This window comes from Pelmatolapia mariae, linkage group LG8 (assembly GCF_036321145.2).
Source record: "Pelmatolapia mariae isolate MD_Pm_ZW linkage group LG8, Pm_UMD_F_2, whole genome shotgun sequence".
NCBI lineage: Eukaryota > Metazoa > Chordata > Actinopteri > Cichliformes > Cichlidae > Pelmatolapia > Pelmatolapia mariae.
In genome coordinates, this window is record NC_086234.1 from 23,838,116 (window position 1) to 24,126,473 (window position 288,358).

Genomic DNA, 288,358 nt, shown 5'->3' on the forward strand with positions numbered 1-288,358 from the left:
GGATTTATTTCCCGCAGGGTAGCAACCAGGAGATACAAGAATACCCACCCGTGCCTGCTCACCTAGGGCAACTTCAGAGTGGACCAGAGTCCAAACCTGCCCAAGATGTTGGTGAGCCCAACTATATCTACCCAAAACCTCTCAGTTTTGCACACCAGCACAAGCTCCTTCCCCACCAATGAAGTTACATATATTCACAACACTCATCCTCGAGCCTGTATCCCAGGGCTGGCTCCAGGATGCTCCAGGATGGGACCCAGTTAATTGCGTCCCAGGCAGTTTAAACTGCACCTTAGATTTTTATTATTTTTTTTAATTTTAGGAGTTTTCAGTATCACATTATTGCTTTGTGTGGAAATACATAATGCATATACAGATGTACATACTGCAGGCTGCACTGGTGCAGTAGATGGAAGGAACCCACAGGTTAGATGAGCCAGTGTCAAATATGACTTTAAAGGACTGAGGTGGAGTTCCAATTGAGATGACTCCATAGTAAGACAACTGGAGAAGAAGAACAGATACCAAGATTATTCTTGAGACATTTGTCAAAGCTCTGAGGGCAACTATATGTTCAAGCTTTAGCTGCTTTTACTCACACCAGCATCATTGGTCATGGATTCAGAGCCCACAGCAGACAACCCATTAAACTTGGCCGTGGGTTTGTATGGGTATTTTTGCCTATACGTCTCCCATGCATTCTGTTCCTCCAAGACCTCCCTGGCACTCTTACCCTTTTCCAGAGAGAACCTAAGAATCATCAACGTAAAAACATATTTTTCACATTAGGTTAAATCCTAAAACTTTTTATTGAAATATAAAGAGGTGTTTTTTCATACTAGCAGCCTCTTAAAAGTTTTATTATTTATGCATAAGTATGTACAGTAGATGCTTCTTTTATTTCAATGGACCTGTCACTGTGTCATATATGTCTATAATTGCTTTAGACAAGCATATGAACTTGGTAGGTTGCAGGAAAATAGGAGAAACAAATAAAAAATAACAAAGACAGTAAATGATGATTTATAGTCTGTTTGACTTACTGAACGAGGCACTCGGAGAGTGATACCATGGCAAACACAGCAAAAGCCCACTTCATTGTTTTGACTCTTTGCGCAACTGCAGTAGAAAACAATGCATAAAAGACCAGAAAACTTTACTTCAATAGTAAAATAGTAAGTGTAAAACTTTGTTGAAGGACCTATCTGTAGACTCTAAAGCATGAGTGGCATATATTTTTATACAGGTAGAATGATATTTTTATGTAATCCAATAAAATAAAAGCTCATTATATATAGCGCTTTTATTTACTACATTTATTCAAAAGTCAAATAAAGTCTACATATCTATGTGTGCACCAAGTCTCGCCAAGTCTCTGTGAAAGCGATAGCCTATCATTGTTATGAACTTTTAGTTCATAAGCCAAACACAAAGAACCACTTACTGCTTAAGAGACAGAGCATGAAAATGGACAGCATATCCTCGGTTGTTGCAGCAAGTGTAAAAAAGTGATCCCCTTAAACAAATTTTTAGTGTTAGTGTTGTTATTTTGCCCTGATTTATTAGTTCTGTTATTAGTTAGCTAACATAAAAAAATGCAAATCTATTAGTCGCAAACAACTTGTGATGTCATGTTGTGTACTGGCACAAGATGGCGCTAAACATTTTCTCAAAACTTTAAGCACTTGTTTCTTAAATCCAGCTTCACAGACAGTCCATCATCTATGTCAGTTTTTGAGAGCAGGGCTCCAGGATGGAAATTAGCCTTTGTACACGTACTGTTTCTTGTTTAAAGTTAGAATTTTGTTCCTCTTTTTAAAGGTATGCTGAACTATTTAACTCAAAGTGTGTGCAGAAGATAAAGCTATGAAAATATATAAACAAAATAAAAATTTGGATAACAATAATGTGAATACTTAAACAGCCGTCAGGATGTGGTGCATGCATACTGTGTGACTGGAAAGTCTCAATTTACTTGTCATCAATAGTTAATAAATAATCAAAGGGTGAAATTAACATTTTAGCATGCTAACATTAGCACTTTGCTCTTTGATATAGCTATCTTAGTCATATTTATTAAAATAATGGTTGTTTATAAATTTAGATAGTTCTCCATGTACAGTCTTTTGCTAAAATCTTGAGGAAAATTTGGAGCATTGATAATTTAAATAAAGGAATTTTTTCTACAGCCTCTTTTATAATCAGTGGCACAAGGCAGCGATGAACAGATTAAGCACAGGCATAAAGGTCAAAAGTTTTCAGGAATAGCACTTACCCTGCCTAAGTAATTTTCCAGCTGTAATTTAGTTCTTTATCACTTCAGATTTGAGAGTGTACACGAACTGACACAGTCAACTAGCTGAAGATTTGTTATTGCTCCTCAGGAGGACCTCATTTATACGCTGTAAGGGGATATCGTCAGCTGTCTTTCAGGTTCTGACATTGAGCAATCTGAATGAAGAGTCTGGTGAAACCACTCCATACAATAACTATTGTCTAGGAAACACAATGAGGCAACAAAGGCACACCTTTACCTCTCAGACCGGTGGGGATGAAAACAGAGGTTCTCATATGTTTCTGGAATTCCCCTCTTCAGAGTTTATTAACAATTAAAAACTATCCAAACTGGATTTTACTCTTAATAGATTTAACTCACCAAAGGATTAATTTACCTTAATGTCACTTAATATTTTTCACTTTATTATCAGCAGCCCACCTGGGATGACCACATTAACACATCCCAAATGAGATGCATGGAGTATGTTTGTGAGTTTGTAATGCTCAGAGGTGGTCCTGGTTTTATTTTCTTGGCCGATGTAAATACATAAATAAATAAATAAATAAAGGACATATACACAATGTTTTAACTGAATTCATCTTTCTCATCACTCTCTTTGGGTACATACAATAAGTATAAATGCAAGCAGAAGTTTGTTCAGTTTGTTTCCTGCACACGTGTAACAGCAGTTCATCCTCCAGGGCGGCTGTAGCTCAGTAGGTAGGGAGTGGGCCGTCTACCAATCAGATCAGTGATCACTAACTTCATGCTAAAGTATCCCTGGGCACGAAACTGATCCCTGAATTGTTTCACATGTTTCCCCTGGAGTCCGAGTGTGTGAGTGTTAGGTTAAACATGCTTAGGCACCTGGAAAAAAAATCACCTGTATGAATGTGTGTGAATGAGCCTTGCAGTAAAGAAAGCACTTTGAGTTCTCGAATTTAGTAGAAAAGTACTTCATAAATACCAGTAAATGTAATCCCCTTTTCACTGTAATTACAGACGCAGGGCTTGTTTTCAGTATGAATGCATCCAAGATGAACGCCTTCCTGGCTTTAGTGAAAGCCAATACTAGAGTCAATCCTAGAATACAAGAGTATAAAGTGGTACAAACCGGATTCCAAAAAAGTTGGGACACTAAACAAATTGTGAATAAAAACTGAATGCAATGATGTGGAGATGGCAAATGTCAATATTCCATTCAGAATAGAACGTAGATGACAGATCAAAAGTTTAATCTGAGAAAATGTATCATTTTAAAGGAAAAATATGTTGATTCAAAATTTCACGGTGTCAACAAATCCCATAAAAGTTGGGACAAGTAGCAATAAGAGGCTGGAAAAAGTAAATTTGAGCATAACGAAGAGCTGGAAGACCAATTAACACTAATTAGGTTAATTGGCAACATGATTGGGTATAAAAAGAGCTTCTCAGAGTGGCAGTGTCTCTCAGAAGCCAAGATGGGTAGAGGATCACCAATTCCCACAATGTTGCGCAGAAAGATAGTGGAGCAATATCAGAAAGGTGTTACCCAGCGAAAAATTGCAAAGACTTTGCAGTTATCACCATCAACTGTGCATAACATCATCCGAAGATTCAGAGAATCTGGAACAATCTCTGTGCGTAAGGGTGAAGGGCGTAAACCCATACTGGATGCCCGTGATCTCCGGGCCCTTAAACGACACTGCACCACAAACAGGAATGCTACTGTAAAGGAAATCACAGAATGGGCTCCGGAATACTTCCAGAAACCAGTGTCAGTGAACACAATCCACCGTGCCATCCGCTGTTGCCAGCTGAAACTCTACAGTGCAAAGAAGAAGCCATTTCTAAGCATATCCACTAGCTCAGGCGTTTTCACTGGGCCAGGAATCATGTAAAATGGAGTGTGGCAAAATGGAAGACTGTTCTGTGGTCAGACGAGTCACGATTCCAAGTTCTTTTTGGAAATGTGGGACGCCATGTCATCCGGACCAAAGAGGACAAGGACAACCAAAGTTGTTATCAACGCTCAGTTCAGAAGCCTGCGTCTCTGATGGTATGGGGTTGCATGAGTGCGTGTGGCATGGGCAGCTTGCATGTCTGGAACAGCACCACCAATGCAGAAAAATATATTCAGGTTCTAGAACAACATATGCTCCCATCCAGACGTCATCTCTTTCAGGGAAGACCCTGCATTTTTCAACAAGATAATGCCAGACCACATTCTGCATCAATCACAACATCATGGCTGTGTAGGAGAAGGATCCGGGTACTGAAATGGCCAGTCTGCAGTCCAGATCTTTCACCTATAGAGAACATTTGGCGCATCATAAAGAGGAAGGTGCGACAAAGAAGGCCCAAGACGATTGAACAGTTAGGGGCCTGTATTAGACACGAATGGGAGAGCATTCCTATTGCTAAACTTGAGAAACTGGTCTCCTCGGTCCCCAGACGTCTGTTGAGTGTTGTAAGAAGAAGGGGAGATGCCACACAGTGGTGAAAATGGCCTTGTCCCAACTTTTTTGGGATTTGTTGACACCATGACATTTTGAATCACCATATTTTTCCCTTAAGATGATAAATTTTCTCAGTTTCAACTTTTGTTCCGTGATTTATGTTCTATTCTGAATAAAATGTTGACATTTGCCATCTCCACATCATTGCATTCAGTTTTTATTCACAATTTGTTTAGTGTCCCAACTTTTTTGGAATCCGGTTTGTACAACTAACTGTAACTATAACCCATCTTCATTGGCTCCACGCTTCCATATCCACATCATAGGTTGAGAAACACTCCCATATATAAATACACAAGTTAGCCACTATATCTTCTCACCAACCAAACGGTGTGCTCATTTTAAACTGTCTTGTGAACGCGTATGGACTTAATTTGAGTTTCATGAGACAAACAGGAAAAGGGTTTTGAACATTAAATCCCTTTCAGGTGAGATAAAATATGTCACATAGATTAAAAAAAAACAAACAAAAAAAACAAACAAAAATCCCAACAAATGTCTTCTTCTTTCGACTGCTCCCTTTAGGGGTTACAGTCTGCCCCCATCTCATCCATATATCCACTATACCCCCTCTGAATCTCAGCTTTGCATCTTGAACATTGTCTCCAAAGGTTGAGCTGTTATATGTTATATATATTTGTATATATATATTTCTGTGTGTGTGTGTGTGTGTGTTTGTGTGTGTGTGTATAAAGTTATGTCCCCTTTAATTAATTCCTATGCTTGAAAATCTTTGATGTTGTAAAAGGGGGAATTCCCTCATTCTTGTTATTCTTGGCAAAGTGAACTGATAGATAATAAATGACATCCTTAATCCTTTCAGTACATAAGGATTGTTCTCTGTTATTCTCTTGAGCCATCAGGTTTGATGAATAGTTTAGCCTAGAGGGAACAAAGTTTGTTAACTTTATGACTCAGCTGAACTTGTACTACGTAAATGCTGTGTTTTTAGCATTGATAGTTTCCCAATTGACACATATGGCTAACGTAGTTGCTTTGTCATGATTTCAGTTGTGTTACTCAGTGTTTATCATGGTGTTGTACACAAAGCTACTGATTTATTGTACAGTACATAGGTTGGAGGAGAGATAGACTGAAGTCCTACAAGTAAAAACACTGTTTAGGATCCTTGAGTCATGGAGCCAAGTTTTTGAGTGAATACAGGTTCAGGTTCACCCCTACATGTCTGCTTTGTTCTGCTTCTCTTAAGCCATCTGGTTTCACGAGCAGTCTAGCGTACAATGAACGTTTGTTGACTGTTCAGCTACATAGTTGTCATGTTTTTAGCATTCATAGTTTTGCCATTGGCACATGTGGGAAAAGTAGTTGTTGTTTCATAGCTTCAGTTCTGCTACTCAGTGTTTATCATTGTGTTGTAGGCTACAGATTGAGTGTACAGTGTTGAAGACGAGATACACTGGAGCCCTATAAAAACTGTTTATGGGTCAATCAGGTTAAGATAACGTTTTGTATAAAGAGGTTGAGGAACTGTGTCTTTTATTTGGTTTGCAGATTAAATAAGATGTTGGCAGAATATAAACAACAGGTTTGAAATGCTTTTTATTGCATTAACAGAATTTCTGATTCAGGAAATATGTAGAAAAGTTGAAAAATACACTTTCAATTAGAAATTAGGAAAGTCTGGCTAATGTAGGCAGAGATTGGGAAAGTGAGCTGCTGTCCACTGATGTCGAAAGTCACATTAGGCATTTGGCCAGTGTTGTTGCAGCTGACAATGTACTAATGGAAATATCATTGCAAAAAGTCACATAAGAACATTTGTATTTCATGTCTACATGTAACGCTAACTGCAGCAACATGCTAACTGAGCTAAGTGTAAAAACAACAGGGAACAAAGCTAACCTTAGTAGCTTCAAAATTACTTTAAACATGTGGTAAGTATCACTTTCACCAGACCAACGGCTACTGTACACAGAAAAATTTCCCCTAAAATTACTTTTTGCCGCATCTCCATCTGCAATGACATAGCACATTTCTTTTTGATGTGACCGTTCTTCTCTCTCTGTCCCAGCTGTCTTAGGGCGAGAGGCGGGGTGCACCGTGGACAGGTCGGCAGTCTGTCGAAGGGCAGATTAATCCAAGAGGACAACTGCTGTAACAAATAAGAATGTAAGACAAAATGAAAACTAGTACAGCAGACCTGACTGTGAAAACGTCCAAAGCCACTGACTTCTTCAGTCCTCAAATTGAGTAAAAAGAGCCCCATCATCCCAGCATATAAACAACAGTGACCTGTGCGTGTCTCTCTGCTTGTGTGTAGTGTTTTTTTCAGTTAAGGAGCAACCTTTTGGACAAACACATTATTCAATTTCCCACCAGAAATCATTTTTTAAACAGTATTTTAAAATGAGACTCCTAGATGAATGAGTTTACAACATTATCTTTACTTTCACAATACTAAAAATGTAAATGGATTAGAAGTCCACATATCTGCTATGTTCTGCTAATGGCTCGAAAATAAATTCCTATTCTTATAATCTGAAAATTTTGATGAATTTTCTGGCCTACAGTGATCAAAGTTTGTTGACTTTATGACTCAGCTGAAGTTGTACTAAGCAAATGCCATGTTTCACAGTTTCCCAGTTTCCCAGTTGACATGTGGCTAAGGTAGTTGCTCTGTCATGACTTCAGTTGTGTTACTCAGTGCTGATCATGGTGTTGTACACAACACAAGACTACAGATTTATTGTACAATATATAGGTTGGAGGATATGGCGTTATTTTTGTGCCACTATTCTGAGCGCACGTAAAAAAAATTTGCAGGTGCAAGTGTTGCATTTTGAGGAGACATTTATTTTGAGCGAAGAAAAGCTAAATTTGAGTGAACAAAATTCATTGCTGCGTACAAAAAATGTATTTCAGTGTTTGCTATTATCCATACACACACACAATAGCAGCCCCTCTCGCTCAGTTTTTGCATTTGCGCTTGCTCGCAATGTGTTGCTTGCGCTCTCAACATTTCTGCCCGTGCGCGTTCAACTCTTTCTGTACACCGTTATATTTGTGCCACAAAACCAGCCAATCACAGACTTGGATGCAAAAAATTCTGATTGGCTGTTTTGGTCTCCAATCAGCTCGAAATGATGAAATGCAATATCCCAGAATGCATTTCGTCCAAAACTCAAACGAGGCAGTGGCGGAGGAACACAGAGTGGCAGAGTTTGAAATATTACTCTTTCTGGGTCACAAAATAAACTTTTAAGATATTTTCATGCTAGAATGGTGCTGTGTAAACTTCAAATATCTGCTCGATTTATCAAGACATCACATATTTGCAAAAGTGCTCTAATGTTTTCGGAGATGCCTGTTACCCACCAGCTGACCGGGTGGTCACTCGGGTTAAACATAATATATAAGGCTGAACTGACAAAAAATCAGCCACCTACACCACCAGGTATTATAGGAAAAACCATAAAGCCTTTGAACTAAAACAAACGCTGTTGTGTTTTGTTGGTATATATGTATGATTTGTATCACCTTCATGTTTCCCTCTCACCACATATCCAAACCGATATCATGACCAGCAGCTTTTACAGCTGTGGCTCCAGCAAACATCAGTTGATACTAGAAATTAATATTAAATAAATTCTAACAACAGCTTATCAAGCTTGAATGTGCTGCTGTTGTTTAGCGCAACATCCGCTGGTTTCCTCTTTCCTCTTTATGAGGCAGTCAGGTTAAAGTCATTCTGTTATATAGTATTGTAAAAACAAAAACTGTGTATTTTTGTGTGCATATCAAATGAGATTTTATCAGCCAATAAATCACAGATTTGAAATAATTGAATAACATGAACAATTACCAAAAACAGGAAAAATGAAAGGATGAAGACATTGGCAAGGATCTAGATTCTACAGGCTGCCACCTCCAGCACTGAAGCTAGTGAACCAATCATGGTATTGAGATTAGGACGGAGATGTAACAGAAGAATTTCAGATTTAAGGAACATGTAGAGAAGTTGGAAAATACACATTCAATTAGGAAAGAAACTCCCTGAGGGTGTATGCACAGCCTCTGTAGGCAGAAGCTGGGAGAGGGAACTGCTGTACATGCACACACATCAGGCATTTGCCGTGTTTTTAGAAAGCAAGAAAGCAGTGAAACACGTTCGTTTAATATTCACACTGAAGAACAGAGCCTGATGGCTTCAAGATTCCTCAGACTGCTGCTGGAGGCCAAAGGAATGTCATCCAGAGAAAATATAGTTCCCGATCAAGTGAGTGAGTGAGACAAAACACTTTTTTTTAACATGCAGTTTATTAAAAACAATACTTAAACTGAAACAGGCTGTTTTAGGTCCACACCTCTAAAAATTTTTTTAAAAAAACCCCGTAGCCCCCCACCCCCCCCCACCCCCACCCCTTTGGTGTTCACCCCAAAACAGAAATCAAAGTTCCAGACATGAACTCAGTAATGAGTAGTTCAATGTGGGAACATTTCTCCAAGTGCTGAAGACAGACCCATGAAGGGAATCTACTGTCTGGAACTGTTTTCCATTTTTGTAAATGTGCCTTTCCATCAATCTCAAAAGTTCACAATTGGATTTAGATCAGAGGAACAGGCAGGATGGTCCACAAGAGTGATGTTATTCTCCTGGAAGAAGTCCCTTGTCCTGCGGCATTGTGTACTGTAGCATTGTCCTGTTGAAAAACCCAGTAGTTACCACACAGATGAGGTTCCTCAGTCATGAGGGATGCTCTCTGCAACATCTGGAAATAGCCAGCAGCCATTTGGCACTCCTGCACCTCCTTAAGCTCCATTGGTCCACTGAAGGAAAAAGCACCCCAGACCATTATGGTGTCCACCTCCACTGTGTCGCATAGAAAACATCTCAAGTGGGATCTGCTTGTCATGGCAGTAACGTTGGAAACCATCAGGACCATCAGGGTTACATTTTTTCTTATCAGAGAAGAAAATTTTCTTCCACCTTTTAAATGTCCCATGTTTGGTGCTCTCTTGCAAAGTACAAATGGTCAGTTTGGTGGTGTTCAAGGAGACGAGGTCTTTGAAGATGTTTTGTTGTTTTTTGAAGCCCTTTAATCTCAGATGCCGTCTGATGGTTATGGGGCTGCAGTCAGCACCAGTAACGGTCTTAATTTGGGTCGACAGTCGTCCAGTGTCTTGATGGACAGCCATTTGGATCCTCTGGCTCAGTGCTGGTGAAACTTTTTTGGGTCTTACACTTGACTTTTTTGTTCCGTAAACCTCAGGATCATTTAAGAAATTCCAAATGACCGTCTTACTGCATCCCACCTCAGCAGCGATGGTGTTCTGTAAGAGACCCAGCTCGTGGAGTTTAACAACCCGACCATGTTCACAAAGGAAAAGTTTTTTTTGCCTTTGCAATCAGAACATCGTGACAGTGTGACTACCTAAATGAAAATGACAATGAATCTACATTTTTGCACATATTTGGCCTTTTAAAGGCATGTGCTCCTAAATTTTGATCAGCTATAAAACAGCCTGTTTCAATATTTTCAATTTATTGTTTTCAATAAGTTTCATGCTCAAAAAATGTTTTGTCTCAATCCTGTTTCTTCTTGTTACGTGTTGAAGCTTACTCCAACCATGAAAAATATTATTTTTTGCCATTTTTCAAGTGGTCTTAAACTTTTGATCAGAACTGTATATGGCATGATAACATGTTTCTAAGATTTGGCAACCTCAGCTTTATCAGAATTTAGAAGCAGAAAATTAGAGGTCATCCAGTGTCTTATTTCTAGGGTTTAACTAATTGTTGTATTTTACCTGGCTTCATGACTAGATAAAGAAGACAAGTGTATATTTTGTCCTGTCTTCCTTCACTAACCCTTAACCTCCTGCAGGAGGTTTCTTCCTCTTAAAAGGAATATTTTAGTTCCCACTGTTGCCAAGTGCTTGCTAATATGGGGTCATTTTGTAGTTGGGGGTTTCTCTCTATTATTGTTGGGTCTTTACCTTACAAATGAAAGTGCCATGAGGCAGCTGTTGTTATGTTTTGGTGCTATGTAAATAAAATTGAATCTAATTCAATAAAGCATATGATGTTTGCTCCCAGATCAGTGCGTGTCTCTCTGCTTGTATGTCATGTTTTTACAACTAAAGAGCAACTTTTTGTATAAACACCCCATTTAGTTTTCCCACTAGAAAAATTCCACTTTTCAAAACGGCACTTTAAAATAAGACCCCTGCATCACTGAATTTACAACATCATCATTACTTGCGGAATGCTAAAAATGTGTGGTTTGGGGTAATAGGATCCTTGTGTCGTGGATGGAAACTCATAGATAATAAATGACATCCTGAATCCTTTCAGTACATAAAGATTGTTCTCTGTTATTCCTATAAGCCATCAGGTTTGATCAATAATCTAGCCTACAGGGAACAAAGCTTGTTGACTTTATGATTCAGCTGAAGTTGTACTGCGCAAATGTCGTGCCGTGTTTTTAGCATTCATAGTTTCCCAATTGAAACATATGGCTGAAGTAGTTGTTGTGTCATAACTTTACCTGTGTTACTCAATGCTGATCATTGTGTTTTACATAAGGCTACAGATTTATTGAAGCACTTTTTATGGGTTAGTCGGGTTAAGACAAAGTTATTCTGTTATTGTTTTTTGTATACAGTGGGGCAAAAAAGTATTTAGTCAGCCACCATTGTGCAAGTGCCCCCACCTAAAATGATGACAGAGGCCAGTAATTTGCACCAGAGGTACACGTCAACTGTGAGAGACAGAATGTGAAAAAAAAAAATCCATGAATACACATGGTAGGATTTGTAAAGAATTTATTCGTAAATCAGGGTGGCAAATAAGTATTTGGTCAATAACAAAAATACAACTCAATACTTTGTAACATAACCTTTGTTGGCAATAACAGAGGTCAAACGTTTACTATAGGTCTTTACCAGGTTTGCACACACAGTAGCTGGTATTTTGGCCCATTCCTCCATGCAGATCCTCTCGAGAGCAGTGATGTTTTGGGGCTGTCGCCGAGCAACACGGACTTTCAACTCCCGCCACAGATTTTCTATGGGGTTGAGGTCTGGAGACTGGCTAGGCCACTCCAGGACTTTAAAATGCTTCTAAAAGACCATCAACGTGTCTTTTAGACCCCATTCCTACAAAACTGCTCAAAGAAGTCCTGCCATTAATTAATTCTTCAATCTTAAATATGATCAACTTATCTCTAATAATCGGCTATGTACCACAGGCCTTCAAGCTGGCTGTAGTTAAACCTTTACTTAAAAAGCCATCTCTAGACCCAGCTGTCTTAGCTAATTATAGGCCAATCTCCAACCTTCCTTTCATATCAAAAATCCTTGAAAGAGTAGTTGTCAAACAGCTAACAGATCATCTGCAGAGGAATGGCTTATTTGAAGAGTTTCAGTCAGGTTTCAGAGCTCATCACAGCACAGAAACAGCTTTAGTGAAGGTTACAAATGATCTTCTTATGGCCTCTGACAGTGGACTCATCTCTGTGCTTGTCCTGCTAGACCTTAGTGCAGCGTTTGATACTGTTGATCATAATATCCTATTAGAGCGATTAGAACATGCTGTAGGTATTACAGGTACTGTGCTGCAGTGGTTTGTATCATATCTATCTAATAGACTCCAATTTGTTCAAGTAAATGGAGAGTCCTCTTCACACACTAAGGTCAATTATGGTGTTCCACAGGGTTCAGTGCTAGGACCAATTCTATTTACATTATACATGCTTCCCCTAGGCAGCATCATTAGAAGACATAGCATAAATTTTCACTGCTATGCAGATGACACGCAGCTCTATCTATCCATGAAGCCAGGTAACACACACCAATTAGTTAAACTGCAGGAATGTCTTAAAGACATAAAGACCTGGATGGCCGCTAACTTTCTGCTTCTTAATTCAGATAAAACTGAGGTTATTGTACTCGGCCCTGAAAATCTTAGAAATATGGTATCTAACCAGATTCTTACTCTGGATGGCATTACCTTGGCCTCCAGTAACACTGTGAGGAACCTTGGAGTCATTTTTGACCAGGATATGTCCTTCAACGCACATATTAAACAAATATGTAAGACTGCTTTCTTCCATTTGCGCAACATCTCTAAAATTAGAAATATCCTGTCTCAGAGTGATGCTGAAAAACTAGTTCATGCATTTATTACTTCCAGGCTGGACTACTGTAATTCACTATTATCAGGATGTCCTAAAAACTCACTGAAAAGTCTTCAGCTAATCCAAAATGCTGCAGCAAGAGTACTGACAGGGACTAGAAAGAGAGAGCATATTTCTCCTGTATTGGCTTCCCTTCATTGGCTTCCTGTTAAATCCAGAATTGAATTCAAAATCCTGCTCCTCACATACAAGGTCTTAAATAATCAGGCCCCATCTTATCTTAATGACCTTGTAGTACCATATCACCCTATTAGAGCACTTCGCTCTCGCTCTGCAGGCCTACTTGCTGTTCCTAGAGTATTTAAAAGTAGAATGGGAGGGAGAGCCTTCAGTTTTCAGGCCCCTCTTCTGTGGAACCAGCTTCCAGTTTGGATTCGGGAGACAGACACTATCTCTACTTTCAAGATTAGGCTTAAAACTTTCCTTTTTGCTAAAGCATATAGTTAGGGCTGGACCAGGTGACCCTGAATCCTCCCTTAGTTATGCTGCAATAGACATAGGCTGCCGGGGATTCCCATGATGCATTGAGTTTTTCCTTTCCAGTCACCTTTCTCACTCACTATGTGTTAATAGACCTCTCTGCATCAAATCATATCTGTTATTAATCTCTGTCTCTCTTCCACAGCATGTCTTTATCCTGTTTTCCTTCTCTCACCCCAACCGGTCGCAGCAGATGGCCCCGCCCCTCCCTGAGCCTGGTTCTGCTGGAGGTTTCTTCCTGTTAAAAGGGAGTTTTTCCTTCCCACTGTCGCCAAAGTGCTTGCTCATAGGGGGTCGTATGATTGTTGGGTTTTTCTCTGTATTTATTATTGTGCTATCTACTGTACAATATAAAGCGCCTTGAGGCGACTTTTGTTGTGATTTGGCGCTATATAAATAAAATTGAATTGAATTGAATTGAATTCTTACGGAGCCACTCCTTTGTTGCCCGGGCGGTGTGTTTCGGATCATTGTCATGTTGGAAGACCCAGCCGCGTTTCATCTTCAAAGTTCTCACTGATGGAAGGAGGTTTTGGCTCAAAATCTCACGATACATGGCCCCATTCATTCTGTCCTTAACACGGATCAGTCGTCCTGTCCCCTTGGCAGAAAAACAGCCCCATAGCATGATGTTTCCACCCCCATGCTTCACAGTAGGTATGGTGTTCTTGGGATGCAACTCAGTATTCTTCGTCCTCCAAACACGACGAGTTGAGTTTATACCAAAAAGTTCTACTTTGGTTTCATCTGACCACATGACATTCTCCCAATCCTCTGCTGTATCATCCATGTGCTCTCTGGCAAACTTCAGACGGGCCTGGACATGCACTGGCTTCAGCAGCGGAACACGTCTGGCACTGCGGGATCTGATTCCCTGCCGTTTTAGTGTGTTACTGATGGTGACCTTTGTTACTTTGGTCCCAGCTCTCTGCAGGTCATTCACCAGGTCCCCCCGTGTGGTTCTGGGGTCTTTGCTCACCGTTCTCATGATCATTTTGACCCCACGGGATGAGATCTTGCGTGGAGCCCCAGATCGTGGGAGATTATCAGTGGTCTTGTATGTCTTCCATTTTCTGATGATTGCTCCCACAGTTGATTTTTTCACACCAAGCTGCTTGCCTATTGTAGATTCACTCTTCCCAGCCTGGTGCAGGTCTACAATACTTTTCCTGGTGTCCTTCGAGAGCTCTTTGGTCTTGGCCATGGCGGAGTTTGGAGTCTGACTGTTTGAGGCTGCGGACAGGTGTCTTTTATACAGATGATGAGTTCGAACAGGTGCCATTCATACAGGTAACGAGTGGGGGACAGAAAAGCGTCTTACAGAAGACGTTACAGGTCTGTGGGAGCCAGAGATTTTCCATGTTTGAGGTGACCAAATACTTATTTGCCACCCTGATTTATGAATAAATTCTTTACAAATCCTACCATGTGTATTCATGGATTTTTTTTTCACATTCTGTCTCTCACAGTTGACGTGTACCTCTGGTGCAAATTACTGGCCTCTGTCATCATTTTAGGTGGGGGCACTTGCACAATCGGTGGCTGACTAAATACTTTTTTGCCCCACTGTAACAGTGTTGAATTGTGTGTTTTTAGTATATTACATGGGATGTTAGTAGCCAATAATGGGCAGAGGCTTTGTTCTACATGAGCAATTATCAAAAAAGAAAAATTACAATGATAAAAACGTTAATACCAACTTGCTTAACGTGGCTGTAGCTCAGGTGGCAGAGCAGGTCAGCCACTAATCAGAAGGTTAGTGGGTCGATCCCAGGCTGCCTCCTGGCTGTATGCCAAATGTCCTTGGGCAAGATACTAACCCCATGTTTGCCTTCTGGTGGCGGTCAGAGGGCCCGGTGGCGCCAGTGTTCGGCAGCCTCGCCTCTGTCAGTACGGCAGCTGTGGCTACAATGTAGCTTGCCATCACCAATGTGTGGATGACTGAATGTAGTGTAAAGCGCTTTGAGGTCCTTAAGGACTAAGCACTATACAAATGCAGGCCATTTAATAATTCTACTTATTAGACTTTATTAGATGCTGCAAAGTCTACTATAACACAAAGACGTATAGGTTCGTGAATGACATCACTTCAGGGTGATTATCTAGCCTCAGCAAGACACACAGTCTGGGCTCTGTTGAAGATGGAATAGTACTGTGTTATGAAATCGTCACCCAAGATCCACCCAGGCTGTCACCTCCAGCACTGAAGCCAGTGCGGCAGCCATAGTGCTGAGACTAGAACAGAGATGTATCAGAAGATTTTCCAATTTAAGGAACATGTAGTGAAATTAGAAAATACACATTCAATAAGGAAAGAATCACCTAAGCTCCTTTTTCATTAGAACCTACTCGGATTGACTCACCTTGGATCGCCATGACTTGACTCAGATCGACTGGTTTTCCATTACAATCCAGTACTACCTAATGTGCATGGTGGTTTACGAGCATCCCACAACGTAATTACTATGCGACATGAACACTAAAGCAAAGGTGGACATCAAGGCAAGAATGTGCCTGCTGCCTTTTGTCAGACTCAGGAACCATTGCACTGTTTTTTGTAACCATTTTCTCCTTTGCCAGGTTTCAAAAATGGCAGTTTTGATTTTCACAAACAAGATGTTGGGGTGATTTTGTTAAATGTTGTCATTGTTGTGCTTCAGTTTGTAAACCTTTTCTTAAACAGCATGTTTAGATATTCTTTTGTTGTCCTACCCGGCCTGTTGAATGGTGGGGAGGCCGTAATGTTTAACTACAGGCACATTCCATGTGAGATCCTGGTTTCCTTATCTTGTGAAGGACGTTCACCCCCAGCCATTTAGGGGCTCCCCTATGCTTGTATATGGTGAACCATTAAAGTTAAGCCATATACGGGTGTGGGGAGATGACCTTTGGATAACCAGGAAATGTGGTTAAACAGTTGTAAGCATATATTGTGTGGCAGGAAGTCATGTATACAGAGACACACACACACACACAGACACATACACATTCATTCACATGCTCACACATGCACGCACACACACACAGTGCCTTAGTTTTAATGGCATGCCACAGGGGTTTTATGGTGGGGGGTGGTGTAACTGAGTTGAATAAAAGACTGTGAGAGGAGACTGAAGGTTGGAGTGTTGGCTACAGGGGTGCTTGTGTTAGCTCTCTGAGCGCAGTCTCCCCTTGCAAGTAAGAACGTACGAGTGGCTCTTGTGTTCTGTTTGCAGTCTCTCGTGGTCTAATTCCAGCAGGGTCGCATGTTTGGACCCAACACAAGATGCTCTCATGACTCATCATGACTGATGTTACTGACCAGGCATTTTCAACCTCTCCCTGAGCACTGCTGTCGTCCCAGTATGCCTCAAGGTCACCACCATAGTTCCCGTGCCAAAGAAGTCCCCAGTGTCCTGCCTCAATACTAGCGTCCTGTTGAACTCCCACCCATCATGATGAAGTGCTTTGAGAGGCACATTAAGACCCGGCTACCAGCCACACTGGACCCACTGCAGTTCACCTATCGCCCAAACCGGTCAACAGGTGACGCCATCGCCACCACCCTACATCTTGCCCTCACCCACCAGGACAATAAAGACACATGTGTACGAATGCTGTTCATAGACTTCAGTTCAGCATTCAGCACAATCATTCCTCAGCACCAGATTGGAAAACTGATCCTGCTAGGCCTGAACAGCTCCCTCTGCAACTGGATCCTAGACTTTCTGATGGAGAGACCTCATAAAGTCCAGACTGGTAACAGCATCTCCAACACCACCACACTGAGCACTGGAGCCCCTCAGGGCTGTGTACTCAGCCCACTGCTCTTCACTCTGCTGACTCATGACTGTGAAGCAATGCACAGTTCAAACCACATCATCAAGTTTGCCAATGACATGACTGTGGTGGGTCTCATCAGCAAGAACCATGAATCAGCACACAGAGAGAAGGTGCAACATCTAATGGACTGGTGTAGAGTCAACAACCTGTCTCTAAATGTGGACAAAACAAAGGAGATGATTGTTGACTTCAGGAGAGCACTGTCAACTTAACATGGATGGATCCTCTGTGGAGGTGATCAAGAGCACCAAATTCCTTGGTGTTCACCTAGGGGAGAACCTCTCCTGGTCTCTCAACACTAGCTCCTTAACTAAGAAGGCCCAACACCATCTCTACTTCCTGCGGACACTGAGGAAAGCCCATCTCCCACTATCCATTCTCACCACCTTCTACAGAGGGACTATCGAGAGCGTCCTGAGCAGCTGCATCGCTGTCTGGTATGGTAACTGCACCGTATCAGATCGCAAAACCCTACAACGGATAGTAAGAACAGCTGACAAGATCATTTGAGCCTCTATTCCCTCCGTCACAGACACTTATTTCACCCTCTGCATATGCAAAGCCAAGAGCAATGTGGAGGACCCCACACACCCCTCAAACACACTATTCACCCTGCTGACTTCTGGCAAGCAGTACCAGAAACGTCACTTACAAAACCAAGTGACGTTTTGCACAATACTCAGCCTTTTGCACATGTCTATTGCACTTTTTTGTCAGTATCGTTCCGTTCTGTCTGGTGTTGAACTGTCTTTGTCTTGTTGGCAATTATTGCATTCTTTGCACACTGCACTTTATGTAGTCCTGTGTTGATTGTCTGTTATATGTCATATGTAGCACCATCATCTTGGAGGAACGTTGTCTTGTTTCACTGTGTACTGTACCACTACAATGACAATAAAGTCCCTTGACCTTGACCTTGAATCAATGGCATGCAGTCTGACGACATCAGTTTAGTATCTGATTGGATGGCTTGGAACCCTGGCCAAGCAGGTACTAAAAAAATACCTGCTACCAGGTATTATGACCTAATGGAAAACCTTGAAAACTGTGCTGTTGAACCTTGAAAACTGAGTTGATCTGAAAAGGCACTAATGGAACAGGGGCTTACCTTGGGAAGTGATCTTTGCCACATTGACTCTGCCCTTGTAGGCAGAAGCAGAGTGAGTGAACTGCTATCCATGCATTTGGGAGGTCACATCAGGCATTTGGACTGTCACGGTCCTGGGTTGGGACATTTTGACTGATTTCATCATGGTTTAAGACAGCTAGTGTTTTGGTTTCCGTTTTGTATTTCCATCTCTCTAGTTCTTCTTGGTTTGTGATTTCTAGTTCTTGGGTTTTGGTTCCTTTGCCCCTCATGTTTAGTTTAGGTTTAGTTCTGTCTTCGTGGGGGGTTTTTTCTGGTTCCCCAGTCAGTTGTGTCTCATGTCACTCCTGTCCCTATACTCTGTGTTCCCTCTGTTCAGTATCAAGTCTGTGCCAAGTCTGTGCCTGTCCTGTGTTACCTGTTTTATTTTGTTAGTCTTTGTACTACATCAGTATATCTAGTTTTGCTTTCCCTCGTCTGATTAGTCCCAGCTATGTTTCCACCTGTTCCATGCTCTTGTGCACCTGCCTGTGTGTTTTAGTCCTCAGTCTTCCCCTGCTGGTTATCAAGTCGTACCCTCTCCATGTTGTGTATTGTCTCCGTGCTTAGTGTTTCCTAGTAGTTTCGGTCCCTAGTTTCATAGCATTCATTCTTAGTTTCTATGTTCAGGGTTTTTGTTTTTTGTTGGGCAAGTTATTTTTTGGATTGTTTTTCCAGCAATAAAGCTGCCATTTTAAGTTACACTTCCGTCTTCGAGTCCTGCATTTGGGTCCTTCCTCCTGCCAGCCACACAGCAAAACATGACATGGACAATGTTTTTTAGAACATCCTGATAAATGTGAATTACAAAGTCCAGCCCAGAAGCTTTAGGGAACGTGTAGAGAAGTTAGAAATACGCATTCAGTTAGAAAAGAAACACCTGGCTGATGTAGGCAGAGATTAGAAGAGTGCACTTCTGTTCATGCATGTTGAAGGTCACATCAGACATTTGGACAATGTTGTTGCAGTTGACAATGTACTGATGGAAAAGGGAGTGGTGAAAAAAGTAAAGTAAAATAACTTTGCTTTAAATGATGTAATATGACATTCATTGACATTTCGCTGAATGTCTATTTATTAAATTGCTACTTCAAGCTTATTTAGATTTTACAAACAATATTCCAAAACTAGAGATACTTGGGTTTGATGTACCACCTCCACTCATAAGAGTCACATAACAAGTTTCATATATTTCATGTCTACAATCTTAAGCTAACTGCAGCAACCTGCTAACTTAGCTAATTATGAAAACAACACACGGATAGCCTGAAATAGCTTCAAAATTAGCTTAAACATGTGATAAGTATTTTTTTCACCAGACCAAGGTGAAATATATAGAAAAATGTCCAAAAGTTTTGGCACATCTGCAGTGAGATTTTTAGATCCTCGCTGTTCTTCTGTCAACTCTCTCAAAACAAACATCAGTCAAATATGTAGTGCTGTTTCTCTGTTTGAACCATACTGAGGCTCACTGATTGTCATCTCTCTTCTTAACCAAGCATAAATAAGTCTTTCCCATAGCTTCATAGCATGGTTTGGCAACACTGGGTTCACCAGTAGGATAGATTCATCCAGCAGACAACTGCTGTAACAAATAAGAACGTGGGACAAAATGAAAACTCGTACAGCAGACCTGACTGTGAACAGGGACAAAGACACTGACTTCTTCAGTCCTCAAACTGAGTAAAAAAGAAAAAAAAAACCTTTGTTCCAGCATATAAACAACCGTGACCTGTGTGTGTATGTGTGTGTGTGTGTGTGTGTGTGTGTGTGTGTGTGTGTGTGTCTGCTTGTGTGTAGTGTTTTTACAGCTAAGGAGCAACCTTTTGCTGAAACATAGTATTCAATTTTCCCACCAGAAATCAGTTTTTTAAACAGTATCTTAAAATAAGACTCACACATGAATGAGTTTACAACATCATCTTTACTTGGAGAATGCTAAAAATGTGTGGATTAGAGGTCCTTTTGAAAAAGGTTACAGTCTCATCCCCACATATCAGCTATGTCTACCAATGATGGATATCTGGCTCAAAAATAAAGTCCTACTCATGCAATCTGTACATGTTTTAAGACGCAGTTAATTTTACTCTTTGCAAATGATTAAGTGGAATCACATCCTTAATCCGGTCAGTACACAAATATTGTTCTCTGTTTTACTTTAAGCCATCTGGTTTGACGAGTCTAGCATATACGTTGAACAAAGTTTGTTGACTTTATGACTCAGCTCAACTTATGTCTTCTATTTAGCATTCATAGTTTCCGCATTGACACATGTGACTAAAGTATTTGTTGCATCATAGCTTCACGCTGTGTTATTCTGTGTTGTTCATTGTATTGTAGGCTACAGATTTATGGTAACACAAACATGTACAGGTTCTTGAAGGACAGGGTGATTTCAGAGTGATTATATAGCTTTGGCCAGATGCACCACAGTCTGGTCTCTGTTAAAGATGGAATAATACTGTCTGATGACATCACCACCCAGGACCTACAGGCTGTCACCTCCAACACTGAAGCCAGTGAGGCAGTCATGAGATGTAGCAGAAGAACTCCAGAGTTAAGGAACATGAGGAGAAGTTAAAAAAACACACACACATTTAATTAGGAAAGAAACATTTACCTTGTGGATGTTTCTAACCTTAGCAACACTACAAATGCAAGAAAGCATTTAAACATGTTTGTTTAATATTCACACTGAGGAAATGAGCCTGATCAAAAAGGCTCTAAGATTCCTCAGAGTGTGACTGGACACCAAGGTATTGGCATCCAGAGTAACTATCTGGTTTGATAACATGTTTCTAAAAATATTTATGTTGAATTACAATAGGTTTAATCTCAGTTTTATCTGAAGTTAAAGGCATAAAACTCGAGGTAATCCAATGTTTTATTTTTGCAGTTTAACAAATTGGTGTGTGCCATCTTTTTTCATGGGTAGATAAAGCTGATAAAACACATGATGTTTGCTCTCATAGAAAACATCATACTTGCACTGTAGTACTCTTTCTTGGCATGAAGCCATACTGCGTCTCACTGATTTTTATCTAACTTCTTAACCAAGCATAAACAAGTCTTTCAAAAAACCTCACAGTATGGTGTGCAACACTGGGTTCACCAAAAGAACAGTTTAATCAAAAGATGAAGACTACTGTAGCAAATGAATGTGGGACCAAATTAAAACTAGAACAGCAGACCTGACTGTGAACAGGGACCAAGCCACTGGTGAGGGGCCCATTCTTGAATCTTCAAATTGAGTAAAAAACCTTTGTCCCTCACACACACAGGTCCACTTTGTGTGTGAGGAATAAAAGAGGAACTATGTCATTCTTTCACAAATGAAGCCATTAGTAATAAATCACATCCTTACTTGTGTACAGGATGTTCTCTCAAGCCATCTGGTTTGACGAGTTTTCTAGCCTATGGTGAACAATGTTTTTTGACTTATGACTCAGCTGAATTTGTGCTGATTATATATCTTGTGTTTTTAGCAGTCATAGTTTCCCTAATGATAAAGTAGTAGCTGTTTCGTAACTTAAGTTGTGTTACTCGGTGTTGTTCATGTGTGTTTAAGGCTTCAGGTTTATTGTACGGTATGCAGTTTGGAGCACTGACACAATGGAGCTCTATGAAAACTGTGTAATAGGTCAGTGAGGTTAACAATAAGTTATTCTGTTCTGTTATATCAGCGTCAGAGACACTTTATTTAAGACTTATTTAAGAAGCAATTAAGACAATCATTGTACATATGTAAGTTTTTTATACAGGGGTTATTGGACTGTAGGTTTATTTGTATTATATTTGCATTTATATTAAAACTGAAGCTTTAGCAGAATATAAATGATGTTAAATGCCTAATACTCACTATTCACATACTCTTCCTTCAAGATCATCCATCCTCCATTTCTGTTCATATCTACACCATGGTAGAAGCCAGCTCTTCATCTCTTTAACAATCATACTCTCTAGACTTAAAGTCCCTACACTCACATCAAAACTCCTGCCTTTCATTCTCTCTCGCTGCATCCCAACAGTGCCAGTGCTGGAAGTACACTGACTTGTTGCCCCCTCTGACTGGGTTCGTCACTCCAGTATTTAATTGTCAGAATGTGTTGTAATGTGTTGTTCCTTAAATTAATCTCTATTCCTTCAGTTAGGTAACAATATAACATATGTCTGATAAAATAGTCATAGGCTATGTTAACACTTAAACACACAATAAGGTTAGGAGGGAACACTTTTTCTGTTCAAAGGATGTGGAGAAAGCAGAATTAAATAATAAAATTCTGTTAATTAGGCATGTTTTCTAGTTCCCTGTTCCTTGCTATTTGAAATTTTTTATGAATAAGCTCTGCTGCTCCTGCTTCTAGCCAACCAAATTTCACCTTTTCTTAGTTCAACTTTTGTGCTTATAGTTTAATATTGTTATCTCCTGGTGTTAATCTGAGGGACTTTTGCTTTCTCCTGGTGTGGATTTCAAACATATTGCGAAGTCTGAATCAAATGGTCATGCCTTTATTCATCTGCAGAGCAAAATATCTACAGCACAGTGTCTTTTTTTTTTTTTTACCACTTAGAGTTATGGAATGTTGTAAAGTATAGTAAAATGATCAAAAAAGGGACAACAGTGAAAACTTGTGTCCTCATTTTGGTCATTTTTTCAAGTGTTTTCCAGCACAGACATTTTTCTTCCATTGTGATGTTTCTCATTCAGTCTCTGGTCCTTCAGAGATCCAAGCTTTCCTCTTTACTGGAATCCCATCCCCGATAGATCTTCTTAAGCCTTCTTCACTTTTGGGTCTGGGATTAAAAGCTGAATTTTCTTCTCCGTTTCTACATGGAGAAACTTCCAAGAGCTGGAATGTCCTCTGAGCAGCATCAGCTGAATGAGAGCTCCCAGAATGCCACGCTCTTCTTCTGGGGAAATTTTCAAACTGAAGAGCTTTTGAATACAATGCACTGATTTCGGGTGTAGGATCTGCAACTTCGGAAGAGTGCTCATCACTAGCTGGCTGAGGTTGAACTGCTACTGACTCAAACTCGGAATAGGAGGTATATGTACTGGGAAAGATGTACATTGAAGGAACAGAGGATTCAAGTGTGGATGGAAGGGAGACTGGTAGCTTGGGCTGATGGAGACTGGTCTTCCTGTGTCTAACTTCTCCTGTTACCCTTCCTTCATCTGCACCTGCTGGTATTCCTAACTCTCCAAAGATTCTTTCACTTTTCTTCTCATAATTTATCCATGTCTTCCTTCTCCTGGTCTGAACCTCGTCCAGTTTAATTTCTAGGTTGTAAATGTCCTCACTTATCTGGTTGACCCGATCAAAACGAGATAACATAGCAGTAACACGGGGCAGCAGACTGTCTAGGTACTGCTGGACTTCAAAACCAAGCTCAGACACTGACGAGTCCTTAGACCTATTGGAGAGAGCCGAGGATAGAGGACACGGGGACGAGAATGTGGAGGACAAAGAAGGGGAGCGGGAATAAGAAACGGTAGAAGACAGGGTGGAGAGACAAGATTCCTGTGAAAACCTGGAAGGAGGGATGTCCATGCCTTTGAACTTCACCCTGTGTCTGAACTAGAAAGGGGAACAAATGTGCAGAATCAGCAACAACAGCTACAATTTGTAGTTACTCAGCCTTCCTGATGGAATGCTTCACATTTAACAGTCTATTCACCTGTTTAGCCTTAGTGAGTCCCATCCATAGCTTGAGCCTTTTGATGAAGAACTCCACCATTTGATAGTCCTGAGGTTTAATGGTTGGATGAAACAACTCAGCCTGCTCTGCTCTTTAGAAGACAAAAGAAGATGGTTTATTAAACCTTAAGATCCCTCTGCGGCTCCATCTACAGTAAATTTCAGCAAAACATTCAAAACAACATGCCATTTAACAAAACTTCCTATGATACAATGTGGCACTCAAAATTTTGTGAGCCACTTAGAATTTCTGTATTTCCACAAAAATATTACTGAAAACATTACTATATTATCACAAAAGTAATAAAAATTCAAAGATCACTTCAACAGTAAGGTGTGTAATACTGTGCAGGGTTACAAAGTGCAACTTCTTTGCAATGAAAGAGGTTTTATTTTTGCCATCGCCAAAGAACTTGCCAAGAACTTTATCCATTTGTGAAACACGGGGTTGGTACCATCATAGTTTGGTAGCGCTTTTGCTGAGTTTAGGCCAAGATAACATAACATCATATAAAAAGCCATGAATTATGAGGTCTGCCAAGAATTTTCAAACAAAGATATCAGGACATCTATAACGTAATCGAAAAAGAAAGTGGGTCAGTGGACTATTTGGCTTGCTATCAGCGCTCAAAAGCCTGCATCTCTGATGTCATGGGTATTGGTGACTTTGGGATGTTTAAAAGATTTACAGATCATTTTCCTTTTTTTTCCCCCCCATTTACATTTTTACATTACATTCAAATGAGCTGAACATAACCGTAATACAAAATATTACTAGAACACGAAACTCAAAATGCTGGGTCAAAAGGACCCAGAACCATGACATTATCTTTCTATCTTAAGATGGAATTTCTAGGTAACCAGACACCTAGAAGACTTTCACAGCTACAAATTGCCAAACATCAAATGTCAGTATGGCAAGATTATAAACTTGTTTAAGGCCTATGCAGGGCTTGAAGGGCTATTTCTGTCTTTAAAACACAGTTTCTCAAGGGGCTAACAACTTCGACAGTCTCCAAAACTCTGTTGTCTTTGAAAAAAAAGAACAAAACCTAACTTTGGTTAAAGCAAACATAGCTATAGCATCAAAAGAAAGGTAATGTTGTGTACCTGTAAGTATGGATAAGAACAGCTCCACAGAGTCTAGCCAAAACCCAAACACCTCCTCCCATGAGAAGCAGCCCATAGAGAGGGCCCAGGATGGGGTGGGCCTGGCAGATTTTTTGCAGGACGATCCGACCATGAAGAAAGGACAAGACTGAGACACTGGTCTCTTGTACTGACAGGAAACCTTCTACCGATTGTGAAAAAAGCTGAAACAAACCATATCAAATATCTTTCATCACGCCTTTTTAAATATCTTTGCTTAAGCTGATGTTTTTCTGCTCATACCACATTCCCAAGGTGAGTGCAGAGCAGCATCAGCAGCAGTAGTAGGACAGCCAGAGCCAGCAGCTCCCTCCAGGCTCTGTGCAACACTCTGCCTATCACAGCCCACCTCTGCACAAACCGTAAGGTTCCCAGCAACTGGAAATGGGAATGAGTTGGGGTTTTTTTGTTGTTTTTTTTAAATCAAAGTGAAATATCTGTGGACATGTGTTAGACAATACTTCACCTTTAGAACAAGCAGAGTGAGCAGGATGGCTGCACACTGAGAGGACCTTTGTGACAGAAGGGCAGCACCGTGGAAGTTGATGAAGTTGTCTGGTTGGGACCGCAGCTAAATAGCAAATAAAGGTTATTGAATACTAATTTTGTTTTGCTTGGTGTAGCAGTAGTGAATACTGAGGATTTTTAAAATGTTATTCTTTACCTGGGAAACACATGACGACGCACAAGACAGGAAGCGGAGCTGCAGGATAGCTGTTGTGAGCAACAAGAAGGCAAGGAGCAGCTGGAACCAGTGATGGCATTGATGCAGATACTGGGCGCGCTCAGTAGCCACAGACCACAGCTCCCCAAGCACAGTCAGGAGAGCAGAGATGAGCAGAAGAATCTGTGGTATAAAGTCACTGGATTGGGTGAATAAGTACTTTCTATTAACTATTAAGCTCTAAACACCAGATTATGGTGAAAGAATTTCATTTGAAAGACTGCAGGATTTGTTACCGGAAGTGCCGTCTGCAGGTCCAGTCCTGACACGGATAAAGGGATGAGGAGTGGATGGATAGAGAGACAGGATGTGATGGCTTGTGTCCGAGTCTGCTCGAGTTTTATGCACACGCACAGAAATAAAGCAGACTCTCTGTGATACTGAGTGAACTCTATAGAAAGAGCTTCAAACCTGGAGTGAAAGAAAAGAAATCATCAAATAAAAACTCACCTTTTTATTTTTGTCCTTTTTTGACGACTGAATATGTAAATGAATGCAATTCGATAAGCGTGAGCCATGTGTAAATAAAAGCTTTGAGTTTATCATTACGATGGAGGGTAAATGTTATGCAAGAATCTGTGGGCCATAAACAAACAGATAAATAATGACATTAGAAGATGATTGGACACCACAGACAAAACGTGCAACACAGTTTTTGGTCGTTTGCGTGTTAATGCTCCATTTGATTTCAGAAGAAAAACAACGTTCCATTGTTTTGCTTTTTGGCAAGTTCTAATGGGCTCACACGCCTCATTATTTGCAAAAGAGTCAATTCAACAGTATTAATGAACACACTCAGCATGTCTGAGAGAGGCGCTCATGTTGCTCTAACACTTACTGTTTCCTGCTTCTTCCTGCCATGTGAAGGGCAGTGAGGAGCTCGGGTATCGTTCCACTGTTGTTTGACTGAAGGTGAACCGTCTGGCTACCGAGCGCATGTCTGTACTGCAGCTGCGGTAAGCCCACGAGTCGCAGTGAGGGGTTTTGGTGGAGATGTGGCACCAAGGTGTGATTGATCCACAGCTCTGTGTCAAACCAGCTGCAAGAAGAAAGAGTAGAATAAGCTGAACAGTTGCACTCCGGAGGCAACACAAACACTGTTTCATGCAGTCCACCAAACGTGTATTGACACATAACTGAAAGTAGTCCCCAGCAAAATTACCAGGCAGTAAATTTAAAGTGAGCAGTTATGGACTTACATAATATATTGGGTACTATGTCCTTGTATTGTGCTGCTGTCCTTTGTTTCTATATATAGGCGTATGTAGGTGTGCATGTGTAGGGGTGCGGCTGTGTCAGGCACCTTCAGGCCTGGTGGGTGTGGCCCTGCCAACTGGATCATCACAGACACCTGGAGCTGACCTAACGTCGTCGGGGAGCTACATAGCAGTGTGGCTGAGAGCTCCACAACGCAGGATTGTTATGCGTGGCTAGCTGCTAGTTTCCCAGCAAGCCAGTAAGTGCTAGTCTGCCGCGATTCTAGAGTTTTCTGAAGGCTGCCTTTGTGTGTGTTTACCAGGAGGATTTGCGGGAATGAGAAAGCAGCCAGTGGATGGTACACAGGGAGCAGAGACATGGAGCACAGGCACGAAAGGGAGACACGGAACGGGAGTTGGGAACACACAGGGATTTATTGGTTGTCTTTATTTTCTGCACTGTAAATAAAACGCACTGTCATCATCACCAGAGTCCTGCATTTGGGTCCTCCTTTCCCTCATCCCCACGGGCTGCCAGTGCAGCCGTGACACTAATAGAATAGAATAGAAAAGGTCTTTATTGTCATTGTACACGTACATCAAAATTGTGACTAAAACTAAAGCAAGACTTGAAAAATCATTTTAGATAACTGGAAAAAAACTGGAATTTAAAAAAAATTAAATGAACTGAAACAATAGTAATGGAAATGTTATTTTGTATATAATCCTTTTTTTTTCTTTGTTCTTTTTAAATGTACTTAAAATAAGTAAAAACAGCTGCGCAATGCAGACTTTTATGATTGGCCTTTTTAAAACCATTTTAATACCTATTACTTTTAATTTGTGTATTGTTTATTTAAAACAATAAACAAACAATTAAAACTATTTTTTTTTTCTTTTTTTTTAAACCTGTCCCGTTTGGTTCTTTTGCCATCAGAATTATTGTCTAAAGGCGAAGAAAGATGCCCAACGGATTTACTTTACCAAATGGACCATCCCAGCCTTGCCGTAATGGTCCATTTGATTTACCTTTTATTGTTTATTTTATTTTATTATTATTTTTTTTTACTTGCTAGATACGGGACAGGGGAAAAGAAAAGGGAGAAAGAAAGAGGGGGAAAAAAAAAAAAAACAGCGAAGAAGAGGGACGGGGATAAAGGGCAAAAAACAAAAAACCAACAAAATAAGCAGACAAAAAATACATATATCGATCACCTGGATCACCTGTTGAGAAAGAAAAAAGAAAACAAGCAGAAGAAAACGAGAGTAATAGAATAAACAACATCACAATGATATATGGGAATATAACACTAAATACTTAATATTAAACATTATTGTGCAGCACGTAAGATCGACAGCGCACAGTGTGCTTTGAGGTAGGAGCCAAAAAGGGTGTAGTTTGTGTGTGTGATCACCTGTGTGTACACCTGTGAGCATGAGCGCGCTTGTATTTAAAAGGTTCCTTAATGTAATGATCTGCTAGAGGGTGTGGGGGGCCACAGTCCCATCCTCCAGGGCATGAAGCAGGTATGGAGGAGATCAAAACTCCAGACATCCAGAGGCCCCCAGAACACAAGAGACCAAGGAAGACCAACAGAGGGGCAGCCGCGCCACTGTCCCAGAAAGAGCTGAGGAGAGTCCCAGATGAGGGATCACTCAGCAGCCGCGGAGCAGAAGCCAGGGGGGGTTGCAGTGACGTGCCCGTGAGCTCCGCCGGCAGCCAGCTGTGCCTGAGTGACCGAGCCCCAGGCCGAGAGGCCGAGGGCACCCCACCCCCGAAGTGGCCCGAGCGAGCCCCAGGTTCCAGGCCCCGATAAGCAGCCACCAAGGAGTGAGCCGGTGTGTATCCGGACGCCCACCCCCGGACACAAAGAACCACCAACGCACCGATGTCTGAGGGCGTCTGCCACCGGCAGGGGAAGTGGTGGGGGGAGATAGGCCTCCAAACCTTGGAGGGCCTGAGATGTCCCCAGAGAGGTGGCGTCTGATACCCAACCTGACATATAGACACAGACATACAGGCACACTCAAATACAAACATCCATTCCCACCCTCATGCTCTCATAGGCAATTACTCCACACTCAACCAACGTGGAGACAGACATAAAGAGACACTGTACACACAAATCACACTCCCCAAGCGTACTCTAAGAACCGGGTCTAGGTACCCTTGCCCCTGGAGGGGGAAACTGCACCCAGACCCAGGTGGTGTTACCCTTTTCCCTGCAGTGGGGAGAAGCAGACTGCCCCGACTCCGCAGCAGCAGGGAGGCCCCACACACCAGACCCCAGTCGGACGGCCAACTCCTCCTCCTAGCCCCCCCGCTCCAGCAGGCCGCAGAGACCGGGGGTGTAAAACTATTTTAAAAAAAGTTTTTGATCATAAATTTATTTTGTTTTACAAAAAAATATATATTCAGGAAAATCGTTCATTGTATTCCAATTGTTATTTTTTTAAATGGTTGTAACAAGGACTTGGAGTTAAGTGCTTACTTTTGGTTGTTTTATACGACAGTAATCCTATGCCATTTTAAATCTTGTCTTTTTCTTTTTTAAAATATGTCACTATGTCACTATTTAAAAAACTAATTGCATAAAAACATTTTCAGATTTGGCGGCAATTTATGCACATAAAAAAACCAAAATCATTTAATTTCATTATGAGTGATTTCCCCAGCAATCACGGTTGAAACGACTTTGTTCTGTTTCCACTGAAAAATGAAAAAGCTGCTCCACGGTTAGGCTAGCTAAAGAAAACACAAATGCACACACTTGTTGTTTGCTATGTCATGTATAGATACCAAGAAAAAATGTAATTACTTATTTGGGGGGACCCAAAAGGTCAAAGTTCACAACAATCAGCTCTTATCATGTCTGATATAAACAGCATAAATCTGACACAGTTCTTTCAGCGAGTTGGGACCAGAATTGCAAACATGTTACTCTAGTGCAAACTTGCATAAAAAAGCACAGTTACAAAAGTGCATATAAATGGTGGAAACACAGAGATTTCTCTTCTTAAGGCACAAATAACAGGGAATTTAAATCAAGCGTGCAAACAGATTTTCTAATGTGTGAAATGCACAATTATCTGCTGATTGTGGTAATAATTGACACTGAAAAAGAAACGTCTTCTTTTGTTTTGCTTGTTATTCAAATGAACTGTTTAGAAAAACAGCACCAATTTTGTATTTCATCTGTAAAACTGACCACATTTATTAGCGCTATTTGGGGATTGCCCTCACATGCTATTTTGCCCTCTTAAGTAAATCTGCCCCTCTGTCGTAATTGACAGAGGGGCAGCAATCAGCAGTCATTAAACATCTAAATGTTTTCTGACCTTTTGAATTTAAAGAACTCAAGATTTGTCCCCACATTTTACACTGTGTGGCTACAGTGTGCTGTGTGTGTGTGGCATTTGGTGTCACCCTTACTCTTTGAGTGAGGTGAGGTTGGGAAACCCCAAGGGTGACGTGTGAAGACGTCGTTTGATGGTGGAGTGCAGAAGCCTGGCCTGTCTCTGCTCCGTTGCATCCTGGTAGTTCACCATCAGCACCAGCAACAGAAATAACAGCTGCCACACACACTGCTGCAAAAAAAAAAAAGAAAAAAGAAAAAAAGTGTGACGTCTAGGAAGAAAAATTGCTGATAAATCTTAAATATTTTCTCCTCACCCTCATAATTGACTGCAGTGCTTGGACTCTGCGAGCCTCCTCTTTTGCCTGCAGCAGGCCGTAGCCGCATGGCGGTCGGACCTTCCCGCTCTGCTCTCTAAACGGGCTCACCACATTGGCCTCCTGAGCCAGCTGCTCCTCCACCTCTGGATCCACAGGTCTCCACAGGACTGTGTAGCTCAAGGCCAGCACGCACACCTGAAAAACAGGTGTCAAGAGAGGTTGGATGGAGAGAGATTGAAGTCCCTGCCCAAACTTCCTGTCAGTACATCTGGGAGAGGGTAGAAAGTCTGAACATCCACCCTTATGTGTTAACAATGAGTGCTAAAACAGAGCTTTTTCCTGTTTGCTAACAGTACATCACCTTTATTCGTAATCAAAGAGATAACCAAAGGATAAGTCTGATTAGACTGAAATGACTGTTGGAACGTCTGAACTTTGTGTGAGTGCACATGATCCAGCTTCAGCATTGGTAGATTAGTGTGTGACTGCAGGAGTGCGTGAAAGATAAAAACTGTCTCGTCAACCCAACATTATACAAATGCAAGTCATGCAAGTCAAAGGAGTTATAATCTGCCAAAACCCTGAGAGGTGAACAAACTGGACCACATGCTTGGACTCACCTTGAGAGGTTCCAGCAGCAGAGCAGAGGTGAGAAAGGCAGAAAGAGCTGATACCAGCCACATGAGTACTACTGTCCTGGAGAAGCAGCTTCCATAGAGTCCCATCACAGCCAGACACGCTCCAAGCAGCAAAGCGAGCAGAGGATAAATGACACGGAGCGCCCAGCGAGGAAGTAGCCTGCCTGGCTGACTCCGAGCAACACCTGTTCAAATAAAATCTCCAAATGTGAATAAAAAATTCTAGATAGGATGTTTTTTGTCTCATAGTCTAACAAAAAGATTCCAAACCAGGGTTAACTGTAAAGAGACTCATGGAAATAGTGCTGACTACCTCAGTTTCTTATATTCAGCTTCTCCCCAGTACAGTGCTTTGTGATAGAGAAGGCCTTAAACTTATATATAGTTAGCTAAAATGATAATTGTGAATTGTATTTGTATATGTAGTATGGGTGACTGATTGCAAATATGGATCTGCCCTATGGACCTGCTCCATTACTGGGCTGTTGCATTAGGAACTAGATGCCCACACAGATCTGTTTCCCATTCTTAAACCATCCCAAAACACTTTATTGAAACAGTATCCACTCATTGAAGGAGTACTGGAGTACATCGGACAATACCTTTGTGGGTACAATTAACAAGAAAAACCTTTTATGGTACCTATGCGTGTCGTGTAGAAGGAACATGTGGAGTCAGGAGAAGTGCTTGGCAGGAAGGTGCTTGCCATTGAGTCTACAGATGGACACTCATAGAGTCCAGTGCCATACTGGGAGTTATCCTCACTGTGCTCTGACCAGCTGCTGCAGGAGGTGCTCCACCTAAAAAAAAAATTAAAAAAAAGTTGAAGTAATACAGAATGTTACCTGTCAATAAAGAACATCATAAAAAGAAATCTTTATTTTCCTTACATGGTTGAGACTGAGGATGTTGTTCTTGGAGAATCCCGCCCACTGTCTGAGTTGCTGTTTTTAGCATCTGCTGTGTCATCTGCTGCTTCAATAGACATGAGTAAATCCTCCTCTGGTACCAAACACAAGAATACAGAATCAGACGTTATTCAGAAAACTTGGTGTTCCCAGAACAGATCTGGAATCATTTTACTTTAAAGAAAATCGGCAAGAAACCGCAAGAAGCAAAGTGCTGGAGACCATTCACGTCAATAGCAGAAATTAATTACGCTTTAACAGTTTCTTACCGGAAAGAGTAAGAAGTGTTGTCAGATTGTGGCTGTGAACTTGGACTCGATTGGAGTTCATATCTGGGGATTTGTGCGGCGTCAAGTGAAGCTGCATCAAGGCCTTTTTCCGCTTTAGCTGACGAGCAGATGAAGCCTTGCAGGGGTCAGGGACTAAGGTGGGCTTGGAGGGGCTTGAACCTGCTGGTAGACTGAGTAGGCTGTCACATGATGGCCATGCTACGATGCCATCTTCTTGATGTGCTTCGTCCTTCTTGGGCGCCAAACCAGAGGCAGCCCAGAAGTCCAGGATGCTGGAGTCTAAGGCCTTACTTTCCGTCAACTGGAGAAAGATAGAATAACTCCAGTTGTTATTCTAAGAAAGAGACAGGAGTAGAATAACAAGTATACTGTGTATGTGCATATCCTTACAGATGAAGGACTGTCAGTGACTCGGCCAGAGGAATCTGGCAGAGACAGAAAAGTAGGGAAGGAGAACTCCGATTGGCCAAGGAATACGTCCATCTCCACAGAGTGACAAACAGGAGAGGGAGGGACTGACATGTCCACGGTTACCTGAGTCACATGTAAACATACACCTGCAGCGTTAACATTTCTGAGTGTACTCTCACACAAGTGAGAGTGTTTAACAAACAAAGCATGGACGCACAGCTGACACGCCTCTAATCAGCAACTCTCTGATGGCACGAGTATTCTGCCTAATGTTTTGAAATTAACACATTGATCTTCAAGTTACTTTAAATGTGCTAGTTAAAAAAAAGTAAATAAATAAAAAGTTGATACTGTTTTTAATTACCCGACTGTGAGCTTTTCTAAACAGGAAGCAGAGGAAACACTGGAGAGGAAACACCAGCACAGCAACAGTCATCCCCACAGCAACCGTCTCCACGTTGGCCAGCAGATGGGCTGAAATGGGTCCACTTGAGTATAAGGAACACACATCGGTTTGATCAATAACCTACTTGCTTATATCTGGAATTATTAGATCTGCGAGTATTGACCTAGAAGAGTACTGTCAGTGACATCACCTGTCCCCCACAGTGCCAACAGCTCCATACCACAGAGCCCCCAGTGCCAGGTAGAGATGCAGCATAAGGGCACCGCAGGTAACTCTCTGTCCCCTCGTGAAACAGCTGTGAGGGGGGCGCTCCAACAGGGATAGCCACAGGTGGCGGTCGACCATGCCAAATATCAGCTGGGAGGTGAACACCCTTTTAAATAGAGTGAGCTCCTCTGGACCTTTGGGGACAAATGGAACGGTTCAAAGACAATGAAAGAAAAATATTTCAGTTTACAGGAAGAGAAAGCACACAAAGTGGAACTTTGATAGGTCTGCTTAAGAAATGGCCTTAGTGCTTTTCTATTTAAACAGTTGAGTTCAGAGTAACATCTGTAACCTTACAACAGGCAAGTACTTCCTTCTCCACTGTGCTGTTCGTCTCATTGTCAACAGAGAGCCAATCGTCTAGCAGGAAGAAGAACATGTGGTCTGTCTGAGGGTCCCACACCACCACATGTTGCACATACCATGATGGGTCCAAACCTGTATTTACATGCATGTGAACACACACACACACACACACACACACACACACACACCCCGCACGCGGACATGTCTTAAAAACTTACTGTTACTAATTAATCACACATTTCATTCACGAGAAAAACTGTTTTCTGTGTAAAACATAAATGCAGAAAGCAAACTTGTTAATCATTTAATAAGTTAAACCCTATACTTACACTTTAAATACAGGAACATTTTACTGAACATGGTGTTTTGTGGCTGACCACAGAGGCAAATATGGACTCTACCATGTAAAGAAAAGGTAGCACTTAATAAAACAGCCCATGACATAGGGTGTCATTTCCCCAAAGTTTCTGATACAATTTATCCAAAATTAAGGTGTCATTTTAATTAGCTTAAAATATTTACCAGGAAGTATAAAAGAATGACAGAGTAACAATTTGAGGTCTTACTGGTAAGAAGAAATAAAGTACTGTAAGTATTATGAAAGAAACCTTTGAATATTTTACAATAAAGGAGACACAAATCATATAGTAAATAATACTGTAAATAAAATGTAAGTAGTATATAGTTTCTCTTGCATTACATTTTAACTGCACAATAATTTTAAGGACACTGGCTGTAATGCTGAGTGGACTATAATCATAATTACACAATAGTTTAAGCTGTGTGAATAATATTATAAAGTGAGCTAACAGGCCAACGAATGCTCAGTTTTAGCTCAAATTTAAGGCTCAACTTGATGAAAATTACAATAGAATTTAAATTTATAGGCTGTATTATAAAGTTCTTCCAATTAAAAAGGGAAATTTTTTTTGCTCCCGAGTCCCCGGGGCCCAAGCTCAGATGGAAAACTGTCCAATAAAATATTTATTTTCCTTTTGCTAATCGTGTACACTGACTATTAAAGAAGGGGCCAATTTATTATTTATTTCTTTATGAGTGCGCAATTAAAAACTCAGCATCTGTGGTGGCATGAGGGTGCATTGGTGTACATGGCATTAATGAGTAACTCTAACATCTTTGAAGGCACCATTATTCATGAATAATATATATACCGTTTTGGGGCACCATATGTTGTCATCCGGAAATTAAAGGCAACGCCAAACCATGCTGAATGTATAGTTCTGGAGCAAGAGTTGGGTGCTCAGCTTTCACACCTGTAACTCACACCTGTCACCCAGTAAAAAATTTGGACATTATGACTAAAAACAGGAGAAAAGAGGCTTTAAACTGTTAAGCAACTTCTCTCCTGAGTTCCCAATGCTAACAGAGGGGTGTTAAAGGAAAATGTGGTCACATGTTCAAAGTGACCGTGTGTAAAACACAACAAAATAAAACACAAAACAAAAGAAATATCATTCTTACATTTGATTTGTTTGCTATTTTGCAAATCATTAAAGGTAGACTAGACGGCCTGGTGCTTGATTTTGTACACCCGAGGGAACAGAACTGGAAATAACTGAAGAGGTCTGGTCCAATAATTGTGACCACATAATGTACCTGTGTTATCATGCCAGATGCGAATTTTCCAGACTTCTCCCAGGTTGTCATCTGTCTCCACATGAAACTGGTCCAGGCTGCCACGCTGGAAAGCTCCATCCATCTGCAGATGGTGAGAGCCGCTCTTTTTCAGACCATACAAACTAATGCCAACGTGTGCCGTGGTTCCTGAAGGGTAGCACCACAGAAATGATCACTTTCCATTTAATTTTAAAGCATTCAAACAGGATAATTCAGCCATTACATGTAATGTTTGACTTTTCATTTTCTGTCTCTTTAATGTCTTGTCTTTGGCTGACCTGCCCCGGGCCTCCAGCCAGTCTTTACCAGCACTCTGTAGTGGTACAGCCCGGGTCGCCCACACAGAGGAACCTGACTCAGTCTCAGGCTGTCTAAGTGGTCCAGTTTGTGGGCAATGAGCCCCACCAGCAGGTGAATCAAAACCAGGGCAGCACAGATAATCCCTACCACCATGTTCCTCACAGGTTCTCCTGACTGCAGATTTGAATAGGGGGAGAAGGAAAAGAGCACAAATCATGCATTTATTTTATTTTAAAATATCTACAGCTGCTGTAATCCTCTGTGTTCTCACGTACAGGTGGTAGCAAAACAACAGCCCCTGGATGAACAAACAAACTGGCCCCAAACATGGTGAGGTGCTGGGTGAGACACAGCGCTGTGTGGAGTGTGCTGCCCTCCAGTGGTCGAAGACCTTCCCGGCTCCAACGCCTCTCCTTCACATTGTAGTACTGGCACAGAGAGCTGAACACGCACACCGACACATTGACTGGACCGCCGTCGACCAGAGATGAACTCAGGTTGACAGAAAGAGGCGTATCTGTCCCATTCAGACTGTTGTAGAGGAAAATTAATTCATGTGAAGGTCATCTTTATTCATCAAAATGAGCAATTAGAGCAGTGAGTTGCAGAAGAGAGCCGTGACTCACAGGGGAGACAGGAAAATGGTTTCTTCCGAGGAGCTGGCCAGATGAGAGAGTGTCAGAGCCCACTCTCTCACCAGGGAATCCTGGGATGCATTAGTCCTTGGCACTGCAGAGCTCGCTTCAATCTTGACATGTCCTACAGGCAGTGGAGTTGCTCCTAGTGATGTATAATGTAGTTTAAAAGCAGTTATTTTATAAATAATAACACAAACATATATTGCAGGTTTAATAAATAATTATGTACAAGAGGCACTACATGGTTGGTCCTGAAAGATACCTCCTATCCTGAAATGTGTACACTCATGTTATTAGTACATTTATTAATGAAAATGCATTCATACTTTGTAAGTATGGTAGTCATTGCATTGTTCGGGACTGACATAAGTCACAGCAACACACTGAGTATTTTTAAACAGTATTATTTTATTTATCTAAAAAGATAAAAAGCTATTCCCTGACTGTGATGTTTGCCCCCTGAGGTAGTCACTATGGACTGCAATAAACTAACTAAAAACTAGAATCATGCACAACAGATGTACAGTGCTATTCTTTCTTTTTTTGTTTTGCATATTTGTCACACTTCAATGTTTCTAACAAATTTTAGCATTAGACAAAGATAACCTGTAAAAATACAAAATAGCTGTTTTTTTAAAGCTTTGTAAATCTACCTTGCCCTATTTGAAAAAGTGGTATGATGTGAGCCATTATTCACAAATGAAAAAAATTTGGAATAGTGGTGAATGTTCTCAGGAGTGGCCGATCTACTAAAATTAGTTCTAGAGCAGATCACTGACTCATCCAGGAGTCACAAAAGAACCCAGACCAACATCTAACAGCTGCAGGCCCAACTTGTCTTAGTTAAAGTCAAAGTTCAAGATTTCATAATAAGAAAGAGACTGGGCAAAAATGGCACCCATGGGAGAGCTCCATGGCAAAAACCATGGAAAGCACCCTGATGATCCCCAAGACTTTTAGGGAAAATACTTTTTCCCCCAAAAAAAGATTGATAAGACAAAAGTTGAACTTTTTCGAAGGTTTGATCCCTGTTGCATCTGTTGTCAAATGAACACAACATTTCATAAAAGAAGACCATGCCAACAGTCAAACATGGTGGTGGTAGTGATGGATTCTCCTCTCTTCCAGAAAATCCTGAAGGAGAATGTCCAGCCACCAGTTCATATCCTAAATTTTAAATTTACTTGTGTATGCAGTAGGACGATAAAAAACACACCAGCAAGTCGACTTCTGAATGTCTAAAAAAACCCAAGCAAAAAGTCACAAATCTTGCTCCACATCGATGTAAAAGACTCACTGCCAGTTATTTCAAATACTTGATTGCACTTGCTGCCAAGTATAATTCGTTTTAGAGTGCAATTATAACCAGAACCAGATAGGTTTGGATAACTTCTTTCCCTTAATAAATGATATCGTCATTTACTAAAGTAAAGACATAATGTAAATCTTTGTCTAATATTATAATTTGGTTTCTTATATGAAATGTACAGGTTTAATAAAATGTGTAATGTGTAAAAAATATTACGTAAGAAAGGGGGCAAATATATATTTTTATAGCACAGTAGCTTTGGGTCTCAAAAGCTCTAAACCTGTATATTATTTAGCAGCCACCAGGAGGCTGCAAAAAATGTTTCGTCCTTTTTGAAGTATATAAGAAAATTCCCTTGGGCGTTGCATTCATTTTGGGTTATATGAATAAAATATTTAATCCATTTTATAAATTTAGGTCATAGTGCCAGAAAGAATGACTATCCTGGCTAGGCTAATTCCCACATAGCAAAATTGGTATGGCCCCGATCTGGCCCACACAATGTGCTTACACATGGCCCACATACCGCAAAGAATGACGGCCCTTTGGTGGCCCAGATCTGGTTTGCCAGAGGTGGCCCACACATGGGCCAGCACAAGGCCAGTTGCAGACACACTGGTGGTCCTGTGCTGGCCCACCCTAACCCTAACCCTAAGGATCTAGTTCTTAAATAGATCCTGCGCTGGATCTATTTAAGATCTATTTTAGATCTTAACCAGCAGTGCCAGCTTGATACCAGATCCGGGCCAGACCTGCTTGCTATGTGGGTTGGCTAAGGTTTGTGATAGTTAGCTAAAAAGTGTATGATTTTTGCACTGAGTTCCTCTACTATCTCGGCACATTGGTTTCAAAACAGAAGAATAGTGATGATGGCAGTGCTCATCTCAAGGCTTCAGACTAGAGCATTTATTTACACCTATTTTTCCTGGTGTAAAAACATCACAAAAAACATAAATGCATCCTGGTAATCAAGATAGCTAGTTAGCACAAGCATTAGCTGATAGCTCCCCAGCTCACTCTTCTTTACCTAGTTTATTTATAAACAACAGTCCAGGATGTTGAACAGTTATACCAGCCTTGCGAATATTTTATGAAGAGAAGAGGTTAATGTCTTTAAAATCTATGTCAGACCTAGAAAACACAAACACTGTTCTAAACTCAATATGAACTTTTGTAACTGTGTTTGCAAGAAAACCCCACAGAGCTCCATTAAGTATCAGGCTATAAAAGCAATGAGCTATGATATGCTAAAGGACCCCATAGAGTTTAGGAACTGTGTATTGACTTAATAAGAGGCTTTAAACTAAGAAATAGTAGCTTTTGTGTTCATATTTGTAATGGGTATTTAACTAAAAATAAGAGGCAAATTCTACACTAATGAAAACAGAAACAGGAAACAAATCTGGAGCAGGACAGACCCAGAGTAAGAAAAAATAAAGCAACTGTACCTGGAGCCAAGGTGAACTTGAAGGCGATATATAAACCTGCATTTTCATCCAGGCTATCTGGAACTTTTACTGTGAAGTTCAGCTGTCCTTTAGTCGGTAGTGTTACAGTAAGACATGTCCCATTCCCATCTTCACGTACTCTCTCATTTCCATGATCCAAGGAGTTCTTATTTGGCAGGGAGACCTGAATGGCTTGTTCAGGGTCCAAACCCACAATGGGTATGGGCTGACCCTGAGGAGTGCTGAGCTCCATGGCCACAAGAGTGGTGGAAATTGGAGGATTGGCTCCTTCCAGTAAAGCGTTGGCATCCAGTAGTTTATCCAAACTGAACAACACCTGCACCACCTCAGACTCTGTATTTTCCAGACGAGCTATCAGGGATGAGGGCATAGTAAACTGACAATGGTGAGAAGCCTTAGATTTGTCAGGAAATGATGACTGTCTCGTTATGTGGTTTGACTGGCAGAGGAGACCAGAAGGGTCTCCTTGGAAACCCACTGAGGTGATATAGTTGGTGGAGAGCAAAAAAGGCACCTCACCAGAAACATATGAACGCATCAGTGTGCGCATCAGAGCTCCAGCATGACTCAGTGCTGACAGGGAGATTACTGATGCTCCCTGCAGAGGTCCCGTGTAGACTGGGTAAAAACCACTTACTGATTCAGACGCGGCTGCCAGAGTACTACCTGGAAACACATAAAAATATGGTAAATTTCATGTCAGTACATGACATGCAGGAGATGGTGGTTGGCCAGCACCTATAACATTAAGGATGTTTCTTCCTGTATCTGCAGCTGACAAAACAGCAGGATTTGTCTCTTTCTCTATTACATGGATCATCTTCCCCACAGTTTCCAAAACTTTCTTCTGAGAGGTTTCACGTGCCAACTCACTGGGAACAGCCTGGAATAAAGAAAACATGCAATGTTGATGCAAGCAAAAAGAAAAAAGAAGAAGACTATGCTTCACATAGTACATAATGTAATTACAATTAACTTGAGCCGCAACATAAAAGTCATGTCTTGTTACTAAATCAATAATTATGAATCAGTAATATAATGTAAAAGGCTAAATTTCTGCACAATAAGTAAGTAGATGCGTAAGTTTTTTACATTGTAGTATTGCTACTTTCCTCATGAACCCCCCACAGCAAGATACCGAAGCCCAAAGTTGTTCCATTTGACGTCTGTGAGCTAAATTAAGCTCGCAGTGGGGGAGTGGTACTGACCTTTTCCTTCAATTCTCTATCAGAAAGCCAAGTATATTTTTCCTAAATGTCAAACTGTTGCTTCTTCCCCTCAAGCTCATGATTTTATTGTCTGGGCATTGTCTGTGGGTTCCTTACCACAGACTGTGACAGTGTCGCACTGATCTGATCAACATCTAGTAAGGTGGACACAGGGAGAGAGGCAAGAGCTTCTGTTACATTTTCGCGGATCTCCCTCCTATCCATGAGTTCCTCGGCAGTGCACTCAAAGTCCATCTGGTGAAAGGAATGATACCAGTAATGTAATATCTTTAACAAGTGCTAAAGTCAAACCCATGATGCTTGTAGTCTTCAGTCAACTTGTGCCCGAGATCATGGAGATAATAATCTTAAGTTTAACCTCTTTCACCAGGTCACCTGCCACACTTTTAGGACAGGGTTAGGTTGTGTTTTAGCCATATGCTAAGCTTTCAGAAATTAAATAAACTAGTGAAGTGTCCAGATGAAGTGTCATAAATGCATTTTGGTTTTGTAGTACATTTTTATCTGCTAAATATTCAAAATAGCCATTAAAAGTGGTGCATATCAACCCAACCATACCTTTACAACTGAAGTGCTACATTTTAACAGATTGAACGTTCTTTTTGTGCTCTCATGCATTAGTTAAAGGAGCCAAGTGCAGACTCAGGATTCAAAGTAACAAATAATAGTCAAGCTTTATCACAAAACTAGTAGCTACAGGCCAGAAAAGGAAATCAATAAGAGGTAATCCAAGTAAAATCGTTTTCCAAAAGGGAACCAATATGACACCGGGATAAAGAGACTTAATTTTCAAGAACATCGAAATACATAATGAGTGGCAGGGCAATCAGGATGTTGGGTACAAGAAGGCATCAAGACACGGTGTAAAGACCATTCATCCAGGAGAGCTCAAAGCACCAGAGTCACATGATTGCCAAAGAAAAAAAGGAAATCAATGATCACTGAAACATGAATTAACTTGACAGAGGGAAAACACAGAGGGAAACACTGAGGGGCCTAATAGAATTTTAATCTTATAATCTAAACTAAAACTAAAAAAAAAAAAGCTCAAGAAAAAAAAAATCTCTAATACCAAAATTCACAGAACTAAATAGATTTAAATATAGCATCATTCATAAGAAATGAAAAAACAGACTGTGAATAATAATAGAAACAGAGAAAACCAATAGAAATGGCAAAAAATAAAAAATCCACAGACCATGACACATGCACTGGAATATGAAAATATTACATTAACACACTACCTGATTGAGCTTGCTGGTGAGGGCAATGGAATACGGGATGATTTCTTGAGGGTTACCATGTTGGACCAAAGCCCACAGTTCAGTCTGGCTCTTGTTTCTGAGCCACTGACTGGCAGCTTCATTGACTGCAGGATTTTCCACTGTCAGTGTTCTTGGGAATGCAGAAATGCAGGGCCACATCAGTCCAGTGCATTAAACTTTACAGATACTGGGCCTGAGGTGTATTATTCATAAAGAATTCTCTTAAATTTTAACTAACACGACTTCTCACCTGTTCAAAGCCACAGCCTTTGCCCCAGAATGGTTCTCTACAAGCAGAATGACTCTGATAACTGACACGGTTTCCCTTTGTCCAGGACTTCCCACTGGGACCAGTGTGCTGAACGTTGACTGTGTGCCCCTTGGGAGAAAAATTCAGACAATTCAAACTATAACTTTGTGTTATGAAAGGCTTAATTTTAAAGGAATAACTAAGCCTGCATGTACTTGGATGTACCTTGTCTATTAATAACTGCAAGCTGAGGCCATTTACCTATAGAGTGTGAGCACAGGGCACACAGTGCTAATGAGCTGACATAATGCCACCTGGAAGGTATAGATCAACTGAGAGACTCTGCTTTCATCATCTTGCCATCCTATCCCAGAGAGAGCAGATGTTAGACACAGCCATAAACAACAACGTACATTAAAGTCCAGCTGTGTGATTTTAACTTGTTTCATTAAATTTGTCAGTTGGGTTAAAAAGTAGGAAAAAAAAACAAACATTTACACTTTTGACCTGTCAGATGAAAACATCAATGCAAATTAGATTGTGTCGTTTTATAACTTAGTGATACCTGAACAGTTGTAGGTGACCTTTGTCTCCAGTAGTTGTATGTCTGACTCTGGACTCAGATCACACAGGCCGCCATGTGGTGGATTGTTTGTTTGTATCATCAAGATGGCACTGCCCCGTTCCCCACTGTGAGGCTGGGCTACATCTAGCTCAAAGTAATAACTCTGTCCTGGCTGAAGGATACCTGATCGCACCACCAAGCTGCGAGAATATTTCCCTTTAGTGGTGACCTCATCAAGGACAAGGGACAGACCACTTTGGTCGTGAGCTCTCCATTTGTACTGTAGAAGACATGTTCATGAATCACAGTAAAAACAAAAATCTCACTATATGTGGATATTTATATATCTCCCAATGTAACAATAATCAGCCTGTCATTACCTTAATTTATCTACTAAATACAACCTCATGCAATATTTTTTTTGCATTTAATTTGACAATAGTTACCTGTGCCTGGTCATCACATTGTCCACAATGTCCAGAAAGGACAACAGGGGCATTGTAACTGATGTGGTTAGCAGATGAGCGAACAGAACAGGATACACATTCTATAGTCACAGGAAGCAAGTGAGCTTCACTGACAGTTACCTGAAAGAAATAAGACATCTGTAGGTGCTGCTGGTGGAAGACTACTGTAATGCAAGCAAATATAAGGTTTGATGGTTTCAGCCCAGTAGCTTCTTCCCTCAGTGACAAGTTCATCCATTCCTGCTTAAATCTCCAAAATCATCTGATTGCAAGCAATATTCAACATAATTCCATACCGTTTGGTTGACAGAGGAAGGTCTCCTCCCTTCCTTGTGCACCGTAAGGGTGAAAATGTAGATTGTGCCAGGGTGTAGATGATTGCTTGGTATAGTCATCCTACTGCTAGTCCCCCCGATGGGCTGCTTTACAAATGAGGACTCTTTGGAGTTCTGTAAATTGTTATTTTAGTTAGACACAGAATGAATGCAACACAATAGAAATCTTAAACATTCAAAGCTGCCTACCATTGTCATGCAGGTCCAGTGATACTGAAGGGCATCTTCTACTCCTGGCTCAATATCAGGGTCATAAGAGTCAGACCCATCAAGGACAAGGTTGTTTAGGCTGGACCACAATCTGTGGGAGCCTCCCTTGATGAGAGCTACTAATGGTGAGTGGACCACTGTGATGTTAGTCTTTAGTTTGAGGAGGATGGGAGTTTCCTGGAATGAAAGTGTGAATACCAGGCAGTAGCTCCCTACATTAAGCGCATGCTTTGGGATTGAGAGAAAAGGTGTTGCATCCTCCAGATTTTGGAGAATGACTTTGTTTCCGGAAATATCAGTGTTGCCATAGGTACAGTCTGACTCGGTGAATACCTCCCACAGATAGAGAGTCTTGTAAGAAGAGCAATTAATATTCACACTTGCTTCAAAGAAACTTGTTCTAGACCTTAATATAGTAGACTGGCTTTGGACCAGGGAGGCCTGTGGGCTGGAACATTGAAGATCCTCCACCTCTGTGTGTAGCTGTGAGGATGCATTGATGACACTGTTGAAAACTGTGACCATAACTTTGTAATTGCCGGTGTTATAATAAGTGTGGTTAACAGCACTTGACTCTGTCACTAATAATTCCTTGGACTCTCCAAAGTCCCACACATATTTAATATTGCTTCCTTTGCCCACCGTTGCAGAAAATCGGACAGCATGTTCAACAAATATTTTCTTTGAATGACAGACAAGCTTTACTTTCCTAACAGGCCACTCAACTGTAGCAGTCAGGTTTATTGTCTGAGAACATACGCCATTGCTGGCTGACACACTAACAAATAATGAACCATTATCCAAGGGAGTAAAGATGACTTCTTTTCCCATGAGCCAAGTGGGCCTTGACCTTTCCAAGTGAAACATCCAGGTGTAGTTGACTGGAAATCCACTTTGAACCTCTGCTTTGAATTGGGTTCCTTTCTGAGCTTCTAGAGTAGTAGAACAACAGTTTACAAGTTGCAAACCTTGAACTTGCTCAGTGATTAGAATGCTAGAGCACGCCTCTGCACTACTGACCTGGTTGAAAGCTTGAACTGTAACTATGTGTCTCCCGACTGGAAGACTTGATGTGGTGTATTGGCCCTCAAAAATATCATGACTTAGAGTCCAGTGTTTGTTTTGGAAAGTTATAAGAAAGCTTACATTGCTTCCTTTGGAGATTGTTGGAATAAATGTTACTTGTTCGTTACTACAGAGGGAGGACTTGCTATTGCCCAGCACAAGACCTTTGACTGCATCCTGGACTGTGACATCGTGTGAAACCATCTGCCAACTTATGCCATTGGAAACATTCAGATACACCTGGTAGGTGCCTGCATGCGGAAATCTGTAGATAAATGTTTGACTGGTTGAGGTAAAAATGTTCTGTTTGGCAGTTTTAGCTTTCCAGTCCCAATGCAGATAATTACCCTTGTGAATAAACCCATAAAAGGAAAGAGTAGCACTTGCATTGACATAAAATGGATGTGTCTTGTTGTCAATTTGAAAGCCTACGTCTTGGACTTCTTCCTGAACCAAAAACTGTTTGGTGTTGTTACTCTGGCTAACAGCGTTCCAAACTACAACTTTGACAAGAAAAGAACCCAGACTTGGAAAAGTGTAAAGCAGAAAAGGTTCTTGTGTCTGAAGGGGTAAAAGGTTAGCATTCATATGCCAAAGGTATTGTAAGTGTGATCCGGTATCCACAAAAATAGAGATATTCACTACTTTTTTCCATGCCACAAAGTTTGACTGTACTGTTATGACTGCATTTTTCACACGTTCAACTACTACTAAAGAAACACTCTTGGTAACCTCACCCAACACATTGGAGGCTCTAAGCTGAACTGAAAGATTGCCAGGTGTTCCAGGTAACAAATGAAAAAGTTCTCCTTCACCTGCAATTTGTTGGGTTGTTTCACTCTGTCTGGCAAGCCAATGGAAAGTAATGTTGGAGCCTTTGGTGACTGAAGTAGTAAACAACACTTCCTCATGAGTTGGTATATATTTCTCATTTATCAGGCTTTGACATTCAATCTGAAGTCCCTCTATTCTTTCAAATGCCTCAATTAAAATATCTGCCTCTCTTTTACTCAATAGATTCTGTGTTATAGCGCTTACTCGATACTCTCCTGGTCTCGGGAAAGCAAATCTAAACTCATGAGTTCCCTGACTGGTTAAAGATATGCCTTCTACTGTCCAAAAGTAGCTGGCACTGCTAATTCCAGCACTGCTAACTGCTGTGATGACCGTTTCCTCTCCTACCACAGAATAAGGCTGGCTGGTGTGAAGTGAAAGGTCTGAAACAGGGAGTAATACATTCACTGTGAGGGTTGTAGAGTCTCGGCTAACAGAGTTAAATGCTATTGCAGTGACTGTGAACTGACCCAACAAGGTAAAGACATGTGAGACATTATGTTTCTGCTCCGCTGGCGACCCATCTCCAAAGTTCCACAGCACTGACACATTGGTGCCAGCACAACTGGCAATCCAAAATGATGCTACTGTATTGACAATCAGTGCATCACTTTGGCTATTATGCCTAATAGAAAGTCCGCTCACTGGTTTTTGAATAGTAATGTTAACTTTGGCTGTTTTGTTGCTGACTTTGTTACTTGCTGTTACTGACACCTCTTCAACACATTCATCTCCAAAGACAAAACACCTCTCAGAGTTTTCTGATACAGCAGCAAAATCATAGGAGTTACTAAACCATTTGAACTGGTAACCCATCATCTGTTCAGGGGACACGAACACACTAATGCATATTTGTTCGCCAACTGCCACCACATTCTTTGAGGATTGCATCACAACATTCGTTATTGGACTTTGAACACAGACACTCGTATTAAATGAGGTACGTGTGAAAGAACTAAACACAGTCAGGTTAACATGAAAAATACCATGGCTTGGAAATATATGCATGGCTGTGGACTGTCCTATCACTACAGTTACATTTGAGTCTTTAAACAGCCAATGGAAAGTCAGACTGGATATGTTTCCATTCACCAGAGCTGTAAACTGCGTGTCTTTTCCACTCATGATGCATTCTGTCGGGAGAACACCTCTAATCGTCAAAGCATAGACCTCAACAATGATAGACTGAAAAGCTTTGCTGACAGAATTATAGACAGTCACTTCTACTGTATAGTTCCCTGGAAACTTATAGATGTGTGAGATGGAACCATCTGTAAGATTCTCCTGCCGGGACCCATCACCAAAGTCAAAATCCCAGAGGAGGTCAGTACCAGTAGAAACCTCAGCTTTGAAATCTGTAGCAGAGCCAACTTCACTTGATCTGCTGCTGGAGACAGTTAATCCAGAGATTTTCTCCATAATTACCACCAAATGCCAGCCACTAATGGATGAAACTGTGTTATTAGCCAGTACTGTGATGTTGTATACTCCTGCAGATCCAAACCTATGGCCAGTTCTAGCGTGGATGCTTTGGACAGCTTTAGAACCATCTCCAAAGTCCCATGTGTAGAAGACAACAAAAGCGGAGGGTTCGGTGGAAGCTTCCAGATCGAAAGTCTGGTTGACAACAGGCACCAAAGTGGAAGGGGAAATGAGGAGGCTGATTAACTGAGGGCGGACATTTATCTTCATGGATGTTTCAGTGTTGTCATATTGATTGGAGACTTGAACATGAAGTGTGTAGTCCTCTGGATTAAACACAGAAAATGAATTTTGCTTCAATGTACTGAATACTATAAGTGCATAGCAGTCAATCACAGTGTCATTTGTGGTACTTCCACCAGATGTTACCAAAGATTTAAGAAAATTTCAAAAATATTATCCTTTCTAAAGTGGTTAAAACAAAAAAAAAAAAATGAATCTCCATTAAAAGAGAAACAAATGGTTTAAAATATCTACATATGATTCTGGGGTCCCTGCCAAAAAGGCAACAAAGAGAAAATTTAAAAGTTAATTTAAATTAACTAAAAGTTAATTTAATGTTTGCTTAACTGGCTGTTTAAAGCACCATTAAACTCATATTAATTACCTTTTTGGCCAGTGTGTGTTGGAGAAACTAATTGTAAACACAACACTGCTCTACTGCAAACACATAAAGTTGATATGCTGAAGGAGTTTGCAATCATTTGCCTCATTACACATCAAGCAGACATATAGGAACATTAGTATTTAGCATCTGGTTTGGTCTTAACCAATATGTCCACCAGACTTTCTAACAGTGTTGATGCTTGGTAGGTAGAATACAGTGGGTTCAGTGGAGTTAGCTGCTAAAATCAGCTGTTTTGTAAAGAAATAGGAAGGTCTGATTAAAAGTGGCAGTGAACCAAAACATTAAAGACATAGGATGTAAAGTTAAAATAGTGAAAAATATTACAATAATCAGCAGTGTCAATAATTTAAGTCTTCTCTGTGTGTTTACCTGGGATCCGATAGCTGTAGTTTACCGAGTCCTGGATATACATTTGCTTCTCTCTTCTTGCCACATGTGCTTTCATGGACTGACATGGAGCAGGCTGCGCATGGATGACACTGCTACTGCCATCCCCAAAATCCCATCTAAGTGACAAGTTGCATGAAAAGCATACAAAAAGAGCTTTATGAGTGCATTTTCAGTGTAAGACTTTCTTATCAATGAAAAATTCAATAAAAGTCTTAGGAGAGATGGCTACAGAAGTCCTTACCTAAAGGTAACTGGAAGGGAGATATCAACTCTGACCCTCACAGTGTAGAGGTGAGTAACATCCATAGCCACAACCTCACTGACTGACAGGAACTCTGGGTCAGCTAGCAGTGTGATTTTATCTGCAGTCAGGAGGATTTGCTGGCTCTGCGAGCTCACTGGGTTGGATGCTGTCACCTACAGATAGTTCACTGATTACTAAAACTGTTTTTTCAATCCTTTTTTCTATTAACTGTAATCATGAAATTTCTATTTGTTATATTTGCCAAATAATATAAAACAACTAATATCTGAGCATAGTGCACATCACAAAGAGGAACAAAGCTTCTTCTTTTTTTACCAGCAGCTTATACTCAGCAGGTTTCTTGAACATTACGCTGTAAGATCCCCCTTCATAGGTAAACTCTTTCAGGTCGTCAATCACCCATGAGAATTTTACTGAAGAGCCGCTCTCCACTGTGGCTGTAAATGACTACAAAATAAAACATAAAAAAAAATGTCATTACATTAAACTAAGGAAACTAACATTACCATGTTTAACTGTGATAGCAACTCTTACTGAAACACTAACTAAATCTAATACAAAATAGTCAATGGCCTCCAATTTAAGCACTTAAGACGGCTCAACCACAAGTGGTCCAGTCAACCACAAATATTTGATGGAGCTTTCCATACAGCTTCTGCAGTACAACTGATATGCAAGGTATAAAGAAGATGCACTGACACACTGTACTCCAGGTACAGAAGCACACTCACAGACACACCAAGAAACCCCATTAACTAGGTTAAGATTAAGCAAGGGAATCAAGTCAGTCAGTGATGTGTCAGCCTGAAACACTGTGGTGATGAACAAAGCAATGTGACCAGTGCAAAACCAGTTTTTCATTTATTGCAGAGAGTTTTCAGCGGCTGATGAAGTATGGATTCAAATGTGAATCTTTGGTCCTATGCATTGTGAGCTGAAATATCTTGGACTTGATGAAATATTACACCAGTGATCCACTGGAATTGTAAATTAATGTAGATAAGAAACGTACTATACTTATCAACTTTATGTTACGTGTAAAGGTTCTTTAGGTATTCCTGCAATGTATTCTTGAAGTTATACTTGCAAATTTAACATTTTTTGCTAAAAACAAACAAAACCAAAAAACTCTGACAAAAAAACAAACCTCTGGAAAAGTTTTTAAGTTGCCAATTTGATTTCTCTGTAGTAAGAAAAAAAATAAATCTAAAATTGCCAGTGGCTGGAGTTATGTAGTATATTAGCTTTTTCCTGTGTTGGCCATCACACACACATGCAACCCTTATTTGGATAGACGGTTAAAATGATGGATGGATGGATGGATGGATGGATGGATGGATGGATGGATGGATCATTATGAACTATCGTCTGGGGACCATGTGTGTCCTCCAGAACTTGGACAACAATTCATCTAGTTGTTATTAATTTCTTTTGGTTGCATTCAAACTGGCATAACAATTAACATAAACTGCTATTTTGAGACTCACACAAGCTATTTCGTTAAAATATATTGTTAAAAAAAACTTAGCATCTTTGTCGCAGTTTCCTTTTTGGTGGTCTCACCTGCGATGTATCTACAAGCATCCTCAGGCATCCATGTGGCTCAACACTAAGCCCCATCACAGGCTCGTAGCCACAAACTTTCACACTCAAACTCTGAAAGCTTTGTACGTCCATCACACTGATGTTCAGGATCTGAATTCCAGGTGATGATAAGACCAGAGTCGCAGATGAAAACCAGGAATCCTGGGATTGCTTCCTACAGCCAAGTGAAGACTGAAACATATTTTCAGGACAGGATGGAAGAAACGGAACTCCAGTCTGGAGCACCGGGGCTGACCATGAGCTGCTGGCTTTTTCTCCAAACAGGGCCTTGAGAATAATGACAGTTGGGATATTGATTTGGACATGAATCTGGTTCTTATCATCTGGGAGTGGGTGAATGACCTCAAGTTGGAATTTAGACTTAAGACTGGGATTAGGACCTGTAGTAAGGGGACTAATACCACTGACAGTGGCTGTCTCTGTCTGAGTATAGTCAAAGATGTCTTCATGCTCCGTAGCTCTGTGAAGGGTGTCCACATAAAGCATCTTTAGATTACACACAACTCCATCCACCCACTTGCTTCCTTGGGGCAGCAAAGTAACTCCTCCTTCCAACCAGCCTCCCCACTCCATCCCCCTAAAGGACAGGTAACTTTGGCTCCAGGGAGAGTTTCGAGAGGCTTCACTGTTTAGGCAATGTAGAAATGTTCCAGAGTCAAGAGTGTGCTGTATAGCCACAATATCATCAGGGTAAACCATGATGGCTCGCTCTAAGAGTGGCAGCTATTGAAAAAACAAACATGATAATGTGTAAAGAATTATTGTGGCATAAGTTTTAAAAGGTGCATTTTCCAAAAAGGTTGTAAGATGATCAACAAACCCTTATGGTGTTTAGCTCGAAGGTAGGGTTTATTTTCAGAGGCAGGTCTGCCACCACATGGTAGAACGGTGGTAAGTCGGAGTATCTTGGAGGTAAAGCAAAGCCCCGATTTCTGATGGCAGAGTCGTAGGTGCTGCATGGACTGGTGGTGAGCACACAGGCCTCCAGTAGATGGCACCAATACTGCCCTGTGCTGCAGCCCCCTGTAGTGTTACACAGCGGTACTGCTGAGCAGCAGCTGAATGGATTAAGGAGAGAGCTGCAGCCTGACAAATAAAAAAGCAGATTATCACCTACAGTATCAGACAAATACATCCTACACCTCTTTCCCATTAGCACCTACTCAGCTCGACTCAACTTGACTCAGTTTTTAGCGTTTTCTATTAGGTGGTAACTTGGTTAGTAGTTGTACCTAGTCAGCCTGGGTTCCCAGCAAGCTGAGTCAAGCAGAAAATGTGATGTCGATAGACTGCGTGCCATTGACAGGCCTGAGAGTGATGTCACTGAATAACCCAAGAGCCTGCATCCTTTTCTGGCGCTCTTCTTTTATACTAAGTCTTACGAAAGGCCATAGAGTGACCAGCAGGTATACATCACCTCAGTGTCCTCCAGTTTGTGTTGTGTTTGTGTTGCATACAAATGACACACACTGCACACTGGGCCTTCCTATAACTATCCCACCCACATTGAGGTGGTACTAAATTGTATTGAAAAATATTTCAAACTGAGTTGAGTGGATCTGAGCCAAGTAGGTGCTATGAAAAATTAGGCTTTAGTCACTGCTGTTTCAGTACCTGGAGGTACCAAGTGGTAGTTAGGGTTGCAGTAGGGCCGAAGTATCTGGACACGAGCCAGAGAGGACACAGGACTGGGCTGGACCACCAGTTCCACTGATAGCAGCTGACCTGCATGACTGAACCACAAGCCTGGGAAAAGCTGCATCTGTGGGAGACATGGGAGCATACTTATATACAAAAGTTGTGAGTGTTTCATCCTCTCCTTTCCCTAGTTTGGAATCACATAGCAGCCGCCTTATAATGTCCTATAATTCCTTGAGTCAGGAGTCAGTGATTAAGCACAATACTTTACCTCTACTGTGTGCCGTCCGATGTCTGGAACACTGGGAAGAAGCTGTATCTGGGTTTCTGCATGTATGCTGGTCATGAGAGCCAATCCAATGAGGTAACTGTCTATCAATGGTAAAGGCGCTACAGAAAGATGAATAAAACAAAATCACCTCAGTCTATTTCAAATGACATTTTTTTATATATTTGACCTGACCCATTGAGGCATGGACTGCACTAACAACAGATCCTTCAAGTCCTGTAAGTTGAGAGCTGGGGGCCTCCATGGTATGGACTTGTACATCATATCCCACAGATGCACAATTGCACTGAGATTTGGAGAACTTGGAGGCCGAGTCAACATCTCAATCTTGCTGTCGTACTCAAACCATTCCTGAACCATTTTTGCTTTGTGGCGGGATGTATTATCGTGCAAGAGGCCAAAGCTGTCAAGAAATACTTTTTCCATGAAATGGTGTACATGGCTGGCAATAATGCTTAGGTAGGTGGTACTTGTCAAAATAACATCCACATGGATCCACAAGGATTTCCAACAGAACGTTACCCAAAGCTTCACACTGCCTTTGTCAGCTTGCCTTCAACCCATATTGCATCCTGGTGCCAGGAGTTCCCCAGGTAAGTGATGAACACATTAGCCCCTAATATATCCCACCCACTAACAATGTTATGATGAAGAGAATAATCAGTGTTATTCACTTTAGCTGTCAGTGGTCATAATGGCATGCTTGGTCAGTGTATATATTTGGCTTTGCCAAATTATCAGCATGTTCAGTCGAGCTGTCTTATTTTGTTTCCAGAGCTTGAGCTTTGCTTGCACTCTGCTTTTGTTTGTTTGCCAGCTTGCCTGCCACCTGAAAACCTACCATACTGCCTGCATTCAGTTCTCCTTCCTGCTTTCACATTCATACGAGTTTCTGGTGTCCTTTAGTGAAACAAAAATCTCACCATTTACTTCCATTTCACAGATGAAATGGTATTGTCCTGCACACTGGGCCTTCCTCCACCTTCCCAGGGTTCCCAGTGCCATCTGAGTGCACTCCCCTGGACTATCATCATCTTTGTCCCACCATATTGGACTTTGTGGCTGAACAACTCCTTCCTGGTCAGAGTCCTGCAGCCATACCCACACAGTGGTTTTCCTAAAATACAAAATATTACACGTTCTGTGTTAAAGATTAAAAACAGGCTGAAGAAGCATATCCTCCTGAGAACCAGGGTAATATGATATGAATGATTGTGTATATTGTTCATCAGACTCACACTGGAAAGGCATGGAGAAAGAAACTTTGAAGTTCTAGGCTTTCAGCAGCTGCTAAGTCCCCTCCCAGGGCTGTTCTGCATGAAGCCCGTGCTTCAAACCATGACACTGCCATCTCTGAGAGCCAATAGCATCGTAGGCTGGTCAGGTGAACCTGACTGCCTAGCGGGCAGGGAATGTTCTCTGAAAAGCAACAGCAAAACTTAACGAACCACATGCAAGGAGTACTTTCTTAAATAACTCATGTGAATCATATCAGTGATTAGCTTTAAGTCCAGGTGAACAAAGGCACATTTGACAGAATCACATTTCAGCTTTTAGGTTTAACCTTGACATTGTGTTTGTGAGACTTCAAAGCACCTGCTGCTTTTATCAGGAAATTTGAGCTACAGCACTGGTTTTAGGAGAGAAGCACTACATGCTCCATGTGTAATGTTCTGTATGAAATACAGTCAATTTAGTGGGACAAACATTCCTCTTTAAACGTTCTCTTTTACAAGTAAAATGCACACATTCAAACTGTGACAAGATCATCAGAAAAACTTTAGAAAAACTTTAAACTATGACAAATTTAAGTATCCGTTAGTCTCTTTTTACTCCTTTACTCTTTTTAGTCTCTTCTATCCTTTTTACTGGGCTGACGCGCATCATAATTCTTAATCTGAAAGGTAAGTACAAATGTCAAATTAGCATGCAAACCATAAAGATTTAAGATTTCCCTCTGAACTGTTGGAATTAACTTACAAAATCAAATAAAAAATAATTTTTACCTCATAATTGCACTCAGGTACAGGATCTTCTTTGCACTCAAAAATTATTATTTTATAGGCTTAATTACCATTAAGCATTAATTTTAAATAAAATGCAGCTGAAATATATAAAATCAACAGTTTATTTATTGATAAAATTACCAAATATATGGTTGGTATAAATTCAATGGATAGGTTTCAAACAAATTTCATTTGATCAGCTTCCATTAAATTTAATATTTGAAATACTTGCATTTCTTATGTAACAAATTATATGGGGGAAAAAATGCATGTAATTTCATATTTAAAGTGAACATTACATTTTTGGCATTTTTTTCTTTTTTGAGTGCAGTCACACAGAAGGAAGCTTCACATATTAAGTAGATCCTCTTGGGATTAAACCAGGAATCAAATATTCAAACCGCTACAATGTCAAGATTTTGTGAAAAAAGTTAAATAGTTGGTAAACACTGGTAAATATAATATAATATTGTTCAACCCTTCAGTGATTAAAAAATGTATCATTATCAACAAGAATTTCTTGAAATACATCAGTGAAACTGTTGTTATTACCAGACTTTAGCCGCTAAGTTGGTGTTTAATAATAATGATTTTTTTTTTAGACTGACAGGAGATAGCAGTTAATAGTTACATGGTAATAGCAGGATTTAATTTTGAAAGTCTGGCATTTTAACACATGCTCATAAACTCCTAAATAATAGAGAACTATCATTTGATGAAGGAGGAAGTTTTATTTTGAAAAAAAACAAACAAACCCCATAGCTTTAAAGCATCTACGAAAATATTTCATATTTTTAAAAAAAGGTTAGTTTAAAGAACACTTTTTGATTGGCTGGTATAAAACTAAACACAATGTCATCTGTCTTCTTCAAAAATATATGTTTATGTTATTTTCTATTACATTTAAGTATATTGCACTTCATCTTTAACTCGGTTTAACTCACTTTAATAAACACCAACGTTATTAAGCTTTATTAACGTTATAAAGCTTTCTGCACTTTCTTGCAGTTTGTTAATGTGCTGACAAAATTTGTCCACAAACAGCCACCAAGCTGGCAAAGTCCTCGCTAAGTAAGTACACATTTCCACGACTACGTTTCTGCCGCACACACAAGGTGAAAATAGTAGTCACATTCTCTTTAACATTAAACAAACAGCAACATATACAATAAAAGCCATAATGCACAATTCTTGCTGTATACTGACAACACATGTAAAGTGGATGAAGAGTGCTACAACAATACTGTCGTATTCTATGATCTCGTCTTCAAATGTAACCATACGTTTTCTGAATTTTGAAATTATTTTGAAATGTTGAAGCTGATACTGCAGTTTTTTCCAGAACCTGGTACAAACTTAAGATTCTCACCTCCAGCAGTTGTGATCAAAACCATACAAATAATCCAGGGTAGAGAGTGTTTCTGCAGCACAAGCGTGGCTCTCATCTTGCCAAGCAAATCATGCATGGAAACAGAGCACTGTAGAAATTAATTCTCTCCTTGTATTACACTAGATTTGAAGATTCTCCTCATCTTAAATTTAGTGTCTTATCTTCCTTTCCATCCACTTCTGTGCCTTCTGCACACTCACACACACCTCCACTGAGCCCTCCTTTCCTCCTCCTGCAGAGACACTATGAGTTATGGTGGTACTGTTGTTTTAAAGGCCTCTTCTCTGTTCTCTGTGAGCGCCTGGGTGACTTTTACTTTGTCTCTCAGCAACAGCCATAGAAGCAGAGTGGACAGAGGAGGCCTGAGCTGCTCATTACCATGTTGTAAAACCTCCTGGCACTCAAAGGAAAGAAGCAGACTCCCTCAGGCTGGATGCAACTAAGGGTCCTGACAGAAACGAGCCTCACAGTCCAAAGAGTCACTGCAGTAGTTGTTTTAGCTTCACAGCACAGTGTGGCCAAAAGATTTTTTTTTCTGTTAGAGCTAGAAAGGTCACTCTCCTGCAGTGTGTCCACACACTGTTGTCTCAGCAAGACCTCACCACCTACCCAACAATGGCTCTGTGACGCACACGCAAAGACTAGATTTGAAAGAGAGGATGCCATCCGGGTTGCCTGGAGAGTGAACAAATAATGTAGAGCAGGGGTGGGGAACTCCAGGCCTCGAGGGCCAGTGTCCTGCAGGTTTTAGATGTGTCCTTGATTAAACACAGCTTATTTAAATGGTTAAATGACCTCCTCAACATATCTTGAAGTTCTCCAGAGGCCTGGTAATGAACTAATTATTTGATTCAGGTGTGTTTACCCAGGAGATCTAAAACCTGCAGGACACCGGCCCTTCATGCCTGGAGTTCTCCCAACCCTGATGTAGAGGGTGGCGATAACGTCGCATTAACTTAGAATTTTCTGTACTTTTCTTTTTCTTTCTTTCTTTTTTCTTTCTTTCCCAAGAACTTAAAATTCTGTAAGGGGACCAAAGTCACTGGTTTCTGTGAAGTATATAATAGTTCAGTATTTATGGATTCAAATGGTCTTCTACCACAAAGCAGAAAAAAAATTAACTCTTAAGTCAATTTAAAATAAACTTTACCCATACAAAACCTTAAGATTAAAATTTTGCTAATGTTCTACAGCCTGACATGTTTGTGTAATGTTTGTGTTCTTTTTGGTTCAGGCACATTGCCTTCTACATATGTTCAATGTTTTTAGTCTTATTTTATTGTGGTAAATGTACGAGTGTTTCCCACTTCTATTTGTATTAACTTCCAATGGGCCCTCCTTTTTTGGTTGTTATATTTTGTTTTATTGTGTTATGTTTAGTTATGTTAAGAATATGTGATGTGAATTCATTAGCGCTAGATATTAATAATGTTGCATCCAAGCAAGACTGGGGCTGTGCGGTGTCATCTTATATGGAAAATACTCCTGGTTCAAGACCAGTAGGATGCATGCCCAGCCTAAATAAAAGGGAAAGGAATGTTGTGCCAAATCAAATATGGATCCATCTGCTGTGGTGACCCCTGGGTGATGTAACCTTTCATGAAGAGTGAAACTAGCAGGGAAAGAGAAAAATAAAAAGACTGACACAAAGACGAGAGTGAAGGAACAGAAAGGGAAGCGTTAAGGGAACTAACAAATCTAAAGTCATTTATAACTAACCGAAAAACTACAGGCACAAATAACAATACCAGGAATCAGATACTCATAACTGTAAGGCCTTACAAAACAACATTACTGACATGTACATTAGTCACTTATCAAAACCCAAAAGGAATAATGAACTAACAGCACACTGAAAACCATGGGTCCAAGAGCCAGGAAGCATGGCAAATATCGGATTTTATTCCATTTCATTTCACAATGTCAGTTTTCACCATGACTTTATGTATTTTTAACAAATTTTCCTTTTATTAACTCAGCAATGAAGTGAATAAAATTTAATCTTATGATTGAAAATGGTCCATTAAAAAAAGTGCCTATGCTTTACCAGTTACATCAGACTGACCTATAGGTAACTGTGAACTAAAACAGTTACAGCACTAATAAAACTATAACTCAAAATCAAATTAAAGTTCTTCAAACTGTGGACTGCAGCTCATAAGGGTTCCCCAAAATAATTATCTGCATTAAAAATCAGATTTGCAAAAAATCAGATTTGATTTGCAAAAAGTCAGTTAATAATACTGTTGTTGTTGTTTTTTACAATTTAATAGACTATTTATATATTTTGCTATTGCATCTGTTAAATATCTATTATGCTATCTATATTTATTTTAAGCTTCAGTTTGCCATTGCAAATAAAAGTCACTAGGGGGCAGCAGCGGTACGTCACACAAACACACCACCGAAGAAGAGTAGAAAACAGGAAGCAAAGAAGGAGGCTGTTGATGGTGACATATCTTAGGTAATGTTAAACGAAGAAAACATAAGGGTTTAGTTTCGTTTCTTGAAAATAAGCACTGTTAAAGGATGGAGACGTTTGCGTACTAACGGGATATTTGGAATTTAATATCTAGTTGGGTTTTTTCAAGGGGGTTTTAGGGTGAATATTAGCGAAGCTATTTATCGTCCGCGAATTAGTCCTGATAAGAAACGTTATACGTGTGTGTATGTTGTATGTCGTGTAGAGATGCGATCGGTACCTTCCTTAATATAAGCGGCATGAGTCGGCATGTACACAGTGTAAGAAAGTTAAACTAAATATGTCCTATTTCTTCCTACATTACAGCCTCACGGGGGAAAATTGCAGTACTTCTAATAAACGGTTGGTTTAATTATAAGAGCCTTTATGCTTTTTTATGCCGAAGGTTTCCAGAAGGTTTTATTTATTCATAAGCAAGCATAGATTGATTAATTGGATGCATAGTTCGGACGATTAGTTTTGCGACATAAAATTGTAAAGATTTTGAATGAAGTTTGGTGGAAAAAGTCTTAATGACCAGCTTAAACTTTAACGCCTATATATACTATTTTTTTCGGGAATGGAATAATAACTTGCCACTTTTATCCGAGTCAGAAATCTGAAGCCTTATTTATATGTCACATGAACTTTGGATTCTATGTTTGTTGTTGTTGTTGTTGTTGTTGTTTTCTTTAATACAAAACACTGGTTGCTGTTTTGAGAACATATGACGTTGACAAACAGAAATGCACTGCGGTGTTTGTATGAGGACCTTACGTTTGTATATTTGGTGTGTTATTTATTCTCTGTCTTTGCATTTGCAGCAGGTTCTATGCTCAAGCTAAGGACCGCTGAAGAAGAGAAAAGGAGTTGTGAAATTTCCCAGCTGAGGCAGGCTGTGTTACAAAACAATGACAGACTCCTTGATGAGATGCTCTGCCAAGAAATCTACAAGAAAGTCATCAACTGCAGAGGTGGCTGGGGCATTGCAGGCACACCCCTGCATGCTGCAGTGTCTAAAGGCCACCTCAGCTGTCTGCAGGTCCTTCTAGCTCACGGTGCCATCATAGACTGCGTGGACGTCAAGGCCCAGACGCCTCTGTTCGCAGCCGTTCGAGGGAAATACCTGGACTGTGTCTTAACTCTCCTCAAAGCTGGCGCCAACCCCAACGGAAGCTCGTCCAACAACTGCTCGCCGGTCCTCACTGCTGCAAGGGAAGGCGACGCAGAGATTCTAAAGCAGCTACTAAAACACGGCGCTGAGGTGAACTCCCGCGCCAAAGTCTTACTGTGGACCTCGAGTGCCAGAGTCTCCAGTGGGCCGCTTTATTTGGCTGCTGTTTATGGACACATGGAGTGCTTCAAACTGCTGCTCCTCTACGGGGCAGACCCAGACTACAACTGCACTGATGCCAAGCTGCTGAGCTCTGACAAGCAGCCCAAAACTGTGCTGGAGATGTGCCTCAGGCACGGCTGTGGCGTGGAGTACATCCAGCTTCTGATCGACTTCGGTGCAAACGTCTACCTCCCCACGCTGATCATTGAGAAGTCGACGAAGCAGAACGAGGCTGTGGAGCTGCTGCTGCGAGAAAGAGGTGTTGGACAGATTCTTCAGCGCTTTTTCACTTCGGATCTATATGCTTCACTCAGTTTTATTTATATGGTGCCAAATCACAACAACAGTCACCTCAATGTGTTTTACATTGTAAATTAGAGACCCTACAATCAAACAACCACCTTTGAGTGAGCACTTCACAGTGGGAAGGAAAATCTCCCATTTAACAAGAGTCCTCTGCCAGACCCAGGCTCAGGGAATGGCAGCCATCTGCCACGACCAGTTGGGGGAAATATATGTTGGATGTCTTGTTTAGTAATAATAGTTGCTATAAACTTCATTAAATATAAATAATATTATTATCATACATGATATATTGTGGGTATAACTTTGTTCTTTTTTGTCTACAGGAAATCCAAAAGCCTTGACCTCACAGTGCCGACTTGCTGTGCGGAGACACCTCAGAAAGATCAACAAGATCAACTGCATCGACCAGCTGGAAATGCCCACAAGTCTCATCAACTTCTTGCAACACAAAGCAGCACCAGTCACTGTTCTGTAGATAGTGAAGGTTAAATTATTTTATGACCTGTGTTTTGTTTTGTTTGTTATTTTAGCTTAAGCGTTTATTTGCAGGATCTTGAGCCCCTTTGTCCTCTTTTTAAAATGGCTTCTGTGTGAGTATGCATTGTTCTTGCTCTTAAGACTGATTCTTCAGCTAAAAGAATAAAGGTGGATTATTGTTGTGGAATTGTAGTTCTTACACTTTACCGGTCCAAGGTGTGCCCAATACTCTAATGAACTGTTACAAAGGCTGTTTGCATTGGAGTTCCCAGTGCAGTCGTGTTCTTCTCCTTAATGATTATAGTCAGAACAATATTTTCTAATTCACATGCAAATTTAACTTTACGCTCGATTCGTGAGTTATGGAGCGTCAAGACCTGATGGAGGATCTGGTATATACCTCAGGATTGGGCAGTCTCACCTCTCAGAGATCCATCACACAGAGACTGATGTTGGTAAATGTGTACAAGCCCAATTCCAAAGAAAAAGTTGTTATGCTTCATGACACTCAAAAAAGTTGGGATTAGGCTGTAAAAGTAAGTGGTACTAAATAGAAACGGCTCGTTTGTGCCTCTGTCCCACTGAGATGTCAACAAAGACTTTGATCCTCAAATATTTCCAAAAGAACAGTGACTTTAGACAGGCAAAGTCCTGTTGCTTTGCACATTATCACAATTCTTTGTGATGATATTATATAAATGAAATAACTGCCAAAAACCAGGACAAAAAAAATTTAAGGGAGTCCGACTACTCCATTCATCTGGTCTGAAAACATACTAAATGAGAGGGGAGGAACTGACATATAAATAAAAATGGACACAAGAAGAAAAATTATATGAAGTTTGCTAAAATCAGAGACATTAATCTCCAAAATTAAACTAATTATTATCTTAAAAATATATATCAAAAGAAAGGCAAGAAAGTTAGATTTCTAACATTTTCTTGTGACAACACCATGCAAGAATATTATTTTGTCAGTGGTTATTTTGTCCGTTTAACGTCCTGTCTCTTATCTATTCAGTATTCAGTTGACATAGGTCTTCATTGGTGCTTTGTGACCTTTTACCTTTTCCGTTCAACCATTTAAACCTGAACCTCAAAAATTGAAGGAAATAACCACCGACACTGCTGCTGCTGCTAACTTCTAATCTTTAGGTGAGTTGATACCTAACAGCTTCAGTTTGTAATCCTGTTGCTTCTTAGCCTGGCACATTCTACAAAAATATCTTTTAAGAGCACCACCCATCCAAAAAAAACAAAAACAAGAATATTTATGTCTGATATATTTTTTAGGAAGGGTGCAAAAAGGATGTGATTTGTACTTACTGTGTCCCAAGGGCAGATCACTACCAAAAAATCTTTAAGCACTTTTATTTAGGCTTTTGCATGGGCTCTGTTTCTCAAAATGAGAAAGGGTCAAAGAGACAGTCAAAGAATTCCCCAAAATGTTCAGATGATGACATTTTTTGTAGAATATATTAAAAGATTTTATACTTGGGGAAATTGCTTCTCAAATCCTACAAAATCATAATCAGCACAAGGAAATTCAGATTAGGTGACATTCAGTGGAGCCTGACTAAAGTCAGATGAGCACTAAAGTTAGGATTTATCTTCTGTGTAAATCAATATGTGAAAAAGATGTGGCCACAACCTTCTAGAGATATAGATATGTAGATGTGGGAAAAGTGAAAGGATTCGTGTTCAGTCTCTGGGTATGATGAAAGTCAGTGCTAAACCTGGCAATCCATTTGCAGGTTGCTGTGCCAAAAGAAAGAAAAACAGAAATCTTCTTGTTAAACCATTGAAAAAACAAGGCCGAAAGACCATTTAAATAAGTTTTAAAAAACATGTTTATAATTTCAAAAATTGTTAAAGATTCTGTCTTAGATAATGTAAAAAAAAATTAAAGCTTTTTTTCTTTGTTACTCTCATGACAGCAACTAAACAGGAAATGGGTCAAACACTATCTCCAGAGCAGGAGGAGAAGCTCTTTGAAGGCTGGGCTGAGGTGTTTATCAAAATGTTACAGCTGGATGAATTTAAAATTGACAGGTAAGCAATTCCACAACCAAAAGACAACAAGTGTCCTTTAGCGTTCCATTCTACATGATTACGTTCCATTTTTAATGATGACATTCTGCTCAGCAAGATGAAGTTCCATCAACAGGATAACACTCCATTCAAGACGGTATTCCATTCTTAAATAGGACATTCCGTTCTACATGATGACATCCCATTCTTCATTCAGTTTTAAATAATGACATGATGATGTTCCATTCTAAACTGACATTTCATACTAACGATGACATTCCCATCTGCATTATTATTATCCTATTAGACACAATGACATTCCATCCTACCTGACATGCTACGTTGTGCCATTCCATACTAGTTTATGAGGTTACATTCTAGTCGATAAAGTTCCATTATATATGATGACGTTCCATGCTACATGATGATATATCTATAAGATCTCTACATTAAACAAAAAACAAAGCAGAGAAATACATGATTTCAATGTAAATTCATTCATTTTGTTAATCAGTTGAGTTTTCATTTAGAGCATTCTTTTAACACTCTTTTGGTGTTAGTACCAAGCACTTTGTGTGTAACATTAAACATTTGCAAAGTTAGTGATCATAGGAGCAAACTGAACCTTTCAAAAACTGAAATAAAATGGGCAGTAAAAGTTAATCAATAGTTAATTAAAATATAATAAAAGCACGAGCTAATTTTTTTCCCCACTCAGTAAGAGTTTCTTGTAGAGTGCTAAACTAATGGGAAACAAATGTCCTCTCAGTTCCCTACAGAGATTCTCTGGGCTCAACTCAGCTGAAGAGCTGAACAATTACAGAGACCAGGTCTTGTACAGCAGAGAGGTTGCATCTGTTGTAAGCGAGGTGGGGAATGTTCTAGGTGGGCTCAGCTCCGTGCCTCATGCTGTCGGACTGGGAGCTCTCATCATTTCCTTGGCCTTAGACGTGGTCGCCAAAAGCCTAAACAAAGAAACCATGGGCACAGCTGAAATGTTAGAGAGGGTGTTTGCACAGGAGAAGGCCAAGGAGGTAAGACCTTAAGAACTTAGCACTTAAAAGTGGTGTTCATTGGGATACGTAATGTAGCTAAATAAACTAATTCACTTTTTTCCTGTAAAAATATCCCTCTGATCAACACACAAAATTTGCCTTAATGAACGTTAACATTCCTCTCCTCAACTGTGGAGGTGCGAGATCTGATGCACGAGTATTTGAAGCGTATGCAGATCAACCTGAGAAACTCACCGCTTCAACTCTCTGACACCCGTCAAAGTGAGATTGCTCTTAGTGCCCAGCTCACACGGCTAAAGGTACAAAGCTGCCAGCTTTCATTTGTAACAAATCATCCCTGAATAGGGGATTTTACCAAAGTGTTAATGTATATAAATGTTCATAATTAATCCTATGATGCTGTATAATCCAACTTCCTCTCTAAGAACTCCATGCTGATAGATGAACATATGGACACTCAGTTTCTGAAGCAGTGGGTGAATGGAGCTGCCTTCCACACACAGATGCTGATCCATCAGGCTCGTCTAGAAAGTGCAGGAGAACCTGATGGATCCAGAGCCGTGCGTGCGGCAGGGATTTATCAGCAGGACATGAACCTTCTGATGGAGAAATTCAAGACCTTGATTAGAAATCGTGATGATTCAAATATTGCCAATAAGGTAATAGAGGTTCTGTTTTCTAAACCTCAGATTACCTGGACGAGGGATTATTTTTCAAAACTGCAAAGAAATATTCCAGCTCTTGTGAGGCAAAATTCTGTCTTTGATATCCAAACCTGATACTGAGCCACAAATAAGAAAAGTAAAAAGTACATTTTAAACAACTGAAACAAGTGATTTTTTTTGTGGCTAGTACAGTTATGTAAGGGTCCAGTCTGATCTACGGGCCTGGGAATCCAGTCAAGGAAAATAAATTTTTTATCTTGGCCAGTGCTCTGACCAAGAAAATCAGTCATCAGTCAGTTGGTCTTCCCAATTCTTCATAGTCACTGCAATTTACTGTGCTTGTGTGTTTGGTTTAGTTTGTTTTTAGTTGCTCATGTGAAGCACTTTGGGTAAAGTTTGGTTTTAAACCTTTGTGCCATCGCACCTTTATCTGTTACTTTCTCTGGACTTGAATAACATGTTTAATATCTTGTAAACTGGTTTTATTCAAAAGCCCATATATATTTGTAAAAATCATGATTTAAGCTCTGCATGAAAGGGAATGGGAAACGTGTCTAGCATTATATTCCTTAGCTTTCCTTAGATGAATTCCTTAAATGAAAAAGTGACCCACAGACCTATTCCAGAAAGTATAACAACCCCGTTTATATCTGCTTTTATTATCGTGTGAATGACTCTGCAACAACAAAGTCATACATGTTTCTCTTCATCATTGTGTTACTTCCTTAAATTGGTCCAAACGTGCCACTGTCTAAATAAGTTAGACTGGGTTACAGCACAATGGTGGTTCCTCATCAGTGTTAATATCATTGACTAATAAATCTCTTCATGTTATTCCTGATGGAAACAAAACAATAAATAAATAAAAACGAATGTAAAAAAAACTATAATGAAATGTCTCGGCACTTTCTTTGACAAATAAAAATGAATGAATGAAAAAGGAGAGACAAGCTTCAACCAGAATGAATTAATTTTCCTAGAGAGGCGAGACGAGTTTGGACAATTTGATCTGCCCATGACAAACACGTTGGAAGGAAGAGATGCTCCCACACTTCCTGTTGCAAAATTTCAACACTTGGGAGGAAGACAAGAGCAAACAGATGGACACATTTAATATTTTATTTCAAGGAAAATAAGACACTTTGTAAACCATGTGGACCAACTTTCACCGTAAAAACATGACAGACTTTTACACTTTATATTTTACTCAAATCAAATTCAGATTTAGTCTTCAATAATCTTAGTAGCATTTAGTCAAGTAAAACTAAAAGAATTTTTCCTAAATCGTGCCTAAAACTGAATGAAGTTTTAGTCAAAAGACAATGATCAAAACTAAATCCAAATTTGCTCTCATAATTAACAGATCCTGAACTATTTGAACTATTTCACATAAAGACGTTAGCTCAGCTTCATAAGTGTCTTTTTTCTCTTGACCTGGTCGTCTCAGACACACAGCACATTGTGTGCGCAGGAGCAAAACCCATCTGCTGTTCGAGCTTTCTGTTTGTAAGAGCCAGCCAATATTTTCACATTAAATTACAACAAAATTCTTTAATTAAAAAAATATTAATGTTAATAAAAGTCTTTTAGTTTCTAACCATCTACCCTGCTTCTACCCATCACCGCAGCAACAGAGCAACTGAACAAAAAACTCCCAGTAAGAGCAGTCTGTATGCAGAAGAACTGCTTGTTTAGTCCAATCTTTAAATTTGAAAGACTGCTCAAGTTTGCTGCAGGCTGACAGCACCTGTTCTGTCTCTCGGTAGCATGAAGGGACACTATAAAGTAGAGCACAGCACCACATTTATCTTGAAGATTATTTCATTGTTCTTTTCTTGAAATAGATTTACAGAGACAAATTTTAATACATATATATCAGGTTAAAAAATAATCTGAAAAACTAACTTAATTTTAAACCTAAGGACCATCTTTAACAGATGAATGAAAATCTTTTGTAGTCAATGACTGCCACTCTATGTTCCTTCTGATGCTACTTGTTTATGGGTCTCTCTGACCAACCCTGGTTTGAAATCCTGTTTCTAAAGAGAGAAAAATGTCCAGAAATGTGTTCATACTCTGTTAGTTTTTTGTCAGATTATGTGCTCGCATTATTAGGCTACGTTCAAACTGCAGGTCTTAATGCTCAATTCCGATTTTTTTTTTGTCTGCTTGTTCACACTACAAATAAAATGTGACAGCAAACACGCTCTAGTGTGAACCCGGCCCGCATGCGCAAAAGAAGACGTCACACACAACGCGCTTTGACTGATGGACCTTAATATAAAGACTTGTTTCGGACTTTACGTTTCCCAATTTTGCTTTAAGTTATAAAGTTATTTACATATGGCCTAATAATTATCCTTATTGCTGTTTTAGAGAGGAGCGGTGCTTCAAAGGATAGTTGCAGATTTCTGTCAGAATCTGCAGATTATACAGGACAAATAAAATGTTCACGTCTCTCCAACGTTGTCTTCCCAACAGTTTCACTAACATCCACACTGGATGGCCAGGAAGCGTTCACGTTGTCTTCTCCGGCGCTGATAATTGACGTCTGTCTTGTGTCAGTGACGTAAAAGACGGACTTAATGCGACATGACCATTCAAACAGCAGTCGCTTTCTAAAACATCAGATATGTATCAGATTCAGTACCACGACATACGAAAGTGACCCAGGTCGGATTTGAAAATATTGGATTTGTGCCGTTCACACTGTCATACCATGATCGATATGGGTCGCATAGGGTCAAAAAAGTCGGATTTGATGCACTTTCGCCTGCAGTGTGAACGTAGCCTTAGATTAGGGCAGTGGTTCCCAAACCTTTTTTGCTGGGCCCCCCTTTGTTTTACATGAAAAATGTTCTCCCCCCCCCCCCCCCTCCCCCCTCCCCCTCCCCGTGCACGCACACGCACTAACACATCCTCCAACCACACACACCCATACTTTGCTCCATTGCGGTTTATTTCACACCTCAAACATTTAGTAAACAATTAAGCAAATACAAGTAATCTGCAATAAATGACAGGTAGTAAGAAAATAAACTACTAACTCTTTTACGCTGCGTCCACACCTACACGGGTATTTTTGAAAACGCAGCTGTTTCGTCCACACGTAAACGGCGTTTTGAATCACCGAAAACTGAGATTTTTTTGCTTTTACGTGTGGACGAGGAATACAGAGTTCGTCACGCAACGTCAAAGGTATGTGCCTTTTTTCACGTCACGTGTGCGCACGTATTGTTTACATGAGATGAATTGCAGAATGGCAGATAGAGACAAAATACTGTTACTGTTAATCTGACTATCTTCAGGTTTTACACGCAGTTACTGTCCCTCCATTTACAAAGGCAGAGGCGTCACGGTGTGATTATTTTACGTGTAGTTGGGGTTTTTTTCCTGTGTAATAATATTCAACATTGCTATCAATACATTTTTCAAAAATGCCTCTCTGTGCAAAATGGGTTTAAAAACATAAACAGCTGTAGGATACTGTTTGTCCGTGATTTGAACCGGAGGACAAATCGTGGCAGGAGATTTGTCCCCCGGGATTTATCCCCCGGGATAAAAATAATATCAGGCTGATATCAGCCTGATATTATTTTTATCCCGCTGTAACTTTACTGTATAAAGAGCTAACATCTCCAAAATGTCAGGAGTAGTTAGTCATTACAACAAGTGTTTGTGAACTAAAAATCAAGAATGTGGGATCCTGTTTGTCCGTGATTTGAAGAGCCCAAACCAATTCTGCAGGGGAGACTTACCTTGGCACTTGTGCAGGTGAAGCCAAAGGGCAGATATGCTTCACCATATTTTCTAGTCTTTGGCTTAGAATGAAGTTGGTTTGGAAACATATTCAGCTATGCTTCATCTCCTGCTTTGTGTTTCTGTGGGCGCCCCGTGCTAGCAGTGTCCAAGCGTCTTGTTTTTTTCCTTTTCATACCGCGCCCCCCCTGCCATGGCTCTGCGCCCCCCCTAGGGGGCGGGCCCCACACTTTGGGAAGGTCTGGATTAGGGGAAGGAATTTATCACGTTTGATTCGTGGGTTTTTGTAACCTCTACATCACCAAAAAACAAACAAACAAACAAACAAAAAATACACGAAATAAACAACACAATACATTTGTAAGCAATAAATTGCACCAAATACTGGATGGAAGAAAAATCATTTATGATGAAACATACTGAAATTTTTATAATAATGACATTTATATTTATTTATTTATTTATTTATTTATTTATTGTCTGAAGGTTCAATTAACACTCCAGTTTCACAGGAAAAAAATTCTGACAATTAATTAACTTAAATGAGCAGCTATAAAGTGACAATATAAGAATAAGATTTGAACAACCGAGCATGTGCGTGTTGAGCAGCAGTGAGTTGAGTATGTGAGCTGTGCCCATTAAAAACTTAACAAACTTCTTATTCTGCTGCTGACTCTTGTTTGGAGCTTCTGGTATCACAGCTACTGATAATCAGGTGCCTGATTGTCAGCAGCTGTGACCATGTACAGCGTTCCTTGGTGTCTGCGCCAAGCACGCCATGTTTGACTGATCTGACATGGCGCAACTTCAAGCTAGTAGGTAGGCAAGAGAGTTGCAGGAAGACCGTTTCCGCACCCTGTTGCTGCGCAATGTTTTACAGATTTGCAGTGAAGGACTGCAGGAAGATATGGCCGACGGCCCTTGGGCCAAACAGTCTGGAACAAACTGTAGTCTCTGGTCTCACAGGGCTGCCAGGAGATGTACCATGACCACAGGTGGGAAGTAATCAAGTACAAATTTGTTACTGCACTTAAGTAGAATTTTGAGGTATCTGTGCTTTACGTGAGTATTTATTTTTCTGACAGCTTTTTACTTTTAGTCTCTACGTTTGAAAATATCTGTATAACAATTTGCATATTATTGATCCTGAAACTGTCCTCACGGCCCATTGTTAGTCAGTGGTGCTGGTTTCAGTCACTATGCAAATGTACTGCAGGATAAACAGGCTGTCTTGTACTGTGGTGAATTTACAGGGTTTCCCCCCTTCCTTCCTATTATTTTGGTATTTTTGTCATACTTAAATGTTTCAGATCATCAAACAGATTTAAATAGTAGACTAAGAAAACACACGTAAACACAACATGCAGTTTCTAAATGAAGGTGTTTATTATTAAAGGGAAAAAATATTTGAGAAAACACTCTGTGGACTGACAACAGCTGAAGTTTCTGGAAGGTGTGTGTCCCATTATACATCATACCAGCAGTAAAATATGGTGGTGGTAGTGTGATAGACTTTGTGGTAAATGGAATCCTGTCGTCTACCAAAACATCCTGAAGGAGAATGTTCGACCTTCTGTTTGTGACCTCAAACTGAAGCACACTTGGGTTCTGGAGCAGGACAATGATCCAAAACACACCAGCAAGTCCATCTCTGAATGGCCTAAGAAAAACAAAATAAAGACTTTGGATTGGCTTAGTCCTGACCTGACTCTGATTGAGATGCTGTGGCATGACCTTAAAAAGCTGGTTTATGCTTGAAACCCATCCAATGAGGCTGAAATAAAACGATTCTGCAAAGATGAGTGGGCCAAAATTATTCCAAAGTGCTGTAAAAGCCTCATTGCCAGTTATCACAAATGCTTGATTGCAGTTGTTGCTGCTAAGGGTGGGCCAACCAGTTATTAGGCTAAGGGGGTAATCACTTTTTCACACAGGGCCGAGCAGATTTGGATTTTTACCCCTTCCCTAATAATAAACACTATAATTTAGAAACTGCATTATTTGTTTATCTTTCTCTAATATGGTTCAGATGAAACAAACATACAAAAACCAGGAAGAGCGTAAACACTTTTTCACACCACTGTATAAAGGTTACATTTTTTATGGCTATTGTGCTTTTTACTGTTGTGAGAGGTACTTTCATAGATTACAAAAGATTAGTCGATGAACAAATACCAGATCCTATAACACGGTAAAAAACAAAAGGTCTGAAAATAGACTACTGTTCAAATCAAATCAATACCGACAACACCACATCTCAAAATAAAAGCATCATAATCCCGGGACATTAGATTGCATGTTTGAAATATTTAGGTTGAACATGTTCCATTAAAGAGCATGTAGCTGCAAAGTGTCATATTTGAAATGCCATAATTCAACACACCATAATCATACTGTCTGGTTTCTTAATGATGACAAGACGACTGATGTAGAAATGTTGTAATTATTTATTTTCACTCCCATACAACAGCAAGCCAAACACCAGAGTTCAAGTATCGTGATCATTAGGGAAATGGACGAAACAAAACCCAACACATTCATTTTAACTTAACAGAACAGAAATTATCTGTACTTATAATATTGTTTCTAAACTTAAAAGCTATATAGTCCCAACAAAACATTCTCCAGCCCTGGAATATGAATATTCATTTAAATATTCAGAAATTAATTCCTTAATGAAATATCTGACATGAAAAACATGTCAGCTGCTCTCAGGAAATCACTGTTAAAATGTGAATGACAAAAGTTAAAAGTTCAAGTATGATCATCCTTCCAAACCTGATCAATTTTATGATCAACAATTAAAACTAAATGCATAAACAGTGTTTGAGAATCAAACACTAATTTTGGTCCCCCTTTTACTTAAAATACAAGTTGCATCATGATGTCCAGTGAGGGATCGCCGGTCCTCATGGTGATCTCAGCCTAGACCCACATCTAGTGACATCATCACTACAAAGCCTAGGATGGAGGTCCAGGATGCCAGCTTTCCGTTTCCACTGGTGATGCCAAGTTGAAGCAAAGGATAATAGATTAGACCTCTTGCACAAGTAATCTAGCTTTGACCCCCCCCCCCACCCCAAAAATAACTCCTCTTTTTCACTCTTACCTGACTTGCGCCTCAGGTATGATGTCATCCACCACCACATAGACCATCGCTCCGGCAGCAAATGCCAACGCGTACGGCAATAGAGGTTCTGCCAGAACAACAGCTACGGCGCCGAGCAGCCCGGCAATAGGCTCCACCATACCGCTAAGCTGACCATACCTGAAGGAAGAACACCAACAATGAAGGCAGCTGCATATTGTTCAAAGATTGATGAGTGAGTAGAAACCTGTGTTTTCCCCTACCAGAAGGCTCTCCATGTTGAGACCCCTGACCCACGGAGGGGCAGGCTCACTGCCAGCCCTTCAGGGAAATTCTGGATTCCGATACCAATGGCCAAATTTCTGATGGAACACAAACAATCAGTCACCCAACTTTTCTTTACAAGAAATATTATGAAATATTAAGCTGGCCACCAAATGTGCCATGATGAAGTGGGAAGACAAGAGTGAAAGTCTTCAGGCTGAAAGGACAACATTAGTATTTACTTTGCTGCTTTGAGTATAAACTCATTGTTATTGCATGAAACCTTTTTTATATTTGTAAATCTTAGGAATTTTGTGGATAATTTGTGTGCAACCTTTATGCTTACATCTGCATCAGATCTACGTTGTAACTTGCACCATAACTGGAACCCCATTTTAACCCTACACCGAAACCTTCAACGTAATTTGACATACACCTCCCAAGAAATGTAACTACATGTAGGGTGGATGCATACAATAACAACTTGAATGGTGAGGAAGGTTTCGGTGTAGGGATAAAAGGAGTTTCCAGTTACTGTGTAATTTATCACACAGATTTCCCAAATTTGAAACTTTTGTAATAATCAGTCATCAGACATTGAAGCCAAACCAGAGTAAACTGTTCATTTGGCTAGCTTTGATGTGTCTCCCAGCACAGTGTCAAGGAGGAGATGGGCTGTTACTCCAGGAGAGCTGGATAGGGCCCCAGGTCCTCAACTCAATAAACAGGACTGGTATCTCCTCCTTTGGCAAGGAGGAAAATGATGAGCTCTGCCAGAGCCCCAACAGAACACTGGTGTCAATGTCTCTGACCAAAAAAAAAAAATCAGAAAAAGACTTCATGAAGGTGGGCTGAGGGCCCAGCATCCTCTACTGGGCCCTGTGCTTAATGCCCAGTGCCACGTAGCCCGATTGGCATTTGCCATTGAATACCAGAATTGGAAGGTCAACCGCACAGATCAGAGGAGTTCACCCTGAGCTTGCTCCCAAGCTTCAGAAAGGGTCTGGATAAGCTGCGGGGACCAGTTTGGTTTGTTTGCCATGGGTCAGTGATGATGTGGGGAGGCAGGTCCATGGAGCGGGACCCAGAAGTCCACAGATTAGGCAAAGCCACCCTGACTGCTATTACATATTGGGATGAAATCCTTAAACTCATTGTCAGACCCCACACTGGTGCAGTGGGTCCTGGGTTTAACAATATTTTTTAATAAGTGCTGCAGCCTGTGTTTAATCACTATCTACAAGTGTAGTTTAACTCCACTGCTTTTGGTAGTGAGTGTAACTGAAACTGCAATCACACTGTTAGCAGATCAAAGTGTTACCTCGTTTCTATTTGAAAACAATCAGGTCTTTAACAATCTTAATGCTTTTTCAGATCCACAGATAAACATGCAGCTGCTTCAAAAGACTAGGCTGCTGGCTTAGAAAAGGTTTGCTGGGCTCTCCAACTGTATCGCCAGTACCAGAATATAACCACTAGGTGTCAGCAGCACACAACAGAGAACAGTTATGGGATCATTTATATACTATTACATTGTTGGATACTCACATTAGCCATAGCCAACATTTCAAATACTAAGGTTAGTTCTTTAAACGCTCATGTCAGCTTTGTGTGATATCAAGATGAGGGGATATCCTGATTGTGATTATTTCAGACACACAGCACTGAAGTCCCCTCGCTTGCTGTTAAAATCTTGAGTTTACGAGGAGCGGCCAATCAAAAGACAGCTCATTGTAAAGGGAAATGACCTAAAACTGAGAACAAATTATAGACTATGGGTTTCTCCCTCCCTTCTTTTGAACTGTGAATTGTCCAAAGCTCATAAAAACAATATGGAGCTAAAAATGAGCATAAGAAAAGCCAACCATTTCAGCTTCAGTATTAAACTCAACTATCTGAAGTTTTTAATGTAGTAATAATCAGTCAGAGAGCTTGTGAACAGATAACCTGAACCATAACTGTCTCCAGCTGCAATGACGGATAAAATGCTCAACAGCCAAATTAATAGACCAGTCAATAAACCAAGAATCCATTTTTCACAACTTCAGAAAGGCCGTGTGTTGTATTTGTTTCTCAGGTTTTACATCAGTCTTACCTGGCACTCTCAAAGGTAGCAGATGTTGTCTTTCCTACAGCTCCAAAACCAACACCTACTGCCAAGCCCTCTGCAGAGACACAAACAGTTGATCTTTGTTAGCGTATGTCCTTGGGCTTCTCTGTTACACAGGAATAAGAGCAGTTTAAGAGGATGGATGAAAGAAGAACATGTTGGCAAACTGTAGATGATAACAAAATACGTGAAGAAAATCAGCATGGACAGAAAGTCTGTGTACTGTGAAAGAAAAATACTAGGTGCTGTCTTTTCAAACAGGAAACCGATCTATTAACAGCAAAACGCCTGTGGAGGTTTCCAGTCTGAAGGATGGCCTTGCTGTTAACAAACAGATTTCTATTATGAAACCTGCTATACGTGGATATGCAGCCCTTGTGGGATGGAGACTGTAGATTGAAATATGATTGCTGAACTGCTGATCTGTGACTGAGTGTAAATATAAGAAATTAGGTCTTGTGTTTTTTTTGTTTTTGTTTTTCCCTATAAGGTGCTGGGAATTGTCTGCTTTAGGTTCTACAGATAGTGAGGCTGTAGAATGGGAAAGCCTCTTTATCTGTGCTGTGAGGGCTTCTTTAAAGTTGGGACCAGTGTGTAGAAGCCAGTCTGTCTGCCTCTCTGTACACTCTGAGCAGCAGCCCTCTCCTCTGATGTCCCATTTGTCTCATTTGTCATGCCTGCCACATATATTTAAAGTACACACTATTCAAACTGAAAGTGAAAAGGTCACAGGGTATCTATAATGAGTGTTTGTGTGTGTGTGGCCTGCTTCAAACACTGACAAGCAAACACATCCTGTCATGCCATTAACAGCTATGTTGTTACAAGCTACAACCTGCTGATTCATAGTCTCTTTATTTATTTATTTTCTTTATGCACAGCTAGGATTAAAAAAAAACAAGGCAGGAACAAGAATCAAGGGTAAAACTGTGCCTGGAGGAGGTTTGCACAGCATTTAGAATCACGTGTGACACACTGATTAAATTACAGAAACATTTAAAGCACCATTAACAAACGTTTTTCTTTACTAATTTTTGCTGTGTTTGTTAATCCAACCTTTTATCTACAGACACAGCATGTTACCTTCTTAGTACTAGCTTGTTAGTAACCAAATTAATGCTTTTAAACAGAGTTCAGCCTAAATTGTACTTGGAGAGGGTCACAGAGGGTGTGATTAAAATAAAAGATAACATCATGGTTTCTGCTCTTTTGCTAACTTCTATTCATTTCTTTACATTTTATATATTAATTTAGAGCCCCTCCCTGAGCCTGGTTCTGCTGGAGGTTTCTTCCTGTTAAAAGGGAGTTTTTCCTTCTCACTGTCGCCAAAGTGCTTGCTCATAGGAGGTCATATGATTGTTGGGGTTTTCTCTGTATGTGTTAATGAAGGGTCTACTTTACAATATAAAGCGCCTTGAGGCGACTGTTGTTGTGATTTGGTGCTGTATAAATAAAACTGAATTGAATTGAAGTATGACTGAGCTCCAGCAGGCCTAAATTACCTCATGTTCTAATAAATAAGCTGCAGACAGGAAGTGTTTTTCTTTTACAGTCCACGGTAACATTTATATTTAATTTTTTTTTTTTTGTGCAAAACTCTTGAGCCACTTCTCATTTCTGTATATTTTGTTAGGAAAATGGGAAGCGCGTGCAGCCATGTACTGAAACAAACACATGGAAATACAGAATATAAGCCAGAATTTGTACAATATTTAGGAGGTGAAAGTCAATATTTGGTATGCTCAGCTTTTTAGGGACATTAAAACTCTTCTTTGGATGTTGGCTGCCTTTTGTTCTGTTCCACCCTGCTTAAAAAAGTTGAGGGCAGGCCAATTCAGACTGATCGTGTTCCATTATGTTATTTCTTGTATGCTTTTACAGCACTGGCAGTGTTTTTGACATCATCATCATGCTGAAAAATGAAGCCGTCAGATGCTTTCCAGCTAGTATTGCATGGTTGAAAAAAATATTTCCTTCAATTTTAACCTAATCCCCACCCCTCCTGGCTAAAAGCCCGAAATCCTGACCGAGCCTCCACTCCGTTTTACAGACAACTGTAGGCACTCACTGCATGTCTCTCTCGACGTCCTCCTTAAATATTGACCACCATTTAAACCAAGAATTGACATTTGACTCCATAAGACCTGCTGCCACTGATTTTCACTCCAGTTCTCGTGTCATCCGTCATACCCCAGATTCAACCCGATTTCCATTCTTTAAGTACGTCTTAAAGACGACAGATGCTCAGTCATTGAGACCATTTCTGATGGTGATAATGAGTGATGGTGATCAACTGAAGAGCCAGGTGTATCACTCAGGCCCTGTCAGCTGAATTGATTTCCTCTGACGTCAGATACTGTTCTACCGATAATCATCAACTCAGCCACATTTTATTATGCTCTCTATTTGTCAAGTTGTTAAAGGTTTTTTAAGGACACACTGCATACCATGAAACATGACACATTTTCAGCTCTTTGGGGATCACCTCTTTCCTGCCAAAATACTGTTTGATGTTTGTCAGACTGTGTTTGCGAGTTGTCTGTCATTCGAGTTAGGTAACTTTTTTTTTATGTTCAGCTGATTCATAGGTCAGTGTTAAGAGGCTTAAAAACCAAGACTGAAAATGAGTGAGAAAAAACTCTCAAAAGCCTGGAGAACTGGTGCTCAAGACCAAGAGGGGTGACACAACACAAGGTACTTCTAGTAATTTGTCCTGTTGTAGAAACAATCTTGAAAGAACAAAGTTTTCTGATCTTCTCTTGGTAATTTCAAAGGGTTTAAAACACTTTTTCCTTCTAAAAGTATTTCACCTCTTGTATACAAAAACAAGTAGAATGTGAATAAGAGAGATAAATGAAGCAACAAGAAGATAAAATAAAGAGTGGAACGCTAACACAGAGGCCAAAAAAAGTAACAGGATGTTTATCTAGGAACCAGATGTCCCTGCAAAACAGACTTCTCCAGCTGAGGTACCACTTCATCACAATCTAACACCTGTTATTACCTCCCATAACGACACATACTAGTTCTTATCAACCTCCCGCTGGCTCATTACAGGCAGACACAGTGTAGTGGCATTATGGGGAAAAAACCCACCCTTTGGGTACGCTGTGGGTCTGCTTTACTATCCATCTTAATCCTCTGAAACAGTCTGAAATGCCGAAGGGCCAGTAAAAAAATCTGGCACTGAAAAACCTTCAACTGTGTTTGAATAAAACATAAGCTGTGAGAGTTTCACTGTTTGGAGCTGCTTGCGCAAGGCTAGAGGCACACTAGAAGTTTTCAAAATCAGCTGCTTTAAATGCTAAGGAAATTACATCAGCTACTTGGATAACACCTAAATAATTAGGATGAGTTTCAGCATTAACACTTGTGTGCTCTTTTGAATGAAGAATTAGAGTTTTCTGACAACAGCTGCTGACCTCTAGTCCTGCTTCACAGCTGAGGAATCCACTGGGCTGGAAGCTTTTCTTCCAAAGCACAGTCCAGAGCTAGCAGGGGAGTGGTAAACACACACACACCTGTCAGGTTTTATCCCTGAGCCCTATGTTTTACTGTCTTTGCTTGCATCTCGTGGCATTTAAATGCATACCTTGTGGATTGTTAAAATACTGTGGAGGAAAAAAAAATTCTTGTACCTTCCTGACGTCCTCCACAAATCAAGTCTTAGAAGAAAGGCTGAGTAGGAATAAACTGCACTGTTTTATTTTATTGAGTTTTTTTATTTATTCTTCGTTGAAATCTTTTGCCGTGCACAGAAAACAATAGGTCACCAAGCGCCTCAATCACCATGGAAATTGTGAATCATATGCTATGGCCTTTACAGTCACCATTCTGTGTCAGCTCACACTCTCCACCACTGCCATCGAACACTAAATGAGGGAATATTTTCTGGAAACACGGAGTTCCTGCCCTCAGTTTAAATTCAGAGAACAGAGTTTTAAATAGAGAAACTATGAGAACGAGCAGTCAAACTGTTCATACAGACAATTTCTCACTCTATGGTATTACAATCATACTGCCTAAAAAACACAGTTAAATAAGGAACCTGGACAAAGGCCATGGTATAAAGTCACAATATGTTTTTACTGTGCCACAGAGCTTTTGTTAAAAACCAAACCATTACTATGCTCCCTGTGTTGTAGCGTCATCAGGATGCTACAACACAGAGCAAACACCATCCCCACTGACACAGCGGCCAGGGAGGCAGAAGAACATCACATCAAGAAGGCCCTGAGTAAATGTGGTTATCCCAGTTGGATTTTTGTCAAAGCTGGAAAGACACCTAAAGAAAGCTCCAGCCGATCCAGGAGAGAAGGACAACCGCTGCCCAAGCGAAAACCTGTAGTGATCCCATATGTGTCAGGAGTATCAGAACAGTTGAGACGCATTTTTTCTAAACACCGGGTCTCTGTGGCTTTTAAACCCCAAAACACGCTGAGCCAAAAATTGGTCCACCCCAAGGATCGGGTCCCCCGACACAAACAGAGTAACATAGTGAACTCTGTTAAGTGCCAGGAGGATTGCCAGGATTTATACATCAGGGAAACCAAACAACCTCTGGTGAAGCGGATGGCACAACACAGAAGAGCTACCTCGTCAGGCCAGGACTCTGCAGTCTATTTACACCTACAGGCCAGTGGACACTCTTTCAATGATGAGGATGTACACATCCTGGACAGGGAGGAACGCTGGTTTGAGCGCGGAGTCAAGGAGGCAATTTACGTGAAAAGGGAAAGACCATCTCTGAATCGAGGAGGGGGCCTAAGGGTACATCTTTCACCATCTTACAATGCTGTGATTGCAGCCATTCCCCAACTCTCTGTGAATGGTACTCATGGCCATTGATCAGTGTTCTTTGATCAGTGGGTTTTGGTCAGTGGTTGTTGATCAATGGTCATGAGAATTTGCATAATTATGATTAAGGAACTGACCTCCCAGCCCATTGTTCCTTCAGTGGGCTGGTTTCAGTCATTATGCAAATGTACTGTTTATAAGATTGGAAACCTGCAGTCAGCTGAGACTGAAGAAGTCACTTGGATGAGTGACGATACGTTTCTCCCACAGAACGCTACGTCCAGATGAACAGAATCAACTTTTGGAGACATTGCTATGCTCATTTCCACCTCCATAATTTTAATCACTGGACTCTGTTAGAGTGGCTTTGAGTGATCCACAGTTTAATATGATTCCTATTTATCTCTTAGTGGCCCTTGGTTCAGCCTTTCAGTTTCCTGCCTCCTTCCTTTAAAGATGCCAACTCTCATTTTAAAAAACCCAATGTGTCTGCTTTACTTCAATCATTTTTTTTGAAGTTAATTGGTGATTCTAACTTGACAGATAAGTAAGAATTGTTTGTATTTTTATGCATGCGTAGCTTTTGTTAAGCCTAACCATACATTAATTTTTTCAATATGGAAAAACTTCTGTTCAACTAACATAAAACTAGTATCTTATAGGGGTGGGGGAAAAAATCGATACTGTGTAGTATCGTGATATTTTGTTTGCTAATAATGTATCGATACAGGGACAGCAGAAATCAATATTTTGTTACAAAAGAAGTTTTTGTGGACTGGAACATGCTCTGACTTCAGAGCATGTTGATCAGCTCCTTTTTCTGAGCAAGAATCCTGACATTCCTTCACTGTCCAAATGTGTTTAACTTTTTTATGGCAGCAATAAACATGACAGTTTACTTATTTTAATTTAAGACATGTTTTATTTTAATTAAGTTTAAAACTTTTTTATTTAATGTAAAATTATATTTTGTTTTAATTTACTTTCAAATTCTTCAGTTGCTGAAGGGGCTGCATAGTTTTCACAAATTGCATAGTTCAGAATAGCTATAATTGTACCAGATGGTTGCATTCAGTTAAGTTGGACTAGACTGAAATACAAACCGTTCAGTTTGTCAACAATAAAACTGACTGAAATGAGAGAAAGACTGAGTGTGAGACTTTGTTATTAGATAAAATGAATATTGATAAAGTTTACCTTTATGTACAGAATCTGAATATCGCAAAATATTTTAAAAAATTGCAATAATATCGTATCGTGGGATGTATGGTGATTCCCACCTCTAGTATCTTATAAATATACTGTTACTGTTGATTACAGAAAAAACTAATTACATTTAAAAAAGGAATAGAAAAAAATTAAAATGTATTTACATTTTCAAGAAATAATATTTTATTTCGAATATATTATTTTTGTTTTTTGCTTTGTTCTTTTAGAATATCATTTAAGAGGTTTTCTAGTGCAGTGAAATTTAGATAAGGGTATGCTTACATATGTTTACTATGATTACACAAACACTATGTAGGAGTAGGTAATGAATAATGGGGGTATCAAATAGTAAATAACCGGACATGAATAACTTGAGCTTATTACATAACATTATACTACAGTATATTTCTCACTATGTAGACAGCTCATTCTCTTTCTCATGACAGCTCTTCTTTTAGAGACACATTCTGGGTTTAACTTTAAAGAAAGGTGGACGTGAAATGTAAAGACTGGGTCAAATGTAAAATGCTATTTATTGCCAATACAAAGGCAGAAGAGTTTTAAACATGCCTTTAAAAATAAGACTTTTTTTTAATGAAAGTTTGACCTTATTTGACTTTGAAGAAGAGGTCAGAGGTCAAAAGTAATGTGATGTTTAGAATCCTCATATATCATTTCCTAAATGCCTCAATGTTGTCAATACAAACCATGGCAGTAAGAAACATAGCGTTAAATAGCTTTGTGTAGCATTATCAGGTTGACCTTCAGATCAATCTATGGACCTCTAAGGAGAGGTCAGAGGTCAAACGTAACATGATATTTTACATTTTTATGTGTTTGTTTTCTATATGTCGAAAGTACTCACCACATTCAAGCATGATCATTTCTAAGGCTTTTTGTTAAATACTGACCAATCAATCATTACGCTGACCTTAAATATCTTGGTTTCTTGGCTCTCTGTTGATATATCCTTTCTCTTCATGCTGGAAGTTGGAAATAAACACCCCAGAGTCTCATTCCCTCACACCCACTGCATTTACACAGATGTGTGTGGAAAGCCATTATGTGCAGCTATGCAACATTTGTGCCACACAGTTAGCTTCTTTGTGAATGGACAGATAGGTGCGAGTCCAATGTTGACTTATTTTGTTCCTTTCTTTAAAAATGTCAAATGTGGCTTCTATATTTGGTTCTAATGGCTCTAAAGATCATTTTCTAGGTGATTTAGTCATTGTGTGCGGTCTGGTTCACTGGAACAGTCTTACCCACATCTGTTTCTCTACTGCTTATTCTTTTCCCTTTCCTGTTGATCTCATGGTAGACCTGACTACAGTGACTTGCTACCCATTTTGTAATACAAAGTGCAGTTTAATTATTCACTTTTAATTCAAGAAATTGATTAAATAGATGTTTTGGACATGGGGTTATACTTTAGGATCACTTATTTGTGTCATCTGATAGCTAAAATTAGTGACTTTAACCTCCTAGGACCCGGTGTCCACATATGTGGACATCACATTTTGGGTTGCCTGGACCACAATGCTAAATTTTGCTCTACAAGGACCTGATATCCCACTTACGAGGACATCATACTGCCACTGTTTTATCGAAATTTAAAACAAATGTCTTCATATGTGGATATCAGGCTCTTGTAGAGCAAAATCAGATAAAAAGATAATTCTTTGTTTTTACATTCATCAGGTCCCAGTCAGCACAAATTGCAAAGAGAAATTTAAAATGCATGCCATGAAAGAGTTCGGGTCTTAGGAGGTTAAACCTGATTGGCTGTGCTTTCTAAACAGAAGGTTTTGAGACCAAGCTGGTTGGACACCTCATGTTTACTGTGAGAAAGTGATCTGAAGCCTTAGATTTTAGCTTATGGGGGCTAATCGTTCATATGCTAAACTATTTAAAACATTGTAGTATTGTATACATGCGGCCCGGTACCAAACGACTCACGGGCCGGTACCGGTCTGTGGCCCAGGGGTTGGGGACCGCTGAGCTATACTGTTTTATTTTGTGTCTTTTCTCTTCTAAGAGTCAGCTAGATCTAGGTGAATTGTCTGCAACTTCTTGTGAATCTGTTTCTGCATGCAGTTGTGTATGTTTGTGTGTGTCTGCATTGGCTCAGCAACCAGCTCTATCAAATTCCTGCCTAATGTTTTATGCTCTTTTAAGCGACTGTGACAATACTGCTGCTGACAGGCCATTGTCACAGCAGCCGCTCCCTTTCATTTCACCTTCATTTAATCTCCACTCCTCACCCACGGACACACTACTTTTCCCACTGAGTCTGCCATTACTGCAGAACCGATGGGGTTTTACAATAATTGTGCTATTTCTTTTTTACATTATTTCCCAGAGAGAAGTTTATTCCAATCACATCAAAGTCAAGCTGCGTCTTTTTTTTTCTTTTAATCCTCGCCTTTACACGAACAACAAAGCGACATTTCAAATTTGCTATATCCTGCTGCATCACAAAATGCAAACTGCTTGATCAAAACCATGATTTAATACCATGTAATACTTAGCATCAAAAGACACACAAACTTTTGTATTTAAAGTGACTCCAAAGGCCTGGAAGAAACTAGACAAACAGCAGCCTTGATGAAAGTTCTGTTGTAAAATGCACTGAACTCTAAACGATTGTGCATAACAAATTCTCACATAGTGCCTGAGGGTCTTTATTTACCTCAAACAGGTTTAGAAAGACTATGTTTGAACAAACATTAGTCATCAGCTACTCTCTTCTGATTAGCTTCTTTTTGTTTTTCGCTGAATCAGCATATAAACTCAAAACTGCCTCAACTGATGCTTTGCTAATTTAGGGACCATGCACATTAACATAGCACTCATTGAATCAGTCTAACATGAGAGCTCTGAATAACCTTTCTTTAACCTTTCTTTAATTTCCTTTTGCTTGGCTGTTCTTTTAATATTAAGTGTCACTCAAACTTAATTGAACATTTTAAAATATAAAAACCTTAAACCAGCACAAACGGTGCAGTCTTTCCCTTTTCTTTTGGGGAGTTACTAAAGTTAACAAAATGTGGAAGTGACTGGAAAAACAGTTACTCATAGCAGCCCATTAATGTGTGAAATGACTGCTGTGCTGATGGAAATACTGAATCTATCATGTGAGAAATTACAGTACAGGCCAACAAAGCATCTTATCTGACCAGCATCCATAATCAACAACTAATCTGTTTACAATTACACATGATGCACACAAGCAGCAAATCCTTATGCCACAGAAGCTTACTATACCAAGAGATGCTTAAAATTGGCTTGTTTTATTCTTTATTTCTTTTTTAAATGATAAATGAATCATTCAAAAAATTTTGAACCGATTTTATGTTAGCCAATCAGTTAGTCTGGATCTAGATTATAGAGTAAAAAGTAATACAATGTACATACATACATAATTTATGTCTTTAGAAGAATGCCAACAAATCCTGGATAAATACTGGATATTTACTGTAATTATGGATAATTAATGGATAATTACTGGGCAGACAGAGAAAATCCCAGACCTATGTTTTGATATATATTTTTTTTAATTTTGGAAATTTGCATGCTGTGATTATTACTGATTACAGGGACAGCTTATGGCTGTTGAGGCTCTTTATCTCCATTAGTAAAAATGTACTAAAAGCAACATAAGAGTTAACCTTATAGGGAATGTAATCATCCATCCATTCTCTTCCACTTCTCCTGCTGTCTTAGGGTGAGAGGCAGGGTACACCCTGGACAGGTTGCCAGTCTGTCACAGGGCAAAGACATAGACAACCACTCACACTCATATTCACACCTATGGGCAATTTAGAGTTTCCATTTAACGTATCCCCACTAACTGCATGTCATTGGACTGTGGGAGGAAGCTGGAGTACCTGGAGAGAACCCACACAAACACAGTGAGAACATGCAAACTCCATACAGAAAGACCCCGGCAAGGTGGTGGAATTGAACTCAGGACCTTCTTCCTGTGATGCAACAGTGCTAACCACCGTTAGCACTTAATCCAATTTTTTTTTTCCTGGTTGACTTTTTTCCTAACCCAGCTGCTAGTACTAGCGATCAGTGAGCTCCATCCATCACACTAACAGTGAGGAACGCTAATGATGGCAAGAAAAGGTAGCCATAAGTCTCCTACTCAGCCTCTGCTGTGTCTTCAGAGCCTCTTTGAAGATCAGTACACTCTATTTTGCAGCTGCTGTTTGTGTTGTTCAAGGAAAAGTTCACGCCGCATACTGATAGCCTCCCTTCCTACAGGTAAAGACGGGCATCAACATGAAAAATAAGTACACTTTTTGCACCCTTGATAAAGGCACTCAGTGAAAAGCAGATTTTTTTTCCACATAAAATGTGACAAATTACTGCTCAGTATTAGAGTTTTATGTAAAATAGTTTTCTTTCATCAGTCTGAATCAAATGATGAGGTTATTATAGCGCAAAGCCTTCAGTGTTTGTAGTCGATGTTAAATTACATGATTAGTTGGTGAAGAAGCACTTCAAAGAAGCAAACAGGTCCCTCTTATTGCAATTTAGGACTGCAAAATTACCCATAACACCAGTGGGCCTTTTAAACAGGATAAACACTGCTAGTTTATTAAAAAAAATTATAATAATAAAAAAATCTTAAAAGGAGCAAAGTACATATTGCTAGTTTTATGTGCTTTTTCTTTGATGTTATTAATAAAAAAGATACTTTTGGCTTCTTTGTTGTAACAAAGTGTTTGTATCTATGGCTGGACTCAAACCAGCAACCTTCTTGTGGACCGTCACATAATTTTTCCAATGCAGTAAATACTCCACAGCACACTGGTTCCTAATTTTGTGTCTTATGAACCATTTAAGAAACAATCATTTCACACAGAGTTCAATTGGTGACATTATTGTTACAAATAGATGAATAGAAATCAATCAAGCCTGAAGCAGAAAATCATTCAAGCAAGTGAGCTCATTCTTATTAACTACACACTTTATTTTGAGCAAATCGTTACTTGCCCACATCTCAATGTTCAGCTCACAATTCCATTCTATGTTTCCACATTTTCATATTTAAGAACTCTCAAACACAGAACAAGCACAAGGAGGAAGTCACCTGAGACCTTTGGTAACAGGCTGTTATAACCACAGTAAAGAGGTGAAGTAACATTATTAGAGAGTTTCTGCTGTGTTTTTATATAAAACTCTCATTTTCAAATCCTTTCAAATCCAAGGTAAGCAATTTTAACATTTAATAGTTAGAATGGATATCTCATCAAAGGGCAAATATGCATGGACTTTTGAATTATAGTTTATTTATAATTCTGTTGAGGACTTCCAAGACATTAATGTTTTAACTGTGATGATTCATGCTTGAAAGAAATGTATTTTTAATAAACCTGTCAGCTCTGCTGTATAATTCTCCAAATGATACAAATCTAGAAGTTCATTTTAAAAAAGCATGTAGCACTGATTGACACTCAGTGCATTTTTACTTTCACTTTAAATATAGATAATAGAGAGAATATACATTATTTGATTTACTAATGCTGCCCTACATTTAACAGAAATAAGCGTTCATTCAAGACACCAAACCACTGACAAATATCTAAACCGATCTGAGTTTTTCTCAAATACACTTTCAGACTGCAAATGTTCTAATGTTCAAATTCATGTGTGTTTGCTAAACATTTAATATTGTATCACTTTAAAAATGAAGCAGCGATCTGACGGCAGTTTAATACATAATAGTAAAACCACTAAAGTAAATTTTTCATGTGTCTGCATTACTTATAGATAACATGGAGATACTCACTCAACAAGTTAGAAAGTAAAATCAACTTGCATATTCCTCACATGCTCTTTTTTGTGTCTCATCCATCCAAAAAGTTGCAATTATGGTAGCCTACTTAGTGAGTTTATTTGCTATGATGTCTCAACCAATAACAGCAAACATGGAAACTGTTTTTGTACTTTGTACTGCCGTTATAATTATAATTTTAAATGTTATAATTGGAAAGTAGTTTGAAAGAAGAAATACCTAATCTAACATTTGCCTCTATATTGTCAACTCCTGAAAAAGCAGTAAACCTGAAATCAGTGGCACATGTCACATGACCATCTATCTATACGTATATTGAGAGAGAGAAACATTATTTAAAAATGAAAAAAATATAAAGGGCAGGGATAGCTCAGTAGGTAGAGTAGTGGCCCCATGATCGGAAGGTCAGGGGTTTGAATCCACTGAACGGCTGAGGTAGCCCTGAGCAAGGTACCGTCCCTACACACTGCCCACGGGGACTAACACATACACATTACTATTTCAATCTATGTGGATAAAGGTCTTTCTGAAATTTAATATTAGTAGTAGTGTAGTGTTAGCATTACTAACCAGCAACTGGATCTCTCAAGCTATGACAATCACAAAATAAGAAAAAATGTTTTCTCTAATGATTTTTTCCTTTTGTTTTGCTTTAAAACAGTCAAGCTTATACTGAAATATAAACATGTGAAATACAATTGGAGATTTACACTACCGGTCAAAATGTTAGAATGCCCCAATTTTTCCAGTTATTTATTGCAATTCAAGTTGTTCCCCCAAACTGCTCCCCCTCAAAAAAAAAAAATCAGAATTATACAAAAAGGCTTTTTTCAGGGACCGGTAGTGTAAATAACAATCACTGTTGCGTAAGCTAATTTGAAATGATGAGTCTAAACACGAGCATGAGCTTTTTTGTTTTACAAGCTGTATTCTTTTTGTATTTAGTTTTTGAGTTTTGAGTTCAGTGTGTGGCAAAATAGTTCAGCTCTGGAAGCTTAAAAAGTGCTATGATTACTGGCATTTTATTGTACCCCGCAAGCACCTCACATTCCTCTTCAGCAATGTTACAAGTCAATTAAAATAATAAAGTAAATATGGCCTCTGCTTTTATGGAAAAAACAAAAGGGAATGAGTGTTGGGAGTTAAGATTATTTATGCTGCCAATTTAAAATTAACTGGAGACTTTAAAGGTCCACACCGGTCACAGTTTTCCCTCTAACGAGAGGAAAGAATAAGTCCCTGTGAGCATGTAACGACACAAAATTCATAAGCAGATTATAAACAAACAGCAGTTAATTCAGTTACCGACCCTGCTGTTAATTACTTTACCATTCTTTTCTTTTTAAGTATGAACTGTATCTTGACTTAAGTTTTTACATAGTGGCAGATGGGTGGGGGGGGGACAAAAGCCAGACATTTACCGCCGTTTCTCTCTGATGTATGACTGACAGGTTATTAACCTAATTAGCTTATTGGACTTGACAAAACTGTGACTTGTTGACCTCTGAGTAGTGTTTAATAATGCAAGGTCTCTTCCAGAGCAAACCTGTCTATTCGACTGATTTATTTTTTTCATCATTAATATGCCAACAACTTATTTGAAGCGAGAAAGAAAATCAATATGTACATTCAGTGAGCATTCCAGCTGACGCACTACAAAACAGCCTGAGCTGGGAAACAGGCTTTTGTGTATAATGAGCTTTAAAAGAAAAAAGCTGCATTGTTGGTATTCTGTGGAGCTCAGCAGCAGGTGGGTGAATTGTAAATTCAGAGCGACTATACTTGCAACATACATGGTTTACTGCTACACCTCGTGTAACATTTACAGCTTGCTGGCATCCCTAAATGACTCTCCTGCTCACTGACACAGACATGCACACTTTATATTGATCATCATATGGTTGTTGTTTAAATGAGTGTATGATGCATGAACTATTCTCATTTTTCATTTGTATTGATGCACAGTTCACACCACAAACAGACAACCCTGAGTTTGGTCTGACAAGGCTGCTGAGTAGTGCATTCACTTCATCTTCTTATGTCTGTGGGGTTTCTTCTGCTACCTCGCAAACAATGGTCTCTACTTCAATACAAAGAGCTGGAAGGGGGGGAACAGTGATTTAGGACAAACACAATTAAGTTTTTTGCCAGTGAACGCATTAATCAATTCTTAGACAGTGACAGTAATGTATCAATACGAGCAAAAGTAGCAACACAAGTGTATTGAAGTGATATTCTCAATCACAAGAGCCATGATTTTCTTTCCTTTTCATTCATTGACATTATAGTTTTTTGGGTAAGTTAATATAACAACAAAGGGGCCATTAAATTGTACAGCAGTACATCCTACACAAACTGTTTATTATTCAGTCTAGATGCCGATAGATAAATGAATAAGTGTTATATTGACACAAATGGACCGGGTGCCTCTTCCAAAGTTTACTTACACATGTTCAGAGTGCAGCACGTGAGTGGACTGTTAAATCATGTCTGTAAATAGGAATTGTTGGCTCAGTGGACGTGGACTAGCGATTTTTTTTCTTCTTGATCTAATGTAAAGTGTAAACTTTAAATATTTAGCACAGTTCCTAACAATCGATGCTGAGGTCGTTACAAAAAAGAAAAAACAATACAAAAATGAATACATCAGTTATTCTAGCTTTTGTAAAAAGTAATGTAGTTTGTTACTTAATTACCCACTGGTGAAAATATTTCATTACACTACTCCCTATACTACTGTTACTCCGTTACGTGAACTGAAATGCACTGTCACAATGCTACCACTTACGAGGTTACAGTCACACACACACCAACACAAATCCCTATACTAAAGAGGGAACACAACATCTTTCTGTTATGCATGAACACAAAACAATAAAGCAAATTTGAGAACAAGACACTTCAAAGTAATTACCAGAGACATTCTAGAAACATTTACAAGTAGAAATGGAGGCTGCAGTGTTACAGGCCTGACTGCTGGTCATTGTACGTTACTCAATACAGTAACATAAAGTACTAACGAGTTATTCGATGATCTTCAGCATTGCCTGTTGAAGATCAGGCTCTGGTTGCTGGGTAGGGGTTAGCATACACTCAGCTTTAACATCACCCTGGATTCTTTGCTAGCTTTGTATTTAACACGGAGCTGCTTGTAAAGAAACGATGTTAGCAGCACAGTACAATTACTTTTCAAAGTTTACACTTTCTAGTGTCAGAAGAAAAAGGCACATTTGATGTTTGCTTTTTGTTTTTTTTTTCTTTCTGTCCAATCATCGGACAGATAAATAAAAAACTTTATAGTGCAGGTAACAACATGATTGTATATGATGACTGCATTTATTCCAGTAATTCATTATATTACTGCATTAGTTAAAAATGTAATGTGATTACATTAATTCACTTTGGAAAGATGATCACAGTATTGGACAATTATTAATTGTGCTGATAAAGTTTAAAGTTTATAGTAATTATTTAGTCATGACCCAAACAATTGAAGAACTTTTCAGTCACTGGCTATTTTAAAAAAAAGGCTCAATGGTGCCACTAATACAAGAACCAGTGAAGCTGGACTATATGCTGCCATATGCTACTACTAGCAGGCTAATACCATGATACATTAGTATCTTTGTATCATGTCGCCTAACGACGATCAAGATGTTTCAAATTAAACAGCATTGTTTTTAAACCATCCCGGTGGCATTACAAGTGAAGTCTTCTGAAAAGCATGCCAAAATATCCATATCCAATAACTATTTATTTATTTCAGTCTGTACTAAACTGGTGGACTGTTCAAACAACCAAATAATATCATTGCCATACGGAAAAGTCCAAGTTAAATCAAACTGCCAAATGAATTTTGACAAAGTTGTCAAGCTGTGTTGACAGCAAAGTCAAGAGCAACATGAACCCAAATTTATTACTGACCTTAACTGTCGTTTATCATTAGCATCATTAGTGTGTGCTTAGTCAGCCCTGTAAAAGTTCTGTGGTGCAACTATTGCTCATGATTTGGGAAAACATTTCATCATCATAATAAAATATTTTTTCATCACTTAGAGTCAATAAGAAAACCTGAGCAGAAGCTTCTAGGTGCTGTGTTGCCTGTTACAGAAAGCTTTTCTTCCAGGTCACAGCTGATGTTGTTCACATACATATTCCTGCAGGCATATATTTATTCAGGAACTCAAACCAGAGCCACAAAAATGACTAACAGTCACTCAATGAACAGCAAAGATTGTATTCTGGGTATTCAATTAAGTTCCAGATCTTAAACAATGTATCGGATGCACAGTTGTAGCAAAAAGAGAAAAACAGACATAGTGCTGGCACTAACTGATAAAGAAGAAGACTGTTTATTTGAATTCAATTTAACACCCCTAGAAAAGAAATTACCGATACATAGTCGTCGTCTTTGTTGTGGAGGAAAAAACAACAACAACCATTTTGCAGATATAAACCACAATAAAAGCGAAGAGTATTTATCAATGAGTGCAGGCATTCAGTCTGTTTACACTGATGGAAGGTTATAGCTAAAATGCGTTTTTGCCCCACAACAAAGAAAAACACTCTTGATCATTAAAAAAGAAGCCGTATTGTTTGAATTCAATTTACGTTCCCAAGCAAAACTTCATGTCCTATGGTTACTACTCACCCGGGATGTTGTGGATAGTGATGGCTAGGATGAGAAGAAGAATTCGCCGCCAGCTGCTGCCTCTCTGTTCAGCCACTTCCTGTTGTTTACTTCCTGTTTCATGTCCACCTGAGCTGCTCGAAGGAAGTCCTTTCCTTCTCTGGTAGACATCTCCATTCTCAATTTTATCTGTTTAACAGAGGATAACAAACATTAGACAGCACTTCTTTTTCACCACTCAAAGTACTTTCACACTGCAGGCCACATTCACCTATTAACACAGGATTCATTTTAATTCTATGTGTTTACTGTAAAGCCCTTTAATTACCAGAAACAGATGGCTTGATTGGTTATCAGCCGAGGGTCTAACTATCAACCTCCAGATTGGTGTACCTCCCAAGCCAGAGCTGAATCCAATAGAATTTGCTTGTAATTGCAATTATTAAAAGTTTAGCACATAAATAAATAAAAAACTCAGAAGAACTCCAAGAATGCCTTTTTTAAGAAACACCGACATGCACACTGGGATTACAACCTTTCAACCTGCCTACAAGTGTTGCTTCCAAACATGGCTGGGAGACTTGTTTAAGTACTTTTTGACCACAGGCTGGCTTTAATTGCTTGGTGGATTGCCCCACAGCGCCAGACACCCTTCTCTTCGATTTTGGCAAATTCTTGTGACTTTTCCTGAAACAAAACACTCTGAGGAAACCTTGTCCAGCAATCAGCGAGGCGTGAGGACGTGTAAAAGTAGGAAGGGAGGGTTTCCTCATTAACATTCGGCTTCTTCATTGTTCCCTCTTATTTTTCATTATTCATCCATTTCCAGTGGCAGGGTCGACCGCAGCCCTCATCCTTCCTGATATGGCTTAAATGATACTCCTAATTATGGCATATGGCAGCAGATTTTAACCCTACCTTTGACTACGATCATAAAGAAAAGGTAGGGTTGGTAGAGGAGGATTGGGAGTCAGCATTCACAGCTTTTTCTTGATTTCAGTCACACGTTGAAGCCTTGTTTATATAACACTCAGATGGTTGCGTGGATTTACAACAAATCTGCTGTAGAGTTGATCCTTGATTGCAATAGAACAAAGGTGTCAAGAGGTGCATCCTATAAAGACACTCAGAACTACATTAATCAGGCTAATTAAGGTCTTTGAAATGCCAATCAGCGCTTATCTAAGTCTGAATGTCGACGTTTCAAACACAGAATCCTTATAATTGTGACTCACGTGAACATGCACTTAGTTTTCTGTTATTCAACGAAAACTTGCGGTGATGCACGACACATAGGAAGCAATTACCCGCAAGATCAAAGGACAACTTAAATGACAAATGGGTTTATTACAGAGAAGATCATCTGCCTCGGCTGGCTGCTTCAAGCCTGATTAGCATGTCAGTCACCAAATTTGTATTTACAGGCTGACAGATGAAAAGTAAAACTTTCATTAAAAGAAAAATGCTCAGGATTTGTCGCATATCAGTCCAATTACCAGCAATACAACATCTGTCAGTGTCATAAACCAAAGTTAATGGCCCAAGACAATTTAATTTGCACAAAACTCCTGATGGAGGTTACGCAGATGGAGCAAATGACATCTTGTTGTTATAAAAAAAACCAAAATAAGCCCAAAATGGACAGACACCATCAAACAACTGAAAAATGTTGGGTACAGCATGAACATAATGATGATTAGCTGACTAAATGGTGCAATGCTTTTAATATTTTATAGGTTTCCAATCAAAGGAGACTGTCTAGAAGCAGAGACGCTGTAGACGCACTAGGAATGGTTTAAATTACCAAAACCTCTCCCTGCTCTTCTCGTGAAATGCCATGAGAGATGCCCTCGAGTGGATAATTCAGTTTGCAGCGTTTAGTCGAAGACTCGTCCGCCCTTCCCATCCCTGCATTGGTCTCTTTTTTTTTACATACATTGCTGAACACAAGCAATTGACCTCTATTAATGTGTTCCAAGTGTCTTGTTCTTACTATGTAGGGGGCTGTAAATTGCAATTATTGGTGAGTAAAGGTCAAACAATCTGGACTTTAGCTTGCAGTGCACTCTCTGTAACAACCTCAGCCAAGTAGAAAGAAAATTTGCTGTGTATTTCTCACCAATTTAACTTCCCAAACTATTTGACTACTGGAAATTTTCATGATTAAAAAAAACATTTTTTAGCTGAACACAAATACCCAAATATGCACAAGTACCACAAGATAATTGTCTTAATAAAGATAATCTTCTCTTCTACTCTAAATGTTATGATTCAATACATATATGTATATATATGTATATTGAGACAGGGTGTACACTCTGAAAGTTTCTACTCAAGTCTTTTTTCTTTTTCTGCTCCTTGTTAACCACAACTATGTCTGGTTTGTTGGCCAGCAGCTGCTTCTCTCAATCGCATCTATAAAAAAATAACTCAAATAACAAAAATCCACTTTGGACATTAAAAATAAGCGATTTCTAGTTTTGTCCTTAGTTGAGATACTTCCTTGAGAAGGTGTGGCCAAACTTTTGACTGTGTGTGTATTTAATGAATTAAACTTCACACAGAAAGAAAAATATGAGTAAACCTATTAGAGTTGGTAGTGGCGAGTATGGATGAATACATGGCTAACGGACGTGACTGGCATGCCAACCCCTAAATTTGCTAGTAGCTGCTTTCATCAGCCCTCTGTTATTGCCATTTATGGCCTTGATACTGACAGGGCTCACTGTCTTTAATAAAATATTTAACCAGAACCTATTCTGACCAATATAGTCACTCTTTGTATCAGTCTTTTAGCTCATTTGGTCTACCAAAGAAGAAACCATGAAATGACCCTTTGTACATTCAACAGGGATCCTGTCAGATTGTACCCTTTTAAAATTTAGCTATTTACAGTTTGAGACAGAGTTAAAAAACAGAAAGAAAAAAGAATGAGCCAGGTGGAAGAATACAGTGTGGATAAATATCTCTCAAGGTTACTTGCTAACTAAGGGCATAAAGGTGCCTGGTGGCTGAGAGTATGCAGATGTAAACCTGCAAGTGGTTTTCATCAGTATTCCCTCAGAAAGGACTGTTCTCCACAAGGACACATACGTTGACCTGCCATTGTTGGACTTGAATAAAGTGAAAATAAAAAGACTCGCTGCTCCACAGAAATGCCTGCCGTCCTAGTAAAAAAAGAAAAAAAAAACCACCAACCAACCACGAAATGCAGTTTATTTTGTGAACATTTCACTTTTTCAAGATTGTACACAAAAAGCCTGTAGCAGCAGAGGCAATTGTTTCCTGAAGGCCAAAACACTGAATACTATTGCAGCCTCAAAAGGATTCATTCATAAAGAAAGCAAATACAGCACTGTAAATCTGACCTGATTATAGCCATAGTTAAGAAGTTATTGGGTCACGGCAAACGACTTTTCAGTCATCATTACAGATGTTGTAAAAGTCTATAAATCATCACAGTTTTTAGACTTAAAGTTGCTTACACAGCTAACAATAGACAGAGGGCGCCATTTTTGCATAATGATGCTAAAGAAACTTTCACGCCTGATTGAACTGTGAAGCAAATTCGTCATTCTGCCTTAAATCCATCAAGCCTTCTTCATGAACATCTCCGATTTACAAAAAAATTTATGGTAGGAAATTTTGAACATAATAATGGCTGCTTTAAAATCTCCATATACCATACTGATATCCATCCATCCTCTTCCACTAATCCTGATAAGGATAAGTGGAAGGGCTGGAGCGTATCCTAGCTACCACGGATAAATTGCCAATCTGTTGCAGGGCTAACGCAGAGAGAGAGGCAACTAGGTGCACTCACATCCACACCTATGGGCAATTTAGAATCACCAATTCACCTAACCCTAACAACCCTAACCTATCTCTGAATGCAGAAAGCCGGAGTACTTAGAGAGAACCCATGCAAGCTTTTGCTCCAGCCAGATGGTGAAGATAAACCCACCCTTCTTGCCGTATGGCAATAGTGGTAAGCGCTGTGCCACCATGATGCCCCGACCATTAAATACACAGCTAAAATTTCACAGCACCAAACGCCTTCGACCCTTATTCCCTTCCGATGCTGACGGTGGATCAAGGAGACCAGCGCATAGGCTGCAGGCCCGGATGTACTGTCTACATCGGCTGTCTCTCACCCTTTACCCACCCCTGTTGCTTGTCATGTGTTTCTTTGGTGTATTAAGAGTTTTTTCATGTGCTATGTGCAGAGGTGTTTTTTTCTGTTCTCAAACTGATCTCCCTATTGGAGCTCAGTCTGGGGGGAGTTATTTTTTTCTCCTTATCTTTCCTCATGTGGTGCTTTTTCCATTGTTATACCCCTCTGACCTGCCTTCCCCATGTGATGTTTTTGTGTAATGTATGTATGGTCGGAGGGAAAGATGGCGCCGCCATTGCGTGCAATAGGTCGGCAGCCTTAACATGAAATTTCCCCTTGTGGGACTAATAAAGGTATCTTATCTTATCTATATGTTCAAACTGTGTACCATAAAGGTTTTTGCCAAGTTGGAGATAGTGAAGCAGGAAATGTTCTAAAAATTGGTTGATTAGCCACCAGTGCTGTCCATCAGCCTCCTAGTGCTGCAAATGTATGTACTCCATCGTATATGTGAAAATCCTCGGTGACTTACTTCTCGAGTTACCACATTCACAAGATTTTCAGAAAACTTGACCAAGATTTGAACTCATCCAAGATTTTTGGTAGACGCACACCTATGATACCACAGATGCTACGGTATCAGTTTGAAAATTCCACGTCACCTTGTTCTCGTGTTCACAAAAGCTGTGTGTCCAAACTATCTGCCCACATGCCTGCTACTGGGTGGGGTGACAACAACAGTATCATAAAACAATACAATAATAAAAATATATAGTGCTTATCAATGCTATACATCTGCAAAAACTGACATTTATATAAACAGCTATGGCTAGAAAGGAAAAATCTCCTGCTCTCCCGTGGAGTCCCAGAAAGTAATACAATATTCCAGGAATGTTAAGTTTTGGGTCTCCTGTTTGTCATTCAGGCAGCAGATCTGAGACTACTTGGATTGGGCACATGTTGTGTGACAGAATCATGAGACTGAGAAAAAAAGAGAGACTACACGGTTTGTCACAGTTTTCATCTGGAGGTAGGAAGAGTTGCCTCCTGTTGCTGTAGCAGCAGATGAGTCAGGACGTGACGGTGCCACTGCCTCATCTGCTGCTCCATGTCAAGTTAATGACGAGTGTGGGTCTTCGAGCAGCAAGCTAGGTTAGCTAAGTGGCTTTCAAAGATTTTGGTCACACCCGTTATGGAAACAAGTATTTCTGAGGCGCAACTTAGCACAGCATAACATGTCACTGTAGTCAAGTCATTCCAAAACATATCTGCTGTTCTCATCAATCGAGAACAGGAGGGGAGACGGGACAGAAGATGACTGTGATGAGAAAACAAAAACAGCTGTTTGGAGAGGTGAGGGAGAGGAGCGTATCAGATAGATAAGATACACAATTTGACAGCAACTGTTTGTCAAATTTGTGGCATTTCAAAAGAAGCCTTAGCATCAATTTTCTGAAGTGAACAAAGCACCGGCACCTCACATTGAAGTCGGAGGTCTCAGTTTTTCCTCGGGGGTTTTGATCTTGCTGCCGGAAATAAAAAGCTGAATGAAAGCTCACTTTCTTTTTCTCTCTCTCTCTTTTTATGATTCATTTTTGTGAAAAGAAGCTGACACACCTGATTGGAACCTTTTTTGTATAGTGCAGCGTCTCACATCTTATAATCATTTTACTCTGAAATAACCTGAAAATGGTGCAGTGATCAGTGGAAATAATGTTCGAGCGCGACACAGAGAATCAAATTAAAAGAAACGCAATGACAGCCAATCATAATAATGAGACATTGTAAGAGGCACAAAAGAAAGCTGACAACACAACTGGGCAGGTTAACACAGTTCATTTACTTGCTTGCTTGATAAACTGTCATAAGAGAAGCAATGATGTGCATTGCAACTATCTAGAGGAAACCCTCCATACTAATTTAAATATTGCTCAATGTTTTTTGAAGTCACTGGCCTGTAACACCTTTTACCATATATCTGGGATATCGTATTATTTATGTTCACATGAAATCAACCGTCATGAAAGGTGGTCACATAAACATGACTACAGTACAACCACTGTGATAATGCCTTGCTGCTGCGTGTCACTGTGTGTAACAGGAAAGATGCTGAATAGCATTACTGTGCTTTTAATTATACAAATGATGCCCAAAGATGCATCAGCACTGCTGCCCCTTCATTAAGATACAAGAAGATCTAACTTTAATTAGAAGTACATGTTGTGTTGATGAAATTACATTTGCCTTGTTCATTAAGAAGCAACACCATCAAGGTTTTGTGGTATAAGAGCAAGTAACAAATATAAAAGTATATGCTAATTCAAATCTGTTAGTAATCTTGTAAATCTTATGTATGGTCAGCGAGTTCAAGGCCCTGTTTTAGGATTATATTATATTATAGTCATGCTTCCAGAACAATGAAAGGGATTAAAAATTGCTTGCAAAACAGGAATATGTAAACAAAAAAGTTCTTCTTTAGGATCTATACTTGTTATTGATGCTCATTATGTGACAGATTTCCTTAGACCATGGGTGTCAAAGATATGTCAGAACCGGCCCGGAACACACTCCAATCTGACACATTGGGTAGTTTGGAAAAATGTAAATCAGCACATAGATTTTGAACTCTATTTTCAGTGGTTTTATAGCTGTTGGCTACTGTTAAAGACATTACTGACATTATAAAGAAGTAGAGATATAGACAGAAAAGATAAACAATGAAATGAGAGTTCCTAATTTTCAACTATCAACTACAGAAATGCTTTTTTTTAGTTTTTTACACTGGGTTTACATTTTTATTTTTTAAATGTAATTATCTGTAAATTAACAAAATGTTTCTGTTTTATAATTACAAGACTTTCTGGACCATGCAATACCTTTTTACATTTGTAGCACATTGTAGCAAACACATTTATTTCATATGATTTAAGCTCAGATTGTTACAATTACTACAGCAGCATTTCTTTATCATGTAGAAAAAGAAATGTGCCATTGACATTGCATGTTTTCTTGCATTTCTTAATTGTGTAGTTAAACTTCTTTACACTGATGGAACTGGGCGTTTCCCTGGTCTGGCCCACTTAAGATCAAAGTGCGATATAAAATGAGTTTGACATCCCTGATATAGACCCTCTTTTAGGGTCTTCCAAGAACGATGACTCTATTTTCCACAACACTTATTGGACAGTATGGGGTGATTTCAAATGTGTTCATCTACAATCTTGAAGATAACCTACTCTGGCGTAGCATAAGTTCCCAAGAGAATCAGCTTTGTGGTTTAAACTTGACCTCACAGTTTTCTCACAAAGACAGTAAATCCTGCTTCATAGTGTATTTTATAGAGTGCTTCCACAATGAAGCTCTCCCTCCAGGGAACAAACTGTAAACCCTTTGAGAAACATCCTGAATTAAGCAATGTTTCAACCACAGGAGAAAGAGTCTGATTTTCATTTCAGGTCAACGGTAACACATGACATACAAATTCAGGCGAACACTTTGCAGTGGTTCAAGTAATGTGGTGTTTGTGTCTAAGTACAAACATAGGTAGACATGTGTATTATTTTAGTCCACTGGTGCTTAAGCTCTTATGGAGAAGGTCACTTGAGGAGGTTAATAAATGCACTGCACACATTTTATACATCTGACGTTGTGCTGATGATTGAAGTGCTTTTTATTTGGATTTCTTGTTTATAAAGTTCGTCCTTGGCTCCATCTGAAGGCCTTTTAATGACCAGTCTCTTGACACTTTCTTCACTATTTGGTTACACTTGCTGGTTTGGTATTTTGATGATAATGCTGCTTTGAAATGTGTTTTCCACTCCACTTTTTATGGAGTTTAAGTCCACAGAAGGCACACAGGCCTCTTTGAGATTAATTAACTTTTCTACTTTTCCTTTGGTCTGCATCTGTGGATTTCTTTTGCAGTTAAAGTTTAACTTGTAAAAATGTATCAAAAGCAACAAACAATAATGTTTAAAGGGCTGTAAGAGATTTAGCTGTTTCTATAATGTTCTGTGTAAGTTGCATATGACAATGAAATCCATTTACTTCCCCAGCTAAAGCTTGTAGAAACAACTGGTGATTCATGGACGAGAAGTTAACAGGTACCACTCTTTATTTTCCCTGTAACACAATGAGTAAAGTGTGTGTGTGTGTGTGTGTGTTACATATACAGTGCTGTGCAAAGGTTTTAGGCAGGTGTGAAAAAAATGCTGTATCACTGAGTAAAAGAAAGAAAAAGAAACAGCAGGAGGACAAACTGGCCAGAAACATAGAGGTCAGGTTAGTTGTGTGGAAAGCACACTTCATTTCTCTTAGTGAAATGTTAGAGATGAGTTGTTTTGTGTTAAGAATTTTCTGAGATGTGGATCTTCTTTCTGTGGCATGTATTTTTTTTAAAGTTGGTTTTAATTTTGTTATTATTCACATTTTTTTCTCAGTCTTTGTCAGATAGTCTACGTTCCTTGAGTCATTTCCCAGCCCCCTGTGCCACTCTCACTGCTTTATAGTACCCTGTCTATTTATGCTTTCTGTTGTTAGCTTTTCATGCATTTTTCATATATAGACTGTTTAGCTTCTTGGCCTTTTGCTTTTGTAAAATCAGCATCTTCACTAAAATATGTGTTGAGTTTTGCACCAAGTCAGTGTCTGTGTTTGGGTTTCTCTTTTGAATACATATAACACAAGCTAACAGGTCTCACACAGGTCTCACCGGTAAAGCAAACTCTGACAACCTTCCATTAGTGAGACAGCAGACTAAATTATTGGCATTACTAACTCCAATGTAAATACCGATATTAACACACAAAGACATACAGTATACACATATGACATACACTAGAAAACAGAATATTCTACAAATTGTGATTATTATTATTTAGATGTAGTAATGCATTATTAGCACATATTCATCTTTCCTCTCTCTCTCTCACACACACACACACACACACACACACACACACACACACACACACACACACACACACACACACACACACACACACACACACACACACACACACACACAAGCTGTGACTCGGTCTCTTCACCCTGCAACGTGGCAATCAGATTCTGATTCAGATTCAGATTTGCGTCGTCCTCTATGCAGTATCTACAAATAGCTATGCTGTCCTTGTGGTTCTTAGGTTGGGCAAAACACACAGAACCAAATAGTAAGACTCCTCCAAACAAAGGGCTTAAGCTGAATAGTGTGAAGCCAGACTCTGTCCATGGGCATACATGAAAAGCCAGAAACTGGAAGAGCAGCAGCTGCGCATCACACTACAGAGCCAGTTACAACACAGAGAAGATTAAATCAGGAGCAGCATGACAGGTGGAGTTGGGGTGCAGGAGGGCGACAAAGTAGCTTGCAGAATTGCAGCAACTTGGGGCAAATTAAAGCAAATAAAGACTCCAATCTGGCGCAGGGGATAGATTTGGTAAATATGAAGGAGGGCATACGTTTTAGACTTTAACCTGTCCTTTACAGTGTTACGTTTCCCTATTGCTAAAAAATGCCGCCATGGCAATTCATATTACACGACAGTAAACAACTAATAGGTAAGAAACTAAATGAAATTTATGATTTTTTATAGTGGGCTCACCGTGAAAAAACAAACAAACAAAAAATAAAACACACTGTCAAGGATTCGTTTGTGACTAAACTTATGCTATGCTCCATTTATAGGTGTTAGAAACAGAGAGATTAAATTTTAAGAGTAATGTTCCTTTTGCATTGTTCTGTACATCCATATGTGCGTTTTTTCCTAGTTTGGCTTCAGGGAAGCATAAAATGTTACCACGGACTGCAATATGAGAACCCCTGCTTTAAAACTTGCAAACATCTTCATCCCTCTCTTTGGGACTGGCTTGCTGACCCTAAATCATTCTTTCTTCACTTCAGTGCTCATCAGTAATCACCATGCTTCTCCTCTATCCAGTCCTCATCTTCGTCTGTGTCACGGTTCACCTACACAGCTCTGCCCTTGCTCTGGGTGGCTCTGATTTTCTTAACAACAGGTGAATGTGAATAAAAGCAAGACAAAGTAATATCGTACATGCATCATTTACCGTGCACCACATAATATTAGGTATAACAATTTCAATGCCAGATTCAGTAACTACAAAAAACTAAATTAGTATCTGTGAGCTAAACACGTGGGTTTCATTGCCTCTGCCTTGCTTATCGTTAATAATGTATGCAGAACAAAGACCTGACAAGACAGGATGAAAAATGAACGCTGTTGTCAAGGACTCATTACACATGTTTAGGCCATTAGTTCTTAATCTTGTAGGAATTTTGTCTTTTAATGAGTGCATAAAATAGTATCAGCTGCAGACAACTTGGTAAAAGGACATTAACTTGCACATCATATTTCCATGGTCTAATTAGTACAGTAACTGCTTTCCTTCTCTTGTTCCCAAGAGAGGGAAAGGCTCCTTTTTTGTGAAAACAAAGAAAAATAAAAGAAAGTCTTCACAAACTGTAAACTATTTTTGAATTGAAACACAGTAGCCTGCCCTCCTGGCTGATTCATGATCTGAACACAGGACTTTAGAATTCAAATGCGTGGTTCTTCTCTCTTTCTTTGGCTCAGCTCAGTTGCGGTTCATTCATCTGAACAATAATAAATGACAATGACGGCTTTGACAGTTTCCTGTTGTTGGATAAACTTTCAGAGCGAGAGCAATGTGATTATCAGAGCTCATCTAAATGGAACTGGTAAAAAGAAGTTTTGAGTATTGATCTGAAAAGTTGGCAAAGTCTCGTTCAGAAGATTAGAAACTCTTTTAAAATGACAACACTGACAGGGATGATTGACTGACATGGATATGGCTCAGAAACACATCCACAGAGTAATTACTGGCTGAACTTTGGATATCAGTGCAGGATAATGCGGATTCAGCAGAGTTGAGAGTTATTTGTAAACTGGGCTATTTCCTTATTCATAGTGTTATATTTGAGTTGTAGTTTGTCATATGGACTTTACTAATTGAGTTAAATTCTTGAGTCGTCATGGTGTTTTGGTTTATTATTCTAGCCTCATGCTTCATGTTCAGTACATGTTTTTGGTTCTGTGTTTAGCTACTACTTTATTTTGTTAATCAGCTTCTCCTTTGTCATGTTTCCAGTTTCACTTCATGTATCTCGTTTCCTTGTTTCCTATGTTCAGCTGTGTGTCATCACCCTACTTTTATCCATTATCCTGATTACCCTCTCTGTGTATAAATAGTCCCATCTCACTTTAGTGACTTTTTTAGCTTTTATGTTCTCCCATGTTGTGGATTTCTGTTGGCTACAGTTTTAGACTGTAAACCTGCATGTCCAGTCCAGTATGTGGGTCCTAACTCAACTCCATTATGAAAGCTTGTGACTGACAAGTCGCTACCATATGACTGTGCAGTGTGCTTTGGTTTTTAGTTAGTCTTTCCTTGTGATGCTTTGTGATTTAACCTAGTAGTATTTTATAACATTTTACAAGCTACACATACAAAATACACATCATCAAGTATGTATCTAGAATTGATGTTATAAAGCCAGACTGTAAATAATAGCTCAATTTAGTCAAGATTAATCGCAATTCACATATTATTGTAATGTTTATATTTCTATATGTATCTTTGATAAAATAAATAAAATCAAAAATATATATTTACACGATACAGTATATGCTATCATGCACCATGTACGTGCTCTCTTACACATGCCTAGTTAACACACCAGACCTTACACACATCTATCATGCAGCCTCGATTCCCACCTGTCATCTTTCATCACATTGAGTAGTCATTAGCAACAGTTGCCTCAGCAGCCGTTGCAACGTCATGCTGCTAAGACACAATGAGCAGTGTAATAGTGAGTGATTTATTACATTTCATCCACTACTGAAACACAATAAAACCAAATCAGAAAAAAAATAACAGTGTAACACATGTGGTCTGTTTAGTTGGTCTCTTGTGAATGTTTCTGGAAAATTGTATCTTTTTATCATTTTATTCCACTGTTCACTAAAACATTAAATGTTAATGAAAAACACCCAGTTTAAAAAAACAAACAAAACTGTTTTAGAAATAATGATGTATACTTTATGCTCTTTTTCTTGGGATGTCAAAAGACAATTTCAAATTTTAAAGGTGTTAATTGTAGTGGGAAATGAACAGTGATCACCCACTTTGCAGTTCCACTCAGCAATAAATAAGTTGGATAGTGTCAAAAATCTTGTGATAATCACATTTCAAAGTATATTAACAGGCCTGTGCACAGATTTGACTGAACACAGCAGCCTTTTCCCAGATGAGATAAGACGGTGACCATAAAGTCACAGGTCAGGCCAGTTTTAACACAGAACCTTAATCAGACATTGAAATTCACGGAACATTGGAACATTAGCTCTAAAATGCTAAAGGGGGCAAGAATGCATTTTGAGTGGAAGTTTTTGTCTGTAAGAAAACGAATATGTTAGTTTAGCTTTCATTTTGAAAAGGTTCTTTGGCCACAAGCAGTCCTTAAACAAGACCAGTTTTTAAAAGTATTTTTAACTTTGGGATAATTGGCTTTTTTCCCAAAGAACATTCAACAAAAGATCAGCATGGGTCCACCTAAATTGAAAGACCTAATATATCTGTGCACAGATATATTTTATACACTCAGTGGAGCACACATGGTGCCCTTAGTCATGTTACCAAAATGTGTAATAAATGGATTTTTAAGCTGAAATGGAATAGAGGGAAATAGTCATGCCCTGTTAGATCAAGAGAAGAATAACAAAAAAAAGTAATGCCAAGCTAATTTAGAATTCTTTAACAAGCTGAATGGAGATAATGAAAAAACTTGTAATGTAACATTACTTTTTAACATGAAGACTATGCCAATCTGTGACTGTGTCTCCCGGCCAGGTTTGTGTAAAGCGTCTCTAAGTTCTGCAGAGGTCTGGGTCCCCGTGTTAGAATAGCAGAGGAAGTGTTTGCAGTTTACCAAGTGCATTTGCTCATTCTACCATCTTCTCACTCTTATTGTCGAAAGTCAGTCACAGCTGATCAGCTTCTTCTGCTTGACCAGTTGCTGTTGTGATTCTCCAGAAAGTTTTTCATTCCGGGTTCAGATAGACTCTAGCTACACAATCTTGCTGTTGGTGATAAAAGGTCTTGTCTTTTCTGCATTGGAGTGTAGCAGGAAAAGAACAAGCTGGTGTGCTGCTCTGTCAAGCAAAGGTCATTGCTAACTACTTAACAATATAATATGTGAAATGGAAACTCTCTGAAGAGGCAGCTAATTCCTGTATTTCTATTTATTTGTTATCAAGTAGGCCTCGATTTTATTTGCAAATGAGGACATGTTATATGGTATTATTTAATAATTCTCTGGTCAGGTGAAACAAATATTGAACTCTTTGGTCTGCAATGTGTCATGTCTGGAGGAAACCAGAAACCACACAACACCTGGCCAGTACGGTCCCTACCATGGAGCATGGTGGCAGTAGCATTATGCTCTGGGGATGTTTTTTTGGTTCAGGAACTGGGAGACTAGTCAGGGTTGAGTGAAAGATGAATGCAGCAATGTACAGAGACATGCTCGTGAATGTCCTTAAGTGGCCCAGCCAGAGCCCAGACTAGAACTCAACTGAACAGGTCTGAAAATGGCTGTGCACCACCCCATCCAATGTGATGGAGCTTAAAGGGAGTGGGAGGAACTACTCAAACATACGTGTGCCAAGTTTGTAGCATCATATTCCAAAAGATTTTTGTTGCCAAAGGTGCTTCAACAAGTATTTTGCTGTGAATACTTATGTACATGTTATATATTTGTTATTGTTATATTTTTTGATAAATTTGCAAGAATTTCAGGCAACACATTTTAGAATAAAGCTGTATCATGACAAAATGTGGAACAAGTGAAGCAATGTGAATACTTTCCAGCACCAACTATACTTAATCCTCTTAGTAGGAGATCTAGCATCTGGATGTTGATTTATATGTGATGAATGGCATTTGAGTTAATTTTCAGCCAAACTGACAAAGCACACTTGCTCTTTTTCACCTGCTGTCCTGAGCATTTACCTGCCAGCAACTACCAGCTTCATGGGAGCTGCCCAGTATAATCAGAGTGCTCCACTGCTGGCTACTGAGCAGCTCTGTGGCAAAGAAGTCATGTTTAAAGGTTATTTCACATCAGGTCTTCTCATCTCTCTGTTTGAAAAAAAAATGGTGCTCTAAATAGTTTTACTACAAGAAAATTGTACCAGTATCTAGACACGAGACTAACCTAAAAAAATATGACATGTCAAAGGAGGAGAAATCTGTTATGGTTAGACTGGCAGTGGATGACACTGATTGCAGATATTGTCAGCCAGAGAGAAGCTAATGTTCCTTTGCCTAACCTGAGTGATGCATTGTCAGATTTTGTCAGTCAAGAATGACCAGAAAGGGACAGGTCAAATCGATTTTAAAACAGGCATTGAAGAAATTCAGAGAATATGTATACCGCATTGGTGGAGTGAAGACAGGTGAAATAGAAAGGTGGGTTTACTTGACGGTGAATCCAAAACTGAAGCAAAGAAAGAGACAGAACTGGGAAGAAGTATGAATGAGAGGGATAAGGATGTATAGAGTGGAGAAATAATAATGGAAATAAGAGAAGGTGCATCAGAGGTGTTGATGCTGCTATGAAGACTGCAAATGTAGGATTTGATTTAAAGATCAGAAACACAAGCAACTAATAATAGAATCCAGTAAAGGTCACAGTGTAACAATGTAAAAATATCGTATGTGCAACAAACTACTCGAGACATCTCAGAATGGTCTTATGGGGCTCTGTAGACAGAAAATGTCTTTTCACTGAAGTAATTAAATTACAATAAACCAGTGGACTCATTATTTAAGCATGGAGAAGAAAGAATGTTTTGCAGGGTGGAGTTGAGACAGGCTCTTGGTGGCAGGAAAGAGTTACCAGAGGACTAGGTACAGCTGGGGAGGAGAGGGAACCTGTGAAGAAGATATCTGGTGAACCCTCTGGACAGAGGAGACCTAGTGGTGGAATGAGGAAGTACTGAGAATTGGAGGTAGTATAGGACAGTGATTCTTAACCATGGGGCCACAATAAACTTTTAGTTCTACACCTGTGGGCTGTGAGCGGGGCATTATTAATTGAAGACACCAGGGACTACTGTTATCCATGAAAATCTCAGTTACAATACAGCTTCCCACCACTTGGTGGGAGTTGTGTAATCAGCCTCAATAAGCAAGCAGAAGAAGACACGCTGCCTGCCGTTTGCAGTTAGCAAAAGATATGGAGAAGTTCTTAAAACACAAAAATGAAGATGGAAGTAATAACCCCTCCTCCCTCCTCCCAAAAGGCAAAATTGTTGCGGAAGTACAACCCTGACTTCCTGAAGTATGGGTTTGTGAACGGAGGAAACGAGGCGGACCTGAGAGCCCAATGTGTGGAGTGTGGACTAATGCTACCCAACGAAGCACTGAAGCCTTTGAAATTAAAACGGAATCTCAAAACCAAACATCCCACGCTTGCAAGAAAGCCGGTGGAATATTTCAAGAGAAAACAAAACACACTGCTGATGCAGAAACGGTCTCCTGTGCCACTGACTGGTAACTCAAAACGTGCTTTAAAAGCTAGCTACGTCATACCAAGACTTGTGGCACATAGTAAGTCAGGAGTTGATTTTGCCTGCCGCTGTAGATATGTGCCGTGAGATGATCGAAGAGGCTGCTGCAAAGCTACTGACCATCCCACTCTCAAATGACACTGTGAGACACCGTATCACGGACATGGCCTTAGACAGACAGCATCAGCTTCTGGAAAGAATAAAAAGTAGTCAATTTTTCTCTTTTGCAACTAGACAAGTCTACTGGTGTCGCGAATGGTGCATTGCTGTTGGTTTTTGTTCATTATCGCTGGGACAGCAGTTTGCATGTAGACATGCTGTTTTGTGGAGAGCTGCCAACACAAGCCACGGCCTTCTCCCATTCACAACTACATATCTGTGTGAATCAGGATTTTCCATTGTGGCCACATCCAAGACCAAAGCCCGAAACAGACTCAGAGCAGCACTGGAAGCTACTCTGAGAGTAAGCCTTTCCCCAATTCCACCCAGAGTGGATCTGATCGTGTCTCAGAGGCAGACTCAAGTGTCTCATTAAGAGGTGAACATACAAGGGGAGTTGCAGCTTGCCAAAAAAATGGACTGTTGTGACTGTTTGTTGTTGTTAATTTGTCTCAAATATAAAGAGTAACTTCTGGTTCTGCCAGTGAAAAAAGGTTTACTGCTGAAGCAAATCAAATTCACTCACAGATTATAAGGCTATATTTTCATTTGCACTTTCAATTTTTATAACAGTTTATTTATTTATTCATTCATTTAAATAGAAAATTATTTTGATAGTATTTATTTTATCCCCACATTACTTATCCAATTTCTATTTTTCCCTTTTTTTTCTTGTTTCTTTTGCCGTAGTAAAATTGAATTATTAATTCTTTTTGTGTTACTAAGCCTGACTTGAGCCTTTCAATTTATTTCAATTTTTTTGCTGTGGCAACCCCTACAGGAGGCAGTGGAAAGAAGAAGATGAACACATGCACACATACTATGAACAAAAAACACTCCGATATGCATTCACTAAAGGGAATGTCTGCTGCACAAAGCAGGCCTATTCCTTCACTTTGTGTACATTTATTGTTCCTTAAACCTTTCTTGTTCTTTTCATTTTCTCCATCTTGGTATCCAGAGTAAATATGCTGGTACTTCAGGAACTTATAAATTGCTGCTCTTTGTAATTCCTGTCTTAAACTTGTAATCAGCCATTCGTATATAGCTGTGGCCCAGCTGTTACTTCTCAATTTGTTTAAATCAGTTATATTCCCATTATATTTTAGATCTAAATATTCAATTTTGAAAGGCTTCAGGCTTCTAAATTTTAAATTAATTCAGTGAACTCCTTTCCTAATGTCACAGCTCCATATGGGAATGACTAAATCAGAATTAATCAATTAAGCCTAATAGCTGTCAGCAGTCATCTGATTCAACACCCCATGACGGAAAAGCACACCATGAGCAAAACAATAATAATAATAATAACAAAAAACAAAACACACAAAAAATGGGGAACTCCTCCACAGGGAGGACATTATTGCTTGTATGCTTCTCCACAGAGGGCCAATTAGATGATGTACACACTCACTTGGCAAACACAGTTGTAGCTAATAGCAGCTGCAGGTGTTCCAGCTCCAGTGGTTGGCATTGTGTGTGCTGGCTCATGCACTTGGCTTGCTATTCGTTAAGGCCAACATTATTTGTTTAATTGTTGTTAGCTGCACAAGCATACATATGCTTTTTTTCTTTTTTCTTTTTAAACAAGTATCTCAAGCTTTTGTATTTTGTTATTAGTATATATGTTATACTATTAGTTAGTTTCCAGAGTGGACTTTTATTATTTGTGTTTAGTTTCTATAGATGGGAGTGAGATGAGCAGAAGCTGGCCAACAAGCCAGGCATAGTTGTGGTTAACAAGGAACAGAAAAAGGATAGAATACAAACAACACTTTCAGAAGGCAAGTATGCACCCATTCTCAATATACAAGTGCACCAATATACACCAATGCCACTTGATGTCCGTAAAGAGTCTACAAAATGGGCAAAACATGACCTATCCTAGTCTTAGCCATTAAAGGTTATTTGGCCATAATGCCACACTTAGCAAAAACACAGCATATCAGCACCAACAGCTCGTAGCAGCTGTTAAGTATGGTGGCAGAAGGGTGAGGACCTGACCACTTAGTAGTAGTCAGTGAGTTGCAAACGAGGTTCTACAAGCTCATGGGGTGTACTTAGTTTTTGACACATGTAAAAAAAAGTTAAACATCTGTCCAGTAAATATCTAATATATTTAATGAACTTGTTAGCTAATTTAAACATGGTAAGAACTAGATCATTTTTCTTATTTCATAAGTGTAAAACCTCAGATTTGAAGTAAAGTGTGCGCTCTTTTTCCCATGACAGTATATATTTTGTTTATTTTGTTTTTATCAGTAGGAGGGATTTTGTATTTGTGTAGATAGATGAAGACCTAAATAAATAATAAAGGGCACAATACAACATGGATAGTATGAAATATCCTAAAACTCATGACAGCAACTGGAGAAAATAAGAGCAAAAAGGTAAATAAACTGACGTTGACACCAACAGACATGTGTGAAGATCACTCTGTAACCAGCTGGCAGGACACTGTGTTCTCACTTGAGAGAATAATGAGCACAAATATACATATGCTATCCAAAAATGTCCAAAAAATAGAAGCACAGGAGCATACACATAACACTTTACGTGCAAAAAGCGTATTTAATTGGGATATTAAAGGATTACCAAACTTTGAAACTATTTTGCTCTGTGAGCAGTCAATCTTGACAGTGTTTCTATGGCTTCACAGGTGCCATTAGTCGTCAGTGGAGCTCAACAGGTAATGTCTTTGTGATTGACTAAATTCAACGTGCATTTCAAAGTATGCATCAGTGCCTTTTAACCCTTGACACTGGTTATGTTGTGTAATTAGCAATGTCAACTCACAAAGTTGGTTAAGAGCTATAAAGCCAGTAGTTCGAATGTGATTAAAAGCATCCTTCATGCTCCATATCATTTTGGATTAATTATGCGGTGGCCTCTTTCAGTGGCATTTACAGAGTGTCACTGTCAAAGTCACACAAGAGGCTTCAAGAAAGTAAAGGCGCAGGCTTGTAACAAACCATCTCTAAAATAACAACACTGCATCACACTGACAAGCATGTAGCAAGTGTTCCAAATAATTGTCTTTTTGACCAGAGTGTCCAACAGATAAATGATCTTTGATCTGGTTTTTCAGTTTTCCTTCTGGCTCTACTGTCTTTAAAGAAAAGTACATAAGATGGGATAAAAAGGCATGTGTCATAAAGATAAAACTTTACTGTAACTTTACAGATTACTCTTATTTAAAACACCCAATTCCAAAAACGTTAGGAAGCTGTGCAAATCTCAAAATCCCAAATTTTATCAGCAATAGAAAATAGAGATCATATCAACTGTTTCGATATTTTGTTATTTCATGATAGATTTGATGGCAGTAATGCAACTCCAAAAAGTAAGGACAAGGCAACAAAAGCATGAAAAAGTAATTGGTACTACAAAGACACAGCTGGAAGAACACTTTGGACCCAATTAGGTTACTAGCAACAGGTCAGTAACATTGCTAAGTATAAAAATAAAAAGTCTCTCAGACATGGGCAGAGGTTCAGCAATCTGCAAAAAACTGTAGCTACAAATTGTGGAATAACTTCAGAATAATATTCATCAACATGAAACTGGAAGAACTTTGAAAATATCATCATCTACAGTATATGGCATCATTAGATTCAAAGAATAACAGCTCACAAGGGACAAAGCTGAAAATCAATATAAGATGCCCATGATCTCTAGGCCCTCAGGTGGCACTGAATCAAAAACAGGCAGGATTCTGTCATGGAAATCACTGCACCGGCTCAGGAACACTTCCAGAAATCACCATCACACACAGACTACTGTGCCACCCACAAATCCAGGTTAAAGTTCTAGCATGGATTTGTGAACACAATCCAAAATCTCTGCCATGTTTTCTGTGCCACACATTCAAAAAGGTCTGAGCCAAAGTGGAAAACTGTTCTGTGGTCAGACAAATTGAAATCTGAAAGATATGGATGGTCGGGCTGAAGTATAGTACTTGATGTACTGTAATGCTAAGGTGCATATCACTGATAACAAACTGTTGGCAATCATGCAATATACTACTAATGACTAGTCAAAACAGTGCAACATTTTTCAAAACCCATTCACCCTTCCACTTATATGCCACTGCATAAGAAAAAGCTGCTCCTGACATAAAATGCACAATATTTTAGCTGCTTCGTTTTATGAACGCTGTGCTTTATGTAAGTGTTGTCACATCCACTGATTTCAAAAAGAAGTGGAGCAGAGAGGATTGGGATGACAGACAGCAGTATGTGAGAGACAGGCACAGTAAGAGAACGCAAGGGAACGATAACAGGACAGAAATGGAGTGACAGCATGTGAGAGCAAGAAAGAATAATGGTGAATGACGGAGAGCGAGAGAAACTGTGAGAACGCAGGAACTAAAGAGCCAGACTTTCATGTGTTCACTGCCCATTGTTGCCAGGCAACTGTTTGACCCTGATGTGGCTATCATGTGAGTGTGTGCGCACACAACCAGCACACGCAGGAACATAAAATTAACTATATCACGAAAAAGCCATCAACACCTCCACTGAGAAAAACTGTCTTCTCTCATTACAACTAATTACGTAAGCAGTGAGAGGAAGAAATACGGAGACAGTGTGTGACACTGCATCAGCTTACAGCGGAGGCTATTGATCCAATTAGGCTTGACATCTTCTCCTTGGAGATACTTCAGCAATCCATCTAACATATACCCATTTTTTAGCTCTTTAACAGCCTAATTGTTTTTGTTAAACTGTAAGTACAAAGCACATTTTTCAGTAGAGCAATATAAACAATAAAGAGACAAATGAGCAGAAAACAAAGCTGTTCTGATGCACGAACCTTATACAACTACAGTGCTCAGCAAATTTATTAGACCAAAATCCAACGTCAGGTTTATGCCAGGGCTACCCTAACTAACAGTATTGGTAATACCAAAATTATGTTTTATGTTTCTGTAAACCACCAGCATGCACACGCTGTTTAATCAAAATTATTTCAGCACAGAACTATAATTTGAAAAATTACAGTTATTTACTTCCTGAACAGAAAAAACAGCTTTAGTGGTTTAATATTATTTCTGACTTCTCAGAGAAGTCCAGTGTGCCGGCTCAAATTTGCATATATAAATTTGTCATTTGCTCAATAAATAGCAATGTCAGTTTTAGGTTTTTAGGTTAACAGATCGGTAAAATATATATGTCGTCTTGTTCTTCTGAGAGGTGCTCTCATAAACTTGTTAGGCACTGTATTTCAGCAGGGACAGACGAAGCCAAGTCTGAATTTTTCCTTTTCATAAGGTGGAAAGCCTGTTAGGTTGAGACTATTACATTCATTTGATGGGTTGCCATGGAATTTTGTAAATGGTCTCCCGAGGATGACATTTACATGTTCACCGTGTTGAAGTGGGGAGGTTATGTCTGAGATTAATGAGATTTCCAAATAATTGCCACTTTGAATAGAGAACTCTATCCTTTCTAATCTACCATCACTTCAAAGTCCTTTAGCACAATTACACATAATTCAGAATTTTCACCTGACTGCCAAATCACACTACCTTTAAATGCTGAACTAGTCATTTTTTAAGCATTTCTTTCATTACTTATGGAGTTTAGAACCTAAACAGGTGGTATAACGTCAGGACAAACAGATGCCAATTTCTCCAATTTAGTATGACAAGACTAATGGTTGAGTTTCAGCTTTACAGAAGAGCAAGTGCTTTGTGTTGTGTTTCAGCTGCGGTCAAGTTAAATGCATTTTGAATTACGTCTCATTATCCCATTCGGGATTCAGTTATGGTCTGACTATGCTTAGGATTACTATGTAAGTGTACTTGCTTGGGTTGATATCAGGATCAAGCAGCAAACTCAGGAGCTAAAAAAGCTGAAACCAAGGCCAAAAACTGACAAAATAAAAACAGTGGCCTCTTGATGGTAGATCCAAAAGGGAAACAACCCATGTAGACAACTATGTTAAAAATGTCAATTTTAACAGCATGTTTACAGCCAGATACAAAAAAGTGATACGATTGTGCATTGGTAGTACCCTCGTTCATTATCCAGTAGGTACATTTGGGATAGTGACAAGGCTTAAAGTTAGGTGTGCCAGTGGAACTGAATCTCTTGGTTACATTTATAGTGTTTTAATTACTTGAGTTAAAATAAATTTAGCCTTGCGTGACAAACGGACTGTAACAGTTTGTGCTTCACTTTGGTGAGTGAACTTATTTTATTACACTTTTACTTGCACCAAGTGGCTTTTATTTATATCAGTCTACTATCAGTCCTACCTAAAATCAGTATTTATTCCTTGAATTTTAAATCATCAATAACCACAACAGCGTAAGGGAGAAACTGTGGCTCCTGGCACAAGGAGCCCACCATATAAACATAATTAGGACAGGGGCTTTAAATGAGGCAGATTGTTATAAAAATACTAAGAACTGAAGAAAAAAATCAAGCACAACAGTACACAACACATTGTCTGTATTTGTTGCTTGTGGTTCCCAGAGACTATAGTAAACAGCAAACCAGATTTAATCTAGAGTTATTTTCCAACAGCGCCTCAGAAGATTTCATCTATAGTATATTCCTGCTAGACTGATTGTCCATCTGCCTCTGTTTCTGTTTCCAGCACTAATCCTATATTGTAGCTGTGTTTTCAAACAGTTTCAGAAGGCACAGAGCAGACAAGGCCAACAAGTAAGCAGAGAAATAGATAGTAACAGAAAACCATGACATGATCAGCATACTATTGGCTACCTATTAAGCACACAGTTTCCAGTCATTGCTATAACATATGCAGATGCAGAACCCATACATGGAGGGGGCCACAAGCTAATGTACTAATAATGCATGGTTTGGAGATGGTAGTACTGAAAAAAGACAGAAGGTAGTTAAGATTTTAAATTGCAGGGACCAGGATGGACACAGAGAGACAATGCTGAGATGGTTTGGACATTTGCACAGGAGGGATAGTGGATATATTAGACAAAAAATGTTAATTAATGGAAGTGCCAGGGAGAAAGAGAAGAGTTCACAGAGAAGGTTTACTGGATGATTTACATTAGTGAATGAAGACATGCAGAGGATGGATGTCAAAATAAGAGGACAGGGTGTGATGAGGTAGATGATCCACTGTGGTGACTCTTACAGGCATCAGCCCAAGAAGAAAAGGGAAGATGTCAGCTTTAAATAACCAAATAGTCACCAAAAGTCACTTCCTCCTTACCTTTCCTGCCCTCCTTTTCTCACATCTTTCTCCATCTCTGACTGAAGTTATCACACATTATTGTTTTTCTCACAGTGAAATACACCGACATTTGTTTTAGCTAGCCTTTAGACAGCCTCTGAACCAGTTTGTGTGTTTGTTGAGCCATTTGAAACATTGCATTTGAAATTACCCCAGGCTGCAGCACTTGAAAAATGTGCTTGTTTGACAGTATTTTTCACAAACCTGCCATCTGATTCATTAACTAATAAACTAAGGTGTTAGAATAATGTTCCAGATCACTTCAGTCTGCTTCAACCTGTGCCTAGGCACTTAGTCAAAGAAGGTTAAAAAAAGGCTCAATGATAGCTGATATGATGTATTATCAGTTCCACAAAAGGATCTGATGTTCAGTACACTTCCATGTAGCATCTAGTTGTTTGTGGCAACTATTTTGTGTACCTGGAGTTCATATTTTAGGTTCTACCCAAAATTCCTGCAAAAAATACAAGTTTATTTGCACACGATTATTTCACTGCCTCTATGGAAAATTACTATGCAAGTTTAAAGTCATGATAGCAGCTCTGTGAGGCTGTACTGAGTGTTGCATAACAGGTGTTTTAGTAGAGGGTAATTTAAAATTTAATATTCAAGCACTAATATTATTAGGGTGATTTTCATAGACTTGACAGAGCTTCTCCTGGTGCGGCACAGTTATTTAAACAGGCTTTGTACTAACGTTGATTAAAACTACTCTTCCATCCCAGACACCACAGATCCGCTCCAGTTCACCTACCGACCCAACAGATCCACGGAGGACGCCATCGCCCACGTCCTGCACACCACCCTCAGCCATGTGGACAAGAAACAGGGTAACTATGTGAGAATGCTGTTTGTTGATTACAGCTCTGCATTCAACACAATAGTGCCCGGTAGACTGTTCACAAAGCTGAGGGATCTAGGACTTAACAGCCGTCTGTGTGCATGGGTGTTGGACTTCCTCACTGGCAGAACTCAGGTGGTGAGGGTGGGTAGGTGCATCTCCAGCAGCATCACCATCAGCACGGGAGCGCCACAGGGATGTGTCCTCTCGCCACTGCTCTACTCCCTCTACACTTCAGACTGTGTGGCCACCCACGGCTCCAACACCATTGTGAAGTTTGCTGACGACACAGTGGTGTTGGGTGCCATCTCCAACAACGATGAGGCGGCCTACATGGACGAAGTGAAGAATCTGGCATCGTGGTGCCGGGACAACCACCTCCAGCTGAACGTTGGCAAGACCAAGGAGCTGGTGGTGTACTTCAGAAGGAGTCAGCACAGAGACTACAAGCCCATTATCATCAATGGAGCTCCAGTGGAGAGGGTGCAGTCCTTCAAGTATCTCGGTGTCCACATCTCCTCAGACCTGACATGGTCTGCCCACATTCAGGTCCAGACCAAAAAGGTTAGGCAGCGCCTGTATTACCTCCGACAACTGAGGAAGTTCAGGGTCTCTCCAGAGATCCTCAGGACTTTCTATACAGGCGCTGTGGAGAGCATCCTCACACAGAACATCACATCCTGGTATGGAAACAGCTGTGTCAAGGATATAAAAGCTATTCAGAGAGTGATCCGTATGGCAGAACGCTGCTGCAGGACTGCTCTCCCTTCCCTACAGGACATTTACGTCAGGAGATGCTAGACTAGAGCAACTCAGATTTTGAAGGACCCGTCCCATCCCAGCAACGAACTGTTCCAGCTTCTGAAATCAGGCAGAAGGTTCCGCACCAGCCGAACAAGAACAGAGAGGCTCAAGAGGAGTTCCTTAAGTGACTGAGACAGGACTCATTACCACATTCTCATATCATCCTGAATCCTTCTGGCCTCGCTATAGCACAAGACACTTTAACACCCTCCTCACGCAATGTACACAAGCTGTAAATTTCCAGATTGTTTTATTTTATTTTATTTCTATTTATATAATGTACATAACTCACCCACTTCCTGCACATAATGTCCTCCTTGTATATATACTCATTCACTATATATAAAGTTCTGTCTGTCTCTCTCTTTTTTTTCTTGGCACAGTCGAGGAGCGTATCAGGTCAGGTCTGCGTGTTATACCTGTATAACCATGCACGTGACAAATAAATAATCTTGAATCTTCATGTGCAGGTCCATGGAGTGCCCTTGCAATTAATTCACCTTCACCTTTCTATATTCTTTTTACCCATCCTTACTGCCTGCAACTTATTATTTTAATGGTACTAATTGGCAATATGCTGCAGATCAAATACACTGCGTGTTTCCTAAAATGTCAACAACATGTCCGCTATTTATTTGCTTTCCTGTTCCGGTAATTGCCAATCAAAACAAGTGAGGAAGGTGTCATAATGTACCAGTAAGCTGTACAAAAATGATATTTATGAGGTTTTTAGGTAATAAAAGTGGAGAAATATTTAAAAGCATACAGATTGCTGTAGACAGAAAAGCTGTGTACAGGAGATGAATGCAGGTAAATGTGCTGGAAAGATTTTTGTTATTTTTATGAAGGCACCTGTGTGAATGTGTTGCTTATCTTACCTCAAGGGTTATTACCAACAATGCTTCTTTTGTCAAAAAGACTAATTACAAGTTGAAACCGAAGGAAGATTTGTCTTTATTTGTGCTGCTTCAGAGAGAAACAACAGAGAAAAGTTTGAAAAAGGGGAAAGATTAGCTCAATCAGCCAGTTGGTGAGAGAAAAAACCCCGTTGTGGATGCACATGTTTTTTCATGTTGGACAGCATGCTGATTCAGTGGTTGCTAAGAACCCTGCTGAGATGGAGGAACTATAAAGACATAACAGAGATGTCTTCAACTAATTAACTGCTGCAGTTTGCGTTCCCTCCAAACTTCTCAGGATTGACGCAGTATGGCAGTACAGGAGTACGAGGAGGAAAACAAGTTCAGGGCAAGTGCTTGGTTTTTAACTCTCTGTGTGAAACATTGAGCAGGGAAGAAAAACCGAGGTAGATGAGAGTAAATAATACAGGAAGAGAGGTGCACATGTGGTGAAACACTACATTAAGTTCAGTGTCTGAGATTTGTCTGTTTACCCCTTTGGTCTTCCTCTACAGGGAACATCCATTTCTCTATCACCTTCCCAAAACCAGCCTGATTCCTTCCTCTGAGGCTTAATAGAAGACGGAGAAGCATTAGTGTCCTCATCAAAAGAAATGAACTGGGCCAAAATACAGCAGCAGGAAATTCAGCGGCAGCAATGAGATTAGAGGAGCAGCTTTTGCCCACAAGGTTGTTTGTTTGAATTTAGAGCACCTGAAATTTTTAGAGTACTTCCATAACAGCTCTCAGGAAAAGAAATGTACCCTTCTGGGGGGGCACGCACACTTATCTTTGCCAGTTCTTATGTTTTATGATGACATGTAAGTTTTAGTTATTATTGTGGAGTTCTATGTGAGTGGGCTCTAAAAGTAATTTGTGCCATTGTTCGAGTGGACTTACAGAGACATAACCAGCTGGTGGGTGGATGTTGTCCATATTTATCAGCCAGTAAATTGAATGTACATTGCTCTGAGCAACCTCAGTCTGCTATGGTATCAACCAACTCACCATAACAAGCATTTTACTGAGTTTCATACATTTAGATACATTATAACAGAAAATTTAATTTCAGAAACTGTTGACTGTCTAGGATGAGATGGAGCACCACCATCTCTAGGGTTTAAAGGGAAAGATCCAAAAAGGAAAAACTATCCATTAAGCAACAGTTCTCTAGGTGAAAATGCCTCAGCGATGCTAGAGGTGAGAGAACAGGATGTCCAGACTGTTTTGAGCTGAAGGCAACAGTATGCAGAAAATCATCCAATGAATGCACAGATCATCCAATCCTGATAGGTTCCAACAGCAGACGACCACACCAGGTATCACCTATGTCAGCTAAGAATAGGAAACTAAGGCTGCAATTCCAAAATTGGACAATATCTCAATTCTTCTGCAACATTCAGGAGGTAGAGTAAACAACTTGAAAGTATGTATGCATCTCACCTCATATCAGTGATTCAGGCAGTGGTGTAATCGTTTGGGGATATTTTCTTGGCACACTTTGGGCCTTTCAAACACAGATCTAGCACAGTTAGTTTAGTCTTTAACATCTGTACTGAATGAAAAAAATGGTCCAGGGCTGCTCAACAATGCTTGGGCCATATTTGCTAAGTCATTTGTATGCCACTTAAGGTTCAAACTAGAGATGGCACGATACCACTTTTTTATGTCCGATACCGATATTATAAATTTGGATATCTGCCGATACCGATATGAATCCGATATAGCGTAATTTTTAATTAATAAAACTGTTTTTTAATATCTTGCTGCATTGTGTATAAGTTCATAGTCAAGTTTTAAAAAAACATAACACTAAAGCTATTCTGCTATACCTGTATTCAAAAAATATACTGCACCCAAAATATTTCATAGTTCAGCAACACTCATCAAGGTAATAAACTTAAACCTGCACCATCCTTCCTATTCTGGTGTTTTAAAGAGTACTTAGCAGAAATATTAAACTAATAGGGTTGCCAACTCCCAGCAAAAAAAAAAAGGGAACCACCCCCCACCCTCCGCCTCGTGATGCTTAATCGACGTAATCAACTTTAATTTAATGCACGTGTAAAAAAAAAAAAAAAAAAAATGCACAGAAATAAATTATTTTTCTACAATAATTAAATAGATTCAACATTTTTCTTCAACAGAATTGCAGACTGCACTGATTGTATCTTCCCAAAAGTACTATAGCTTACTAGGGTATATTAGACTTAATAGTTACTATATACAGTAATGGACTTCTATACATTTTACATCAGATTAAAACTTTGGTAGTAAGATTCAGATTCAATTATTTATTAAAAGCTAGACGTTTTAAATGAGAATAAGAAAGAAAAGTATGTCTTTGTGCCCCCCTTTCATGTGTTAATGCCCTTCCTGCCCCCCTGGCTAAACTTTGCTAGACCCGCCCCTGCACAGTTACCAGCCGTCAGCTACGTAGAAAAGGATCCTGGTGTAGAAAGTGATATTAAATAAATTCTAATAACAGCTTGTCAAGCTTAAGCGTGCTGCTGTTGTTTAGCCGCTGCTTTCCTCTTTCTGGTGCAAAGTATGCGATAAATAAACAAGAGAGACGGACTCGCGACAGAAAAGCCGATCAGCTGATCATTGATCAGTTTCATGATTGAAGTAGCCACAGGAGAGGGAGGGGAGAGAGAGGCAGTCGCTCCATGTATCGGTTGTTAAGCTTAACGCGGGAATGCTTTACAAACATTCAGAGATGAACTTACACACTTGCTTTACTTCTCTCTGGGATCACTTTCTCGGAGATGAAATGCCGGGTTGGCAGCGAGGCTCCAAATGCTCAACCAGACCGACAGGTCTCACACGCCACAGCCGCTCTATCACGTGACGCAAACTGCTCCGACGTGCTAAGGTTGTGAGCTGAGTTACGCCATGTCGCAAGTTTTCTGAGGTGCTTTTGTGATATTTAATGGATCGGATTACATTTTTTTATTTCTCTCTGATATCCGATCCAGTAATTTAGGCCAGTATCGGACCGATACCGATACGTAATATCGGATCGGTCCATCTCTAGTTCAAACCCAGAATAACTAGCAGTCGGTTTACCTAATCTTTGTTAAAAGTTGCTTGGATAAAGTTTAAGAAGACTGGGTGGGCTACATATGTTGGATGTAAATCCAAACCTTTTTAGTTTATTCTCAACTTAACTGTTATTGACTTTGCCCAAGCTTTGCTAAAAATGCCATTCATGCTTTTTGTCATATTTGGTCCATATGCACCATTTACCGCATGGACCATTTTAGAGTCATAACAGTACTGCATTTTGCCAAAGTGCCACATAATGGTTATATCCTTGAGCCATCAGAACAAGAAATGGCCCATATCTACATACTGTCTGAGAGACTCCAATTGTCATGCAATTATATTCAACTGCATCTTAAGTACTTTGTACTTCTTTAGTACTAGTTAGGTACCAATACAATCAGTATGATGTCAACTCTGATATTAGTGTCCAACACTAAAAACAAATAACAGATTATTGATCTTTTTCTGTCAGAGACACTTATAATGCAATGAATTAAAGTCAAACATTGAAACTTCTCTGAAGTTTCTTCTGATGAAAGATAAATCACTTTTGTCATAAGGTTTTCTTAAAACTCTTATTTATAGATTTATTTTGGTCTGTTTTCAATTATAAATGTTTAGAAATGTATTTTTAACTCTGTCTCTTATCTTAAAATCTGCTTTGTAGAGCATTTCATTATAGTTGACTGATAAGTTCTTTAAATAAACCTTATTATAACGATTAGAGACACAAGGTCAGACAGGATTTTCTTTTTTTATTCATGAGAATTCAGTAAAGGGTACTGCATCTTAAGCAGTGACTTAATGTAATGTACAGGTGTATGATGTGGCTGCAGTATGCATTAAGATTTCCCTTTGATCACAACTATGGCATCACTGCCCCCTCATTATAAGAGATTGGGCAAAAGTTACAAATAACATAACCTAAGGTCTGTATTTAATTAAACTGGGGTTTTTTCTAAACGAAAGACAACAATTCCTGACAACTACAACCATACCATTCTGGAACCTGCAGCATACTGTGTTCTGAAGAATTCACACGTAATCCCATTTGTCATTTCAAAGTAAATCTACAAATTAAAACTGAAGTACTAAAAAAATAGAGGCACACTTTGATTCCTCCCAATCTCAACTGAATTATTTAGGATGCTATGCATTAAGCATGAGAAAGAACTGGAATAGTTTTGTGTACGCATGTGTATGTGTGAATACATGCATTTTTGAATCGAAACATGCTTACCAAGGGCTTTTTGCCACTTCAAATGCCTGGAGAGGAGCAGGAGGCAGAGAACTGATCTATTAAACATGTTTCAGCACTTGTGCAGTTGGAGAAATGCATCTACTAAAGAAGTGATTCCCAACCACTGTGCCGCGGCACATAGGTGTGCCGTGAGAGATCATCAGGTTTGCTGTGGTAAATTATTTAATTTTAATTAATTAGTCCAAAAATACAATTTAATAATTACTGCAAGTAATAAAATCATTGTTGAGCATCTGTGCTTTCAATGCAGTGACTGGTAGAGTAATTACTCTTTTATGTCAGTGGGTGGCAGTGGGTAGCGCAATATCACCTTGTTAAGTTAAGACACAGTTAGTGATGCGCGCGGTACATGGCAGCTGCAAGACGTACAACAAAGATGGATAAATATTTGAAAAGAAAAACTGCGGACTACGAACTGTGCCCTGGACAAAATTCTAATCCAGAAGAGCCTAGTACGAGCGGTAGTCAAAAGAAAGCAAAAACTGTGAGCTCGAGGCAATACAGTGAAAGTTATCTTTCGTTCGGATTTACTTTCACTGGAGATCGGACTGCACCGACTCCGTTGTGTTTGGTGTGTGGAGAAAAGCTCTCAAACAGTGCCATGGTCCCAAGCAAGCTTAAACGCCTGTATGCCTTTCTTCAATTCCTGCCAGAATATCATCTTTGTGTTCATCTAGACAGGCCCAGGTTTCATACTGAGTGAGTATAAACAAACTGAGAGACTAACTTGCCATTATATGTACTGTATTAGGCTACAATGTGTCATTTTGGAGCAAGTTTGGTTGGTGGTGTGCCACAGGATATTTTTAATCTATAAAATGTGCTGCGACTCAAAAAAGGTTGAAAAACACTGTACTAAAGCTAGTAGAGTGAAGGATTGGCTCATTCTGTTGTAACCAAGAAACAAAACATGATCAATCCAAATTGTACCAACAATGAGGTATTCATGGCCACAGGTGTGGCATTGGTATGAATATTTCAAATAGCTCAATGAATCCAGCTGCCATCAGTTTCTTTCCTGTGCTATTGTCACAGATTTTTGTGTGATGTGTCAAATGTATCAACTGTGTCAACTACATTTTAGACAACACTGTTCTACCTGAAGTATACTAAAGTAAGGACACCCTCATTCACTACTGTTTATCAAAAGAATTAGTAAGCAAGCCAATGTCTTGCTTCTGCACTGCACTTTTATTGAACACTAATTACACAATAAATGTCATCAATCTCTTCATATTTTTCAAGATGATAAATGTTGTATCCAGCATGGATGGAGGTTTTACTCCTTGGGGAAAAAAGTTAAAGCTCTCTATTATGTAAGTAAAAGTGGAAATTTTTAATATTAATTATTTAATACACCTTGCAATTGGGCAGCCTATAAGAACAAAGCTGGAATAAAGGGAGGGTAGCCTCAAATTAAGAGAAGCCAGAAAGTCTTGTTTCAGACACAAGATGAACTGAGAGGCTGTACCAAGGCCCAGTATAAAAGCATTAAACTTTATTTTATGGCATTTTAACATCTATAGTTCATTTAGTTCAGAGGTTCCCAAAGTGTGGGGCCCACCCCCTAGGGGGGGTGCAGAGCCATTGCAGGGGGGGCGCGGTATTAAAAGGAAAAAAAAAGAAAGAATGCTTGGATACTGCTAGCATAATGGACAGGTTTTTGACGGGGCTCCCACAGAAACGCAAAGCAGGAGATGAAGCATCGCCAAATATGTTTCCAAACCAACTTCCTTCCAAGCCAAAGACTAGAAAATATGTTGAAGCATATCTTCCCTTTGGCTTCACCTGCACAAGTGCCAAGGTAGGTCTCCCCTGCAGAATTGGTTTTCCCTGTGTCGGGAGCACGCGCTGGGCTCTCCAAATCAAGAACAAACAGTATCCCACATTCTTTATTTTTAGTTCACGAACACTTGTTGTAATAACTAACTACTCCTGACATTTTGGAGACATTAGCTCTTTATATAATAAAGTTACACTGGGATACAAATAATATCAGGCTGATCCTGCCACAATTTGTTCCCCTGGTTCAAATTACGGACAAACAGTATCCCACAGTTGTTTATGTTTTTGAATCCATTTTGCAGAGGAATTGAAAAATGTATTGATAGCAATGTTGAATATTATTACACAGGAAAAAAACAACTACACGTAAAATAATTACACGGTGACACCTCTGCCTTTCTAAATGGAGAGACTTTTCTTGTAAAACAAAGGGGGCCCTAGCAAAAAACATCTGGGAACCACTGATTTAGTTGATGATTAGTTGATGTGAACACTGTGTTGGTCTATCGCTGTGAAGAAAAAGCTGAGCATAAAAGCAGAGCTGTCAATTTATCAGCTGATCTACATCCCTACCCTCACCTTTGAGCTTGGAATAGTGTCCCAAAGAACAAGATCTTAGATACAAGGCAGAAATTAGCTTTCTCTGAAGTGTGGCTGGTCTCTCTCTAAGAGATGCAATGAAGACTTCATCCATTCAAGAGCCGCTCGTCCTCCACATCAAAAGGAGGCCATTGAGGTGGTTTCGGCATCTGAATTGGAATGTCTACTGGGTGAGCTGATAGCACGTCCTACAGAAAGGAAGCCCTGAGGTAGATCAAGGGTAGACTGGACAGATTATGTTTCTAGGCTGGCCTGGGAATGCCTCTGCATTCCCTGGGATTAGCTGGAGGAAGTAGCTAGAGATAGATACCTAACTTCTACTAGTAGTTTGTGTACTCTGCACACCTATGGTACCCTGCCGCATCCCAGAACGCAAAGCCTGCATATCGAAAGGCATTTACCTCAAACAAGCTGCATACACCTGGTAGCTGGGTCGGATCATGTTTAGACCATAAACAAATTGCTCTGAAGTATGCAGAACCAGACTGAGACTATGTCTTCCAAAGGGTCTTGGTGTGGTTGTTTTGGTCCACACCTCAGTGCGAACTGCAGTTTAAACAGAATAGACTAAACACTGCAGGTGTAAACACCCTAAAATATTGAATAATGCAAAGCTGCTATTACTCCAAATGGCCAAACTTTCTCTCTTTAAGTTGTCTTGGCTCAAGAACTAAATATTTAGACAAACTCAACATCAACTCATAAGTGGAACTATTAAAAGGTTGACTGACTCAGCATCTCCAGCACCACTAGCTCTTTTGCACTCACATTACACTACTATTCATAGCACACATTCCCTTTCTTTATTATACACACTTGTAAACCACTGCACACATTAAACAATGATATCTCAAACATAATTTAAAAACCTTAGAGAGATGGTCAATGATTCAGTTTCTAATCCAAGTGATTTACAATACTGGATCAAATTACACCAACAAAATGTGCCACATTCTGCTATGCTTTACAAGTTCATTCATTCTTCTTTGCCTTGTTTTATTCCATTCACTAAATCTTCTGTCACGTCAGCCACTCCCAACCATTAATCAGTTGATCTTCTCCGTGTCTCTGCACATTTGCATCTACTTCCTTAATTAATCCAGTCATTATTTATACCGCAGGTTTACTGTTTACCCTTTATCTCATCTCTGGGATTTCTGCAGCAGTGCCCTGTAGCCTGTTTGCATACTGATATTGTGGAATGATAGCAATGCCTAAAATAATTTTACGCATTCTATATTTTTTGGTTTTGTGCATGTGTTTGAATGTTCACAATGTTCAGTGTCTGGCAAAATAGTTGGTGGTGAGCAACAATGTTGTTTTTGTTTTTGTGACCATAAATTTGACAGCAAAACCAGGCTGTTTTGATTGAACGTTCTCCTTCATATGCCTGATATTGTTACAGTGTAACTGTACTGTACTGTAATGGGCAATGAAATTATGTTGCACAAACCTGTGATTCTGGAGAAAATGGTGAGCATGCTCCTGGCTGCACTTCTCTGGGGTTAAAAATTGTGGAATAACTGACTGAACTCCTGTTTACCCACTATGTTGTAGCTAGAGACCCAGCTCTCATCCCCAGTGATGTTCTCTGACATGAAGGCTGGCTCAGTTTGAAACAGAAATTGATCTTTGCTCTCCTTGGCAGAACAGGATTCCTAAGAAAGTTGCATGAGAAGATAATCTCCAAGGGGAGACTGCAAACATCAGGTATGGTCTTTGAATTTTGACAAGGTTGACTTCACGGAAGGTCTTGATTCATTGAGCCCTTTGTCACACGATGAACCAATGCAAAATTAATGTGCCACAACAGAGTTTTAAAAAATGAGCTATTATCAGCTATAAATATGATCTTTGTTGACAAGACTACCAATAGACTGATATTGGCAGATGCCCACAGTTTGTGAAAAAGAAAGTTTTCATCTTGCAGACTATTTGCAGTACATCCTTGCTGCGTCCATGGAAATTAAGAAGTTTGCAGACAGATGCTGCTATTTGATTAACTCATCAGCAAGTATTACTACAGGACTACCTCTGGTCTGGAGTATTCAGATGTGTGGTAATACAATGCCACAATCTTCTCAGAAGTGGATGTCCCAGCAAATTCACTCCGAGGTCAACAGGCCTCCATTCAGGAGGATGTTAAATGTTAAAGTTTGTAACAGCACCATTAGAACAAGACTGACAAGTGTGGCTTGTATGGAAGGGTTTCCAGAAGATAGCCTCTCTAAAAAGATTATTGCAGCATGGCTAAAATTTAAAAGTTACATTTGAGCAAACCACACGACTTCTGGAACAATGTCCTGTGGACATATGAGAAATGATTGACCATAATGCACAGAACCATATTAGCAAAAACCAAGCACAATAAAGGTGGTGGGGTGGATTTGGGCTCGATTTGCAGACACCGGTCCAGAGCACCTCACAGTCATTGAGTTGATGATGAACTCCTCTGTTGACAAAAATATTGTGGACTCAAGTGTGAGGACATCTGTCCAGCAGCTAAAGCCTGCTGAAACTGGGTCATGCAAGAAGACAGTGATCCCAAGAACAGCAGCAAATCTATAAAAAATGGCTGAAAAAAAATAAAAGAATCAAAGTTTTGGACTAAATCCAGACCTCAGCCTCACTGAAATAATGTGGTGGTATTTTAGAGAGCTGTGTATGAATGAAAACATAACTCAATCAACTCAACCAATCCTGTAAAGAACAATGTAAGAAACTTATGAAGTCATACAGAAAATAAATACCAGAAGTCACTACTGGCAAAGACACTTCAAATTCATGAATCATGTGGCTATGCAACGCTTTAGGAATAATTAGCATGTTTTTGAAATGCAAATTTAAATGTCTGGTGTTGTGCTGTGTTGTGCTTAATTGTTCTGTGGAGGAGTTTTTTTTAAAGTTCTTCTCTAAAAATAGAAGATTAATTCCCACCTCTGAACAGATGCCCATCTCAGCAATGGAAATGAAGCATAATTATACTTCCAAGCAGCTATCAACCTGCTTGGGAGATTAGAATAAAGAAAAAAATGTAATGCATACCTTCCACATTCATATACACACATCTAAAGGACTCGAATGAGCTTTTGGTTTGTTCATCTTCTGTGATGACTAAGAGGACAACAACAACTGCTTCCAAGAAAGAAATTTGAGTCAAAAGGTAAGATTTCAAATAAAGATAAAGCCCAAACCAAGAGGAAATATCCATAAATTAGTCAAGAAATTAAAAAAACAAGTCCCCAAAAAAGAGAGCCCAAACACCAATCATCAGATCACCAAAGGACACTGAAAGATAAAGGAAGCATTGAGTGAGAGCATGCATGTAATGCTAAAATAAAATATTGACTACAGCTTAAACATGAGTTTCTACACATGAACCTAAAGAAACATTTTTCAATAGCTTTTGTCTGTAAAAGAATCATAAATAAAAGCAAAGCCTGACAAGGTCAATCTTTCAATAGACATGAACTGGAACCTTTCTAAAATCTTTAAAACCGGGCACCCTAAATGTCTTTGAAAGTTTTTTGGAGATGAACGCACTATTACTCTAGACATCTAACCTTGAGCGGTGTCTAACGTATAAAAGAAAAAAGCTGTCAATCATCTTTAGTACAGCTTGCTTGCAGAAGCATTTGCTGATATCTATCAATCCATGACTGCCAGTGTCCAATTGTGTGTTTTTCCAGGAATTCTTTTTTGGCAATGTGTTTGGGATCAATATCAGTATGACAGATGCTTTCTAGGTGGTATTGTACGGTGGATAAAAATGTAATGGTACTTTTCTGTCTTCTGTATCATCTGCTGAGACTGCACTCAATACTAACGAAGAAGAACGTAGCATGAACAGCAAAACAGGAGGACGGGAGAAAATGGAAACGGAAATTTTAAAAAATGTGAAAGTATTTCACAGAAAACAAACAAAGTTAAATGCAGGCTGTGCAAGAGCGGAGATCTCCTTCCATGATAAAAATGTAAAACGCCGGCACCTTAATGTTAATGGTAAAGTTTGTACAGCAATGTCTATGTTGGCTTACCTGTCGGAAACTTCTCAGGATGATGCTTACTAAGCGAGCACCATTTGTGAAATGTGATAGTTAACCATTAAACAGGAATAGCTACACTGTCTCCTAGTTTTTCTTAATGAATTTAATTTGTTGTGGGGTGAGACAACAGGATGATATTCACAGGTGGGCAGACTTGAGCAAATGAGCTACTGGAGCCTATAACAGGAGGTTTGCCCATAGGAAGCAACCATAAGAGTTATTGAAATAATCGTAGACTAATCGACTACTTGAAGAAAAATTGGCAGTTTAGTCGACAACCAAAATCTTTAGCTGCAGCCCTGATCCCTCCATCAAACCTGTTGACACTGATTCTCAGTCTAGTTCTTGTGTAATGTAACATACTTCTACCTTTCCTCCCCATCATTCTTCCTTAAAAATAGCTTCTTGACAGCCATCCTTCCACTGAATAAGACCATTTCTGATGATGTTTCAGTAGACAGCAGATGGATCAACAGAAGGGCTTTGCTGGATTTTCTCTGCTTTTCATATACAGTTCACCCTCTGTAGTTTTTTTAGGCATGACATTTTTTATTTTGTCCTACACCACTTCTTCAATATTTTAAGTACACAGTGGACGCCATGCTGAGATATGCCAAGTTTTAGCTAATAGCTCTTCAAGAATACCTTGTTGGTGTAAAAGAACTATTTTATGCCTGACAAACTGTGTTATAATAGCTATTTTTGTAGATTCAATTAAAGAATATATTTATTTATTTGCAAGTAGAATGGCAGTAACAAACTCCGAAAGATATCATTTAAACCTGATTGAGTTAGATGCCTGTTTTCAATGCTTGAATAATTCATAGGTCAGTGTTTAAAAAATCCTTTGGAAATGTTCAACAATTCATGGAAAATATTTGGGAAAAAAGGCAGTCACTGTCAAAAGAAAACTTTGCAAGACATTCAGAAAGCCTGCTGCTCACTAACACAAGTCTGTGTCCTTGGAAGCAAAATACGAAGAAATTGTAATTCTCTACTGCAGACTAGCTATGTTGCATTCTGAATAGCACGTCAAGCCTGCAGTGACTTACAGCACTTTTGATCCCTAAGGGGGCTGGTCTTATGCTCCTTTCTGTTACTACTACTACTGTATTGGCTGACTGACTTCAGTGCCCTCAGGCAAGCCATGAGGGAAACTAACTGATCCATAAGCCATACAGAAGGTAGCTTGAAATATATATTTACTCATTTGGTGGACTTGGCGACTAAAGCAGGGATTCACTGTCAGTTTTGAGTGTTTTATCACTTTTGTCACTTTTTGTCTCTTAATACGTTTAGCACCCATTTAGGTGCTGTCCTTACAACAGTGAAAATTAAACATGTTTTACACTGTATAGAAATGCCTTTAGCATTTTTATCTTAAAAAAAAAAAAACATCAGCTGAATAACACGGAGGTCACTGTGACAATAACGGAAATAAAGAGGAGTGAGTGAGTCAGAAAGTGACTCACAGGAGCATACGCAAACACGAATGAATTCAAAAAATAACTCAGTCTTCCAAGCACTTTGCAATCAATCAGCAACATTCAGGTTGCAGTCAAAGTGTTCCTGGTAGCATGAGCAAAGTTCCCAAAGCTTTCGTTTTTTTTCCCAGTTGTGCATGTCAGCAGGGAAGACAATGTGGTAATTAATAAGAATACAGGCTGCATTGTTCAATTTTCAAAGACCAGCCAATGCTAATGATGACCCACTGAGGTGGCACTTGTTTTTTTTTAGTACCTATAGTTCTGGTGCAGTCACAGGTCAAAATATGTGCTCTAAAAAGCGTATTTTACAAAACTATAGCACTAAAGCAAGCACATGCAGGTTACTGCCACAACTTAATATTCCATAAAAACTGTCTCAGAGTTTGAAATAATGTTTTGTGTTTAATCAATGCCTTTTGGCACTGCCATTTTTGTTGTCTTGTTAATTAGTCCGCTAGATTTGCTGGCATGCAATTAAAATGAGGTGCTAAGTTTGTGCTACCCTAAGAAAATCCCAGATTTGTTTTCTTTTTCAGATTCAACCCTTATTAGATGAGTGTCAGAGAGGAGCTGAAAAAAGAAGAACCCAGCTTTAAATAATCATCATATCCTGGGTAATTTAAAATTGGCAATATCTGCCAGACCTCCCTCATTAGATACATATTTTTATCTTTATCTGACAAGTTGTTGAATTCTTATGTTAATGTGACTTTGCCTATTTTAGATTTTCTTTTTCAATCTTACAAATAAATAAAAACTTTACATTTTAATGAGTCAGGCCCTTTTGGGTTACATTATATTGCATGGAAGGAAGGTATTTTTCTGTTTCCTATACTCATACTCAGGATACCTAGACGTTTTGGTCCAGTTCAATCAAACTCTGCTGTGTTTTCCCATTTGATTTGGGTTGTGTGAGCTGGCAAAAAAGCTGTCAATCAAAATCTGACTAAATAACTCAAGCAGAGAGACCCTGCCTTTCAGGCTGTCTCTATGCTGGTTTGACTGTATGCTGAAAACAAACAATATTTTTTTAAGGGTACAAGTAATTCATGATTTAAAAAACAAACAAAAACAAAACCTTTGTAGAAGAAGTGATCTATGATAAATGACAGGAGGTTGTGCACTCAATACCTCTTAAAAAGTCAATGAAATGCAGCATCAACATTTTGGGTATAATTAAGATTTTTAAAAAGTCCTTGTTTTCTTCCTTCCTGTACCTGACCATTACTTTTCATGAGTTACGGTCTTGACAAATAGTGCTGATGAAGATTTATTTCTTAATTGGGTTTGTTGTGACACCAAAGAAAACTAACTACATAAGGTTTATAATTAGCAGCATGACTCTCTATTTCATTTTCACCATTTGCTCTGGTAGTCTGGTTCAAAATCAACAATGTGTATGATTCAGCAGAGCCCCTGCTGTGCGCAGAATTTATAAGAACGCAGAGCGACAGTTATAAGCTTTTCAGTGCAGGAATAAACAGAACATAACACATGAATGAAAAGCGAATTTATCTAAACTATTACCATTACCAAAAACAGTACCAATGCAGTTTCCCTGAAGGCAAGACGCATGTTTAGCGTGCCACAAACACAACAAACCAGCTGGTCTGAGCACAATCGGCACGGCATAAACAAGCAATGTGAGTATTGTTGTATTATCCTAGTAAGAACTTATAGGTAAGTACATGTAACAAATGTTATACAAAGCCAGTATATCTAAATATATTGTGTATTTAGCTAAATACCTAAATACACAGACTAATATCTACATACACAGACATTCACATTAACCACCTACATTGAGAATCCAGCCAGAACCAGGGTGCCTCCACCAGACAACCTGTGCAATCATCTTTAAATTGAAAGCGATTCACCAGAGGTTGAGGCTGTTGAACGTTCACCTCTGGATGACCAGGTGTTTGCTGTAACCTAACAGCAAAAAAGTGTGACTAAACCATATCAGACAGTCTATTTTCCTTCCAAGCGAGGCCAGCATTTATGTTTGGTATTTTATGTTATGTTTTTGCTGCATCTATTTGCTCATTAATTTTCTGCCTTTGTTAGGCAGTTGTATGTGTGGGATGTCACTGCTTAGTTGCTATAATATTACTTTGATATGTTGCGAAATGTTTCTTACTCATGTTTTCTGCGAAACAGTACAAAATTAGACTTGTTTCTGTCTTGCACGTTGGAAATTATAATTTATGTTAATTACAGAACAACCTACCCATTATAAACCGATTCAGACAAGTGTGACAATTTACAATTAGTATGTAGGACAGTACGTTATATGGGAATAGCATTCGGAAAGATGATTGCTTAAAGGAAGGTTTAGTGTTGCAGCCAAGGATAATTTCCCAAGAGCTGTCAAGATGAAAACACCATTCAGTCACAAGAGCACCAAGTGAGGATTACAGGTGGTGAGATAAGGCAGGTAGAAAAAGAGAAACAGAAAAAACAGGACAGAAAAAGATAGCCATCATAGAAGCGCCAGGTGAGGTTTCAGACAGCCAACCAAATGCAGTCGTTTTTCCTCTCTCTCAATTTTGCTTTCTAATGCCTGAACCTCTTTTGCAACTGCAACAAAATCATGCATTTAAAAAAGGACACTAAAAAGGTTGCAGCTACAAAGAACTGCAGCCCAAAAAACAGCTGATGTGGGTATATGAAGGGAGGCTTGCCTGAGAGAGGTCCAGCTCTACCTATGCGGATGGTCATATCATCAGAGTCCAGGAACTGGAACGGGGGATCCTCTGCTTTTTCTTTGTGCCACTTGGAGTCAGAGGGCAGAGCCAAGGCACTGTGGGGGTCCGTACCAACACCCTGAAGATGACAGAAAAAGACACAGTTTTAGCTTTGGTTACTGATTAGCCTAGAGCTGTGAATGTCTGTATATATTTGAGTTTAGAATGTTTTGCAAAGTTGACAAATCAACAGAATGAATTATGCAGAAATGCAGTGCATATTAAGTGACTCAGTGTTCAGTGAGCTGTAGATGAACTTTCTTAGCATCACCATAACATTTTCATTAGTATTTCTGATTTCAGTGAAGTATTAGAGACGCATGTTTTCTAAATATATTTGCCATACCTGATTAAAACTGAATTGTATATAAAATTGCAGGACCATCTTTTAGGGCGTTGTCACTTAAAATGCTTGTTAGCACTCTGTCTAGTGCATCGCTTCACATTGTTGACAAAGAGCTGACATGTTTTTCTACTCTGATTAAAGTCCAGTGAATGCTGTGTCTGAAAATGATATAGGAAACGTCACACTGTTATTGTAAAGGGAAGCAATTCCAATGAAAGCACTGTTCAAGCTCAAAATTAGCATACATCTCAGCTTTGGTTGGAGACAAGTGAATAAATGGGTAGTTCAACTTTAGATTACGTAGACCCTGAAGGGAATACGGATAGAAATAGAAATGCTTCAAGTGCAAAGTGAAGGGCTTAGCATGAAATAACTTATTCAACAAAATAACAGCAGTGATGAACTTTGTAGCCTGCATGTTTTTAAAACAAATCCGGCTTGCGTCAGAATTTGTTGAATAGAGAAGTTAAGACCCAAGTGCAGGACGGAGGAGGCAGACCAAATTAACAAAAGATGAGCTGTTTATTTAGGCTAATCCATAAAAGCTCAAAACAGAATCCATGCCATGAAGCACAATATCTAACAGACCTCAGGAGAACGTGGAGGAAAATCACAGTGGGCAGGATAACAGACACTGCAACAACAACTGAGGAAAAGACAGGACTATTTATACACGCAAGGTGATTAGGGAAATGGAGACAGCTAAGGCAAACTACACACAGGTTTAGACAAGACAATCAGCCGCAGGAGGAACTAAAACAGCACAAAACACAGGAGACAACGAACAGAGTAAAACAAGAACTGAATTTAACAGAGAGAAACACTAAAGGGGCTGATAAACTCCATAAATACTAAGTTATGTCCGAAATGTGGGAACACAGCTTATTAAAAATAATATTTTTAGAAAACTATCGTTCTGGGGTAACAGTAAAAGTAGCGGCACTTAAAAATAACAAAACCCCACAACAAAACTCACACAAAGCAGGCAGAGACACTTCATGAATATCTTCATGTACATAAGGATTTGGTGTTTGTGTTTTATTCCTGCTTTCTTTCCTTTCCTTGTTTCTTTCTGTTTTTATCTCAGAAAACTGTGAAGTAATTGTGTAAAAGTAGCTGCATGTTGAAAATCTTCCATTAACAACAAGCAATCTCCTGCACCCGCTCACTAACTGGTCAGGGAACACACATTTTTCCTTAGCGGCCGGTGGTTCCCAGGCAGTCACCGACTGGTCTCTAGACCAATGTGACTGAGTCCAGCCCTTATGCATCTGTGAGTGATGAATAGTCCAACCCATGTCATTATCTATCCAATTAACTTATTTTAGACATTTCCAGTCTTCAGTGCTGCAGTGTCAGTGAAAGCAGTAGGGGAGGGTTAGGAGAAGACAGGTGTCATTGACAAGTAACTGGATTTTATTTCAGTGCTAAAATTTGTACACTAAGGAGATCAGAAGTTCTATATCCATATTATGCTTTCCACAACGCACAAGTTAAAATTAATAACAGATGAGCGCTTTACAGCTGAATACATTTCACGTTCAGACAGACTCATCTGTCAGAGGGGAGACAGCTGACTGCAATTAACCCAAACACCTCTGCTTTCACTGTCAGAGTAAATGTGTTCAGCTCCATTGTGCTACCAAAGAAATGGCACCAGCGCTGAGAGCATAGCACATGAAACCAGTAGTCTTGTTTGTCTACATGCAGTACAGAACGTTAGATTTTTACTCGCTTTCTTGCTCTTTATTGCTAACTACTTACTAGAACTCCAAATACTCTTTTGTGACAAAGTAACAAAACAAGGATGGGAATGAACGTGTTCTTAACAACTATTCAACCCGTCACCCAGTCCTACATGCATCATGCCGTCTTCTGTGGAATAATGGCTTGATGCTTGCTCAGTAACCTGGGTAAGTAACACCCCAGAAAGGTAATTCAGCTCATTTAGATGCAAAGTTTTCGGTGGGAGAAATGTTTCATCGCTCATCCAAATGTTCTTGAGTTCTTCAGTCTCAGCTGACTGCAGGTTTCCCCGCTTTAAAAACTCTACAGGTGCATAACGATCAAAACCAGCATCATTGTACAATAATGAGACACAAGATCATTGATGACTGTTGATATGCAAATTGTCTCAACCATTAAGCAATGGCCATGAGTACTATTCATGTACTATTCATAGAGTCTGGGGAATGGCTGCAATCACGTACTGTAAAGATGGTGAAAGATGTACCCTTAGGGTCCCTGTTCAGTTCAGAGATGGCCGTTTCCATTTTACCCAAATGGCTTCCCTTCACTCTCTGCTCAAATCATCCTTCCTGCTATGTGCATATACTCATTGCTGAAGAGTGGCCACTGGACTGCAGCTGTAAATAGAGAACAGTGTCCTGGCGTGATGAGGCAGCTCTTTTGTGCTGTGCCATTTAGCCAGAGGGAGAAGCAGTTACTTCCATCTATTCCTTTGTCACAAGGGGTCAGTAGCTCAGAGCTTTACTGCAGATGCCTTTCAAAATTTGCATCTCCAACTAGAATTGAACCAGCAACATTTAGCTTGCCAAGTGAGTGTGTTAACTAATGCATAGGAAACACACAGGTAAAATAATACACTATATACATGACTCTGGCCGGGGGCCCTGATCCTTGGGGAATACCAGCTTTAACACTTGTTTTCACTTGAGCTCTTTGTGTGTTATATCTTTGCTCTTCTTCACAACTGATTCAAGGACCAAAGCAGCACATGCAAGAGTGGCCCACACACTGGGTGTACCACGTAAACTGCCTCCATCTGACAACAGAGCTCACTGCAGGCAGACGAGCCATCAGACTACCAATGCCATGAACCATAGATTCCACTTTAGACACTGTCTGTGCTTCTCTCCTGGATCGCCTGGAGCATTCTTTAAGCATCTTCCTTGTTTTGACAAATTTCCAGTTGTAAAAAACACATTTCATCTGGGCCTCTTTGATTCAGTGTTCTGCTTCCCTGGACACTGTGTCCGTGGGGGTGGTGTTTGCTCGGAGTTGCAGCATCCTGATGACATCTAAATTTATGCTCCAGTGGAGGATGTGAATCACACCCTAAATACTGATCCCTGTGTGTTAGTTTATGGTATACATCAACTTTCAAGTGTCCCCATTACTGCTGATAACTTCACAGTTTAATAGCGCTAGCCTTTTGGGAAAACCTTCAGTTAGACTGAAGAAAAAACTTGGATGAGTTATGAAATGTTTTTCCAACTGAAAACGCTCGTGTCTACATGAACCGACACAACTTTATGGGAAAGCGGAATAATGATGTGCAGAGATGTTTTACACAGCCAGAGTAGCATAACGGCAAAATGACAGTCATCTTAATCAGTTTCATTACCTTCGCAGTTAGTCTGTTGCCATACTTAGGAATAAGACAGGCATAAGAAACTTAATTAATAATCATTTAGGACGACATTCTTCCGAAGGATAAATAATCATAAATTAGCTTTTTGTGATCTTTGCTGGCTTTTTTGAAGAAAAAATGCTTCAAAAGTGTGTCTGAGTCTCTTTCAGAAGAAAAGCAACATAATGCTGTTAAAAGAAACTTAACTCAACATAAAAGGATGAAACTTTAACAGCCAACTTAGTAAAAGTACAAAATAAATAAACCGGGTTCCATGTCAGGCACTATCCAAAGCCAAAAATAACATTATGAAAACCGAACACTGAATCAGCACCAGAGACAGATGGAGGCTTAATTAAGTAGTTTTAAAAAATGGCCACTTTGCTGAAAACAGAGTCCATATATTCATTAGCCAACCATTAGATGAGTAATGTCCAAAAGAGACAGCTACTCCTTCCCTGTTTTCAAGCAAAAGTGAACAGAAAAATTACCCGTGCTGACTACCACAGATAACTTATATAGACACCATGAAGTACATCGCTTATGTTATCTACATGTTAGTACTTGAACAACCAGTAAAATGTCATACAAATATTTTTAAGATAAATTTGAAACTTTAATGTGGGAATTTTCAATCAGTCTTAATAATATTTTCAAATTCGGAACATTCCAGTATGTGTGTGTCTATCGTTCCCTATAAAGCTACAGAGAGTCTGACTACAAAGCTCCTGTCACTGGTGAGTGTTAAAGTAAGCTCCACTGGTAGAATAAATCCATATATGAATCCTCTTCAATCCCAGAAGAAAGCACATCAAAACTAGCATGCACTGCTTACAAAAAGTATTCACTTCCTGTTGAAGGCTTCATGTTATATTCATACAACCAGAACCCGGTTTGCATCCAAAAACTGCTCCAGCACTGCTGATTCTCCAGATGGGTGGCACAAAAATATAAGTAGAAGATAAGCAAGAACTAGATGAGAATGAAATTATGGAGTTAAAGCAAAGTGGATCACATGATGTAATCCACGGCATCAATTTTGCATTGATTGAGCCCCTTTTTCTAGGAAAAAATGTTGTTTTTATCACTGTAAATTATAAAAATTATGTAACGTCGCAAGTACAATGTAAAATAAAATAATAACATGCACTAATGCCTTTTCTGCTAATTGTAGATGGAAAACAAAAATGGACTCCCCGTCATGCCCCTTAAGGTTTAGACACTGAGTTCCCACAGTTTTGAGCATGCAACACCTTCATGTCACCCAGTGGGAGACAACCTGTCTCCAAGCAGTTGTCTCCTGGATCAGACTGACTGCAGTCAGACAGATTAGCAAAGAGTTGCTGATGATTGCTGTCTAATTTTAAAATAAAGACAAAATGACAAAATATTAAGCCAGTCTGTGTCTCTTTGCCAAAGGGCACTCAACTTAGCTGGTTGCCAGTTGGTTATATTCTGGTTACATTCTTACATAAACGCAAGATTGCCATGCACCCATTTCCCAGTTAAATTGCCTCATGCAGCAATGACATTATTTGTGGAGCAATTTTTGAACTTCTTTTTCAAATGTCTGATGTTCTTGCTGAAATCTTAATGTAAGAGTGAATTTCTGTTTAATGTAGAAAGCAAAAGATTCGCAATAGATGGCAATAGATAGTAGCCTGACTCCATCTTATTGCCATTTACATCACTGTCTTGACGCACCAAAGTCACTTTGAAGACAGCAGCTGATTGCGAGCGTGCACAGACCTGGTCCTCGCCTTCAAAGCAACCATCTCAAAGGCAACAAGACTGCAAGTTCACTGCACATTTTCAAAGCGGTTTTGATTGTCTGTGGTCTCCAACCACTGCTTTCCTAGTGTGACTGTAGTACTAGATGGTTTATTTCAAATCCAATTCCTTTAAAACACAGGATGTGTGATACAACTGGCCTCACTCGCTAATATGCGCATCACAAAGTTCTTACCCACCACAAAAAAATAACCAGGCAAGCTAAATTACAGTAATTTACCACCATTTTTTGTGTTAAAGCAATTTGTCACACACTCTTTTTAGATTTGCCTTGAGGTTGCATGGAAAATGCAGCCATGGTGGAGGAGAGTTGCCTGCACGGATACAGGAAAAAAAAGAAAGAGAAAGTCTGATTACAAAAATGAAACCCACTGTGTCTGAATTTCCTAAATGTTTCTTCAAGATTGATGATGTTTTTTAGGAAGAAAAAAAAAAGAAAAACTAAAGCATGGCTGAAATAATGGAGTTGCTGAATGTAGTTTCCACTGAGACACTCACTGTGCCACAGGTACAAAGAGAAAAGGTTTGACACTGAAGGTGATGTGAAAATAAACACTAACAGGCCACAAGAAAAAGCTGAGAACAGGTGGAGGACAAGGAGCAGCCGATCTGTCAGCCTGAGATGAGAATCTCAGTGTCAAGAAATTAGACTAGAAGTGCAGCAATGGAAACCATTTTTAGTGAATAATACAAAAGAATAATGCCAATAACCAATGTTTCTAAAAGAATTAAAGTGTGCTCCTTTTCAGTTAATAGTGTGGTTCTTTACATGTATTTATTGTTCCACTGATGTTCATTTCATTTTGATTCTGAGCAATTTTAGCTTGCTATTAGTTCCTAAGACAGCCAGGCCTTCATCACTTGTTTGTGAAGCTGTGTTGAAGTCACTTCTCAAATGTGTTTAAAATGCAGGGTTGTCAAAATAAATAAATATACAGGGTGGGCCATTTATATGGATTCACCGTAATAAAATGGGAATGGTTGGTGATATTAAAGTCCTGTTTGTGGCACATTAGTATATGTGAGGGGGCAAACTCCTCAAGATGGGTGGTGACCATGGTGGCCATTTAGAAGTCGGCCATCTTGGATACAACTTTTGTTTTTTCAATAGGAAGAGGGCCATGTGACACATCAAACTTATCGGTAATGTCACATGAAAAACAATGGTGTGCTTGGTTTCAACGTAACTTTATTCTTTCATGAGTTATTTACAAGTTTCTGACCACTTGTAAAATGTGTTCAATGTGCTGCCCATTGTGTTGGATTGTCAATGCAACCCTCTTCTCCCACTCTTCACACACTGATAGCAACACCGCAGGAGAAATGCCAGCACAGGCATCCAGTATCCGTAGTTTCAGGTGCTGCACATCTCGTATCTTCACACCATAGACAATTGCCTTCAGATGACCCCAAAGATAAAAGTCTAAGGGGGTTAGATCAGGAGACCTTGGGGGCCATTCAGCTGGCCCACGACAACCAATCCACTTTCCAGGAAACTGTTCATCTAGGAATGCTCGGACCTGGCACTCATAATGTGGTGGTGCACCATCTTGCTGGGAACGTTCCAGCTTCAGTGCATAAAGAGGGAAACACATCATCATGTAGCAATTTCAAATATCCAGTGGCCTTGAGGTTTCCATTGATGAAGAATGGACCCACTATCGTTGTACTCCATATACCACATCAAACCATCACTTTTGTTGTTCCAACAGTCTTGGAGGGATCCATCCAATGTGGGTTAGTGTCAGACCAATAGCGGTGGTTTTGTTTGTTAACTTCACCATTCACATAAAAGTTTGCCTCATCACTGAACAAAATCTTCTGCGTGAACTGAGGGTCCTGTTCCAATTTTTGTTTTGCCCATTCTGCAAATTCTGTGCGCTGATCTGGGTCATCCTCGTTGAGATGCTGCAGTAGCTGGAGTTTGTAAGGGTGCCATTTGTGAGTAGCTAATATCCGCCGAAGGGATGTTCGACTAATGCCACTCTCCAGTGACATGCGGCGAGTGCTACGCTGTGGGCTCTTGCTGAATGAAACTAGGACAGCCACTGATGTTTCTTCATTAGTGACAGTTTTCTTGCGTCCACATTTTGGCAAATCCAACACTGAACCAGTTTCACGAAACTTAGCAAGCAGTTTGCTAACTGTAGCATGGGAGATGGGTGGTCTCGTAGGGTGTCTTGCATTGAAATCTGCTGCAATGACCCGGTTACTGCGTTCACCAGATATCAACACAATTTCGATCCGCTCCTCACGTGTTAACCTCTTCGACATGTCAATGGCTGTGAACAAAGAGAAACTTGTAAATAACTCATGAAAGAATAAAGTTACGTTGAAACCAAGCACACCATTGTTTTTCATGTGACATTACCAATAACTTTGATGTGTCACATGGCCCTCTTCCTATTGAAAAAACAAAAGTTGTATCCAAGATGGCCGACTTCTAAATGGCCACCATGGTCACCACCCATCTTGAGGAGTTTGCCCCCTCACATATACTAATGTGCCACAAACAGGACTTTAATATCACCAGCCATTCCAGTTTTATTACGGTGTATCCATATAAATGGCCCACCCTGTATGTATAGCCAGTACCTACATTAGTAGCTGAAGTAGTACTTTGGATTGAATTTTGTAAAGCGGCTGCTTCAACAACACTGAAGTATTTAAACACTTACCATAAATATTAAGCCCACACATTAATGCTAGCTCTTTACTGGCAGTTATTTGAGAGCCACATTAGCCATCCGCTAAGTTATCATTAAGTTAGCATCTAGTAACTATGGCTAATAATAAAACCATAATGTTCATTCCTGCTTGTCTGTAACAATAATAGTGTTAATAAGTTATTTTTGTCTAAAGAGTGTCACGTTTCTCTTAAAGTCCTAGTTTTAAAATAGAAGCACCAGAAGCACAGCACTAACTCATGCAACTCATGTAAGTTATATTTAAATATCTGTCACATATATACCTTATTTACAGTTATGCTACTATGTTTATTGCATTACTTCAGACAACTTAAAACAGTGCTGTGATCGATGTTACTGTTTATATTTTTCTGATCTTTGTTTACAAAAAGGCACCTCTTACTGTTTTTTATTTTAAATCACATTAGTATTGAGTATGATTAGTATTATTGGTATTACATATAAGTGTTTTCCTGGGTTTGAAACTGCAGTATTGTGACAAATCAGGTAAGAAAATACTGATGAATCACAGTTTTGTGCGTGACATGTTTTTACACATGGTTTATGCAAATATTTGTCCATGTCCTCACCTACACCACTCAACAGAATAAAAGATGTTTTACCATTATCATAAAGCATAAAGCAAAATAAACTTTAAATTTACAGAATTTGAAGTCAAAAATTTTTATGCACCAATTATTTTCTTTTATTATTTTGTTTGTTTTCTTGTTCATTATTCAACATCTGCAAGAACTGGAAAATTTAATCACAGGTACTGTGCAAATAACAACTTTGTGCTTGCTAATTAATTAATTATTTTATTTTCTTAAACAGGTGTGAGAAATCAATGTAGAAACCAAACACTGTGTTATGGAAACTTATCTCTGAGCTGCAAATTAAATTCAATCTGTCTTTTTCATTCTTGCTCTCTGGTTATTATGTATCCCAGCAGCAATAAAATAAGGATACAGCCTACGGTGGGGAAGGCAGGAAGTTTGGTCAGGAAAAAAAAAATAAAAAAATAAACTAATGAGTGAGTTGGGGCATGACATTCGGGGATGTAGTGTCACTGTTTGGCTGAAAACACTGACTGCAGCCTAACAGCTGGGCACAAACAGCTGCTGTTAGTGTGTACCCATCCGTCCATCCATAGATTTTTGTGAAATAACAAGCAATCAATATGAATCCTACAATATGCTTGGAAAATAATTGGTAATATGCATTAGGGACATTAGTACATATTGTATAACCTAAAACAGGCAATTAAATATTTTCAGAATAAAATATAACATTAAAAATTATAGTCCAATAATAACATAATAATTTAAGCTTTATTCCAATTAAGTGATTGTTCTTTCTGTGTTTTTTCACATTTACGGCGCGTCTTTATAAGGTAACTGTCACCTCGGACTTTGTGCTGGAATGAGTGCGAATGTGTAAAATCGGTTCAAAGTGTGTGTGTCACACCACAGAGGAACTCACTCACCATCTCTGAGGACGTTATTAACCCACAGTGGCCTTTGGTGACAACCCATGATACAATCTCATCAGCAGGTGTGGGCTCACTATTAAAACACTTCCAGTAGCGGCAGCGGTGGCAGCGGTCTGGCTCCGCTGATCGCTGAAAGTCACCCTCCCTCTATCTCTTCTTTTTCCTCTGTCTCTCTCTTTCTCTACTGTGTGAGCATGTTTGATGACACCACAGGCACGACACAGAGCTGCATTACTATTTGTGGTTATTACTGTAACCACAATTTGTAGAAAAACCCCAAATATAATACATGCAAGGAATGGAGGAGGGACTATGAAGCAGTACAAGAATAGAGCAAAAAGGGAAATTTATCTTTGGTTTAGCATCTTCAAAGAATAAATGGCTTATTACACTGCTGCTTGTGTTTACATTTTTAGATTATTTTCAATTTCCGGGATGTAATTGCTTTCCACATATTTCAGTTTCCAATTAAAACAAACCTGCAGAGACTTAAATCAAGCTCCAGATTCTCCAGCCTTATATGAGGTTACCTTCTGACCAATCGCTTCCACAGACAATTGAACTTAGCTAAACTACAGAAAAACAGAAAGAAAGAAAGAAATCCATTTTCTTGCTTTTCTCTTAGATCTTTCATCAAGCGTAAAAAACAAATTTAGGCAACTTGAGCCAACGACTGATTAAATGAGTGTCCGTTAGCAAGATTAGGTAAAAACTACAGGAGTGAATTTCCTTGAGATGTGGAGCGTGGGGAAAGAAAGAAACCATTAAAATCTCAGTTCTGGGCAACTTTCAATACAGGACATTTTGGCAGAGGAAGCACTTTGTGAGTGACCTTCTGGCTTGTGTTTTCTGTGGTGTGACTGATGTTTAAGTGGATTCAAGGACAAGCAGCAAATGCAGACGGGGGAGAGTAAACTGTGCTTTCAAAGCTGAACTTTTGCCAAGTGTTTTGATTCTTATTCTGGTGCAGTATACAGTTAGGTCCATAAATATTTGGACAGAGACAACTTTTTTTCCCAATTTTGGGGCTGTGCATTACCACAATGAATTGTAAATGAAGTGCAGACTTTCAGCTTCAATTCAGTGATCAAAAAGATTGCATACAAATGTAAGGAAAGCATTTTTAACACAATCGCTTCATTTCAGGGGCTCAAAAGTTACTGGACAAATGAAATGACTGAAAATAAAATGTTCATTTCTAATACTTGTTTGAAAACCCTTTGCTGGCAGTAACAGCCTGGAGTCTCTTGAAGGCTGAAACTCATGGACATCAGCAGATTGTCAGTTTCCTCCTTTTCAATGCTCTGCCAGGCCTTTACTGCAGCAGCTTTCAGTTGCTGTTTGTTTGTGGGCCTTGTGAAAAATGAAATGCATGCTCAGCTGGGATAAGAAGAAGAATTGTCTACACCTGCCCACGAAATAGCCTTTGAGTCAACTGTCCAATTAGTTTGGGTCCCTTTGAGGGTAGCAGAGCTGAAACTCCTTCAATTTGAATGTTGCTACCCTCAAATGAAAGCTGAGAGTCTGTCCATTATATAACTATAATTGGAATATGTTTCAGTAAACAGTTAACTGTTTTTTTTATCTTCTTCTCTTACTATTTTCACTCTCTCTTTATTTACTAGTTGTAAAAGAATAAAATAACAACTAACCTAAAATGTTCATGTATTTTTTAAGCATTGACAAAGACATCACCGTGATATTTAAACGTTTTTATCGATATTCAAATCATTTCATTTCACTGATCTTGCTTCGTTTACCTCCCCAATGCCAATGGAAATAGCTAAAAGTTGACTATCGTTCTTTTGCTCCCATAACTTGCTTAGTTTACTTTCACACCACACTGTACTTTTACAGTGTTTACTCTAAAATTTTAAAATGAGCTTTCTCTTTAATTATGAATGTTTAGTTAACATGAATTTTATAAAAAATAATGAAATGGTGCCATTATTGATGGCTGGATCCAAGCAGTCAATTATTTTATTAATGGTGTTTGCTGTTAGCAATAACTCTCAGCTCACTGCAAACAACCAGAGACCTTTTCTGTTACCACATCCCAATTTCGGACACGCTTCCACTGGTAGATGTGGAGGTTCGTGGGCTGAAAATGAATGTAGAAAAATCCAGACATTCCTCAACAGCTGTCTCAGAAGGATTCTCCACATTTGCTGGCCAGACACCATCAGTAACATCGAACTATGAGAAAGAACCTGTCAACTCTTAGTAGAGGAAGAAATCAGGAAGAGAGGATGGTGCTGGGTAGGTCACGCTCTACGCAAACTGCCAACCAACATCACCAGGCAGGCTCTCAGGTGGAACCCCCAAGGCAAAAAAGCAAAAGAGAGGCCGCCCAAGAAACACCTGGCGATGAGACCTCGAGGCAGAAGCAAAAAAGTTGGGCTAGACCTGAACCCAACTCTAAAGAATGGCCCAGGACAGACCTTTGGGGGCCCATATCCTGGGAGGAGTGACGAGCAGCAGTAGTAGTAGTTGTTTTTTGTTTTTTTTTATCTCACTTAAGATTAGATTCAAGCCAAAGCTATAGGTGCAGACTTTGGGCTGTCTGACACAAATATCCAGGTTTTCAAAGGTAAAACATTATGAAATGAAAAGACAGGGGACTGATTAAAATGTATGGCTATAACTGGACATTTAACATAATTTACTGTATCACTTGCCAGCTTGCCTAAGTCAATCTACCCACTCCTCACTGAGCTGAGAAGAGCCTGCTGATGCTCATGTACTGTAAAACTCTATATGGCTATATGAAAGTCCCCCAGCTATCTGATGTTTATATAATTCATTCTGTGTGAAAGCTGAAGCAAGAGAGTTGTCTCAGAGGACTTGTCACACAGTTTGATGAGGGAGGCAGTCAAAGCAGCAACTGCCCTGTTTCCATCAAAAACACACCAGCAACCTGTCACATATTTACACACAGGAGCCCACTCACACCACAACCCGCTTGATGAATGTGGCCTAAAATACAGTATACACTCATGCTATCTCCACTTCACACTGCGCTCGGTCTGTTTGATCATGGAGACCCAGTTTTTTCAAGCAGAACTAAACCTAGCTGGTGCTCACTCAAGGAGTCGTCAAAGAAAACTATTTTCTGCCATGGAAATTTCAATCATAGCAGTAGAAGAAGTCTCCTGAGCCTCATTCCACGCACAAGGATAACTGGGCAGAGGTTTGGGTTACTTTAGAGGGATTAAGATTTGTTGGCTGCTTACAGTAACAGAACAGAATATCTTTAACTCGAGTTGTGCTATCTTCTGACAATCACTGAACTGAGGAGGTGGGTTTTAAATTATATTTGTCGCCATTTTACAAGGCTGTAATTGTACCCATTCCCCAACTCTCTGTGAATAATACTCAGTGCCATCAATCAATTCAACTCAATTCAATCTATAAAGCGCCAAATCGCAACAGCAGCTGCCTCAAGGCACGTAATATAGTAAGGTAAAGTCCGTCAAATAATACAGAGAACACCCCAACAATGAAAGAACCCCCTATGAGCAACCCCCTTGGCCACAGTGGGACGGAAAAACTCCCTTTTAACAGGAAGAGCCTCACTTTGTTTATCCTATCACTTTGGATAGTAGCAGCTCCCGTTTCTTGAGAAACTAGAGGGAGAAATTCCTATAATATAATTCCTTAGTGAATATTAATACACCCAGTGTGACAAAAGGGCTTCCACACGTGTGGTAAATGGTAAATAGCCTGTATTTGTATAGCGCTTTACTTCATCCCTAAGGACCCCAAAGCGCTTTACACTACATTCAGTCATCCACCCCTTCACACACACATTCACACACTGGTGATGGTAAGCTACATTGTAGCCACGGCTGCCCTGGGGCGCACTGACAGAGGCGAGGCTGCCGGACACCTGCGCCACCGGGCCCTCTGACCACCACCAGTAGGCAACGGGTGAAGTGTCTTGCCCAAGGACACAACGACCGAGACTGTCGGAGCCGGGGCTCGAACCGGCAACCTTCCGATTACAAGACGAACTGCCAACTCTTGAGCCACGATTGCCCCATTGTTCCATTTTTAAATTTTAAGAGTTTAATTATTTGGTTCATATGCAAATATTGTCTATATTCCTCCTTCTATTCCTTTCTATATTTTCTAAAATCCTGGAAAATCTATACTTGTTTTTTACTTGCAATAAACAAAGATAGATGAAGTAACGTGCATTAGTCTTGAGCCACTTCTTATTTTTGTATATTTAGATTATTTTTGAAGTGGTCTTGAGGAATAGTTCTCCAGTCTTCTGAAGGTCTTCCAAGATTTTCTTTTGAAATTGGCTCTTTTTTTTTTTTTTACACATTTTCAGTCCAGTACTTGTACCTGACCATTTTCAAAAGATTGTTTTGTTTTTGTTTGTTAATTTGTTAAACCACTTAACACTGACCTTCAATCATTAAGGCACACAAAAGGCACCTCAAGGTATGAAACAGTGTTGTGTCTACACATAAAAGGCAACTTTGCAAAGAACAAAGTTTAAGTCGCGTCTTTTGGCACTTTGTTACTAGCAGCCTATCATAAAAACATTCTGTTTTTTTTGTTGATTTTTTTAGATAAATCTACAAAAATGCCAAAGATAACACAGTTTGACAGGCATAAAATAGTTTTGCACCAACAAGATGATTCTCAAAGTGCTATTAGCTGAAAACTTCTTGGCATGCTGTGTGTCCTTAAAAAAAAAAGAAAGGACAAGTGGAGGGCGAAAGAAAAAGTAGAGGGCCTAAAAAACTATTTCCAGCAGATGAACAACTGAAAGTGATGTCTTTAAGAAACAGGAAAAAAGCAAAAGCCTGACAGGACCTGAGAGATACATCTGACCCTTCTGTTCATCCAGTGGATCTCAGTGGCCGTCAAGAAGCCTTTCTTAAGGAACGGAAGCAGGAAAAAAAGGCTGAGGTACGCCAGATTACACAAGAAATAGACTGAAAATCAGTAGCAGCAGGTATTAATTAACCCAAATTTAAGGTTTTTGGTTAAAATCATCACCAGTGAAGACAGATGGTTTGAAAGAGGAGTGAAAGAAACCATCTATGTCCACTGTGAACGACCATCTTTGAACAGAGGGCGGGGGTTATGACACCAACTGCCTGCCATCTATAATCCACTTTTGAGATCCCTTCCCAAACGCCTTAACGTCCACTCACATCCTGGGCCATCTGACCTCAGGAAATCACATGATAGGGTGGGGTTAGGTTTCACAATGGGTTCACCTGAAACCTTGGCTGATTGTGACCCACACCCGTTTTCACACCTTGGCTTGGTGGACACTCCCATAGGGTTTAAATCTGGGACTGCACCAATTTCTCTTAGAACTGAAGAAGCTTCTCGGATGAGCGGTGAAACGTCTTCAAGGAAACTTAAAGTCCAGATACTTTTCTTTCCAAGTTCCTTAGACTACGATGACCTGGATGCCTGAGAACCTTCATACGTCGACTAATAATGGTGGCCATAGCAATTATTATCTTTCAAGCTCATTACAATTTTACAAAAAAAATGTTATTTATTGTATGTCAATGTTTAGTCCATTTTTCAATACACTGCTTTTTTGTTTAAAGAAAATTACAGGTGGCTCAAGACTTTCGCACAGAACTGTGTGTACATAAGCGTCACGGTTTTGGGATCTTGTCAAAATTGAATAATGAAACTGAATTATGGATTTATACACACAGAAAATTTGATTTTGTTCTCAGTGAAATATCCTCGGTAAAGCATCAGTATTTTACAATCCACTGTAATCTAAATGAAACCTAGCACACTACAAACAAATGTTTAATGATCTGCTTTAGATCCAGATCATAAGAGGTCAGGTTTCACTTCTGCTCAAAGTCCAGATCATAAAAGACTCCTTCAAGCGAAGCCTTAAGGAATCTAAGTTTTATTGAATTAGTCATATAATGTATGAGTGCTTTCATAACAGCTGAATTATTCCTTAAACAGGCACTATGATTTTCAAATTAGACAAGCTTGAGAGGAGAACATACATTAACAGACTGCTATGAGACTTAAAAGACAAAGGTTAAGCTAAGGTTGTTTTTAAACAGTTTCACATTTTCACTGAAGTAAAAGAGGTCAAATATTATGAAGCTCAAACAGCAGGTAACAAATGTTGCAATAAGTTTAAACAGTGAAATCGTACGTGTATCTATATATTTCCCCTAAAGTATAAAAGCATAAGCCTGGCCAAATTTAATATTTTTCCCATAGTATCATGAAATGTACAAGCCCAAGCTATAAATGCACCTTTGTTTTGTCAGATTAACTACACACACAGACACACAAATAAGCAGAAGTAGTTATTTCAGTGCAGCTCTGCTACATTACACCTATATTTCAGTACATACTGATATAGCCAAGTGGTCCTTGACAGATTAGAGGTAATGCAAAGGTTTTTTGTAAGATAACTAAAGAAAGCAAAATGATAGCAAAAGTAGTTTCAAAATAATAAAGATCTAACTAACCCCACCTAACAACAGGTACTCCATGCAGATACACATTAAGAGGATATTTTGGTGAGACTTCCATCATTCAGGACAGGTTTAATTGAGCAGCACTGATTAAGCTTGGACTCATTTAGTTATGACCTGTAAACACAATCAATATGTAATCTGGCAACTACAAATACTTTCACTGGCTTCTGTGTAATGATGCTTAGTTTCAATCCAATGCTTTACAGGTGCAGAGCAACAAACAGGAGCAGCCCTGAAACCAGCTGCAACTAGGTATATACTGAGACACATAATGCTCGGTATTCAGTGATAAACCTCCCACATACAAACACACAGGGTACAAAGTTACACATAAAATTTCCCCCAAAGTATAGCAAGATACTTAAAAACTGGATCATTCCTCCTTTTGAAAAAAGCACCTGTTTAGTTTCCTATTCAAAACATGTGATTTTATTTGCTGTGACAGAGAAACAGCCCACAAAATGTTTGATAGTGTCCAAAGAAAGTCTCACAAATCCAAATTTTTACCTTTCATCTGACAGTGAGGTCACCAGAACTGTGATTAGTGGAGCTCCAACACAGTAATCACCACAAAAAAGCCTCTTCATTCACAAAGCTATTAAATTAAATACAGCCCATATCACACATGAATTGATACTGGGGAGCTGTAATGCATTCTCCTCTTTCATTTGCCTTTTTAATAAATTTGCATCTAAATAAATGCTTTGTTTTCCCAAATTACCAGTCACTCTGTCACCCTCTCTGATAGACATTTCAGCCAATGACGCTGGCCTCAGAGATGCGGCCATTCAATGGCTGTTTCTAGGCCGGCTGAACGAGTGGCATTTAGAAATAATCAAGGGAAGGATACAATGAGACAGTAAGCCGTTTTCCAGACCATCCCATAATACCTTAGGCAGCACTTAGCGCATTAATATGTAAATGCATCAAACTAGCAGGAGTATACAAAACACGCATTTTTGTTTCAACAAACTGCAACAAATTTAACTCTAAAAGATATCCGTAGCCTATAATACATCGGTCCATTTAGTGTTACCAGAGAGAGGAAAAATTATTCACTAAAGCTCAAAACTGATAAGTGAGCCCACTCAGTGAGGCTTACAATATCATTAACACAAAGACAGAGTCAGTTAGTGCCTGGACAAGGAGGATAAATGACCTTCTCCGGCAGCTCGGTGCTTGAATAGCTCAGTGTGTCTCCCTTGATAGAGCGGTGGAATGCTGAGAAAGTAGACAGAGCCACAGAGCAGAAAGCCAAATCTACTGTTGATCATAATCCATTTCACTTGTACTATACATCAGTGTTCACACCCACATGCACACGCAGTTTTCTCACCTTGGGAAATCTGACGGCGTACAGGCGCTTGTCGTCATTCTTTCTTTCTTTTCTTTTCAGAGTACTGAAAATGTCTTAGTCACTCAGTGTTGAAAGTGTCACAGTGTGTTTTGTCAGGTTCAGGTGAGGTAAGACTTATTATTTCTTTACATTAGAAATGCCAGATAAATTATACAATGTGGTTTTGTAACCTCATGTTAAATAAAGACAAATATTTTCTTTCTTCGTTTTTCTTTTGCTAAAACAGAAATAGTCAGAGATGAAGTTTTGTAATGTTAACAAGTTAAACACAGACCCAGAGGCCAGTTGGTAACCTCCACTTTAGCAGATTGACATTGTTTGCACAAAGTCTGCATGGAAGTGCAATTCAAACTGGCAACAAAGAATCCTTACATTCAAAGTAAACGCTGAAGGCAAATCGTCTTTTTGTTGTTTGCATCACACTCTTCAGAGATTCACAACTACTTGTAGTTGGCGAGTGTTTGCAGAATAGCTGACATCCAAGCCTCGGGCGACTGTGTTAATCTGTTAATGGCCAAGCAACTAAAAGGACGGTTTTAGTGAAGCATCACATCTTTGTAACCAATTTCACTTACTACAGCAAGCAACCTCCTGCAACCATTTTTCCGTAGCGATCCAGGAGTCACTGACCAGTCCTGGCCTGCATGACTGGAGCTTAATGATTGATTTCAGCAACCTCCAGCATTCACTTACAACCGGCCGTGGAAAGCAAATTTTCCCTAGCTACTGGTGGTTGCCTACTGGTCTCTTGGCCTGTGTGACTGGGGCCTTGGACTAGAAAAGCTTTGGATGATTTAGGGTTTTGGTAATACAGCTCATGTCTGTCTGAAACAAACAATAATAAAGACATCCTCTCTCATAAATATTTAGATCAGTCTACGATGTGCGCTTGTGTAAGCATACAACACCGTAAGCATATAAACTTAGCAAAAAAAAAAAAGTGTGTTTGGTCAATTTTTGCTTTGTTGTAACAATGCTTCTTGGCAATATATTTTATACTCAGCTCTGCTGCTCAACCCACAAATGCATTTTCCTTACACACCTGGCACCATTTAATGGGAAATAAACAGGCTTTGTAACAATATTGAATTTACTGCCAAGGGCCAAGAAGCATTGTTGGCTCTTTGCTCTTTCTTACTTTTAGCTCTGAGTTCATATACACATGTACACCATGGACCTGTCCAGGGTGTATCCTGAAGACAACTACTTCAGTGAATAGTCACCTAATACTGAAGCTTATTTTAGAAAGAGCTTTATTACTGCACACACTGAGCAAATCACACTAACTGTGTTATGAAGGAGCGAAATGAAAATGGCAAACTACACAATGGGCTTAAAATTAAGTTTTGAACTCATTGTCAAGTCCACAAAGGAAGATTTCATGATCAGACTTTGGTTAAATTTATTCTCAGGGTATTACATTTACTCACATCAAATTTGAGATGCAATTTATGGTCAGTACTTTTATGCAATAGTGATTCAACGTACTGTCATTCAATAACTGCATGGTGTTATTTGTAGGGGAAGAGTGCCATTCCAGTGCTGAAAAAAGTCATTGTATATTCCGTTTTATTACTGTGATTAACAACTGTATTAAGTTAACAGCTGCCCTTCTGACGCATTTCTGGGAAAGTAGCTGCTTGACGAGTGTCTAATGTAGCATTAAACCATTCTCACTGTGCTGCCCACTCCACACGCAAAATCATTAAAAACTTTTGTTTTATAACTAAAACTTTTGTGTGAAATGCAATGTGTCATATTACAATTAAAAACACTGGAATAAGATTAAATGCAATTGTGAAATTGATCAGGATAAGCCAAGTTTAGTTGAGCTAACATATGATGAGATGTGATAAAACAAAATAAGGTTGGTTAATTTACGATACAGTTTGTGGATCCCAAAAACTGGAAAATGTCACGGCAGCAACATCAATAACAAACTCTTACTTAAAGAAAATACAGCTAAATAAAATAAGCTCAAAAAGGTAAAACAAACTACACAAAACAATAAACAGAGTTCAATAGAAAACAAAAAAAAGTGTTAAATAAAATAAAGGAGATCAAACAAGTCTATATATTTCACGCAAACTACAGGAGACAAAGAGGTTTTCTGGAGAGCTCGAACAGAAGGCAACTGGACTTAGGGCAACTAGTGGTTGCCAGATGGTTTTCAGCTGGTTGCCAACTGGTCTCTAGGCCTTTCATGAGTTCTAAAGCTATGAATACAGCCACCAGAGACCACTGTACTTTAAAGCGCAAATAAACTTTGGGACTGCAGCTCAGATGAACAGTTTTCTGGGGGATGGCAGAAAGTGTTGGACACTTCATATAAGCTTATTGTACCTTCAAAAGCCGCTCATGCATGCACACACAAACACACTATAGCAACACCTTTTAAAAATGTACCATAGTCATAAAGCAACACACAAACCCTACAACCACTGATGACAAGACACTGTGTGCGTGTAAAACTGTGTGAATATGTGTAAGTGGGCCAACATCCTGTCAGATAAAATGAAGTCTCCGGGTCTGGCACCTAGCTCTTAATTAACGGGCTATTAGAGTGGTGGAAACTAAAGTATTGACATCATCACCACCACACCACATAAACCACCACACACATGCAGGTACATATTTGTGTGTAATTAGGTGTGGATCCTGTTGACATCTGAGTGGGGATGGTGATAACGATGATTATGAAGTCAAACTGACATCCTGTAAAGAGGCCTGGAGACATGATTATAAAAAAAGAAAGAAAATACTTTTAAACCTTCATGCTACGTCTATGATTTCAGTGAACTATTCTTCTAAACCTTTAAGTAACAGTTGTTAGATATATCAAAGGAAATGCCTGGAACTTCAGAAAAAAATGTCTTCTATTGGCGAAATCTTGATGAGAAGATTATAAATCAGCATTTTCATTTTGGTTGTTCTCTACAACGCTATTAAAAAATTACATTATCAGTAGGAAATATCTTACAATAAAGTATATTCTGCATACCTCTACTTATTCCATGAACTTTTTTGATTCAAGAGTATTGTGAATCAATGTCATTATTTGACAGGTGTGGGAGAAAAAGGTGCAGCCGTCATACTTTGTGCACAGCTCAGAAAAAAGCTCCTTCTGTTTACATGATTGACATCCTAATGCGTGGAATATGGTGGCAGCAATCTGCAGAGGCAGTCATGTCTGGGCTTCAGATCATTCAGTCCTCAAATCAGGCCATGCACCAAAGTAAACTCACTTATGTTCAAGTGACATTTCAATCCATCACTTTCATTAAAAGGGCCGTTTGATGGCGACTTTGATGGCTGTAAGGACCTGCAGCAATTATAAAGTTTACTTTTCTCATTGAAAACCACTTCGTCTGCAGGTCCTTTGGATAGGAAGAAGAAAAAAAGAGAAGAAGAAGATGAAATCCAACATATTTCTTCCAGGAAAACATCCGCCTATTACTGGTTATGGTATTTTGATCCTGAAGGCTGAAAATCATCTGTCTTTGTAATAAAGTTTCAGTAATGTTTTATTGATTTTTTTCACCCCTGCTGAGTTTACAGAATGCCAGTTTTATGTTTCTGAAAGATTTATCAACAGAGGTTCATATTAGTGTTCTTAAGCCTGTGTCACTTTGGTTACAATGACAGCCAAGAAATCTATAATATATAGATTTTACTAAATAAGCAATCTCTCAATGTTAAATTTTAATATCCTTCTCCATACATTTTGATGGGTACACATGTGGTCTTGAGAGAGTTTAAGTCATATTTAGTTGGTAATAAGTGTGACAAGAAAATATAACCCACACCATAAAACCACCTCTAGCAGACTTAACCATTGATACAAGGTATTATGGATCCGTGCTTTCATGTTTAATGGAAATTTTGACTTTACTTTCTGAATGTCACAGCAACAATCGAGACTCAGGAGACCAAACAACATTTTTTTAATCTTCTATTGACCAATTTTGATGAGCCCGGGCAAGTTGTAGCCTCTTTTTCAGGATTGGGACCCATGTTGATGTGTGTGTTCAGAGACTCACTTGTATCAGTTTTATTTGAGTTAATGTTGTGTTTCTACCAGATTGAAAGAGTTTGACCAGTCATCAGCAAAACATCTTTCTTCAGAAAACTGCTGCTAACTGGATATTTTCTCTATTTTGGATCATTCTCTATAAACCCTAGTGTTGGCAGTAAATCACCAGTGCCACATTCAAAGTCACTTAAACGCCTTTCTTCAAAATTTCAATGCTAGGATTGAACTTCAGCAGGTTGTAAAGCCCATGTCTACATGCCTAAATGCATTGAGTTGATGTCATCTAACCAGCTGATTAGATATTTGAGATAAATGGCAGTTGAGCAGGTGTACGTAATAAGGTGTCTGGTAGTGTCTATGTATAACAGCCACAAGTACACTCAGAGCCAGATTTCACTGCAGCCAAGTATGCTGTGCATGTTTAATTGGTTGAATATTTCATGTCAGACATATCACACAGAAAAATTATAAGTCTAAAACAAGAAAAAATGGATTTGTGAAAAATTCAAGGAAATACGTGTCAGGAAAAATAATGCTAGTAGTCGTGCTCAGAAAAGCGATGAAAAGGAAAAACAAAGATAGAAGGCGGAGACGTTATGTTTAAACTGCTCTTCTGTCAAGCACTTCATCTCTTTGATCTGACACTTAAAACCTTTCTTCTTACTGAAATACTAACGCTGCCGACTGGTTTGAAGATAAAGCGCGAGAAAACATAAAGCGCTGAACTCAAAGGGAGGAAATTCTTTTAACAAACACACACAAATTAAATGAGGCAAACACACACCAGGAACAGGGCTCGCAGGGGTAATTAGTGGAATGCTGGCTGAAATAATTAATGAGTTTAATGAAAGTCTGTTTGTACAGTATATGGCAACAAATCCCGAGGGTCCAATATCCAAGCCCACTCAGTGTTCAACATCTTGTGTATATGTGCATATGTTTTCCAGACAGACACAAACAAGAAAATGTGTGTCCAGGGAATCCTACGCATTTTTCCATTTAGTGGATGAAGTTTACTACTATATTTACTGCTACTGCTGGTTATGTTCTCAAATGTGATGGAGGCATTTGGCTCAGGATCATGTGCCTCACCTTTTACACGTACACCGACTGCTTAGTTGATTAAACTATACCTGTTTTTACCATTTAAATTTAAGTTTTCAAAATGCAAGTTAACATCTGTTCGTAGCATTTTCATATATTAAATACTGTTTTATTCAATTCAATTTATACAGCACCAAATCACAACAACAATCATCTCAAGGTGCTTTGTATTGTAAGGTAGACCCTACAATAATTCATACAGAGAAAAACCCAACAATCATATGACCCCCTATGAGCAAGCACTTTGGCGACAGTGGGAAGGAAAAACTCCCTTTTAACAGGGAGAAACCTCCTGCAGAACCAGGCTCAGGGAGGGGCGGCCATCTGCTGCGACCGGTTGGGGTGAGAGAAGGAAGACAGGATAACAGACATGCTGTGGATGTGACTTATATGTATGTTTCCCTTTCACATTACCTAAGAAGAGTGTCTCTCACAGTAAAGGTCATTATGCACCTAGCGCATTGCCACAACAGGTAAGCTAACAGTGGCAAAAATTAGCTGGACGTTAAACAGAGAACATATTAGATTTGTTCTTTGGTTTCCTTCGACAGATTAAAGACATGCGTGCTAGAGCAACTGGTGATTTTAAATTGGCATAGGTGTGAATGTGACCCCTGCAACTGGTTGGAAAATTGATGGATGGATAGCTATTGCTAAATAAAATAAATAAGTAAATGAATGTTAAACTATTGTCTTTTCCGTTAGATTCTGTTCCATTTAAAATCTTCTAAATATCTAATATGCTGGGTCACTCTTATATGCAGTCCAAATAAAAGTGCAGTTAAAGTCAGTGGCAAGAAAGTAAAGTAACGCAATACAAAAGCAAAACTTCTGAAATACCCAGTTGAAAAGTCCAAAAAAATTGACCACATATCTAGTAGAGGTCAAGTCTGAGAATTTCACACAAATACAGAAGCTACTCAACATCTGGGGATTCTCCTGCACCCCACTTGACAAGCATGGTGAAAATTTACAGTTCTTATAGATTTTTTTGTTCCTTCTGCAACTTCAGGTTTTCATTGTATCCATTTTTTTTTCTTGGCGCTTATGTGTGAAGATGAAAACATATTGAGAAACCAATTCCCAAAACATTGCAAGTCTGGCTCTTTATGTTGAAATTTCTACATTTTGTTGCCACTTAGACTAAAAGAAAGATTACAGAAGATTCAAATGCAGTCAGTCGATAGAAAGTCAACTTGTCTTGGGAGACATTGAGTTCTATTACAGAAATACACAATCGTGAATGAAACACTCACCTTAAGAACTATCTCCAAGCTCAAATCTAAACTTACACATATATATATATATATATATATATATATATATATATATATATATATATATATAAAAACAGGGAAAAGGAAAAACAAAGGATACGCAGAGGAGTACAACTTGGGGTTTGTACTTTGAGAAAACACCAATCACTGTCAGTGCAGTCAATAAAATTCACAGTCTATTCTACAATCTGTTTACTATATGTCAGATTGTTCACCTTTACCTCCCTGGAAACAATCAAGCAGGCACTGAGCTTAATAGTGTGGAGCAGAGAGAGATGGAAACCAGCAGTCCTCAGGTACACAGCCAACACTGGAGAGCTGGTCAGGGTGGACGTTGGTCTGGTGCTGACCTCATTTAACCTCTGATCCAGCCTGTGGCCAACCTTCTTTTAGGCAGGACTCTTTTGTTTCTGTTTTCTATGTCAAGCTGGGAACTTGTGAAAGATTATCAACTGCAGAAATTTTACCCGAGGCTCTTCCTTAGCCATCATTATATGTCAGTTTTTAAATATGAACAAAAAGTGAACAACACACTTTGTAAAACACATGCAAAACCCAAGCACAAAGAAATAGAGAAAACCCTTTTAGGGCCTTTATAATTGGTATAGAAGTCAATAAATCATAGGCAGCCGTGCTTTAGGCAACTTGCAAGGGTTGAACCAACATAAGCCAATAACTGATTTGCTCTTCTGATGGAAAACACTCAGGGCAGGAATTCTGTCACTTACATTCAAGTGAACAGGAATGCATAGTGGGCACGGAGAAAACAAATTTAAGAAGAAAACAGCAAGACTGAATGATAATGAAACACAGCAATTCAACATGTTTATGCATGACTCCAATATGCTGGCTGTGTCTCACCGAGAGCAAAGCCACAGCACGTAAAGAGAAGACCAGAATCAACTCGCTCAAGTGACAAAATGATCAGACATTAAGAAACGCACACATAGCTTTTCTGGGTGGCTTTAAAACACTTGCATCTCAAGGTCTGCTGCGTTTTATGTAATCCCTGAACTTTTTCCGTGTCTGTTTTTTCAGGATGTTTCTGTCATAATTTTTGATATGTGCTCTGTAATAATGAGAAAGATATTTTAGTGACTGTAATAACCAACCACACTATATTTTATGCAGGGATACTTTTTAACAGATCGAATGGCTCTATTTGTTTTCACACATCGTACCTACACCATTTCCTTTATCCATGACAGATATACAGTCATTTTTATATAAAACAGAGTTATCTCAACTCATCTCCATCAGCTGAGCTGCTTTTATTGTCACTTTGAGTATTAAATATCTGCCTCAAGGCAGCTGCAGTAATAAATCTCGTTACTCAGGGCAGCTTTGGGTCAGAAAGAAGAGCGGATCGTCCACTAATTGGAAGGTCAGTGGTTTGGTCCCTGGCTATCTCAGTCTGCAGGTCAATGTATCTTTGGGCAAGATATGGGGCAAGATATATCGGGTGTGTGACTGTGACTGTGATAGGTTAAAAAGTGCTCAAAGGTATGGAATAAATGTGCCACATGAATCTGTGTGTGAACATAGCTTGCCACATAAAAAGTACTCTGAGAGCAGAGGAAGACCAGAAAAGCGCAAAATTAATACCAGCCCATCTGTGGATAAGCATGCTGAATTTAGATGAAATAAAATTTGCTATATAAATAAAATAGACATTGAAATTAGAGTGGAAAACCCCAATGAAAATACACATACAGTATTTTCTTGGTCAAAAATGACCCCACATAAAGTACTGAGCAAAATCACTGAGTCACCCCTTGTTTCATTGTAATTTGCTTCCAAGGAGTCAGGCTTTCATGCAATTTTAAAGTGATCTTAATCAATAGTTCTCCAAACTTTCTGAAGGTGAAGGTGAAGTTTTTCCTTTGTACAATTTGGCTACTTTTCCATTCAAGCATGAAACTCAAAGAAGGAACCAATGTTGTGTCTACACATAAAAAACTACTTAGTGAGGAACAACTTTTAAATTGTACCTTTAGACACAAAAAACACATAATTTCTTATGAAAAATGCCAACGATAACAAAGTTTGACAGGCATAAAATAGTATATTTTCACTGGCAACATGATATAAGTACTCATCCAAAAAATTTCTGCATTGTGTGAAATGTATGTTTAAGTCAGGGGTGGGGAACTCCAGGCCTCAAGGGCCAGTGTCCTGCAGGTTTTAGATATCACCCTGGGTCAACACACCTGAATCAAATGATTAGTTCATTACCAGGCCTCTGGAGAACTTGAAGCCATTTAAATCAGCTGTGTTGGATCAAGGACACATCTAAAACCTGTAGGACACCGGCCCTTGAGGCCTGGAGTTCCCCCAACCCTGCTTTAAGTGTTCCCTCTGATGAAACTGGATAAGCGGAGGACAAAAAAAGAAATAGCAGGCCCAACAAAGACTTGAGAGATCTGGCCCTTCATCTGATCAATCTACTGTTTGCAAAAGACTGATCAGAAATGGTCTAAGTGGAAGGATGGCTGTCAAGAATTGATTCTTATGGAAGGGAAACCAAAAGAAAAGGTTGACATCAACAAATGGATACAGGTTTGATTGAGTGAACACTATAAACACACTGCCAACACAGTAAAGCATACTTAGACAGAAAAACACAAGGTGGAACACCGTCATAGCAAATATTAACTTGTAAGTTTTTGCCTTATTTTCTGTATTTCCATTTATGTTTACACGTTAGAAGAATTAGTTGCACATATGTCTCATTTTTCTGGCAAAATATAAAGAGCTGACGGGTGGATTGAGACTGAGCACAGTACTGTAACTTTATAATATACAGCTGGGGTCAAAACTGAGTCAAAGTAAAAACTTTGAAGGCGCTAACTGCCACAGCAACTGCACAGCAGTAATCTGTGACGAAATTAGTTTCAAGCCTGCTACTAAAAATATATAAGTGCCACATCATATTATGTGGGCAGAAACATATTTAATTATAATAGGAAACTCCAATGTGACATTTCCTGTGAGTGACAAAGATGTTTTTGAGAAACATTTTCTTAAATATGAGAAAAAGCTTTTTCAGATGATTTATATGTGGCAGCCGTCTCATGTATTTTAGTCTAACACCTTACCAACGGCAGTAAAAACCTTTTACTGGTTTCTATTTTCGCTCCAGCCTATTATCCTGATGCATGTCTGCTGCTTTTAGGTCCTTTGATTTGAAGGCGCAGATGAAGAAAAACATCCTTGAGCGCTCTCCAAATACTCTTCAGGAAAGAGACTTCTCGCATCACTGAGGAGGCTGAAGAAACACAAAGTTGCTTCATCTATCTGCAACAATGCTCCTCTAATGTGCACATAACCCACCTTATTCTTCTAGAATCCCATTAGCTTTCTCCTTTGTTGACATTTCTTCCATCCTCTTATTCATACTAAACCATCACACCTAGTACATTAGATGTAATTTATTTCCTATCCACACGAATCCCGCCGACAGTTGAAGTCCATGGCTCTCAAAATGAAGCATCCAGTTCAATGATAATAGAAGGAACTAATTGCATACAAAGAAAACACCCGAAAAGAGCGGCAAGTAATCTCCATTAAGAATCAACACACATCGTTTTAGTTTTGCTGCATTAAAAGGTGCAAATTCTGCAAAATAAACAAACACAAACCAAATGTAATAATGCATTTGGGGTCGTGATGGTTCATTGTGAAAGAAAAGCTTGCGGTTTTCTGTTTTAATCTTTCTAATTAATGCCTGGAAAACACAGTAGAGAAGCAGCTGTTTGTTCCTCTGTGGTAATACGCTTGGTATAATGGATGTTTATTTAGCCAGGGGAGGAGACAAAACCACGAGAGATCTTGACTCTGCCAGATAAATCTTTTCTAAGTTGATCCCATTCTGTCAAAGCCCTGTCCTCATTTCCTATCCTGTCATCATCAATATCACGTTTTTTTTTCTGTCAATTAGAAGGAATGTTTTAACAAAAGAACATGACTTCAAAAATATGACAGCTAACCAAAGTCATCTGAGTAGGCTAAAAATGCTCAGAGGTGAAATTTACTGTCTTAGTGCAACCATGGATTTACACATTGACAACTGAATAAGATTTGTTAACGTGCTCATTTTTAAACAAAAACACACAAAAAACATTTTTTTTCACTAAAAACAATCACAATCTGCCAAGAACAGGCAAATTGGTGGGTCAAAAACAAGCAGAATCGATAGGGTAGTGATTAATATGTTAACAAAAATAGTACAGTGTAAGCGTAGGTTTTACACATATGTGCCTGAACAGAACCAGCGTGGCAATTCAAATCGATGAGAAGGAGCTGAAGGGGAATCAATATGTTTTTCAAATAGCGGGGAAGCTTTTCTGTTAGGAATTGATGAGGACTGTGTGGGGTCTTTAAGGTAGCTGTTATATCACAACTGAGGTGGAGCACAGAAATTAACCAGAGGCAGTTTATTACAAACTATTTTGTCAAGATTTAGCTTAAAGGTGGACACCGATGCCAACCAGTACTTGCAGTAAAAGAAAAACTGAGCCTTATTGTAAACCTGACAATAAAGTTCAGAAGTCTCAACAAAAAAGTATTTAATAAAAAAGTACAGAAACGTAAAAAACAAAACAACACCAACAGGGGGATTACGAGTACTGACAACTTGCAAAAGGAAAACGGTGGGTGAATAGATGATTGGACAAACACAAAAAATAAGACAAGACTATTTAAACACAGAGGGCTGGTTAGGGAGGTAGAGATTGAGGCAGCTTAATTAGGTCTATGAAGAAATAGGAACTAGAACCCCAAACAAGACACCACCAGTTAACAATTAAATCGGAAATGAGATAGAGGGGGGAACACAGGGATGAAATGAATTAACAAAAAGTAAGTAGAAAATCAGGGATCTAAAACTACTAACTAATATCCCCAAGAAAATATTCAGTGGACTGAGACAAAAGCTGAACTTTCTGGAAGGTTTCCGTCCTGTTACACCTGGCGTGAAATTAACAGCGCCGTATTGATGGAATCATGAATTCTGCCGTCTATCAGAAAATTTTGGAAGGAGAATATCGAACCATCAGTTCATGCCCTGATGCTCAAGCAGACTTGGGTTATGCAGCAGGTCAATGATCTAAAACACGTCAGCAAGTCCATCCCTGAGTTTTAGTAGTTTGGACTTTTATTAGTTTGGACCTGAAAGGAATTGTGGAGTGGTCTAGACAAAGTCTAGACCAGGGGTGCCCAATCCCAGTCCTCGAGAGCTACTGTCCTGCAGCTTTTAGATGCATCCCTACTCCAACACAGCTGAATCAAATGGTTTGATTGCCTCTTCAGCATGCCATCAAGTTTGGCAAATGCCTGATAACAAGCCATTCATTTGATTCAGGTGTGTCGGAAAAAGGATCCATCTAAAAGCTGCAGGACGGTAGCTCTCGAGGACTGGGATTGGGCACCCCTGGTCTAGACTATAATCTGATTGAGATGCTTTGGAAAGACCGTAAACGGTTAATCGTAACCAATTAACCAACTAGACAATACCACCTCGTTAAATGTCAATTGGTCAGCTGGTTTATTTGTGAAGGTGTGATTGGTCCACTTGGATTTCTTTTTCTGTTTGCTGTTTTTTTATTTAAAAACAAACTGTTTGACATTTGGCAATGATCCTGACGAAGGCCACAAGACGAAACGTGTTGGTCACTTAATAAAGTTGTTCCCTATTACTTTAAGTGTCGCTGGAGTCTTCCCGTCATCAGATCCTTGTCTTCTCCATGCACCTTGGAAGTAGATGAAGTTCTTCCACAAATATTTGTTGCTATCAAAGACCATAAACAGGCCATTCTTGCTCTAAAAAGGCTGAAAATTCTAAAAAGAAGAGTGGGCTACGACATGTAAAAGACTGAATGCTAGTTTTTGACTGCAGGTCTTGGTTCCAAAAGTGGTGCAACGAATTTGCAGAGCGCCAGGTAGGTTTGGCTTCTTCTAGTGCCCTCTAAGTCGGTTAGAGAGACAGACATTTTGATTCCATTAGTTTCTTTCACACTGCTTTTAATAAATCATTTTGGTAACACTATATAAAAAACCACGATTATTAAATAGTAAATCCATAAACATTATCTGTAACACCTTCATTTACCCTTTGTTTACCAAAGGGTGTGAATGACAGAGGTCCAAGTGTAACAATGACGATGCAAGCAGTAGTGTTAGTGAAGGTGAATGTGTTTAAATACCAAAGCAATGGACAGTGCACAGGCGAGGTGGCAGGCAGGGTGGAGTGGGTGGAGATGAGTGTCAGGGGTGATTTGTGACTGAAGGAAAACAGCAAGAGTGAAAGGCAAGGTTTACAAGATGGCAGCGAAACTACTGTTGTATGATTTGAAGACGTGGTGCTGACAAGAAGACAGGCAGAGCTGGCAGAGGTGAAGTTGCTAAGATTTTCATTGGAAGTGACCAATATGGACAGGATTAGAAATTATTATATTAGAAGGAAAGCTCAGGCTGAGCAGTTTGGAGACAAAGTTACAAATGCAAGGTTGAGATGCTTTGATGCAGATGTGGGATTGTCGATATACTGGACAAAGATGTTAAATATAAAGCTGCCAGGCTGGAACAAAAGAGGAAAATCACCGAGAGGGTTCATGGATTTAGTACATTTAGGACATGCAGAGCATTGGTAGAAAACAGGGTGAGCAGATGATGTACTGAAGGGAGATGCTGAAAGTATGAGATGATCTTTATTTAGCAGTATGGTTTAGGACCAGAACCTTTTAAGACTCTGGGCAATGAGAAACAACATGTAAATGTGTAAAACAATGTGTTAAAACAGGATTTTTTTGTGCATATGTAAACTGCAGCATTTTTTTTAATACGTGAAAAGTATTCATCCTTAGTATCATTTACAATTTATATAAATCCTCATTTTTAAAGGATGGCACTAATAAAACATTCTTTTAGTAGTTGCATAGGTTGTTTCCTTATTGCATCATTTGGGTGCTTATTTGTTTAGTTGTTGTCTTAAAACCTTATTTTGTGTTAAGACCAGAATAGAACAAGAGGATTATGATTGAAAATGTAAACTAGATTATAAAAGGCAGCAAGAACAAAATAAAGTGTACTGCAAAAAAAATTAAATGGAAGATGAAACCTCTGTTGCACTAGCGCATTAGAGGAAGCGCAGGTGGACCAATAACATCTGTAGTCCCAGCTGGCCTTTTCACCAGCATCAGTATCTCAGAAGTAATAGAAACAATACAGTAATAAACATCATGCTCAGCCATGCCCACACTCATTTTGTAACTTGGAAGAGAGCTGTAGGATGGACGTTGTGATCAAAGATTTGGCTTTTTGTTGTGTTTTTTACTTGTCCCTGAAACTTGTTCATTATCATATCATATTCTTAGATTATAATCAACATCAACAAATAGAAATTAATTTCCTGTCATGAATAACTGCCATCAATGAAAAGAATTATGATTTAAGATGAAAGACCAAAAAATTAGGAGGTTTGCTCACAAACTGAAAACCACTGACAGCTAGAGACTCAAAAGACCATTTTATAAAAGGCCAATGGGAAATGCTGGAACCTGGTACTTCAATAGGAGTTACTTGTAGCAACCACTTTACATCAGAAGCGTTCACCTAAGGCCTTAGTAACACAGACCTAGAGACTGTTAAGCAATCCCCTAGCAACCACAATTCACAGGGGAAAAATGTTGCTAGAGGTTTCTGGCTGTCGCTGCGTGAAATCTGTGTGCTGCCCCAAAAATTGGTCACTAGTCATGCCTTTCCACCAGAACACATTTCAAAAGGCACAGCTTTTAATTTGACAGTACATCAACTAACTTTCTGAATTGTGCATTTTCTTCAGAAACCGCTGGTTACCTGGGGGTTGCCAGGCAGTTGCAGACCAGTCTCTAGACCTGTGTGAGACTGGCGCCTAAAACAACAACAATAATAGGATACTAATGTAGCTGCCGTGCTGCTAAACTTAAACAGAGACAGATCAAAGGACAAAAAAAGAGCCTAAGGCGTTGATCCAGCTTCCAAACTTTGCTTCCTAGATGACCAATGCAACCACATGATCGACCAGAGCCGGTCCAGGAAGGACCGCACCACAGTATCTGGAATCCCTACTATGACAGGGTCTCCTATCCCTCTGTCCTTCTTTAGTTGCTAAAAATGTGATGAATGTGTTTTACTTTATCTACTGACAGAATATTTACTCACTGCCAGCAGCAGAAGAAATTTTATCTGAAACATGGAATCTCTCAGACAAGCGGTTATATTAGTTGGAAAAAAACAGGTAAAACAGTGTGGTGTTAGATGTATTTAGTGTTTGTTTAGATTATCAAGTGCAATATTGAATATCGCAGCAATTATAGAAGATGCATGCTACATAACATCAGCTTTTTGTCTCAGCTGGCTGTAGTTTACATGACTATGGACAAAATATCAGCTCACTGTTGCAGGAGTTAAAAACATAAAGAATGAGAAATGTTCCTATTTTAAGGGTTGTTTTCAGAAAATACAAGGTAACAGTGCTCTCATAGATTTTAGGAGTTAACTTTTGTATTTGGTGAGGTTATGCTGTTTTTGTCAGGCCTGAAAAGGTCAAGACTGATGTAGCCTTTTGGAGCACAATGACCTGTCTTCTACGTATTTTAGCTCTGGAATGAGGCTCGAGGTCAGTAGCTGCTTGTACCAGCACAGAGACTCTACTTCCGTATCAGAAGAGCAGGCATAGGATGGGGGTTTTCAGAACTGGATGACCATGCTTGCTGTAATATGTGTGTTCGTCTATTTGCCTTTCCATAATAAATGTATTATACTACCCATCTGTGTCTCCTGAACAATTATTTCTACATCACAGCAAATTTGATCTCATCAAAATTTCTAATCCAAAAGAAACATGATTTTTAATGTAATTTTCCCACAGTGGTCAGATTTATTTTCAGTAATGTCTCAAGTTCAAAAGCAGGGGACAGTTTTCCTGCGCTCCTCTTGCTGCCACAAAGTCTCAAACAGCTTGGCGCCAAGCTTTGTTTAGCGGCAATCAAATTAGGGCCTTTGTAACCTGACTCTGGACGGTTAGCAAATGCTAAATTGAAAATTTGTGGTACGGAATTATGCACCCTTGTTGGTTATGCATAAGCTCTGTTTTAAAAAAAAACTGGTAGCAGAGGAATGGAAGAAAACAATTGGAGAGAAGTGTAAAACACTTAGAAAGCTCCTGTGTTTGTGGATGTGTCCGTGTCTGAATTCATACCTTCACAGTACACCGTGAGCTTATCAGGATTAGCAGCCGTCTCGTAAAATGTAGCGTCCCTACACTGAGTCTCAATGGTGACTCGACAAATCCCCTCAAGCAACCTGCCGGCCATTTCATCTGATCAAAGATAACAAGTTCCGCAGAAGGGCACTGGGCAAGTATTCCCTGAGCCAGGAAGCCTGGAGGACAGCTTTGATCTAACAATTGCCTTACCATCAAAGTGCTGCTGAGAGCATCCTCTGCGAGCATCTGTGTGGGTGTGTGTGAGTATGTGATTGTGTAGCTTAAAAGGCACACTCCTTGGCCCAAAAGGAAGGCTATCTCCCACAGGGATCCCCTGTCCTGCTGTGAAGTAGTCTCAAAAGCGTACAAACTGGCTTACAGGACTGTTGAGTCACGCTACCTGCCAACTACTTACATGTAAAAACATGCACTGGCTGCTTAATTTTGATATTTGTGGCACATCTTAAGCTAAGAAGCTACACCCAACCGTGGGGGAAAAACAATCCTGTCCAGACGTCACTGTACCCTAATCTCCTGACGATGCGGAAGGAAACATTTTTGCATAAGCAGCGTACTGAACTGCCAGCAGCGATAAATAACCGGAAAATAACTGTCACATCCATACACACCTTCAAACTGCTGAAGAGCTCAAATGCTCTCAACTGGAAGCAAGAGAGCTGATAAAACTAGTAAAACCGCACTTTACATAAATACCGTACAAAAGAGAATGACAGAAATAAATCTGTAAATTGTTCATTTTGCACAGTATTCATAGAAATATTCATTTTACACCTTAACTGTTAAATGAAATTCTATTCACAGGTGCTCCTGCTGAACACTGAAGTTACACTAACTAACTCACTCCCACACACTTACGTTTTAATCTAAAAATGTAATCGCTCTTCCATAGTTCTAACACTTTTTATTGCTGCATTTAGCTCCTTAATATACATAAAGGGACATAAGATTAATTCCATACTCATGGAAGAAAAAAACACACTTGCATAAAAATGTATATTACTGAAAGGGGTCAGTGCTCCCTACAATTGCAGTAAAAGGTTGCATAATGGCATATCCTGACTTTAAGGGAGGTGTTTGCATTGACGATGGGAGTGAAAAAGAAGTGGAGGAGAGTGGAGAGTCCTTTCTGCACCGAAAAGAGCCTACTTGTGTAAATGGCTAACTGTGTGCAAAGTAATATGTGTCAAATTGTCATTTATGTGGGGCCTGGAAGGTGAAAGGGGGTAATAGCACTGGAAATAACTGGGGATAATTATTGGTTTATTTCTTTTTAATTAATCAACTTACAGTCGTTATTCTTTTTACTACTGAACCAACATTCCTCATCTTACAATATAACAAGGAGCTATGACTGGTTTTATTGGGGTGCAGTAAAGTTGAAGGTGATGATAGGGTGGATAAATGGTGATGAGGTGCAAGCCTTACATTTAGTAAAGATCCAATTTTAAGACACAAGAAATAGCGATACTGTTACTGTTATAGAGAACTGCTTTAAGACATATGAAAGGAGCCTTAAAGGTTTAGTGTAAGTTTTTTTTTAAGTCGAAATGGTAAAGATAAGGTATCCATTCATAAATGTTTGCCAATTACATGAAATCATTCATCCTTGTATGTAATCAGGGTTAACCGTGAGTCAGAGCTGTCCTGCTGGCGCCCAGCTTTTCCAAAATTGAATGGATGTAACTATGCAGTGAGACTTTGTGATGTGGAACTTAGAGAGGCAATGTGTGAAAAGAAGGGGACCTATCCAAAATGAATCCAGTGCAAGTTAATAGTGTTTTTTGTTCTTTTTCTTTTTTACAGTTACCCTGAGAAATACACCAAATCATTTACAACATTTAGATTTTACAATATTTCAAAAGTCTGCTCTCTCTGAATATGGACTAAGGCTTTAAAGAACAACATGACTAAGAATGTAGGGCTAAGGATTCACACAATGTATTTTTTGACTTCTCATTAACGGAAATTTAAATTAAATATTCTTAATAAAACATTAGCAATTTTGCATTTCACGTCAGGCCCCAAACACATGGGCCCAGAGCCCTTGCAGGTCATGTAGCCTTACAATAGCTTCCATAAGGGATTAGAGGACAGTTGAAATGGGTGCAGATGTTTTGTAACTTCTTACTTTTAAAAAATACACCTCAAGAATGTCTCCCAAGAAAATCTTTAAAGGTGAAGTGTCTCTTTTTCTGGGTGGCATTGTACTTTTCAAAGTTTCATTATGGCTCACTGGTTAGTTTGCCAGTGTTTGCAGGAAAGTTGGCATCCCCCATGTAAACTACTGTAGACCATGACAATCTGCTACCAGAATGATTGGAAGGTTGCTGGTGTAGCACCCTCTTTGCAACCAATTTCACTTTCAATAAAATTACTGCAATGGAAAAAAGAACAGGCCGAGCTTAGAAATGGATTCGCAAAGCTGTGTAAGACTATTAGCATCAGACGGTCACAGCAGCAGAGCAATACAACTGAAGCATCACAAATAAAATAGTTTTTGTTCAGCTCAGTATGCTCTGTTCATATTGTTTACACAAGCAACAAACACAGCTATTGTGATCGCTGCTCACGGCTGACCAATTGAAAACTGTCTGAAAATAATATTGCATCAGCAGTCTGACTTAATGGGACAGTACAATGTATTGTTTGCATTGTTTTGGGGGGTTATTTGGTTTATTATTCTCATTATTACTTGGATGAATTCTGCACCAACAGTCCAACACCAGAGAAAGACTATGGATTTTAAATGAGGTTTCCATGGTGACAGGATTCCCTCAGCGACGTGACTGAGAATACTGAGATTTTGACAAGGACTATAGAGATGCTATCACCTTGTTATCACACACACACACACACACGCACACACACACTTAAGAGTCTGTCTCATTTGTATATCTCAAGTGTTTTCTGCTTAGAGCCCAGGTTTTTCGCTCCTTATTACAGTTTCTACTGGTACAGATCTTGTTCTCCTGCTTCCTCGCTCTCTAACACACACACCGTCACCACAGTGTGATCCACTTGGGGCCAGTGGGTTTGGAAGGTGACATTTCAAAGGGGAATGATTATTCATAGGTAAGCTGGACAGCACTGTAGGAAAAACACACCCACACCTGCACACAGACCCACAGACGGGCACACAGGCTGGCTTGCGTGCCTTTTGCCATGTGATATTCAGCACGGAGCATGAGTTCTGTGTCCATTTGGTGAATAAATGAGGTGGAGAACTGCTGTTAGCTGCATGAATCATGGGACTCCGCTAGGCCTTTGCAACCTGCAAAGCCTGTCAGGATCTAGCCTTGGGAAAACACTACTGCATCAGTACGCACGCAAACGCGCACAAACGGCAGCACAGATGCATCCACTGAAGCCATCACCACCGTCACCTACTGAGTGCAAATCATCCACATCCTGTATAATCGATGAAGGTTGCTTATGTTGCAAGGTTGAGGAAGGCTCTTGATAGTTAGCATCTGCTCATTTAAATGTAGTACACCAAAGTAATCAGAAGTTTATCTGAGGGTATTAAAAGTTTTAACTGATGCTAAAGTGTTCCCTGCTTTTTATCTGAGTTCTAAACAAGCAGCAACCTAATAAGCTAAAAAATACAACAAAAATGAAAAATGCTTCAGTCTAAATTTGATCTCTACACTCCTACATTAAAATATTTAACCATAAAGCACAAAAAAATCCTATTTAAAGCATTCTATAGAAATGATAGCAATAGTCTTTCTGCCCCTTGTATATAAAACTCACCTGTTTAAACTCTGAATGTTAACGGTATGACTGTTAAGAGTAACTGGTTGATGCTAAGCTTAGCTAATCCAGCTAATTCAAGCCACAGAACTGGACCTTTCATCATATTTTATATGTATTTCTTGGCCTACTGTGTGGTTAAATGTACCAAGAGACTATCTAAGACGTCTGTGTACAGATGCTTCTTGCTAACCAAACTTGCTAGCGTAAGCTGATAACTTGACAATAATTAAGCACTCCTTGCTTTCTTCCAAATATGGTTATTTTTGGCTTCTTCATGGCAAACTTAAAGTCAAAGTCAAGGCTTTAAAATGGTAGATCACAAACCAATAAGAAACATCATGGGCAGCTCAGGTACTGAAAAGGCATATCATCTAAAAACAGTAAGTTATCTTATCTGTGTTAGCATGATCTGACAGCCTTTGTGTTTAACCTTTTAGCTTTTAAAAGTGAGCATATGGCATTAGGATAATGAAATATGTTAGGTCTAATAAATGTAACATTAATCAGCTGCTATCAGCAGCAGCTACACTTAGCCACAACTGGATGTGAGACCATCTTATCACAATGGAAAATGGCTAACAGGCATCGAGCTTTGTGTCTTTAGCAATTATTTCAGGCTAAAACGGCTAAAATGTCACATCAACTCCACATACAGTGGCAGATTTACACAGAGCTTACAGAAATCATGCAGACGTGGGCAAAGTCCAAACTACAAGTGCCAGCCTATTGTAGTCTTTAAACAGGACATCTTTACACAACACATCTTAAACTTTCTATTTTATTCTGACCCCACACAGTATTATCACATTAACAAGCAGAGGCAGTGATTAAAGGGAATGTGGTAATTTCCAGGGTACAGTTTTATGATGTAAGTAAGGGGTGTGGATATATATATATATATATTTTTACAGAATTTTGTGTGATAACTTACTTTTTCGTAAATCGACTGCATACAGATAACTACCTTGTACCAGTCACCCTTTTCCCCCTCTCCAGAGATCCTCTCTCTCGCTCTCGTTCACAGCAGGAGTAACGAGAAGCTGTCCAATGACGTGGGAACACTCAGAGGTGGTCTTGATGTGAGGCAAAGGACCATTATTAATGCATCACCTGACGCACCCCCTCACCCGGACAGCGATAGGACAAATATCACTAGTCATAGTGCTCTACTTTTTAATTATTTTCTTCTACTTTTGAGAGTTAACAAGGCCCACATACAGCAATTTACCTAGCTCCTGTCAATATGTTCTTACGCGTTCCCTGAAGGACCTAGCAAATAACTATAGTTAAAAACCACACCATAAAGCAGGGTAGAATTTTCATGACATTTTTCTCTTTGGAAAAAAAGGATGTGCACTTTAGTGGAAAAGAAAGAGAAAGTCTTTTTTTCAGCAAAGCTAGCAGACAAAGGGTGAGCCCGGAAGTGCACTGAAGCAGCAGAAAAGAGAAAAACCTCACACCTTTAGTTACATCTAAAGTGTCAAACACGACATGGACTTGAGTCACACTCCGTTCCTGAATTTGACAATTACAGGTTGCAGTTAATGATTATTTCATCTATGAAAAATAACCTTAAGTCAAAGCTTAAAATCAGCCAACATATTAAATTAATCATATGGACAAAGAACATTATAATCCTATTTATGCCATTCATGGTGAAAATGAACTGAACAATAATAATAATAATAACTGATTACATGATTACATGACTAAAGTCAGCCTCATAAAATAAATCACTTTGAAGCAAATTTTTAGTAATAAAGCTAAGAGGAAGCTTGAAAGCTAATTCAAGGGGGGGTGTCACACTAATCATGTGGAAGTCTTAAAAACTCTAAGCTAATTCTCTTACCTGATTAAAAAAAAGGTTTGAACAATGTAGACAGTTGAAAAAAACTAAAACCAAGTGTTTAGAGCAGTCTGCCTGAACTTTGGGATCCATTTAATGTTAAAGTTTTTTTTAACACTATTAAGATTTATTACAGAAGGCGTTTTCTTGAGGATTAAAATACCACATTTTAGACAAAAGGCATCTTTAAAACAGTATTTCATCAAAAGAAAAAAAACACAACCCAAACTTTTAGCCTAAAATGAAATGAGAATCAATACTGTAATTAAATAAAGTTGTCTTTGCATCCAAGATGTGACTAAATGGTCTACTGAGCCAACACAGTTTTACACTAGCACAAAATAGTCACATAATTTAGCTTTAATGAGTCATATTCATGGACATATGTTTTATTCATTATTCTTGGGCACATTTAAATTTTTGAAAAAGTGAAAGTTTTTAACCACAGGAGGTTGTGATAGAGCAACAGGTCACAATGGTTCAATGGTTTTGTTTGAATTGTTTGAAACAGCACCAGTGTTTTTATGTTTCATTTCTTTTCATACTGTCATTTCACTTTTAGACTTACATTTCGTTTCACTTGGTGAATACTTTACTTTTTTCCCCAACACTTAGCTCGGTGGCCCTGAGAGGTCAAACGGACTGTAACTTAAGAAAACACCAACATATGTGAAAGAAAAAGTGAAAGATGATGAAAAGATGCACATGATTTAATCACATGATTCATATAATACCGTACATACATGTTTGCTAGTAGCTGTTACCTATTAGCTTCTCACTTCCACGGCTGTTCCGTCACGTTTTTGTTTCCACAGAAACACTTCTGTTTTCTTTCATGTTTTTTTTCATGATTTTTTTCTGCAGCTTTTTTTTTCCTGTTTCCGTTGTTTTATTCAACTTTTGTTGTGTTGTTTTTTCTTTTTCCATTGTTTTCTTTTTCTATTACCGTTGTGTTTTGTGTGGTCTTGCAGTGTTTTTCTATTTGCTGGTGTTTTCATAAGTAGCAGTCCATTTGACCTCTCAGGGCCACCGTAAGGTTGAGCAATCAAGACTCACTGGTTTGGTTTCAGAAAATATGCTTTGGGTTATGACACTGTTCTTACCACAGCTTTGAAATTGATGTTTTTGTGGGTGATGAGTCCCAAGACTGTGGTGTTGACATTTAAGATATTTCAATTAGAAAAACATCATTTTTCCAATTATTCTTGGTGTCATGAACAGGGAAACTTCTGTTCTGCAGAACAGGCTGGCAACTCTAATTTTCGCAAATCACAAATTTGCAATTTTAAGACTTAGTATTGAGCCTCTAGCACAGGCAGTTCCTGCTGGCAATTGCATAATAAGAAAATCAGATGTTAATTACATGCAGAAGGAGTGCAAACTGAATAAAAGGCAGTGTGCATTCTTGTTCCTAACACTAGACCACCAACAGATGGTTGTATCCTCAAATACACACCTGCTCACACAAATAGGGAGGCGGACACACAAATAAAAGATCCCTCTGGAAATCAACTTCCTTAAAAGTTTCAACATGTAACAATTGGTATCAAAAACATAAGCATCATTGGTTCTTATTGCCATTGATTTAGAAAAACTAATATTCCTCTCAAGTCAGGTATAGTACTCATATACTTTTTACTAGATGTCCCCAACTGTGGAACAGCTTACTTCAAAATAGTAGGGAATCAAATTATTTGAATACTTTCATGAAACACTTCATCACACTTCTAATAACTGCTACTTGAATCTAAAGTCCTCTGCTACATTAGCTACAGGCAGATATGAAAACAGTTGTAAATGACTTTAATTAGTATCAAATCAAGCTTGTTTGTTTGTTTTCTTCTGTGCTTGTGAAGTCATTTAAGCCTTTAGGCTGCAGATTCAAAAAAGATTTAAAGCTTCAGGTTTCAGCAGGATTTGAATGATTTTTCATCTGAACACATTAGGGGAAACTGTAAGTCTATAGTAAGTGAGAGTAAGCGATGCGATGTCACTCGTGTCAGTGTCAGCTGGGTCTGAAGACTAAACATTTGGAAATGAAATGGAAACAATCTGGAGCTATAGAGTTTCAAGGAAGAGTGCGTACAAGACTCCTGCCCGCTTATCATCTCAGCATGAAGCCATCAACTTAAATCTTCCAGTGTAACACACAGCGTGAGTCACAGTGCAATGCATGTAATGTAATCACTAGGTTTTGACAAGTTAGAGGAATGCATGGAATTTACTTCTTGTTCTTCTGGCTGATAACACAATAGGAGTGCAGTGCTAAAACTCTGAAGTATTGTTTCTACAATAATTACTTACATCTTTCAAAATTTCACCATGTTTGAATGGAGATGATCCCATTTTTACCACGCTAACACAATTTTACTGCTCCATAAACTGGAAGCTAGTCTTTGTTTATGCATATGACAACTGTTATGCAGTTCTACCTGTATAGTTGTTGTATGAATTTTTTCTATGTCAAAAAATTGCAACTAAAGTCACATTTTTGTTTGATCTATTTTAGCAGTTCAAAGTGTTTTCTTATATTACTTTAAGTGAGATCCAGCAGTGATATTTACGTGTAGCATTAATTACCTTACATTACATTGTATTGCATATACATTATATGTAAAGTAAGGCATGTACAAGTGACATAAGCAACACGGTTCACTTATGGCATTACAGTGTCGCTTATCGAACATTACAATAATAAAACATGACCCCGGCATCTTAACTATAATTAAAATGGAACCAACACAGATCATCTCATTATAACAAAACTATTAAGCTAATATCCATAAACACTGCCCCTCAAAATATCTTATATTTTTCAACACATGCCCTCAGGATGGTGCAAAAGTGATAACTGACAGTTCAAGACTATAGAAGACAAACTGGTTTTTGTATATTGTATTAATTCAGAAAACTAAAATGATTGTGTGTTCAACTCCAAGCGACGATAATATTTCTGAATGTGCAGGTTCTTCCACTTAGTGTGGTGATCAGAAATGGGCAGTAACGTGTAATCAGATTACTTTTTTCAGGTAGCGAGTAAAGTAAGGGAATACTATTGTAAAAAAGTAATTAGTTTACTGTTACTTTCCCATAAGCATGCTGCGTTACTGCTTTACTAAACCGTCATGATTTATTTTGTGAGAGTGTCTCATGACAATGACGTAGGCAGCAACACACGTCTGTTGCCGCCCGTGGCAGCAACAGACGTGTGTAGATCAACATATGGAGTGCGGGAGTACGACCATGCAGCGTACATTACATTACATTACTTTAAGTTTGATTCCATAAAAAGTGACAAAAACATTAGCGCCCGCTGTACACTCTGTGTGGGAAGAAAACTTCTTTCTACAGCAAAAAATTAAATTTCAAAATCTGAGCAAGCACCTAGCACGCTGCCACGGGAATGTGAAACTCACAGAGAAACCCCCGGATCCCGCCACTGACATGACCGCTGTAGCACCTGGCAAACCTCCACTGGCCCCACTCCTGCTAAACAGGTGAAAACAGATTTAAGAGCGACAGGACTTAGTGCTGCTGAATCTGTGATTTTATTTATTTTTTGCTGTGTTTTACTTGTATCTATTTGAAAGAGTGTAAACACAAAAATTATTTTATTTTATATGCTGGAATATTAAGAAAATAGGTTTAAATGTTAATCAAAATTCTTCAAGTCAAAGACTGTTGCATATAATTTAATTTTTGCTTGATGCAGTGTCCATAAAGTTAAAAGATTAAAACTAATAAAACAAGTTTTAAAAAGAGGCTTTTTCATTTGATTGGGCTGAAAGGTCTTTATTAAGTATTCAGGTTGTATATCATGTTTTTAAAAAGTAACTAAGTATTAAAGTAACTAATTACTTTTGAAAATAAGTCAGAAGTAGTAAGAGAAGTAATCAGTAATTAGTAACTAATTACTATTTTCAAGTAATTTGATCAACACTGGTGGTGATACAGAATAAATTAGACTAAACTAAGTAAATCATTAACATTAGCTGGGATTACATGAACACATATTGTTTAAAAATGCATAATAATTTAAACAACCTGGACAGTAGGTTCATACTATTATCATGCCGCACATGTAGTTAGTGAATTTTACATACTGGCGTGCTGTAAACCTCTGCCACATCTTTCATCACTTCAATCACTGCTTACAACTTAGGTGAAAAATAAAGTCGTTAATCTAGATTGAGTTATGGCTTAAATCAAAATTAATAAATAAAATATGCTGTAGATTATGGTGAAATCTTGTAATATTTTCAAAACAAGAGAAAAAGGTCAAGAAAAAGAGAAGGTGAGAGAATGTGGGAAAAGAAAAGGCCCAGAATAGAAACATTATAGAGGAAGCGCAAGACGTGCACTGGGCCATCCTGATCAATAACACAGCAAAAGGGACTAACAGCAGGACACACACACACACACACACACACACATATATAATGGATGGATTAGCTCACCACAACTAGGCAGGTAGTCGATGCGTGACTGTACAATACCCCGTGGGTTCTATTTTAATCTTATCTGTGCCTAGCTTTGCAAAACTTTTGGCAAATCCAAATACCCAAGACATTTACAGCAGAGCATTAAAACTAAAAAGCCAATTACCTCTTTTCAAACACAGACTCTGAGTCGTTCAATCGAACTGAATGGCTTCAGAATATTCTGCAGAGTAATTTACTTGCTACAAAAATGACTGAGAATTTTTCATACTGTCAAAGAGCTACAGGTTCTGGACAGAAATTTGGTTAAAATGAACCTATTTGGACCGTTTCCAGCTCTGTGGATGGACAGCCTGGAAATGGAAATAAAACTGCATCTATTCTAGTGACGTGTCGGTCGCGAACGAAACGGCTCTTATTTGAATTCACAAATTTGGGTGTCAATGACACCCACCCATCCCCGCCCACCTTGTTGGGGTGGCAATACACCATCAGCTGAGGTGCAAAAATGATGTGGTCATTGTCACTTCAACTGTAGTAATAAGCCAAGCAATTCTGATGATCAATACAAGAACAACATTTCAAACGAGCTGAAAATCAAGGCGTTATATAGCTTGTTACTCTGTCTCTTCCACATTTCCTTTTAAACATGGAACAGCCTTTTAGCTTTAGCCAAAAAATTACCACTGAATTATGAAATATAAATATAAATATAAAATAAAAATTTGATACAAGGCAGTTTCTTTGCCTCTCTCTTAGTCATCTTTTGAAGCCATTGACTACACAGCATATCAGAGGAGTCATGCTGAGTCATTGATCCTTGGGGGCTCTTTGGGTCGCTTTTAAATGACTGAAAATCTGATTGATTTCTACATTTTGAACTCAGGAGCAAAACACACTGTCCTTGGAGAACGCGGAGGCACAAAACAACACATTCTTTCTACTTGCAAATGAAAACTACAGTCAGCGGAAATCAGTGTCCACAGAGCCACACATGTAGCTGTTTTAATATTTGCTCAAACTTCCTGTGATTTCTGGGCTAATAAAACGCCTCTGAGGACCATTTAGCATCTCTGTGTCTCCCTTTTATTCTAAACAGTCACAAGATAGCATATCAGTGTTTTACCAGAATCCATTAAACAAAAGGCACACACAGAGGGGCACCACAGCCCAGCCATACGCCTCAGATAAGGGAGACATCACTTATTCACGTGCAACCATAAATCTCGAAAACACAGAGGAGATAACAAACAAACGAGACGGAGCAGAGTGAGACATTGCAAACTCATTAAAATGACCGCTGTGACCCCACTATGCAAAGAGCTGGAAGCCGGGACATCGATGATGTATTACGAGGAAGAAGGGAGCAACGGTGTTCATACGATGTGCAATTATGCTGGCTTTACTTCAAAAAGGCAGGTGGAAGAGTGAGTCAAAGAGCAAGAGCCAGAGAGAACCGTGCTTAATAAAAACCGTGTGCACAGAGAAAAAGATGAAAGCATCTATGGTCAACTAAAAAAGCTCAACAAATCCATGGCAGACAAAAGAATGAAAAGAAATAAATAAAACGGTAATAAATGAACACTGATAGAATTTTCCGTGTGTTGTGTGTTGCTGTGCATGCGTGTGTGTACATCTGCTGCGTGTTTAAAAGCTTTGAACACACTGTGATTAATTTGAATACTGGGGGGGTAACAGGTTTGTGACAGGTGCACTCAGGGTTTGAAACTGGTGCCATTCTTCTTAGTTATAAGGTGTCCAAATGAATTAATGTGCTTAATAGAATTACACAAATGTGTACGTGTGTGAGCCCTTTGCATTAGCGCGCACTGGTAAAAAAAAAAAAAAAAAACAGAAATTTCCTTTAAATACTGAAAAAGTCATTTTAATTTTCAGGAGACAGAAACGTTAATAAAAAGAAGAAGTTTGTTGTTGTTGAAAAATGTCCTAATGTAAAAGTTTTCTGATTATAAATTGAAGATGTTCAGGGTGATTTATGATGCTATTCTCTGTCAGATCTATACTGTAACACTGGTGGATGCTCATATTAAAGATTGTACACTACACGCTACATCCACTCATTAAAGCACACACTTACAGGCTGCTTTTATTCTTTGCAATTTAAACAACCACGTGCAACGAACTTGTCCTCTCAATGCCAATGAAATGGCAGATCCAGCTTTGGACCAAGTCTCTGACCACTTTCAGTCAAGTTCTTGCCTTAAAAGTGCCTTCGGTGTGTAAAAACAGCCTGACACACTCAGTCTGCTATCAGTTTGCAGTTCAGTGGGGTTCAAGCTAGCAATTTCATACATTCTGTTTGTGATAATATAGTCGTTAACTATGATAAATAATCAAAAAGTGTCTGTTGCCATCCATTTTTATTTACAAATACCGAATTTCCCATTCATCAGAAATTATTATCATCTACTTACATTCAGAGTTCAGCCAGAACTTCTTAGATTTCAAACAGAGATTTAAAGAGATTTCAAATATCTCCACAAACACTGACATAGTTGCTCCAGGACAGCAACTGCAAAATGACCCCAACAAACATTTGGGAATCAGTCTGAGAGTGACTTGCATGCTCTAATTTATGGTCCAAGTGAGACCGTGATTGTTTGGGACAGGTTGCCTCCCATCAGGCGAGCTGCGCAATCAACTTTCAATGTGTGATCATTTTCAATCAGACTGAAAGCAGAGGTTGGAGGGTGCTGCAACCTCTGGGCAACCAGATGTTTGCCACAACAATTTGTAATGTAATCACCCAGCAATCAACAATTTTTCCTAGTTTCAAGGATGTTGCAGTCTTATTTTTACTCTGATGAAACCAAGACATAAAATAAGGTACAAAAACACCTTTGTTACAAATAGAGAATCCATCCATCCATCCATTCATGTCTCCCTCATTCAGGGTTGCAGCTGGGTTGGAATCTATCCCAGCTGTCATAGATAGATAGGAGATACATAAAGAGGAGGGGTACACAATCTATCGCAGGGTTAACTGGGAAAAAAAAGCAATAAAAAAAACATAAAATCACCCTCAGTCTTTGTAAACCTTCCAGATCGACAGTGGGTTGCAGCTGTTTGCAAGTGAGTCAATTCTAACAATGGATCATCAACAAGGCAACAGCAATGTAGATGTAAAACCCTAATTAATGTTCATTCATGTTTTCCTACATGTAGCCTTGAGGCACATAATTCCATCTTCATGCTTCTTGGGCAGATCTGATGATCTTATCTAAAACTAAATTAATTAATTAAATACGCTAAATATAAAAGTATCTAAGCATGCAAGACACAATAAGATTAGCTCATTATGTTGGCAGAAACCAAAGTAACAGATGCAATAGTCCACAAAAGCATAAAATACATCAAATTAAAAGGGCAACGTATTTATAAATAATGTTTCCAGCCTGGGATTCAGAGTAGAGTACTTACTAAGCAGCAGTCTCTATTCGATATAATCATCACGAACTAAATGAGATGAAAATACATTTTTCTTTAGAATAGAATAGAATAGAATAAAATAGAACAGACTATCTTTTTACTGTGCATGTACTTTGATCATACCACTCTAGCAACATATATCTTATAATTAATTAATAAGTGAAAGATCACAACATACAATTGTGAGTGAGCATGACGACACAGGAGACATCAAACTCCTTGTATTACTTAAAGTCCACTAGATTTAGAGATGGTCACCTTTTTCGATATTCAGATTCTGATATTTTCGATTGGTATGCCAGCAGGCGGTAAAATGTAATCCACCTCTAATTTGAGGTTTGGGCAGTAAAAATCAAGTAGAAGCTATATGCTAACCACCATTAAGATGAACATGTTAATTACAACCAGTGGCCAGATCATTTGTGATAGCGACATTAGATACTATTGCACAAACAGGAGAAGCATGCAAAGCCAAAGAGAAGTAGAGCAGTCAAAAAGGTCCAGTGCAAACTTCACCAGGTAAAGCTAACATGTCACAGGTCTATTGTAATGATGCACTGTATCGTATATCATATCTGAGAGTGCAATGTGGACAGAATACTTGGAGTTTTTAGTGAACATTGAAATAATAATGATAATTTTGCTTAAAATGTCCATCCCTAGTTGTTTGCTAGTTAGCTACATTTACCAAACATGTTTAAAATGTCCTAATTATGCTAGCTTCTAGTTGCACGGTTTTATTCTTGACCTCTTAATGTATAATGTCTGGTATTAATAATAGCTATCATAACAGCTACTATCATATAGTGTGCCTTGGTGCAGCCCAGGAGTCGTTCCACTATCTTTTAGCTCCTCTACATTTATTTGAAACTTTCCCTGCCAGTGGACGACATGAAATAAGTACTGAGGACGACCATAAAAGGTGATTTGGAAGCTCAACTTGGAGTTGGGAAAGAGTCAACTCAGAACCCATATACTTTGCATCGCTAGCAGCTATTTTGCCCATCATCACTTGAAGTTAATGAATGTCACTGATATTCTATGGTGGTCACATTGCTGCTTGTCACTTTCTGGGTGGACGCCACAATTGGCTCACATCTTATATCTGGGACGATCTGTTGAGGTCCTCAGTCTGGGGAAAAAAAGTTAAGCTCATTTAAATCTGTACTAACCTGAACCCACTTTATTTCCTATTAGAACAACATCAGCCAAAACCAGGAACAAGCCAAGAAAATGTGCATCGATTTTTTTTATCTTGTGCTGGTTTGCACCCTTACTCGCATTACATTTTCTGGTTTCCAGAAGCACTAACTGTTTAAATTATCCAATCCCCAGACATACATATAAACACACACAAGGACACAGGTACTGGAAATTGTTCAGTGCTGTGTAGACGACGGCACTAATGCGGCACAGATTCTGAATTTATTCCCACCAGGGTCAACCTAGTAAAATATGCAAGCGCTCATAATGCTACAAGGCCGTGTGAAGAACAGAGCTCATCAAACGGCATGTGCCACATTATCAAAGCTCAGTTTGGTTTAATGGTAACCCAGGCACAGCCATTCAGTTAGATGCAGTGTCTCTTAGCATCCCTATCTAACACAGTGGATGACTCCCAGTGTCAGCCATTTGACAGTCTAATGGGAGACAGGAGGAGGTTATTGCAGTCTGGATGAAAGAGAACAGATATGTTAAAAATCCAGGCAGTGAAATCTGGTCACAGGGTTGTCAGACTTGCTTTGAATATCCTCAGTTAAGATATTGCCTCTACAGCATATGGTGACAGGAGCTTTTATTACAGAAAGCAATATACCTTTATTTTTAGCAATTTTGTATAAAAGGGACTCCTTTCATTCTAACAGGTCATTTTCAAGATTTATACAAACCAACACTGTCTGCAGCCATTTCAAATTAAATCTTCTCCAGTGTTTTGTTGGATGAAAGAATAATAATAGCAGCAACTGGCTAACAGGTCTTTTATTGCAAAGAATTGGAAGGTACACCCCTATGCAACACCAGCTGCATGAATGGTTTGTATGTTGTGCTTAGGATCTCTGCTAAAAGGTAGCTTCCCAAAAAATCAGAAAATCAGTTCAAAAAAGACCTAACAATCACAAGGATCAACAACTTTGATTCTTAGTTTAATACTACTTCAATTGCTGTTAGATTAAGATGAGGCAGCAAAGCTACTTGGGCAGGAACCGAAAATTTCACACCATGTTAGGCCTCAGTCACATGGAGGTTAGAGATTGGGTAGTTACCTTCTGGCAACCACTGCTCGCACGGAAAAAGTGGTAACATTATTTTTCAGTTTGTACTGCACTTGTCAAAGTTTCTCCACCTCTTGGAGAGCAACTGTAGCAATCTGCTTGCAATCAAAGCAATTGAAAGGAGGCTCATTAGGCTTTACATAGCATCATCCTCATGATTTCTTTTGCCCAGTATGAGCCAGTAAGTTGGGAAATATGCATTTTTCTATTGTAACCAGTGGCTGCCAGATGGTCGCTAACTGGTTCCAGGCGTGCGTGAATGAGGCCTCGAAAGTTTGGCCAACTTTTCTAATGATGTGACACCCTGCTCAATTTTTTTTTTAATAATGGGTTATCTGAAAAGACCTGAATCTAAATTGGAAAATGGTGGCCAGTGAGACAATGCTTGAGTTTCCGTTGGTTTTTTTAGCTATTGAGATGGTCATTTATCTACTTTACCACCAGAAAATATCTCTCAAACCGCCTCTTCAGCAGAGGAAAGAGAAAGATAGAGCAATTCAAATCATCAGTTAAGAGAACTTATTAGATGAAAGTCGTGTTACAAGTGTAGGCTGTTAGGGGAGTTCAGCTGCTCTGTAGGTGTACTGAACTGAAAACCACAAATAACATATCTGTCACAGTTGTAGGTGAGGGGCAATTAAGAACAAACACAGCAAAAGCAAATCCAGCAAAATCATCATCCTCGTGATATTCTGACAATTGGAAATCCAATCGTGAGACTAAAAGTCAGAGTATTTTGCTGATCTGTACCTTTAAAGTGGACCTGTAATGCTCATTTCTAACTCTGCTTATTGTTGGACTTTTACTCCTGCCCATTGCGTTGGCTGCTGGGGGCGAATATTCACGGATTTCCAACGACACCGTTTTTACACGAGTAACGGGCCCCTCACATACAAAATAACAACAGTTGTTTATTTAGTTGACGAAAAGAATGACGAAAAATTACTCAGCAACAAAATTAATACCGGTACAATCCGAGGTGAAACCTAACTTTGGGTTTGGTGAGACTGCATCATGGCAGCATATTATTCTAATGTAACATGCTGAACACATTATTGGAAAGTTTTAATGATAAATGACAGAAAATAAGGGAAAACATTCAAGAGAAGTCAAAAGTTTAATAGAGCTTAAAATGACATTCTAATTGCTTGTTTTTGAAAAATTATAAGTGCAGTTTATCTCGTCATGCATCATCTTTGCTTCTCTCCATTTTTCAAAATTGCATAAAAGATATCTCCTTTGCTTTTTTCTGTTAGAATTTTCCTTTTTAAATTTTTTCTAGAACACGAAAAATTATTATCTGTAAATACATTCTTGTATATTCAATCTAAGCAGCCGGCTGTTTGACAAATTATTCCCTCCAGTATTTAATTATGTTAGAATCCTAATACCCAGCTCAAATGAGATTTGAGCTCAAAGACCGATGACAAACTGGTCAATAACCGCAGCTGAGAAGAAGAAGAAGAAGAAAATCACAAGTCAGCTTAACCACATTATTCCCTGTGGTATGTTAAGACGGTCCCTGCTAATCAAAGCTCAACAAATCAGCTAAAGAGGATTTAAAGAAAAAAAAAAAAGCAGGGAGAGAATTTCTCCAAACAACCATGTTTACTTCATTATGCAGTACAGTGTGAACAAGCAGAAAGCAGATTTCAGCTACATTTCATTACGCATGCAAAACAATGTACTACAGCCAGCTAAGCTCTTCTGTGCAGATGGTTAATAAAGATGCAAGACGTCTGAACGAGAACAGGATGGGGACCTTCTACGACAGAGGGGAGTGTTTGACAGCAAACGTGGGTGGTATAAAAAACAAGGAAAAGTTAAAGGAGCTAAGAGTCACTGGCCCCGTTCGAACTTCTCCAGATGGCCGTATTATTATAGACGTCTTCTTTTGCAGGGATAGTGTTTGTGAGGTCATACGTGTAAACAGAATCAGAGCAAGCCCGTAATGGGCCAGGTCAGTGATGGCCCATCCAGAGAGTATACAAACACAGAATAAATATATATACGAGGAAAGGAATAAACATGAACTTGATTTATTGTTGTTTGTATGAGCTGAATTTGTCTTGTCAGTAGAAACAGCTGTGTGAAGCCTCCGGGATGCAAATGTTTTGATGTTTTGGGTCATTCAGAGCTTCTTTCAGCTAGAAAGCCTCAGTTAGTGTCACAGCAACAGCCGGGGAGTCCTTAAACCCGTTTCTGACTTGTTAATCACACGCTATCTGACAAAATCACCACACATTAGTTAAAAAGAATTACTGTGCTGTGATTTGGGCTGTATTTGACCAATTAAAGACACACTCAGAGGGCACAGAATGTCTTTCTTTTTTACCCTACACGGTAAGCTGACCGTGACTAGGTGCTACTGCTTTCTATCGATTCACAGAGAGGAATACTCCACACTGACACGTTTTTATTTTTTCTGCTCTATCTTCTTGAAAAAAAAAGACCCTGCTAAATCTAAATCGGTAACAATTAGGTGAACTGAAGCGTGACGATCTCTGCTCTGTGTGATTCTGACCCTGTTATTAGGGCCAAGCCCCACCACTGTCGCAGTCATATCTGAAGGCGTTTGAAGGTATTTTCCTGGCATGTGCACCGATGGAATATCAAAGCTCTTGTTATTCCCATTTTCAGAGACAATTCTGATGATTAGTTTTTTCACAGGAACTAAATGTGTGAGAGGGTCGGTGTAATAGATAATGGAGGAGTGGCAGTTCTTTCCTTAATCAATCTGTGCTCAGCTGGGTGTTTTATTCATTGATTTCCTCTTACTGTTCGTTTTTACTGACATTTCTGCTGTTAGACAGTGTGGTACTGTGGCAGCAGTTTATTTTTACTGTGTTTGTGACCTACCAAAAACATGTAGTAACCTGGCATTATCACTCTTAACTCCACCATGACCAACAGCACAGAATACCCTGTAAAACTTCAGGCCTGTTAACAGCAATAAATGGTTGTATTACTAACCCACTCTACTTAGTAAGGCCCTTGGTCACGAGTCATCAGTTCTGCTGACAGCTCCATCTGAGTGGGAGGAAGAAAAGCAAGTAGGTGATAATAGAGAGGCCAAAAGAAGATAATGCTTCTTAAATGAACTGTCCTAATTTGAATAGGGAATGGCTCATATTTGCAAATTTCAAGCTTTTATTTAATGGCTCCTTAATGGAAATGTGCAGATTCAGTCCATCTTAATGGACTGAATCCTATAATAAAGTCAGCAGATTGACGGCCACAATAAAGTTCGTTTCATGGGTTCAGTTTTCTACAAACAACTCTTGAGACCGACTGAAGAAATTTGCTTAAATCGGTTGGTATTTCGTGTGCATCCATGTCACTCTCTCACCCAGTCACTCAAGGTGAAGGCTAGAGTTTTAAAACTATTGTGCAAAGTGTGGTGTTATTTTACTGTTAAAGAGATTTATTGTTTGGGACTTTCACTTTGAGTTACCATGACTAAAAATCCCAGTCCAGTAAATGTGTTTGCTGTGCTTTGGTCATTGTTAATCCTCCCCTCTTGGCTAAGTGCCCCCTGCACGCTGTGGACACAAACCGAGTTCTGGTGATATACTGTACAGTATGGTGTAATGTTCCCACCTCTGGCCAACACTTCCTTTATTCCTGAGGGCTATATGTTGTTATGGTGATGGCTAGCTCAGGTTAGAACAAGGAGGTAAGAAAGTAGCGCTGTGCTACTTCAAGTGTGGAGTCACATCAGAGTCTCTTCACGTGTATTGTTAGAGAAGCACATGTGAGAGTTTGAAAACCAATGATTAAAAATGGAACATGGACACTCTGCTCCTTTTTTTATTACTCTTGCTCTCTTTATCCTGCCTTAAACTCCATCAATTCTTTCAAGGTCAAGTGCCACTGCTTTCTAAAACCGTGTAATCCTGCAATGGCTTGCTCCCATAACATTTCTTCTCTCTTAGTCTTCAACCAAAGGACAAAAGATGGACAAAAACTGACAAGAGCTTTAGTAGAACTGAATTCAAGACTTCCATTTCTGTGTTTATCCAACTACTAATAAAACTCAGAAGAAAGCAAAAACAGGTGACTTGTAATCATAGGTTCTTACTGACATAAGGTCAGGTCAGTTTCTATACACTGGTTTCAGACTGAGGGCAGAAGAGCAAGGCTCATACACAGAGTCAATTTTAGACACGACACAGCAAAGTAAGACTTCCATGAAAAATAGTGCAAGGTAAGGTGCTGTTACTGAGATGAACCCTTTGGATCAAAATAATGTGGTCCATGAACCCACAGAGTAAAACTGTTATATTATCACTATGATTACCATGATAGTGATACTCAGTCCACCACAAGACAATCATAAACACGTCATTGGAGTAACTCAAATAGAGGACATAACCCCCCAAAAAACAGAGGCAATAAAGTGAAAGAGTCTTGAACCACACCTCATTTCTTTATATGTTTCCTTCAAGGAGCTAGGCTTTCTTGTAATTGTTATTGGACCTGATCATTTACAGAGGAATGGCTTTTGATTGTTTGTTTCTTACGTCCCTTAACACTGACTCACTATGAATGATTAAAGCATAAAAAGGCACCTAACTCAAGGGATGAACCAGTGTTGTGTCTACACAGACAATTTAGCAAAGAACCAATTTTAAATTGTATCATTAGACAGTTTTGTGTTACTAGCAGCCTGTCACAACAACATATCATTGTTCCCATTTCTTCAGATGAATTTGTGAAAAATACAAAAGACAACACAGTTTTCCTGGCATAAAATCATATTTTTGCAACAAGAATGTGATTCACAAACAGTTATTACAAACTCAAAAAACCTGGCCTATCTCTGCATGGTGTGCAGTGTGTCAGCCAGAGCTGCTGGGGATCTCAGGGATCTGATCCACCATGCAATACCATCTGGAAAGTGTGTGATTGGCATCAACATGACAATGATCCTAAACACACAGACAATGCAGTAAAACCATATCTGGATAGAAAAACACACAGGAGAACACTATTGGTCAAGGACTGGCCTCCCCAGAGCCCGGACCTCAACATTACTGAAGCATTGTGGGATCATAGTGACCAAATACTGACTTTCAAGCTCGACAGAACTGTTTGTGCCTTAGATATTGCATTCCCATGTACGTTTGCACATGTTTCAATAAATTGATGCACACATTTCCCAGCTTCCTAGAAAAATATATAAATATTTGCACAGTAATGTAGTGCTTTATCACTGTGGTTACATAATATCATTGTTTTTCAAATTTAATAATGTGCCAGTTCACCTAATTAGCCCTGTGATTAGCTTTCTGTCATTTTCCCTTTGTGAGTTTGTTCTTCACAACAAATTAATAAACTTCCAGTTGTCTTCATGTATTTCATAATTGGCACCACAATCAAGAACAGTACCACCAGAGTATTGATAAGGTATCTAAAGGGATAAGGGGATGATATATTGCCGTATTCATTATTTTGTGTCATTGCTGCTACAAAGAATAGAAAACAATTCCGCATTCTTATTTCACAAGGGATGGTTGGAAGGATGGAATAATGAAAGCTGTATATAATCCCTAATCAAAACATGGAATAGGATAGACTTATTCCTAGACTACAAGTCACCTTCACCATTTCACACACATTTATTTCATCCTCCCTGCATTCACATTCAAGTAAATCCAGTTTAGAAACACCAGTTAACTGAAAACTGATTTTTTTTCTACTGTGGGAGGAAGCTGGCGGACCCGGTTGCTCTTTGGTTTGCACTCATTGTTCAGACACACTTAACCTGGTGCATTGTGCTTGTAGCAGTGATTGTCCGGGCTGAGAAAGAGCACCGCGGAAATTTAATGTCAAATAAATAAATAAATAATGAAAGCAGATGTGTTGTCTTCAGGACATCTGCAATAATAACACCATCTCTTTTAATCTAATACTAATTACTCAGCAATTACTTGGCAGGTGTGGAGGTTTATGGCTTTCATTATTCCTGCTCATGCTTTTTTGATGGAACAAAAACAATCCACCCACAGAGGGTTTATGAATAAACACTGAACCTGCATTACATGCTTCTGAAAACAATTTCTTCTAAGAAACTCAGTTATTATTCATGCCCTTCATATTCCTTTAGTTGAAGAGGTGTAAAGCGAAGATGCATGCGAAGAAAAATGTCTTACTGGAACAGATTCACACTGTCTTGGTTACTTGGTTTTATCACCAAGCTGAAAGGCTCTGTCAGGTCCTTCCTGCTGTCTGCCAACGTCACTCCTTTTCTGTTTCATCGTCACCCTGTTCCCATCTCGTACCTTATCACCGTCATCGTTCTCTCCCTGTCAGCCCAAACCCCCCCTCTGTGTCCATCTTACCCTTTCCCAGTTGTTCTTCTTATTCAGCTTCCGTGTTTGTTGAAGAGCCAGTAAAAGTCAGGCCAGCAGCAGCTGTCCAAACACGGATGGCCCCCCACAGGTTCCTAGTTGATTTCCTGCAAGCTATTACTATTGCCCAACATTTCCACTACTGTCACCATGGTGCCAGTCGTTGGAGGGGGACTGAACTAGCAGTGCGAATATGTGATAAAATGAAAATGAAGGAGAGCTTCAGGGAGCTGAGGAGAAACTACGAGACTGGAGAATAAGAAATAAAAACGCCCATGAAGAATAAAATGACAAATGTAACATGTTAAGAAAACAAAAGTCAAAAAGGATATGTAATAAAAGTCCACTTGTGGTTCTATGTATGCTGAGATCAACAGAAGACAAATGACTGCCAAGACATTCAAAGATCCTGCAGTTTGTCCATTTTACAGTAAGATTGAACAACAGGAACAGCAAGACAGACGGTCGAGCTAACTACTAGAAACTGCTAAAAACATTGCTTTAAACACTTGCAGACTGAAACTCCAAACCTTTACTTGCTAAAGACACAACAGACCAGGCATGCGGGGCAGTTTACACCAATACTGTTCACAATATTCAGTTTGACAGACTCAAAAACATGTTTTAGGGTACTGGACCACCACATGCTGCCAACTCAACGCCTCATCACTTAAGACTATCAAACACAATTAGCAAGGCAAAGAAGCAGCATGAACGCTCACTCGCACTATTCTAGGTTTGAACCTGCATGCTCTTTTCTCTGGCAGCTACAGTTTCTTCCCCATCCGTCCATCCTCTTTCACTTATTCTTATCAGGGTTACGTAGGGTTGGAGCCTATCTCAGCTACAATAGGGTACAAGCCAGGGTACATCCTGGGCAGGTTGCCAGTCTTATGAGGGTTAATGACATCTAATATGACACTACATACTGCTTCCCATCTGGGTGAAGGACACTCACAAAAGAGACTGTTAATCTCAATAGTTTCAAATTCTAGTTTTAAAAAAGGATTCAATGAAAACATTCTTCCAAAAAATATTCCCTCATTTATTGAAAGTGAAAGTTGCTGTCAACTGTCCACTATCTAATCTAATGACTGTAAAGGCCAGGGCATATGGGTTACATCATTTTCATACTCATCAAACCACTCGTTGACCCTTCATGCCCTGTGAATGGGATTCTGGAAAACACAAGTCCCATCAGCATCAAGATGTTTCATCAAACAGTGATCACGGGTGATCACTCTGAAGAACTTTCCATTTATTTTCAGTGCCCTACCATCTAAGAGGACAAGTTAATCCAAAACAACCACTCAACCACTGCATTCATGATCCCCCAGATCTTACTGAAGGGTTCAACACTCAGGTTTTTTATTTAATCTGTTTTCCGATAGACCAGATTTGACAAAAAAACTGAAGTTAAAAAAGAACAGGCAGCGTCACAGCTGCTGTTCAACACCGTCTTCCATTACACTCAAATGTGAAATAACACTCACCGTGTCTGATTTTTGAATGCCCACCACCTAATTATCTAGCACTTTGCTTTAGCAAAAGGGTTTTTTTAGTATTTATAGTTCTATGACTAACCATTTTCTATCTATTTTGGGTCCCTTGACGCTCATACTAACACTGGTAGGGACGCTGTGTATCCACCTGCTAATTTCCTGGATTTAATGATGTGAAATTAGGGACCACGTTTGTAGAGAAAACTCGCCCACAAATCGAGCACAGCAGGTCGTCTTACATGGTAATTAGGAAGTGTTAAATTAAGCTTAAGCTTTAACAAATCTCTCGAATTTGCAATTCCACAAGCAAGTTTGTAAAGTTGTCAAGAGTTTGATGAGCCCACCTCAGAACACATATATGCATCATAAGTCAAGCAGGAAATAGGACCAGATTATGAAAGTGTTCTTGGGAGAACACCAGGATGTATTTCATGTTGTTTCCAAGTGCATAAAAGAGTTATCTAGTTGATAGCTATCTACAGTTTACAATGTACCCTGTGTGCTATGGTGTGTCGAGAATACAATAGATTAAAAAAATCTTTACAGCTCTGAACTCTTTTCACCAACACGTCCCTGCTGAAGCTCTGAGAAATGTTTTTGTTTGCCCATTGTTGTACTTGCTATCTCCTGCCCTATTACTAAGACTACCAGTGGAGTACAGGTATTAAACTGCTGCATGGGTGGCTTACGGAAAGGAAGGTCAGCAGCCCAATTAGCCCCTGCTGAAATGCGAAGAGGTGAAGTGATGGAGTGAAAGATAGGCAGTAAATTATAACATTAGGTGTTTCTTTTTTTTCTCTTCTCCCAAGCATTAGATTGCTTTTTGTCCTGGTCTTATAGAAATGATTTTTTTCCTTCCAGGAGGAGAAACATTTATCTCATTTGATTTAGGATGGGAGCATTCACCACCATTAAGTGATCCTAAAATAAAAGGAGTTGCTTAAGAAAGAAACAAGACTGTGACAAGCAGTAATGTGACAATGTGTCAGTCTGCACACAGCAGGTGAGGAGAACAGGAAGTCCAGTCATATCTGCCATTTAACTGCTCAATTTTCAAAGTAAAAACCCTGACCTCATTAGTGTTATACTACTGTCCTGTCGTGACCATTTGCATTTTTTCTTTTTTTGCACAAACAAGAAAATTAGAAAAACTGTTCTCTAATGTCCCTCATTTATTCTGCAGGCTGTATCTGAAAGATGGCTGACATCATCAATTGGCCACAATCCTCTCGTGAAGCCTGCATGGTTTTGCATAAACTGGAGGGTGGATCTCCCTTAGAAACCGAAGAACGGTATTTGCCTTTCATTCAGAAAGTATGTTATCACTTAAGAACATAACCCCATCAGGAAAACTTACTGATGCCATAGATCAAGAGAGCTTTGGGTTGTTTTGCAGTAGTTGACAGAATGAAGGTTTGAAGCCCTTTAAGGTGCTTCCACAGTGACTTCAATTTTCCTACCCAGAGGCTATGTCTATCATTTATATACAGTCTATTAATCTTCCCTGATTTCTTAGTATTGAGACGGCCCCTAACTTCATTAGCTTTCCCTCACATCAAGTTGCCAGGTTTTAATATCGGATTATGAGGTTCAAATACGCCACGCAACAACAGTCAAGCTTTATCCTGCACAATGACACAACTCTGCTGATAACTGAATGAAGGTTATGAAATCTGAACTTAACTGATGGTCTTAATATCAAACCCTAAAATTACAACCCTTGTGTTTTTTCTACATTTTCAAATGTGCATCGTAGATTTGATCAAAGACGCACAACCAAATCTTTGAACGCATGCTTTTCATCACCCTCGCTTTCACTGTTCGTCATCCTCACCGGGATATGCGTGTACGCTGTGTTTATGCGAGTGCGTGTCATCTTATATGAGTGTGCATGACAGCGACATTATGCACTCCTTCATATGTAATTCAAGTGATTGCTTCTGTCCTGGTGTGACTGCAGGAGCTTAAGGCAACAGCTGTTCTCTGCTGCTCTGACTGTTGTGGCTGCATCCCACATCCACTACTGTCACTCCACATTCCTGTGCTGGCGCATGTCTGAAGGCTCAGACCTGTTTTTTGTATCATTAGAGATTGCAAAAATCTGCATTAATAAGACATGGGCGATTTTGGAAAGGGTTAAAGGATCGTTAATAAAAGTTAAGCTGTACAGATCAGCTTTGTTGTAATTTGTAGAGGTTTGCAGATCTCTGTCAGTGTTTTACACATATTCATATTCTCTCTGTTTCTTTTGAAGAAAGATGAGAAACAGGCTGAGTTGACAAACTAATAAATGACAAACCAGCTACAGAATTAACCTTTCCATCATTATAAATCTGTTGGACTGAAGTTATTTGAACACCTTTTCCTGTCCTAAACATCACACTCGTGTGAATCTAACTTATTCTGTGAATCTATTCTTCTTGGGACGAAGACTAAATGAAGACTAAAGCATAAAGACAATAGCCAAGTGGATCAAGTCTGTTTCCAAATGTCTTGCTGACACTCATTCAAGCTGCAATCTGGGCAGTTATTAGGCTGGCTCAACACCTTTGCCATGTTTCTCGAGTTGTTCTCCAGCAGTTTTAAGCATGATGGGCTCTGCTGCGGGTGGGGCCACTGCCATCAGGGAGAGTCGATCCAACGCGGGATAGTGCTTGCTCTGCCAATGTTTAGGTGGGCTGTACATGTCAAAGCGATAATCACTTGAATGCCAGAACCCGAAGCTGTCAAGCAGAACACTGGCTTTTAACGAGATGATCAATATTATTCACTTCACAGGTCAGTGGTTTAATGTTGTGGCTGATTGGTGTGCATCTCTTCTTTATCTACCTCCTCTATCTATGCTCAGTGCACTCCCAGTATTGAAAGCTCCAAAAAAATCCAATTCCTTTAATGGCAACTTGACAGTAGCTCCAAAAATGATTTAAGCTCCCATTTTAAAATCACCCATTTCTATATTTACCCATTTAGAGTTTTATTAAGCCTAAAAGTTAGCTAAAAAGTTCGCTTAAAGTTTGTTTTGACTGAGGTGTCAGTCATTTATATACCATTCAAAGAAGTAGAAAAAAATGAGAAAAAATAAGCTTATAATTTGATTGTCTATGGAAAAAAGCATGCAAATAACATAGTCTGAAAGAAACTGTAATAAATGTCAGGGTAATGTCTCCATTTATGGAACCACAGTTCCATGGTTACGTTACACAAGCTCTTTTCTTGGGTCTATCAGGCTTACAGGTGTGCTGGCCTTTGGCAAAAAAGTGTATCAATATGCAAACACTGGAGTATTTCAAAAGCTATCATCTACAAAAGTTCCCAAGCAGGCAACAAAGAACTTTATATTGACTAATCCTCCGAGATGCATTCTACTAGCTTTGGCCCAAACTCATTTTCTCTGTCATGTTTTCTATTCTTCAACCAGCAGTTGCACTCAGCAGCAATTATGCTATTATCTAAACCACACAAAAGACCAGTGCAGGCAAAGTGGAACAAAACACAATCTTGGTCCTTTTAACAACTATGTGTTGCCTCAGGTAACATTAGGCATTTCTGCAGACCTCTCAAAGGAAGATGGGTGGCAAATCTGTGCCAAGATTCAACTCTTTTGTGAGTAGAAAGCTCTGTTCTCTGCTATTGTATCACAGAATATCTGTATGCATGTACTAAATTTCAATACTTTAATTATAAGAAAACTGCAATGCTACTCTATGCCCTTTATAGAAATTTCATCTGTATTAACCTCACCGACCTAGTCCTCAAGGTTTCAAATTCAGATATGCCCTATGTAGGTTAAGTGGGTATTTCTGTTTATTTCTGCATGGAACTCAATTCTTCACATTCACACCACAGTATGTGCTCCATTTCTTCTTCTTTACCTCATGAATTATCAATAGCTTGCTCCCGTGCGTGGTGATAAGTCTTTGAAAAGTGACCGTGAATACATATAAGCAGTCATTAAGAATTGATCACCTGCTACATTCACATCACCACAAGAGCATTGTTTGTGCTCTCCAGGAAACATAGAAAACTGTATGTGTCAGAGTTCCTACCAGGAAGGGCATGGCAAGGTCAGCGAAGTAAACAAACGCGGCCCCCAGTGTGAATCCTACAGCCACAGGCACGAAAGCAAATGAGCCGTACTTCCCAGAATCCTCCGCCATGTCGATGGCTGGTGCCAGCAGTGACCAATAGGAAGCAGCCAGCATTACCTGAAATACAAAGGAAAAGAGGGCAAAGGGGAAATAAAAAAAAAAAGAAGAAGAATATGAAGCTTGGATTTTTGTGCACTTTTGCTTTCAGTCCAAAAATGCTGTCAGGTTAGAGGAAAAAGGAAATGGATGGAGGATGCCCTATAGTGCTGTAAAGTCTTGAGTCACCCCTCAATTCTTTATATTTTGCTAGGAAAATGGAAATGATGAAGTGATTTACTGAAACATATAGTACATGGAAATCCATGGAAGTAAATTATATAGGGCAATTCAATCCTTCAACACAGCCTGAACACTCCGAGGCAAGTTTTCTTGTCATTTCCTGAAGTAGTCTTCAGGAATAGTTCTCCAGGCTTCTTGAAGGACTTTCAAAGCTCTGCTGGATGCTGACTGTCTTTGGTCCCATTCTCTGTCAAGATGATCCTACACTGCTTCAATAATGTTGAGGTCTGGACTTTTTTCTTAAGGTTTTTCACAGGAGCCAAACGTTATTGTAAGCTTTTTTTTTAGTGGTCTTAAGCGATAGTTCTTCAGGTGATCAGAAGCGCTTTCAAAGTTCTTTGGATTTTGGCTGCTTTTTCACTTATTTTCAGTCCAGTCCTTGCAACAGTAAATCCTTGCACTCAACTCAAGGGATGAACTAGTGTTGTGTATATTTGTAACTGATGATTTAGCAAATAACCAACTGTTAAATTGTTACAATATGTTAAACAACAGGCAAAAATAACTACTATTTATCAAGAAGCCTGGAGAGCTATTCCTGAATACTGCATAAAGAAATTAAAAGAAAGCTTGCCCAAGACAGTTCAGGCTATGCTAAATAAAGATGATGATGCCAAATATTGACTTGCAACTCACCAGAATTGTACAAATGCTCGTCTCCCACAACCTGTATTATGTTTGTATGTTTTTAATAAATCACTGCACCAATTTTCCATTTTAAAGAAATAATGGATGACAAGAGTTTTGCACAGTACTGTAAAGCTGTCCGTGTAAGCCAATCAAGACAAACTTAAACTTGGCAGAAAGAAAGTTATAAAATAAAACTATCAATCAAAATCTTTCCATCAAAAATCTTCAATCCGAAGAGCTGTTTTATTATAAAATCCAAAACAGTGTGACCTATAGAGGCTATCATTTATTAATATCAGCTTTATCTTATGGAGATTTTTTAGTTGGTTTCATTTTATTGCTTCCTTTCTGTCACAGTATGGCAGATGAAACTTTGTTGGCAGTGACACTGATCTTTTCAAATTTTTCAGGTCACCTGAATTGCCTATTTGAAGCATTTCTCTGATAATTCATAACATCAAGACACAACACTCCAGTCTGAAGATCTTCAGTAACAAATGGTGCATAATAATTAACCAGTGAACATCAATGTTAACAGCACTCAAAACTGCAATTGAATTCTTTTGAAGTTCCCCAAGTTTTATTGGTGCATGTGTGGATATGTGTGCTGCCATTGTCACCGTGTGCAATTGTCCAGTATTCAGTACCTTATTAGGTAATTCACCCTGAACGTATTGTTCGCTCCAGATCACAGTCTGTTTGTATAAGCTGTCAAAGTCCAGACAGAGAGAGCAGCACACAGCGGTGCATCTTTTCAAGCTTAATGCGTGTGTACACAACGCATTTTCAGCTTCTATTGTGCATCACTGAAAAGTTGCCGAAGCACCTTTTTTTTTATCTTGGAGACTCCTGTTACAGTTATGTAGAGGTGCTTATCATTGTCAGGTTTGTATAACAATGTCAAAGTTGACTAGAATCCTGGGAGATAAAAGGTTTTGTCTTATTTGTGTTGAACTGTCAGAGCTTTGCAGCAATCAAATGACTGCAAGAGACAAATGATCATTTCTTACTAATCAAAAAGATCCCATTCTATTTTCCATCTACACTATAACCTGTCTGACACACTCAAACACATTATTTTACCCATTTGCCTAAATGTGATTTCTTGCCACTTTCAGATTGGCAGTCAAAAACTATCTGCACTTACTTTTAAAGCTTTCATGACAGAAATGCCATTTATTCTGAGTGCACCGGCTTTCAAACCGAATCCCCAGTCAGCGGCACAATGGAATAACCATGGAGAGGGAACAAAGTTATGAGGATATAAAGAAAGAAAGCTCAATTTAAAAGAATATAAATTGCATTTCTTTGTGCCCATGACAGAAAAAAATTATGTCTACGGTTTAAAGAGAAGCCAGAAAGAAACCTAGTGAGAAATTGAACCAAACTAAAAATCCAGTTGAACAATATGGCATTTAATGAAATTAAAGTTATTTCAGGGGTAATACAGTACAATACACTCATTACAAAAACAGTCAAAGAAACCCTTAAAAAAGAAGAAGAGCAGATCTACAGCATTCATTAATGCAATCAGACCTTCTTTACATGATCTACTGATCATTTCCAAACTCACACCATGTTTTTAGCTATGTTGGATACCGATGATGTTTATCAAAGACCTCCATACTAATCCCAGCCCTAAGGGAAGGGTTAGAGTCAAGATTTAACACCAGTGATGACTTAGACCTCAAAACGTTAAAAGGCTGCAACATTTCAGCAACTTTTTAATGTAATGTTAGAATTTTCTTTTAATTACCCTATAAAATGCAAATGATTGGCTGACTGCTTGGTTGAAGAAGAATGACCAATTTGATACACTCAGATGTATGACTGAAGTTTTTTCCTCTTCTTCTAACTGGAAAAACTTAATGAGAAGAAGGGTTTTGCCAGTGAAACTGACTACAGGGGCCACAGCACTGAACTTAATGGGGGCACTGGTTTTAAATGTGTATAATTATACCAGGAGCAGCCTGATTGCTAATTACAAAAGAAGCTCCCATTCTCTGCTGTTCCACTTCAGTTGCTTTCCAATTATAACTGGTAGTTTTAAGCAATCTGGTTGCTAAGCACAAGCAACTGGTTCTAGTGATAACTTTCAAAAAGTAGGACCTTTTTGTTTGCTCCTCTGTTAACTTGGAAACTTCTTAGAGGCTTGGCTCATTTTGACAACTTGACCTCACGCCGAGTTGCACCAGCAGCATAAGCCATAATCACACCAGACATTTTTCTTTTTTCATCTTCCACACCAGGTCTCATCACATTCAATTTCCATTCCCCAAGTAAAAAGAATGCAATTTTGCAATCTGGAGAACATTATATGGTTTTGTGCCAATTAAATTAAGCCCAGTGAGCTATCTAAATGTTACAGCAGCAATCCAAAGTCAAAGTGCAGTGAGTAGAAACGCTTTTGTTGCACACAGATATCAAGCCTCAGGTGCAAGCCTCTTTGCATTTGTTATGTGAATGGGAATTCAAGCACGGTCAACTAATTACATTTCAAACTCTGTTCACCACTATTTATCTTACATCAACTGAAGCCTAACCAATAGTCCAATATTAGCTGTTTTGAAATGTATTATCTGCATTTACGATGGGCAAAAAATGAAAATGTAAAAAGTAAAGAAAACATGGAAGGACTCTTCAACTATGTTGATGTTGCATGGCCCGTCCACCAGAAGGCCCTCTACAAATTTCCAAAACGTGTTTGGAACACCAAAAACACAACTAGCTGATCTGAGTTAGACAGCGTAAGTAAAAACACCTTTAAATAAGTACTCATAACAAACATTGGGGGACTATCTTTATATTTCATGTAAAGTTCTGAAAGAAAGAACTCTCGGCTGGTATCAGTATCAGTCTTAAAAATCCTATTGTGATTGGGCTCTAACAACCATTATATAATATATTAAATAGGTGGAAGTGACTTGAGAATAGTTTTGACACAAATGAAGAAAAAGGCAAGAAATCAAACTACTGACATGTGCAATCAACCTATTTACGAAATTGTGCATAAGATAACTGGTGTTATAAAGAGAACTACTAACTATTATAAATTATTTCCACACTTAAAGTACAAACTACAGTCAGCTACACCTTAGTGGCACATAACTTGAATTAAAAACACACACATGCATTTATACACATACATACATACACATTTATCCATTTAACTTACATTCATTTATTTGTTCAAATTTAGACTATTTGTCATATCCTTAGATTCTTTTGTGTGATGAGCTAAGTGGATAATGGTTATAGCTTCATTTTTAGCACAGAGACATGAAAGTTTTTACTCTGTTGAGGATACCGGGTTTTATTTCAAGCTACATTTATAAATTCTACTTCTCAAACAAATAGTACTGATTAATGGAAGGAGGGAAATAATTAACAAAGAATATAATCAATGTAATCATTAACTGAGTTTGCTGTAATGTATCTAACTGATGCTCTAAAAACATGAATTTTCTTTGATTGTCATACTAAAAATCACTTCAAAAGCTTCTCAACATAGCCACTTAAAAAGAACACACTGATTGTGAAATTGTGCATAATGGTGTTCATACAACTTTCATATTCAGTTGCTAAAAAAATTATTCAATACTGCTTTTAGTTTACAAAGTTTAGTTACAAAGACCATTGTTCCTTCTTTTGTTTACAGCAGAAGGTTACGGGATCCGTTGTTATTATGCTATTTATGTGTAGAGTGCACTACAGCAAACTGTAAAAACTCATGGTCTGAACTCTAGCCTAAAGGCCAATGGTATCACAGATACAAGTACTTCATTCAGTACACACTAAGACAGGGGTGGGCAACTCCAGGCCTCGAGGGCCGGTGTCCCTGCAGGTTTTAGATGTGTCCTTGAACCAAAACAGCTGATTTAAATGACTAAATTAGCTCCTCAACATGTCCTGAAGTTCTCCAGAGGCCTGGTAACGAACTAATCACGTGAGTCAGGTGTGTTGACCCAAGGTGAGATCTAAAACCTGCAGGACACCAGCCCTTCATGCCTGGAATTGCCCACCCCTGCACTAAGATCTCAGTGGTTTGGGGTTTAATGTCAGGATCATTACTTTTCAGAATCAAATAGTCCAAATCATGCAGGAGCTTATCGATTACTAACTACTTTTAGATGGGGTGAAATTTTTTTATCTACCACCATCCTGCTGTATGATGTCATTAACTGTTTAGGTGATTTCTTAAATCAATAGGTCTGACAGCAATCAGGCCTGGCTGTCAGTAGTGAAACTGATTTTTTTAAACTGTACTTAGTTAATTCATGAGCTAACAAAGAGAGACAATAATCTTTCACAAGTTCAGATAGCATTTTAAATCATCATTTAAAAATGGCTTTTTGTATTTACTCAGGTTATCTTTCTCTAATATTAAAATTTATTTGATGATCTGAAAGTGTGACAAATATGCCAGGTTTGTACAATTCTAACACACTGGAAAAATATTTTTCAACATTTCTTTAAATAGCTCTCCAGGCTTACTGAAGGTCATTTCAAACCTCTTCTTGGGGTGTTAGCAGCCTTTGAATGTCTTCTCAGTCAAGATGATCCCACACTGCTTAAATAATCTTGAGGTTCATGCTCTGGGGTGGCCAATCAATGACTGATAATGTTCTATTGTACCTGTTTCTATCCAGGTACACTGTTTCTTTTTATGCCAAAAATGCTCTTGTGCATTTTCGCATACCTCAGCCTTCTTTCCTGGTTTCAGTCCCTTCTTAACAGCTACTCTTCCATTGATGCTACTTTCATATATATATATATATATATATACACACTAGTTTTTAGGCCTGGCACTTCTTCTTTGGACCTCCACTTATCCAGGTTCCTCAACTCTTTTATCTTTGGCATTTTTTGTAGATTCTGCTAAATAAATGGAAACAAACTCTGTGTTTTTTCTTTGCTAAGTTTCCAGTTCTGTGTAACACTGGTTCATCCTTGAGTTTGGTGCCTTTTTCATGACTCCTGATTCATAGGTCAGAGTTAAGTGGCTTAACAAACAAAAAGAAACAATCCTCTGAAAATGGCAGCCAATGTACAAAGAAAAAGGACCTTAAGAAAGCCTGGAGAACTACTGCTCAAGACCACTTTGTTCAAGGGAGAATTGTGAAAAGACCACAGTGGTCTGGCTGTAGCTCAGGAGGTAGAGCAAGTTATAAGTTATCTACTAATCGGAAGGTTGGTTGAAAAAAGTGCATGTATGAATGAGTCTGAATGGGTAAGTTGTATACAGAGCTTCAAATCCTCAGATAGCGTGGAAAAGTGCTATGTAAGAACCAGTCCATTTACCATTACTTAAAAATCAAGATGATGTTATTTTTACTTTCTCTTGGTTTCTCTTCTTACCTTGTTTTAAAGAAACTGAGTGAACTGTATGTTAAGCCAACTTTCACCTTCACTCCCTCAGGCCTTAATAAAGTTACACAACACATCTATGTAACACACAGCAATCACTTTCCAGAACTGGACTGGACTGACATTCATGGTCTCCAGAGAATGTGTCATAATGGTTTTGGTGACTCCTAGTCTGCTTGTTCTGGACCCTAATGTCTTTATCTCCAGGTGCAATTTTGAAAAGGCTGGGACAATATGTCAAAAAAGCATATCAAATGTTTAAACTGATAAAATGTACCATTTAAAGAAAAAGATAATTTTGAATTTGATGGCAGCAAAACATCTCAAAAAAGTGTAGCATCCGCCCTTCTTTTAACAACAGTCTAGAAATCTCTGGGAACTGTGGAGACCAGTTGCTGGACTTTCAGGAGAACAATGTTTCCTACTCTTGTCTGATAGGATTCAGCTACTCAACAGGCCTGGGTTTTCCTTGTTATGTTTTTCATTTTTTGATGTTTATTTGGTAAATGGACTGATTCTTTTATAGTTCTTTTAGATTCTGCTTAACCACTCAAATTTCTTTATACAACATGCCTCATTCCCCAGTCACACAAATTCATGCAAACACTGTTTTTCTACGCATAAGTACTTTCTATCAAATATTCACAGACATTCACACTGCGAGGGGGTCAGAATCTTGCCCAAGGATACGTTGACACACAGACCGGAGCCTTCTGATTAATGAATGACCTGCTCTACCTCCTGTTACAGCTACCCCAATTGGTGAAAGTTCTGGACTACACCCAAACTCTTTTACTCTTTTAATTAGCAGTGGTATGGTGTTTGACCCTGTCTTGTTGAAATATGCAAGGCCTTCCCTGAAAAGGATGTCTGGATGGCAGCTTATTTTGCTATAAAACTTATACATACCTTTCATTATTGTTGGTGACTTTCCAGATGTGTAAGCTGCCAAATCTATAAGCAGTAATGACCTCCGATACCATAACAGATGCAGACTTTTGAACTGAGCATGAAACCATTAAGAAATAACAGCAGTGCAAATGATTTTAAATCCAGTAAAATGGTCAATGTAGCCATTCTTCCATGCAGAGAAGCAACGAAGCACAATGTCCAGGCATCCATGAAAAAGAGAATTTAAAAAGCTTTGATCTTAGGTTAATGTTTATCCTGAAGTCTTAGTTGTCACAAGAGTGAATCTTTCGTAAAGTGTTAAAATATTTACTGTCTGTCCCCGCAGCCTCTAGTATACAGGCTGTAGTGTAAGATATATCCTACTAATTTCTGTCTATATTTATATTGCAGGTTGAACTTTAATATACACCGAATGGAAGAAAAAATAGGTGGAAAGAATAAATGCTTTACACAGCACCAGAATCAATGTTGATTTGCCCGAATCTTGAAGGGCTATGATACCTTGCAAAGGAGAGCATTAATAACTCTTTCTTCCATTTAACCAATGACAAACACAAAAGCAGACAACACAAAGTAGCTTAATCTGTGCTCTCATCATTAAGGTCTATTCTATAGACACAATAGGGGCTTCGCTTTTATAATATGAAAGCAATTATCTGGATGCACCATAATCAATTCTGCAATCAGTGATTACAGTTTACCCTGCTGAGATGGGCTGAGTCATGTTCGCAGTGAACATAAATTTTAGAAAATAACAATGAATAACAGAATGATTCGGCATACAATGTCCTGACAAGTATTGTGAGAGTCGCTCTGTAGCATGGACTGAAAAAATTTAACGTTATTGGTAAGTCTATCTAAGCCTCTAGTCACACATACCTAGAGACCACTTGGCTAATATGACAACCACCTGCCACTTCGAAAAAAAAAGGTGTATTCCCCTACACATTTTTGGTGACTGGTTACTGGAGGTTGATGCTGATGGCTCAGTTTGCTTGGGAAAAATGTGTATTCCTTAACTGGTTGGCCAGTGGTTTCTCAAGGTTGCTAGCAGTCGCACTGTATACACTGTATAACTCTGGAAAGAGCTATATCCTGCTCAGAAAACTTCCATGCAGTTCCTTTGGTTACTAGCAGATTTCAAAAGTTGACCATAGTCTGCATGGAAAATTTATGGAATAATCTCCAAGCAGTAGTGAAACTGAAAAGTGCAATGGAAACTGGAAATGGAGCTCATTCATATCATCAAAGTAAGTACTTTTCACTTGTCATCCTACAATCTGGCAAAACATAAATCCAGTGACGTATTCTTCAGAATTCTTCCAGTTTCTAAAATAAAAAATAGTTTTGGCCAGTAAGGTTTAGAGGCTCATTTAACCAAAACCAGTGGCAAACAGATCTGATTATTATCACTGTTAAGTACTTGGCATGTGAGACCCTCCATTAAGATTAAATTGTGCATGTTTTCATCTTACTGTCTATACCCCTTTACCATCTACAGCCCTGTAGCTTTACAGATAAGGATTATAGTAAATTGAGCCTCAAGGGTGTTCTCCTTAGATTTTCCTCTCATTATGTGTATGTTCCCAATTTCATCATTCCATTCTAATAGCCTGTAGTCCCTTTCAAGGCAAAATCCACCCATCCCACATCCACCCTGCTTTCATCTATCCAACAGCTATTAATGTTCAAAGCCATCCACTTTGTCCCACTTCATTTTCTCTCTTCAAACCATAATAGACCTTGTTCCTTGGTACCCACGCCTAACTGTTGATTTGCCATCATCTCTCACCTTATCTTCCTCATACTGCACTTCAACCATCATTAAATGCACTGTCCTCAAGAGTCCTCAGCTTCCTATTTTTAGGTCTCCCTCAGTCGTCATGGGAACATTCAACCGTACTGGTTTAGCCAAAGGAATGTGCTTTTCTAAAATGCTTCTGACACAAATTAAGCTAGATTTGGTTAATTTTGGGTCACTGAAACTGGAAATGATATTTAAAAAATTGTTGGCTGCCTCTAGTTTTCCTAATTTGTTACTAGGTCACAGACCAAATGAGTTAAAATCAACTTCAACACCTTAATACTGGCAAAAATCCCAGAAAAAAAGAGGTAGATGCTCATTTTACCAATCTCCCCAAACTATTCATCCAATTTTTATGAAATCGTGCGTGTTTGAACTGGAATTTTATAAAGCATAAAATGTCAAACTCATGCCTGATCATCCACATCAGAATGTTCTGCAGCTTCCTATTTCCTCTTGTTGAACTGCAATTAGGCACTGTGGCTGCTGGCCATGAGATCCTGCTGGAAACTCATTGCTATGAAACAAATCTCTGACAAAAAATCAGCCCTAGGCTGACCATCAGTCATTGCATCACTCACAAATCTGAACCATTACAGCAGCGAGTCAGTTTCACAAACTTCTTGACTCACAACCTTTCAAAGTCTTTTGTTCATCTTAGTAAGTGGGGCAGGGGGAACCACCGATGTGTCAAGAGATTTTCAGAGATGTGGGTAAAAGACAGAAAATGTTAAATGCCAGACCTGGCTGAATGATACTCAAGTGAAAGGGGTTTTAGTTCTGGCACGTTAGAACAGCATTCAACCATTTGCATCGTTATATTAGATTGCATCTTTGTCTTAAAGTGAGAGACAAATAATATTGCATTTTTAATTAGATATTAACAAATACAATCTTGTAAACACAAGTTCTGATCTCGTTAGCATTATCCTATAAACCGTACACTTTTAGGGGCAGCACGGTGGTGTCACCTCACAATAACAAGGCCCTGGGTTTGAATCCAGCCTGAGGCCTTTCTGGGTAAAGTCTGCATGTTTCCCACATCTGAGGCTACGTCTACACTAATCCAGATAAATTTGAAAACGGTGTTTTCGTCTAAAAATGCCCTGCATCCACACTATCATTTTCAATCATTTCTGAAGAGTTGTTCATCCACACTGAAACGACGGAAAACGTATTGCACATGCGTGAAACGTAAGACAATTCGACCTGCATGATTTCTGTCTGCTGTTTATTTACTTTCCGGCTCTTAGAAACGTTGCGGCAAAATGTCGAAGAAAAGGACCGAGTTTTTTGAATGGACTGACAATGAGGTGGAGTTCTTGCTGCGAGCAACACAAAAGTACAAAGTTGCAAAAGCGAGTGAGAATTAAAGAATGTGAAGAAAAGCTATCTGGAGCATGTACAAACTGATATTAATTGTTAATAGGGCTGTCAAAATAGAGAGCAAACAAAACAACTACTGTATAAAGCCCTCCGTAATCTTAGTTTAATTGGTCACATGACTGCATAATATGACTAATATGCATCATCGTTTTCGAAAAGCTCCGGGTTCACAGTCCACACTGTGACGCGAAAACGGCGTTTTCAAATGTATCCGCTTTGGAGAGCATTTTTAAAAAGCTCAGTTTTCCTTGACCAAAAACACCATCTCAGTGTGGGTGGAAGGCCAAAAAGGAGAGAAAAAGATGCGTTTTCAAACGAAAAGATATTAGTGTGGACATGGCCTGATAATTGGTGATCCTAAATCCCGAAGGTGTGAATGTGAGCATAAGTCGTCTGTCTCTGTGTTAGCCCTGTAACAGACTGACGACCTGTCCAGGGTATATATCCTAGCCTCATCCTATGACAGTACCCCCATGACCCTGAATTGGATAGGTGATAAGTGAAAGAAAATAAATGGCTGGATGAATGCATGTTACACTGTCAGCAGTAATAAATAATCATTACCCTAACAGGCTTCAGAGTATATAGCACCACTGTGGTTTGTGAATTATTTTTTCCCCTCGCTCTGTTTGTTTGGTATGTTTTGAAAAAAAGAATCTGGGCAGATGCAATAACCACTGCAGTGTAATCTAGGCTTAATCATATGAAACTACCACAAACAAATGAGAAGATATTAATGGGGCAATTTCGCTTTACTATATCATAGTATAGTTTGAGAGGCATTCAATGCGTCCCCTTTTTCCTGTTTTCATGGAGTAGCAGGAAAGCTGTTATAAAACGTTCTAAACATGAAACATTTAAATGTTGCATTGAAATCCAGGTCAGTGAGGAATAAAATAAGAAGATGAAAGAGAGGATAACAGCACTGACGGGCACTGAGCCACGCTTGCTGTTTTTTGAGGCTATACTTTGACGCAGCCTAGTTTTCACAGCAGTCCATCTGATATTTTAAAGGATATGTAAATGTTTGGCATGTTTGTAGGGCTAGATGAAAAAGTCAAGGGATCACCAAAGTCAAAAGGATTTTTCCTCTAGGAACTCCTGTGCCAAATTCATCAGAAACTGTCAAACCCTTTTGGAGACATTAAAAGTAAAACGAAAACGTAAGGGAAGTCAGTAGAAATTATCAGAGACATTTCACTCCGCTCTCTGGAACAAACTGATTGACCAACTGATTGGCCAGCATTAGCCTTCCTTTTAAGCCTCACCATGAGCATGGCTAAAAAACACTTCCACGCATATTCTGCAGAAGTCAATCCCAATGTCACCATATAATCAATTCACTCTGAGTGCTTTCGACAGACAATCAGTGCTGTATTGATTAGTTCAAAAGGTTCGTCTGCAATCAAATGAGTTGCACTATGGAGAAATGGTGATTCCATTTTTGAAAAAATAAGCTGTATCAATTTGACAGATGAAAGAGAATTCAAAGTCTTACTTGATTTAGTGTAATGCCTTTAACAGGTCTGCATTTATAGAAATTAATGTGTGTGCATGTGCGTCCCTTGAGATCAGCATCCAGTTGCTCCACTGATCAAATGAGCATTTAACCTTGCTCCCCTTCCTACTGTGGTGCTTTGTTTTATGAACGCAGTAGAGGCCATGCGCAGGGCTACATGGAGAGATTAGAGGATGGATTTTAGGGTGTTCCTTCTCAGAAGTGCAAAATATGTGAGGAGAGAAGGGAAATAGATATCACTAGGATGTAAAATGTGCTGCATTTTGTAATGAGATGCACAAAGAGAGAAGCGCTAAAGGCAGAGAAAGTCATCAGTTTCAGGCTATTATTCCAAGGAAATCAAAACATGGAAATTACAAAAACTCTAATGTGTGGTGTTACCTTTCTGTTTCACCCCAAGGACTTCTATGATTTGTATATTCGTAGTTTAATGGTTTTGATTCAGGCCATGTGCAAATAATTGGATGAACCAAATAAGCCTGTTACACAATTTTATAACAATGTTTTTAACATTCTGTCATAAGAAGCAAGTTTCACCTGTAAATTTCCATTATTTTCACAAATCATCCAATCACTATTTATTTCTGTGAAAGTCTGAAATGACAGACTTTTAAACTGTTCAAGAGTCCAGGCTTTTGTGGATTAGTACAGTATATTTTCAGTGCACTGATTAAAATAGAGAAAAAACTGAAGCAACAAAAAAAATAAATAAACAAAAATGAAAAATAATTGCAGTGTTAACTCAACATCCCCACTTGGCCCCCAGCAGTCCAGCTTTGTCGCCTTTTCAACAAAACTGCCTCACTCAATGAGAGGAGCTGAACCCCATATAAACAGTAACTCATCCAACTGCAGGAACTTGCATACAAACAATTGCATACAAAATGAACATATCGCAGTGCTTTATCTCTTATCCAAAAGACAACTGTAGTGATTCTTAAAATGATCCTTAAAATAAACACATCTCCCAAATCTGCCCTTCTCTCATCACACTTGGTGCATTCCCCCAGCAACGTGACCATGAAAGGAGTCTGCTTTGCCAGTTTGGCTCCAAACTATTGGAAATGCCAAGTGCAGTCTGGGGGAGAGGTGATAAACACAAACAAATCACACATATACAGCTTTAAACTTTAATGTGGCTGTCGTTAGAATTTCGTGTGACAGACAACACCATCGTTACACAGCTTTATATGCAATGTGCTGGATATTCAGACATTACAGGGCCATCTACTGTATAATATTCCATAACATATGGCCTTGATCTTGGGAACTGATTACACCAGTCCAAATAAAGTGTTCCTTTCAATGTAAATTTCTTGTTAAAAAAAAAACAACTTTCCAGACATGCAAAGTCTAAAAAGCAACAAAATTGTACTTTATCCTACTTGTTTATTGTACACGGTTAATAACAGAAGATCACACACTGAGTGTCACTCATGTCAGCAAAGAATGGGAAACTGAGGCTACAGTTCATGTGGGCTCACCAAGTTGGAAAAATGTTGCCTGATCTGTTGAGTCTTAATTCCTGCTCCAACATTTGGATAGGACAGTCAGAACAACATGAAAGTATGGGTCCACTGTGCCATGTATCAATAGTTTAGGCTGGTGGTTGTAGTGTAATGGTGTGGGGGATATTTTCTTGGCCCCTTAGAACCAACTGAGCCACATTTAAATACCTGAGTACTGTTACTGGCCATGTTCATCCCTTAATGACCACAGCGTACCCATCTTTTGATGGTTGCTTCCAGCAGGATGATGCAGCATGCCACAAAGTTCAAATTATCTCATGCTGGTGAATGACTTCACTTAAATGGTTTCCACAGTGACCAGATCAACCCAAAAGAGCACCACTGAGAGTCACATAACAGCTGTGCAGCCAACAAATCTTCTTCAATTGCATGATGCTCTCATGTCAGTATAGTGGGGGGTATAATTATTTGATTTTCAGCTGAACTTATAAGTTTGCTCACTTACAAAGACAGTAAAAATTTAAATTAGGCTGTCATAATATTAGAGACATTTCTTTGTAAGTGAGCAAACCTACATTATACAGACCAATCAGGAATGTTTTTAGAATTTTGTTGTATTGTGTCACAAAGAATTGAGGAAATTTTGAGGCAATGTGGTCTGACCAAGTGATAGCAGCATGTATCTAACAAAACTCCTCTTACGTGTATGCAACAACAATCAGTATTCACTACATTTAAAACATTTCCATAAAGAAATTTGTCTTTCAATCACATGCAGACAGATAGATAATATAAGTGAATATAAGAAATATAAGAAAGTAAAAGGTTCCATGCATTCAGCTTTGACCAAGTACATCATAACTATAGCGGCTAATGTCAGCTGATTCTTGGAAGAGAATATGAAAGCAAAGTTTCTCAACAAAAGAGCAAAAGGTACAGAAACTGAAGAAACAACACATTAAACAATCTGAGAAACATACCAAGGTTTCCCACTGTTCAACAAAACCTGGCAGCAATCTGGCTTTTGAGGTAAGATCAAATAGTACAAGTTCCTATTGAGAGTCGGGGGAGAAATCAGAAAGTGCCATTCACGCTGCATTTGAAAAGCCTGCCACTTATCCCCATCCGTGAGAACGCTTGAAGAAACCATTTCAGAACGTATCAGTAAATGCAGAATGTACAAAGTGTGTTTGGGAAGTTTGCCGACCCTTTTAGAGTTTTGATAGATTTTATAGAAAATCATTTTACAATGGATTCAAGTCATTTACTCCCCATCAGCCTACAGACACTACTGCACAGTGGCAAAGCAAGGTGCAAATATCTTGTTTAGTAAATATCCTCAAATATATCTACAGTAGCATAAATAAAGAATAAATATGAAACTCTAAAAATATAACAGAGTTAAAAAGGTTGAGGAAAGCACTATATTGCTTTGACTACATTATTTTAGCAAAATGGAAAGTGGGAGTAAAATGCAGTATTTTCATCTCAAAAAATGAAAAAATATGTTTCTGTGTGGACTGTATCTATACAAACTGGATTATAGCCACTGAACCGGAGCATTGATGTCCACTGTAGACATTAACCTTCACAAGTAGGAGATAGTCTGTGTGCCACGTTATGATATCAGATACCAGATGCCACACATTTAAAGGGCAGTCTAACACAGAATTCATCTTTTTTTTCCTTTTTTTTTTAAAATATCTCTTTATTTGGATTTTTTGATTCACAAAAAAACAACAACAAAAACAAACAAACAAACAAACAAAAAACCCAAAACAAAAAAACAACACAAAAAGCAGTCTGAGACATATAAAACTAATACAGTATGGTAGATAGTAAATAATTGAGTCTACCACGCATTTACACATTTGCCATCGGAGTGGGGCTGCCCCTCTCAGTATATTTTCCCTCAGATCATCAGGTAAGTAATCCATTAAAGGGCGCCATATATCCAAAAAGATATCGTCATGAATTCATCTTTTTTTTTAAATAACTCATAAATGTACAGAAATCTTTGTCCAAAAACATGAGCTGAATTTCTCCTGATCTGGAAAATGAATCTAACATTTTATTCCCGTTTAAATGACTTGGAAATAAGCTGCAAAACAATATGTCTAAAAATAATGTTTTACTTCATTTCTCCTCCTGGCCAACTGTGCTGCACTGTTTGTCTGTAACTAAAACACTTTGGAAAGCTGTAACTTTGCCATTTTTTTTCCGCCAAGAAAATAATTTTGTAAATTTTGAGCTGGAAGCAGCAGGTTTGCATTTTACCCTGAACAATATTGTTTTGACATCTTTTTCACTTTCTTGTACTGAATAGCTCACACGTTTTGTTCACTTTGGTAAATTCATCTGTGTCATAATTTCTGAACCTGTTGGCATACTAGATGACATGTTCTGCCACTGGGAGCTCAACAGCAGTAAAAACACAATTCATATTCTCCATAGAAATTCTGAACATGATCCATAATGCTAATATACCCATCCAAAGTATCGCAACATAACACAACTTTCTGAAATGATAGAATGTGCTCTTGCAGAAACCTCAAATATGTATGGAAGTTGTTCACTGTTGCATGTGCACAGAGTTAGGGCATTATATACTGAAAAAATGTTAATGTGATTTTTTTCATCAGTAAATATCAACATAAATATAAAGATATATATCAAATCACTATGTCTGTCAAGCTTAAAGGTCATTTTTTTACTCTTAAGTGAAGATAAAAGGTGAATTTTGGTTCAAATACAATTATTTTTCTGTGAGACGTTCATATTACTTTATTATTATAGCATAATACAACTGTATTTTAAATAAATAACAAAGGTATTTAGAATAAACCACTAAATTTGTCAGTAAGCTCCAATAAATAAATTAGATATGAAACATCTCTGGACGGTATTTGATTTTAAGGGAATAGTTCTGTATTTTCTATATATTCATTATGTTTTCTTTGGGGGTTTTTTTCAAATGTGCTTTTGTAGTTTGCAGTGCAGTAAAAACTAGTGTAAAGTGCAGGATTTTGTTACTTTTTATTGTTATTCATGCAGATATTGTACATGTGTAACAGTAATTTCGACATTTAGTAAATTCATTTAAATGGTTAGTAAATATCAAGTGAAAAAAAGTTTTGATCACAAACTTATTTTGTTTTCCAAAACAATTTATACTTACTCATGAGCATTTTACATATTTTCAAATTGTTATGCTTTTAAATGATTCTAATCTGTTACTGTAATGTCCGTTATTAGCATAGCATTATTAGCACTTTGGCCTTCAGATCAATCTATTGAATTTGAAGGACAGGTCAAAGGTCATTGTGACATATTTTACATTTTTATACAGTACTTTCAATATTTTGAGAATATGAAAGCAAAGTTTCTCAAAAACTTTGCTTTCTTTTCAAAACAGCCCTGGCCTGTGTCTGCTGACATTATCACGCGTGCTGCTACTGCCTGTTCATCCTACACAACAATTATCTTTATTGCTTTTATCAGCCAGGCCCAAGTAGTTCCTTTACTATTAAAAGTAAGTACAAAGTCTTGTACATTTGTCTTTTTTTCACTTTATTTATTTTTTAATTCCAAATCAAATCTGTTTATAGTCATGACTCACCTCACAGCTAGTGGGCTTGGTTCAAGTCTTCAAACTGTTTATATAAAGATTTTCTGAAATGTCAGTGGAAATAAATAGGAAATTCACTTCCAGAATCGGAGCCATTAAAAAAGTGGGCGGTCACTGTCAAGATCCATAAGTAAAGCTTTTCTCTGTCAGGTTAACAGCACCACATGTTTTTGACATTACTGAAAATCAACCCGTTGGGATTTATAAATATCATGATGCAACTCTAGACCAGTCTCTAGCCACATAACTAATCCTACTGACCCCATGACCACACTGCCCTGGAGGATGTTAAAACAGCAGATTTGCACTCAGTAACCTTGTAAGCCTGATCTGACATCGGTCTTTAAATCCTCTTCAACAACCCCCTTTTCGCCTTCTCACATTTCTTCTTTTTCATTACTTTAACACCTCATTTAAATAACAGCCTTATAGTCACTCCATGTGGGGACTGGCATAATTTAATTATTTTGATGCAGTGACACAGAGAGAGAGTCTCTTGCAGTAAAAAGCTGGAAGGACATCCTGAAAAAGTATCATCTTTTTAGTTTCTATACGTGCACCCAGAGGAAATACTAGAACCTTCATAGTTAGGTAAGAACTTTTAAGGTACTTCAGTCCTTCACTAAATTTAGAAATCAGTTATCGGTTATCAGATCTATTCTCTATCTATATATCATGCATCAGCAACACATTCAAACATTCAGAAATGTACTTCCTAAATCTGTCACCCATGTGTGTCCATGTCTACGTAACAGACAACACAAAAACCACATGCCACGCTTGTTGAGCATTCCTGGGAGGTGCCGTCTACCTCTCAGCATGTCAGTGCTAATTCACATCACACACAACATAAATCTGGCGGCGGCATGGCAACACAACTAATCCTCATATGGACAAATGCCTAAACCTCTCCTAAAGTGACTTCAAGCTCATTTTCAACCTCCACGCAGCAAACACACAATTTCACTCCAGGACTTTTCAGAAGCACTGTTGGGTTTCTGGGTATCATAACACGCAAAGAAACCCCACTTGGTGTAATTACATAAAATGTTGTTTAGCAACAAATCCCTCTCCATCAGGAGGCTTTGTAGATAACAAAAAAAAACTGTGTTTCACACATGAATTACATCAATAAATATCTCAGCGTCATCCGAATGTGTGGGCAGTCAGGTGGAGTCTGACTGTGACTGCTGACAGTAGGAAGAGGGAGAAAGTTTCTTTGGATGAGGTACCACATTCAAATTACTCAGACTAAAGTTACCAGTGTTTTAATAGGAAGTCACAAGTAACTGTGCACAACTGTCAAAGTAATCAACAAAGATCTTTCTCAACTGATATACAGTATAGTTACACTGATATGACAATGTATGACAAAAATGAATGCAAAGTATTATAATGCATTGTCTATTAAATGAGTTATATTCAAAACTTTTTACAAACTCTCTCAAAAAAGACTGGATGTCCTCAGTCGGGTTTTCATATAAAATGAATTTTATTAACTAAGTGGATCCAACACATTATCAGCAAATCAAATGGTCATAAACAAAGGACAAAGCTACATCAGTGCGTCTTAGGAATTCTGAGCTACATCTCCTGGTGTTCCTGGTTTCGCAGTTGACTTACTCTGACTGTTATATTCTCATTTATGTAGCAGATGAATGTTATATGATAAGAAATTCCACACTTAAGTTGCCAGCTAAACAATCTACATGACAACTGAGTAGCTCCATTCACCAATTCAGCCATACAATTACACAAATGTCATGAAAACATTCTTTTCTTTTCATTTTTTTGGGCAAAATTATTGTGTATTCAATCTCAAAGGATTAGAATGATCTGCACACCTTTGTTCCTTGTTGGATATGGTGCAACATCTTTGATGCTTCAATAAAACTGAACGGGGGGCTTGAAACTAGAGCCTGCAACCTGTCTCCAAAGCATCTTGGCCTGATGTGCACTGACTGCATTTAGAGACTAGCAAAGATTTGCAAATAACCGTTAATTTACAAGCACAGAGAGCACAAAGAGATGGCATATAATTGCCAGTTTTGATATTTGATATTTAGTTGATAGACTGCTTCCATCATACTGTCATTTTATTGCCATTTTCATGAACCAAACACAATAACTCACTGCAAGTGGTCAGAGACTGGTCTCCATCTTTGAAGCAACCACATCAACGGTAACAAGGTCACAGCTTCTTTGCATATTGTCATAATCTTTTTTTCCCCAGTGTGATCATGTACATATCCCATGGACCTCACCTAATATAATATATCAATTAAGTGCCAGTCCCACTGGTGCACCCCACTTTCCACATAGAGAAAGTACTGACATATCTGTCTGTTTTACACTGGACACATGCTTTTTATGCTGATGTACATTTGTATCACATACAACTCTTTGAAACTGCTGTTGATATGTTCTAATAATCTGGGAAAATCTGTGCCTCATGTGCAAACAGGCCTTACAGCTACAACATGAAAAATAATGCTTACACCACTGTTTGGTTTTGGCGAATATCAAATACCATACTCAACTGACAAGCTATATAACACTCTGCTGTTTTGGCTGTTTTAATTGCTGTATACTTGGCGTCAATTACAAATTCTCACTTTCAGGGCTTTTGTGAAGAAGAGTAATGCTGGGCTAAATTCAAGGGGAAACAGCTTGACAATCTTCAAAGGCATTTGGGACCTGTTTAAGCCCATTTTACTCTCTGAAACACTTAATAAATAGGAACCACGAGTAATGGAACTCATTTCTCTTGTTTTTCCTAAAAATGGAGATTACTTTTCCAGGCGTATGTTTCTGGGCTGTTTCATTCTGTAGCTCTATAAAAGCCAGTGCACTGCTTTTATCTTCCAATCACTGAGACATTAAACACCTAAAGAATCCTGTCTTATACAATTGTTGTTTATCCAGTTTACGATAAGTTGGCACTAGCTTTTACTTTTTGAGGGAAATGTAATACTACTCAGATTTTGTTCACTGGCAGCAATTTGTTCCACTGGAATAGTTGCTGTGACCTTTTTACATAGCAGTGAAAATGTACCATCCAATGAATATTAATAATATATGAACAAACTCTATGAAAGCTGGCCACAGGACCATGATGAACTAATTAGACTGGCCTACTGTTCTGTTATATCAGCGAGGCATTGAATAGGAAAATGATTATTTAAATTGTTCTGGTTATTAACTTAGAGAAACTGATGACTCAGTGTAAATGCAGGCCATTAATGTAATATATCTGCATTTTCTAACATTTTGAATATGTCATAACCAAAAAGTAAGTTTGTACCACCCAGTCTCCCAAAAAGTCAGAAAGTTATATTAAACACTCATAAAATGTGATGCAATGATTTGCAACAATAACTAATGATTAAAGGTACAATCAGGTGCAATCAAGATGTTCCATAGCTTGGCTCCTAAACATCTTGCCTTTTCAATACACTGTAGTCACAAAGACAAAGTTCAGGTCTTTTCCCTGGTCCCAGTTTTTAAAAACAGGATACTGGGAATATCCCATCCCAATCCAGGAGATTGCAGGAATCCAAAGGTGAGAGGCAGATGCCTAAACAAACTGGTGCTGTGTCAGTAGTGATCTAGATCCTGTACCAGTCTGTCGCAGTAAAGAGAGTGCTGAGCCTTAAAGTGAAGCTGTCGATTTACAGATCAATCTATGCTCCCAGCCAGAAGCTCGGTGTAGTGACCAAAAGAATGACTGTGGATACAAGCAACAGAAATAACATTCCTCCAAGGTGTCTGGCCTACAACTTACAGCAAGGGTGACATATTCAGTTCAGCAGGGGCTCAGAACAGACACTACTGCCCCACATTGAAAAGCCGGTTCAAATGGTTTGGGCATCTGATTGGGATGCCTCCAGGGCACCCGCTCAGTAAGTTGGTTCAGACATGTCCTACAAGCAGGAGGGCCCAGGACAGACTCATGACACGCTGGAGAGATTATGCCTCTCAGCTGGCTTGGGAATGCCTCAGTGCCGCCCTGGAAGAGCTTGAGGAAGTGGCTCGGGAAAGGGAGGCCTGGGAGTATCTGCATAAGACTGCTCTCCCCATGACCCAGACCTTGATAAGTGGCAGAAAATGGAGAGATAGATGGGTTGCTGGCTTTAACATCAAAACAAGATTCCCCCCCCCCCCCCCCCCCTCCCCCATACATTATAGTTTATATGTTTCAAACAAATATAGGGTTTTAGCATAAAAGCAAAAGCATAATGCTTTTAGTTGCATTTTGCACAGTACTCGATTTGGGTTTGTGCACGTATATTTGTATGTGTTTGTATGTGCTGGTGGGGTGGACGTTGGGTGGAAAGGGTTGCATGATTTTACACCAACAATGAGAGCTGAAAGATGCTGTTTTGAGACAGCATGACGTGATAGTCTGCTGTCACAAAGTGTGTGTGCGTGCATGTTAGGACAGCAGATGTTAGGCATGGAAACAGGGTGGCATCTGAATCATGAGACACAAAAAGCATGACACATGCTCTTCAAACACCCACTGAGCCTCACACACAGACAGACGCACACAACTGAACATGGCTTTTCTGCAGGGTAACGTATTTTCTATTTAAAAATGAGTACACAATGTGTTTTTGTGTTGTGATATTGGAAGAAAAAATATCACAGAGATTATGTGTTATTAGAGAGTGTAGTAACTGCTGTGGTGATGACTAGCTGTTTTCATCTCATCAATTCTTAACCATGTCTTTCAGCATCAGTATTAGCAATTTACAATCAATTATATACATTCCACTCTCTGAGCTTATAGAGGGTTCATGAGTCACCTCAAGATGTGTAACTGCCATAGCATTTGTTTTATTAGGGCCTCTTTCTCAAAGGACAGAAAGAACTGAGTTTTTTGGGCATAAAACTTTCACTGCAAATTAAAATGTTATGAGCTTAACGTCAGCACATTCATCTGGATGTCAAACTGTTTTAGTAATTTATTACAAAAGAGGGATTTTAACATCTGACAGCAGTAACAAAATTATATTTTTCCTGCGTGCTTTTTGAAAGATGACAAGAAAAATGTGCTTAGCTTTTAAATAGATTTATTTTTTGTAAAGACATGCAAAGCTTTTTGAATCACGAGGCTCAAATCAGAATCAATTTTCAGTTCCAGGCCAATATTCATTTCAGTTAATAGAAAACGGGGTTACATTTTACAAAAACGTGAAGTGCTACACTGCAGTTAATAATGTTTGTGGCTCTGCAAAAACACTTCTTCTAGTTAGATCCATTGTTTTTCCAGAACCCAGTACAACAGCAGCTAATGTGAAATGAAAGGATGAGTTTAGTTTTTCCCACATGGGTTTAAATGCATTTTCTGGAAATTCCAGCATCAGTATATTGGGCAGTATTTTCAATATAGTCACACTGCAGTATAGAGATAATCCAACTGCAGGTCGGAATAAAAAACAAATACTAAATCTAAAGGGGCACAAGCGCATCCCAGCAAATATGGCTGAAACTCCAGCATCATCTCCCCAACAGATGTCAAGAAAAGACAACAGTGTTCAGCATCGAAATGTTTGCTGGGATAAACACTGGATCATTGGAGCACAAAATGGAAGCGTAACAACGAATGTCTTGAGGTTTGATGGATGAACATAATCAAGGAAAGTAAAACTAACACAAGAGAGAAATGTGTATTTCAAAGTAAAACAGGAAGTAACCAAAAGACAAATGCTAAACACCCAGACAAGAAAAGAAAATACTACAGAGTAAAGAAAACACAGGAGGGCAAAGGAACTGACATTGAAACAAGACAGAGAGGGAAACCGTCAGGGTGCTAAAGACACAACATGAACTCAAGAAGACTCTAGCATCTAGCAAGAGTCACCCTTACTAGCATCCGTGGTAGCATGTTTAATACCAAAGTAGAAGCTTGCACAAGCCATTTAAGTTGATAAAAGGTCAGTGAAAACTTTTAAAGATACATAACAATTCATTTCCACTGAACTGCCATCACCTAATGCTGTGTAACATTCCCTCCCACTGTATCTGTTTCACTACTTTAAAATGGATTGACCTTACTTCACTCTCTGCACAGCCAAAAAGCAATCCAAGCCTTGTCTTCTTTGAAAATAACATAAGAGAAGTGTCCCATCCTGCCTTCCATCTCCACTCAATTTGCTTTTCTAAATGGCTGAAGAGTTAAATTTCTTCTGATAAAAGCCAAATGCAGCTCTAAACCTCACGCTTGGCAAAATCCAAACATTTGAAAAAAATACTTTCTTGCTCCATCTGTTCATCTTATAATACAAACAGGTATAAAAACTTTTATATTTCTTGTCTAAGTTGTTGAGTGCAAAGTCTAATGTATTCATTTGATCCAAACAGATAGCTGCAGTGCCTCAAATCTAAGCTAAGTGTGGCAAATTCTGTATAAAATTGCGTTTCTTATCAAAACTATATTATTAAAAAATGCAAATCATGCAAAGAAAAATAAGAGGACTGGATAGATTGTAACACTATCTCACCAATAAGCCAAAAGTTACACGGTGAAAAACATATTTTAAAAAGATTTCAGCTCCCATAATTGCAAAGAAGTTCAGCAAATGTTTGAAGCAGCCCTCGGCTCTTCTCTCCTTATGAGCCACTACATTAGAATGTATAAGAGCAACAGCTGAGCCCGCGAAGTAATTGAAAAGCTGTTAAGACCAAAATGAAGATAAGGGAGGTGCGGGCCGAGATTGGATCTATCTTTCTCAAAGAAGCGTGGACAATCTCTCATCATTTGGCATTCATCTTATCAGCTCACTCATCTGAGCTCGTAATTAACAACAAGCTCTGAACCAGTTGGAGGGATTGCAATTAAGGTCCCAGTCTTATTCAAAAAAAGAAAGAAACAGATTCCACAAGTATGGGTCGGCTATTTGCAATGCTTGACTCAGATTTATCATTTCACCTTGTTTGGGGTGAAATAGTATCAGACCACACTGATGACAGATGAGTTGTTGTTTGTTACGTAACCGCAGTGGCTAGTTTGCATGCATTAGTCAACTATTACTGTGCACAAGATCAAATGTTAGAATGACTTTATGAATAGATCATAAAGTCATCTGTCTCCCAGCCTCACATCCATCTGTCTCATGCCTGTTTGTCCACTACATATTCCTCACATCTCACTGCTCTCCCTGAAAATTAACGCTTCCCTTTTTTCCACTCTTTACATGTAGGATGGCTGCTCTCTCTCTCTATGGTGGGAAAATAAAGGACATCAAATAGTAACCAGTTGTCATGGCAGATGTCCAGCTATGAATCTGAATTCAAATATGAATCTTATATACAGTTTTTTTTTTTCTTCAAAGTCAAAGTTTGTGTTTTCCATGACATCTTCCTGTGTGTTTCACAATAAAAGCATTGGTAAAAAAAAAAAAAAAGAAGGGTTCCTGTCTACTGAAATGGTATATGGGCTTTTAATTTTTAATGTGGAGTAATGATGTAACTTTTGCAGAGGAGGAGCAGACAGATTACAATTCAAACAAAGATATTTAAAAGAAAAGAAGAGCCCAAACACTATGAGATGAAACGCAGCATTCATGTAAATCAAAGAAAAATAGAAACATTGTTACTAGTTTTGGTTAAGATCTTTTGCTGCCAGTACTACAGCTCTTTAGGCTTACATCCATTTTATCCTGCACTTTACCTCACACTTTCAAGCTGGAGCACTTAATTAAAAAGTTCATTGGTGCATAGCGTTAAAAAGAACAAGCCAGAGCTGCAGTGATTTTCAAAGCATCGGTGGTGTGTCTACACAGATACCATTAGTAACAGCGTCTAATCATTACTTTTTGTGCAAGAAGGAATTTGTGGAAACAAACAGTGAGGTTCTAATTTATTTAAAGTTCCACTCATCAATATATAACAACTGTGTAATATGAATAGGTGCGTGTAATAGAGCCATTTAATTAAATTGCAAAATAAATGTATAAAATTATTCACTGTAGTCAGTTACTAATCAAAACGTAAGTGATTAGACAGAAGTTACAGCTGAACAATACTGTTACTAAATAAAGCATACTAATATGAAATTACATGACTGACTGAAAATCTCTGGTCTAAAAATAACAGTTTATGGCATAAACAATACCATAAATACCATAAACTAGTCTCCACAGTGCCCAGACATTTAGGGAGTGTAGTTAAAAGAAGTGGGGAAGCTACACATTAGCAAAAATGGGACTATCCAATTTTTTTGTGATGTGGTGATGGCATCAAATTCAAAAGGAGCTAATATTTTTATTTAAAAAGTACATTGTGGCGGTGCAGAGGGGAGTAGGTTCAGCCGGATGGCTCCCCGGCCTCAGTCGGGCGATGGGGGTATGTGGTAGGGCGTGGTCTGTGGTGTGGCTGCCAGGGAGGTGGATGCATCTGGTTGACATGAGCTATCACGCCTCACCCGCTTAAGTAGACTGACCTATGTCCTGATGTTGTTGTTAGTGTGTGTTACTGCGAGCTGAAAAGCTGCAGCCGATTATAAAACGGCAACCGTGATTATAAAGATGCTGAAAAGCATGAAACCGGGTCTGCAATGGAGTTATTACACATGTCTTTAGATTAAATATTTTATGTGTTTTTATGATCTATTGTGAATAAAATATGTCTTTATAAGATGTTTAAACCATTGCATTCTGTTTTTATATATATTTCACACAGCATCCCAGCTTTTTGGAATTGGGGTTGTTTGGATATAGGTTGTCTGTAGGTTATGGTTCTCAATAATAATATGAAAATGAACATTAACTAATGGTGAAAAGTTACTGAAACATTACTTTATCACTATATGAGGACATTCTTTGCCTCTCTGAAAGGACTGTACCTGTCCCCTCTGTCTCTGTGCCGGGGTCTGGATGTGTCTGAGGGATTTTCCTTTTACTTTGTTTGTCATTTGCTGATTGGAGTAGTTTTTTTTTCCACAGTTTTTCATGTGTTTGTGTAAACTGGTGTGCAGCCACAGTAGCAAATAGCCTTTCTCAACACATCTCAGTTTGCAGTGTTTTCATTTAGAGCTGTAAAATATCTCCACATGACGTTCCTCTTTCTCTCTGCCATCGCTCTCCCTCACTGCAGCCTACATGAGTCTGCTCAGTGCGGCTGCTTCACGTGAAGCACGGGAGGAGGAGGAGCAAAGTATGCCAACATGTGACCACCAGCCATGTGACATCAACTTCTCAACCATTTTCAGATGTATAACAATCATGGTGACAATATAAGACCAAGTGAATAAGGGCCAAGCCACACAGGCCTAGAAGCCAATCTATGACCACCTGCCAACCAGCAGTCGTCAGGGAAAAATGTGTTTTCCCCAACAGGTTGAGAGTGGTTGGTGGAGGTTGATGGCAGGCACTGAGAAAATGATTTCTAAGGCTCCAGTAACACAGGCCTACAGACTGGTCAGTGACACCCCCCGCCCACCCCCAGCAACCATCTGTCGCTAGGGAAAATGCGTATTTCCAAACGAGTTGGCAAAAATTGTCTTGTGATTGCTTTATGTGGAGGAATTTAGCTGTAGCTTGAATAGAAGTAACAAATGCGTCTACAAACGGTGGCCAGCTGCTCTCTGAGCCATAATGAAACTGTCAGGCCCCAAGTAGACACACCTCTGGTATCAAAATCCTACATCACCTTGTTCTAAAGTTATCGCATTCACAAGTTTTTCAGAAAACTTGACTTTTGACCTTGAGGTTGAGGTCACCGGGATTCGAATTTGATGTGATGAGTGAGAGCTGAGTGCAGCCTCCAGGAACCACTGCTAACCAGTCATTAACCTAGCAACCACTGGTTAGATGACATCCAATATGGCAGACAGCTTTTGGACAAAGTGTGCATGACATAATAATAATAATGGATTGCATTTATATAGCGCTTTTCTAGGCACCCAAAGCGCTTTACAATTCCACTATTCATTCACTCTCACATTCACACACTGGTGGAGGCAAGCTACAGTTGTAGCCACAGCTGCCCTGGGGCAGACTGACAAAAGTGAGGCTGCCATATCACGCCATTGGCCCCTCTGGCAAGCACCAGTAGGCGGCAGGGTAAAGTGTCTTGCCCAAGGACACAACGACCAGGACAGAGAGAGCAGGGGGATCGAACCGGCAACCTTCTGGTTACAGATGAGCTTCCCATTCCCCCGAGCCACGGTCGCCATCACGTGAGAAACCTCAATAAAAGGAGTGACGTCTATTTTCTCAGTACTAAACGTAGAGAGAAGAAACTGAAACCAAAGTATCAATCCCATCATGCTATTATAAATCTGATACCAACACCAACGCTGCTAATGATAGTATTGATCTGCTCATCCGAACAAGGCCGGCTGATATATGTGATCTATATCTATAAACTGCTCATACTGCAGGGATTTAAACGTCGTAATTGCATGAGTGACACAGTTGTGTTAAGGGGATGTATTTTCAGTTGTAGGGTGATACCTGCAGGGGAACACTTCTCTCAGATTTTTAATGAAACAACATGGCAGCTGGATGTGTCAGAGTTTCTCTCTATGAGGAGGAAACTTGCCTTGCTGCAGTGGAACGTTTAAAAGCCAATCACCTCATAGCAATGTATGTGTGAGTATGTGTTTCAGCTCAAATGAAACCTTACTCACCCCAGCTGCAAAGCCTAAACTTCCATCCAAGATGCGCTTCTGAAAAGGGCAGACAAGAAGAGAGATTGTGAGTGAGGCAGGGAAATCGATATCGTAGTAACCCTGACAGTGGAAGAGCCAGCAGTTCAGTGCATTCCTCACCATCGACTTAACTCGGCAAAATGGGCATGTGTTACAGGAGTCAGAAATGGTAAAAGTACATCAAACAGTGTGCACGTTTTGCACAGTGTTTTCATGCTTTCTGATTCATTTCTCTGTGATTTAGCTGAATAAATTTACGAGTTATCATATCACTTAAAGGTTGCAGAAGCAAATATTGACATCACTAGCTGCTAAAGTGTTCTGGATTTTCTCACTGTGTGTCCACATAGACTTAAATTCTATATGTGGTGAGCTGTCGGGTGATGGTGAACACACCAACACATAAATAAATTATTCAACTGTGTGTATCCATTCCACACATACAAATAATTGTGAGTTCAGCTGTGCTGTAATTGAATGCAGCTGATATCCAAGCAGAACACACATGGCTGAAGCGGCCATGTATGAGACTGTGTGTTAGAAAAGACTGTAGCAGTGGCACCATCCATTGTAACGTCTCACTGATATCAGGTTTTTAAGACCGATACACATGCAGACATTTGGTGATTTAAAAATGTGATCTTGGAATATATCCACCAACATTTTTTTTTCTTTTTAGACATACAAAACATAAACAGATTCTCATAAAATTTGTTACCTGTGGTTATTTATTTACTCACTTGTGCTCTGCCTGACTTTACTTAGATCAGCTGGTTTTTGTAATTGTGTGATTCCAAATATGTGTGCTGTCAACAGGGAAGTAGCAGAGTGGCTTTTCCTCTCTCATTTAATAGGTTAAGGCTGCTTCCTCCATCTAGTCTTCATTTTTTTAAATTTCATTTGACGACCACTATAAATGCTGACACCGATAGCTCGGCAAACAGCGAATATCTGCCGCTAATAAATTGAAAATTGACATAGCTGTAATGCATTAGTTTTAAAGTCTTAACATTATTGAATTTTGCACCATAAGTTACTACACTTGGATGGGAGAGTGGCGTGCTGAGTTAACATCTAGCATTGACGCCAACCACAGACACACATATCTGCTGATTAGCGCTAATCAACACTGAATATGATAATTTAGTGAAAATGTTATAAAAGACACCAACAGCACAAGCATACATGAGACAGCAGTGACTCATATTTAGCTGAGGTGATTGCTGCCTATCAGAAACACTGCAAACTTTAAGCCTGACTAGTAGCAAAACTACACACATCCATAACTTAAGAACTACAGAAGTATAGAAACTTTTGTTAAAGTAAAATTTGAAGTGCAGGCTTTGAAAGTATATAAATAAAAAGTCGCTTTTAAGGTTATTTCTACGAGCCAGTTTTTGCCAGCTAACTAAACCTCACGTCATATTAATATTGTAATAAAACAATAATAATACAAAAGAATACAAAGTTTATTTCATGTTAAATTTGAATTCTAATGAATACACTTGACCTGATCTGTTATGTAGAAAAGAAGCAAGAATTAAAACCAAAAGGAACCTAGAAACTAGCTGTTTTCAAAAACATAGAATGTTACGGTGGCCCTGAGAGATCAAACAGACTGAAAATATCCGCAAATAGAAAAATGCTGCAGAGTCACATAAAACACAAGGACATTAAATGAAATACAACAAAAATAGGAACAAAAATATCTGTTCCGTCACATTATTGTATCCCCAGAAACACTTCCGCTTTTTTTTAGCTTTTGTAGTGTTTGGGTTTTTTTGTATTTCTATTGTGTTTTATTCAACTTTCGTGCTGTGCAGTATAGATACAGAAAACTCTATCGTCAGCTCATGAAATATACGTATTTGGTTACTTCCCACCTGTACTCATTATCCATTTTTTTTTTTAATAAAAGACAAAGAAATAAAATCACATACTGTCCAGGTGAGACCATGAAAGGATGCTATCCGTGGAAACAAACCAGGCTTTTCTTTTCCTTCCTTTTTTTTTATGTTGCTTTTTAGTTGTGTTGCTTTTGAATGTTGTTTAGTTGGACATTTCAACATGGGAGCCTATGGCCACTTGTAGAGCCAGTCTCAAGTGGCCCTGGTAGGAACTCTTTGTTTTTGTAGGAGCTGCCAGCACACAGAGAAAACATGACACATGGAAGGGCCCTGTCTAGCTGGCTTGCAGCAACCAAACTTTCAAAATACGAGAAAAGTAGTAGGTTCATTTGAGATAGCATTGTTCTTTCAAATCAAAAAATATATATATAAATTATAAATTATAAAATTTGTCACCAAATGTAGGCAGCTGTCCATGGGTGAAAAACTCCAGCTCACCAAATAATTTGCTAGTATTTCTTTAGAAGAGTGATTCCTGGAGCTCAGAGTAACGCTCATTACCTGTCGGCTGGAGAAGATGAACACCAGAGCAGCTCCGGCAGCAGTCAGACCCCACGTGAACAGAGTCCCCAGCAGGGCCTGGGTCACAGGGCTGTAGCCTTCTAGCATAGTGACAGACCTAAACAAACAACACGCCCACACTAAAAGTTAGCCCATGGCACATCGGTATTATATTCAAAAAGATAGGCAACAGAAAGACTGCAAAGAGACTTTGAAAACTAGAGTAAAACAAAAAAAGGCTGCTTTCAGGTAATCCTACAAGGCTACAAGACTCCTCTTAAATCAACACACATGCTAATGCACAGCCCTCGTGTGACTGACTCACACCTCACACCTTGTTTTTTCAGCACACAGTGGAACAAAAAGATTGTTTCAAATCCTGTTTGCTTTACATTTTAACATCCTGGATTTTTTTTCTATTGCTGCACTACGATTATTATCACTGCCATCCTAGGTTTTTAATCATCAACACACCAAATGATTTTCATGTTAATATACAATATTCACTTTTTAAATTCCAGTGAAATCAGTTAGTAGTAGTAGTTGTTAGTAAAACTTTTATTTAAATATGAGTGCCTTTAAGCTCTGTCTGATAATAAGCCTGATAACTTTTGGTAAGCCCAGTATCTGCCTGAAAAGTTCAGCCCCTTGTGGTCAATTCAACTTATTCAATTCAATTTAGTTTTATCATCTCAAGGCACTTTGCTCTGTCTCTACCTTCCAATACAATTTAAACCACATTATCCAATGGGCACTCAGGGCCCACCACATTTGGGGACCCATCCAAGACACAGATGAAAAAAAGATCTCTTAAACTTTCAGATAATCAAGACATGTATAGATATATATATATATATATATTTATCATAACAAAATAATATAATTTGTAGAATGCAGTCCTCCTTTTTTTTACCTGCTCCTTTCTCGCCTCCACTGCTAAAAAAATTAGTCTACAGCTAACTGCTGTATTTGCACTACTTCCAAAATGAATGAAACAGGTAGAAGGGGAAATATCAAACAACAGAGGGTAAAAAAAAGAAGGAAAAAAAACAGGCATATGCAACCTTTATGGAAACTGCCTTTTTTGTTCTTTTTTCTTCTTCTTTTTTTGTTCAACCAATTCAAGATGAAGACATTGCAGTTAACTTTAAAGTTGTTAAGACAACATTCAGCAAAATGACAAGCAAGATAATTCAGGTGTACAGGTGTATTTTTCAAAATTGTTCTTCATTTTCCACTTTATATAAGACACGTTTAGCCCACTTTAGATGGAAGTGGACCACACAATTTAAACTAGTGCAAAGAAGTTTAAGCACATATTTAATCAAACGTTTAATACCTGAGATATTTTAATATTATATGTCATTTCAACAATAAAAAAAATGTTGCTTTGAGCTTAAATTGAGGTCACTTTAAGGTCTTCAAGGTCACTTTAAATCTCAATTTTAAATTGTAAAGTTAGACTGTTATTGATCCTTTTTAGCTTAAAGTGTATATTTATTTCTTACTCTTCCTATATTTATTGTTGTTTTTTTTTTTGCACTGAATGGACCTGGAGCCTCGTCGTCTCGTCTCTCTATATACTGTACTGTATATAGCAGAGATGACAATAAAGTTTACCTTGACTTTGAAATTGTAATGAATAAATATTTAAATTAGATAAAAAGTTCTTACTTCACTGCACAGACTGTCCTGTGATTATAAAACTTTACTTTTTTGTAATTGAATGTCTTTTTGTGTTTTGTTTTATTTTGCTTTGCTCCTTTTTAAGGTGAACCCACTACAGAAATCGTAAATTCCTATAGTAGATCGTGAAAAAACAGGAACTTTCTGTTATTCAATTGTTTACCTATTAGTTGTTTACGTTGGTGTGGTGTGAATGGTCATGGAGGAGATCTTTATCATTAGAAAAAGCTGTACAGCTAAAAGTCAAACACATATGCCGTCCATTATATTTTCCAAACCCATCCAGTGGGCAGATTGGAGTCTTTCGTAGGCTGATTCTGGCCCCTGGACCTTATTTTTGACACCCATGATTTAGTGAAAAGGATGATTGGGATGGCTACTTTAAAAACCCCAGAAAGGCATGATGCTGTCTATAAAAACTATTCTGTGTGTTATACACGTTGCTTTTTGTCATGTCTAACTATTGAAGAAAGAATGAAAGAAAAAAAAAAGCCTGATCATGAAAACATGTTGGCTAGAGCTCCTAAACATTTGTGCCCAGGTCTCTGTAACTGGCAGGTGTGCCAACAACACTGTCAGACTATGTGAGACTGCAGCAGTAAAACCCTGGTAGTGTTACAATGAACAAGAGAGGAGCACATAGGAAAAATATTCGCCTCGTACGCGTGGATTCATTTTGGAGCGTGAAGTTGAATGTATTTCTTTCGTGTGCTTATACAATCAGCTTTAAATGACAGCTGACTCTTGCAAACAGCTGTTAAATATTTTTTTCATTTTCTCGTGTTTTCCTTTGCCTTTGCTCTGTTCTGCGATATAACTGGTCTTCGTGGAGACCTTCTGACAAATCGAGTTTTAAATACCAATACACGTGAGGAGCACAAAGTGCAGATTACAGAAAACACAGGTAAATGAAAGCAAGCCGGCTCTCCTAAAATATTCGCTTTGTTATTAAAAATATCAGTGTCATATTTCCAAAACACGCTGTTTCTGGTATTGTGAAGCGAAAGTAATGAATTCGGCACAGTTCAATTTTATCCTAAATCTATGGTATCGCTAATTTCTTTATAAGTCTTTCAGGTTTACTCACTTCTTTCCAGCAGCACTCCGAGTGCTCTGTATTTACTTCCTACTTCCTAGTACACGTGTCTATGACTCTATTAGCCCCGCCTCTGCTCGCAGCCTATTGGCCACCAACTTTAACAGTAGGAACCGAAGACAGCGTTCATTATCATCAATATTATTATTATTTTTTTATTATGACCTTTTTTTTTTAGTTATTAGTAGTAGTATTACGTATTTATTTATTTAAAATTTAAGCCAACTTTATTTATAAAGCATTTAAAAAAAAGCAACCACTGACTTAAGTGCTGAAAATAAGAATAAAAATGTTTCAGGAGAATATTTTAAATTTAACCTTCCAAATGTAATCTGTGCATTGTTTTTTGTTTTGTAATTAACTGATTCAAACTATCTGCTTTTTTGTAGGTCATATAGGCAAGGAGTTTTCTCACACTGGTGGGATAGACACTCGCTCTTTTGGCCTCCTTTTGTTTTCAGAACTGCCTTGTGTGTGCCTGTCATGTGGCATACACTGAAGTTGGATTTCTCTGAGATTTTGGTGATGAGTAGAACTCTTTCATTCCACCACATCATGAAGACGCTCTCTATTGGAGGGTTTTTTTAGTGCAATGAACTCACTTTCGTATGTGTTCAAAAAAACCCACACTGAGATGATTTGAGCTTTGCGACATAGCACATTATCCAGCTGGAAGCAACCATTCAAAGATGGCAATAATAGGTAGGCTGTGGCATTTAGGTTTGTGCTAAAAAGCCCAGAATGTGCCATAAAAGACCTCGATAGTACAACACCAGCAGCAGCCTGAACAAGGCAGGATGGATCCACACCTTCTTGTTTGCACCAAATTCTTAAGCTACCATCTGAGCGTCACAGCTGAATATGAGACTTGTCAAACCAGACAATGTTTATCCAAACTTCTATTGTCCAATTTGATGAGTCACTGTGAATTATAGCCTCAAATACCTATTCTTAGGACCAGGTGTGGTCTTCTGCTGATGTAGCCTAAGTTTAATGTGTTGTGTGAGTGCTGTTCTGTATACTTGCGTTCCTAATAGCTCAATACTTATTGGAAGGGGATACCAAAGACCATTGTCCGCTGACCTATGACATCAACAAGACATTTTCCTTCAGAGAATTCCCACTCACTGGATAATTTCTCTTTTTCAGATGATTCCATGTAAACTCTATAGATTGCTGTGTGGACACTGTCATTTTCTCAAATACTCAGACTAGCCTGTCTGGCACCAACAACCATGTCACATTCAAAGTCACTTCAATCATCTTGATCCATGACTACATGCTTAAACAAGCCAAATTTCTGCCTTGTGATTGGCCAATTTAATAATTTAGCAAAAAGTGTCATTTGTAAAGTCAAAGAGGTGCAATGTATTTAGTTTCTGGGGATTCAGAACACAGGCAGTAGTTAGACAGCAGCATGCTAACTTCTATTAAAGTGTTGGAGCCTTCTTCAGTTCTTTGATCATTTCTTTCTTTCTTAAAGCCTTTTCACAAATGAGGTTTCAGTTAATTAAATTGATTTTCATTCCATGCACCTTTTTATCTGGCAGAACACTGACATTTTGGCTTGGATGGCTGCAAAAAGACCTAAGATTATAGGATTACAAAAGTCTTTGGGGAAATGAATCAACTTCTTACTTGATTTGTTTCCCAGTGCATTTGTGGTCTCAGTCTCTAGTTTCAAGCCTTATTGAACAAAGAATTATGCCCATTTATTAAACCATGGCCTTACTTAAAGCAAAATGAATAATAAAGCAGGGTATACTTTAGGGCATGGCTGTCTTCTGACTGAAAAATTGCTACTAGGTCCATGTGCATTTGTCCAATTTAAGAATGAAGAGAAAGCTGCAGCAAAAGTGCTAAAGTGGGGATTCAGAACCATCATCAGAACCCAGGAATTAGCCAGCGATTGAGTGCTTTCAAAACATCAGCAATTTCTGATATTCAAAACACTTATTTAGTTGGTCTCTGATGCTCTACTGAATAGGATTTGGTGCTCTCATCGCTGCCGCCCAGGCTCAATTCCCAGTCAGAGAGTGATGCTTGGCACTATACTGATACCCACTCATGAGTGGGCAGAAATTAATACTGAGACTAATATTCCTCAGTCGTCATATCTTGAGTATGTGTAAGACAGTGGATTCATGTGTTTCTGTGAGTTGGACAGCTCCACAGCATTAAATGTTTTCTTCAAAAGGTTAACAACTATAAGTTAAAGACATATCAAGGATAAAACTATCTGTTAAAACTGTTCTTGTTGTTAACCCTGAAAACCAGTTATTTGATGGTCACAAATTTTATTTAACACTTCCTCAAGTGATTCAGTGCTTTTGAAAAGTCAGTAATTTAGGGTACTCAAAGCACTGATGTGGGTCCCTGATGGGCTAATGGCTATAATGCAGCTCACTCAGTGCATCAGCTTGGGTTTGATTACTGGTCAGGGAATCAAAGTTGGCATTCTAATATACTGCTGCCCACTGAAGACTTTTTGTGTGTCTTAGTCCAATGGTGCAATTCAAAACTGAGTCTAATCTTCCTCAGACATCCTCTAAAATTAGATTAATGCTTCCTTGAAAAGTGGAACTTGCATAACAAGTTGCTACACAAATGCAAGTTGGACAGTTTGAAAACAACTTGTGTGATTTCTAACCCCAGGAACCATTTTCAAAGTGAGTTTGATGTCTCCATGACAAGTTTCAGTCAAGCATTATGTTCATCTCATAACTCACGGTCCTATTTAGAGGAAGGCATTACAATCATATGATTGAGAAAATGCATGTTGTTGTCAGCTTCTTAGTCAAATCCACTGCGTGTCTTGTCATGTCAGGCTTCAGAAAAATAGATGGCTTCATCCAAAATGCCAAAGTCAAAGCAAACCTGCTGGTGAGGTCATGGTATTTATGTCAAACTGATATGCAGTCTGTCGCATTCACTCAAATATAAAGTGGAAGAATCAAGTAGTTATGTCTAGTTGGTTTTCTTGTTGACGTGCCGTCAATTTAGTCGTTTTAGAATAAATAAAGATAAAGATGTTCAGGAAGTGAATTAAGCAGGCTTGTGTGTATAAATACACGTATATAGCTAAGTTAAAGAGATGACAATATCAGTAACAAAACTTTATCTATGACCTTGGATGTAAGTCTTGAGGAACATCTATTTTTTGGTCCAAGGTTTTATTTAACATTTCCAGGATAGAGTTCAAATGTCAACCCTGTAGCCTTGGTTTGAATAGGACTCAGGAATTGAGGTTTGGCACCCAAATGCACTGGTGCACACTAAGGTCTTTTTGTCCATCTTAATGGCACAATTCTAATCTTCATCAGTCATGGCTTGACAACAAGCTAGCTGCAAGAGGCTCAAGTGAAAGTCCATGAGACAACAAATCAACTTCTCACTTAAGTTCTCGCCTCGGTAAACATTTTCCCGGTGAGTTTGTGGTCTAATTTAAAGGCTTCCTGTATTCTGTATTTAGCAATATTTTGTAAAAAGGGTCAAAAATGAACTTTCTACCTACAAAAAATGAGTAAACGGAACAAAAAGTGGATACAATTTTTAATGAATCAACTTAAAAACAACCCAACCAAATGGAATGTTAAAATCTATCATATGCAAAATAATGTTTGCAGATGCAGGATGTTTACTGGTAATAAACACTTTCTTTAACTGTGTACTGTGCTGTCACTTCTGAAGGATCCAAATGTCTTAATTCATGAATTTCAAACTAATTTCACATCATAGGCCACATAGAGCTCACTTTGATTTTAAATGGGACAGACCAAACTCCCATTTCTGTCATAGTAGAGTAGTTAAACGGCACATTTAATCCCAGAGATATCTAAATGTAAGAAAAAGAAGTGCAATTTCAACAGTATGCCTCCGTTTTTCTGCATGATAAAGGAATGGTGTTGTAGTTAATGAAAGAAACCTGTCAGCATGACTCTTGGGGCTTAAATTGTAAGAAATAGATGTGGAAAATTACAAAAAAAAAAAAAGTCGCACAAATTGTCCTGTAAGTATTCAGCGGAAAGTTGTTTTTTATATCATACAAAATCACTTATTTTATTTTTAAATATTTTTTATTTATTCATTTGTTTTATTTATTATTATGATTAATGTGAAAAAACAGACATTTCTAAGCAGATAGTGAAAAAACAGGAGCTTTTCTGTCATTTAATTGTTTCTCTATTACTTTATTATTGTACTTTAAATGTCTTTGGGGAGATCTTAATCAGTAGGACAAAGGTGTAAGATTTATGAAAAAACATTTAAAAGTCGTATATTTTTTGCCATCCCTCACATCTTTCAATGCTGTTCATTGTGATGTGATTGCAGTCTATGTTGAGCCAACGCTGGTCACCTGAAAAGAAACAGATTATGTTGATGTTGCTTTTCCTGTAAGTTGCCACTCTCATCTCTGGGAATTCCCAGGTAAGCTGACCTTTGATTGGGGTTTTTGTGCTTTCTAGTACTGTTACGTCCCTCTGCAGCCTCTAATCTGCTCAGTGTGTTCAGCTGGTGCTAATTGGCCACACCTAGTCAGGTGTGGATAAAGGCATACCTGAGGCAAGCTTCCCAGAGAGCTCACTTGTCTTTGCCTTGGTGGTACCAGCCATTTTAACCAACCTGGTATTCAATTTTAAGTTAAAACCTCTTCTCACCTACACTCTGCTATTCGTCTCCTTTTTTATGTTGCGCCTTTTGAGCCTTTTAAAATCTTCCGTGAGCTCCAAATCCCTGACCATATAACGCTTCTCACAGTGATGTGAATTATTAACGGATCAGTCACCAGTCTTGCTGTTTTATGTTTCATACCCACCATACAACATAAGTTGACAATTAAGAGGACCCTATGTGTGTTTTTTTCCACTATTTAACAACCCCAGTGGGGGGTTTCAGGCATTTAAAGCTTTAAGCATCTTGTTTTCATGGAATGTTGGCTAAGCCTGTTATTTGAGGGTTGCATTTTTTTCTTTCAGTGCTGGCAGTTGATAAAACTCAGCAACTTTGCAATGTTGGAAATCATCAGCTGGTAAAGTTCACTTCAGTACATTACATTACATTTAGTACTGTGTGTGCATGTCTAGGGTTCTGCTGTTACTTATTAACTGTCATGTGGTTGCATTGTGGAATGACTTAGTTAATGCAAAAATAATCCATTACTATTAGAAACAAAATAAAGACCCAGTTACAAAAACTATATATGTGGGAAAACATCATAATTTAATTTGCAAACAGGTTTGTAGTGGAAAGTCAAGGCCATGAGCTCTTCATCAACCAAATACATGATGTCCTGTGTCTCAGGTGGGTTGTTATCTTTTTAAAGGCCTTGTTACTCCTTGTCCACTGATTTTGGTTCTTGCAGGATTATCAAACATCTGTTGTGCAAGATGGCTGTCAAAGAAAGCAGCCCTCGTTCTTCGATTCTCAAGAACTGACATCAAATACTCAGTTTTCCTTCTGAGGTGTTTGATCTCTTCAGTTTTTATGCTAAAATGACTTCAAAACACTCCATATTGGTAACATGCCAAAGAGACAGCATGCCAGGTATTTCTAGGGTAGTTTTGCATGTGGAAACAGGAATGGGAATAGTTAAAATCACCACGTTTTAGGAAAGAACTCTCAAAATGCTGCCCTAGACAAGATAAAGCCCCTGACTAATATTCCCTCAAATATTTTAAATTTCTATGTTGCAATTACAAAAGCTACAGATTTACATAACTCGTCAGTGACGCTAGATGTTTAGTCATTGTTTCCTGAAACAAAAGCAGGATGAACATAGCCTGGTACTCACAAACAATAAACAAGACAATAAATCATGTGGAGTTTCCAGATTTTTCTATTGGCTTCCTCTCTTTTCCAAGCATGCTGAAAGTATTTGGTGCAGCATGCTATTCCATCTGTAAGAGTTTTTACTTATTGTCTTATGAAATAACAATGTAAAAAAAATGCAGTAACACTGTCTGACTCATAGTTTAATGGAATAATTAGATCTTGCATGCACGCTGCAGATGGTCTCTGTGCTTTATTCGAGTCTTTTTTAGTAACACTAGCAGCACGGCTCCGTGGAACATTTGTCCGCCTGTTGCTTGCGCACAGAAAATGAACCCACATGGAATTTTGAGCAAAGAGCCACGATACTCAGAGTATGAATGCCACCAATTTGACTGAGAGCTACCATCAGATTTGCTGAAGATATACAAAGCCCACAGAGGATGTATTTTTGTGCTAACAGCAGGTCAGGCTGTTCATAGATTGCATAAAATATTTTGATGTCTGCCAGATTAGTGCGACATTTAGATTTGTGTAACAGTGTCCTTCATTATTAAATTTCTGAAAATCTAAAGTTATCTTCTCATTATATCCTGATAATATGTGCTAATCATCAGTATATCACTGTCAAAATATTTGCGTTAGAATTCTGACTTTAATCTCAGAATTCTGATGTTTTTCTTGGAATTCTTTTTTCTCAGAATTCTGACTTTAGTTTCACATCAGCAACGTCAGAAAAATGTCTCAAAAATGTGAATGTGCATTTCAGGATAACAACGTAAAGTACTTATTCAACACTTTCTGCCATTCTAATCAATGAGTGACTGAACTAGCTGCTATCTTCCACATGTAGTTTTGTGTGCCATTTGTAGTTTTTCCTGTTCTTGTAGAAATGCTTCTTCTTCAGCATGTAAGGAGATATGCTGTTGTCATCAAGTTCAGAACTGCAACCTCTGCACATACACTGCTTATGATACCTATTGTACTAAAAAAAATCTTAAGTTTAGTATTGAAAGGCATTAGAAGTATTGTTTAAGGTGACGTCCCTCAATGGGAGTAAATTTGGGGTGAGTATCATAACTATTCAATTACTAAATAAGACACTTGCTGAATCACTTGTGGCCTATTATGATTATGTGAACACTTTTTTTTGCTATTACTCACCTATATTAAAAGGTAAAAATTAGAATCTACAAACTGCTTAATAAATAATTATAATTCTCCACTTCATTTTGTAAATCTGTCTGATTAGTCACGCATATGGATGGTGCTTTGTCTTTGCTTCTCATTAGTAATCCTACGATGATTTTCTGTCTCCATTCAGCAGTTTTTCTTCTGCTCTCATCCTAAACTGAGATGACTAAATTGAACATTTTTTTCTTTTCCTCACTTTCATTTAAAAAAAAAATAAATTGTGCTTCAGTAGTTTTTTACTGCTCTGAGATCCAGACTAATTTGCTGCTAAAGATGGATGTAAAAATCACGTCTTTGCCAGTGCGTGCCATTCTACAACGGCTGAGATTTTTAAATGAAGAGCATGAGTATGCAAGGCTTTTATCAATTTGATGAAAAGAATGTGTGTGTGTCTGTGTGCGTTTGTGCTTACACACAGTTTTAGCTGTGACTCTTCACAGAGTTTATGCATCAGGCATCTGGAGTGATAAGTACTATGAAGAAAGTCCAGAAGACAGAGCATTATCATTCCCAACGCGTAACGTACCGATGATTTGTCACGCCCCTAGGTGCAATAATAACGCAAAGGGTATTCTTCCATGTCCTTATAAAATCCTCTGGCTTCTCAATTGAATCCAATAGAAAGGCGTTTGCGGTGGTAACACACTCCTAGAGCAGAGGCTCCAGCCGTCCATTCCAACCTTAACCCTATCACATAGTGTTTTCCAAAGCAATTCAGGATCCGAACGTGAGACACATTTAGAGATTCATTCCAACCGGCTCTCATGCCGCCGAACGCGTAACACACCGACAATTTTGTGACATTGGTCAATGTTTTACGCCTTGGGATGAGAACGTGTTGCAGAACAGGGTGCTTTGTTCAACCTGGTTGGAGAGCAAAAGTGTTTACAGGTCCACGCTGCACTCAAAGACACAGTGAGAAGCCACTGTCATAGTGGGGGGTGAGTAATAGTTTCACTATGGGGCTAATGACACACATTTTCAGACAAGACTGGGAAAAGGGTTCCTTCTATGAAATAGCAATGTAAAAGGTAAGTCCTAGAAGGAAGACTGCAGAATTCAGATCCATGTGAGACATGAGAGTGGAAGTAACATGTGTTACAGTAAGTGCATGACAGTTGTGTAAGATGGGAAAAAGAAAGATTTAGGAGGAAAATAAAACAAAACAGAGGATACTTTTCAAAGCTTCTCTGATAAATGGTGAAGTGGCCTTTAACCTCAAGTTTACCCGTGCGAGGGCTGACATTCATCTATTTCCTCATGACTTATCCTTTTGCTGTAGACAGCGCTGTCGCACGTGGACACGGATGTCAACATGTCCGCTTAAACATGTCAGTGAAACGCACCCTGTGAAATACGACCCTGTCAAACGTCTCCAAATTTAGCACCGTTGAAACAAGGGATGTTTTTTTAAGAAGGCAGAAGGCTTTGGTCGGGGCGTAGAGGGAGGCTTTGTTCTGTGAAGTGCCAGTCTCTGGGGAGACATTAAGCCAGAACCTAATCATGAGTTCAAACAACAAAAGCATTTTTTCTGCAGTTAATTGGAACCAGTTTAAACGACAGACAGGCGGTACGTCTCGGAGAAATCTCAGGGGAAATCTGACGAATGAGCTGTTAGATGAGCTGATAAGTGTCCTTGTCTAGTTTTGATTGAAATCCGGTTCTGGTGTTGATGGTAGGTGGCGGAACGTGCTGGAGGAATTTCAAAGGGTTATTTCAGCTATGCGTGGCTGAACCGCAACAGAACGAAGGTCAGCACTCATCTGCCGACCTCTGCCTTGTCCTCCTACCTCTTTCTCTTCACCACCTTTTCTTACTTTTTTTTCATTGTCACCTTTTTCCCACTTCTATGTAGTTTGAAAAAGGGTTGGAGGAGCATAGAAATAGGATAAAGAAAGGGAAAAAAGAAGTTGCAGCATCCCGTGTCAAATGTCAAAAAACAAAAGCCCTGATTTCTGTTTCCTGTTGGCAGATTTACTCGGTCTGGGTTGCAGAGGTGGGTGGCCCCAGGCAACGAGCTGGTTGTTATTATCTTTGCGTGTTTAGGTTTTACTCGTGTGACCCCCCCGCTGAACTGTGCAGGCAGAAAAGAGAGGTGAATAAAATAGATGGTGGGAGGGGGAAGGGGTTGGTGAGGTAAATAGAAATGAAGAGGGAGTGAAGACAGAAAAAAAAAGTTATTAAAACAAAAGTATTGTAGCAGATGGGAGCATGGGTTTACCTTGGAAACAGCATTGCAGCAGAGGAACCGGGGGAGGCAGAGCCAAGCTGGAGTTTATCACAATCTTTGGAGAGTGATGAACCAGGGGAGGAAGGGGGGGAGGTGGCACACTCCCAGCACACTGAGGGGTGGAAGAGATATAAAAGGGCTCCCAGGGAGAAAGAGTGGTCAGGCAAGTGTGTGAGCTGCTGTCCTGCTTGTTTCCACACTGCTGCACACCACTGTTTCATGCTAGTGTGTGATGTGAGGGAGCCGCGTGCCGTCTCCACCACAAAGGAATAAACTTTTATAGTTATTTGTGCCAGAGGATAAAAGGAAGTAACGACTAACTGGAAGAGGGGAGTTGATGAGTTTCTGAAGCCTGGCACTTCTCAAGTCTGGAAGTTTGATTTTTTTTTTCTTTTTTGGTTGAGTTGTTTACTCATCGCCCTCTGAGAACCTCCACAGCAGAGAGTCAAGAGGTGACTCTTGAACTGCGTGCAGAGGAATTTAAACAGAAGCCGAGATTTTCATCCACCCTGTGCAGTGACTGTTCGAAGTGTCACTTTTGTGCCCTTGTGTTCCTTTTTTGATCAGCCTTTGGAGTCACAATGAATGCCTCATTTTTATATGACTACAATCAGTCCTTAGTGGATGGGGATTTTTACTGGGAGGAAAATCTAGATGGTTTCGGCATCACGATGGCCTTTCTCTACCTGGTGGTTTGCGTCATGGGGCTAGCTGGAAACGCGCTCGTTATCGTCGCCATTTTAAAGTTCGACAAGCTGTCCTCTTCAACCACAGTGTACATTTTCAACCTTGCGCTGGCTGATGGACTATTCATGGTTGGTCTTCCCTTTATAGCGAGTCAGAACTTCATGAGCCGCTGGATGTTTGGAGATGTGGCGTGCAAAGCGGTCATGGTGCTGGACGGCATCAATCAGTTCACCAGCGTCTTCTGCCTGACGGTGATGAGCATCGACCGCTACATGGCTCTGGTGGAGCCGCTTCGCTTTGCCCGTTGGAGGACCCCACGCTGTGCCAAGATTGTTTCATCCCTCCTCTGGCTGTTCTCCCTCCTCACCATCCTCCCGATGGCGCTTCACTTCTCGACCGATCACGGCTTTTGTACGCCGGATCTAGGCTCCGACGCCCGGTGGCTTGGCGTCCTCTCTTACACCTTTATTTTGGGTTTCGCTTTACCGTTTACAGTTATGACAGGTTTCTACGTGGCACTGCTGCTCGCCTTGTGGGGTCAGAAACTCCGAACCTCAGCGGTGAACCTGGAGAGCCAGCAGCTGGAGCAACAGGTCACCAAAATGGTGGTCGCGGTGGTGGTTGTGTTTGGTTTGTGCTGGCTGCCGTTTTACACCTTCAACTTCTGTTCTCCATACCAAAACAGCTACGCCGTGAGCTTCTACAGGGCTTTTGAGTTTGTGGTCCTGCTTTCCTACTCATGGAGCTGCGCGAACCCTATCTTCTACGCCTGCCTCTCTGACACCTTCAGGAGGCACTTCCGCACCCTACTCTGCCCCATCACCAAGTCTTCTTCCAGCATGCAGTGCATCACTGACCAGCAGAACCTAAATGACACAGTTGTGTGTGATGGCACCATTACCCCATAAAGCCAAACGAATTCTGGCTGCATTTTAATTCACTTCCTATTATGATGCACTGCACGGTACTTTTGGACTTCTTTCTTTTTAGTTACTCGAATAATGCATTGCAGGTACCTACAATGACTTAGGAAATCACTGTATGTGCAGCCACTATATTCTTTGTTTATTTCCACAATTGTTTGCCTAATCCAAGTTAAACTTGGCTGGCTTTCTGCTGACAACCCGAGTAAGTGAAGTACTGACTTTAAGATCATTTGGATGAGCAATTCTCATATTTTGACTAAAAGTTGTTCTCTGCTACCAGTGTTTGCACTAGACGGACTGCTGACTGCTCCACTCTGTGTGTAGGGGGGATAGGCATACATACACACACAGATATGCTAATCGTTTGTCTTTGTGTGGGCATTCATTGACATTAATGCATTAATGCAGCTACCCTGGGTTGAACTAATCTCTAACTGTAACAACTGTAACCCTGAAACAGCGTTAAAGTCATCCAAACTGTTAAAATTCTTCCAACATTCCATTAAGCTGATGGCCCAAAACTCAAAAGTTAGTTGTCACAAGGACAACTGGACAAGTTTCACTGTAGTTTTCTCGTGTTTGGTTTTCTGTGACAAATTTTTTCAGGCAGTCTTATGTTTTTGGATGTGCTGTAGCAACCCATTTTGCCCATTCTGGACAGCCAAGTTTGAACTGGAGCAATCACAGACACATGCAGAGAGTGTATCTTTATAATGGCATCACTTTGTTGAAAAACAAGAGCTTTATGATTGCCTCCATCTGATGCATTTGTGTAAATTGTAGCTACAAAAAATACCCCGGGTTACACATTTCACAAACATGCCCTAGCTTGGCAAATTTCCCTTTTTTATTTTTTTGTTCAATCTTCTCCACTTGAAATGTACATTTTATCCTCAAGCTTGTAGCCTTGGGTGTGTGGATTTGATGCCTTTCTGACTGTGCATTGAGCTGCGACTTTAAAGGGTTAATTCTATTCATCATTATATCAAATGCAGGCTTAAACACTTCTTAAAAAGCATAAAGATAAAACAGAAAACACCAGACACTGTCACTAAATTTGAGTAGATGATTTCCATACCACTCTCTTGGTTTAAATATCACGTGTCTGTCTGACTCAGACCTGTTGTATAATTTGTCAGCCGAGAGCTCAGAAAATTCAGACGAAATGCTCTAATGCATATCCTGCTATAGTGCTTTTCAGCAGAGCTAATAAAATGTAGCACAACAGGGATGAAGTGTGGACAGGTGGAGTGTAAACAGAATAACACGGGTCACATGCTTTTGACAGCACCAACTCATACACGCACGTACACACTCAGCAAATAGCATCTCCACATCTCCCACAGCTGGATTATGTCCCAGTGGCTGTGCATGCAGGAAGGCATCGGATGAGTGTATTTCTACTCCGCTGGCCACGAGCATGCAATTGCATTTTTGTGTGCAAGCACCTATGTTCTTCTGTTTGATGGTGACATACAAAAAGACACCCTTAACTGGGTGAAAGATGCATAAATCACTACATAAAGTCAACATTATGCCTGTGTGGTATATGAAAACTTCCAATGTTTGTTCTGTTTTGTCATTCTGGAAATGTATGCTTTACCCCGCTCCTGGGTGGAAACGTGGAACCTCCAGAGTTTCTTCATCTCAGTCTGAATTATGATGTAATCCAAGGACAGGATTTTTTAAACCAGCATAATCTGTCAATCCCAATCAATCCTGCAAATACATACACATGAAAACAGGAGATTTTCTTTGAACACCAGTGATATTTCGTGATTGCTTCTTTCACTCAGTAATTCTTTGATTAACCACCCACCCCCTCCCTTTACCTCTCTGCCACTTTGACCGCTTTTAAACGTCATACGTCTTTAAACTTTCATTTTTTTGACAGCTATTCTTAACATTAACCTCCACCAGCTGTGACACACTGAGACATTGCTTACACGTGTTACCCCGGCACTCGAGTGCAGGAATCCAGCTCGGCCGTGTCATCAGAGCGGTTAGATTAGAGTGGCCACCAACGCACCGCAGAAAGATTCAAATCAGCTCACGAAAGGCTGAGGAGATTTCAAGCCGTCCAGCTGCTAACTGTCTCCCTACATCTTTCCATAAGCACTCCCGCTGGGCAATCCCAAGAATACTTAGTGAAATGCGGTTTGTTTTTTTGGCTCTCTTTCATCATTTTATGAGTTAACAAAAATACGTGTTAACAACAATAACGCTTCTTGCTCACAGTGCTTTTTTTTTTCTCTTTTACTTCAACTTTAACCAGAAAACATGAAAACACAAATTGTGGAAGATACACAGAAGGAGCCAACCACTTCATTCATAGAAGCAGCATTTTTGCACATATAAAGAAAGAGACATTTTAAAATGATCAATGATACAGTATGTATGAATGAGATTAATATGTCAGTTACACCACACGAAAATCACACATTCTGTTTCTGATGTTATATAAATGAATAAATTATATGAATAAAAAAAAATTAGCCTGAAACTTTCTTAAGCTTATTTCAGTCTCTGTATCTTAACTTTATTTATGTGGCAAGAAAATAATCACCACCAAGTTTTGTTACATTTTTCTGTAACGATCATCTTACCAGTTAATGTAACCATTTTTCAAACCCCACCGAGGTTTGATTTTAAAAGCAGCATTAATCTTTTTCCAAACACTTCCGAAACACCATCTCTGCCTCATCCATCTCCTCTAAGGTGAAGCAAACTGAGTGTCTTGACTTGACCGTCTGCTCCGAAACCGTCCCTCGAAGGGCATCCTGTAAATGTCAGGCCTGCTTGTTGAAACCCACTTGTATCTGCCGGCTTCGTTTTAAGAACTAATGAACCTCTGCCAAAATGTTTAAAATGCTGAAGGCAAAGAAAGACTTGACCAGCAGTGGTGTGTCAGAGTTGGCCTAAAGGCATAAAACAGTCCTTAATTAGTTTGGTGGCATGGCTACCGTAAATGTATATATATATATATATATAGAGAGAGAGAGAGAGAGAGAGAATGTTTTAATGCAATATTATAAACAGCTGATGGCTTTTTTTTTTGTTCTGAAATGGATGTTTTATTGTTTAAATAAAATATTTAAATGTGCTAACATGATTTCTAGCATAGTCAATAAATAAGTCAATAAATAAAGAATATTTTTCTCCTGTCAATTTTGTCTGTCAACATTGTTAAATATAAATAAAGTTCTGAATAAATGAGACGTCTGTTTCTTGTGGATTGTATCCTTTAGGGTTGCTGGAGGGGGCAGTAACTGCAGGTTGGCCCTGAGGAGGTCACTGAGGGATCGGTTATATCAGTCACTGAACACTGAGGCAGGAGTGGGTTGGGGTGGTGGGGTTCATGAAGGGGAAAAGTTTGCACTACACATTTCTGTAACACAAACGGTCACACAGCTGACCATGTAGACTGAGTTACAGTTCTTTCGAGTAACCACTAGATGCTGGCACTTCATCTAATGTAAGATGAACTTTTTTGATAGGAAATCAATCCTGTCTCTTAATAAATCAAAATATAAACTTTTATACATAAGATGACAATAAGGCAGTTAAAAAAACACTACTTATGAAATAATAATAATTGAAATAATGTCATATAAAAGAGCATTATGGCTTTTCTGCATTACTCTAGAAGGTGGAATGCAAAGTCATCAACTGAAGCTGGCAAGTTTGGTTAACAAGCTGCTTCCATAAACTGTATGAACACTCAGGCTAATTTAGCGCTAAGAAACTAATAATATATTTTAACTCGCCAAAACTAAAGTAAAAACACAGCAAGCTTTGATTTTACTCAAATAATTTCACAAAAGCGTCTAATCACACAAACATTGTTTCTTTTCCTTTGTGTCTCTGAATGAATTTCCTGTTTCTGCGCCGCCTATGTCACCATCTTTGTTCCACTCTTCTCCATGTGGCTTTTGGGTTTTTATTTCCCTCGTTCTTTTTCCTGATCTTCTTAATGTCTGCTTCCTTTTCCACTGGGTCATTTTGTGATTGTTTCCTAAAAATGTTACAAAAACCTCCTTATGCCAGCATTAAATTTTCTACGTCAGTGAGTACATTTCATCATCCTGCAGTATAGGCAAGGCTCCACGTGGGTATCTGTGTATCCTCCAGTTTGTGCTGACCAGGAAGACTTTTAAGCTCAGCCACAATTTTCCAGAGGTTTCCATTTAACCTGCTTCCTACGAGCAGATAACAAAGTACTATGATGTGAATAACTGTGCCCACGGTCTCTGCAGCTATCTCTTTGCACCTGTAATGGGAATATAATCCCAGCCTTATACAATATACAGTATGTTTTGCTGCAGTAGCAAAGCAACTTTTAGGCAAAGCTTCATCTTTTTGTGACTTTGCCAGCTGTTGGTTAAGAAAGACAAAAAAAGCAACCTGAAAATGGTTTCCTCTCTAACAACACAGCACGACATGCTATCATTTTATTTTATTCTAGTTTTTTAGATTCTTATAGTACACAGTTCAGCTGCGCCAGAAGTATCTCCCTCTGGTCGACCTGTTATTGTGAGAGCTGTCATGGCTCCAAATTGCAGAGAAAATCACTAAATTGCTGCAGATGGTGAAAAAAAGGAAGCACTTTGTGACATGGATTTTGAAAATTATTATTAACATTATTATTGTTGTTAATAATAATTTATTTATTTGTTTATTAAGATTATGTTAAATTTGAAAATCACTGCCTTTGCTTGGAACACACAATAATAACCAGTACTCACTGGTGTTCACTGTAAAAAGACTCAAAATGTGAAAGACTGGGTCCTAGACCCAGAACCATGACACCATCTAAAAACACTTTTTTTTTTTTTTTTTATCAATTATCAATATTTTATATGGGAACAGCTTCATAAAAAGCAGATTTTTTATCACAGTGTATTTTTCCATTGCTGCTAACATACCTTTTTGCTTAACGTTCAAAACATATCAGCAGGTTACAGCATCAAATACCGTAAAATGTACACTTGAAATTAATATTTGCACTATCTGTCGCTTCTGTTATATTAATTGTTTAAAATGATAGTCGGATAGTGTGTTGCTATGAATTACTGGACCGCATTGTTTGTCTGTATCCAATCATAAAGGTAAAGATGATAAAGGAAGCACTTGATGCACCTTTCCTTTGTATTTACAGAATTCAAACAGCTCTTATACTGGTTGCCATAGAGATCCTTCTGGGTCAGTTCACTTACTTAGGAGCATCCCTGACCAAACGTGACTATTTGACTGCACTCATGACCCTCCGGTTCTCAAACATCCTGCTTCAGTCTCAGGAGTGCAACAGAAGGTAGCCTTCCCAGTCAAATCAGAGTCTGGTTCATATATACAAGCTGACATCTCCAGGTGCTGCCCTTACTTGAAGTAAAGATACGACATAAGGAAATTTACCAGGTAGTAGTCTGATTGGATGGCAGTGAACCCGGAGGCATTCTTCCAGCCAGTTGGAGCAGTTGGCCATGAATAATGCAGACTCAGTGTAAACAGCCTGCTAAAGAACAGAGGGGAATCTGGACTATAACAGAAGATGTATATGGGGAAACCAACACATTTTGTATAAGATCCATCCGTTATGTTGGAACTCTAAAATATGACTAATTAACATGCTAAATCTTGAATATGAAACCAAGCAATTGCTCACAGCCAGTAACAGCCTGGCCCACAGCAGCCTATACAATGGCAGCTGACACAGAAAACAAGCCAGAATTAAAGTGTTAATCAGGGAGCTTCAAATTATGGACAAAGACAGACTCCTGTTTTTCTGCAAGACTAAACCTGAAACTTTCATATTTACCATTTGTGGTTAAAAGCAGGAAGAAGAACAAAAACAATGGACCCAAACCAAAGGACCGGACGCTTTTATTGGTCAGACAAAATGTAATGAAATATTCAATCGGCCTATCATTCAAACTGAATGTGCTGAAGGAAACAAGATTTACAATGCAGCGTTTCACCACAACCAAAGGTCACGCTAATTAATAGGTCTGCGGTGTTTGGTGTGTGTTTGTGCATGTTCGGCATGTGCGTGTTGGTCCTAATTAAGACAGTGGCAGACCGCAGTTATTTTCACTGGCTCTCTTCACTCTGCCTGATCCAGCCATCACCCTGTAAGTGTAATTAAGACCAGATGCAAACTGCCAGAGAGGTTTCTCAATAAAGAATATTGATGGGACCCCTGAGAGATACTAAATATATATATATATATGTGTGTGTGTGTGTGTGTGTGTGTGTGTGTGTGTGTGTGTGCATTTTTCCATGACACAATGAGAGGAATGGATCAATAAAGTTCCAGCAGGCAATTTACATTTCTGTCAGGCATTTATTCATCACTTTCCTATGTCTTTGTCTTGATTGCAGCCTCCTTGTTATTCTTTATCCTCTACCACCTCCCCCGTTTCCTGTTGATCCCTCATCTCATTTCTCGACAATGGATTTATCTCTTTAAATCTCCTCTTGCTTTTTTTTATTCCATTCAGATTGTGCAACAGGACTGACAATTGTCCAGAATTTGCATGTTAACAAGACACTGCTGATCCAGGGTTTGAGTATTTCGTGGAACAAACAGCGAACAGATATTGCCAAGAATTATGATGACATTCCCATGTTCTTGGAAAGCACAAAAATGTGATTTACGTATAAAGTGCTTTAACAATTTCCTGCTACAAAAACACTTTTTACAAATGCTTAAATTATCCTGACATCTGTAGTATCTCAGTTAACATTTTTAATGCATTTGAACCAGATTGGGAAGATTGCACGGTCTTGGATGAATGTTAAGTTATGAGTGTTAAAGGTGAAGACCTACATGAGAAAATATGTGCGACTGTGATAAAAAAACAACAACAAGAAAAAAGGATAAGATAAGATCCTCACATAATGAGGATAGAATTTAAAGTTTAAATAATATTGCACAGGCGCCTCCTTTAATTCTGAAAAAAAGAAAAGTGTTATTTTTTCACGTATGTAAGGTCATGGCAGAATGAGCGTAGGTCATATAAAGGATCCAAGATGATTTTTTTTATACATAAAAAATGTTGTTGAATATACCTTGATGAAGTGCGTCTCTAAAGAGACCCATAAGCAGGACTCTCCACTACACATATCTCCTTTCTAGGCCAGTTTTGTCCCTCAACTTGAGTTGTATATGAATAATAATTCAAATGAATGGATTTCAATGAATGAGGCTTGTCTCAAGAAATGCATTCAAGCTTGCAGCAGTCCAAGGTCACAGAGATTCAGTGCTGTGTGTACACCTAAAAGAATACACGTATATTAGTGCCCTGTCATGTATAGGCAAGGCTACAAACAATACAGACATTTTGCTTGAGTGTACGGGTTGTAGTAACTGAAAGAAAAAGGCTCGCTGCAATTTACTCCTGACTTTTGTTTTTCATCTCTTAAAGCAAAAACAAGTCCACTGTAGACTTTTCCATAGTGAATTTTACCCTTGACCAAGCAAATGATTTAACACATTTTTGCGAAACTGTATAAAGTAGGTAAAAGTCTGGGCTTAAAATTATTTTTCTGGGGTAAAATGCTCGCAAAATAACTGCTCTGCTTTTCTTTCTTTTTTTTAAAGCAGCACAAAGACTCAAAGAATAATGAGGCTCTGTTTTTTATTTTACAATGTGTTTGGCATCTACGTGAAAGCACGTACTCCGCTCTCCATCCCCTCCATGAATGTTTTTGTTTTCTATTTCAATAATCTAAAAAACATGTTTTCCACGCTGTTCTGTATCTTAAACCATCCATCTCAATTAGGCTCCTGTGCTTGTCAGGAGGGAAACAACATAATCTGCATTCCCACTGGAAGGACTCCCAGGCTCATGCAAAGGGCAGTGCATAGGAAGAAATGAGCCTTATCAATGAGCTGTTTTTAGGTGCTGGGGATCCCATGATGGGCTGACTCCCACAGTGATAAGGTATAAGGATGTCCAGATATGATAAATATAGTAACTATCTCTTCCCAGTAAGCTAAGGCACCACAATGATGTTCTAGGCTGTTGATGCAACACAACTAATAAGATATTTTTTTCTTAAATCAAGTGAAAGATTAATAAAGGTAAAATAAAAGGCAGCTGTGGTTAGCCTCATTTACTCTACCTTCTGTAATCATTATTAGAAATAATGTATCCAGCTGAAATTTTTTATCTATCTGGGCATAATATAAAGAATATCGTTCACTCTTCTTTACAACATTGCAACATTGAAGTTTGTGTGCATTAACTCTTTAGCTGACGTGGGATGGCTGTGGCTGTGGAGGTAGACTAGGGCATGTTTTTATCAGAAAGTTGATGGTTTGATCCCTAGGTCGTCCAGTTTACCTCAAGTTGATCGTGATGTGTTGATCAAAGTGCAAAATTGTGTGTGAATGTTAGATAGAAAGCACTCAGTAGTAAAAAAAAAAAAAAAAAAAAAGTGATTCGGTGAATGATACATTCTGTGTAAAGTGCTTTGAGTGCTCAAGTTGACTAGAAAATGGTATGTAAGAACCAGTCCATTTACCACTTGAGGTCCCGCCATAGCATTTCAATCCGGTTAAGGTCTGGACTTTGACTGGGCCATTGCAACACCATGATTCTTTTCAAGGTGATTGGTTTGCTGGTGTGCTTCGAATCATTCTCCTATTGCATGACCCAATTTCGGCGTGTCGGATAGATGAACTTACATTTGATTCTAGAGTATTTCGGAATACAGATCAGTTCGTGGTCAACTCAATGACTACAATGTGCCCACTTCTCGTGGCTGCAAAACAAGCCCGAATCATCACTGACTGAATGAGGTGTTTGTGCTGATGTGCCGTGTTTGGTTTTTGCCAAATGTGGCACTGTGCATTATAGTCAGAGATCTCATAAGACCAGATACAGATACAATTTTATGAACTGAAGCTGTGTTGCCATGTTGCTTTTAGAGGGAAGAATCTCTATCCTGGCAACATCTGCAAGCAAGCCATACTTGTTCAGTCTTTTTCTAAATGCACTGTAATAACTTTAACATTTAAGATGCAAACTGAGGCCTGTAGCTGAAATGTTGATCTTGGGTTTTTTTGCACTTTCTCTGAGGATTGCACATTCTGACCTTGGGGGGATTTTCCTTAGACATCCACTTCTGGGAAGACTGGGAACTCCCTTGAATGTGCACTTGTGAGTGATCTTTCTTGCTGCATAATGATGGACCTCAAATTGCTTGGAAATCATTTCATAACTCTGAGCAGCAATAATGGCTTCTCTGTGGGCATTGCTGATGTCTTTCCTGATTGGCATTGTATTAACACACACCTGAACTTCATTTTTCCCTTTGTCATTTTGGCTTGGTTTTTGTTAAATAAGTACCAACATTTCATTTTAAGACCCGCTAACGACCAGGCAGACGGTTTACCTTCTTTTTACAATGACTGCATGTTGACTGTTGGTGAATGGCACTATTGTTACATGTTTTCAGGTTAAATGGTTTGCTCTTTACCAGCCAACAACTGGAAGAAATTAAACAAACATTCTTCTGTCTTTACCCCACCTTTAAAATAAACCACTGTCTGCAATTACATAAAAATACAATAGTATATTTAAAAGATACCAGATGACAGGCTTTATTGTGATAAATTGCCAGAAATCAAAGTTAGGGACACGAGTTTCACTAACAGTTCATGGAGTTGTTTTACTTTATGCTGTAGTACTAGACATTACATAATTGCAGAGGTGTTTATAGTCATTTGGGTCAGAGAGTGCTTTGCGCAAGTGTTATTGAAGGCTCATTGGAGGAAATATATTCATGATTACATAATGTCACTTGACATCTTTATTGCTTATGTGTACCTGAGAGAAAATCTGTCAGACAGCCAAGAATTATTGGTGTTCATCCAAGAAAGTCCTTGTGCTAATTGTCTGACTGAGTATATAGTTTTTTACCTATTACTTCATTCTTACGAGAAAGCGAAAGCATCACTGATAAGAGCTCTCATCTTTTATTTGTCACAGGGAACCCTTCTCATCGAGACAAGAAAGTGTTGGCTTTAAAGCTCCTAGTGGTAAAGGTTGGTATTTAATCAGATTGTCTTGCTGAAAGTTCATGATCTGAATAAAATTATACAGACAGAGGGACATTTTTGAGATAGTTTAAAGATTAATGTTGCAAAAAATGTGACAGGATACATTAAGAATTTAGCGATTACGATTCCATTAGCAATTTTACTCATCGATTGAATTTCTTATCAATTCCCTTATCGATTCTCATTGGGGTCTCACACACTCTGCTTTGACAGTTACCACCATCATTAAGCAGCATATCAAAGACAGTACATTTGTGCAAATTAATTGCATGTTGTGTGGTCAAATTCGTGTGCATGTAGGATGGATTTCCTCTTTGTTGTGATCAGTGTTGGGTCATTACTCAAAAAATGAATCTTTTACACATATTACAAAAAACTAATTTATTAAAAGTAATGCAGTACGTTACTTAATTACTCCAGGGAGAAAAGAATTCATTATACCCCTCATAACATTGTTCCGTACTGTGTAAAATGACCTGACACACACTGTCTTATAATTACCATTACAATATAACAATATAAACCCGAGGCTACAATCTCACACGCCAACACAAATCCCTATCCTGATGAAGACACACATATGATCTTTCTCTCAGTATTTATGTATGAACACAAAGCCAAAAGCACAGGTCAAAGATGAAAACCAGCGCAAAGACACTTTGTGACTGCAACAGTGATTCTTCTGTAGAAACGAAGGCTGCAGCCTGACTGCTTATGTGTTTGTTACCTGATAAAGTTCAGCAGCAGATGGCTTCAACACTGCTCACAAATGATGGCTCTCTTGACCACAGTCCTGGGCTGGGTTCAACATTCACTCAGGTTTAGCGTAACTCTGGGCTTTGGCTAGCTTAGCATTAGCTTGCTGTCTGTGCAGGTGCTTGCAAAGAGGCGAAGTTGTCTTAACAGCATAATACAATTGTTTCTGTCCTGGATGCAATTTGCATTTTACTATTATGCTCTTGTCTTTTTATGCAATAAAATTAAAAGTAATGCCCATATCCACACTGTAAAATGCCTTGCTTCTGCAACTAAAATCAGCTGATTGTAGTGCATGCGCAAAAACCGATAAGCAGGATTGATAGGCAACCAGAGTAACAATTCCAAGGAATTCAACTACAAGTGAACAAAACTCAAGGTGAAGCCAGTGTGAAAATGCCAAAAACTTCTTCAGTTCTAAAAATGGCCACTTGAGGCTGGTTTCAGAAGCCAATGAGTCCCTAAAGACTTTCATGTTAGAGTTACCTACATGTTTATAAGGTACTAGAAAAATACTTTCAGTCTCTCAATTTAATTTATCTTCTGATAACAATCATGGAAGATTTTTTTTAAACTCCTCTGTTGTAATTTTATATTATAGAAAACACTGGTGTGTTTTTTTCACGTCTAAACACTAATTGTTAGATATCTGTGCAATGCACCCACATAATAAATGAACCTTGCTAAGAAAGATAGCTTACATTAGCTATTTTACACCACCATCTTCTTCATATATGGTCACTCTGAGGTCCAAAATCCAAGGTAACAACAGCCAGTAATCAGGATCTGCACATCCACGTCACACAGCTTGTCATTTGAGATCAAAATGAAGAAGAAGAAGTGGATCATTGAGTCATCATGAATATTAGCCCCTGTAGTCATGGTAGCTCAGTCATGGTAACTGCTAAGCAAGGTGTTGCTAGCTTACAGGTTGCTGTAATGATAATTACACCAGCAAAAATACCCCTAAATGTCAGGCATGCCCAGTGCCAAACACTGAAATAATGCCTACAACAGAATTTTGCTTTATGCCAAACTCAAGGCTTCAAAATGGTACTCATGTTGCCAATGTCCATCTTTTATTTACAGTTTATGGTTACCCACCTATTTTCTTAATGCTTACTTATAACATCCAATTTAATGGTTTTAAGGTTTGGTTCTCAATTTTATTTTAAAAAAAATAAATAACAAGATCTTTTAATGTTTAGGTTGGATTTGACAGAGACCAAAACTCCCACCTGCCCCTCTCTGTTAACTCAGTCCAGCTTGGCAGCTTCATTAACTTGAAATTGCAGCGACATAAATGCAGCACAGCAGGACAAAGACTCGTATGTTCACCAAAGAAAAATAGCTCTCAGCCAGACTATTTGGAGGGTTGTTTGTCAATTGTTACATGACAGGACTCAACCACCACAGAAGGTTAAGTTGTTCCCGCAGGGGAATTTTTTTGAAGATGCGGAAAATTGTTTTGTCGAAATCATTTGCTCTTACTTTTCTTTGTATTTGTAACTGTGCACTCAGAGGTAGTATTTCAAACTGAACAAAGCCTGGCCTTTCTGCTCTCTCTGCGGGTACCATTCACGTGATCAATAGGCTGTCAATGATTTCCTTGTCTTTTGAGGTCAGCAGTGTCTGGTGGACTTCTGGGTCAAACAGGGTACGTTGAACCTCAGCTGTTTCTTTCCATTATGAGGTTTCACCTATTTTATACCTCATTTCCAAAACTTGCTCCAACTTACCTTTTTTACTTTCCTTAAAATCCTACGCCAGCCCAATAAATTTATATCTATTTTTCAGTGCACGCCTATTGTCCTCCCTGGGCTCTCTTTATCTGGCTAAAATGTATTTTCCTTTGAAATATTTTTCTAAAGCATCTGCTGATGAATGTCCAAGCTCAGCTTTTAAACAGAGATAAGTTTAATTTAGGTGAAACATAGTTCTCAGAATACTTTAATTTTTTCTATGAATTTTTTCACTCTTTTATGTAATTCTAAATCTTCGTGTGTCTCGTCGTTCTTTATTATAACATTGTTATATATTACAAGCAGTGCTGACCTTGACCCTAATTCCACTGCATTGTCAAACTTCTCTAAGAATTGAACATAAAGACATACTGTTAACATCTCATGTTGGCCTTGATAATGTCACTCGGTTCAAGCAGATATTTACTCTTCTCTCCCATTGAAAAGCTCTCTGGGGCATGGGGGCCGAATCAAAGTCACTGTCACGCTGCTGGCGTCATCCTGAGAATGACACATACCACGGCATGGACTCCACTGAAAAAGGTCATCTGCAGTCATAAAGGAATATTGTCTGACCGGCACAAATGTCATCAGCTTAATTTCACTTAATTTATATATTGGATAACTGGTATAAGGACAGTAGCTACTGTTTTTGATATTCAGTTTGTATAGTTTTGTGTTTGGGGTTCACATTCTTCACCTTAAAGAAAATCTCTTGCGTGAACAAATACTTTATTGAGAGTCTTTCAACTAAATGTAACCTTTAAATTAAACTCCATTTATTACCAAATATTACAATCTGTGACGTGTATAAGGGATCTATGAACCCTCCTGCTCACACATTTTAATCAAAACTTGCGTCTAACTCATGAGATTTATGACTTAAGACAGCTGAGAAATCAAGTAAATCTATCAGATGTGAAAAGATACCTGAGAAGCCTTTCCACTCTCCGCTAATATCCTAAAAGATTCAAATGTGCTTTAGTTCACTCTGTTAAAGAAAAAAAAGCCCACTGAAAATGATTCCAGGTTGATTTCAGACTTCTATTTTTTCCTAGTTTCACTGTGAACTCTCATGTGCATCTTCAAGAGACTTTAGTCCATTTTCAGAAGTTTATACGGCACAGAAACGCCCCATGGTAACCAATGACATCTTTGGGCTAAAGTCGGCTCCATCTGCTGGGCAGGCTGAGGTCTTTTGGGGTGTTCGGGACATTACTGGGGAGCTTTTATGACACTGTGATGGCTTCTGCAATCTTTAATGCCATTGTCTGCAGTGGAGGTGGCAGCATGGAGAGGGACAGGAAATTTCTTAATAGGCTGGTGAAGAGAGCCAGCTTTGTCTGGTGCATTCCTCTGGGCTCTATAGAGGACGTGGGTGAAAAAAGGCTGTTACCCAAACTGATGTCCATTATGGACCCCCTGCATGAGACAGTGGAGGCCCTGAGCAGTAGACTGTTACTGCACTATCGCAGGTCCTTCATCCCAACGTTAGTCAGACTGTACAATATACTCATAGATGAAATACCTGCTAAAATAACTATCACTGTATCTATCTATCAGACCGAGCCTTTTTCTTTGCACTACTTCCAAGCACTTAAAATCCATCACAATTCTTTAGATTATTATGAGTCTCTTGTCTCTTAATTTAAAGCCTGCTGCTGAAAATATAGGAGTTTGATTTGGCTCTAATTTTTGTAGGACACACACAGAAAATGTTTTCCATTCTTCTTTCCTCTAAATAAGTCACATCTGCGGGGTTCAATCAATGCTGTCTCACCCCAACCTAGAAAAAATCATTTATGCTTTTATTTTCTTGAGATCTGGGCATAAATGGAAAATGACTCTAACGTCTTTAGCTCAGAATGTAGCAGCTGGGCTTCTCACTGGTTTCAACACAGAGCATCACATAGCCCCAATACTAGCTTCTCTCCAATGGCTCCCGGTATGTTTTAGAATTGATTTTAAGATTTTAATGATCACTTCTGTGGATATAGCCCCGAGCTACATAGTGCAAATGCTGGCCCCATACAAACCTTAGAGCCTCCAACAGAGTCCCAGCTGTTCCAAAGTCGATGCTTAATTCTACATGCTGGCTATACTTTGTTTTCTTCTGCGTGCATTAACTTAGAGATAAATAAATAACACTGGGTTAAAAAACATAAAATGACAAACATCCATTTAAATCCATTAAAACACTCAAGTCATTACACTTTCACATCTTCAATATGAAAAGATGTAAAGTGCATTAAAACTGTTCAGTAATTACTCCCTAAATCCACAAAGGTGAAATTATTTTCAGTGCATGCACCAATTCTACAATGCCAAACTGAACGACTCCCCAGCTGAGATGGAATCAGGGAAGAAAAAAAAACAATTTTACAACTTCAGAAATCATTTTGAGGTGAACGCTGTCATAGGGAGAATGGTCGGCGCTTCTTTCATTACTACTCTACAAGGAATACCTGCCTCGCACTAAGTGGGTTTAGTCGGCACAAGCGCCAGTGAGAATTGTGTAAATCATTACAATGCCAACTTTGGATCATCAGTTAGCCAGAAACAAAATAAAAATGAAACAAGAGAGTGATACCTGTAATACTACAAAAAGACTGCACCTATCAGTGAGGTGAGTGCAGATGAAAAGAACCTTTACTGGCCCACTGCCCTGGTTTTATACAATTTATGAATAAAACAAGTGGGTTACAACAGCGCACACTGTAAAGAACCTGCAGCCAGTTAAAGAAATCACTTGGATGGACGTTTGATTTTTCTCCATTGAAAACACAACGTCCAGATGAACAGAATCAACTTTCTTGGTATTGCTAATGTTTTTACAAAATCTCCAGCGACAGATAGCCCAGAACTAGCAGGGACTTAGGTCTTAGACCAAGGGTTTTAAATGTCTGTTTATTTGGGGTTCCTTTATGAATCATCAACTATAATGTTTCTGTTTTCATTGATGGTATTTATTATACCTCACACCAGTCTCTGTTTCTATTTTGCCTTCAAGTCTAACTTATTAGGTTGTGTTTAAATTGGTTCTCTGTATCTTGATTATGTATTCTGTTGTCTGTGAAGGTTCTCAGTCGTCCAGGTCATCGTAGTCACTACCATCACCAAGCCATCTATGCACTGTAAAATGTAATTCTAGCTGTTTGTTATTTCAACATATTATTCTATATCAGTTTGACGATAGATGACTGAAGTTGTTGTTATAACATAGAATTACAAGTTAAAAACGTCCCAATTACACCAAAAAAAGCTAACTTGAAAACTCATGTCCAGCTAAATCAGAAACTTATGTGAACTTGACAATGTGGGTAAGTTGAGCACAGCAGGATTCAAAACTGCCTCACGTGACTGCTACCGAGGTGCATCATGGGGAATTGGCGGTTAACGACATGCTCACTTTACTTGGACGTTTTCTAATCGTCTTCTTTGGAATATGCTTTCAAGGTGAGTAACATTGGTTATAACTATAAGGAAAGAGAGCTACAAAAGTTGGAACATGTTTTGAATTTATGGCATGACGTGTGTTTTTCTCTTTTACCGAAATGTTTGCTTTAGCTAATGTAACTTTAGCCGACAAGGTCCAGCTTGTGTGTCATGACCAAACTTGACCTAATAAACTGACATATGGCCTTTTTTATGGGTTTAATGTGGCGCTGAGCAAATCACAAGTATTGTGCCGCTAGCTTTAAGGTTGTGCACTCAACCACTGTTGCGATATTAGCAAGCTAACTCAGCTAATTAATAAAGCTTATTTCATATTGTCTCTGTACTTGTAAATTCCTTTCAAGTTCACAGGCTGTTGTATTTTGGTGGAAGTTCATTTTGGCAATATTTCCAATAACTGGCTGGGTTCAAAAAGACCTTTTTGGCAGGACTCGGATGCTTGTTGTCATCTGTTTATCCCTATGTAATCACTTAAGGTGTTATTAACTGCTGCATGCTAAGCTGCAAGAGTGCACTGAGGACAGGGACAAAATATGGTCTACAAACCAGCATTATATTAGTTTTTATCAGATAGTCCTCCAGTGTGCTTATTTTTTGCTTTAATTATATTGTGCAGTTATTTGTTACCCTGAAATGCTTTATGCTTAACAACAGTTCACTATTTTGACTTATTTTTGAACTCTTGTGATCAGTATGACTAGATTGTGTGAGTTTCCATACTAAACGAGCTGTAGTGATAAAATAATTGGCATCAGAGACACTGATTTTTGGCATGGTATACTGCAGAAGTTTTTTTTTTTTTGCATAATTTACCTTTTAATTAAACTGCATTCTCTGTATTGTAACAAAACTAACATTGTTTATATGTCAGAAAATTAGCAAACATGAATAAATGGCGAAAACAATATAATTATAACATATATTTTTATTTTACTTATTTTAGGTCTGTGAAGCCAAACTTGATGCTGGGGATTTATTTTTGTCAGTGGAGTCAAATGGTAAGTTACAATTTGTGCATTTTGTCATACTGGAAACACCTCAGATTATATTGTAATTTAATAGCTCTGTAGAACAAATCATATAAAGATTGTAGTGTCAGGGTACTTCTTAAGAAGTAATATGGCACTATTGATGATCACATGCAGGTGGCATAAACTAAATATTCAGACGTGTTACCAACAAATGATTCATTAACAAAAGCAATGGAGCAGACTGTTTAGGTTCTTGTGGTTGTAATAACATCCATAACTGCAAGTTTGTCATTAATTTATTTTCACAGGTCTAGATGATCACATTTGACTTTGTCATTTAAATGAGGTGGACTTGCAAACTTTGCGCTCTTTGGGGTAAATTGCTGTCCACTACATATACACAGAATCTGCACAGTATTTCAGATCTAAAAAGGGAGTATGTAATGGACCTGCTGGCTTTAATGTAAAAAGCCTGTTGTGTAACTTTAATGAGGCAGTTGGACTAAAACAGTATTGCTCATCAAGGTAAACATCTGAGGAATAAGGAAACTGTTACTTGTCCTTTTACTCAGTGTTCTTTTAATCGCACGTTTACTAAAGTTTTACATCACATAAGTCATTTTCACAATCATTCTACTTTAAAAGATTTCAAGACAGAGCTTATTGTTCTCTGAACTTCCTTGTTTGCTGAACGGCAGGTAAAGTGCATCTTTTTGTTTGTTTGCTTTTGTGTGTTTGTGTTTTCTCTAATGGGCCTCAGATGACTGTTTGCTTAAATTTGGGTCTCAAAGAATCTTTTTTTAATTCTGCCTGTACTCTCCACCCCTCTTCTTCTATTGCTCAGGTTGAAGCAGAATTTGCCCGTCTTACATCTGTTGACCTGAAAGGGTTCCTTTTTGCTGTGCTTGACCATTATGGAGAGGTTCGTGGAGCTGTACAAAATCAAGAGCGGCATAGAAAGGCTAACTAGGCTCATAAGATGCTTCGGAGATGATGTAAGTGTTCAACTGCGAAATCTAATCCTTTGTTTAAGTTTTAGGTTATCCAGTTCAACTGATGAACTCATTGAAAGAAAGCTGATAAGTAAAGTCTGTCATCATATTTCACAACTGGACATTTAGTGTGGTAACTTTTACAGAATCTATGTATATTGGTGGTAGGTTGGATATCATATTCTACTTGAATGTCCTGATAAGCCTGATTCAAAATCTCCAATGATAATCATATATTGATGGAATTATGCATCAAAAAGCTGTGAATTTGGAGCTGTCTACATGCTTCATAAACACTGTTTAAAAAGTGTTTTTGTTTTCTTTTTGACTTCTTTGACCAGAGCCCTACACAAAGGAAGAGGACAGAGGACCTCATTTTCTAAAGGAAGATCCCTCACACACTTTCAAGACTGTGAAGGTTAGCATTGTTTCTTTTAGTAAATTTAATAATGACAGCACCACAGTGGATTTTAAATTAAAAAGTACATGTGTACTTTTTCCTCACCAAATGTATTATTACAAGATCTTTGACACTGGATTTGGTCTGGGTTTCAGAGAAACTAACTGGCAAGCTAGCATTGATATTATTAGTGTCTTGTGTTTATTCATGTCTTCACCAGGGTCTTTGACATTTCGCTGCTGTACTGTTCACTTCAGCTTTACGTTTGATTTCTCACATTGTATATTGTAATGGCAGAGATATTAGGATATTTAAGGGGCTGCAGTGGCTGCTACAGCTGTGGGGGGCAATACTTTGGTGAAATGTCCTGGACCCTGGAAAAGAGACTGTGTAGACTGGGTAAGCAATTAAAGGTTACTGGCCGAGAGTCATTGGGCAGCTGGGTAAAGGTGGATGTTGATATTCAGTGCCAATTATGCAACCTGTTCAGCCATGTCTATATGCTCTTTTTTCATGCTGTTAATATAGGGGGAAAAAATAAACTTTAATCAATAAACTGATTAAAGAAGCATTGTCTATGGAGCCATAATCTGATCCTGTAGTGTAGCTGCAGTTTGCACATTTCATGTATTCTCAGCCAGATTTGGTTTAGAGCACAGCCAATATTTAGCATAAGTAGATTTAAATTCACACACTGGTGATGGCAAGCTACATTGTAGCCACAGCCACCCTGGGGCGCACTGACAGAGGCGAGGCTGCCGGACACTGGCACCACCGGGCCCTCTGACCACCACCAGTAGGCAACAGGTGAAGTGACTTGCCCAAGGACACAACGACTGAAACTGTCGGAGCCAGGGCTCGAACCGGCAACCTTCCAATTATAAGACAAACTGTCAACTCTTGAGTCACGATTCAGTCATCCACCCATGTGTGTGAATGACTGAATGTGTAAAGCACTTTGGAGTCCTTAGGGGACTAGTAAAGCGCTATACAAATACAGGCCATTTACCATTTAAATTGAAAATTTTGTTTGAATTCTGCAATTGAAGACATGCTCAGTTATTTATGAACATGGTCTTTGTTTAAAGCAAGAAATGGATTTGTAACATGGGGGTGCATATCTCATTCTGAAAAAACTTTAACAACTAATAAGTGTTACCCAAAGCCAATCACCATCATCCAAAGCATCAGTATGGCTCTTCTTTGGAAAGACATGAATTGTTAAGCACACGGGATATTGTGTAATTGTAATTGTGTAATTTTTTTTTTTTTTTTTTGTCTTTGAACCCTTTTATAGCCGACAGGTATTGAAGACACGTTTTCTAAGAGGATGAAAGTTGGCATTGCGATGGTGAAAGAAGAAGACATCGATGTGTTGGTTGTCCTTGAGGCAGCAGTAATCCTGTCTAATCTGAGGGATGTCTCAAGTGCCATTTCCATGCTGATGGGCCTTCTTTTTGCCCTCAACATACACTATCCAAAGGAACTTAAGGACATCTTTGAAGTCATTCAGAACATCCTAATGAACATTGGTGGAAGGCAGTGCATCTCACTAGTGCATGGTCTAAGAAACAGACTCTTGCAGAAAGCCATGCAGAACTGTAATTGTATGATCCTTAGTGTTAAGGACAGTTTTTATTTTACTGTTTGTTTTTTTTATTCTTGCAAGTTCTCATTCTCACTTTTGTATGTCACTAAATGACTACACTTTACATTCCAGATTAGACAATTACTCATTTGTTCATGGTTTAAGAAACTTATGTGAACAACAATATAATGCTGGACTTTGCAGATGCTTATCTCATGCAAGTCAGTAGTTTTTCCTTTGTTTTGCAATTGAGCAGACTCAAACTAATGTTTCTGAAATATCCATATTATCAAATGTTTCAGAAGCATGCAGTCATTTTCAGAGATATTGGTTCTGTGGAATTTGTTGCAATTGTAAACGAAGACAAATACAAGAGTTTGATGTCTTAGTTGTTATAAACTGATCTTTACTGTCACTTATCAAAGGTTTTGTACTATTTTAATATTTCAAGTTTTATGCTAACAGGTGTGACTGAGCACAATGAAGTTTAAAAATTTTGTAAATGTAAAGAATAACTTTTCTAAAATAGCAAGTGTCCGTTGATACATTACATTAATGCAGACTTTATGTTGTTACTTCACAAGAATCACTACTGCTCCTAGAGTATTGGTCAGAATTTCATCTTCACCCAAACTGGGCTCAAGACCAAGTTCAAATTTATTGTTTCACAGGGAGCAGCCTTTGAGTTTTGATGGATTGTGAGCCTGATGAGCTACGTCACTGATTTTTCTGTTTCTCAGATGACTAAGATGGCACAATAAATGGTGAATGTTGGGTGCTCATGAGTAATTGTCTTGTCATGTTCTTAAAACAAACTTTCTGTATGAAATGATCAGATAGACTTTAATGGAATCTGTGGGGTTTTATTTTTTTTCTGTAAACAACAGAAAATTAATTTAAAGGAATGTAGATATTTAAACCTGAGATCTAAGATAAACCTAACAGGTAGTTTTGCTGAAATGGATGTTAGAAAGCCAAAAAAAACAAAAAACAAAACTTAAGATGTTTAATACACATTTTTCTTTACATCCAGTCAATCAACTCTGATAATTAAAATGAAACTGATTTACAAGTTCACTCAGCTACCTTAAGGAGCTCAGTTAATTAATAAACTTAAATCAACTTAGCTAACAGATTATGTTAGTTAAGCTAAAATAGATTCCTAAGTTAAAAGAACTACTAAAGTATTTGAATTAACTAAAAAACCCAAGTCAACTGAACTAGGACAAGAGTTTAAACAATAGATTATTTTAATTTAGCTGAAAGGGTTTTCCCAAGTAAAGATGACAATTAAAGGAGTTGAACTGACTAATAAATCTCAGTCAACTAAACTAAGATGAAAGTTTAGACAACATGTGATTTTTCATTAAGATAACAATTGGTTGTGTTATAAGAACAAACTCTATTTCTTGACTTAACTTAAAATTTTAAGGCAGCCCTTTACCTCATATTTTTAAGTTGAAACAACAAGTTATATTTTACAGTGTGTCCACTGTGAACGGCCATCTTTGAACAGAGGCGGTGTCTTACCACACCAACTGTCTGCAATCTTTAATCCAGTTTTGAGATCCCTTCTCAGACGCCTTAATGCCCACTCACATCCTGGACCATTTGACCTCAGGAAATCACATGATAGGGTGGGGCTAGGTTTCACAGCGGGTTCATGGCTGATTGTAACCTACACCCATTTTCACACCTTGGCTTGTGTGATTAGGTAGAGGATCAACAGGGGGTTCATGACCCTCTTGGGAGAAAGTCCCCTAGGACTTAAATTTGAGACTCTCCACCATTTGACCCTAGAACTGAAGAAGTTTCTCGAATGAGAGGTGAAACATCTTCAAGCAACTCAAAGAAGTCAAGATGCTTTTCTTTCCAAGCTCCTTAGACTATATATTCTGTTCAGTTCCTCTACTCTTGTCTCTGCATTTGTCCCTTTGTCTTTCTTCTTTCCAAGTTCAGTTGTGCCAAGTTAATCTTGTCTCGCCTTTCAGTCATGCCTCTCTTCCTGTTTTATTTTGGTGATCGTTATTCACCGGGTCTTGTATTTAGGTCTACTTCCCTTGTGTTATCTTATGTGATTAGATTTGTGATTAGTTGTCACATCCTCCCTCATGTTCATGTGTCTCCCTGCTTCCTGTTTCTGTGTTTCCAGATTGATCTGCTGCTGCTGAGTTACCGGCAACGAAGCTGAGTTTCTAACTTCATTCTTGCCTCCCAAGTCCTCCATCTGGCTCCACACTCCATCTGCCACACAGCCGTTACATGACATAAAGAGTCATACAACAGACTGCTCACATGTGACAGTTTGACAGCCTTTTAAAACAGATGCTATAATTATAATGTGTTCCAGGTTAAGATGCAAGCTTCTGAGTTCCCAGTTGGAATTTTTATCTGGAATGTCCCCTTAATTCCAATTTCCAGCTAGGATTTCTGATAGTCTGGGCACCCCCTCCAAACCAAAGTTAACAGTCCAAGATGACGGCAGTGAACGTAAACAGTAAGCTGAATCTCTACTACTACTTTTTTGTATTTGTGACCTGCAGAATAATCTAGGCACAGACCATTTAACAGGGTCTATCCATGAATCTGCTGCAGCCATCTTTAACCCCCCCACCCCCCAAAAAAACAAGTATTGGACTTTTTTCCTACCAATGCATGAATGGTTCTACCTTGCAAACAATCAAAACAACTAGCGTGCAAAGCAGTTAAAATAAAGGAGAGAGGACAGTAGTGATTCATGGCTGTAACAAAAGAGCTTTAACTTGCATTATGTAGAGCCGAACAGCCATAACTCAAACACTATCTCCAGGATGCTAATTCTTCTCCAAACCGTTGATTGATCAGCTGTAGTTTTAGCTCCACATTTTCTGAGCCTGCCATGAAACAATCCCACTCTTTGCAGCAAATGTTTTCCTCTCGAGCTTCAGCTCAGGACAGGAATACCACCATTTCCCTGAGGTGATGGTGGTATCTTTCAGGATCAGCTGTTGTCCTGCCTCTGCCCACATGCTCCATCAAATCACATTTTCTAGTTGATTTACTCCTTCCAGCAAATATGTCATCAAACTGAAAGATCCTTTTGAAGTTTTTCACATAAAAGTAAAATGAACTTTTGCATTTAGTAAGTTGTAATATGATACTTAATATAATACAGCGATACGTGTGTTGAATGTGGGAGAGGGGCAAGAAACATAAACTGAGCTTGATGCTTGGCTGTTGTTGATCATAATCCAGGTCAGTCTGCTTCAGCTGAGGTTTAGCGATTTGTGTTTCTTTGGTTTCTGTGTTTGTTGTGTTCCAAATAATGCCAAAACCCAATTTGTACTTATAACAGTGGTGTGAAAATTAACTGAAAACTGTAGGGACTCTCAGGTGCAGAAAACATCAACTCCTTTAGAAAAGGGATTTAAGTGGTACTTCACATCAGTGCATCATGCCAACCCTGGAAACGTGTCCACTGACACACTCAGGTCAGAGGCTGGCCACTGCAAAACCACAGAAGCATACAATACAGTTGGTATCGAGGGATGACTCACATTTTGAGAAATGTTTCTGCACAGCATCTCTAAAATATTGCTTATAGAGACACTGAGCACAAGAGTGTTTAAAGTTTAATTCAAGTACTGGGAGCGTTCCTCCTGGCTGTGTACACTTAACATGAGTCTGACTCCCACAGTGGGTCTGATCTCTGCTGTATCTCATAGGTTTAACTCTGATATCTGCACAGAAAAGGACTTTTATTGTGAAGTTGTCACACTCATCATGTGAACTTTACTGCTGTCTCACTACATGCTACCATTATTACATAAACTAAACATTAATTTTTATGCAGATAACGCTCAGTTGTTTATTCCCATTGGCCACATTCAACTGCTTTCCTATGTGGTTTTACCAAGTGGATTTCTAATTAGATTGAACACATGCAGAAGAATGATGCTTTGCATAAACCATAACAAACCAGTGACATGCAAATTGTATTAAGTGCATTCACCACATGTTGTCTTGACAACACCGGCTAATTTTAGACTTTCCAGTCTCGACATAAGCTTCTATAAAACCTTCCTGTGGTGTTCGGGTCAAATCTGACCGATTTACAAATTTAAAAACTCATAAAGTTTTTGTTTTACATCTGATTGCCTCAAGGCCTAATGACATCCACACTATACACTTGAACATATAAAAGTGATGAGCACCTCTTTCAATGAATTTTGAGTGTTTTAATCAACTTTGTTGTATCTGTGGTGTTCCAGGTCAAAAGTGAAGTGAAAAATTAATGGGAATCCAACCCCCCAGCCTCTTTGGCCTCTGACCCCCTGAACGGCCCACTGAATGACCAAATAAATGAAAGACCCACTGAATGACCCACTGAATGGCCCACTGAACTGAATTTGGTTGTGAAAAATGTTTCTTATGTTATTTCATGTTAATAGCTGTTAAAACTGACCGGTCAGTTGTGGCCGGGAACACTAAAGTAAGGGGGTGGGGGTGCACACAACAGGAGGGATAAAATGCTGTTGCCAACCTTGGAATCAGAATGTGGAAAAAAAAACAACAACAAAATTTTAAATATTTCTCAACTTTAAAGAATTTCTTCACCTTGCCAGTTAAAACATTCTTCATGTAAGGTACTCCAGAGTACCTGAGTCTGTTTGGAACAGGGGACTCTGCCAAAAGCTGCACAATGTAGAGGAAACTCGCAAAGCAAGGTTGTGTTTGTCATTTAAACTGCCATCCTGAAGCGATTATGTCATGATTTGTGGCCAAACTCATAGTTTGGCTGTTTAATGTAATTTTTGTGCATGTCAACGACAACCAAAGACTGCAAATGACTGCGAGCGGTCACGGACCTGGTCCCCGTCTTCAAAGAAACTATTTCAAACACAATCATTTCCATTATTGGAGTAAATTTGGTCCTGCCATTGTTATCTCTAATATGACTGTAGCATGGAGCTTTTTTTATTGAACACTATAAAAGTTTTAGCCATTAACGTCTAGCAATATTTATTTTGCAAGGATGTGCAGGTGAATTTCAGTGTTTCACTTTCAGGTGGTGGCAGTGTTATAGTGTCCATTTTTACCCAGTCTTTTTTAAGCTCCTTTATCTCCTAAAAACTGCACTTGCCACCAAATTGAAACCCTACACTCCGCCACAGTCGCTTCAGCTTCTCCGTTACGCCACAAACCCTGGTCACTGATCTTGATCAAGGCTTTCGCTATTCTGGACACACAGAGGTAGAATCAGCACACTCCAGTAAAGGAGATAGCAAAGTGACTGCCAATTACACACCGCATGCTGAAAACTCACATTTTTAGCCTTTTTTTTTCTTCCTCCTCGGGTATACTCACACAGCATGCTACGGAATACATTTTTCTAATCACAAAAAGAAGCAGGAGCCATCTAAACATCACTGTGCAAACTCTCTTGCATCAGTCATCAGTATTTTTTCGATCTGCTTGCGTGAGTCTCTCAACTGTTTTATTCTACCCCATTATTCAGCCATCGCATTGTCCGAGCTCCAAAAATAGTAGGACCTCAACAATAGCTGAACCTGCACTCAAACCTTCAGCTATAAAAGGGCAGACAGTGTCATGACACTCACTATTAAATTTCCAGCTCCACTGCCCACACTTCTTCATCAGGTAACAGACACAGTGTGCCATTGTTAGAAGTACACTCACACAAAAGAGTGGATCAGTGCACCTCAAAAAAAGAAAAAAAATCGGCACATGATAGCGTTGACCTGACACATGGCATTTACCTGGAAGATAAGCATTTAAAATTTCATCTGTGTGTGCACTCACCTGTAAAACAGCCAATTTTCAGGGCTGATAACAATAAAAGGAAGTGCTTTAGAACTTTAAATAAAAACAGAAATAAAAGGGAATGTTTAGTGAGAAATCAGAAATACAAAGAGCAAAAGAGACATTTTGAAATCCTGGATTTTTTTTTAACCCCAAACTTTTAAACGATATAACGGTACTGTGATGAAACACGTTACGTTTAGATTCTTTCTATAAAGTCTTAATTTGATGGCTCCACATGCTGTACCCAACAGACATTTACACCACTGATCCACATGAGCTAATCATTCAGCTGATAGCTTTTAACACTTTACGGCCAGATTTACTAAATGGGTGCAAAATAATGATGAGCGCAATCGCCAAATAGCGCTGATAGGTGTGGATAGTTCTGCAGGTGATTTTCAAAAAGCACGGTTTTATAAACACAAGTGAAGTCTGTTCATTTCAGTATGACAGAGCTTGCTGTGCAGCTCTTGGCAGATTGGCTAAGTGATGATATTTAGCTGCAGGTATTTTACTCACAGGACAGGGCGCAGCTTGTTGATTGTAATCAGAAAAGCATGTAAACACACTGTAGGTCATACACGTGTACGTTAAATGCAGGCCTACAGTGGCAGTCTGGCAAACAGTCATTATTACGGAAACAAGCTTCCAATGTAGGACTGTAAGCTGTGCAATAATATTTTGAAATTGTATTGTGTAGCATTCTTGTATAAAGGGAATTTGCATGACTTCAAGGGATAAAATGAACCAGAAATGCCTGATGGACAGTTTATTTCTGTGGTCTGTGACTCGTGGTGTTTACAGTACCACCAAAATTTTCTCTACTGGATTTGTTTAGTAAAAAATACTGTTGCAGATTTAATTCACACCAATCAGGGATAACATTCTGACCACTGACAGGTTAAGTGAATAACACTGATTATATCTTCATCGTAGCACGTGTTAGTGGATGGGTATATTAGGGAGCAAGTGAATATTTACTTTCAAAGTTGGTGTGTTCAAAGGAAAAATGGGCAAACGTGAGGATGAGCGAGTTTAACACAGACCAAATTGTGATTTCTAGACCACTCAATCAGAGCATCTCAGGAGCCAAGGCTCACTGATGCATATGATGAGCAAAGGCTGGCCTGTTGTCCGATACAACAGATGAGATACTGTAGCTCAAATTGATGAAAAAGTTCATTCTAGTTCTGATTGAAAGGTGTTAAAATGTGCAGTGGATCACAGTTTGTTGTGTACAGGGCTGCATAGTTGCAGACCAGTCAATGTGCCAGCATCAGAGCTGGACTACAAAGCAATTTAAGAAGGTGGCCTGGTTTGATTAATCAGTTTTCTTTTACATCACCTTGATGGGTGGGTGGGTGTTATTTGGGTACCTGGGGTACGCCTGGCACCATGATGCAATATGGGAAGACAGCAAGCCAGCGGAGGCAGTGTGATGCTTTGGGCAATGTTCCGCTGGAAAAGCCTGTATCCTGCCACCTATGTGGATATTACGTTTACATGTACCACCTACCCAAGCATTGTTGCAGACCATGTACACCCTTTCATGGAAACAGAAAGGATATACATCAAAAATGGTTTGAGAAATACAACAATTGGCCTCCAAATTCCCCTGATCTTAATCCAATCATCCTGTGCTGGACAAAGAAGTCAGATCCATGAAGGCGCCATCTTACTTCTTACAAGAGTTAAAGAGTCTGTTCCTCAGATCTTGGTACCAGATGCCACAGCACATCTTCATGGGTTTTGAGTGGAGTCCATACCTTGATGTGTTGGTAGCAAATGGATAGACATTATTGGTCATAATGTCAAAATGCATTCTTCAAGTTTATTACATTTAATGCATTGCTCAAACGGAGGTCCATCCAAGGCCTGATTATTTACAGAATGGGGTCCAAACTCAAAGTCATCATCCCTCCATTTTCTTCATTTTTCAGGTAGTTGGCTTTAAACCCCATTGCACAGGCTTTGAAATTCCTGCCACAGAAGTCACTATATTATCAAAAGACCCCAACCACCCAACATAAGAATTGGAATAAGTATTGATGTCACTGTTATTGTGTGACAGGTCATCTCTGAGTTCAACTGAGCAAATTTGGAACGAGGTCATCTCTAGGTTTTTATCACATCTTCATCTGGAATTCAGCACATAGGGAAATGTTTCCTTCTTCAGCACGCACTCTTAAATCTCTGCAATGCCTCCTCTTGATACTACTGTTGTATCAAGTGCAGAAAATGAGACATGCATTTTTCAGCTTTAGAAATATTGACGCAATCAGCAGTGAACTGTGTGCTCACTGAACGTCCATCTCTTAAACACAATCTTGCCATTACACTCACTTTGTAAATGCTCAGTACTTTTTTTAAATACCAAAACCCAGTTTAAGATGCCTAAGCCATTGCTGAAATCTGCAGGCCACTTTGCAACCCACCTCCACACCAGCTCGTCCTTTTGAGCTGTGTTTGTCTTGTTAACATATCTGGCTGCTTTGTTGTTTGCTGGGGGTTTTGTTCCTTTCCTCCACACCTCTTACTTTTCCCCCCATGTTAATGCATAATAAGAGATAGATATGGAGCCTTGATTGTGTGTTCATGAAACTATTGTCGTCATAGTCATAGTATTTTATTTAAATTTTGCTAGTCTTTAACATATTTTTTAATTTGGGCACAATGGTTATCGCATTTTACATTTAACAGCTGTAAAAGCACCACCAAACTGCATTTACACCTTCAGGCCCTCATATGGCTCAGGAATGGCTGCAGATGGTTGGACAGCTTCTCAACTGCCTTTGCTTTGAAAGCTCTGGCTTCAGGGAATATTGGGGTAGAGCCAGCAGCTCAAACTGATACCGGGGCGGACCACCATGGTCCTCCACCATACTTATTTCCAGGGAACTGAAGGCAGGGGAGGGGTCCTGCAATTCAGAAAAAAGCACACTGTAGCATGTAAGGTCCTTGCATCTCTCCATTCCTCTCCACTTTTGTCTGGCCTCGGGATGTCACTGACAAACTTCTGAAAAACACATCTATACAAGGCCTTGCTCTCAGCCTTCCATTTAATAATGAATAGGATCTTAAGTCTGAACATTCAACTTCCAAGTCCTCTGGCACAATCAGACAATGAAATGTCTGCACTGAGAAATCAGCTTTAGAATCTCTTGAACAGGCCTCTCGGGACTATCTCAAGAGGAGCCATGGATGGGTTGTTGAAAAAGATAAATAGCATCGTCCTGTCTTATAAATGTTCTATTTAAAGACAGAAAATATGTCAAAAAAACAAAACCACAAAGATATATTAAAAAAAAAGGAGAAATGCAACAGAAGTAAATGATGCAAAAACTTTCCCCTGACCTCGGGTGACACTGACAATCTGCTCTGCAGAGTGCTAAAGCACCAAAATATTGATAACGTTTAAAGATTCATGTGGGGCAAAAAAAGGTCTGGAGTGGTTTTAGCATGAATGCCAAATTAAAGCAGTCTTTTTTTCTGTATCTTTTTTTTTGTTTGTTTTTTTGCTGTTATGATAGATGAAAAGAAACTCACTCATTCATGCAGAAACATTTTCACAGAATCATCAAAACTCTTTGAAACCAGCACGGTTTTGTTGTTTGCCCCTGCCGCGTGATCCGGTCGATGTTCAGCACCTTGGCACTTGCTCTTGGCACCAGTGACGTCACATAAACGACGTGCTATTACGCGCCAGAGCACTGCGATGTCACCAGTCGTCAAGGTGATGAACAGCAGATAAAATGTGTCACGGGGAATGCTTGCGTTCTCTCTGGCTGAGTTTCACGAGGGCGTCAAGATGTATATGTCGCGCGTTCTCTTTGAACACGTGTTCATGTGCTCGATGCTCCGGGAGCCGGCTGGGATGAAGGTGAAAGAATAGCTTATGGCAGGGTGACAGGCGCGAGCTGCTGGGCTGCAGAAGGAAAAAAAGAGGTGTATATGGTTTTGATACTTTTCTTTAGCTGCTTCAGTGTATCCAGCAACACCTTGTACGAACAGCGAAAACAAAGCATCAGCAACACAACAACAGCAGCTGCAGTCCTCCATCAGTGTCTGCCCTAGAATCTGTTCAGATTCTCTCACAGCCCAAAAGTAGACAATCCTGGACTCTAATGAGAAACACAGATTTTAGTCCAAACTGTCTGCAACTGCTTTGTGAACAGAAGTGGATTCTCCTGTCTGTGCAAGTCAGCTGATCTCAGTGTTTGATCTCTAGGCCTTATCATGAGTGGACTTCAAACGAGGCTTCGTGTTGACTCAAACGTGTGTTAGACGGGGGGCTTGAGGCCGAGCAGAGAGCGATTAACCAATGAACGTTCAAGGCCATGCGTGTGTTTGTGTGTGAGTGACAACGTAAGCAGATAAGATCATGGCTCAACAAACAGCACAGCATTCAATAAAGTTTCAGCTTCGACTATTTTCACTCCTTTTGATCATTTTCTGACAGTAGGATCCTCTGGGGGCGGCGTTATTGAGCAGCTGACAATCAATTTTAAAAACAAACTTCTTCTTCTTTTTTTAGGAAGCATAACTTTGCAGATCACACACACAGCAAACAAACTAATTAGCTTTTGCCGTGCAGTGGAAATCGGTAACAATAGCAAAATTAATTTGCACAGCGTTAAATAAAGTGTCGTAACATAGAGCTCAGAAATGGAAATAATTGCGTTGCTCTGAGTGATGCGGTGTCTCAGAACCACCCTCTTGATTCAAGCTGTAGAGTGAATGACTCCAGCTCGTCACTCTTGTGCCTGGCACCATTCGCTGTTGACAAAGATGCAGAGAAAGTTATATTCCCATTAGGATCTCACTGTCTGCCACCAAACTGTCTCTACTCTTCTATTTATATGCTGTACACAAAAATATAACAGTATTCACTCACTCAAAAGAAGGAGAAGAAAAAAGAAGAAGAAAAAAGCTACCAATAGCTCTAAAAGTGTTGTTTACGACAGAATGTGGAAATATTCTTATAAAGAAAAGGAATTCTTGGAATAAAGTCTGGATTTAGGGAGAAAATAAATAATATTCTGAGATATTCTGAGATTATAAAGTCACAAGTTTAAGACAGAGAAAAAAAACCACAGTCATGCTTATCTGCTTCTTCAGTAAGGCCACATCTAGGAGCTTGTTAGCTAACCTTAGCAGAAAACAGAACAAACAAAAACAAAAGTGGAAAAATATCCCCTAAAACCCCAGAAAAGCATTTTCCGCAGGGGTCATCCATATCTGTAAAACTGTTGACAAGATAGATCAAACAAAATGTGAATTTTTAGCCAAAGAAGGTTTACCTAAGCTATGGATTTGCACTCATTTGCTAGCTTAGCTTATAGCTAAGATATGGACATACCCTCACTTGATACCTTATGACCTTCTTAGTACTGGATTGGTTTGATTGGACTCATCAAACCAAGGAACGCTTTTTCCAATCTTCTTTCATCCAGCTTTAATGAGTCATGTCAACTGCAGACTGAGTTTGTTCTTGTTCTTAGCTCACACGAGTGGCACCCAGTGTGGTCTTCTTCTTCTGTAGCCCATCTGCTGTGCATTCAGCAATGCTCTACTGCATACCTTGGTTGTAACAAGTGTTCATTTGACTTGCCTTTACCTTCCTGTCAGCTTAAAGTCGCCTGGGCATTTTCCTACAACCTGTGATAACAATGACGTATGTTCACCAAGAAAACTACCACTCGCTGGATATTTTCTCTTTCTCACACCATTCTCTGTAAACCTGAGAGATATTTGTGTAAAAAAAATCTCAGTACATTGTTAGTTTCTGAAGAGCTTGCACCAGCCCAGCTGGCCCACTTCAAAGTCACTTAAATTGCCTTCCTTCCCCATTCTGATGCTCACTTTGAACTTCAGCAGGTCACTTTGACCATGTCTACACATCTAAATGTGTTGAATTGCTGTCATGTGAGTGGCTGATCATATATTTGCATAAAGATGCAGCTGAATGGGTGTCGCTAAAAAAGTGTATAAGTAACAACTGGTCACGGTGCTACACTGGCTTCCATTCAGTTTGAAGACAAGTACAAGTTTCTGTTATTGTTCCAAGTGCTGGCTATAACTTTATGTTATTAGCTTAATATTTACATGTGGAACCAGTATCAATCTTTTTTTTTTCCATGTATCTTGTGGTTATTCATACTAGAAGGATGCAGGGATACTTGAACCACTCCAACCTTACAAATGATATAAAAATAAATTGTAAATATTGCTGAGTTGTTGCTATCCTTGGTGGAGCAGAATACAGCACTCTTTGAAGTACATGCACTTGAACGAGTAGCCTGTCTGAAAGTATACTGATACACTGATGGGTTATCTCTGCCTCAGGAACCCCTCAAAAATCCCCCTTCCACTTACTTTCTTGCATTGTGACCCCCTTGAGGAGCTCCAGTCCCTCAATTTGGACGTAAATAGAACTATTAATCTTTGATAGGACAGCAGTAATAATAGCTGCACTTTTGTGTTGCTATGTTGAGACAAGTGGCGGGACATTTTCTCACGGAGCTCTCCACTGAGAGAGGTCACAGAAGATACCCGCCATCTGCACTCTCTCGAAAATGCTCCCTTTATATAAAGACATAAGATTGGCTCTTGGATTGGCTTCAGTGCTCAAATCCGAGTGCCATCGCTGTTGGCTGACAAGAGGGGTGCACCGGTGCCTGTGATGGGTGCCTGAAAGGGACAGTGAAGCACTTGAGATCACTTCATTTGAACCTGATGAATTTGGAGGGACAGTGTGATTACCCCCTTTTTCCTGAGCAGCTTGGGGTTGATTTTTCCTTTTCCTTGAGTACATCACATCACAAAAGGAAACACAGCTGGAGAACAAAAGCTCCCTGCAAAATGGTATGTGCAGTTTTCCATAATCCAAATTTTTATTAATTTTCCTTTTTTTAAATATACCTCTTAGACACACTGATACAGAAGCCAGCGTGCAGCTGAGGAGTTGTGCAGGGTTTTTCAAAAGGACAGCAGAAGCAGAGCCAGCTCATGTGCATGAAAATCAGCAAATTGTAGGACACCGACGCACAGTGACACGTTGCTGCTGATCTATCACTCAACCCGTCTCTCTCTCTCTCTCTCTCTCTGTCAGAAACACTCTCTCCATTCGGTGCTGCGTGCGTCCTGCCGCTCTGTCTGACTCCTCGCCAAGACTTTCCTGTTGGACACACACTCGCGAGCGCACGCCACCTTATTTTATTTTTCATTCTCTTATGTTTTTTTGTTTTTGTTTTAGTCTTTCCTTTTACAAACGTGGACTATTTCTCGGAGGCAACAATGGCCTGAGAGATGTAGCGCGATCAGCAGCTCTGATTAGGGCGACTGAATGCCGGCGCCGTGCGTAAGTTAGGAGCAGGTGGATGGAGAGGCTGGCGGGATGCAGCTTTCCAGTAGGTCAGAGCCGCTTCGGGGGCGGCAGGACTTCGCATTCTCGGGTTCTCGGGACACTTTTGCCACTCTGGACGTGATATGAGGATGGTATTTTTCTGTGGAAAAGTAAGTGATGAAATTGGTGGGGGCAATGAGACTGATCCGATTTTTAAGAATGATCTTTTAAAAAAAATCATGTTCATTCATGTGCGCACTTTGCTTTGCTTGTGCGCACTTTAGTGGGAGTCTGATGTAAGTTATATTTTGGCGAGGTTCAGGCTATGATGAAGTTGCGCATACACATAATGGGGAAATTTCACTTACTTCTACTTGCTTAGTCTTTGGCAAGAGAAAATGTTCAAATAAACTGAAAAAAATTGCCGCGCTTCTCTTTCTGATATAGTTTCTGATTTTTTTAATGAGTAGGGCAATCTTGCAAAAATCATTGGAACAGGTGCAATCCAGAGACAGCAGTTGCTTGGCAAATAAATATCTCTATCTGTCGGTTAATAAGTCAAAGGTTCGGTGCCGTGTTTCATCCCCGTGTCACTGAGATGAAAGATAAACCAAACCTGCTCATTATTCAGCCGCTGATGTGATGGAAAGTTTCCTGTTGGGCGCGCAGTTTACAGGTAAGCTGTGAGGCTGAGCCGTGCCACTGCCGATTCCTCGGCATCACTGTTCGCACAGCCAGAGCTGAGCCAAGACGCAGCACCTGACACCCATCCCGCATTTTTTGTGGGAAGCAAAGCTTATTGGATGTTTTTTCTTTTGCAATTATTTTAATAAACCAAATCCCTCTGCTTAAGTTAAAAATGTGATTATCCTGCTTTATAATTAAATTACACGAGGTTCCAAAAAAAAGCTGCTAATTGCGCATCCCTCCTCCTGCTAGCAAATAACACTATAAAATCTCTCTCTGTCTGACACTCCTTCATCCTCACAGGCAACTGTGGCGAGCAGAGCTTCATCTATTTCCAAATGCCAATATTGATTTTAGAGAATTGCTGTTTTATTTATTTTTTTCTCAACTGAATATCTCAGTTTTGCGTGTTTAATTTCAAACATGATATTTCTAAAACACTTTTTGTTTGTATTGTTTGGGGGACATTTTGTTAGCAGTTTGGGCCGCCGTTCCGGCACTTGCAGTTACCACCAGTAACCACAGGTGTCGCTAAAACAAGGACCACTAAGCAGGAATAAATTCCAAATTTTTATTCCTAGTAGTGATGGGATTTCCGACTCTTTTTAGAGAACCGGCTCTTTCGGCTCGGATCACTAAAAAGAGCCGACTCTTCAGGTTGTTTTGTTGCTTTAATTAATTTATTATTAACAATAATATAAAATTATGCACAAAAGGAATTACTAATGTAAAAACAAGTGGCTTTATTTATATATGTTTATATATAAATATATACAGTGGCCCCTAGAGACAAAGCACTACAAACTCCAAAACACATTTCTAGCATTAACTGAACTTCCAAAACCGAGCTACCTAGATCACTTAAATTACACAACCGAAAGCATATGTGTATGGTTTGTGTATTTATACACAAGCACTCATATATATTCAAATTATATTGAAAAAAAAATGTTCATTTACCTGTTACTACCACACACCAAATCCGGTCGTTGGTACTTGCTGGCTTGTGTAGCCACTAGGTAACAAAAGCTCAACACTGCGCCTAGCATCCTGGAGCACTTCTGTTGTGTTTTGTACGTGTTTTGGAGTTTTTACATGCTTCTGAGTTTTTACGTGTTTTGGAGTTTGTACGTGCTTCGGGGTTTGTACGTGCTATGGAGTTTTTACGTGTTTTGGAGTTTGTACGTGTTTTGGAGTTTTTACGTGTTTTGGAGTTTGTACGTGTTTTGTCTCTAGGGGCCACCGTAAATATACTTTTATTTATTCACTCCACATAAAATGTAATAAATAAATCATATAATACAAAAACCAACTATTCACAGTTCAACTTTTAACTATTTAAATTTTCAGCTTTTTCCTTTTAAACAAATTTAAAGTGAAACAACACAAAACACTGCAAACCACAACACAATTAAATATAAATTAAAATATGAAAACAAAAAGAAGATGCACATTCTCTGTCATATAGGCCTGCATGAATTAACTTTCTGAATCCTTTATCATCCGCAACTGAAAATAGTTGTGGATGATTACTATACCTTTCTAATGTGACGTTGTTGTCCCCGGCTCCCTTTCTCTCTCTCTCCCTCCTGCTCCATTCCTGTGCTACTGCCAGTGTAACTACCGCCCCTCCCCCCTCTTCCCAGCGCAAAGCACAAGGCTCGCATGCGGAGTGAAGCGGAAAAAAGTGCAAGAGAGAGGGTGAGAGAAAGAAAAAAAAAACCCACGGCTCGCGATAAGGAGCCGGCTCTCGTCGTTCACATCAAAGAACCAGCTCTAAGAGCCATTTCGTTCGCGACCGACACATCACTAATTCCTAGCACAGTCCATGTTCACGAAACAACAGTGTAGACACCAATAATTAGTCTAACAAAGGATTCCACTGAAGGTCTACACTGAAACTAATCTGAAATAAGTAAGTTCTACATGTTAAGCTGTCCATGAGAGGAAGGCGAGGCAGGGCTTTAAGGGCTTAAACAATTAATTGCAAGAAAATCAGTTTGTGGAATGATGTCTAGTGTGATCCAGAGGTGTAAACATTTCATTTGCCATCTCCTGAATACTTGTGATCTTTTATGACCATATACCTTGTTTACTTAAAGTGGATTATCTAAACAGCTTTACACAGGCTCATCTCGTGTAAATAATGAAAGCAAGAAGTGGACTATTGTCCTTGCTGAGCCAGACCTGTCACTGGATGGGGAAGAGTGAGTGATCCCGCTCCAGTGTCAGAGCTGTTTGTCCCCGAGATCAATTGAATAAACATTTGTCTTCAGCTCCCCGGTGCCCTTGGCGTTCTCTTGCTCAGGCGTCCTTTTTTTTTTCTTCTTGCATGTATGCATAGGTGGGGGAGGCGTAAACACATATTAGCACACTCCCCAGACCTGTAGCATCACAGGATTTATGGTCTGAGTGAGAAAGGAAGAAAAAAAGGCATCAAATTCAGCATCTGCATTTAAACGTACAACAGTGGAAACAGGCGTAATAACCTATAGTGATAACCAGACTGTCTCTCTGTATCGCTCACCTTCAAACACACAGCCACCTTGATCTCTTCCTGTCGGCTGTGCTACCTTTGCCTGACATATGAGCAAAAATGTGCAAATGCAAATGTTGGCTATTCAATAAGTAAACAGCTTGATGTTTGAGGTAATTCCCAGTCCCATATTTGGTTTCCTTACTGTTTTTCTTTTTGTCTCAAATTAAGGAGAAAGTGGCAAAAATGTTATATTTATGAAACTGCACATCATGTACAATTTAGTGGTGGCTATCTCCTCTCCGCTGCTGCAAGCCAAAAATGTTGCTGTGAGCGAAATAAGCAGCATTGAGGATAATCACACACAACATATAGAGGTACTATTTAGAGCATTCTCTAGAGAGAATATTGTACATGATACTCTGGTGAGGTGTGAAAGCAGTTATGTAAAGTAACCTTGCAACTGTTGCCATGGATCTTGGAGGACTATTATTATTATTTGTCAAACGAAATGGTCCCTGTTCTTCAACCCAACTTATTGCTTTCTATTCTGCTGTCTTTTACTGTCTCTCTACAGCTGAGATGTGATAATTGACGCTCCTCCTACGTGAAAATTTCTGAGTCATCCTAATCCCTAGAGCCCCACACCCTTGGAAGTCAAAGTCTTATATTCCCAGGACCCCAGGCTCTTACCTTTATCCTAGAATCCATCACTCAAAGCCTCTTTTAAATGTATTTCTGTAACTTTTTTTAGTAAAAGCAGTTCTTTGAAACATGTCATTTGAAGCCTTGACTCATTAATATTTCCCATCATCACTGTACCCTGGATTAGACAACCCCATAACCCTTTAGGAAATTAGACCCCTTTGCTCTCAGCAGTCATGGCCTTGGATCAGTTGCCCTTCCTCCCAACTTCCCCTAACAATTCCATCCCTGAGCCCTTCTGGTACGACATCCAAGGGAATGACTCCGACCTGGGCTTCAACATTTCCCAAGACAAGGAGCATCACCAGGACAAGACCAGCTCAGTGGTCATTACCTTCATCTACTTCATGGTATGCGCTGTGGGATTGTGTGGTAACACCCTGGTCATCTATGTTATTCTACGTTACGCCAAAATGAAGACGGTGACCAACATTTACATCCTCAACCTGGCAGTGGCAGATGTTCTGTGCATGATGAGCCTGCCATTCATCGCCCTGCAGCTGGCGCTGGTGCACTGGCCCTTCGGAGAGGCTCTGTGCCGAATGATCATGAGCGTAGGTGGGTGTAAAGCATATGGTTAATGGTTCACAGCGGAAACTCGGCAAACATTTTGATGCTGTTTGAACAACCATTTGAGATGTCAAATCTTGGTTGAAAAATTGGATTAAAAACTGTTTTAAAAAACTGAAGTCGTGCCAACACGTAGTTGGTGCTCAATCACATCAGACCTGGTGTTAAAGCGTTCCATTTGCTAAAGAAAGGTAATGAAACTACATACAATGTGACACATTTACATTATTTCTTGTTTCTAGTCTGTACTATAAGCAAACACTGGTTGTGTTCTTTTTTTCCTTGGTTCTCACAGGAGCATAAATGTATTTTTTAAGTGTTACTGAGTCTAAACTCAACTTCTACCTTTCTCCACTCCTCTGCTCTTTCTTATTCTTTACACCATCCCAGACTCTCTCAATCAGTTCACCAGCATCTTCTGTCTCATGGTAATGAGCATCGATCGATACCTGGCTGTGGTTCACCCTATTAAGTCTACAAAATGGCGGAAACCCCGTGTAGCAAAGCTAATTAACCTCACAGTATGGGGTGTGTCGTTGTTAGTCATCCTGCCAACTCTGATCTTCAGTGGACTGGACAAGGTTCCAGTGTGTGGCATTGTGTGGCCGGAGCCTCAGGATGTCTACTACACGGCCTTCATATTCTACACCTTCTTCATTGGGTTCTTCCTGCCGCTGGCAGTTATATGTATGTGCTACCTGCTCATTATAGTCAAGGTAAGAGCCCACAACTGCACACGCTAAATTACACAACAAAAATCCAACAAGATTCGGTTACATTGCAGATTCAACATTTTGGTGGTCCACTTTAATTAGTTTGAAATGTAAATGCATTGAATCAGTTGTCTCAAAAAAAAAACTATTAACAGTCTCCTTTTCTTTTTTAACTAAATAGATTTGTTTTGCTTCAACTAATATACAGTACATACATAAAGGAAAAGAACATTAATCTAGATCCTTTGATCCTATGCTTGCACTTATGACACTATGCCTACTAAATACTTCTTTGTGGCGTAAGTGATTTCCACATGATTTGGGTTTGGGAAGTCTGGCTCTTTTCCCAGCTACAGCATTTCAGGAATATTTAGTCTTTTGAAGATACATATTACTAAATCACTTTAACATGCATAAACACCAAATAATGCCACAACACATAAAGTGTTGAAACCTGAAAATGTTCCCCGGTAGTTAGCTAGATATTTAGCACTGAACTCGCTATTTTCTGTTACAGTGCAGCCTTTTGCTAGTGGCTGAAAATTGATTAGTGGTCTCTTCCTTTCTATTTCGTTGCCAAGATGCAGCCATTGTGCATAATGGGTGTGCACTTTTATTAGTACATTCCAGGGTCCTCAATCGTCAGAATCAATTAAGCTAGGCGGCTAACATGTAACATGTAAATATGTTAATAATGTCTGTTTAAACACTTTTCTGTCATTATTTTAATGTTGGCTTGCAATAAAATGTGTCCGTCTGTTGTTAATGCAGCTTACTGTAACTGCTGCATGCATGTGAATTTCACGTTTTGGAGAGGCAAAGCGTGAAATGGACACGGTGGACGGCCTGTCTATTACACACTTTGCTGTGATATCAGGTTGATTGTGAACACACTTATGCACTGAAAAATATCAAGTGTAAGTACACAAAATTTTATCAACCCATAGATCACTGTTGTTTTTACAACAGGATAATAGGACTTCAATTTTGGCTAGCTAGTCCTGAAAGACTACCTAGCCCAGCTAGGAAAAACCCCCCATAATGTTAGGATGTTTCTATGGAAACACTGTACTTTTTTATTTGGGAACTTTTAAGCCACTGACAGCCATTCCCTTTGCCAGGTGAAGTCATCCGGATTGCGTGTGGGCTCCACAAAGCGTAAGCGTTCAGAGCGCAAGGTGACCCGGATGGTGTCCATCGTGGTGGCGGTGTTCGTCCTCTGCTGGCTGCCTTTCTACATTTTCAATGTCACCTCTGTCACCGGCTCCATCAAGCCCACCTCTGCTGTGAAGAGCACGTTCGACTTCGTGGTAGTGCTCGGCTACGCTAACAGCTGCGCCAACCCCATCTTGTACGCCTTCCTGTCAGACAACTTCAAGAAGAGTTTTCAGAATGTTCTGTGCTTGAAAAAGGTGGCAGGCCTGGATGAGGTAGAGCGCAGCGACAGCAGGGCTGACAGGAGCAAGATGATTAACGAAGCTTCGATTATTAATGCCAACCTGTACACTCACAATCCTACCCTGCTCAATGGCGAACTGCAGACCAGCATTTAAAGGAGTGGCAGTAACAGACTGACAGGCTGCCAGTGTACTGTGGTAACCCCAAGTTAAAACACAAATGAGAAAACGGATGATGTAAGCACTGCTCGTGGACACTGACGCATGAGCAAAGTCGAATTGAAAAATAAACAATTTCTTAATCTTTTTAAAGGTCAGGGGAAGTGCACTGACTCGAGTTCAAAACTCTTGTTAATTGGGTTAATGAAGCAACTTGAGCTTATTAACCCTAAGGCGGAGCAAGAATATGTATTTTACTCAAGTGCTTTTCAGAGATAAGTGACATGAAACATTTATAAGAACGCTATTTGTGCTTGCCAGCTTCAAGCTTTTATGGAGTTGCCCGAAATGATCTTGAGGAGGCAGGATGTGAAAGTGGAGCGTGTGGAAAGGACGAAGAAATATTTTGGATAGTACTCCAATGGCAGAGAGAAGTCTGAGGGGACCGAGTACCATCTTTGCTCTAGTTGACTGATTTTTTTTCTCTTTTTTAAAATGTGTATGTGTGTATATTAGCTAAAAACTTTAGGCACCGATTTCTCCGGATGTGGAAGTACCATGGAGAGAAGTAGGCAAAACATTTGAGTGAAAACAGCCAGCTCTGTAATTCCCCAGAGCCTCAAAGATAAGAATCTGAGTCTACAACCTGAAGGTTCATGCTCATATTTTATTCATATCAGGTGATTAGTCTGGTCTTACATGATCAGCGGGGCAACGAAACGGCAAAGCCGACAAACAAAGGATGTTATTTTCTCTGCATTCTAGCTGGTATCAAGATGGAAGAAGCTACAGATCTGCAAACCTCTGAATATTACATCCTGGATTATTGATTTAGTGAAAGAATGGGAAACTGTGTCTGTCTCTAACCTTGTTCCCTTACAACAGTTTGACTTTGTGCATAGGAAAAAGGTTTTCTCTCAACCTCTTGGGAAACTTCATACATGTGGATGAGTGTTGAAATCAAAAACAATTTTAAAGGAAAAACCTGCTGTTACATTGTGTATTGCTGAGTTTGTAAAGTCCCATCAAAAGTATTTTTACCGTATCCTGATCTTTACATTACTTTGTGCTGTTGTAAAGAGCCTCCATAAGTGTAAAGTGCTGTGTTTTGGCAATGTTAGAGTTCCCAATTTAATGTCGTAACACTCTGCTCAGATTCACATTTGGTTCAGCCAGCGTGTGCCTGCAAAGATGCCGAAATTTCACAGAAGGCGGACAAATGTGTCATGTAACCGAACAGGGAAGGAGAGAGAGAAAAAGAGAGAGAGAGATGGATAAGGAGACGCAGAGACATAAAAAAAAGAACTAAAGCTTGTGGATGCAGTGTATGCACTGAGAACACAACACACATGAGGACAATGCTTTGAAGACTGAAGTGTGCTGCGTTAGCATGACTGACAGGAAGAGATCAAGGTGGCTGTGTGCAGAGGTGAGTGATACAGAGGGACTCTAAAAAGACAACTTGAAAAATAATGCATTATTTCTTCAAATCAAAGTCAAAGACACAGTGTTTCCAGAGCCGGGATATATTTCTTCATAAATAAATGTAAGGATAGCTCAAACATACAGTTTATACAGTCTATTACATTTAAAAAAAATCATTTGTCATGGACTTGTTTGCTAAATGTTAATAAGAAACACGATCACAAGAGGCAGCATAGTCTAGTGAAAGTTGATGCATTTGCACTTCCGAAAAACGTCCTTTTTTAAGGAATATTAAATGGAGTGCTTTTGTTGATTTCCTGTTGCAGTGATGGATGCCCACATTAAACATGTAGTTTGAAATAATGAGGCTTGTGTATGTACAGGTAACATCTAAGATCCAAACGTTTGGTCTTCATGATCTGTTTTTTCTACGCTCGGCTCTCTAGGATGTCAGTGAGACGGAATATTCCTAAAATTATCATCTCAGGCTTATAGCTCTTGCTGTGAGCACGAAGCTCCGCCTTTTCAGACCTTCTGCTTGCAAGGGGCAGCCAATCAGAAGAAAACTGGTACGAGAGCTTGTTTCAGACAGCGGGTGAAATGAGGTGCACAAAGGCTCAGTATGGCATAATTTTGAGCTTTGACTGCGCAAAGCTAAACCCCAAGAATAATTCATGACATGGAGCTGGAAATTAGCATAATAACCCCTCTTTTAAAATCAAGGACACTGCTGCTGGGAACATGTCACACATTTCCGGCCACATTCAAGTTTTATGTCCAAATCAACCAACAGTTCAGCCAAGTTTAGATATAAAAATATCAGGTCAAAATAAAGTTAAAACCAATATGTAGTTGGTCTTCACAGTTGCCAGTATTGTTGGGGGACTCTAGAGTTTGTTGTTGCGGTATATGGCAAACACCATTATGATCAACATATTTTAAACAGTATTTCATCTCTCAATTGATTTTAATGCATTGAATTAAGAGCGGAAATAATAAGTAGACAGCTTATAGCTTAAATTTGCGAGCGAGTCTATTATTACCGGACATTTATATATATTTAGTTCTATATTCTGAGACTGGGTTGCTTGTGGGGTGGTTCAAGCCTCGGCAGTGTTGATCAGACCTCTTTGATGAATTAAAGCTGTTTTGGCGATCCCTTAACATTCCATCAATTGTCATCGTCAGGTCTGTCATTTATGCTATTTGATAATGTGGTTTAAAATCCAATTACCTACAAAACTAATGGCACTTTTACCATGTTTAGATGGAAAGAAGTCATTGGTTCAGCAGGTTTAAACGCCTGTATACATATTTAGATAGATAGTCTGTGTTCCAGAACATACAGAGCTGAATAGAGAGCATGGCATAAGGGAAACATGAATGTGACTTTTCTGTCCAGAATAAGGCGCAAAATAAAACAGTGAGGTTTGAAAAGTGCCAATTCCATTCATAGTCTCCATCAGGATTTTGACCATGAGCTACATAATACTGAATCAGTCAAAAGTAGATGTCCAAAATTTAAACAGCAATGGCTCTGATTAGTTAAAGTTGGTGTTTTAATGGAAATGTTCAAAGACACGAACACTTAATGAGCATGAAACGTAAGAAACCCTAACCCCAAACACACACAACACAAATTACAAAATGTATTCAAAAAGACTACAGTAATGTCAAGGATTAAATTCAGGAAGTTTGCAAGATATTCGCTGAGGAATGTAGTAGTTCCTTCACCATTAAAAGTAATTATATAAACAGATTTTCATGTTACAGTTCACCTGGTAGCTGCTCAGCTTGGGTCAAGGCTGAAAACATTTTATATGAAGGTTTTCTGGAGAAATTCCCTTCTGGAACTAGAGCCCTTGGAAAAGTAGGCGCTCATTGATGCTGACATCCTGACAATTATATTATACAGATATTTAGCGAGTGTGTTAACTTTTTAACATTGTGTTTAGCATGTTAGCATGCTAGCTTTCCTTGACGTTTGCAACTCAGTCAGAAACATTAGCAAGCTAACATGTTAGCAAGGAGTAAAAAGGATAAAAATGTTCAATAAATATCTGCATAATAAACTGCTATCATTGTAAAGATGTTAGCATGCTAAAGTCAGCACTTATATTAAGTAAAGCCATGGGGCCACAAAGGCTACAGGATATGTTTAGCCTCTTTGATTTGGAAGTCTTCTTATATATTAGATAGTGTTTATATCGTCCATCATTACTAATTTTAACTTACCTACAGCGACTGGCTAGCAAAAACATGATCAATATAGATATAATTTATTCTGTATGAGCAAAATGGGCTTCAGCAAAAAGACCTTCACAATAGCCTGAATTTAGAAACCCTTACCACGTCCACAGAAGACATCCCGTTCTGTTCTAGCTATCATGTTTTTACTCACATCCACTTTCACAAGGCATCTTCACAACACCTGGTTCCCAGACTATTTGTCAAAGCCTCTACAGCAGCAACAAGATTGCTGGGTACACGCTCCACTGTCAGATTGAGTTGGTTCCAGTATATCAGTCAGGCCGGAAGCCCGCAGTCAATGCAATCAAAAGAGATGAGGTAGAAGAGGCTACTCCTAATAATATTAATGTGAGGCTCTGCACACACAGAGAGGCAAGTCCCAGTTTGTAGCAGGCAACACACCCAGTAATTTGTCGTGACATTCTGTATGTGTTGTCACTGCTGCAGGTAGTATTTCCAGCAGGGTCAGTCGCACCTTCAATAACAGGTCAGAACAGGATTACAGAGATACCCTATGAATCATGTTTATGGAAGTTCATAGGCATGCTGTGATTTAATGTGCTTTAGCCCTGTTTCATACTCTGTCACTGTCATATCTTTGTACCATAGTTTGAAAAATACATGAAACGACGATGGCGACCGGACTGTGTATGTAACAGCAATCAAAGAGTGAACAGAAAACAGGAACGTTAATGAAACATGCAGTATATTTTAGTATGTTTTCCTTTTTCTGCTTTACTAAATAACATGTGCACCGCGGTGAAAAAACTCATTTCAGATCCTCACCCACTGCAGTTAAGGTATTTAGCGTCTTCATGCCTGCATTGTGAGAACTGCTCTCCCATCATCCAGAGTTAATTACTTGAACTCTCTGTGTTTTTCTATCTGTTTCTTTCTCAGTCTTTCAGTCACATTCACGGCTGGTGGAGTGAAATGTGAGCTGACGCACTTTTTACACCCACCTAAAGTGAACGACGAAATGTACTGAACCATACTGAAGAAAACACACAAAACACCATTTCCACCGGCTACTCAGACACGCTAAATGTACTTACGGGACCATCGTGGTGTTTAATAGATGTTGATGAAGATAGTTTGTGCCAAAGCCAGTGTAAATGTAGCGCTCAAAGGAGAGCCGGAGGAATGAGACGCTGTTTGTAGTAGCTGCTTTCTTTGTCATTTTGTGAAGTCGAGACCTGAAATTAGGTCATTTTATTCGCGAGAAAATGTAAAAATGAATAAATAAATTGGCAGGTATCTTGGTTAGTTACTTGCTGGGTACAATTCAGCACCTAATGTGAAAAGGGCAATCGTCTGCCTTTCAAGGCCGGTGCCTATCACTGTATAGTGTACAGACGAGAGGTAGAAGCAGAGGCACGGGAGACCTCTGCCTTCTTGTATGCCGTTTCTTTCCTTGGAAACATTCGTTAATTTGCGAAGGGCTAATAGTGCATTCCTGAGGATGCACCTTTCGTTATAAACATTCAGTATGTATCTTCTGTTTGTTCCTGCATGGGGATGGTGGCTTAATATTCCACTTTTTGCATCACAGTACCAACCAAAATCCGTGTTACACACTTTACTAGGTGATGCTTTTTTTCGTTTTTGGCAATACACAGAAAGAAAATGCATAACCATGCACCCTAGTCTCATAATGGGCCATAATTTTCTGTCATTTTAGGTTAAAATCAGGAGAGTCTGGGTGAATATCACACTATAATCCTGACTACACCAACTGGGAATAAACTGCTTGATACCGGCCATGTGCACACGTGATTATGTACATTTCTGTGCTGTTACTTTTATCGATGTGCCTTGAACCCAATCATGTAAAGACATCAGTGTACAAGAAAACTTCATTCTCACCCATTACTCCCCAGACACCAACCAACCAAAGGCCTTTGTACTCTAGATGTTGGTAACTAAAACATAACAGAGATGTAGTGTGTATTACTTTTACTGCTATCTCCCCAGCGTACAAAGCTTCTGTTTGTGTGCTTTAATGTCAAAAGCTGATGTTTATTTGTGACTCTGTTGTTGCATACTGTAGAATATAACGTGATCAATGATTGTAATGGACAGGTCAGTGTCCTTGTCTCTGCAATTAAAATGCGGGCCATGGTTAAAGTGGTGTGTTTGTGAGTTACTGAATGCACGTTTGGCTGTGAGTATGTGTTAGTGTGGACTACTGCCTAGCTATAAAGTTCCTAGAAATGCAACTTGAAGGGCCTTCCACTGGAATGCATAACTTGGAGGAACTCCAAGTTTTTCCTTGATCTATGAACACATCACGCAGAATACAGTGTTACAGACGATACTCGGTGGAACTTGGTGAACGCCAACAACCCTCAAGAGGCTGTGGAGGAACTCCCAAACACAAAACCACTTATCTCTTACATTTTTGTTCAGTTAGAGCCTGACTCCTTCAAGGAAAAAAGAGAGAGAGGACACGTGAGGTTATTTATCTCACACAGTTCAAATGAATTAAAAGGGATATGTCAGGGGGAGTAGCAGCTACCCCAGAGCAACCTAAGCCTCCTTAATATCAGGCATGACATTCCTGTTGTCTGGGGGGATGTCTGATTTCAACCGTATTGAGATTTCCATAATCATTTACTCAGCATTTACTGTAAGTGCTGTTATAAACTGTAAAATATGAGCTGTATTTCTAAAAAGATAAACATTTCAAGCATTAAACCATTGATTTGAGAATAAAAAATGCATTTGTGATATAACATTTAAGCATTGATTTTACTGCATTTCAGAGATAGTAGTTTGATATGTATTTGTCTGACTAGGTATAACATTTATGATTCCTCTTTTATGTTTTTGAACTTTGTGTTTGTGCAAATAAGCACTACCAGGATCTCTGTAACATGTTAAGCTAATTAGCGTCCTCATATCTTCTTGCTGCTTCTTTCAGGAGTCGCCACAGCCGATTACCTGCATCCATCTCACCCTATCCTTAGCGTCCTCTTCTGCGATAGTAGTCATGGTAAATAAGCCTTCCTAAATGTTAGCAAGTTAATGTTGATTGTGAGCTTAAAATTGACAGATAACCATGACTTGCAAGGGCTGGGTCATGTGACGGATGACAGATACTCAAGGGATTTATGAACATTAGCACTGTCTGTGCTTTCTGATACTGCATTTTTTAATCTTTGAAGTTTCTTTCACAGCTCCCAGATCCGCGCTGTCACTCCCATCTCTAATCTGGCCAACATTCCAACATTTGTCGCAGTTGTTTACATCATCTGCTTCCAGTGACAGCAACTTTTAGGAGATCTGGGGTGGGTAAACCCTGCCGTCTGAATGGAAACGTGTACACAGACCGACACATTCGCGGGACCATAAATCCTGCTTCCGTCACACGATCCTAGAGACCAGTTGGCGATTTCCGATCACTTGGGCAAAAAAAAGGATTCACTGACCACTTGGCAGGATGTTCCTGGAAGTTCCTAGCTGTCACTGAGTAAAGTCACTCAACAAAAAACATTTTTGTTGCTAGCAAATTGCTGTCATCAATCTAGTTTGTATGGAAGACGCCGACTTGTTGGCAAATACTAATTGCCCACCAAGTCAAACTTGAAAAATGGTGACACAAATCGGAAACTGAGATATGTTTTTTTACCGAAAGTAAAAAAATGCGCCTAACCACGAACAACAACGAGTTCACCAACAAACAGTCTCAACTATAGCACATTCTTCACATTTTCACTACAAAATGGCAAGTAGTTGGTAAATGTTTACACAGACAAGTCAGCATTTTTACAATCTCTGAGGAAATGCAGTGTTTAGGTAGCACTATAAACCTGTTGGCAACAATTTCATGCAGGAACAGGAGCACTCCCCCAACAATATCTCTTCAACCCATTAGGTATTGCACATTTTCGCCCAGTGACCAGTCATTATCAAGGGTCACTGAGTGCTCTCTAGGCCAGACAGGTCTCTATCCCTGTTCGACTGTGGTCCATGTTAGCCTTAGAGCTTTTATTAGGTTTAACTCTTCTAGCTAAAGCTAGGAAAAATATTTTAAAGTAAAATTGCATAAGTCATTTAAAACAAAACATGAAAAAAAACCAGCCATGAAAACAGATTTTTACATTTCTATTATTTAGACAATTGTGTGGTCTAATTTTTCTACTTCTATTTCATAAAAAAATGTTTGTAGATTAAATAGCAAGTCCTATTGTCAAACTCCCTGTGAGGGACCTGCCTGAGCTATTCAACCTGAGCTCTGGCAAAATAAGAACTTCTGCAATCCACACATCAGGTGCTACATTTTTAACATTTTAGCTGTCTTTACCTTACAATAGGAATTTCCTTGAGGTCACTTTTGTGACCTGCCACTATATAAATCAAACTGAATTCTACTGAACATTAGACAAGTTGCTGAGTAAGTACTGTCAAAGGAAAGGTGGAGGTAAGAGGGAAAAATAAAAGAAATGTATGTTGAAACACTAACACAAAATACTAGCTATGTAATTTACCGTTTAAGCTTCTTTGCATTGTCAGGGCTTATTCAGTTTCAGTTAAAGTGTATAAAACAGCTGATACTTAGCTGAACTGAATATACAGATTTTTCGTTGCATTTGTGTAAAATTTGCATCTCATTCTCTGTCTGTAAGGCATAGGCTAATTGTTTTATGTGGCCTGACAGGCTCATTAGTCCTTCTTTTCAGCAGGGAAAATAAATGTATTTCAAAATTAACTAAGTGATTGTGTAATGAATCTTTCTGGACAGCTTTTCCAGAGTTATTGACTGTTCTATTTCCTTTCGCCTTTATTTTGAATGTTATTTATTTGCCAAAAAAGAGGGAAAACACATAGTGGACATCCAGGAATATAATTACGGGAACTCTGGGGTTTGCGTGAGCAGAGTGGATGGAGTCCAGTTCCTGGCTTCACGCATTGTTTCAGTCTGCCCCTGGCTAGACTGCTAAAAATAATGTAATGTAATGTAACTGTTTGTTAATCTTTTCTGAACTCAACATTTATTCCATTTTTTGAGTTGGAACTTCTTCACGTGTGCATGTACACATTAGCAGTTGGTCAGTACTAGTGCTGTTAGTGTGGCTCTTGTTTAAAGGGAGATTTGGGTGTTGTTCTCTTAAGACTTTAAAATCCTCTGATTCCAGTTATGAATCATAAAGTTGCACTAATTGTAAAGAGGGAGCTAGCACTCAGTTACAGTATCAGGGCTGATTTGGTCTTTTTTGTGTGTTTGGGGGGAGGTTTTGTGACATGAGAGTAACATTTGAAACAGCTTATGTGAAATGATTTTTTATTGTTCTAAAGGAGATCAAATGAACAGGGCTAGTCCTGATAGAAAAATCCTACTACTTCCTGTTAACATATAAACAAGTTGAATATACGTAGACCTCAGAATAGTTCTCCAGGCTTCTTGAAGGACATCTCTGCTGCTTTTTGTTCACTTCTTTGTCAAAATAATGCAGCACTGCTTCAGTAAAGTTCAGGTCCCAGCTCTGGGGGGGCCAATCCATGACTGATAGTATTCCATTGTTTCTATCCAGGTATGCATTTTTACTGTATTGACAGTGTGTTTGGGATCATTGTCATGTAGAATAAGGAAATAGTGTCCAATCTGATGCGTTCCAGATGGTATTACAGGAAATTCAAAAGCCGAATATAATAATTCCATCACTTTTGACAAGATCCCCAATACCACTGATTGAAATTCAACCCAAAACTGACCAAAAGAAAATTTATAAGACCTTAAAAGCCTAGAGAACTATTGTTCAAGGTCAAAATTGCAAAAAAAAAATCCCCCTAAACCCCAAACAAACTACAAGAACATAATTACAATTAGGAAACTTGAGCATTTTTTAAAGTTACAGCTTCTCATTTATTATTTCATATTAGATTTATTGTGACAAGGTCAAAATGTGTGTTTTATTTAGTTTCATGTGGGGTTACGAGGACATTCCCTGGCAAGAAGAAATAGTCGAAGCTCAATCTATTACCTTCCACACACACCAGTGAGCCTACGTGCAACACCATTCCCTCATATCACTTCTCATTTTCTCTCCAGCCTGAGTCGCCTCCGAATGACTCACGACTCAGAACGCCGTGCCAGGCTGCGCTGCAGTTCCACTCCGAAAAACAAGTAATGTATTCTATAATGAATGTCGTGCTCGGGGGTGTTTTATTGTGGTGGCGGCAGGTGAGAGGATGGAAATGAGGATTAAATGCTCAAAGTAGAAGGAGATTTTTCATGTCCATATCTCGTCAGCTGAAGCTTTATGAGAATTAGGTTTGAATGCCAATCGAAAAAATGTCAGTGAGCGCTGACCATGCTCCCCTGGTTTTATTATTATAGGTCAGCACTGTGCCAAAGCTTCAGAGGGGTATAATCAGGCCTCTCTGACCTTTTCAATAACCAGATGGAAAAATGACCAATCAAACCATTCCTTGTACGTCTTTTGAAAAGTTCTGTTGCATAATGTGAATTTAAAGTAGGCCGAGATGCAATCAGCGTAAGAAAGTCTTCCTGCAGCACGGATCACACAAACGCCACAAGATTAGGTACTGACAAAATAAATGGAAATTTGGTGGGTTTCTGTGATAGATTAAATTGTGATGTAAAATCACAAAGCGCACGTTTTATATCACAGTTTTTGAGTCGAATTATCACAAGTTTTCACACACCCAAAGCTCTGTGCTTTTCTCTTCTGCCAAACGTAACTTCACCAAGATTCAGCTGTCGTGACTGCATTCATCATGCAGCACTTAAGAAAAACAGGTTCTCCATAAAAGGACTCTTAAAAGAAGCTTTTACATGATTCTCTAATAAGTAATCACTGTGTTAAGGTTTGTTGTTTACATAGTGAAGAGTCAAAGAACACTCTGGCGCTAGTTTCCCCTGCAGTTAGCCATATCAACCATTCAAGAGCCAACTTTCAGCTTAGTTTTAATCATACTCACAAACAAGCATTTTACATAATTCATGCATAAATTATTTTTGCTCAGAATGCTGTCAACGGCTCCTGCAGCGTACTCTGATATATTCAATGCCGCAGTGCATGAGTTTAAGAGGTGGCCACACACAAAATCAGCATAAAACAAAGAAATATTATTCGGTATGCTGTGATAACAGACATGCAGTTTTACTCATTCTACCTCACTATTAAAACCTCAACATCACGTGTTAGTCATGTTAGCAATAGATAGACTCACTATTAGATTTTGTGTTTTCAAGTTATGTGTTTGTGCATTTGTTCCTTTCTTTTTTGTCTCCCTTAACTCTGAGAGGAAGCATTTAATGGCCAAAAGTGTTATTGCATTAACAGTTAACTGTTAGCTTTAAGTAGACTCACTGTTTGGTGTTGTAGGTAGTTTACAGTGATGACACCACAAGAGAGGGAAAAAAAGAAGCTAAAGCGAGGGCTCCTAAATAGAAAACAAAGAGCCAAAAGATACTAAAACAAACAGAAAAATAGACACAAATGGCATTTGACAATTTCCTGTCACTACATGCGACCGGTCATGTACACTGCACTGCTACTGCAGGTCATTTTGTGGTGATCTGGCAGCATTCCTCCTCTCTTTTCTTGCACAAAGGAGCAGACATCAGTCCATTTCCCTGGTTGATGCCCTGTCCAACTCTCCTTGTATAATGGCCCATCTCCTCCAAACTTATGAGACTGTGCTGGGAGACACAGCAAACAGTCTTGTGGCAATACGCCGTGCCACCCTGGAGGAGTTAAACTAGAACGCAGTCATGATCGATTCCTCCCTTTTTTTCATTTACTTTCATTTTTTCATTAATTACAGTGTCAGTTACTTACATTGGGTTGAAAAGCGTCTGGACTTCTTTAAGTTGCTTGAAGACGTTTCACCTCTCATCCGAGAACTGTAAATACAGTAATTTTCACCTGCATAGACAAAGCAAAGGATGATGTCTGGGTTTTCCATTATTCTGTAATGAACATCGTGTTTCCCAGCATGGTTAAAGTGAAAACAGATGCTACACCGACACTGAAGAAAGTAAATGTGAGAGTGCAACTGTGCAACGCTGTCTATTTGATCTAACAAAGATGCCCCTCTTGGGTGTGCGGTGGTCCAAGAGGCATTTCAGGGGAGCTCTGCTCGACATATGAGCTCTCATCCTTTGATCACATATCTTCATACACCTGTCAATACTATCTTCATCACATACTGAGCCTACTTTCATCCTCTTCAAACCTGTGCCTGAGTAGAGTTTCAACACCTTCATAAGAGGATTACAGGTGATGAACAAAGTGTTCCAGTGGCATGAAGAAAGAAAAAAGATGGTGCGTGTAAGCCACTGCAATCCATGTCAAACAGAACATAGACCAGGCTGGAAGTTACTGTTGTACGTGCACAGAGCAGATTATCCTTTCATATACTGTAGCGTGACTCCATCTGCTGGTCGGAGCCTGCTGCTTTTCATGTTCCCTTTAAAACACCAAACATCCCAGTGATTTATGGGAACAAAGATGTTTTTGCAGGCTGTATTTATCTTTCTTCTTCAACATGCCCACCAAAATATTACACCACCATGCTTTCACAGAAGCAACAACTCGACATACTCTATCATTTTCAGTAGTGAAAAGCAGTCAAATCAAGTGAATATCTAATAAAGTAACACTCTATGTAGAACTAAACTCTCTCTTCTTGCTACCCTGCTCTTCTAAATGTTGTGCATGAAATATTTCAGCAAATCAGACCAAGGCTGATTTAGTCCTGTTTGGACTATTTTTCATTGTTTTCAGTTTTAATCATGTGAGCTGGCTTCCTTTTCCCTTTGCAGAATTTGACTACCCACCTGCAGCGAATCTATTCTGGGTGACTTCAGGTTTCTGACAGGGGTTATTTGGTTAAAGGTGTGATCCACAATGCACAGCAACCTCCTTTTTCTTTCTCAGAATTCGCACCAGTTGTTCGCCATCTGCGGCACACTTTTCGCAACAATACAAACCCCCAACAACAAACTGCTCTTTATGAAATCTCCTCTCGCCTGCTGTGAGTCTTTTTATCAAAACAAATGCATGTATTTAAATCCATAAATCCTTTTGGCTTTATTCATAGATACTAATAAATACTTTCCCTTTACATACCGAGCGCTCATATTAGACATGGCTCGAGTTTCAGATAATGTCACTGATGTATCCTCAGGTAATACCATACTAGCCAAAAACACGTAGCTTCATAGTTCTCTAAATGAGGGGTGTCACATTCAGTTTCGCAAAGGGCCACACTGGGAAAGTACAGTGCAGTAATTTCCCAGTGTGGGGCAGTTACTTTTTTACGCAGGTTCAGGTAAGCTTGGATAACTTTTCCCATAATAAATGACATCATCATATAAAAACTGCATTTTGTATTTACCGAGGTTATCTTTGTCTAATATTAAAATTTGTTTGATGTAACATTTAAGAGTGACAAATATACATAAAATTTTAAAAAAATTAAGGAATCAGGAACGACACAAATACTTTTTTATGGCTCTACAGATTCACACTCAGGACCAGACATATATGTCAAAGCATGCTTTCATTTAATCAAAACCTACACTTAAAACTATTCTTGGTCTTTGTAAACATGAAGCAATAATATATCAAAGTATAACACAAAGTCAGTACACGTCAATGATCTCAATCTGTCCAGCTAAACCATGGTGAACACATTACATAAGCCTTTTTTGGACAGTCTGGTCAGAAATACACACATAAGTATCCCACTGGAGGTCATCCTGTAGGGCTCTGATAACACTCCCCCTGGTCCGCTGCTGGGCCTTTCTACAGCCTGTCCAAGTATGCTCATATAACCGCCCATCTGCTGGTATCTCATCCACACTGTGCTTGAAGTTATGTATGGGTGTCTCCTCCTGGAGGAGTTGGACTACCTGTGCAATGCCTTGCATGTACCATCACGTGCTGCCAGCTGTGACAGGAACTAAGAGAAAGCTGAAAAATCAGATAGGAGGGGCAATGGTCTGTGGACACCACCTGCAAAACAATTTCCTTTCTTGGAGGTTTGTCTTATTGTTGCCTCCCTGGTGCCCTGTTGCCCCTTTGACTTGCACCAAATAAGCTGAAATGCCTTCACAATGGATTATTATGATATGCCTGCTGTTTAATAATGTGTTATACTGTGATAATTGAGGGTTCTCTTAATGTTTTTACGTGGCAGCTTAGTCAAAACAAAAATAACAAATATTTAATCTTGTTAACCATCTATTTAACAAGAAGACCACATAATGGTAAATGTCAGAATAAATATAATGTAAAACATGGCTAATGGTGTTATTTGCATGTAGTATACATGCCACATATAAGAATCTACAA

At 39.1% G+C, this 288,358-nt stretch overlaps 7 protein-coding genes and 1 long non-coding RNA gene across 9 annotated transcripts in view; 5 read left to right on the forward strand and 3 right to left on the reverse strand.

Moving 5' to 3' along the window:
- Positions 1 to 1,099, reverse strand: part of LOC134633279 (pepsin A-like) — a 3,905-nt gene extending 2,806 nt beyond the window's left edge. Inside the window, exons 1-3 of the mRNA XM_063482155.1 lie at positions 1,044 to 1,099; positions 600 to 750; positions 387 to 504 (exon numbers count right to left, since the gene is read on the reverse strand). Coding sequence (XP_063338225.1) covers positions 387 to 504; positions 600 to 750; positions 1,044 to 1,099 — 325 coding nt within the window. The remainder of the gene's footprint in view (positions 1 to 386; positions 505 to 599; positions 751 to 1,043) is intronic.
- A 21,964-nt stretch (positions 1,100 to 23,063) lies between these two features.
- pkd1b (polycystic kidney disease 1b) lies at positions 23,064 to 55,355 on the reverse strand. The gene is made up of 40 exons (XM_063482156.1): positions 55,280 to 55,355; positions 53,143 to 53,323; positions 52,828 to 53,021; positions 51,887 to 52,005; positions 51,592 to 51,739; positions 50,798 to 51,063; positions 49,936 to 50,700; positions 48,688 to 48,819; positions 48,349 to 48,494; positions 48,087 to 48,223; positions 43,688 to 47,355; positions 43,143 to 43,283; positions 42,697 to 42,976; positions 42,393 to 42,495; positions 42,132 to 42,260; positions 41,861 to 42,011; positions 40,713 to 40,850; positions 40,126 to 40,270; positions 39,367 to 40,053; positions 36,598 to 36,751; positions 36,247 to 36,412; positions 35,950 to 36,145; positions 35,651 to 35,818; positions 34,025 to 34,165; positions 33,651 to 33,861; positions 33,419 to 33,542; positions 33,034 to 33,177; positions 32,623 to 32,944; positions 32,336 to 32,447; positions 32,088 to 32,245; positions 31,428 to 31,630; positions 30,805 to 31,002; positions 30,565 to 30,719; positions 26,774 to 26,974; positions 26,172 to 26,346; positions 25,848 to 26,058; positions 25,455 to 25,589; positions 25,173 to 25,356; positions 24,043 to 24,154; positions 23,064 to 23,942 (listed from the first exon to the last, which is right to left on the reverse strand). Exons 1-40 carry the CDS (start codon positions 55,353 to 55,355, stop codon positions 23,064 to 23,066), a joined length of 11,955 nt encoding a protein of 3,984 aa, XP_063338226.1.
- Positions 55,356 to 57,678: 2,323 nt separating this feature from the next.
- On the forward strand, positions 57,679 to 60,060 carry LOC134633281 (ankyrin repeat and SOCS box protein 12-like). Of its 2 annotated transcripts, none has more exons than XM_063482159.1 (3): positions 57,679 to 57,764; positions 58,586 to 59,356; positions 59,727 to 60,060. In XM_063482159.1, exons 2-3 carry the CDS (start codon positions 58,594 to 58,596, stop codon positions 59,876 to 59,878), a joined length of 915 nt encoding a protein of 304 aa, XP_063338229.1. In that variant the 5' UTR covers positions 57,679 to 57,764; positions 58,586 to 58,593; the 3' UTR covers positions 59,879 to 60,060. The 2 variants fall into 2 exon arrangements, with proteins under 2 accessions (XP_063338229.1, XP_063338227.1); XM_063482157.1 differs by lacking the exon at positions 57,679 to 57,764 and adding an exon at positions 57,856 to 58,124.
- A 1,806-nt stretch (positions 60,061 to 61,866) lies between these two features.
- Positions 61,867 to 63,952, forward strand: LOC134633388 (uncharacterized). The gene is made up of 4 exons (XM_063482245.1): positions 61,867 to 61,932; positions 62,681 to 62,945; positions 63,104 to 63,226; positions 63,353 to 63,952. The coding sequence occupies exons 1-4, from the start codon at positions 61,901 to 61,903 to the stop codon at positions 63,704 to 63,706; spliced, it is 774 nt and encodes a 257-aa protein (XP_063338315.1). The 5' UTR covers positions 61,867 to 61,900; the 3' UTR covers positions 63,707 to 63,952.
- Positions 63,953 to 69,802: 5,850 nt separating this feature from the next.
- On the reverse strand, positions 69,803 to 223,755 carry LOC134633282 (zinc transporter ZIP11-like). The gene is made up of 10 exons (XM_063482160.1): positions 223,713 to 223,755; positions 220,940 to 221,057; positions 218,511 to 218,549; positions 190,779 to 190,937; positions 129,829 to 129,970; positions 89,280 to 89,447; positions 72,799 to 72,868; positions 70,703 to 70,801; positions 70,461 to 70,619; positions 69,803 to 70,350 (listed from the first exon to the last, which is right to left on the reverse strand). The coding sequence occupies exons 2-10, from the start codon at positions 221,045 to 221,047 to the stop codon at positions 70,272 to 70,274; spliced, it is 1,023 nt and encodes a 340-aa protein (XP_063338230.1). The 5' UTR covers positions 221,048 to 221,057; positions 223,713 to 223,755; the 3' UTR covers positions 69,803 to 70,271.
- A 9,740-nt stretch (positions 223,756 to 233,495) lies between these two features.
- On the forward strand, positions 233,496 to 234,509 carry LOC134632996 (somatostatin receptor type 2). Its single transcript, XM_063481869.2, has one exon. The coding sequence runs from the start codon at positions 233,496 to 233,498 to the stop codon at positions 234,507 to 234,509; it is 1,014 nt and encodes a 337-aa protein (XP_063337939.1).
- A 17,754-nt stretch (positions 234,510 to 252,263) lies between these two features.
- Positions 252,264 to 254,254, forward strand: LOC134632940 (uncharacterized). Its single transcript, XR_010094637.1, has 3 exons — positions 252,264 to 252,513; positions 252,852 to 252,928; positions 254,208 to 254,254. It is a non-coding gene; the product is annotated as an uncharacterized LOC134632940 (long non-coding RNA).
- Positions 254,255 to 267,444: 13,190 nt separating this feature from the next.
- Positions 267,445 to 280,140, forward strand: sstr2a (somatostatin receptor 2a). Its single transcript, XM_063481627.1, has 4 exons — positions 267,445 to 267,818; positions 271,389 to 272,074; positions 272,477 to 272,802; positions 273,921 to 280,140. The coding sequence occupies exons 2-4, from the start codon at positions 271,693 to 271,695 to the stop codon at positions 274,350 to 274,352; spliced, it is 1,140 nt and encodes a 379-aa protein (XP_063337697.1). The 5' UTR covers positions 267,445 to 267,818; positions 271,389 to 271,692; the 3' UTR covers positions 274,353 to 280,140.
- The last annotated feature ends 8,218 nt before the right edge of the window (positions 280,141 to 288,358 follow it).

Coding starts and splice junctions, on each gene's coding strand:
- LOC134633282 (XM_063482160.1), bottom strand. CDS start 221,047: ATGCTAGAAGGCTACAGCCCTGTGACCCAGGCCCTGCTGGGGACTCTG. Junction 72,869..89,279: donor CACTATCCACAACATCCCGG/GTGAGTAGTAAC, acceptor GTGTCTCTGCAG/AGGGCTTGGCAGTAGGTGTT. Junction 70,620..70,702: donor TCAACATGGAGAGCCTTCTG/GTAGGGGAAAAC, acceptor TTCTTCCTTCAG/GTATGGTCAGCTTAGCGGTA.
- sstr2a (XM_063481627.1), top strand. CDS start 271,693: ATGGCCTTGGATCAGTTGCCCTTCCTCCCAACTTCCCCTAACAATTCC. Junction 272,075..272,476: donor CCGAATGATCATGAGCGTAG/GTGGGTGTAAAG, acceptor ACACCATCCCAG/ACTCTCTCAATCAGTTCACC. Junction 272,803..273,920: donor ACCTGCTCATTATAGTCAAG/GTAAGAGCCCAC, acceptor TCCCTTTGCCAG/GTGAAGTCATCCGGATTGCG.
- pkd1b (XM_063482156.1), bottom strand. CDS start 55,355: ATGAGAGCCACGCTTGTGCTGCAGAAACACTCTCTACCCTGGATTATT. Junction 47,356..48,086: donor CTACAGCTATCGGATCCCAG/GTAAACACACAG, acceptor TGTTTAATCCAG/AGGACTACACACTTCATGTT. Junction 32,246..32,335: donor ACATCCTCAGTCTCAACCAT/GTAAGGAAAATA, acceptor TTTTTTTTTTAG/GTGGAGCACCTCCTGCAGCA.
- LOC134633388 (XM_063482245.1), top strand. CDS start 61,901: ATGTTACAGCTGGATGAATTTAAAATTGACAG. Junction 61,933..62,680: donor GATGAATTTAAAATTGACAG/GTAAGCAATTCC, acceptor ATGTCCTCTCAG/TTCCCTACAGAGATTCTCTG. Junction 62,946..63,103: donor CACAGGAGAAGGCCAAGGAG/GTAAGACCTTAA, acceptor TCAACTGTGGAG/GTGCGAGATCTGATGCACGA.
- LOC134632996 (XM_063481869.2), top strand. CDS start 233,496: ATGAATGCCTCATTTTTATATGACTACAATCAGTCCTTAGTGGATGGG.
- LOC134633281 (XM_063482159.1), top strand. CDS start 58,594: ATGCTCAAGCTAAGGACCGCTGAAGAAGAGAAAAGGAGTTGTGAAATT. Junction 59,357..59,726: donor GCTGCTGCTGCGAGAAAGAG/GTGTTGGACAGA, acceptor TTTTGTCTACAG/GAAATCCAAAAGCCTTGACC.